The 288,358-nt window shown below is 37.8% G+C and overlaps 1 pseudogene; it reads left to right on the top strand.

Annotated features, from left to right (window-relative positions):
* Positions 1-62,373: 62,373 nt before the first annotated feature.
* On the top strand, positions 62,374-62,986 carry LOC117716586 (exosome complex component CSL4-like; annotated as a pseudogene).
* Positions 62,987-288,358: the final 225,372 nt, after the last annotated feature.

Below are 288,358 nucleotides of genomic sequence, written 5' to 3'. Positions count from 1 at the left end.
AGGAGGGATGGAATAGGGGGTTTCTAGGGAAGCTAAATGGGGAAAGGGGATGTCATCTGTGATGTAAATAAATTAAAAAATAAAAATAAGATGTCATCTAAACACAAAATGGAGACTGTAATGTTAGATTGGGCCCTTGGACTTTTGTAAGAGCACCAGTCAGGCAAGCAGTACACAGTCATACATGCAAGTAACAGACTCACAGAAAAAGTAAAAATTAAATAAGATTGGATGCTCAAACTTTTTCTGTAAGAACAGCAGTCATGCAAGCAATACACAGTCATGCATTTAAGTGACAGACTCATATTAAAAGCAAAAAAGAATTAAATCTTATGAAGTAATATATCAAGGAGCTCTAGCCACAAGGTTCTTGTAAGTCTTCTAAGCTCTTCCAAAAAGCTCTTGACCAGGAACTCATGTCATGTGTGTGAACATGTATGCACACATATGTGTGGAGGGCAGAGAGATGACCATAGACAAGGATGACAGGGAACTGCAGTCCCTCACATCTAGCCAGAATGTCTAAGTAAAGGCCATCAACTATTCTTCATGTATCTCCTGAGTGATTCAAAAGTACTGAAAGATCTTAGAAGTCTTTGCTACTCAGACATCATCTACATTTCTAATTTTCAAGACTTGGTGTTCCATTGGCGTGGAACTTGCCTAGTAGGCTACACTGGTTACACATTGAGCCCCAAAGTTCTTCCAGACTCTATTTTTCCAGTGTGGGAATTACAAGTACAGGCAACAACACTTGACAGTTTTAAAATGGGTTTTGAGTATCAACCTCTAAGCCAAACACATTCAAAGGAAGCATTTACGAACTTGGCTGTCTTGCCAGACTAAGTTCCTAACTTTGCAGAACTAGGAAATCGTTACATGCTCTTTTCACACAAGGGCATTTCTTTGAAGAAGAATGGCTCTAGCAATATATTAAATGTGATGCTTAAAATAGTATCCATAGGGGATGAAAGGGCTGAATAAATTGCAACATGAAGCAGATATATTTCTGATGCAAAATTTTCAGTCTTAAGTGAGAACGATATTGGAAGTCATGGCTGGGAAAATGAGAGAAGGAAGGCAGACTTCAGTGTGTTTCTGTCACTGTTCTCTAAGAGATAGGAGCCCAGGGGTCCTCAAAATTATTCTGACATGGACTTCTATAGCCTTCTTGTACTGGCAGGCCATAGCCTTGGATCACAGGGAACCACAGTCCTCCACATCGGCCCAGAATATCTAGAAAAAGCCCATCAACTATTCTTTAAGTAACTCTTGAGTGATTCAAATGTACTGAAAGATTTCAAAAGCCCTGCAGCAAGTAATACTAAACAGTAATCTTGATATGTCTTCATTCAAGTCTGTGTCAGATGTTTTTTTAATTAAAGTTTAACCAAATTTGAGCTGGAGAATTGCTGAATAGGTCAAATTGCTTCTTCTACCCACCTGAGAACTTAAGTTCCTGCCCCAGAAACCTGTATAAAATTGGGTGTAGTAACATGCAGAAAGAGGTGGGCACTGGGAAATTATTGGTCAGCCAGTATAGCCAAAATGGCAAGATGTAGTTCTATGAGAAATACTGTCTTAAAGAATGAGGTGGAGAAATGATTAAGATATCTTTTTTCTTTTTAAAAAATTATTATTATTATTTTACACTCCAGAGTTTATCCTCACCCCGTCGACCCTCTGACTGTTCTACATTCCATACCTCCAACCTACACCCCTGTCTCCACTAGGCTGTCTCCACCCACTATCCCCACCCCTCCTGACCTCTAAACTCCCGGAGGCTTCCAGTCTCTTGAAGGTTAGGAGAATCATCTCTGATTGAACACAGACCCAGCAGTCTTGTGTTGAGGGCCTCTTGTCAGCTGGTGTATACTGTCTTCAGGGGTCCAGGTTAATTGAAACTGCTGGTCTTGCTACAGGGTTTCCCTCTTCCTCAGCTTCTTTCAGTCTTTCCCTAATTCAACCACAGGGGTCAGCAACTTCTGTTAATTTTTTGGGTGCAAATATCTTCATCTGATTGTTTCAACTGCTTGTTGGGTCTTTCAGGGAACAGTCATGATAGGCCCCTTTTTGTGATTGCTCCATAGCCTCAGTAATAGTGTCAGGCCTTGGGACCTCTCCTTGAGCTAGATCCCACTTTGAGCCTGTCACTAGACCTTTTTTTTCCCCAGGCTCTTCTTCATTTTAAACAGGAACAATTATGGGTCAGAGTTTTGACTGTGGGATAGCAACCACCTCCCTCATTTTATGCCCTGTTTTATTGATGGTGGTGGGCTCTATAAGTTTCTTCTCCCTAGTGTAGGGCATTTCATCTAAGTTACCTCCCTTTGAGTCCTGAAATTCTCTCATTTCCCAGGTCTCTGGTGCATTCTGGAGGGTTTTCCCCAACCTCCTACCTCCAGAGGTTGAATGTTTCCATTCTTTCTGATGGCCCTAGGGGCTTTATTCCTTTTCCCTCACCCAATACTAGACCAGGTTCCCCTCTTTCCTCCACCCTGCCCACTTTCCTTCCCAGGTCCCTCCTTCCTTCCCCACATGTGATTGCTTTCTTCTCCCTCCCCAATGGGACTGAGGCAACCTCACTTGAACCCTTCAGCTTGTTGACCTTTTTGAGTTCTGTGAACTGTATCTTGGGTACACTCTTTTTATTTATTTATTTATTTATTTATTTATTTATTTATTTATTTATCTATCTATCTATTTAGCCTATTATCCACTTATTCATGAGTACATACATGCTAATGCCTATGACCTGCCTGGGACAACAAAGCTGCCTTTTTCCAGACAACTCATCTGACTGAAGACTCCTGAAACACACAATGAGATGCAGGAACATTCACTCAGTCCCACAGAGGACAGACTTGTGACCTTCCAGCTACAGATGAACTCTCTTGCCAAAGTTAAATGGCTACTTAACTTGGGGAAAGTTACATGATAGTAAGGGAAACATCATGTCTATCTAAATTTATCAAATGTTGTTTAAAACCAATGTTAATACCTTCAAAATGTACAACCTATTGAATAATTAATTGATTCAATAATCCCCTTATCTTCCGAACCAACATCTGCAACCCTCCTTACCCCTCTGGCTTAGTTGTGCTACCCCTCCTGCCTGTTCAGTGTTTTCTTTTTATACTTCCACCACTTCCAAAATTTTCACAACAAATGACAGTCATTCTAGTGATACCTCTCCTTTAAAAAGTAAAAGAGGGAGATGTGGGACAGTGAGAGGCAGCCTGATTCCTGGTTGAGCAAAGGTTAGAAATCCCAGTGAACCTGAAGGAACAGAAGGCATTTTGCCATGCTCCTGGACACCAGTCCCTAACCCTCCAGGAATCTGTGACTATCTGTCATGTAAGGGCAATGCCCTACGCACCTCCACAGGTAGAGAGTGTGATCTGTGGTCATGTAGCCTCAAGACAGATCAACATTTTAATGAGGTACTCAAAGGCCTGAAACATTTAGATAATTAAGCTTTCCTTCCCAGACACTCTTCCCTGCAAAAGGTATTTAACCCCAGGTCCATCCTGAGAAGTGGGGTTCAGTTTTACTCACCTACTTTCCACCATGATAATAAATGCCTTAAAACCAAAAAAGAAAAAAGAAAAAAAAGGGAAAAAAAGATTAAGATATTCTAATGTTGACCTCTGGCCTCCATCCTGCACATGAATATACTACACATGTGGTGGGAGTAGAAGAGAAAAGATTTATTTATTTATTTATTTATTTATTTATTTATTTTATTTTATTTTACTGTTTTTTACAAAGCTTGGCTTAACTTTGTCAAGGAATCCCCAGGACAGTGGGACAAACCTATCCATAATGCTACAATTTTGAAGCCATTGTAATCTATGAACTATCAAATGAAAAAGATGAATAAGACATAGTGGCTGGCCCAGGGAAACTTGTAGTTACTAGAGACAAGAATTTGTTCTCAAATGTAATAAGTGATTTTTTTCTTTGCCTGCTGCCTTCAACTTGCTAGTATATCTATTTATTCACTGGCGCTAAAACCTACTTATTTGTCATTCTAGCATATACAGAAAAACAACTGAAAAAACTAGCTTGTGGGACTGAGCAACTATTAGATACTTGGGCTTTCCATTTACAGATAACCAATGTTAGATTTTTTGAACTACAGCCTGTAAACCCTTCCAAAAAATTCACTTTATAAGGAGAAAGATTCGTTTCATAAGTCCTGTGACTCTAGAAACACCTGGTTAGAACAAACTATAAACTTCTAAGACATTCCCCTTAGTTCCATACATTTTTCAACACTTCCTTCTGGCATTCACCTCCTACAGGTCCCACACATTTTCAAAATCACACCACTATCTTGGAAGCAAGTGCAAACATGTGGCCGGGAGGAATATGGGTCCCAAATACTTAGATGTCAGAAGGGTGGGCCAGAATCAGAAATAAAGAAGAAGTGAGTTGCTGATTTATTTTCTGAGAATTTTGGCTCTAGACTCAGTAGGAAGCAAGACAAGTAAAATAGTGTATCTACAAATGAAATGGTAAGTGAGAGAAAGGAAAAGAGGAATTATACAAAATATGTAAGCTTAAATAAAAACATATAAAATGTCAAAAAGAAATCTGTTATAATAAGATAGCTAGTTTTTTATTAAGCTCATAGTTTTGAAGATTAGAAGTCTAAGATCACTTAGCTCCATCTGTTTTGCCACTCGTTAGGGCTTTATTGCCACATGGCAGATGACACTCTGAAAAGAGGATGTGTAAAAGAGACCTTTTTTAAAATTCTGAGAACGTCAAGTGAGAGACATGGAAAATATTTTACTCTGTCACCAAAATGGTGTCTATCATCAGAGCTGTAATGGCTTAAATGAAAATATGTTCCCTAAAGGCTCGTGTATTCAGCACTTGATACCCAGTTTGTGGCACAGTTTGGGATAAGTTATAAATATAGTGACTTAAATGTGAGCTGTTACCCTTAAGGGTATGTATTTCAGCATCCAGTCTCCAGTTAGTAATGCTGTTTGGAATGGTTGTAAAATATTTCAGAGTTAGGAACTTGCTAGAGAAAATACAAGTTTTGGCTCAGGCTTTGAAGTATGTGGTCTCTTCCAGTTTCATTTTCTTGCTTTTTGGTTTGTGTGTGTGGATGAGATATGAACAGCCTACTTCCTGTTTTGTCACCTGTTGCTATGACTTCTCCTCTTGTCTTCTGACAACATAAGCCCAACTAAACTCTTTCTTTCTTAAGGTGACATTGTTTATCGTATTTTGTCACATCAATGAAAATGTAACTAATAAACAAGAGAATGTTAAGACAGTACTAAACTAGAAGAGACTGAACCACTCATAAAAAATGTATTTTCTGTTTTGATATTCAAGGATCTATAAACCCTGAAAAATGAAAGACAAGTATATTAGAAGATAAGGAAGGCCCAGCAGACTTTTGAAATGAAGTCTGTTTTAAAATGAAAGGGCAAGGATATGAGTTTCAAAAGCACCCAGGAAAAGAAAATACAAGGTAATTAAGTTGTCTTACAGATAGACTAATTAGATTGCCACATTTTGTCAGAATGCATGAATATAACTACTACAAAGCATAATTTTCTACAAATGCAGCTATCTATTGTCTTTCTGTTTTCACATTGTAGATGGAACCATGGGTTCGGTATCTCTAATCTGAAATTTTTAAATCTGAAATAGAAAGCACTCACTTCCTTAAAAAGAAAGAATGTAGTTTTTGAGAATGCTGTCAGTTACCAAAAGAGTGTAACTGGCCTTATAATCTTTTCTGCATAGTGTATTATTGTCTTTTTTGTACATGCTTCTGTCATATTGCTCTGACAAAATACAATCTTCCATGCTTTGATATAGCCACATGTCTCTCAGAAACAAAACTAAAGCTCAAAGATAGGTATAAATGTGTGTAAATAAGATACCCTATTCCACCAGGAAGTAAGAGAAACAAAAAAAGAAAGAAAGAAGGAATGAAAGAAAGAAAGAAAGAAAGAAAGAAAGAAAGAAAGAAAGAAAAAACGGAAGTACACTGCTTTCAATACAATCATGAGCATCTGAATTTGAAGGTCCAACACCCAAATAAAAAGCGAAAAATGGCTGCCCATGCTTGTATTGCAAATATCAGTGACAGACAAGTAGATTGCCAGAGCTCCATGACAGGTAGCCTAGCTTAAAGATGGATTTCTAGTTCAGTAAGAGTTTCTATCTCAAATGCAGAAGAATTTTTGTGAGGGACAATAAAGGAAGACACTTCATGTCCTTTTCTGGCCTCTACCTGTACTCTCACCTATATATTCATATGCAAGAAATACACATATAGACACTCACACAAATGAACATTCTCTCTCATTATCTCTTCCTCTCTTTCTTACACATACACACACAAACACACAATCACAAAAACTCACACACAGTGAATTGTAGAGAAGGAAGGAAACTAACAGATTAAAATGAATATTCTCATTGTCAATAGTTTTAAGAAGTTTTTTTCAGAATTTAAGGTGATGCCCTGTTCATTTGTTGTTAAATGATACTGCTTTGAAGAAGTACATGGTCGTGGTTTAGAAGAAATAATCTCTATAGCATGCATAAATCATATAGAACCTTTAGCAAGCACAAACTTTGACACACACTTCAGTTGTTCTTTCCTGTCTGATTATGGGAGATGCTGACTGAAGCTCTTGGTGTCTAAAGCCTGTTTAACTTAACATCCCTGTCATTATTCACTATTAATTCATTGAACACTCTATCAACATGCCAGTTATTAACCATCTGCTGCATGCTGCCACTTCTGCAGCTATTTTCTACTGGCACTTATTCAAGTTAATATGGCTGTTTAGATTGGCAGCTTTTTACACATTTCCAATACCCAATTCCATACCGAGACATTTGTAACTCATTGCTATAGTGGTTAACACCACCAATTTGTTATTCTGTTTATAGCCACTCTCTAAATAAATATGACTACTGTAAAGTCAATGAAAGCAAGATTATGGCTTTCTTGAGATGCCCGCATATTGAAAAGTCAGACATTATAAACAGAAGAGAAATTTGTTGAGTTTCAGAGAATAGTGGCTCTCAACCTCTGGTTTGTGACACCTTGGAGTGCCAAATTGAACTTTTACAAGGATCTCCTAAGACAATTGGGGAAAATTATATTATCATTCATAAAAGTAGCAAAATTATAGTTATTAAGAAGCAACAAAAATATTTTTATGTTTGAGGGTCACTATACTCTGAGGAAATGTATTAATGGATCACAGCATTAAGAAGTTTGAAAGACTTGTTAGAATCCAGTTTAGAACGCAAGGTCCATGATCAGGACATCTTCTTAGACTTTTGCTATATAAGAGGGAGACCCAGTAGAAATTGAAGGAAAGCCCACTGGGTCCACAGTTCAGGGATAAAATCAATAAAATCAATAAAATCAATAAAATCAATAAAAGAGACAGCAATAGGAAGCTATGGGGCAGAAGACATTGTTAACTGGTTGACTGTGCTGACTCTGCCTGCAAACACTGAAGGAGCCATGAAAAATCCCTTTCTAAAAATCCTCTCTTATTCCTGGGATTGGACACACTGCTTAGGCCAGCACAGAAGAAGCCCTAGGTTCTATCTTCATTACTGAATAAAGCATGAACAAAACTGACTCTGTACATCAGCAATTCCATATTGAGGAGGTGAGGGCAAGGTCATGGGCACTGAACTGTCACCAGGCCAAGATATATGCATACACACACACACAATATATATATATATATATATATATATATATATATATATATATATATATTCATGTCTCTGGCTGTTAAGAGAATCCAATCATATCCTAACAGAGGGCATATAATGGGCTGGTGCCGGGGTTTAGGTGGTAAAATACTTGTATTATAAAGCAGGAGGACAACCACCAAAGCACTATGAAATCCCTGAACATGGAATCAGAGGCCTGCAGTGCCAACCCTAGAAGGACAAACACAGTAGGATACAGAAGGCTTGCCATCCAACCATTCTAAAAAAGTCCACTCACTCTCAATGAAGAAAGAGACCCAATTTAAGAAAAAAGGTGGAGAGCCCCTGAACTATGACAGTTGAAACTCTCTTCTGGCTAAAATATGTTCACACTTGCACATACGTACACAAAAGCTTTTTTTTTTTTATTTTCAAGAGATAGAGGAACTATAGTAGAATTATGGAGTGTCAGTGGAATTTATTTAGGGAATAAAATGAGCACAAGAACACTTTTTGAATAAATAACTTACAAGACTAAGAGCACATCTTCTGTTGTTGAAATGCCTCTGAGGGAGAGAAAAATGGCATCTCAGCTCATTCACAGTAACATATGAGTCTAATTTTCTCAAAACCTAGTCACATCAGAATTAGAGATGTTTTATGGTATTTTTCACTTTTCTTGACTACTGTTCATCTGTTTCTCAATGAGAAAATCCAACTTCATAGATATTCAGACTTAAAGAAAATCTTACAAGAACCCCTGCCTATTTCACTGGCCCATAAAACGTTGTCTGCTGTGTTTTTTCCACTGGTTGGTTTTAGATTTTTGGCAAAGATCAAGTGACTATATGTGTGTGGCTTAATTTCTCAGCCTTTCATTCCATTTCCTTGATCGACCTGTCTGTGTCTGTACTAGTACCATGAGGTTATTATCACTATTGCTTTGTAGTAGAGCTTGGGGCCTTGATTGTCATTCCACAAGAAGTTCTCTTATTGTTGAGAATAGTTTTCAATATACTGTGTTTTTTGTTATTCCAAATGAATTTGAGAATTGCTCTTTCTATCTCTGTGAAGATTTGGCTTGGAATATTGATGGGGAATGCATTGAATCTGTAGACTTCTTTTGGTAAGAAGGCCATTTTTACTATGTAAATCCTGCCGATTATGAGCATGAAAGATCTTTCCATCTTCTGAGATCTTCAATTTCTTTCTTCAGAAACTAGGAGTTCTTTTCAGATAGATGTTTCACTTGCTTGGTTAAAGGCATAACAAGATATTTTATATTATTTGCAACTATTGTGAAGGGTGTCATTTTCCTATTTTTTTTCATTCTGTTATATTTTGAATAGCAGAAGGCTAATGATTTGTTTGAGTTAATTTTATATCCAGCCACTTTGCTCAAGTTAATTATCAGTTGTAGGAGTTCTTTGGTGAAATTTGGGGGTCATCTAAGTATACTATCATATTGTCTACAAATAGTAATATTTTGACTTCTTTTCCACTTTGCATCTCTTTGATCTCCTTTTGTTTTGTAAGTGTTCTGGCTAGAAATTCTATATTGAACAGCTAGGGAGATTGTGGGAAGCCTTGTCTAGCACCAGATTTTAGTGACTTTGCTTCAAGTTTGGCTCTGTTTTGTAGTAGAATTTTCCCCTAATAACTAAAGATTATAAGAAACAATCACTGGTTGAGGAAGCAGGATTTCTGGGTCAAAAAAGGAAGAGTGAATGCAGGAGATAGAAACTTGCTTTTGGACTGTAGACGGGGGAGGCAGACACAATGCAGGAAGCTGGAGGCTGTTGGTGGTTCCACTAGGATCTGCTCCTGGAAGATTTCTAACATAGACTAGTTTATAAAATTGCACTGCTATGTTCTGTGCCCAGCGATTGTGTTATCTGTTGATTCTTAACTAAGATTGTGTGATGTTTTTCTTCATGTGGTGACTCAGTTGGGTTCCAGAGATAGGTAAATGCAGCAGAGTGTGGGTAACCAAGAAGTACACCTCAGCTAGCTGTGGGAATTTGGAAGTGCAGGGCAGATTTGGAACTAGGCTGAAGAGCAGATTGGAGAGAGCCAATTGCTGAGCTCTGGACAGGCAGAGCCACCCTTGGTGGTTCACTCTTTGACTAAAGGGAAAATGTAATCTTGGCCAGTCTGCCTGGCTGGAGACAGAATGAGACTGCCAGCCCATGCCTAGCAGGTGCTAGTATGATTTTTTTTTTAATATTTTATGCAACAGGTGGCAATCCAACATGTTAAGGAAGAACCCATTAAAAATGTAAGATTATTAGACTATGAGTTAAAAATTTAATCTTGGCAAGCAGAGCAGAAACAAGCCATGTGATGGTTCAAGCACCAGAACCCTTTCTTTGATTGTTCAGTCAATGTTTTTTATGGCATCTTCTACACCTAAAATTCTCGCTTCTACCTCTTATATTCTACTTGTAATGCTTGCATTTATGACTCCTGCTCTGTTTCCTAGGTTTTCTACCTTAGGGTTGTCTCCATTTGTGATTTCTTTATTTTTTCTATTTCCACTTTTAGGTCCTGAATAGTTCTGTTCAATTCCTTTACCTGATGGTTGTGTTTTTCTGTATTTCTTTAAGGGACCTATGAGTTTCCTCTTTAAGGGCTTTTACCTGTTTACCTGTGCTTTCCTGTATTTCTTTAAGGGAGTTATTTATTTTCTTAAAGTCCTCTATCATCATCATGAGATGTGACATTAAAACAGAGTCTTGCTTTTCAGGTGTGTTGGGGTATCCAAGAGATGCTGTGGTGGAGAAACTGAGTTCTAAAGATGCCAAGTAGCCTTGCTTTTTGTTATGGTCTTGTGCTTGCCTCTTGCCATATGGTTACCCCAGGTGTTACCTGGTCTTATTGTATTTAATGGGAGCTTGTTCCTTCTGTGAGTCTGTGATCCTGTTAACGGGTACACCTGTGGTCTTATGTATGTCAGTACTCCTGGGAGACAAGCTCTTTTCGTGCAGTATTGTTGTGGGAATAGTTGTGGCACAGGGTCAGCCCCAGGGGATGAGGGTGCAAATTGAAACTGGAAGGATCATATCCCTGGCTGCTTGCCCCTATCTCCTCTGTGATTCCTGTTTCCTGTGGGATCTGGGAAGGTCCCACTTGGGTCATGTATTGGGGCAGAAGTGATGATCTCACCTGTGATCTTAGGTGTGCCGGCACTCCTGGGAGACAAGCCCTCTCTCTGAGGGATTGGTGTTTGGATAACTATAGCACAGGATCAGCTGCAGGGCACAGATAGAAACTGGAAAGTTTATGTCTCCAGCTGCACATCTCTAGACCTCACTATTTTCATTCACTTTCTGGAATGAACTGATGAACAGCTAAAGAATAAAAGAAACATTTGCATGTACGAAGATAGTTCATTCAAATGACAGGTTACCATAAAACAGCTGTTGCTCTTAGCAGGGCACAGCATTGTTCTTTCATCATCTTTTAAACCTCCCTCTCCTTCTTGTCAATGCAGAATTAGAAGACGATTATTATTAGTGAAACACCTGCTACACATAAGGAATCCGGGGTTTACAGCAATCAGTAATGAGAGGATGTAATTAACTCATAAGTATGTCAAGTTGTAGAAAACAGTTAAGGCCTTTTCAATTCAAGTGTGCCATTAATGGGAACTCATTAAAGATATGAGCAAAGTAAAGTGTAAATAAAAATCCCTTTCTCTGTAGTTACATCTGTGAGTCTACTGCCTGCTTCCAGGTTCCTTTGAAAATATCCCTGTGCTTAAGCTAGTTGGCCGCAGTTATGTGTCTTTATTTGTAGATAGATTTCCAGAGTATCTTTGGTCCTTTAACATGAAGCCAGGCTGTTGATGTGAACTATAGACAGACTACTGTAATTTATACTCCCTAAATGTCAGTGTATCCTAGCCAAGGTACTACAAAAACCCATGCATGGTGTTACAGCATTCAGCTCCATTCCTGAGACCTCTTGGATGTATAGTTCCTGCTCAGTTACATATGACTAGGATTCTTATATTTTCCTGAAATGCCAACAATAAAAAGGGAACTTGGTAAGACTATCAGGGTTTGATGGCTGCCAGAATAGTCAAAACAGAGAACATTAAACATCAAGTAAATATTCTATATTAAATGACATTGACACTCGTTTCTGACCTGTGCATGTATGAACACATGCACTAGCACACACACATTCAGACACACACACTGAAGAGAACAGAAAAGAAAATTCTGTTCTACATTTTTGCACCAGCTTTTCCTGGGGAGACACTAATAGCAAATGTCTGTTTCTGCAGATAAGACATTAAATACGAGAACAAAGTATGATTCCACCAAAGTCTAATGAGCCAGTCCAGTGAAGTTACTGGGCTTACTAATACAGAACAAGAATGAGAAGTTTCTTATAGAACCCTAAAGCAGCTATACTATGAAAAATTTTACTCCATGAGGACGTAATGGAAGCTACATCATGAAGTTCCACTTACAATTAAGCTAATGCATTGTCTATATGCTTGTATCTTTTGAATCATTTGAAGATCACTTGAAGCTGAGGGAAGGCAAGGAAGACTAATTTCTAGAATCCTATTTTAAGGGTCCCATGGCCTTCTTCTCCTCCTTCATCTGTGGAATATTAATAATTCCATTACATTATTATATATCTGGCTATTACTGTGTTGAACTGCTCTTTAGTTACTATGGCTTTTAGATCAAGGTAGTCTGGATTCCATGATAAAAATGCTGTAAGCATGTTACACCCAGAAAAAAGGGGTCATAGTAGGACATACATTCTGAAGGAACAGGGAACAGAAGAAACAAACCCCATCATTCCTCTTCAGAGCACTTTCATACAGATTTTCTCACTTCTTTTGGCTGAGACTTTGTATTGGTTGCATGTCTCATTTCTTGTGACAAAATACTAGAAAAGAAGCAAACTTAAAGGGGACAAAGGGTTTCTGTTGGCTCCCGTCTTGGGGGAGCATCATGGTTGGGAGGCATGGTAACAGGGGCATACGGGAGTCATTCACAAAGAATTCAGTCAGAGAGCAGAGCAAGATGAATGTTCACTTTCTCCTTCTTATTCTGTTCAGGACCTTGGCCCATGAGATGGTACCTCCCACATTTGTGGCTGGTCTTTATATCTCAGTGAATTTAATATTATAATTCTTCAAACATACCCAGAGCCTTGATTATAAGTGACTTTTACATCTTGACAATTTGACATTATAAAGCATCACAAACCTTATCTCAACTTTACAAGTTTAAATACTTGCACCCATTTTACAGAGAACAGGCAAAATATAACAGATTCACAATCCTTAGTCCATTCTGACCTTCAAACTCAGTTCATAGGCCCCAACACCTGCCAAAATAGCATCAATGACTTGAATCATGAAAGACCTGCTCCATAATTCCAGGAAAGTCCCTAAATATACTAATCTTGCTTCTTGACATCTGTAGTTTTGCTTCTTGCTAAAGGAAGAGCAACAAAAAGATCTGATTTTTACCTAATTAAACATAAAATGCTGAAGAGCTCTGGGCTGCCTGATTTGGGCAAGTTCCCAGTGATCTACAAGCCAGCAATAAATACTTTCTTTTCAGTCTTAAGAATGTCCATGTAATGGGCTCTGCTGGGCTCACTTCACAATGTTCTGGAAGAGCTGGTAAGATTGCCAAAGACAGAGATAGTAGTGTTGTACTGGGGAATCTTTAAGAGCATTATAAAAAACAGTCTCTTGGGGAAATATACACTGAGATGTTCTATGTTTCCACAATTGTCTCTGGATTCCTGCCACCACAGCAGCTCCTAACACTTCTACACTTAAACAGGAAAATATAAAAAAGTACCCGAACATGCCACTTTTGGAGGTAAGTATGTTTATGGCACTTGTCTAAACAGAACAGTTAGTAAAGACTGGATATAGCCTTTATTTCAGTGCCCAGGATACAAATCAGACATCACTGGATTCCCTGCTTTAAATCTGTGTGATGGTCGCATCCAGTTTTACAGTTTGCCTGTCTGTGTATCTCTTTGTGTGTTTCTGTAAAATCTATTAGTTGGGAAAATAGATCTCAATTGGGAGGATAATTTAGTCTTCTCCAAGACCATTGCTGTTAGCACCATGTCTGCCTACAAGGTAGTACATTAAGCCGTGCTAACTCATAGGCCTTCTCGAGTGGGGAGATGGTACAGCACCATGTAAGGTGGCTGGGGTCAGCACAACTCAAGGACAGTTTTGTAGACAAAGATGGATATTTTGCTCATTTTTCACTAAAAACCTGCAGACATTTTGTGAAATAAATTGGCCCTTTTTAGAGTCAGGTGGCCCAGTGAATATTCTCTCAATCCCCAGATGGTTCAGGACATCCAGAACAGGATAACTGGAGACTGTGGCCAGCCCAGCCAGCTTTCCTATATTAATCATGCAAAACCAACCTTTAAAAGTGTCATCTTTAAAAATGTCCTTGTCTTGGTCTCTGATGGGCTTACCTTTCAACAAGAGGCAACAGTCTACAGATGTAATTCTCAAAAGTTAGTGTTTATCAGAGTCAATCGAAGAGATTGTGGTAGAAAAGTATAAGAGAGGAAGGAGTCAAGACAACAATATGTAAGCAGTCGGCAAAAAGACTGGAGCTCAAGCGACTTGACACTTCTGGGAAATCCTGATGGTCAAATGAGAAGGGGGGAGATATGTAAATGTTATTTAAATGTGTGCTAAACTTTTTATAGTCTCACATCTATCTCATCTCTCTAGCCCATCCATTCTTATGCCTTTCTGTTCCTAAACTGTTCCTAAATAAATGTTCTCTATTTCTTTAACTATGATGGATCCTCAGTCCAATTATTTGCTTCAGGGTTCAAGAACCTGGAAATAATAACTGACATGCTTTGACTACACATTAATACCCATAAACAGGCTCACAGGAACCAATACTGGCCCAAATTTATACTTTCTAACTCAGAAAGTCTAGAGGAGGATTGCACAATTGCATTTTTTATAAGTTCTGATGGTGTTAAAGAGTTTGATCAGAACTTTAATACTGTTTAAGGGGTTGGAATGCTGAATGTCATGTAAACAAAGTTGTAAATCAACACACATTTTCAATACACTGGCAGGTACACAAGATAGATGGGTTACAGCAAAGCAGGAAAATCTCAACTACAGGCCTCACATACTGTCTACTGATATTCTTAGCTTTTGCATTGTTGGATGCTAAGGGGTCTGCTTATACACTCCAAAGAATTTACTTAATAATCATTGCAGGTTATGTAAAAGGCTGACAAATAGACATTAGTTTAGAGATAGCCCAACATAACTTATAAGGAGGTTCTGAACTTTCAGCACTCTAACCTCTCAAACATCACTGAAGTTCTGAACAATCAGACTTTGTAGCTAAAGCCTCTTTCTCAGAATTTCAATTCATGGCTTTTATAATAGGGGAGAGATGCAAACCTCACATGTTTGCATGTTTTTCTATCTTTGCCATGTTACAGAGCATCAAGAAGTTTCTCAGCAGAGGCAGGAGAGGTAACATATTGACAAAAGGCATGTATTGCTCTTAAAAGGACCTAGGTTTTGTCCCCAACACCCTCTCTGATGTTCACAACTACTTGTTAATTCAGCCGCAGGCAATTCAGTGTTCCTTTCTGACCTGCACAGGTACCTGCTCTCATAGGAACATACCAACCCAGGGATATACAATTTAAAATAAAATAAATGTCAAAAGAAGGATGAAGAAGAGGAGACCCTCAATATCCACACATTCCTCTCAGAAGTCCCAGCCACCAGGACCATTAGAAATAAATCTGTTCTTTATAAATTACGAAGGTCTCAGATATTCTGTTACATCAGTATTTCCTGTTCAGAATGATTACAGAAAGTAGAAAGATTTGACACCAGTGTGTGTCCATATATAAATGCTTCTTGTATATGATAATGTACTTGTCACTAAGTTTGGCAAGGCATCAATTATGACAGGGTGCGAACAGCATCTGCATTCTACTCTTGCTCAGATTCTTTGCAATACTATGTATTACCTAAAAGATACAGATGGCCCATTATCTGTAGGGCTGCTAGCAAGACCCAGCCTCCCACCAAAGATATTGTGACTAAAGCATGAAGTCCCAAGTGGTAACTCAAGAATTTTCACAAAACATGGGTCTATTTTCCTGTATTCCTCTATATTTTCATACACTATCCTCACTCTCCAAATTCTGCTCTTCTTGCAGGTTACACCAGACAATGATGCCTGTAATTATAAATAATGATTTATATCATCTCCTCCATGTCTCTTGTTACTCAACTAAGTGTATATCTCTTGGTAAAATTATATTTTGTCTACCTCGACATTCAACACAACACACAAAGGCCTTAGACAGTCTTGGAGCAGAGAGACCTGTCTTCTATGTCCCATTTCGACTCATCCCCAGGGAACCAAAAAAATCAGTTAACATCTGCATGTTCCTTACTTATCCCTTAAATTCCCACCCTCAACCTTTTCATAGACTAATTAAAGTACCACAACATCTGACATAGTATTCTGTCTTCCTCAACACTATGTTCTTATGAGGTACTTAGCAGATGTCTTTAATAAGAACAAAAGCCCTAGGAAACCCCTTAGAAATGTTTTCTTTATTTCAGAGCTGCTAAAGTAAAATACTGGACACAGAAGGAAAAACTGAAGGTTTTATTTTGGAGAGTGAATATTTAAGACATCCAGTTTATCCAGAGCAGTCTAGGTCTTTACTTCTTATCAGTGCAATTATGCAGCTTATCCAGCTACATTTTTAACAGGATCCTTATTTGAAAAGTAAATTCTATTGAGACTTTAATCTACGGTCTAAAAGAACTGAAGTCCTTTGACACTATTCCCAGGGAGAAGAGAACAAACACCATAAATCAATAACTATCAACAGCCCAGATTAACAGTATCACCAAACTCTGACTTGGTAATGTCATGAGATTATTGAGGAACTTACAGGAGCAATGTCCATCTGAAAGGATACTTCCTCATGGAAAGTTCACATGTGTACGGCTGACCACTCTCTGAAAACTGTAATGCTAGAACACTCTGCATGATTTACAGATAGCTGGACAAATCAGAAAGTCATCGTTTCTCAGCAGTCTTACTACTTATATTACCATAGGAGGAAAGAACTTACTGTCCTGGTAAATTTCAGGGACTTCTAGAGATTTCAGTGTTGATTATTTCTAAGTCTTAGATTCTCATTAAGTGAAACAATCAGTTTTGAATACTTCAATTTGAAAGAAACTGCTACATACCAGCAGGTAAGAGAAAAAATTAAATAAATCAGAGCATTGAGATGAAAGAAAAAAATGATTCTCTGAGATCATTGGCAGAGCAGAAGAGTTTAAACAGAGTTTGTGCTCTGACCCTGTGCTTTCTCCATTTTTAAAATTAAATATAAGATAAGCTGTCCAAGCTGTGAAGAAGAAGGCACATTTTATAGATTTTTTTACTTCAGAACCTCTCTCCCCTTATGCAGGTTATAAATTAAACAATAGAAAGAAGGAAGGAAAGCTGCAGTTTATCAGGTCTGCCTAGCACATATCTTTCAACGGAGCTATATAAGGCAACTACATATAAAGCTAAGCTCATCTCTTTTGGCCCACAGCATTTTTTTTATGCCTAAATTGCCCTCATCAAAGCATTTGCCTACTCTGAGTAGTCAGTGAGTATGTCCAAAGTGAGGTCAAAAGTTCAGGGAAGGATGGGAAGTATATTCTAGTCCATAAAGTACTTTCTTTGCAGGAGTCAGGACCCAAGTGGGACAGAGTGGGAAAAAAATGACAAGCTCAGTAAATGGTTCCAGGTCACAAGACTTATTACATGTTATGAGTGATTTACATAACAGACACTATTTGTAATATTTGTATATCAAAAGTTTTTCTCACATATTCTATTCCTTACATGTAACCCTGGTAGGGTCTGAATACAGTTATTCTGCCAAATGGAAACTTTGATATGTCATTATTAGTGTCTGTCTTCCCATCTATGGTCTAGGAACAATTGAGGAAGGTGAGGAGGAGTGAGTGGACTAGGGCTGTTTTTGATCCCCTTCCCTTATGTTTTAGGAAGTGCAAACAAGGGAATCTGTGTAAAAAGGAGGAAAATTAAAAATGTTGATATCTAGGGTTACCATATTATTTAGTGTGAAGCCTGGGATTTGAGAGCAGGCAACGATAATGTATTAATTATTATATCAGTGCATGCATAAGCTGGAACTATCCTGGACAATACAGGAGGAATGGTCACCTATGTGACTATGTATATAACTGTGTATTGATAAACCCTATTTAGTCATGCAGGTGAAAGTCTGAAGCATATTAGATAATCAGCACAGATTAAAAGAAAATTCCCTTTCAAATATTGAGCATTTATAATAAAAGGAAAATAAACCTTCAGATATAAGAATAATAAAAGGTGCACCATTAGTATCAATTTGAAATGGTTAATTGCTTGTCCAACTCAACTGATCATCATGTTTTCTTTTTGTCTTTATTGCATTGCCTCTTCAACATTCATGGAGAAAAGAAGATATTTTCTCCTATCAGTGGCATGAATATTTTCAATAGACCCAGTAAAAAAAATCTGTTAATCTTCAGAAAAAGAGCTACTCAACTAACCAATCTCGTGTTATATCATGCTCATCATTTCATTATTAAAAATAATCTAATAATTTCACTACCCTTCTTTAAAGAAGAAATATGAAGAAAGAGAGAGAGAGAGAGAGAGAGAGAGAGAGAGAGAGAGAGAATTGAATTGTAGCAGAACTTCTAAATTCAAAGAATTAAGGTGCTAAGGGGCTAGGAGGATAATTCAGTTGGTAAAGTATTTGACTCTCAAATATAAGAACCTAAATTCAATTTGCAGCACTTATGTACAAACTCAGGCATATATATATATATATTAATGGAGATCGTTGCCACGTGTCAGGAGCCTGGACTCGGGGTGCATGATGAGATATAAGCCATCCCTTGCAGGCATGGACACCTGTTGGGTCTCTGGCTATCTCCAGCTGGTGCTCTACCAGAAACCAAACCATCCTTTCACAGTTCCACATTATTACAGGCTTCAAATTGGCAATTCAGCAGAGTAGGCAAATCCAGTCAAGCCCAGATAGGTCAGTGATGCTGTGATGGATTGTATCATCTATGCACAATAAGAACCAGAATAAAGCTTTCCTTCTTTAATGTGTTCTTGCACTGCATTTTGTTACAGCAACAAGGCAAATAACTCAGACAAATAGGAAAGTAATATGAGAGGGAAACGGAGGTAAATATCTCATGCTTTGGTCTCTTACCCCATGAGGTATCGTATAGTCCACTTACTCAGGACTCCAAGAATGTGTCTGTTGAATAAGTAAATGAAGTGTTGTTTAATGCATCTATCCTCCTGGTATCAATCTTTCAAGTAACTTATATACAAGCTCTTTGTTGTTCTCTGTAAACCTTTGAGAACAGGTGTCTGAGTGTACACTAGCTCAAATAAATTTCTCCTGTATCAAAATTAGATTAAAGAGTTATCCTTACTGAATGGCAGGCATGGAGCAAGAGCATGAGGCCCCTTGCCACATAATATCTATAGCCAAGGACCAAAGATAGATGAATTTGGTGCTCACCTTTTTTTTTTTTTCTTTCTGCTGTCTGGGATTGGAGCCCATAACTCAGTGCCATTGACATTTAGGGTAAACTAACCTAACCTAATATGGAAAATACTCATAGATATGCCCACCAATTTGTCTCCAGAGTAATTTAAGATCCTATCATGTTGACAATCAGTATTATAATGACTATGACAAGAATGTATGTATGTTTTATATACATGAAAACTGTAAACTGTGTTCTTGGAAAAAACAAATCCAGCTCACTTAGATGGAAATGAATTTATTTGTAATTAATTGACTGCCTTTCTCCAAATCAATGGTGGGTTGAAATAAACTGTTACAAGTTTAGAGGGAAAGAATACAGTCTTTTGACCCCAGAGTCTTGGGCTTTATCTAGAAGAGCACTATTTAAACTGAAAGGCAGCTCATTTTCTACATGACCCTCAGAAGATTACATCTGACCTCTTTGAGTTTCCTATGGATAATATAGAGATAAAAAGAGCTAGCAAGATGGCTGCATGATATGGTGACTTCTGTGAAAGCATGGCTACCCAAGTTTGACTCTTGGATTCCATGTAATGATAGAATGAGATTCATATGATCTGTCTACATGTAGCATGGCATGTGCAACTACACACACACACACACATATATATACATACACACAACATACATTGTGCACTCATATGCACAAGTACACACACTCGTAATAAGAGTAATAATAAATAAATAAACTTTAGAAAGTACTTTCTCACCATTTGTTTGATGTGAGATATTCCAGAATTATATGAACAATATATGTAGAATAAAGTTAGGGAGTAAGTTTATTTGGAAAAGTGTTTGCCTTCCAAACATGAGGAACTGAGTTAAATCCTTCAAAACTCCTACAAAAACACAAGAGTTGGCCATGGTGGTGCACACTTCAGTTCATTCACTGGAGGTCTAGACTAGCAGGTCACAGAGCTTACTGGCCAGCCAGCTTAACCTACTTATCTAGTTGCACAACAGTGAACGGCAACAACTAGATCCAAATTAGAGGATAAGATGGGTAATACCTGAGAAAGGGACAAACAGTGTAAGACTCTGGATTCTGTATGGGCAAGCACACATATACCTACACACACATAATGCAGAGACAGAGACAAAAACAAGGCTAGAAAAGAACCTTAAATCAAGGTGGCTATTGTTATCTAAGATCCATAGATTCTCAAGTAGAGAACATGCATGTTCTAATGATAGACATTTCTAGCATCCACAGTTGAGATCATCTGGAGGGTAGAGACATATGGTCTTAGCTAGGTCACTCCAGCAACATGTCTTGCTATCCAACAACACTCATATAATCCCCAGGTGTCTTCTCTCTAGCACTTAGGGAGTCTTGGGAGAGCTGACAAGAAAAGAAGCTCAGTTTTGCCTCCTGATCTCAGATGTGTAGAAATGTGCTGGTACCTAAGAATACCAAATGTGTTTCACATTCCATTTTTCTTATAATAGCAAGTATGAAATTTTTATAAGATGTTCTGTTTTACTATTGTAAAATATTAAGCATTAATGTATTATTAAACACAAATTCAAAATACTGTAAATGTTCTTGGATTTTACCAATGACTTTTAAGCAATGGGATATTTAAGAACTATTTGCAGGCATAATCCTCCCATAGAGGCTTCTTTTTATTTTTGCCTATTACCTGATTTCCTATGCTGAGATGTCAACTATGCCACAAACTCTTTCAGCTCCTTCAGCTCCTTCTCTTTAACTCCTCTGTTGGGAATACCTTGATCAGTTCAATGGTTAGCTGTGAGCATCCTCCTCTTCTCCTCTGAATATGTCAGACTATGGTTGACCTCTAAGGAGACAGCTATATCAGGCTCCTGTCAGCATGTACTTCTTGACATCCAAATCAGCATCTACCTTTGATGAATGTACATGGAATGAATACCCAGGTGAGATGGTCTTCAGACAGCCCTTTCTTCATTTTATTTCCCACACTTTGTCTCCACATTTGTTCCCTTGAGTATTTTGTCACTCCTTCTAAGAAGGACCGAAGCACTCAAACTCAATCTTCCTTCTTCATGAGCTTCATGTGATCTGTGAGTTGAATCTTGGGTATTGCTAGCTTCAGGGCTAATATCCAATTATCAATGAGTGAATACTATGTATGTTCTAATACATAGAACTGTGACTGGGTTACCTCACTAAGGATGGTATTTTATAGTTCCATCCATTTACCTTAGAATTTTTCAAATTCATTGTTTTTAATAGCTGAGTAATACTTCATTGTGTAAATGTACAACATTTTTTTGTATCCATTCCTCTGTTGAAAGACATCTGCATTCTTTCCAGCTTCTGGTTATTATAAATAAAGCTGCTGTGAACATAGTGGAACATATGTTCTTGCTATATGGTAGAGCATCTTCTGGGTATATGTTCAGATGTGGTATAGATGTGGTCCTCACTTAATACTATGTCCAATTTTCTGAGGAACTGCCAGAACAGTCTGAGAAAGAAATTATGAAAATGAAACCCTTCACAATAGTCACAAATAATATAAAATACCTTGGTGTGAATCTAACCAAGCAAGTGAAAGATCTAGATGACAAGAACTTCAAGTCTCTTAAGAAAGAAATTGAAGAACATCTCAGAAGATGGAAAGATCTCCCATGCTCATGGATTGGAAGGATTAATATAATAAAAATGGCCATCTTGCCAAAAGCAATCTACAGATTCAATGCAATTCCTGTTAAAATCCCAACTCAATTCTTCACAGAGTTAGAAACAGAAATTCTCAAATTCATTTGGAATAACAAAAAACCCAAAATAGCAAAAACTATTCTCAACAATAAAAGAACTTCTGGAGGAATCACCATCCCTGACCTCAAGCTGTACTACAGAGCAATAGTGATAAAAATTGCATGGTATTGATACAGAGACAGGCAAATAGATCAATGGAATTGAATTGAGGACCCAGAACTGAACCCACACACCTATGGTCACTTGATCTGTTTCAAATGAGCTAAAGGTGTACAATGGAAAAGGACAGCATTTTCAGCAAATGGTTCTGGTTTAACTGGAGGACAACATGTAGAAAAATGCAAGTCAATCCATTCTATCTCCTTGTACAAAGCTCAAGTCCAAGTGGATAAAGGACCTTCACATAAAACCAGATACACTGAAGCTAATAGAAGAGAAGGTGGGGAAGAACCTTGAACACTTGGGCACAGGGGAAATGTTCCTGAACAGAACAACAATGGCTTATATTTTACTATCAAGAATTGACAAAAAGGACCTCATAAAATCGCAAAGCTCTTGTAAGGCGAAGACAATAAGACAAAATGGCAACCAACAGATTGGGAAAAGATCTTTACCAATCCCACATCTGATAGTGGACTAATACCAAATATATACAAATAACGCAAGAAATTAGACTCCAGAAAACTAAATAACCCTATTAAAAATGAGGTACAGAACTAAATAAAGAATTTTCACCTGAGGTCCCATTTGTCGATTCTTGATCTTAGAGCATAAGCCATTGGTGTTCTGTTCAGGAATGTTTCCCCTGTGCCCATGTGTTCAAGGTTCTTCCTCACCTTCTCTTCTATTAGCTTCAGTGTATCTGGTTTTATGTGAAGGTCCTTTATCCACTTGGACTTGAGCATTGTACAAGGAGATAAGATTAGATTGATTTGTATCCTTCTACATGCTGACCTCCAGTTGAACCAGAACCATTTGCTGAAAATGCTAATTGCAATGCTTCTGTAAGGCAAAGGACACTGTCAATAAAACAAAATGGCAACCAACAGTTTGGGAAAAGATCTTTACCAATCCCACATCTGATAGAGTGCTAATATCTAACATATACAAAGGACTCAAGAAATTATACTCCAGACAACCAAATAACCCTATTAAAAATTGTGGTACAGAGCTAAACAAAGAATTCTCAACTGAGGAAACTCGAATGGCCGAGAAGCACCTTAAGAAATGCTCAACATTCTTAGTCATCAGGGAAATGCAAATCAAAACAACCCTGAGATACCACCTCACATCAGTCAGAATGGCTAAGATAAAAACTCAAGTGATAGTAGATGGTGGTGAGGATGTGGAGAAAGAGGAACACTCCTCCATTGTTGGTGAAATTGCAAGCTGGTACAACCACTCTGGAAATCAGTCTGGTGGTTCCTCAGAAAATTGGACATAGCGTTACCTGAGGATCCAGCTATATCACTCCTGGGCATATACCCAGAAGATGCTCCAACATATAACAAGGACATATGCTCCACTATGTTCATAGCAGCCTTATTTATAATAGCCAGAAGCTGGAAAGAACCCAGATGTCCTTAACAGAGGAATGGATACAAAAATGTCGTACATTTACACAATGGAGTATTACTCAGCTATTAAAAATAATGAATTCGAGAAATTCTTAGGTAAATGGATGGAACTAGAAATTATCATCCTGAGTGAGTTAACCCAATCAGAAAAGAACACACATTGTATTTATTCACTGATAAGCAGATGCTAGTCCAAAAGCTTGGAATAGCAAAGACTCAACCCGCAGACCACATGAAGCTCATGAAGAAGGAAGACCAAGTGGGGATACCTCAGTCATACTTAGAAGCAGTAACAAAAATACTCAAGGGAGCAAATATGGAAACAAAACGTGGGACAGAAACTGAAGGAGGGACCATCTGGAGACCTTTCCACCTGAGTATCCATCCCATGTACAGTCACCTAAGCTAGACACTGATGTGGATGGCTGGAAGTGTATGCTGACAAGAACCTGATAGCTGTTTCCTTAGAGGTCTACCAGAGACTGACACATTCAGAGGACGATGCTCACAGCTAACCACAGATATGATCAAGGGATTCCCAATGGAAAAGTTAGAGAGAAGACTGAAGGAGCAGAAAGGGTTTGTGGCCCATGAGGAAAGCAACAATACCAATCAACCAGAGCTCCCCAAGGTCTAAACCACCAGCCTGGGAGCACATAGGAAGAGACTCGTGACTCCATCTGTACATGAAGGGGAGGATGGCCTTGTCTGGCATAGGTGGGAGAGGAGATACTTGGTCCCATGAAGGATGAACACCGAGTATGTGTGGGGAATTTGAGGGTAGGGAGGTGGGAGGGGGATAGATGGGGCACATCCTCATAGAAGCATGAGGAGGTGGGATGGGATAGGAGGTTCCTGGGTGGTGGGGGGAAAGGGGATTAGGGGATAAAATCTGAAATGTAAATATAATATCCAATAAAAAAATTTAAAAAAAAAAGAATTCTCAACTGAGGAAACTCTAAAGGCCGAGAAGCACCTTTAAAAATGTTCAGCATCCTTAGTCATCAGGGAAATGCAAATCGAAAGAATCCTGAGATTCCACCTCACACCAGTCAGAATGGCTAAGATCAAAAACTCAAGTGATAACAGATGCTCTCAAGGATGTGGAGAAAGAGGGACACTCCCCCATTGTTGGTGAGATTGCAAGATGGTGAATTTTATATTTTCTTTGACTCATCTGTCAATATTTTCTGTGGTATCAATCCTCTGCCCCTCAGGTCCTCTCTTCCATCTCTTGAATTCTGTTGTGATGGTCGCATCTGTGACTCCTGATCTGTTTTCTAGCTTTTCTATGTTCAGTGTTTTCTCCCTTTGTGATTATTGCTTCTATTTCCATTTTTAGATCCTGGATGGTTTTGTTTAATTCCTTCACCTGTTTGGTTGTGTTTACCTGTAATTCTTTAAGGGATTTCTTGTGTTTTCTCTTTAAGGGAATTCTACCTGTTTACCCATGTTATTCTGTTTAAATTAGTTATTTATGTCCTTCTTAAAGTCCTCTATCATCACCATGAGATGTGATTTAAAATCAGAATCTTGCTTTTCTCATGTGTTGGGGTATCTAGAACGTGCTGTGGTGGGAGAAATGGATTCTGATGATGCCAAGTAGCCATGATTTCTCTTGCTTATGTTCTTGTGCTTGCCTCTTGCCATCTGGTTATCTCTAGTGTTAGTCAGTCTTATTGTCTCTAACTGGAACTCATCCCTTCTGTGGGCTCATAAGCCTGTGTTCTTAGGTGTGTCAGCACTTATGTGGATATCAGCTCTCCAGGGCCAGATTTGGGTGTGGTGGGCTGTGGGACATCCTTAGCTCTGTGGCACAGATAGAGGAGCCTGGAAGGATCCGACCCCTGATGCCCTACTTCCTGTGCCCTGTGTGCTCCTGGCAGGTCCCTCTTTGGAACATTATTGGAGCAAAAGTAGTGCTCTCTCCTCTGGGCTTAGAAGTTAGAGTACTCCTGGGAATCCAGCTCTCTGATGGCTGGAATTTGGATGGAGGGCTGTGGGACACCCATAGCTCTGGGGAACAGATGGAGACCAGAAAGCTCCTGTCCCCAGCTCTTCTGCTGTTTCTGTGCCCTGTACACACTTGGCGGGTTCCACTTTGGACAGTTATTAGAACAAACTCTATAAACCTTTTTCCAAATAATAAAAATGGGAAAAAGTGGATGTAGGTGTGTGAATGTGTGTGTCTGTGTGAATGTATGTGTATATGTATACATGTAAGTGTATGCATTGTATATATGTGTATGTGTGCATAGATGGGTGCATTAATGTGTATATATGCACATGTATGAAATGTATATGTATGTACATCTGTATGTATATATGGGTGGGATATGTGTATTTATGGATGTGTATGTGTATGAATATGTGAATGTGTCTATGTATGTATATGTGTATATATAAATATACATGAATGTATGAATACATGTATGTATATATGTATATGTGTCTGTATATGTGTGTATATGTGCATGTTTGTATGTGTGTATACCTGTAGGTGTGGATGGGTGGATATACATGTTTATGTATGCATGAATATCTATGAGACCCAGGAAAGAGAGCTGTGATAGTCCACTTGATCATTTATTTACTTAGATATGAAATCAAGTAAGCATCATGCCTCTGAGAGGATCTATGAGGCTTTTTTCCAGGAAGGATTAACTAAGAAAAAGGAAATATTTTTTTGACATGAGAACCCAAGACTGAAGACAGTCTTCCAACCTGCTTTGTGACTCTACAAGATTCCTCCAGGCCTTAAGCACGAGAAGGGAATACATTCTTGAGCTGAGCAATTACTGCATTCTTATCCTCTCCACTGTTATGCTATGAACATTACTTTTGTTTGATATACATTCATTCTACTCCTCTCAAAATTCTGACTCATACAGGTACCATCTGTCAAATGGTGGTCATTGTTACTTCTGTATCTGGGTAGGAATGAGTGAAGGACCAACTCTAACCAAAGGTCTTGCATAAAACAGATGTTCTGCTGAGTTATAATTATTCTCTTGTTTTCTAAAAGAGAATGTCCCAATTTCTGATCTAGAAATATCTCCTATGCCAAAAGCCAGCTTTTTCTTGTGAAAGCAAGTGCTATAGCGACCTAAAATAGGAAGGTTAATGTCACTTATTCATGGGGTCACTGAGCATGAGGACATAAATGTGATTTATATGTATAGTTTACCAGAAGCCTCATGGCTACCACATGTCACCACGCAGGCAGGCAGGGATGGCATCTCCTTCATAATTATCCCTTACAATCAGTGCACACAAGTCATTGTGGGATCTCAAGAGATTCTCAATTTCCACAGTGAAGCAAGAGGGAAGGTGAATGGTGAGTAGTCTATTGCACCTGTGTGGCCTTTAGAAGGTGATCTTGTTTCACAGCCTCAGTTTTCTCCTCTGTAAGCTGGATGTACCCTCAGTTCTCATCAAGTACTAATAAAGGGGTGCACCACACAAGGTTGCATTAGACCAACCTTCCAGATAACAGCAGGAAGGACAGGAGGACAAAAGAAAATTGATGAAATCAGCTTGAGCATTCTTTTGGCTCATTTGGTAAAGTCCTTGTTAGACTAGCATGGAAACAATACCTTGATTCCTTATAGCTCACATTTAAAAAATCTGAGCATTGTAATATATGCTTGTAATTAGAATGTTGAGGGAAGGAAGACAGAATGGTCTCTAAGAACTCTGGCTAGCCAATCTGGCATAATGGAAAAGCCTAAGATCAGCATAAGACTCTGTCTCCAGAGATCAAAATGGATAGTCCAAAATGAATAGTAACTGAGAAAAACACCCAAGATTTACCTGGACCTCCACATGCATATACACACTTGCATACACACAGAGACATAGAGACCAACAAATACAGACACAAACAAAAAAGATGAAGTACAAATGTTAACTGTTGTTGTGAGAGTAAGCCTTTTCCCAACCAAGGCAAGATATTTAGTCTCTGTTCTCAGAACTCCATCAGACCTTGCCCCTCTCCTCAGCTGTGTCTTCAACTCTCAGAAGGATTAAGAGCTCTGGCCTGTTCTCTCTACTGCATCAAAATGGGTCCATCTTGTTGGAACACAAGAGCCTTTTTCTGAGTTAGCCTTGATTAAGAGCACTCAAAGTTTTCTCAAGTTGTTTCCATGACAATATCAACTTCAGGATGGCCTTCTCAGAGGTATGGAAGGGGCTATTATCCAGGAGGCAGGCACTTTCAGAGAAAAACATATAAGCTTCTCAAAATTCTGCTGCTCATTTTAAATGATTGTGAGTCTGTCTCTAACTTTGCTTTTATTTCAGATGATATTATCAGAGCTGTGAGTCAGAGACTGCCCCTGCCAGTGTTAAGAAACTAGGTTCAGACACTCATGCTCAAGGAGTCAATTGAACAAATGTTAGTGAAAAACTGATAAAGAAGTTAAGAAACTAGGAGGATTATAGTGGCTTTTTGGGCCAGTTAGTCTAACTGAATCATTGAGTCCCCAGTTCACTAAGAAACTGTCTGGTAAAACAAGGTGAAGCGAGCTGGAGAAAGAACCCAGTTGAGTTTCCCCAGAAAGATATAACACAAACATCTATTCACCCAAATATGTATCTAAAAAAGGACAAAGTTAACAATTCTACCTAAGTCCAACTCATTAAATCAGTATTTATTTTGGTTTTATAAAGGAATACAGGGGTCAGCTCAGGAAATGAATGACACAAAGGAAGTGTATCACTGCACAGCTCAGCAAGCCTCAGTGACAGCTCATGGCACTTCCTAAATGAGGAGACCATTTTGAGAGTTCAGAGAGTCTCCTCTCCTGGTGGTTCAGCTAATGAAAATTAAATATCATTTTTTTTTCTCATCTAAAATTTTTGTTTTCTTTCTTTTTTATTGGATTTTTTCTTTACATTTCAAATGTTATCCCCTTTCCCAGTCCCACTCCCCCATCCCCAGAAACTCCCTATTCCATCTTCATTCCCTGCTTCTATGAGGGTGTTCTCCCAAGTACCTACTCACTATTGCCTCCCCGCCTTTGAATTCCCGTACATTGGGGCATTGAGCCTTCACTGGACCAAGTGCCTCTCCTCCCATTGATGCCCAACCTGGCCATCATCTGTAGCACATACAGCTGGAGCCATGGATCCCTCCATGTGTAGACCTTGGTTGGCTGTTTAATCCCTGGGAGCTCTGGAGTGTCTGGTTTGTTGAGATTATTGTTCTTCCTATGGTATTGTAAACCCCTTCAGCTCCTTCAGGCCTTTCTCTAACTCTTCCTTTGGGGACCCCATTTGGGACACCGTGCTTAGTCCAAAGGCTGGCTTAAATTTTTTCAGGACTAGAGAAGGAAAGAAAAGCACACAGACAAGGCACTCAGCTACACAATACATTCCATTAGAGAAGAATGCTTGTTGGTAACCTGCACTCTGCCTCAACGCTTTGGGGCTAAGTGCTCTGGTCAAGAGAGAGAGTGGGGCTGCAGGGGCAGGAGACACGAAGAATGGAGACAAGACAGAGGTTCTGATCAAGGCTCAAGTCTCAAGTCTTCTTTATTGAAGGGAATTCTGAGGTATTTATACGCTTTTGCCACGTGACTTGTAGGCGCGTGGATACCACGTGCCTTGCAAGTGTTGATATGACGTAAGCCTTACAGGTGTCTATAGCATGGATAGCTCGTGCACCATGCGCCTTGCAGGCTTGGATACCACGTGTGCCTTGCAGCTGGGGGCAATAAACAGCAAAACAAAATATGTGGGATATCAGAGTGTGCTTCAGCTGTTTTAGGCTAGTGAAAACCAAATCTCTTATCAGGGTATATGGTTCCAGATGGCTGCAAAGATAATCTAGCCGCTTTCTGCTAAAAGTTGGCTCCCAACAAATGCTGCCCATTTTAAAGGCGTGTTTTCTCAGTTTAATTAACCTAATCCAGAAAATCTCCAACTGATGTGCTTGGCTGCTTATCTTCTGGATAATTTTAAATATTGCCAAGGTGTCAGTGAACACTGAATGTGTCTTAGTTGCTGTTCTATTATTGTGAAGAAACCTTATGACCAAGGCAACTCTAATAAAAGAAGTATTTAATTAGGGCTTGCTTACAGTTTCAGAGGTTCAGTGAATTATCATCATGGCAGGGAGAATGGAGGGATGTAGGCAGATGCTGGAGCAGTAGCTGAGAGCTACATTTTCATCCATAGGCAGAGAAAGAATCTCTGGGCTTAGCATGAACAGTTGAAACCTCAAAGTTCACCTTCTGTGACACACTTGCTCCAACAAGGCCACACACCCTAATCCTTCTAATACTTTTAAATAGTGCCACTCCCTGATGACTAAGCATTTAAATATATAAGCCTATGAGGACCATTCATGTTCAAACAACCATAGGGTGCCATATTGGCTAACTTTAAAAAAATAGAAACTTGTTTCTTGAAGCCCATAATCAAGACATATGTGATGTTTACTGGAGTCTATTGACTTTTTATAGAAGGCATTTTCTAAATAAATTCTTGCAAGAATACTGTGTGAGATGTCCCATAAAGTGACATTTTCTCTTGAGTTCAGGTCCTATTGTACCTGGTTTGTGGTTGTGGAAGCTGGATGATTTCTCGGAATAGATGTATGAGGATGTTCAGAGTTATTGATGTGGGTCTGTTTTCATGAGATATTGAGGCGATGCCTGAGAGCAGGTCTAGCTAAAAGAGGAGTACAGCTCCCCTCAATGTTAGATACAAGAAAGATAAATGCTTGCTAAGAACCTCTCTGAATACAGCATCCCATAAGGACACCCACACTGTCTCAGCTTGGATAACCACATCCTCTTACCCCAGCTTCCCAGTTATACATTAGACAGAAAGAAATATACTGGAAAGCCAAAAGGACATAGCATGGATTTGTTTGTAGCCCCCACAGAGCTCAGTACACAAGCACAATAGGCCAAATGTATTTGGTCACAACAACAAAAGTAGCTAATACAGCAGCCATGGATGTCCCTCTTTTGACTTGTCTTTTTTTTAATCTGTTGTTACTAATAAGGGAAGGACCTCATGTACTGATGAAAGCCATAATTTTGTCATGCTAAGGGAAGCAGGTGGCAGAGACTTATGGGATTGCACATGGAGCCAAGAATAGAGTGTACCAGTAAGTAATTAAAGCACTTGTGAGGGCAGCCATGAATAAACCTCTCATCATCAATTTGTGCAGTCTATATGCCCAGACTCACCAATGCAGCACGATTCTCTCATAAAAATAAAAAATATCTGTTTCTTGAGACAGTTGAATTCTATTTATTAGGAGACTCATTTTCTAACTTATTCTGATGGGGAACTTAATTTCTATATTTTGAATTTTTCAGAATAAAGTTTTAAGTCTGTCATCTCTCTGTTAAATGTAGTGTGCTTATGTGTGGTGCTCTTGGCCAGTGGTCTTGTGTAAACTGCTCTGGGACACCCTGCTCAGCCTTCTGGCTATTGAGGCTGGAATAGTACACAGAAACTTAGTGTGTTTTCTAAATTTCATTTTGTGTATGTGCTTATTTTTAGAAGTCTAGCTGCATGTGCACTTGCATGTACATACATGTGGAGATCAGAGCTCAACTTCAGACGTCGCTCCTCAGGAACCATCAACATTCTTCCTGAGCAAATTTCTCAGGGACTGGAACACACAGAACAGGCTAGACAGGCTAACCAGAGACCATGAAGAACAAGCCTGTGTCTGCCACCTGAAGTTAAAGGTATTTTCTACATATTACCAGAACCAACGAATAGATAAAGAGAGGGGGGAAGAAGAGGGCGAGAGACAGAGAAAACTTCATTCTAGAGATATTAAATGATAACCAGTGTCAGATGCTCATGATCGCATCAACTCTGGCAAAGCTGTCCCTGAAATATCTTGTCTGACAACAAAACATTTGTCTCATTCGGTGTGCACTTGTCACACACAGTGAGCCCAGAACTAAAGGGGATGGCATCTGAAATGTAAATAAAATATCCAATAAAAAAATAAATTTAAAAAGTGCAAAGTTAAGAGTTTTCTTATTCAAATGCATAGGGAGCCAAAGGCCTTGGTTCTGGAGACAATTTTAAAAATGTTAGTGTTCAGAGTGATGTATACTCTTAAAGAGAGTAGCTGGTTCTCCCTGTCTTGTAAGTTCCTCTTTTGTAAGGAAAGTGATTTAGCTTGTCAGCAACCAGTAGTGAGCAAGACTTCCATCTGTGTGGGTTTTGTTATTCCTCTGGGGTCTGTCTTTATGGACTCAGGAAAGTATCCTTCTTCCCTAGAGAGTAGAAGATAATGGATGTTTAATTCAATAGCTGTAAAGTGCTGGGTAATAAAAAGCAATTAGAGAAGATTCAGTGGATACACTTTCAACCACACTCACCTGATAAAAGCTCAATCAACTCCAAATGCTATACACTCACATGGGTCTGTGGGTCTCTGGATCAGAGTAGCCCGCTAGGCTGTGCTTCAGACAGCCACAGGCTGTGCTTCAGAACAGCCACATCCCATCAAGTGTCCTTCCACAAGCACCAGTCACAATAGTTAATTCTTTTCAATGCACTTGACATTAAGCCATATCTTGGCATACCCTTAGGGGCAGTCATTGTTGTTTACATTTTGTTTCTGGTCTCCTTATTGAGGGTTGACTTACTGCTGCATATCAAGTGCCCTAAGACTTGTGTCATCCATGCAGCCTTTCTGTGATGGCTAAACTTGTCAGTGTGATAGGATGTAGGATCACACAGGGGACAAACTTCTCGAAGTGTCAGATAGGGGCCTTATACATTGGGTTAATTGCAATAGGAACCCAACATAATGTAGATAGCAGCTTTGAGTTCCTGCCTTCACTTCCTTGTAATAATGCACTGGAATTTGGAATTATAAGATAAATGAGCCTTTTCTCCCCTAAGATGATTTTTATCTATATATTTTATCACAGTAACAAATGAAACTAAGAAAGATACTGCACAGCACATAGCAAATCAGGTTTTACTGGGCAGATGAGAAAGCAAAAAATAGCTTAGGAACCACAAGGGCAAGAACTTTGTCATGCCTCTATACCTCCATATCCAATTTCATGTTACATTTAAAGTTCAAAGCTAGTTGAAAAAAAAGTATGTTTCTCCTCCTTGCATTGGGCAGGTGCTTGTTCCTTGTTATTGGATCAATGACAGATGCAGTAAAGATGCATGTTTACTTCAGTGGGGATTTCATGTTGTCAGCGGTAGATGGGTACTCAGAAGGCTGAAATAGCCAGGTAGGCCTGACTTCTATAAAAGGGGATGTTTGACTCCTGCTTGATCTCTTATGCTCTTACTCACTCTACCCCTTCTACCCCTGACGTCTTTCTTCCTTTCTTCTCTTTCTCTCCACCTTCTCCACATTGTTCCTGGCCATCTCCTTTCTCTCTCTCTTTCTCTTTCTCTTTCTCCCTGTCTCTCTCCCTCTGTCTCTCTGTCTCTGTCTCTGTCTCTGTCTCTCTCTCTCTCTCTCTCTCTCTCTCTCTCTCTCCTAAACTCCCCCTTCCCATGCACTAAATATACTCCTTTCCACACTACATCCATTGTATGGCTGGTATCTCAGGGGGCAGGGATGCCTCAGCATAGGGCCGCCGAGGCACTACTCGCATCCCACCATAACTGGCACTATCAAACATATTTTTGATAAATTTATTTTTATAAAACAACACTCCTCTCTACCCTCCTCCCATTCACATTCTCTCTTTCCTCTCTTCCTGTTTTCTCTCACTCTTCATCTCCTCTCTCTAAAGGTTTGCTTCACTTCCTCTTTTCCCTCCTCTCTTCCTACTTTCCCTAGGTCTCTGGGCTCCCTTTCTTCCCTCAGCTTCTTTTCTGGCAGGCATCTGACTCTTGGGAGGCTGTAAGATTGCAGCCTGACTCCTCTCAGGCTCACCAGATGAAGGTCTCAACATGGTTTATTTTTGATTAGATTAAGATAGTGAAGGGAAGACAAATCCTACCTCCTCCAATCCCCATATCAAAGGTACTTCCTTCATAAAACAACCTAGGCTAAGTAACTTTGCTTTTTTTTAATCATGCTGGAAAGGCATTGTCTGAGTGGGTGTCTTACCTAATTAAGGAAAAACACATCATGGCAATGGTTTCCAGCCATGTTCTCAGGAGTTAATTGGGACACTGTCTTTGTGTGGATAGGTTATAGCAGTGACATTTCAATTAGGTTTATTCAACTTTAGAAAATGTATACCTTTCTGTGGTCACATAAATGAATCCTCATTTGAGCTTATCTTGTCTTCCAAGTCCTATGGCCTTTGAAAGACACACATTGGCTTCATTTCTTCCTACACTGGCAGGCTTGTCCAAACCAGAGCACACAGGCCACAAAGAGCCCAGGATAGATAGCTAGGAGTGCACCCCAACACAGCACTGTAGAATTATAGTGCTGACCTTTTGATGTCAAAAGGTTGGGCACATCTGGTGACAGGATGCCTTCTACAGACTCCTCATCCAGCAGCCCCAAGTAATTATCTCTCTATTTCCTTCATTTGGCTTTCTCTGTTATGAAAATGTGAAAGTCTTTCACATGGTTTCCAAGGCCTCTGGGACAAGGCAGCTCTTAAATCATTTGTTCACATGGAGGGTGTAGGCAAAAGCAGTCCAAGAACCTGTCTGCAGTGTGTAGGGGAAGGTCACTGAGGCAGCAGGTCCTCATCTCAGAGCAGATGATAAGGGTTCCCAGCAATGCAGCTTCAGTTTAGAATTCACATTCTCTCAAGAGTTAAAACCTGCAAAAAAAAAAAAATCCAGATATTAGAGATAGCCACTTGCCATGGCTGCTTTGCTGGGTTTACTCTACATTCTAGACAGTGTATTTTATGCTTCACTGCCTTTCCTCTTCAAATGAAAGAATCCATGAAATCTTGCTCACACTTCCAGAGACACAATGTGAATTGCTTCCTTTCAGGAGCAATGGAATCTCATACTGTGTGTGGTATCAGTGGGAACTTACGAGGAAATATTTTGTATGTATCATCGGAGAGACTTGGAGAACAACACAAGAGGAAGAATAGTGTTAAGGAAAGAAGCACCTCCCTGTGTCTCAGCAGCCTGCAGGGAACAAGCTGCTGCTGTAAGAACAGCCCAGTGATGAAGTCTGTTTCTTGGACAAGGCATTATACAGTTCCATGTTGTCCTCAAGTCCTGTGCTATAATGAAAGACAGTACTGTCAAGAAAGAACAAACAGCTCCTCTAGTGGCTGTGCATGTGTCCAACCCAGAGAAAGTCCAAAGATTTCAGATTAAAATAAAGCACAGGCCTCTTGGGTGGGTTAAATATTTTAATAGTAATAATAATAATAGTAATAATAGTAATAATAATATTACTTTAATAATATAGCTTTCTGAATCTGTGCCTGCCTTAATGCTGTCTTGTGGATCTGTCCATCTAGGGCCTTTATATCTTTTGTGTGCTAACAGAAGGATATGATCTCTCTTTTACTTAACAGTACAGAAAGCATCATATAAGGAAGAAATCAGGGAGTGTTTGCAGAAATCTTTAACAGAATTTTACAAAGAATTAAATCACTGACTTCAGCTAACTTAGATAACAAACAAACCAATGCTACCAAACAAACCAATGCTACCAAGCTCTATGTTTCATGTTTTATCCAACATTTATGATGAATATTCTTTTTATAAGCCTGCTTTCCAACAGATAACTATCATACCACACATAAACATAGATGTGTTACTTTTAAGTCAGGGGCCATAATTTAACAGTAAATGATTTAAGATCAGAGCATGCATTAGCTTAGGTTATAAAAGATGATTACATAGGAAGCCCAAGGCCAGTATGGTTGATCATTACATTATTCTCTTAAAAGCAGGTTAAACAATAGACACACAACAGTGTAGCAGTCTTAAGTCTTAAATGACCACATGCTGTATGGCACTGACTTTGAAGCTCAGCAATGTTTCAGTGTTTTAACATGTAATATGTCACAACCCTGGTGCTTCTTAGAACCTTCTCAACTCTGATGTTAAGGAAAACAAAATGGCTTCAATGTTGCTATTTGAGCCAGAAAGTAGCATCCAGGACACTATATTGTCTGAACACTGGATGAAGCAAGAAAGATGGGAACATTAAGAAGGCTTAGGTAACCTGATCTAAACTTTCAGGCCTGGCCTACATGGTGAAACTCTTCACCAAAATGGAGAGGGGGATACTTTATTATCTCAAAGTAAAGAACTTTTCCTTCAAGTATGAGGATCACTTCACCATTTCCATCCAAATTAAAACAAAGAAACAAAAAATCTTATCTCAGACTTAAATTGAATACATCCACAATTATATAAATCATGGAGTATGATATACAATTAACATCTAGTCTGTCATATTTGTTGATTAAAGCACTCTACCACCATTCCTAACTTAAAGAGTTCACAATCTTATACCTAAATTATGTTTTGATTTTAGCCTGTAACACCAGCTAAAAACCATGTTTTTAAACACTATTTTATATCTTCTAATGTTAAATAATTGAAGTTTCTTTATGAGACTACAATTAGTCTTCAAACTTGTCAGAAAACCAAGAATAAATTAAATATTACCCGAATGAATAATAGGAAGCATAAAAACATAGCTTATAAAACTTAAACAAATTGTAAAACAGCCCATTACCTGAAGAGTCTACCATAATTTTTTATAACCTTGGAATATCTGTCTTCTGCATTTGGGCCCAGAGTCATCTGCAGACCCAAAAATGAAGTAGGAATATGAAGGACTAGCATACCCTGGCAGAGACCAGTAGTCGACTATCCTATGCCTCTTTGTCCTTTTTGGAGAGTATTTTGTCTGTAGATTAAATAGGCAATTTCTGCTCTGTGGCTATCTTGCCATGATAAGTAATATTGCCTGCAGGTAAAGATGCTCATTTCCTCTTTGAAGGAGAACAGGGAAGCTGTCAGGATCAGACATCTATAATTGTCCAATGATTCTTAATAATGAAATAACATTAAATGTCACATTCTGTGGGTTCCTGATATTTTTCAAGACTATCCATCTATGAAAATTATATTTGAATTGTAAATCCTTAGCTACTCTTAGCCATTTCTACTTGAGTAAATTGAAAGCACTTTAGTATAATTAAATTAGAATTTAACCTAACCATGAGTTTATTATCTGGCCCTTAACTTGTATTACTTAATCATTCTAAATAATTTGTATTAGCAGCTATAAAATAACTCTGTCAAAGCCTTGTGTTCTTCAGTGAGTTATATAGGCACAATGACTATCTAAGATTAACAACATTAATTTTAAATTTGTATAAATATAAAGATTTATACCAATGAAAACCTTACTTATCAATATATAAATTCTGTACCAATGTAAAAAAATTGTAACTTCAGCTTTGTATCTATTATAAAGATTTCTATCAATGTAAGTTTATGGCTAAATAATGCTTTGTTTAAGAATAAATTTAGTAATCCATTCCATCTATTTGCTCCCTTGCCAAGGTCCAGCCTCGACAAAAGTTGGGGGTTGTCAAGGACTAGGACTACCTGGTAGGTGAATAAGAAAATACGCAATTGAGATACAATACTGACAGTTTGGGTTTTTGGCATGGGAGCTCTTGAAATAGGGAGTCAAAGTGCTCACTTAGACCTGACTCAGTCCCAGTCTTTTGTTGAAATCATACAAGAAAGTTGGGTTACAAAGTTTATAGGGGAATGGTTAAATGCTTCTCTATTGTCCTGTGACAATATTTTCTTATTATACAGAATAATGCAGATTTAGAACAAAAAAAGTGAAATACACGATCTCAAACATAAAATTTTACAGCAAGCAAATTACTTTTATATCTCCTGACTGCTAGTCTGCAGTGAGGTCAGGGAGGTAGCAGTATTGGAGTTATGAAGTCAGTATCTTTTAGACATAATGTAATGGTATCCTAAAGGGACAAACATGTGGTCATACTGCTGATCCTGCTGTCTTTGTAATTTTCGGACCCATTTTTCTATCTAAAAAAGCATCGTCACCTAACCTGTATGGAGAACTCCTAAGGAGCTTGCACTATTATCCCTAAACCCAAGAAACCCATTGTTAACTTTCTGGAAAATATCTGTATATTGTTGCATCCTCAATATTATGATAAAAATATCCTATTTTTATTATACAGAATTGACACTAAAACTGGGGGAACAGCTGCAGAATTACTAATCTTTGCCCATGGCTCTAGGTTACTTTTATTTTCAACTAAAGTGAATGACTATAAAATACATTTTTCTTGAATTCATGAACAACCTCACTTTAATATTATTGGTAACATCAAATTTATGGATATCAAGTGGCCTCCTGTTAGATCTTGCTGGGTCACCAAATACCAGTTTAATCAAGGAAGGAAGAAAGAGAAGGAGCAGTAAATAGATAAAAAGAATGATAAATACTAAGAATAAATGCAGAAATGACATCACAAGGTGCTTGCTCCAAAGAAGTAGTCCTTGGGGCCTCTCAGTACTCATCCTGGGGCCCACAAGAGGCCATAGCCTCACACTCTGAAGCACAGTAACCCTGGCAGGTTTTTCTTCCTTGTTACCAGGGGTCTCAGGGATCGTGAGCTTAATGTGAGGTGTCTCCAACAATCCTTGTTCAAAATTATGATAATTCTCAAATTATGCCTTAAAATGACAACCTATGTATAGCTTGAAAAAAAAAACATAACCAGACACCCAAACACAAGGAATCAGGCTGATGGCTCTGAGTGGCTTCTTCAGGCTAAATAAAAGTGATGAGAAATTTTTTGAAGGGAGTGGGTGTAGGAAAATTAGAAATACTGGCTATAGTTAAGAACGTTAGCTTTTGCATTTGTTACCTAATCTCCTAGTCTTCATATGCTTAGAAGGCTCAGGGCTTGACAGAAGTTCTGACTGGTTCCATCTGAAAGGTTGGATGTAGCATGATCTACTGGAATCAGTAGCAATTCCTGAAGTTGTTCCTGAAACAAGTCTCTTGGCAGCATCAGGAAGCAGGGGATTGGAAGACCATGTTATTTCAGCATCTCTAAGGACGAATCTTGTTAAATCTCTATATTCTGTATTATATGAATCTCACAATAAAAATTTTAGTGCCATTAAGATGTTCATATGGAATAGTGCAGGGTGCAGAGATCAGTTAAGGATGAAACTTTGTTCATTGTTTGAGCAGGTGTAATTCAACTGTATTTTTTATGAGTTAATTTTATCAATAACCAATTATAATAATTCTTCATTCATGTCATATGAAGGAGGAAGTGAAGAATCTTAAAGATTCCATAACCATCAAGATTTATTGTGTAATTTTAGCTGAAGTTTTGGCTAGACACAATTTTATGTATAAGCCAGTTTCTGGGCTTTTCCTATGTTGAAGAACCAGCAGATCAAGTTACCCATCTTCTTTGATTTTCTTGAATTTTTCAAGATCTTCAAGAGGTCTTCCCATGTCATATCTAATCCACATCACCCTTGAAGGGGTCCAAAGAATTCACTTTTCTGTTAATAGAAATACAGAGTCACTCTTCCAAAATAGCATGTCCTTGGCCCACTAACCAGGAATCATTAAATGTATTGCTTGATCTCTCTCCCAGAGGAATTTTAATATAATCACCAAACTCATGACCAAATGCATTTTGATAATTAAAACAATTCAAAGCATTTAAAGTAATCTAAACAAATATTCTGTTGAGACAGTGTTTCTTTGCTGTCTCCTGTGCCAACCTACATGAGATCAAGTCCTGGATTATTTATACATCTATATGCACTTAAATCCTCCCTACTATGGAGATTAATAGCTCTGTGGGTGCATATTATAGTATGCCCTTTCTCTTTATATAATTCACAAGGCCTAAGCTTTTATTATCTGAAATAAGTTAAACTTTCTATATCCTACTTTCACTCTAATTTCTTTAAGATCAAATTTCTTAAAACTACATATCTCTGTATTTAACTTCAATTAAATTACCTTGTTATTGTTGTATAAGCATATTTATAAGCTTTATTTTGTTTTTACATGCCAGGGCAAGCAATCCCAGAAATCCCATGTGGATGCTTTTGAGAACTTGCCCTGGCAAGACTTTTAAAATATTTTTAAAGCATTTGTTTATTCTTTCCCTACCTCCTCCCTTCCATAGAGATTAGCATCTGCTTGCTCTACAGTCTGTCTCTCCATCTCTCATTACCTTTCTCCCAGCTGTCATCCTTGCTCTTTGCACAGTATGGGCTACCAGCTTTTCAGCTTAAGCTCTTTATTTCAATTTCAAACCACTGGACAAAATTCCCATATGATTTGGGAAAAATCTGTATATTTGCTTCTATCATTAAAAATAATTAAACCAGAATTATATATTTCTGTGTTTTATTTATCAGGTGGCTGGAAGCATGTGGGTTTTATTGTTTGCTTCTCACTTTCTTCCTCTTAGCAGGTGGCTATGTTCCTTTGTTCTTGTTTCATGAGGTGGAACCATGTAACTAAGCTCTTCTTTCTGAGAAACCAGTTCCCCCCACCCCCATTTGATTTATATAATTTGTGTGTGTGTGTGTGTGTGTGTGTGTGTATTCCATCCCAGAATCCCTGAATTATTTTAATAGGAGGCTCTTGTCTACCACTTTGTGTGCCACATATAGTGGTGAGTTTTGGCTGTACAGCTTTTTACTGCTGTCAGATCACACATGTGCACCTGCAAAGGTGCTATCTTTGGATCTATGAATAACACACACACACACCACATACACACACATACACACACAACACCACACACACACACACACACACACACACACACACACACACACACACACATAGTTTTTAAAATGCCTTTGCTACTCAAATGCTGTTCACTTCTAAACCTCCCCCTGCTATCCCAGGCATAATCCGGGAAGTGGTGAGTGTTTCCCATTCTTCTCTCCTGAGTCATGGTGATTCCTCTCCTTCTCTCTGGGTTTCTGCCCACACAAGTCTAAAGACCTTTTCCTGTGCCCAGACATTCCTGTTGCTGTCTTTAACGATCAATCAAAAGCCAATTGGAGACAAGGACCTTTAGCATCTGAACACACAGATTTCCAATTGAATCAAAACATTAGAACCAGACTCCAACAGATTTTTTTAATTACTTCGTAATTCAATTATTTGACTATGAAATCTCATTTCTCATAAAGCATTTGGAGATACCAGCAATTTTTCAGATCCCTAGAAAGATTCTCGAAATTCTTAATGTTATGCCCAGATTTGAGGGACTCCAAGGAACTAGCAGCAGTCTTCATTCAAGCTTAAGTGTAGACCCACAGGCACCTCTAATGCACATGGAAGGCCCTGAGCACTTAAGATTCACTCTTTTTATTGCAGTTAGAGTAGTGTAAGTGGCTTATCAACTTGGCAGTTCCATGATTGGCTAAAAGTGATTTCAGTTGGCTTAAACAAGCTATCTGTATCTATTGATAGCCCCTGGAACATTAGGAATTTTTCTGTTAGTGGCCATGTCTAGGGCAGTTTCTTCCTGAAACAGTTTGTGGGACAGTTTATCCCGATATATAATCATATCATGCTAGTGTTTTATTGCATGGCAACTTGAATCAATTGAAAGCAGTAGGATCCTTCCCTGGTTCCCCAGGGCATCTATGGACTGATGTTACTGTCCTTCCACCCGAGAAATGTAAGTCTTGTGTTTGCAGTATTCCTGAGTTCACAGTGCCACTCATTTCAGTTAGTTGTGTAAAAGGGAAGTCTTACTCTGCAGGTGGTGGGGCATCTGGCTATAGAGTGTCATTTGCCTGGAGATCCCTGCCACAAAGAAACACACACACACACACACACACACACACAAAAAAAAAAAAAAAAAAAAAAAGACAAGCTGCCCTGGCCACATTGAAATCGGAGCACACATATCACCAAATGTAGAATTAGACAGCATATTTTAAAATGACATGAGAAGTCCAAATCCTTTCCTTTGTGGAAAAGCCTGCCTCCAAGAAAGCAGCTTGTGAAGAAGTCACTCTGGTGTTGTTATAATCAGTAAGAACTACTGAATCTGAAAGGTCTTCCACGACTAGGGCATCCCTCACCCCAGATGTTCCCAATTAACACAGGCTCCCTACCTCTGGCTAAGAGTTAATTCTGCCTGGATGAGTTTTACTGTCACTGGAGAACCTGTCAGTGTCTTACTCTTAGACCCCTTCAGCATTAGCTGCTGATGATGTCTAAGGGTGTGGTAGCAGAATAGAGATGACTGATTGAGGCTTTGAAGCTAATCAAGGGTGTCTGAAGCCATGCTGGATAGTCTGTATGGAACCCTGTGCAGCCAGTGACCTGTCTCCTCACTAGATACAGACAACACACCCTCTTTATTCATTAGCTTGAAAATGACAGGCTTCTATATGGGGTGTTCATTTAAAAAAACTGTCATTGTGATTATAAATCTCCACTGCCAACTTGAGGAAATCTAGAATCAACTGGGAGGGAGATGTGCCTATGGGCACATGTGTAAAGGAATATCTTAATTAGGTTAATGAAAATAGAAAGACCTGCTCACCCACCGGGTAAGTATTTTCCTTTTGAGATTTTTCCACTGTTTTCCACAGTGTTTTTCCATCTTTGGTAAATGAAGGTAATATTTCACTCTTATAGTCAAAATGTGGGTCACTCAACCCTGCCCCATCCTCAGCCTGCATACTCACCATTATTTGTCATTTACTTTCTTTTTTGAAATATGTGTATGTGGAAGTGAGTTTGTGCATGAGTACAGAAAGTGGTGGAAACCTAAAGATGGTTCTAGATCTCCAGAAGCTAGAACTAGGGGCAATGGTGAATATCTGACATGTGTGCTCAAAACTGAAATCAGGTAGAACAATAAGTCCTTTTAACTGCTGAGTCATCTCTCCAGCTCTATCTTTCCTTCCTTTTCTTTTCTTTTCTTTTCTTTTCTATAATAGATATACTTACAAGTGTAACATAAAATCAAAGAACAATTTTAAATTGGCATTTTTCTGACAAGTAAAGGTGCTAGACATTTTATAGCCATTTGTGTTTCTCCTTTCAAGAACTATATATTTGGCTCATTGGCCCATTTATTGATTTTCAGTTTGGTGGTGGTGTGTATGTGTGTGTGTTCATGTGTGTTTAGTTTTTATAGTTCTTCATATATTCTAGACATTACACCTGTGTCTGAGTGATGTCTGTTGTCAATATCTCTTACCAAGCTAGGCTTTTCATTATTATGTCTGTCCTTAGTGTCATTAGCCATTACTCACACAACAAAGACAATCTCAATTTATCTTTTTCCAGAATCTTCTTTGGCTGAAAGAAACAGCCATACAACAATAGCCTATTCTAGGTCATCATTTTTTACTCACTATCTCTATAGAGCAGGGCTTAGAAATGTGAAATGAATCAGAAACTGTAGTCTCCGACTGAAGATTTAGAAAGAAATGTGTCAAGAAGGACATGAACATTATTTTTAATGAGGAAACCCTGTCTCAAGACCTCCCCCCAAGTATCATCTTTAATATTTAATTTTCTCACTGTTTCACTCTGTGTCTCCAACTACTGATGGTAAGCTTCATAAGAAATTAGGTTTGTTGTGCTTTTTAGCCACTATATGGGTATTGAGAATGCAATCCATGTGTTCTGGAAGAGTAGCTGGTACTCTTAATCTCTGAGTCATTCATCCAGCTCCTGAAATGAAATTTTATAGGTCTAGAATATTTTTCTACTGTATAAAATTACCTTATTTTATTCTCAATATTTTCTAAAATGAGTTTTGATTATCATATATTTATTCTATAAAATGAATCTACAAGAATTCATATTTTTGCTATATTGTATAATATATATCTTCAAATTATGCTGCCACCTATACATTGGGTTTCAGGTTTGATCAGACTTGACTCTCCTGATTTTAACCTTCTTATGATGTCATGTAAGGATTTTTCTTTTGTTTGGTGTATTTATTTATTTGGCTGTACTTAACTTATTTCATTATAAAGTCTCCATGGTCATCAATGTCAGAACAAATCACAAAATTCTGTTCTTCTGCCTGGTAGGGTTTTTAGGGTCTTTTAAGTACAGGGCATACATATAGGAATAATTTGACATCTTTGTTTTCTATCAGTATCTTTATATGATTTTCTATTGCTCACTGCTCTGACCAGAATGTCACATGCTGTCTTGAACTGTGAGAATGAATTGCCTTGTCCCATTCCTGATTTTAGGGGATATGCATTAATATAACCTTAGTTAAAGATTTTTTCAAACTTCATTTTCATAATATTACAGATGCTCATCTTTCTGCAAGTTTCATTTTCAGCCCAAGATTGCCTCCTCGTTTCATATCTATTTATTCTTTTTCTCATTCTCCTCTTCATTTTCAACTTTCCTTTATGTCCTCTTCCTCTTCCTGAACCTCTTCCTCCTTTCCCTTGTCTTCTTCTTCCTTCTCCTCCTCCTTTTGCCCCTTGTATTGTTTTTTTTTTATGTGGCTGGACCCCAAGTCTTGGATACACCAAGCAAGTTCTGTACTATTGATCTATATCTGAAGCCTTCAAGACCTGCTTCTTGAAGGTAGAAATTCAGAACTTCAGTATTTGTGAATGGCTCACCAATGATACTGTTATGTATGATGGCTAGGTGTCTGTGCGGTTACTTGTTTACATGGGGCTCTAGTTACACAGTTCCTAGCCTTTTAAATATGTGTGTATGCATTACTGAGAATGTTTATGCATATGAAAGACAGAGGACAGCCTTAGATGTCATCCTTTTAGTGTCTATCTTGTTTTATGAGACACTTTTCCTTGGAACTAAACTGCCTTAGATATGGTGGTTGGTCAGAAAGCTCCAGGGATGCTCTTTTTATGCTTCTCCAGTGATGAGATTAAGTGGGCACCACCATGCCTATTATTTTTAATGCACATTTTGCAGTTTGAAATTAGATACTCATGCTTTCCTTATGCATTTGTGGCAAGTAAGCACTTTGAAATCTGAAACATTTTTTCATCTCCAAATTCTGAGATTTTAATTGATGTATTTAAGCTAGCAATATTTTTACCTTAAAAACAAATCTTTAAGCCAGGTTTTTTTAAATGTGAATTTGCAGACCACAGTTTTTTTTTAATGTTTTTAATTTCAGTGTTTTAATTTTTAAGATTTTAAATGATATATGATATATGTATGTATATATGTATACATGTATGTTACTTGCTTGTGAATGATCATGGTGTCAAAGTCCACTGAAATCAGAGTTATAGGCAGCTATGAGCCCCCTGACATAGGATGTTGGGAACAAAAGTCAGGTTTTCAGAAAAACTAGTACATGCTCTTAACCATTACGCTGTTTCTGTATTCCATTAACATGCTAGAGCAGGCTCATACTAGCCACTGAGAGCTGACTGGAAAAATTTCAGCAATGGACATAATGGTGTATGCTTTTCATTTTAGCACTGAGAAGTAGAGATAGGCTGATATTTTCAAGTTCTAGGCAAGCCTAGTCTACATAAAGACTTTGAAGCCACCCAGAATTTTGTAACCCAGTTAATAGGTTTGTCATTATTAAAAATTAAGTAACATAGATAGATGAGAACTCTAGATTATTCTGGAATGGCTGCACAGTAATATCTTGTGCAATGGTTAATGTAGTCACTAATATGACAGGATTTAGAATCATCTTAGAAACATCTTGGGACACTATGCATGAATTTCTAGTGAGGGTTAGTTGAAGTATGTAAACTCATCCTGAATCTGGGCTACATAATTCCCTGGGCTTCCTGACTGCATTCTGACTGTAGATAGACTGTGACTCACTGCTTCATATCCGAATGCCATGACTGCTCTAACATGATGGGATGCATCACCAAACTGTGAGCCAGAATACCACCCTGAACCTTACTTAAACTCCTGCTGTCAGCTGCTTTGTCAAAGCAATGAGACTACCTGTCTCAAAGAAAAAGTGCTAGGATATTGTTCTAATATGTTCAAGACCCTGAATCCCGCATGTATGGAATATATATATATATATATATATATATATATATATGATGTATATAAATGAAAATACATATTATGAATAGAACAAAATAAATGATGTAAACTTTAATTACACATCCTATGTTTTAAAATGATAATAAATATTCAAGCCACACTCATTCTCAGTTATTGTAAAATGCTTTTAGTTGATTATTTGGGCTATAACTTTATTGTAGAAATATTATTGTTTATTCTAATCATTGGGTGTAAGTTTTGTGTGTGTGTGTGTGTGTGTGTGTATGTGTCTCCAGAGTTAAATCTTGAGTTTTGTTTCCCAGGTGCCATCCTCTCTACTTATGGATACAGGGTCTCCCATTGTTCTGGAAATCACTCTTTTAGCTAGGCTTCCTAGTAAGTGAGCCTCAGGGATATTCGTATCTCTGCTTCACTAGGAAAATAAAAATAAAAGCAAGTTTTCTCCAGTTCTCCTGAAAGTAAAACACATGTCAAATCTGCTAAACAAAAACTTTTTTCTTTCATCACTCACAATGCCAGGATAGAGACTGGAAACAGAAAAAAATGGGTTTAAGATTCAATGGTTCACCACTGTCACCACCTTCACACTTGCTTCTTGACATGTTGAATGTGTCCAGTTCCTTCGGCACCACTTAAAATTCTCCCACCACCTCCCGTATCTCCAGATTGTCTGGATGATCATGATGCTCTGGGAAGTATACTAATCTCTTGGTCTATGAGTGGCTGTCATACTATTATACGTGTTTTAGACAAAACAACACAAAATAAAAAACCCGAAAAAAACAAAACAGCTACATAGAAATTAAGCAGTTCAGCTCTCTCCCAAGGTGGCGGTCTGTTTTTGTCTCTTGTCAATATGAAGAAAAGTGTCAATATTGTCTCTGTAGACACTTAGTTAAGTGGTTTATCATTACCCTTTTCTAATCCTGGGGTTCCATACCTAAAGAGCTAAGGAAACGTAATCAGTTTAAGGAAGCAAATGGTGGAAACATGACTGCACGGAAATCAATCTGCCAAAATTTTGACTGAGCACAATCATAAAATTGTAGCCTTCTCAGTATGTCAAGAGGTTTATTAATGCTTTAAAAATAAATCAGTCCGTTTTTTTGAACAAGAAAAGAAGCAACTTAATGAAAGGTTTATTTTGGCCCACAGTTTGAGGGCCTAGTCCACTGTGGTGGGGAATTATGTCATCAGGACCATGAAGTAGCTGCTCACATGTGCCTGCTGTTATCAAGCAGAGGAAGATGAACACTGGTGCTCAGCTCAGCTCACATTCTATATTTTGTTCATTCTAGGATGCCAGCCTATTGAATGCTGCCACCTATGTTTACTGATGAGTCTGGCTTGGCCATGTAAGGCACAGTATGATGTGGTATTCTCTTCCTGGAACAGAGCCAGCAGGATGTAAACCTCCATGATTGTTGATGGTTGCTGTGGGTATTAGGCTTATATTTATTATAGTGTACATATTTTAACATCCCTTTTTAAAGAATTCGTCTCTTGGACAAGGTTAATGACTCCATGATAATCAGAGACATCATCAGTCCAGAAGCTGAGGGAATGTCAATGTCTCAGCAAAATTGTAGAACACTGTGACCTTCAGGACAGCTCTTAACACTGTGGGAACGAGCTCCAAAAAAACATTGAATTTGAAAATACATACTTTCTCACCTATGCAAAGCATAAAGATGAAGTATGAAATATATGAGGGACTTTGTTGGTTGTAATTTCAGGTTGTAATTTGTACCCAGCTAGGTTTACAAAGACAGATTTCTGAATTCTTTTGTAAAATGAAAATAGAAAATTTACTTGCTGTCCTTTTCTTAAGAGTCAAGGATGTAAGGTCATGGAATAGTGATTTGTGGGATGTTCAAGAGGAACATGGAATAAATAACTGAATTGATATGTAAATAAAAACTGGGCTTTTGGTCTGCATGTGATTAGCTATCAGAAAATAATAGTTAGACTCTGAGATTTTTTTTTCCTAGTGAGAACTGAGCTTTCCGGAAATCTCTTGAGATCAAACAGCTCTTCAATTTTTTTTTTCTAACAGGATTTCTGACTTTAGTTGGAAATCCCAAAAATTATTTAGAGGTATACAGAAGGAAATCTGTTCTAAGAGCAGAGAAGAACACTTTTAGAATGGTTTCTGGCTTTCTGCTTTTGAAGAGAAACTCCAAGAATTATTATTAGAGTTTTCCTAACAAGATTTCTGTCTTAGTCAGAAAGCCCAAGATTTTATTTATAATAGCGTTTTTTTTTTTTTTGTTTTTTGTTTTTTTTGTTTGTTTGTTTTTTACTTTGGTCAACAAACCAATGAACTATTTTGTGGGCTTTTAGAAGTTTTATTAGCACTGTGTAAACCAGGCAGTTTTTAGAATAGCAAGTATAGCTGTCAAGAACAGAGCAGAACACAGAAAGCAGTCTGAAAAACTCTCTTGAGCAGAAGACCCTCATACACACACACACACACACACACAGAGAGAGAGAGAGAGAGAGAGAGAGAGAGAGAGAGAGAGAGAGAGAGAGAGAGAGGTGCAGAGACAGAGTCTAGAAAGCCATCTTGAGCAGAACAAAGGCTATGAGCTTGATCCCATGATTTGACTTAAAGTCGTTTATTTTGCTTCCATCACCCCTTCTCTAAGAACCCTTCTTTAAGCAGAGGCTGATCCTTGGCAGTTTCCAGGGGTCTTTCTGTTTCAATCAACTCAATCTACAACTCCCGCACAGACACGCTCACATGAGTGTTTCCATTGTACTTCTTTCTAGATCCCATTAATCCAACAGGTCTGACTTCGCCATGTCTGAGGTTAGGGTCTTCTGTGTAGTTGCTGTACAATTGCTGTACAGAATTTTTATATAAGCTGTTGCCTTTTATTCATCCTACCTAGAAAATGATCCACTGACCACGTGGAGGTAGCTCAGCAGTTTAAAATTTTCCTGCAGTTGTTCTGAGCTTCTTACCCTGACTTATATGGAGTGGCTCTCAACTGCCTGTAACTCCAGCTCCAGGGCATTCAACAACCTCTGCTGGGAGCTATAGTCAGGTACATAAATACAGTTTAAAAAGGAGTAAAATCATTAGAAACAGATATGTCTGGCTGTGTGATCTATGAGTATGGCTTAGGAAAGACTGTGACTGTGGTAATGGAAAAGGGAAATTTGGGAAAAAGAATCAGAGTAAAAAATAGGCATGGTTAGATGACAGATAACATATGAAAGGTGAAAAATTTAATTTTATAAACACGAATTTTGTATTTTTAACTGTAGAATTTTATTTATTAAGTAATGAGACTAGTAGGAAGGGATCCATCACTCTAACTTAGTGATTATTAGCAGTCTTCTGTGTTTGGCTTCTCTGCTTTACTGAAGTATTTAGAGTGAACTCTAGTCATTGTCATGTGTCAACCCTAAATAATTAAGCATACCTCTCAAATAGATTATCTAATGTAGCCATTAATAATGTAGTACATTATTAATGTAGCCATTATGATTTCATAGTAACATACTTAAAATTACTAACATTCAAACCTAAGTCAGACAGAGACTTTTATATTTCATTGTGTTTTATTTTGGTGTGTGTGTGTGTGTGTGTGTTGTGTGTGTGTGTGTGTGTGTTGTGTGTGTGTGTGTGTGTACTTGAATGCAATGGTACACAAGGGAATTAATTAGAGAATAATTGTAGAACTTGGATATCTTCTTTTACTGTTGATTCTGTGGATTGAACTGATATTAGGCATTCAGAACAAACACTGCCTAAGACATCCTGCTGTGGCCCTCAAACTTATTTTTGTGATAATGGCTTTAATGAATCCAGAATATTTTTCTAGAGTGGGTTGCCAGTAAACACCAGGGATTCTTCTGTTTCTATGACTCTCTCATCACTGAAATGACACTTGTGTGCCAATGTACACAGATTTTTAATATTTGTTCTAGGAAATCAAATCTGTTCATTCATGTTTATATGATGACATTTACTGATGAATTTATTCTACCTAATTATTCAGGCTTTCTCTTTTAATAGACAAGGAGCAAATTTTTAGGCTTTGCAATCACCATGCAAAATTAAAGAGTTTGGACTATTTCTGTGGGGGACACCCAAGATGTCATTCACTATCCTTGGCTAGCCTGAAAATTGTTATGTAGAACAAGCAAGATTTGAACTCACACAATTCACCAGCTTCTGCCTCCTGAGTGCTGACATTGAGAATGTGTATCACCATAGCTGATTAGATTTTAAAATATAACATAAGTTGTATGTAAATTATATATATATATATACATTTATAAATATATAAATTTTATTATATATATATATATACATATATATATTATAAAAATCTAAAAATTACTTTTAGCTTATAAGCTATACCAGAGCAGGAAGGGTATTTGTCTTGGTTCCCTCAGCTGTAGTTGTCTGGATGAAACAAGACCTTTCCTTCATTTTTTTTGCCTTTATTCTTTTTTGTTACCCCTATCTTAACAGGTACATGTTCTTTATCATTGTCTCACTTAGAATTCCACAGCAAATCCTCTCTTGGAACCTGATCCATGACTATTGCTTATACTGCTGGACTGTTGTGCTAGGAGCTGATAGGTTAGAGACATTTTCTTTAGAAACTTTATAACATTAAAAAACATAACTTAGAGACATTCTTCTTTTTTATTTATTTCTTCTACTTAGATGCCCAGCAAATTCGATAGAGTCTCTTACATTGAGAACCACCATTTTCAGTTGGTCTTCTCTAGAAGTACACTTAGATGAAAACGGGTGATGTGTGTCTCCTCTACCAGGCTTATACTTGATTCCAATTCCAGACAAATGACAATGAAGTATATTTACCATGACATCTCAGGTTTTTGTAGGTAGGTGTCACATCTGTACACTGTTGTCAATGGAGATTGGCACATATAAATTGGTTGGCAGCTGTTTGGGAGTTGCTGTCTCAGCCCCAGCACCACATGGGAACTGGATTGTGCTCATGCATGTAGGCCCCATTAATACTGATGGATGGGTTCAGGCTGACAAGTAAGTGGGTGACTTGTCATTAAATTTGTAGGAATATCCAGAGCTGTAGTTTATCTGCAAAGTTTGGTATTTCTCATGAGATGTAAATCTCTAACTAAAATAGCATGAGGCCAGGAAAGACTTTTCTACGTGGTTCCCTTTTCCCTCATCTCAACCCTAGAAGGACAAACATAGAAAAAGATCAGGAGAGCTTAGCACTTGTGGTTTGAACAAAAATTTCTTAGGCTCAGATAGTTGGACAATCCGTTCCCAGATGTTGCTATATAGGGGTAGTCTTGATGCAGGAAGTATGTCTCTGGGTATAGGCTTTGAGAATAAAAATCTCATGACCTTTCCTGTTTGGTCACTTCCATGCCTGTTTTGTTCTGTTTTGTCTTCTCACTAAGATAGTGTCCTTTTGAAAATTTTGTCTTATTATTTTACATGTATGTGTGTTTTTGCCTGTATGTGTGTTTTTACATGTATGTCAGTGTATCATGTATGAGTAATGTCCTGAGAAGCCAGAAAACAGCATTAAATCCTGTAGAACTCGAATTATAAACAATTGTGAACTGCAATATAGATGCTAGAAATTGTATTCAGGTCCCCTGAAAGAAAAGCCAGTTTCCTCAATGACTGAGTCAAAATTTCAGTTCCAAGACTATAGACTGTTATCCAACTGAAATTGTAATTCAAAGTAAAATCATTCTTCCTTAAGTTATTTTAGTCATGGTGTTGTACCTTAACAACAGAAAATAAATTGCACTCAATTATGCCTGTCTTTCCCGAAGGCTCATCAACTTGATATATGCTGAAAGTAAGTTGTACCTTGCATTAAAAATTAGACTGAACTTCTAAATGAATAAGATCAAGCCTTTAAAACTAGAATGGAAGCACTTTAATTTGCCACAAATGGCCACGAAGTTATGAATCCAACTATGATGTCCCCCAGCAGGAGATAGAGAGAAGGGCTGTGAATGAACCTAGCTGGTGGCAGGTATTGAGAAAATGAAAGACTCATATTTACTGCCAATGTGATTTGGCTATGCATCTCTGTTGGTGTTGGGTTCTCAGGGTGCCACCTGGATGCTGCTCAGAAAAGACAGAATGCCATCATTGATATGGGATACCAGCTCATTTTCCCTAGTGAGAAACAGTGGGGCCTGGCACTGATGATTTGGGCCTCAATATTCTCTGTATCCACATGGTGCTGGAAACTGAGAGGTGTTGAGAACAATAGCCTAAGAGTCTGTTCCAGTTTGGAAGGAAATGGCAGAGCCCAGAACAGGGCAGAATCTGGTGTGGTTCCAAGTGAAGGCTGAAAGTAAGAAAGGGCCAGAAGAAAGGACTTCTCTCTCGGAGATTTAGAGGAGGCTCTTTAAAATAAAGGCTTCCTTGCTTGTTAATCCTTGATGAAGGAGACATCCCTTGCTTGTCCATATAGCTTTACTAGTGGTGGATATGAAAATATACATCTTACTTAGTGTGAACCAAGGAATATAAACAGCTTCAGGAGATGATGCACTGGAAGAAAAGCTCATTCGCTAAACACTCTGGGTCTATCTAGATATCTCATTAGCATGGAGATCTCTAGGTTTTATTCTATGAGACTGGTTGTTATGACCCTCTAAATGGTGTGTCATGATATGTGTTCTAGAACAGGTAGAGCCAGGCTGGGTGCTGGTACCAATGCCTAACATTCATAATTATAAGGTTTACTGGAGCTTTTGAACCTGCTTCAAACTTACCAGTTCCTCTGTCTGGTGGCATGGTCCAATTGTCTCAAAGTGTTTAGGTTGCACATCAAGCCAGTTACAAAAATGCTTTTGAGAGAATTTTTGAACGTTTTTGACATGGGGGAACATGTTGGAGCCAACAAATATCAAATCACATTGCACTGAATGTTCAATTAGGGTTATCATATCAAGACAAGACACCAGTGCGCTGAAATTCAGTAAATAATTTCTTACTATAAATTTTTCCTATGTAAACTCAAATGATATTTAGGCTCCTATGGTTTTTTTTTGTGTGTGTGTGAATGTCTGTACAGGCCAGATGTCAACATTTTGTGCGTTTCTCAGGTAGCATCTACTTTTTAAATTTTTATTAATCATTCCATTAATTTACATCTCAAACGATATCACAGTTACCACCTCTACCAATCCCCATCCCATGATATTTCACTTCCCAGTTACCACTCCACCACACCCCCATTACACATATGCCCTCCCCCCTTTTGCCTCAATGAGAGTGTTCCCCACCTACCCACAGTCTCTCACCCACCTCTTCAGCGTCCTCTTACTCTGGGACATCAAAGCTTTCTGGTACCAAGGGCCTCTCCTCACATTGCTGTTTGGCAAGGCCACTCTCTGCTACACATGTATCTGCAGCCAAAAGTCCCTTTAGGTGCACTCCTTGGTTGGTGGTCTACTCTCTGGGATAACTGCATGGTCAGGACAGACTATGTAGTTCTTACAATGGGGTTGCAGTCCCTCTCCATTCCTCCAGTCCTTTTGCCAGCTCTTCCACCAGGTACCCTGCATTCAGTCTGATGGTTGGCTCCTAACATCCACTTCTGCTTGGTCAGTTGCTGGTGGATCTCACCAGGAACTACCACACTTGGTTTCTGTCAGCAAGTGCTTCTTGACCAAAGCAACAGTGCTAGGTTTGGTGTCTGCAGACATGATGTATTCTCAGGTGGGGTCATTCTTAACTTGTTTCTTTCTTCAGTCTCTATTTCATTTTTTGGCCCCCTTCTTTCTTTGGACAGAAACATTTCTGGGTTTAAAGAACTTTGAGTTGGGTGGGTGGCTCCATCCCTCTACCCCAGGGGCGTGCCTATCTACTGGAGGTGGTCTCCACAGGTTCTACCTCCTCCTTCTCTGAAAATTACAGCTAAAATCAATCTCATTGGGTCCTGGGAGTCTTACATTTCTCTGGTGTCTAGAATCCAGCAGTGGCTATACCCAGTTCCTCATCCCTGTTGATACCTATTTGTATTCAATTTCCTGACCCTCTGTACTTCTCTCACATCTCCTCCAGATTCCACAGATTCAATGCAACCCCCAACAAAATTCCAATTCATTTCTTCATAGACTTAGAAAGAGCAATTCTCAAATTCATTTGGAATAACAAAAAACCTAGGATAGCAAAAACTATTCTCAACAATTCAAAAACTTCTGTGTTAATTACCATCCTTGACCTCAAGCTATACTATAGAGCAATAGTGATAAAAACTGCATGGTATTGGTACAAAAACAGGCAAGTAGATCAATAGAATAGAATTTATGACTCAGAAATGAACCCACACACATATTTTGTGGAGAAAAATCTCGCGGGCGGGGGGAAGGGATTCCAGCGACAGAGTCTCATGGCGGTCCCGCATCAGGGCTTCCTGCGCTGCCAGCGGAGGATGCCACATTCACGGAGCTGTTGGTGGGCAGGCCTGCGGCTGCATCGGCAAGGTTCCAGGGTTCCAAAAGCTGGGAATCAGGCGGAGAGACCATGGACACGTAGAGTCCGGTTTTCCAAAGCTTTTATTGTTCATGGCATGGTGAATGGGCACAACTGGTAGCGCTTCTCCCCGCCCAAAGCCAGGGGAGACCAGTCTTATAGGAAAGGGAGAAAGGGGAGGGAATAACTTAATTAGCTACACCCCTGGCCTTTTGATAATTCATTAATATTTAAATCTCTGGAGGTAGAGACTTGTTAATCATGCCCTCTACCTGTGCCCTACATGACTGAAGGTAACAGGTTAAATGGAGTTACCTTGTCCAAGGCCCAACAATATTTGTTCTTTGACATAGAAGCTAAAACCATTCAGTGGAAACAAGACAGCATTTTCAACAGTGGTGTTTGTTCAACTGGTGACCTGCATGTAGAAGAATGCAAATTGATTTATACCTATCTCCTTCTACAAAGCTCAAGTCCAAGTGGATAAAAGACCTTCACAGAAAACCAGATACACTGAATGAAATAGAAGAGAAAATGGGGAAGAGCCTTACCTACATGGGCACAGGGGAAAACTTCCTGAACAGAATATCAATAGCTTTTGCTTTAAGAGCAACAAAATATAAATGGGATCTCATAAAATTACAAAGCTTATATAAAGCAAGGGATACTATCAATAGGAAAAATGGCAATGCATAGATTGGAAAAAGATATTTACCAACCCTACATTTGATAGAGGGCTAATATCCAAAATATACAAAGAACTCAAGAAGGCAGACTCCATAGAAAAAAAATCACCCAATTAAAAAGTGGAGTACAGAGCTACATAGAGAATTCTCAACCAAGAAATCTCAAATGGCTGAGAAACAATTAAATAAATGTTCAACATCTTTAGTCATCAGGGAAATGCAAATCAAAATGATCCTGAGATTCTATCTCACACCAGTCAGTATGGCTAAGATCATAAGTGCAGGAGACAGGATATGTTGAAGAAGATGTGGAGAAAAGAGAACACTCCTCTATTGTTGATGGAATTGCAAGCTGGTAGAGCAACTCTGGAAATCAGTCTGTAAGTACCTCAGAAAATTGGACATAGTATTACCTGCAGACCCAGCTATACCACTCCTGGGCATATACCCAAAAGATGTTCCAACATATAAAAAAGACACATGCTCCTCTATGTTCATTACAGTCTTAGTATAGTAGCCAGAAGTTGAAAGAAACACAGATTTCCCACCACAGAAGAATGGATACAGAAAATGTAGTAGATTACATGAAAATTTAGTAGTATACGGAATGAATACAGCAATTAAAACAATGACTTCATGAAATTTGCAGGCAACTGGATGGAACTAGAAAGTATCATACTGAGTGAGGTAATCCAGACACCAAAGGAATCACATGGTAAGTACTCACTAATAAGTGAAAAATACCTAAAAGCTCACAATGCATATGATACAGCCTACGGACCATATGGAGCACAAAAGGAATGAAGATCAGGGGGTGGATGCTTCAGTCCTGCAATGGGGGTAGGACAGGATGATTGTGGAAACAGAAGGAGATGGGGACAAAGGAGAGAGAAAGGTAGAGGAGGAAATAAGGACAGCAGAATCAGAATCTGGAGGAGTATCTACTTTTTTTTTTACTTTTAAAATCTTGATCTATTTATGTATTAGTTTGGTTTTATGTACAAATGTGAATGTCAGAAAACAACTTACAAAAGCTCATTCACTTACCAACTTGTGCGCATGCTGAGCTGCCTAACAAACTCCCCATTTCCATTTTTTTAGACAAAATCCTCCTACTATTTAGTTCTCCAAGCATGCTAGCTTGGCTGGTCTATGAGCCCTAGAAATATGCCTATCAACTTCTTCCTAGTACTGAAATTACAGGTACACACCTTCACATCTGGCTTTTAAAAATGCTCTCTCTCCCCTCTCAATCTCACTCTTCCTTTTCCTACTATTTTTCTGCTCCCCTACACCCTGTCTCTTTAAGTGTGTGTGTGTGTGTGTGTGTGTGTGTGTGTGCATTGGAAGAGTTCCTGGTGCCTCTAGAGGTCAGATGAGGATCATGGATCACAGACACTGGGTTGAAGATGGTTGTGAATCTCCATTTGGATCACAGAAACTGAACTCAGATCTTCTGCAAGAGCAACAAGGGCTCTTGGATCACAAATCTATCTCTCTAGCATCACTCCTCACCCCCTTAAAAGTTCACACATGATAGATAATATTTTGTCAACCTTATACAAGTTAGAGAAGAGGGCTCCTAAATTGATAAAATACCTTCATAAGATTGACTTATATATAATCTCTCTGTCATTTTCTTGGTTAATGGGTAGCCCTCCTATATACCAACCCAAAATTGGCTTGGGCCTATTATAGTCTGTTGGTATTGAGTTGTATAAGAAAGCAGGTTGACCATGTTAGTAAGCAGCATTCCTCCATGGCTTCTGCTTCAGGTCCTGTCTCCAGGTTCTCGACCTGATTTCCCTGGGTGATAGGTTTAAGTATAAGATTCAATAAATCCTATTGTCCAGAAGTTGTTTTTCATCATGGTGTTTTTTTACAGCAATATAAGCACTAACCAAGCCATATGGTTGTGAGGATTGAATTTATGCCCTTATGCTTGCAAGGGAAGCAAATGACTGAGTTATTGCTTCAGCTAACAGGTTACCTTTGTTTAATGAATACAGCAACATTGAAACTTTATAGTATTTACAAGCTCTTTGTTCATCAATACTTAATCAGAAATATGGGGATGGAGTAATATGTAGTATGATGTGTGAATGATTAGGAGATTGATAGTATTCATGCCACCAGAGACTGAAGGTAACAACTGTAAATACTGCTCACTAAATATTAGAATATTCAGGTGGTGAGATTGTGAGCTTCAATAAATTTACACTAAAATCCTTGAAAGACAAGCATGGTATATCACCCCTATCTTTCTGAGTCCAACACGGCCATGTGCAAGGGGTGATGTGACATGGTTCCCACCTTTATAACAGAGATTCAAGGGTATTGGGCTCCACAGAGGGTGATGGTTGCTAGGTGTGAAGCTTATTTGTATAATAATGCACATAACTTACTTTATGTTCTCCTTTCAGTAAATACTACCCCCCACCAAAGTTATCAGGGAATGTTCTTTGTGCCAAACTTAATGACTCCATGATAATCAGAAGCATCATGAGTCTGGAAGAAGATATGGCTATGTTCTTAAGAAAATAAGAAACACTGTGACCTTCAGGACAACCCTTAATTCTTTGGGAAAGAACTCTAAAAACATGAGTCCAAAAAGATATGTGGCAGCAGAGCTTTTTGGATTAACTGTGTGGAGAACCAGTAGGAGGAGAACACAAAGCTATCAGCTTGTGCCCATGATTTGACTTCTTTATACCACTCCCAAACATCCTTAAATCAGAAGTGCTCTCCAAGCTGTTTCTTCACACTATCTCAGAGCTGGAAAAGTGGAGGCACGTGCTGAGAGAAGGAAGTTTGGGCTACTTTGATGTGAAGACTCTTTGAAAGTCATAGTTTCTGTGAGCTCCAGCAGCAGGAGGAGAGGCATTACCTTAGGAACTGAGAGAGACGGAGGCTGAAGGTGAAATCCTACAAACATGTATAATTTCTGTGCAGCTTCAGAGTCCTACTTCCTTATACCATTGTTCTAATTATGCAGGTTAGAGATGACAATGGTGTCTTCATGTAGTTATAAATGATTCTGAGCTGGGAAGCCTTTGAATCTGTGGAATAGCCACTGGGGAAAAAAGTGAACATACAGTCTGGGATTGTGGAAATATGTCACAAACAAACAAGAAATTCTTTCCTGAAGTTGAAAAAAAACTAGTATATATTCAATGACAGACTTGGTGTCTGGTTAGAAGAAGAATCTCCCTTGATTATATCCAATTCTTCAGAAAGTTTCAACAGTTTTAAAAGCTAGTATTAATTTTCTCTAGAATTGATATTTGACAAAAATCAATTAGATTCTGTTTTCCTTCTCTATTCAGTCAGTGTGTATAGACAAACTCACAACATACAATAACAGTGAAGAGCATTATTAAAAATGAATGGAGTTCCAGGTCTTATAAAATCATAGACTGGAACTAGTAAATTGAGGGATGGAGAGGTCCTGAGGATTACATAATTCTCAATTCTTTACTGATCATATGAAATCCAGAAGTAAGAAGATTTGCCTAATATTGTAGGACCTGGTATAGTCAGGCTAAGTGTGACACTGTGTTCTGGCCCCTACCATACTAGTTGGCAACTTTCTCTCATTTAACATCACTCAAGATCACATGTGTTGGGAGGTTAATAGAGGAGGCTCAAGGAGTAGTTCTTGAAAGCACACCAAATAAAACAACTCTACTTCTGATACCAAAATTGTTTTGTCAACATTCACTTTATAATTCTCCAGTATCAAGTAGGCACCTAACAGTTAATGATGGTTTATCCCTTTAATCCCAGTACCTATGAAAGACAGTCAAGTAGATTTCTGTAAGTTTGAGAGCAGCTTAGTATACACAGTGAGTTCCAGGAAAGCAGTTGCTACACAAAGAAATCCTGGCTTGCAACCTATCCAATAAAATTATGAACTTAGTTTTACAGATTTATGGGATTAAGTCTGTTAGTATATGCATATAGTGTGTAATGATTAATCAGGTTAGTTGACATTTACCTAAAATACTTAATATAAAAAGTGATTGGCATGTAATTATAAACCCAGGTGTGATAACAGAGGTTTGAAAAATGAAGAAGTTTTCCTGTCACCTCAGTAGTATCAGCTTCATTTGCTTACAGTTCTAGTGGAGTTTGTTATGAATAAAGAAATAATCTTTTACATTAAGAATGTAGTTATAGTCCTAAACATTTTCTCCTGTTTTTGTAATATTTAATACATGCTACTCATCTAAGAAAACTTCATATATACATCCTTAAATCTTGACAGGTGAATATACAAAAATACACAGTGATATACATATGTGTGTGTGTGTGTGTGTGTGTGTATTCTCAGACATACAGAGACACATATACATTTACAGAAGGACAAATATGTATATAGAGTGGTAATGTAATAATCAACAAAACGTGTTAGTGTTTCTATTGATGTGAAGAAATAGAATAACCACAGTAACCATTAAGAGGAAAACTTTTTTTCTTTTATTTAATATTTTATTTACATTTAAGATGCCATCCCCTTTCCCCATTTCCCCTCCCTAGAAAACCCCTGTCCCGTGTCCCCCCCTTTCCTTTTTTGCTTTTATACAATTTTTTAAATGTTAATCAAGGATTTATAAGTTTGGTAATGCTCAATCAGAAGTGTAACCCAATACCCAACCTAGATATAAAAACCATCTTTGACTGGTGGAGACCTGTGAACATCTGCCTCCATGCCCCCTCTCTCTTTCTCTCTCTCATCACCTAGCTTCTCCTCTCCTTCATCTTCTCTCCTTACTCCATCTCTTAAGAGGAAAACTTTTAATTGATGCTGACTTACACAAACACTTCAGAAATGCTTTTCCAACTGTTCTATTTGAGGTAGGAGATAATCAGGTCCTGAACAGAGCTTTTGATTGCATTGCATATCTTCACAAATGCTAGAAATTGAAATACCTGGGTGAAATTATCTACATATTTAAAAGAAGATTGCTTTGTAGTTCAAAGTTGACCATCACGAGATATATTACACCAAGCCTGTGTATTGATGTTTGGGGCAGAAATTGCTGAAAGTTGGGTAATTTCTTGGTCAATTTGTGAGTATCACACTCACCTTTGTTCACCTTCTCATTGGCTCTTCTTACTTTCTTTCAGGTTTTAACTCATTCTGGCTCATGTGCTCACATCACTGAACTTCATCACTCTTTCTTTCTTCTTGAGTGTCACTTGTTGCCAGGACTTCTCTGTGTAGCATATCTTTTCATTATTCTCTCTTCCTTTATGGATTTGATCATCAGTGTAAACTAAAACCTCTGCTGAGGAAGTTGTGGAGGAGAAACAGGATGTGAATATATAACTCATGTCAACATTAGGGTGGTAGGAGGGTCAGAAACACCTTAGAGTGTGGGGAAAGGAGGCTGACAGGACCATAGATATCCCTTGAAAATAGGTAAAGCTGAGTGTAGGGAGTAGGATGGGGTAGAATGAAGCAGGAGGAACACAAGATCTAGGCCAACCTGGTCTACATAGTAAGATCTTGTCAGAAAAGAAAAGAAAGAGGAAGGGCAGAGGGAAGGTAGGCAGAAAGAAAGGAAGGGAGTATGAATAAAAGGCGGAGTGTGAGAGCTACTTATGTTGAAGTGGTAAGGTGTAAAAACTGCCGAGTATTTGCTTCAAAGCAAATGCTACTTAAAAGAAGAGCTTGTTTTGTTATATGACTACATTTGTTTAAGGGAAAAATACTTTTTTGTTACTCAGTTCCATCTTGGGAAACTGTTTTGTGTATTCAAGACAGCTTGTGACAGTGTATTAATTATGCATTTGAAGAGTAAGTCTTATGAAATTCAAGTACAGATCAAGTATTGCCAGTAAAAATTAGAATCTGGAGTGACATGAATCATATATGTAAAATAGAATCCAGACCTAGAAAACTTAGTACAAAAAGAAAGTAATAACATCTCAATATTCAGGCTGGGAGGGGGTCTATTTAATCTGTCTCACTTATGTCACTCACATAGTATGGCCTAGGTCATCCAACAATAGCAGTCTGCACACTGGAGATGCTGAGAATCTTGTAGTTGCTCAGTCCATGATACTAGATGCCTCATTAGTCCCAACCAGGTTCTGATGGCCTGAAGCATCCTGGGGAGTTGTTGGTCTTCAGTTTATATTGGAAGGCCAAAAATGTTGCAGTCTGACACCATCATCATTGTCATTGTCATCATCAATATCACTTTCTTCATTGTCAGCAGCAACAGCAGCAGCAGCAGTGACAATATAGATTCACGAATTGACAAGCAGTGACAGCAGGTAGGTAGTCTTGAATTATCCTTGAACCACTTTTAACTCAGCTTTCTACAGAAAGGTACTGCCTACTGTAAGAGAGGGTCTTTCCTGTCAGCTAATTCTTTCTGGAAACACTCTCACAGACCCACCAACAGGAATATTTCTTAGTTCTTGACAGATCTCGCCAGGTTGACAGTCAAGGCTAACCATCCCAAAATTGTTTGTAAAATATAAGCATTTTGGCCTTGGAATTCTATTATTTTCTAAAAATTTAGTGGGTTATGGTGCTCAAAATGTTGAGAAGGCAATCTTTTCGTGGGCTTAAATTGAAGCATCATTATGAATTAATTTATTTTAATTTTATTTGTATATGCACATACATGTATATGAGCCAGGGTGTAAATGTGGAAGATAGAGGACAACTTGAAAGAGTCAGTTCTCTTTTTGCCAGGTCTATTCTGGGATCAAACTCAGTCTTCATCAAGATTGGTACCAAGTGTCTTTATAAACTGATTCATCTTGGTAACCTCCTTCTTGGAATTTTAAAATAAAATATATAAAACATGGATCTGGAGAGATATTTCAGTGGTTAAGAGTACTAACTGTGAAATCATGAGGACCAGAATGTAGATCTTGTCACCCACATAGCAATCTGGCTTCTTCAACATGTAGGATGAGCAGGTGCTATAAATTAGGACTCCTTTGTTCTTTATATATACAAAAAAATTAAAACAACAAAATGGTCCTTCTTCCTTACCGCAGGCATTATTAGATTGGTTTTATTTTCATTTCCTTCTTCTTCTTCTGACCAGGGCACAAACATGGTCTACGTCACTCAGGAAGGAGCTTGAAATTCCAAGTTCATAATACAAAAAAATGAAGTGGTACTTAATATTATTTCTAGTACTTCTAAATATACCAGGCACTTCAGAACATCTGGAAAGAATAGACTTTTATTTTAAAATAACTTAGATTTATCAACTATAGGCACAACAATGAGAAATAATTATACATAAGCAATAAAATGATTATGCTATAAAAGTCTTAATGAACAATCTAGTACAGGACATCCCCCTCTTTGTTTTTCTCCTTCACCTCCCCCAATCTACAAATAAATGGAAAGAAATTTTACTTGGGGGCTTTTTTTCTAAGGTAGCCTAAAAATTCCATTAAAAAAAATCACTTACAGAAGATATGTCTATGTTTATTATTAAAATCAAAGAATACTGGGAATGCACCCAGTTATTTTAGCTCTTTCTTTTTTATTTAATTTTCATTTTATTTTTAAATAAAAGGACGTCAAAGTGGCAAGAATGACACTACCTATGATATACTCCATCCCCCAATAGCTTCTGTGTAACATGGAGAAAGGAAGGCCCAGCAGTGGCACCTACACTTGGAATGGCTACATCATTTTCTTGCTTGTGGGCTGCTTGATGATGAATAGTGAGAACGCTACACTTGCTGTGGAATGTCTGATGACAGAAACAGAGTCCCAGGTACTTCCAGATGTGGGAACTGTTTCACCTGTAATGTCTCTAACATCAGTCCATGCTTTGCCAACCCACATTCAGTGAAAAAAACCCATACAATAGCTTATACCTCCTTAAGCAGGATCCACTGCACTTAAAATGCAGATAGTTTTGAGGAACTATTTGCAAAAAAGGTACCTGAGTAAATGAAAAATAAAAGGTTGACATTTATAAGAGTTTCTACCCAGTTGATATAGTTTTGGCCAAAGTTAACCCCTATGGTGATTCACAGCCCAATTACCTGCTGAGCACAACTGAACCTGAATTAGTAGTGGTAGCTCCCATCAAATCAGGTGTCCAGATGGTTCTTATTAAATGGTGTGAGACACAATGTCCTAAGACCTGCACTAAAGAATTTTAAAACGTGGCTAGAGTACATCCTGATTTCTTATAAATCTAATCATACTTTACCTCAAATAGGAAGTCAATTAGTTTCAAGGGTATGTGCATGAACAAAAGTGTCAAGATGACATGGTCTTTATTAAGGCAGCTGCAGACAGCTGGCAGCTATCTCTTAAAAATCTGCCAGAAGTATATTCATGTCATAACAAGCATCCAAGGCTTCTGCACCTGAGTCAAGAACACAGTTAGTTCCTAAGTTTGAGGCCAGCCTGGGCTAAATCATTAGACTCTTTCAATTCAAAAGACAAACAAAAAATGTACTGTATCTGAAACACCATTCTCGGCAAAGAGTGATTTTTATTCTTTTGGCTGGTGAATCACATTTAAAGGCATTCAGTGAAAAAAATCCATACAATAGCTTATGCCTTCTTCATAAATATGTATATATGTATTTTTCTATGACTCAAAAATATTCTTTGAAAAATATTTTATTTTTATTTGTATGTATATGTGTATTTGCATATGTGCATGTGAGTGTATTACCTGAGGGACCATAAGATCCCCTGGAACAAGAGCTACTGATGGTTGTGAGCTGCCACCATGTTTCTAGAAATTGAACCTAGATCTCCTTCAAGAGCCACAAGTTTAGATCTCCTTCAAGAGCCACAAGTCTGTTTCACAGCTGAACCATCTATCTAGACCTAACGTAGAACTTTTGATGTTTCTACTTCTTTTCCAGACTGCTAGGATTATAGGCATATACCATCATGCCTAGTTTATGAGGTACTGATGAAGTGTACTAGGGAGTCACCATTAAACAAAGACCAACCCCCAGCCCCACCCCCAGCCCCACCCCAGCCCCACCCCCAGCCCCACCCCCAGCCTCAGCCTTAGCAACTGGACTGTAAACAAAACAAAAGTTACATTCCTCTTGAAACCAAAGGACTCCCTTTTACAAGGGGAAGAAATACACTCCCATTGGAAGGAATTAGCCATTGTCCCTCTTTCCTTACTCCAGCCCCAAGAGAAATCCTGAGTTAATATGTAGTAGTCAGCTTTATTCCTTAGAAGCAAGAAAATCTGATACAACCTTGTTTTATATTAGCCAGATTTCCAGTGATCTAATTATAGCCTAAGTTCAGGGCCAAAGGAAAAGGCAGGCACTGCTGCATTTATTATTTTTGCTACAGGGGTTTTCAGAGCACCTAGTTAATATTGATTCCTAATTTTATGACCAGATCAGGGCCTTAGCTGGCCCAAGAGCTCCTGCAGCTGATCTGTGATCACAGAAAACCAAAGATATAGGTTTCTCCTGTACTGTGTCAGGATGCAGTCTTCATTTCTGTATCAACAATGTCTCTATAATTTAACCTACAGAGTTACATAGTTGTAGCTTCTATGCTATTGCCCAAAGAGGCCCAGGCCCATTAGAAATATTTCATACATTAAACATGCATAGGCATGCTTTTATTTTGTCTCCATGACTGTTAATCATCCTTGCCTCAAAGAGGATTTTTGCCCCTCAGACTTAATGAAGTTTTTCAGAAACTGACCTTTTAGAGAATTTTAGTTAAGATAGTTTTATTTTTACCAAACAGTACTTGTCAGTGCTTACAATGGGGCAAGCAGTTGTCTACAGGAAGGAATCAGAAGTTCAGCATTATCTCTGTCCTGTCATATTGGAGACAGAGTTCCTTATTCTGTTTTTCTTTCCTATGTAACCCCCAGTACATCTGAAGTAAGCTTGTTAATGATGTTTAATTAATGTACAATGCTTGCTATTTTTCTTTTTTCCTTCATAATGGGTTGGGCTTTTCTGTGATACAACTTTTGGAGTATCCCTGCTTCTATAAGAAATAGAATCTCCCATCGACACTCCTGTTAGTAACCCCAGTAGATGTCATTGATTTACCAAATTGAACTTTGGTGCAATTGCTACCTTGGTGTGTTTTGAGTTCAACATCTGGGGTGAGTAAACGTGTGTGTGTGTGTGTGTGTGTGTGTGTGTGTGTGTGTGTGTGTGATGTCTCCCCAGGAAATGTGTCACACAACAATACCACAAAGGACTTTGTATTCTACCTACACCTTACATATGACCTGGTTATTCTACCACTAATGATTTACTAAACAGAGATGCAAGTCAATGTCCACATAAAGAACTCAGGAATTTACTTTAGTATATGTTATTTACTATAACTAAAAACAAGAAACAGTCTAAATGTCCATTATTAGGTGAATGGATGTACAAACTGTGATGTCTCATAATGGAAAACCTTCACTAGTGAATGATCATGACGTGTTCCATTCTACAGTGCAGTTGCCTTTTAGAATCATTGTGCTGAGTGAAAATAGCCAGGCTCATCTTGCTTAGATGGCTCAGTGGGTAAAGGCACTTGTTCTGAAAGTTTGAAGATATGAGTTTGTTACCTAGAACCCACCTGAAGGAAGGGGGAGTGAACTGACACAAAGTTATGATTTGACCTTCATTTTTTATGTCATGTCATGCAAGACAGTTATAAGAAATGATTTGGGAATGCTGGTGAAGTGATTCTGAGTGTGTGTGGCTCTTGCAGAGGACCAGAATGGGCTTCTTAGCACCCATATCTGATAGCTTATGATTGTTTTAATTCCAGCTCCAAAGCCTTGACTTTCCTTCTGTCCTCTACAGTTATTTGCTTTCATGTGCACCCATACATTCACACACACACACACACACACACACACACACACACACACACACACACAAAAAAAAAAATTAGGTAAACATCTTAAAAGTTTTAAATATATATGAGTGTTCTGCCTGTATATGCTGTACCCATGGAAAGCAGTGTAAGTGTTCTCTTCTAGGCCCCCTGTCTGGTAAAGTTCACCTCAGATCAGTATTTAAGTTCAATGGACCAACCATTCTTTTGTTCTCTTGACACTTGCCCATAAGCTGCTACCACCTGGGGGCATCTCAATAAGTCATATGAGGCAGTGGACCATGATACCAGACAGAAGAACTGGTGAGGTTTCCCCATGTACAGAACCCTGATTAATCTCATTATTAAAAATAGCAGGAGTTCTAACTATCTCTTAATCAGGTTCCTATCTTGGAGCTTGTGACCACGATACCCCACTATACAATCAGTCATGTAGGGACAACACCTGAAGTCCTTCTTCATACAAACAGACCATCCCTACCATGTCAGGCTGAACCAGTGGGAGGCATCTACCCCTAGATCCCACTCCATACCAAAACTCTTTATAAGGTCCCTGTTCACAAGGAATAAACTACATGAGATATTTCACCAAAGATCATCTGAGGGTGCCTGTTTTATTGAGCTGTAACACTCCACAGAAGAGTTTTCTCTCCTAAAGCATTCCTCTGCCCCACCCAATAAGCTGGGGCTGAGTGTGTCAACCTAGCTACACACTGCTCGTTGGCTCCAGCTCTGGCTCTTAGCTGGCAGATGCCTCTTACTGGCTACTAGTAAAACTCTCAGGAAGAGGTCTGGCACTCTGCCTTACACTGGATTTCCATCAGATTGCTGAACCACTTTGGTCTTTCTGGCAATGGCCCAAGCTCTGAAAAACCTTTCATTCTGGCCTGCAAGACTAACCTGTCCCAAATATGCAGACTGATAGAGTCATACTGTTTTTCTTGTGTGGGCTCTTCTATCACAGCATGATTCTGAGGAATGACCTATGGCTAAACTGTTTTTCAGCAGAAGCATCATATGAAGGAGATAAATAGGAAACTGTCTAGCTCAGTGAGTTGCATTAATGGGGATATAGGAATTGTAGTTGCCCTCAGACATGGTTGCCTTCCACACAAATTTATATTACAGGACCTTTTGAGTCTAAGAGTTGATTAGCTCTGATGTGTATGCATGAGATGAGGAAGGTCATCAGAGGGCAGATTAGGAACTAAATTGTGGTTCCCATTTCAAGGTCATTTGAGCTCCTCTAATTTAGAGGCTGATGTTGGTTGGCTTTTGACGTAAACTTTGGCTGGAATCCACAATATCCTTGACACTGGTGTGATGTATTCTTGGCTTGCCACCAGAAACTCTAAGAGTTGAAGAAGTGGTAAGGATAACTTGATAAAGCCCATGCCATTCGCTCTAGTCTTCCACACCAATTCTTTGGTTAGTGTCAGCCAGATCTCTCCAGAATCCTTGGATCAGATGTGTCCATTCTTTTGCCATTCCCTTAGTCCTTTGTGAGTAGTAGATAAGGGCAGCCAGATACAACATTATAAGTGAAATTTACAGGGCATTCATTGAGAAATATTGAATGAACTCTATTCAGTACAAGTTGCAGAATTTCTGGCCAAGAGAGAACTGTTTCTTTGCAATTTTTGGACAGTTTCATTTTAAAATGTCCTATTTATTTTCCCAACCATGGTTGTAGATGGAAGATGGTACCATGTTCACAAATTCCAAGTTAATTTTGAATGTATGTAGTAAATGCTCTTACCCAGCCTTAAAAAAGTGGATATAGCTCCTTGTGTTATTGCTGTGGCAAAATGCCGCTCAAAAGCAACTTATGGAAGGAAGTCCTCATTTTGAATCATAGTGAACATCAGATATTCTACTGTTACTATCTCCTCAGTTCTGGAAATAAAACTGTTCCCCACAATGGTAAGCATTTTTACCTGGAACCTGTGTAGAAAACACATCAATTTTTTTGTGGTACTCACTCAGGTATATCATCGGCTATCTGCCAGATGGTGAGAAGTTTGCACGTTGGTATTCCTTTTCTCTAAACTAAGAGTAATCCAAAGAAACGTGCTCCAGCCAATCCCAGTTATAGATATGATAGCTGTTCAGCATAAGAGAGGACCGTTCAGGTAGTGCCACTCTTGGTCACTGTTGAAATAGCCATAAGTGCTGGTATTGGAATTGCAGGGATAGTGACTCACATGACCAAGTATAAGTTCACTTTTGAACTTGACAGCAGTTTTCAAAAAAAAATGTCTGAAACCATGCTTACTATCAAGAAACAGGTAAAAAAATTTTTGGCAGCTGTGGTTCTTCAGAACAGACAAGGACTAGATGTCCTGACAGCTAAAGAAGGTAGGCTCGCCTATTCTTCCAAAAAGAATGCTGTTTCTATATCAACCAATCTGGGATAGTGAGAAATAAGGTCTGGGAGCTACAGTCAGACATGCAGAATTTCAGGGATCATGAGACCTCCTGTGTTGGGATTTTCAAAAACCCTACATGGAAGTGAATACTCCCTTCCGCCGCTCGCCCCTCCTGCAGTCTGAGGCCTGCGGGTAAGTGCACCCAGGAGCCCCCCAGACACATTCTGGGGGATCCATAGAACCCATAGCCAGTGCTAGCACGCCCCTTCCGCCGCTCACCCCTCCTGCAGTCTGAGGCCTGCGGGTGAGTGCTCCCAGGAGTCCCCCAGACACATTCTGGGGGATCCATAGAACCCATAGCCAGCGCTAGCACGCTCCTTCTGCTGCTCGCCCCCCCTCTGGTCTGAGGCCTGCAGGGTCTGAGTCCCAGACCAGACCTCTACCAGGTCTGCAGTTGTGTGGACCCCGGATTCCACCTGAGACATACTGGAAGGTCCACTCAACCCAGAGCCACAGAGGAACAACTGAACTCAGAGTGTCAGACAACATACCCTGAGATATCCAAGAGGAGACACTGCACCCAGAACAGCAGACATCTAGCTGGACTGCTACCTTGGAGGCACCATATCCTGAGGCATCCTAGAGATACCACTGTAATCAGGGCAGCTGGAAAAAATCACAAAGACATCTGGACTCCTAGAAGACCAAACAAAAGCGAGACAACTGGAAAGACAGGCTTCAATCAGAGACAGAAGTACAGGTAGCACTAGAATTAACCAGATGGCAAAAGGCAGGCGCAACATAAGCAACAGAAATCAAAGTTACATGGCATCATCAGAACCCAGTTCCCCCATCATAGCAAGCCCTGAACACCCCATCACACCAGAAAAGCAGGATTCAGAATTAAAATCACTTCTCATGATGATGATAGAGGACTTTAAGAAAGACATAAATAACACTCTCAAAGAACAGATAGAAACCCTTAGAGAGGAAACACAAAAATCCCTTAAGGAATTACAAGAAAATGCAACCAAATGGGAGAAGGAATTAAACAAAACCATGCAGGATCTAAAAACGGAAGTAGAAACAATAAAGAAATCACAAAGGGAGAACACCCTGGAGATAGAAAACTTAAAAAAACGATCAGGAGTCATAGATACAAGTATTACCAACAGAATACAAGAGATGGAAGAGAGAATCTCATGTGCAGAAAATACCATGGAAAACATTGACACAACTGTCAAAGAAAATGAAAAATACAAAAAGCTACTAACCCAAAATATACAAGAAATCCAAGACACAATGAGAAGGCCAAACCTAAGGATAATAGGAATAGATGAGGGGGAAGACTCCCAACTTAAAGGACCAGTAAATATCCTCAACAAAATTATAGAGGAAAACTTCCCTAACCTAAAGAAAGAGATGTCCATAAATATACAAGAAGCCTACAGAACTCCAAATAGTTTAGACCAGAAAAGAACTACTTCCGGCCACATAATAGTCAAAACATCAAATGTACAAAACAAAGAAAAAATACTAAAAGCAGTAAGGGAAAAAGGCAAAGTAACATATAAAGGCAGACCTATAAGAATTACACCAGACTTCTCACCAGAGACCATAAAAGCCAGAAGATCCTGGACCGATATCATACAGACCATAAAAGAACATAAATGTCAGCCCAGACTACTATACCCAGCAAAACTGTCAATCATTATTGATGGAGAAACCAAAATATTCCATGACAAATCCAAATTTACACAGTATCTCAACACAAACCCAGCACTTCAAAGGATAATTGGTGGAAAACTCCATCACAAGGAGGGAAACTACAACCTAGAAAAAGCAGGAAAGTAATCTTCCAAAAACCGTAAAAGAAGGTAGCTACACAAACATATCTCCACTGCCAATAACAAAAATAACAGGAAACAACACTCATTTTTCCTTAATATCTCTTAATATCAATGGACTCAATTCTCCAGTAAAAAGACATAGACTATCAGACTGGATACGTAAACAGGACCCAACATTTTGCTGCATTCAGGAAACGCACCTCTGTGGAAAGGACAGACACTACCTCAGAGTAAAAGGTTGGAAAACAATCTGCCAAGCAAATGGTCCCAAGAAACAAGCTGGAGTAGCCATTCTAATATCAAATAAAATCAGTTTTCAACCAAAAGTAATCAAAAAAGATAAAGAAGGACACTTCATATTCATGAAAGGAAAAATGTACCAAGAGGAACTTGCAATTCTCAACATCTATGCCCCAAATGTAAGGGCACCCACATACATAAAAGACACTTTACTAAAACTTAAAGCATACATTGCACCCTACACAATAATAGTGGGAGATTTCAACACCCCACTCTCAGCTATGGACAGATCATGGAAACAGAAACTAAATCGAGACACAATGAAACTAACAGAAGTTATGAACCAATTGGGCTTAACTGACATCTATAGAACATTTCATCCTAAAACAAAAGAATACACCTTCTTCTCAGCACCTCATGGTACCTTCTCGAAAATAGACCATATAATTGGTCACAAAAAGGCCTCAACAGATACAAAAAGATTGAAATAATCCCCAGCACCTTATCAGACCACCATGGATTAAGACTTGTCTTTGACATGGACAAAAACATCAGAAAACCGACATACACTTGGCAACTGAACAATGCTCTACTCAATGATAACCTGGTCAAGGAAGAAATTAAGAAAGAAATTAAAGACTTTTTAGATTTAAATGAAAATGAGGACACATCATATCAAAACATGTGGGACTCATTGAAAGCAGTACTAAGAGGAAAAATCATAGCTCTAAGTGCTCACAAAAAGAAAGTGGAAAGAGCATACATCAACAACTTGACAGCAAACCTGAAAGCATTAGAACAAAAAGAAGCTAGTATACCCAAGAGGAGTAGACAGCAGGAAATAGTCAAACTCAGGGCTGAAATCAACCAAGTCAAAACAAAAAGAACTATACAAAATATCAACAAAACCAGGAGCTGGTTCTTTGAGAAAATCAACAAGATAGACAAACCCTTAGCCAGACTAACCAAAGGGCGCAGAGACAGCATACAAATTAATAAAATCAGAACTGAAAAGGGAGACATAACAACAGAAACAGAGGAAATTAAAAAAATTATCAGATCCTACTACAAAGGCCTATACTCAACAAAATTGGAAAATCTGGAGGAAATGGACAATTTTCTAGATAGATACCAGGTACCAAAGTTAAACGAGGAGCAGATAAACCACCTAAACAGTCCCATAACGCCTAAAGAAATAGACACAGTCATTAAAAATCTTCCCACCAAAAAATGTCCGGGGCCAGATGGTTTCAGTGCAGAATTCTTTCAGACCTTCAAGGAAGACCTAATACCAATCCTCTTCAAGTTATTCCATCGAATAGAAACAGAAGGAACACTACCCAATTCATTCTATGAAGCTACCATTACACTCATACCTAAACCACAGAAAGACCCAACAAAGAAAGAGAACTAAAGACCAATCTCTCTTATAAATATTGATGCAAAAATACTCAATAAAATTCTCGCAAACCGAATCCAACAACACATCAAAACAATTATCCATCAAGATCAAGTAGGCTTTATCCCAGGAATGCAGGGATGGTTCAATATTCGAAAATCCATCAATGTAATCCACTACATAAATAAACTCAGAGAGAAAAACCACATGGTCATATCACTAGATGCTGAGAAAGCATTTGACAAAATTCAACATCCCTTCATGTTAAAAGTCTTGGAAAGATCAGGAATACAAGGCCCATATCTAAACATAGTAAAAGCAATATACAGCAAGCCAGTAGCCAACATCAAACTAAATGGAGAGAAACTTGAATCAATCCCACTAAGATCAGGGACTAGGCAAGGCTGCCCACTCTCACCTTACCTATTCAATATAGTACTGGAAGTCTTAGCTAGAGCAATTAGACAACAAAAGGAAGTCAATGGGATACAGATAGGAAAGGAAGAAGTCAAAATTTCACTATTTGCAGATGATATGATAGTATACTTAAGTGAACCTAAAACTTCCACCAGAGAACTCCTAAACCTGATAAACAACTTTAGCAATGTGGCTGGATATAAAATCAACTCAAACAAATCAGTAGCCTTCCTCTACTCAAAGGATAAACAGGCAGAGAAAGAAATCAGGGAAATGACACCCTTCACAATAGCCACGAATAAAATAAATTATCTTGGAGTGAATCTAACAAAGCAAGTGAAAGATCTGTATGACAAGAACTTCAAGTCTCTCAAGAAAGAAATTGAAGAACATCTCAGAAGATGGAAAGATCTCCCATGCTCCTGGATTGGCAGGATTAATTTAGTAAAAATGGCTATCCTGCCAAAAGCAATCTACAGATTCAATGCAATACCCATCAAAATTCCAAATCAATTCTTCATAGAGATAGAAAGAACAATTTACAAATTCATTTGGAATAACAAAAAACCTAGGATAGCGAGAACTATTCTCAACAATAAAAGAACCTCTGGGGGAATCACCATTCCTCAAACTGTACTACAGAGCATTAGTGATAAAAACTGCTTGGTATTGGTACAGAGACAGAAAGGACGATCAATGGAACAGAATTGAAGACCCAGAAATGAACCCGCATACCTATGGTCACTTGATATTTGACAAGGGAGCTAAATTCATCCAGTGGAAAAAGGACAGCATTTTCAACAAGTGGTGCTGGCTCAACTGGAGGTCAACATGTAGAAGAATGCAAATTAATCCATTCTTATCTCCTTGCACAAAGCTCAACTCCAAGTGGATAAAGGACCTTCACATAAAGCCAGGTACACTGAAAATATTAGAAGAGAAGTTGGGGAAGACCCTGGAATACCTAGGCACAGGGGAAAAGTTCCTGAACAGAACACCAATGGCTTATGCTCTAAGATCAAGAATCGACAAATGTGACCTCATCAAATTGCAAAGCTTCTGTAAGGCAAAGGACACTGTCAACAAGACAAATCGACAACCAACAGATTGGGAAAAGATCATTACCAATCCTACATCTGATAGGGGGCTAATATCTAATATTTACAAAAAACTCAAGAAATTAGACGCCAAACAACAAAATAACCCCATTAAAAATGGGGTACAGAGCTAAACAAAGAATTCTCAACTGAGGAAACTCGAATGGCCAAGAAGCACCTTAAGAAATGCTCAACATCCTTAGTCATCAGGGAAATGCAAATCAAAACAACACTGAGATACCACCTCACACCAGTCAGAATGGCTAAGATCAAAAACTCAGGTGATAGTAGATGCTGGCGAGGATGTGAAGAAAGAGGAACACTCCTGCATTGTTGGTGGGGTTGCAAGCTGGTACAACCACTTTGGAAGTCAGTCTGGCGGTTCCTCAGAAAATTGGACATAGCACTACCTGAGGACCCAGCTATACCACTTCTGGGTATATACCCAGAAAATGCCTCAACAAATAACAAAGACATATGCTCCACTATGTTCATAGCAGCCCTATTTATAATAGCCAGAAGCTGGAAAGAACCCAGATGCCCTTCAACAGAGGAATGGATACAAAAAATGTGGTACATTTACACAATGGAATATTACTCAGCTATTAAAAATAATGAATTCGAGAAATTCTTAGGTAAATGGATGGATCTAGAAAATATCATCCTGAGTGAGGTAACCCAATCACAAAAGAACACACATGGTATTTACTCACTGATAAGTGGAGATTAGCCCAAAAGTTTGAAACAACAAAGATTCAACCACCAGACGACACAAAGCTCATGAAGAAGAAAGAACAAGTGAGGATGCCTAGGTCTTTCTTAGAAGGAGTAAGTAAATAACCAAGGGAGCAAATATGGAGACAAAGTGTGGGTCAGAATCTGAAGGGGGGTTGTAGGGAGACCATTGTGTCTGGGTATTCATTCCATAGGCAGTCACCAAAAATAGACGCTGATAGGGATGTCAGGATGGGAAAGCTGACAGCAGCCTGATAAGGCTGTCTCCTTAGAGGTCTCTCAGAGTCAGACATACCCAGAGACAGATACCCACAGCTATCCATTAATCTGATCAAAGTTCCCAATGGAGGAGTTAGAGAGTAAATTGAAGGAACTGTGAACCATAAGGGCTGGTGGCCCTGTGAGGAGAACAAGAATACCAACCAGCCAGAGCTCCCCAGGGTCTAAACCACCAGCCCAGGAGCACATAGTGAGAGACACATGACTCCAGCTGTATATGTAGGGGAGGATGGCCCTGTTGGGCATAGGTGGGAGACAAGATCATTGGTACCCTGAAGGCTGAGCACTGAGGGGGGGGGAATCTGAGGGTGGGGAGGGAGGCTGGGGGTAGGTGGGTAAACACCTTCATAGAGGAAGGAGGAGGGGGGATGGGATAAGGGGTTCCTGGGTGGTGGGGGAAATATGGTAAGGGGATAAAATTTGAAATGTAAATATTATATCCAATAAAAGAGGGGAAAAATAGAAAAGCGGTTAGAACCAACATTCTTAATAAAATATCAGCCCTCTTTAAAAAAAAAACTATCTTGATACTAAAATTTGTTTTGAGAATTGTATATTGCAGAATGATCAGCCTTGGTGTATCTACTCAACAAGCAAGCTGGGCAGACCTGCTCAAACCTCTGAGGTCCGTGAATTCCATCTGGAGGCAGCGAAGACACAGCATCAGAGGATTGTCAACTTGCTTTCCCCCCCACTCCTCTTCTAATATCTCAACGCCCATAATCAGCTTGAAGAAGCTAATGATGAGTCAGCGCCCCTATTCCCTGGGCATGGGGACTAAGGTGGTAAATGTTGGGCTGTCTCCCTAGGGAAAAGTAGTGGTTTTGTTGGAATAGAGAGGATTAGCTAGGGTTTATTGCATAGCCATAACCTATTAGTAGAAATTTGTATAATTAATATCAAGATGAAGATATAAATTCTTAAATGGCACCAATTTACTTTGTTTACAAATTTTAAGGTTTTTATTGGCATGAGCTTCTTAGTGATATAAGAGTGAGATGAATATTGTTACTCTCATAGGCATTGTACCAGTATAACACACTTAGGAATACAAAGCTTAGACCCAGTCCTTCTTTAACTTTTTAACTGATTTGAGATGGTCAGCCTGTGAGTTAAGGGACTATAGCAAATTCATGACTTGGAGTTTATTATAAGGGTGTTCTCTATGTTTTATTTAGAAATAGCTGAGTGGAGTTAACAGGCAACAGTCCAGATTACCTTACAGGGATAGCTGGTTTTCAAAACATCAGAAATCCTTAGAATTGACATGACAAACATTTCAGTATTAATGTTCATTTTCATTAGAGACCTGTCTGCTCCGGACAGCTTCCTATGTTAAATTCTAAGAAGAAATTGAGCATCCTTGGAGTTACTCCAGTTGTGGTGAGACAGCCACTAGGCAAGAATTGCCACTTTCCTTCTACAGACAAATTACTGTCCAGAAAAGGACACACTTGCAGAATAGTCGACTGATTATATCTGCCTAGACAGAGTAATCAGCACTTAATAATTCTGCAGCACTAAGGTCTGTCAGATGATCCTGGGCCAGAAGGCAGAAGAACAGATGCTCCAATGTTTTAAAGTAGAGCGAGTGTCCAGGTGTTCAGAGGTCTCTATAAATTGGCTAAGTTTTAGAAGCTATGCTTTGTGCTTCCCACAATTATAGTCAACTCAGTCATTCTGGATTTCTGATGGGGTTGAAAACTTATAGCTATTTACTTTGAGAGAAAAGATCTGAGTGTATGGTCATCAGCTGACATTCATCCTAAAGCCAAGGAAAAAGCCAGGTTCAGAACTAAGTGTTTTAGTTAGGATAGATGACAGAGGTGCTGGTTAGTCAACAAAAGGATGGACTGGGTATTAGGACTATCTTGTACCTCACTGTTACAAATAGGCATAATTATGCTCTAATTGTATTTTGAGAGAAAAGTTTCCTTTTAACAGGAAGGGTGATGTGTAGGAGGAGCTAAGGTGGGAGGAGTACTGAGAGGAAGAAAAGGAGTAAGAAGAGGAGAAGAAGAAGGAGAGGAGAAGCTAGGTGATGAAAGAGAGATAGAGGGGGGAGACAGGGAAGCAGATGTTCATGTATCTCCACCAGTCAAAGATAGATGATATATCTAGGTTGGGTAGTGGGTTACACTTCTGATTGAACAATACCAAACTTATAAAGCCTATGATTAACATTTCTTTAAAAAATGTATAAATGCAAAAAGGAAAAGGGGGCATGGGATAGGGGTTTTCTAAGGGGGGGGGGGAATGGGGAAACGGGATGGTATCTGAAGTGTAAATGAAAGATATAATAAAGAAAAAAAAAAAAAAGGAAGTGAATACTCTGTTTTGCAATGCTTTTCCTAGTCATCTTCCTGGCATTATTATTTGCTCAATGCCTCAATAATCTTGTTTTGTTTTTAATTAAAAATTTAATTAAAATGAGTTAAGGGTTTTTTCTTTAATTACAGATTGTAGTACATCATTGCAGGAGAAGTAAAGATACAGTAACTTGAAGCATCTAGACCTATAGCATACATAGTCAAGAGGAGAGGACACCATGTTAACGTACTCATGCTTGTGCTCAGCTCACCTTCTCTACCTCTCCAGCATTCTCTTCTTAATAAATAGTTCCACACCTGCCCCAGCCCACGGGGAATTCAACAAGTAACCTGGGGATGGGGGTGAAAGCATGAAGGGACAAGAGACACAAAGAAGAAGCACAAGTCTTAAAAGTCATGATCAAGTGCTTAAACTTTAATTTCAGACAGCAGGTTATAAAGACACAGCAAAACAGGAAGGTTGGGCAAGGATCATTGCTTAAGGATATCCCACTATGATATCCTCATTGCCCAAGACCATCCCAGTCTCATAACCAGCTCCCAGGAAATATCAGATGTTCCTTAAGTTCCTATGACATGAGACCTGTGAATGTCCTTTCTTAACCTTGTACTTTCACTTACTAGGTTTTTCCAGAAGAGCAGGTAATTTCATGGGTTTGGCCCCTGGCAATACCCAATGTCTGGTATTCTTCACATGAAATAACAGTCAAGATAATTTCATGAACACATTTCTACATACTAACCTAATGCAGACAAATCTTCACTGAGACTTCATTCCCAGGTGACTCTCAATTTTGTCAATTTGATCATTAAAACAAATTATCACAGATGAGCTACTGACTTCCCTACTGAATGCCCTGAACCTAGATTATGTCATTGAATAAATGTGCTTTATGCAGAACCATATGTGCCCTCATTCTGCACCTCTGGAAATCAGGACATTTTCTCAATAATTCAGTAAGAGAATAATTACTGTATTTTCTGAACCAGAGATTTCTATGTAATAAAGGCCTATTTTTAATTATGGAATAATGTAAACTCCTTTTAGTTTAAGTAATTTCAGGCACCAGTGAGCGTGGGGGGGGAGGACTTTGGGGGAGATAGGAGCTATTCTTTGGCCCTGAAATTACTTTGTCTTAGCTGGTGTCAGTTCTGTGAGGCTCATATAACTTGATTCTACTTAGGCTAGGAGAACCAAAAACTTAGGGGGAATCAAATTGTTTCGGAACCAAATGCTTGGAAGAATCAAGTCTGCAATGAAGCTCAAATCAGAATGAAGAAACTGTTATTGTCAAATAAAATTTGGGTGTATCTACAGAGGGCTATAACAGGGTCTGGCAGAATACAAGAATAAATGTCTCCAGTAATAGGCTCCTGAAGTTACTGACACCAGTCCCCTATCTGTGATCCACCAAGAGTCCCAGAAATGCTTCACTGCTGAAGTTCAGAATCTCTTGAGATCTGACACTGACTTCAACACTTATAGTAGACAGGAAACTTATGTAAAAGATACCATTATTGTCTGTCAGTGATTGTGACTTGTACTATCCATGAGATTTTCACATGAAGTGTAGGCAAAAATCATATTTAAATCACAAAATCATGTGGCCTCAAATCAGTAACCCTACAAATAAATAACATTCACTTTTCTATTAAATGTTCCTACAGCTCTGGGTTTTAGAAGAAAAGGCTTGATTTTCTAGGAGGAGGAGGAAGAGTTCATAAACTAGAAATTTTCACATTTTTTTCTGGAAAATAGGAGAATAGTGATAACTCAGGGCTCAGCAGAACTTCTATCTATGCAGAACTCTGGAGTAAGGTTGGTGTTTCACTGTGTCCCCTCTAGATACAGAAATAACAATATCCCCAAGTGGTCAGATTGTTCCTATATGATTCAGGAAATCTAAAGGGGTAGAATTGATAGGATGAATGTATATAAAAAGAAGAGTTATTACGTTGATTCACACAATACAACTTGAACAGTGTAAGAGTTGAGAGGATGAGAATCCAGTAATTGATAAGCTTATGAATATGTTACTTTCTGGTTCTTAAGAACTTGATAAATTTGGTAGACTCACAGAGCAAGTTGGAAGACAGAAGAATCTGGGTTCTCATATCAGGAACGCATTTCTTCCTTAACAGTTAATCCTTAATCCTTCCTGGAAAGACACTCAAAGATATTTCCAGAGGCATAACTTTAGTTGATTACATATCCAATCAAGCTGATGATAAAGATTGACTATCACTGCTTTCTTGGACTGACTATATATAGATATATATATATATTTATATATATATATATATATATATATATATATATATGCTTTATTGGTTGTCTCAGAGTAGATAGTACTATCTCTGTCTTCATAGAAATGGGTGAATTTGGAAATGAAAAAAAATACAGTAATAACAAGAACCCAAACAGCCAAGGAAATTAATGTAGAAATTTTCAGTATTTGGAATTTCTTGTCTTAAGGTTTTTACTTATTTGATGCAAATTATGTCTGTTTTGATGCACTGCACACTCTGGTAGACTTGTCTACTATTGAAAGTATTGAAAATTTGTATTCTGGCCAGCTTCCTGCCAGCCAAGACTCTGGGCCTGATGGACAGCTGGAATTAGCATCCAGGCCTGGGCAAAGCACACAGCCAATTCCATGTTGTAATCTGAAATATGTTGAGCTTTTTCCGACCAGGCTCAATGCAACTCAAACCTTGCCTGGCCCAGAATCATCAGGGACTTTTCCAAATTTATGAAATTCAGGTCTGTATATTAGGGATCACTTTTTTTGTAGCTAGCAAGAGCTCTATTAAAGGGCCTACATAGTGCCCGGTTCAGTGAAACACTATTAAAAAACAAAGTGAAGAGTGATTAAGACTTGATATTGATCTTTGTTTCTCACATCCATGGACACAAATAGGTATTCATATACACATGCACACACATCTGCTACCATGAATATGAATGCATGTACACACACAAACACACATGAACACAAATGTAGATAAATGCATATAATACACACAAAAACACAGTCACACACAAATGCACACAAACATACACATACACAACAGCTTGGAGTATTCTAATGCACAGTCAGAGATGAGAACTACTGAGATATTATCTTTTATTCCAATCCACATTTCATTTTCTCTACAGGTTTAAGCCATGGTGCATTTGGGAGGACATCCAGTACGGAGACCTTTACATAGAATTTTCTAGAAGCTGGCCCAACATCTAGGTCTTGAGGTCTGATAGCCTGTGGATATCAGATTCAAGAAACAATAGTGTGATCAACTCCTTAGTAATTTACCTACATGGTCTTTGTCAATCTAAGAGCTAAGCCTTATCTTTTTATAATGTGTTTTTATCTAGATATATGTGTATTTGAGGATGCATAGGCAAGAGAAATAGTTGGGTTAGTATTAGAAAGGGCATCTACCTCCTTTGAGATAATATCTCTTATTGATATAGAACTCCCTATTTAGGTTGGACTGGTCAGCAATGACCAGGGATCCTCATGTCTTTGCCTCCCTAGTGCTGGGATTACAAGTGAATGAAACCATGCCAGATATTGTCACATGTATTCTGACATTTGAATCTAAGGCTGTGACACTTTCAGACTTTACCAAGTAAGTTCTATTCTCAGAACCACAGTCTTATTTTTTAACTTCCTTTTGTTCTTACCCAACTTCTATACTATACAAGTTTTCTTCCTTTTGTTCTTACCCAACTTCTATACTATACAAGTTTTTTCTTCCTTTTGTTCTTACCCAACTTCTATACTATACAAGTTTTCAGGAAATTGAACAGAGATGTGTAGCAATAGGGACTGGGGAACTAGGGGAAACAACTAGAAAGTCCCAGGTGCCCAGAAAGCAAGAGCCTCCCAGGACCCCACAGAAATGACATTAGCTGAAATACCTCACAAAGGGGATGGAGAACCTATAAAGACTATACTCAGAGGTTAGTCATTCCCCTGGTTGAGTGATGGGTTCACCCACTCATCTCCAAAATTTTAACCCAGAATCTCTCTTGTCAAAAGGAAATACAGGGAACATTGAAGAAAAGGCCACCCAGAGACTGCCCCACCTCGAGATTCATCCTACATGAAGACACCAAACATAGACACTATTGTGGATGCCAAGAAGTGCTTGCTGACAGGAGCCTGATAGAGCTGTCTCCTGATAGGCTCTGCCAGATTCTGACCAATACAGATGCGGATGCTCACAGCCAGCCATTGGCCTGAGCACAGGGACCCGAATGGAGGAGATAGTGAAAGAACTGAAGAAGCTGAAGAGGCCTTATTTGGCATCAGTGGGAAGGAGGAACCTTGGTCCTGTGAAGGCTTGGTGCCCCATTGTAGAGGAATGCTACAGTGGGCAGGCGGGAGTGGGAGGAGCTTCATAGAAGCAGGGTAAGGGGAAATCGGATAGGGGGTTTGCAGATGGGAAACCTGGAAAAGGGATAACATTTGAAATGTAAATAAATAAAATATCCAATTAAAAAATAAAATGAAATATGACCCCACCCCCCCAAAATAATGTTCTCAGTAAGATCAGTAAGTACTCTTAATTACTGAGCCAATATGCTTAGTGTTTCTAAAGCACATTTTACTTCTGTAACTAAATTTTCTGTTAGAAAAGAACAATTTATCATGATACAGAGAGTGTATATTAGATAGGTGGTCTGAAAAAGAATGGCCCCTGTAGGTCTATAGATTTGAATGCTTGGTCATTAGGGATTAGTGCTACTTGACAGGGATTAGATAGTGTGAGTTTGTAAGAGTAGATGTGTTCTTGTTGGACAAAGTATGCCACTCTAGTGGGCTTTGGGGTTTCAAATGTCTAAGCCAGTTCAAGTTGTGCTTCTTCTCTTATAGCTTCTGGTGACTCTATATGTAAAATTTTAGCTTCTTCTGCAATGCCATGCCTACAGGTGTTGCAATCATGCTTTTTATCATGATGATAATAGATTTAAAGCTCTTAAAGTTGCAAGCCAGACCCAATTAAATGCTTTTTTGTGAGAGTTGCTACCAACCCTGCACTGGGATCCTATAGGTCTCTACTTGTTCTGACTTCTGCTTCATCCTTCCAGCCTGGGGTTCAACAGGATATCCCTGAGAAAGAGCAAGTAGAGAATGCAGTGCCAAAGTTGGTTCCCCAAAATGCATACAACAGATACATAACATACCATATATTATAATAAAATTTAGTGTATATTATACAATATAGCGAAATAAGCATACACATTTGCTAAGGACCATCCTCAGCTTAGAGAAGGTTCCTGAAAGAAGTGGTGTTTGAGAGACAGCAAGCATATTCTTTATTTCATTTATTTCTTAACATTGAAAATGAATTCATAGATTTAATTTCTTTGTAGGCACAGAAAAAAAGCTACCTTGGTGAGATACTGCTCTGAGATTACCATTCTTCCTACACCTGGGCCTAAACTAGATCTGTTTCAGAATGACCTTGCTGTTAGGAATCTTACTGCTTTTTTAATATTTATGACAAGCTGGCTCATAATGCAGGTGCTTCTGCTATTTTAGGTCAATGAATCTTGTTGTATAAATTATATTGCAGACTTATATTTTGCATAGTTGAAAATTATATATTTTTGAACTTATATTTTCAGAGTTTTTCCCACAGCTTTAATGACTGTCTTGAAGATAACAGCATTTACCATTTTTTTTCTAAGTGTATAGACACACCTTTGCCTCTCAGAGCTCCTGCCACAATGATTTACACACTGAGATGGACCATGCCCTTAAACTTCCAGCCAAAATAAACTCTTACTTTCTTACCTTGTTATTGTCAGGTACTGGAGCTGGTGTGGGTATATATGTGGATATATGTTTACATTATATAGAGTTATTATATAGACCTGTAATGTGTTGTACAGGTATGTATATAGCGTACACATTATTATATAAGCCAATATGTAGGCTTTGGATGAATTTATAAAGCATAGTTATTATATAAACTTGTAACCATGCTGTGGATGTATGTTAAAGTATACAGTTATGAATATATATATATATATATATATATATATATATATATATATATATATATTTGCTGGACAATTATTTGAAAGGCATGTACTGTGGCAATCTGTCCTGTCTAGCTTTTCTTCAGCAAGCATGCTTGCAGTTGCTTTGGCCAGAGTTCTTGCTGCCATGACATTTCCTCTTAGTGGCACTCTACACATAAGCCCCTGCCCTTTTCTCTAGAATAGAATAAATCCTTGATTGTCCTTGTTGTGTTAGGAGCAGGAGTCCAGGTTCTCTTCCCCATATAGAAAATGCACTGCAGCAGTTTTCCTTGTTTGAGGTCTTTCTATCATTAAACAGTGAGGGGTGTGTGTGTGTGTGTGTGTGTGTGTGTGTAATCATAAAAGATTTACAGTCTTCAAACAATAAATATAAATATATGTCTGTGTTTTCATGGTTTGTAATGTGAAATACATTTATTCTCAACAGAGCTAAATACTTTGCTACATGTCCTAAATATATAAATTATAATTTCCTTTTTCACATTGCTCCCATTTTTTGGAAATTTTTATCATCTTGTATCAATTTTAGATTGTACCAATTAACCATATGTACTTCATTTTTACATATGTACTTTCATTAGGGTATGATAGTTTTTATTTTAATGAATCTAGAATTTGCTTCTTTTCTGAGCTCACACACACCTGCTTTTATTTTCAACTTACTACTCTCTAACTTGTCAAATATTTACTATTTTAGTAAGTTTACTTAATGTTCAGATTCTGTACACTCCTGGCTTTTATTTTGAGAAGAAAATAAAATATTTTAAACATGTAACTCAAAACATAATGAGTGGTTTATTTTTAAGGAAGTATTTGAAAAAGTCAATACTTTTTGATGCAAATGAAATCTTCCAGTGTGTGTTATTTCCAAGTTTGTATATGTTGCATACATAACTTTTCATTACCCCACCTATGCTCCAAGGAACAGGCTATGCTACCAGCTACCACCTAAATTCACTTGAATTGTTGGAGAAAAGACACACACGTGCACAAACACACACACACACACACACACACACATACTTTTTTTCATTTTCAACTTGCCTTCTTGACACAATTGCTGGACACTACTATCTCCTTCCTAGAAAAATGTGTCCTTCTCATTAGTTCCACTTCTCTTAGTTCCACTCCTCTCACCTGCCCTAAATTTTGCTGGTCAGTTGAATCTAATCCCTGTAAAACATCTATGACCACCTGTCTATAGAAATGGCCACAGCCCATCACTCCTCCAGAGACCTAACATGGTTGCCTGGTTCTCCTTTCTCCAAAGCATGACTAACTCTTTCTTCTTCCTTGTGTCTCCTTTCTGCTCCCAGGATGCAACAGTCCTACTTGTCCCATCCACCCTGTAATTGACTCATGGGTTTCTTTAATGACAGATCGAAAACCAATTGGGAAATGGGATCACAGAATCAGAACTACCTTTACATGCATATTTTATTTTTCTTTCACACTTAGAATAGCTATGCAAGGAGAGAGGCAGATGAATGTTGGAAGTGTCCTGGCTCGAAGCTTCTGGCTCAAATAACAATGCTGATACCATCCCCATTCTCTTGAGATCAGAGTTGAGGTACTTCTGAGAGGCACCAATGCAGTGATACATTACAAGTAGAACATTGCTGGACCTCACAGTCTATGTTAGTGATACACCTTGTAGTCACTTAAGATTGCTATCTTTCTTTGTACTTTCCTGTTGTTTAATCTGCTTTGAAGAGAACAATGTATCAACCAACTTTACTTGCCTTGGATTTCCCATGTAATCAGCTTTTATAACCTAAGGTAATGTATCCTGTGCTCTTAAATTATTTATCCTTAAATTATGGCCTGGAACCTAAGAGTAACACATGTGTGTTTGTTATGAAAATCATATGTTGAAAAGCAGCCTCATAAAATAAATATATTTCATAACTATTTGATGAAACATGAAACATAGAGATTGGTTCTGTAGCAGTGGTTTGTTTGTTAGCTACATTTGTTGGAGTGACTGATTTAATTTCACGTAAAACTCAGCTAAAGATTTCTGCAAACTATCCTTCATTTCTTCCTTATACGATGCTTTCTGTATTCTTCAGTAAAAGAGATAGTAAAGCCTTTTGTTAACAAGACACCGTTATACAGACACAGAGCCTGGGACAGACAAATCCACAAGACAGGTTTCATATAGGCATACATTCAGAAAGCTAGGTTTCTATCATTTTATTATTATATCATCATTATTATTAATAATATATTTAACACACTGAAGAGGTACATATCCTTCCTGTACTTTGCAGCCTTTGGACATTCTCTCAATTGGCCATGTGTGCAGACACTTGAGGAGTGAAAAATTTACTGTCCATAATGCAGAGTAAACCCAGCAAAGTAGCCAGAATGTGACGGCCTTTAATACCTGCACTTAGAAGTCTCGGCCTATTATTTCTCCTCTTCTTTTTACCCCTGGACTGTTCTCCTTCCATGAATAGCCAGAGTATATCATAGATCTCCTTATCCATAGTTCAGACTGCTACATTTAGATATAGTAGATGCAGAAATGTGTATAAAGGTGGAACTTCCCACAAAGTTGAAGAATTTACTATGCTCATCAAGGAAATGTTCCCAGGAAGTCAGTTGGAGTTGGCTTCCTTGTTTTTCCATTCCCATCCTTCCTCTAGTTAGCTAGAGTCTTTATGATTATCTTCCCCAGTGTTCCTAAATACACTTAAAAATAAATATTTTATGAGTGAGTGTGTGTATGTGTGTGTTTGTGTGTGTGCAAATATATATGGAGGCCATAATAAAGCATCCTATGTGCTGTATCTGGAGTTAGAGGTGGCTGTGAGCCAAATAACATGGATTTGGGATAGTTAACTCTGGTGTCTGTAAGAGAGACAGAAACTCTTTACCTCTGACCCATCTCTTGAGGCCTCACACCCTCTTTGTTTCAACCTTGTCATTAGTTTTAATTATGACATCACCCATCATGGCTCATGACAGTCAGGGGAAGAGTATGAGGAATAACAGAATTACAAATAAAGGAATGGAAGGAGTGGACCAGGGGGAAGAATGGGGAAGACACATAGAGGTTGTCAGAGGATTGGAGGAAGGAAGGATATGGACAAGAGAACCTCCAAGGATGTCATTTGAGCATTGGTAGTTAAGAAAACCTCAGGAGACTAGTGGGTAGTCAAGGAATCAAAGCAAATTTCTGGACTCTCATTTGACAGCTACAGTTGAGAAGAAGCCTCTAGGTCTTTGGAGCACATTGCAGGCATATGTTTGCACTGCTTCTGCCCACAGCTCCATATGAACACATGAGTAAGGATGTGGCTTGTCCTAGAAGCTTTCAGAACTATGTTAAAAACTGTAAGTATTGGCTCTCTAAAGTGGATTTCATATGAGTCAAGACCACATAAATGCAGTGGAGACAGAATTCCTTGAGGCTGCTGGATAAAGTTTTTGGAGGAAGCATCCTGCCACCACGTGTCCCCAAACTTTTTACATTGAAAGACCAGAATTGTAAATCTATAGTGCTGTGTTGAGTTGCATTTCTAGCTATTTACCCAGGATTCTATGTGGCCTCCATGCTGTGGGTTGAAAAAGCCTGCTACAATAGGAGTAAATGGAGCCAGTGAGTGACTTTCAAGGGTCAGAGGACTGGAAGGACAAGAGAAGCTCAACTCAGAAAGCAATTATGTAACCACAGAAAGATATTAATACCCTCAAGTATAACAAAAGCTTATTCAAATGTCAGCACTATCAACTTGTGTCTACAAAAAGCCAATATCCCATCTATCTCCTGAGATCCTTGTTGGAAACCATTGACATGAAGTGCTTTTCCTTAATTGGGTAAAGAAGTCACCGATTCAGACAATGCTTTTTCCAGCACAAAACATGGAATCAATAAAAACAAAGTTCCTTAACCTAGATAGTTTTATGAAGTGATGCCTCTGAGGGGGTTTGAAAGAGGTAGAATTTGTCTTCACTTTACTGCCTTCACCTATTGAAAAGTCAAACCTTATAGTTCTCAGAGTCAGATGCCTCCCTAATGAGGCATCTCAGAAGATGCCTCCTCTTCCTTGTGCTGAGGGAAGAGATGGGGCCCAAAGAGAAGAAAGTATGGACAAAGGAGGAGGAAAAAGAGGAAGTAGAAGGGAAGCAAAGAATTAGAGAAAGGAGTAGAAGAGAAAGGGAAAGGAATGGAAAAAGAAGAGGAGAGAGAAGAATGGGAATGATTGAGGTGAGAAAGTAAAACTGAAGCAGGCAGGAGAAGAAAAGATCAGAATGGGAGTGGCAAGAGGGAAAAGGAGAATAGAACACGAGAAGGAGGGCAGTGAGAGGGAAGAATGGGAGAGAGGAGAATGGGATGGTGAAAGAGGAGGAGAATGAGAAAAGGAGAATGAGAGACAGGAGAATGGGAGGGAAAAGGAGGAGAGAGGAAGGAGTGAAGGAAAGGGCTCATGCACTGCCCTCAACATATCCCACAGGCCTAACCCTGTGAAGCCATCATGGTGGGAGTTATCTCTCAACAGATGCATTTGTAATAACAGACAAACTACACTTGCAGTTTCAGGGCCTTCTGAACACCCATCCACCCTTGACAGCATAATACACCATAAAGGAACATGGAATTTTACTCCTACCCTTATTTATCCACTAACAAGAAATAAGTACCTATCCTGTGCAGGGGCTGAAGCACATTTCATTCAAGTAGCAGTAAACCTTAAATATAACACTGAGACTGAATAAGGAGGGAGAGAGGCACTACCAGGATCTTGCCTTTGTGATTCATAACTGAATCCGATTTCTTGTACTGTTTTTGCTTCTTGATCTGCCCAGGAAATTTTGATTTGCTGTGTCTCATGTCTTAGTTTTACTTGTTACTTTGATAAAACATCAACATAAAAAACATCTTGGGGGATAATAGGCTCATTTACCTTATAGTTCCAGGTTACAGTGCATTCTTGGGGGAGAAGTCAGATCAGTAGCTCAAAGCCACTACCTACCTTGAGGTTGGTCTCCTACCTCCAATTACCCTATCCAGAAGCTCCATCCCTGACATTGCCAGAGATTTGTCTCCTAGGTTATTCTAGATCCTTTCCTGTTGACAATTAAGGTTAGCCAACACAGACAGGTTGCTTACTTGACTCAGCTCTCAAGACACTTGACCTAGAGCAGCAAGAATACCCTTAATTCAGGAGCCAGATACAGAATGCAAAATACAATGACTGTCCCTGAGGGTGTGTCAGGACATGGCTCAATGGCAATGGCATTGAAAGGAGGAAACTAGCAGAATGGGTTCTAGTGAAAGGATTCTTGATGGGATGTGGGCACTCTCCTTACTTAGTCTGAAGCACATCCCAATCAGCCACCTTGACACATAGACCCACAGACTCATGTGAGTTTGTAGCATTTGGGACAGATATAGCTTTTATCAAGGGAGTGTGAAAAGAAAGGTCTCCACTTAATCTTTTATAATTGCTTTTTATTAGCTAACACATTATGTGAGAGGTATTGAAATAGGCATCCATGACCATCTACTCCCTAGGGAAGAAGGATGTTTTTCTTAATCCTTACAACCAGAACCAAAAGGAATAACAAATCACAGACAAATGGATGCCCTGCTCAGTATGGCTTTTTGACCACCTGAGTAACTTTCTCTACCAAAGAACAACTTAAAAGACAAAGAGAACTAGCCCCTCTCCTTAGGAACATAGAACACTTTCTGAATATCAACATTGTTAAAATGGTCTCCAGAAACCTGGTATTTTCATAGATCTTTGGCTGCTATTCATTTGACAAGAAAAATATTATTTTTGCACTTTTTTCCCCTTTTTCTGTGCTCACTGTGTGTCATACCATGTGGATATAGGGTGAGACAAACATTTTTTTTTTCAGACAAGCCATCCAATTCAAGGTCAGGCTTAATGTGATCTTGAGCATCTGAGGTGAATTAGCTCTTAATTACTCTGGAGTGCGTCTCTCTCTCTCTCTCTCTCTCTCTCTCTCTCTCTCTCTCTCTCTCTCTCTCTCTCTCTCTCTCCTCCCTCCCCTTCTCTCACTCTGTCCCCCTCCATCATTTTCCCTTTCTCTTTCCCTCTCCCTTTCCCTGTCTCTCTCTCTCTGTGTCACTGACCCTCTCTTTCTTCCTCTCCCTTGTCCCTCTTTCACTCCCTCTATTAATCTGTTGGTGCTGGTAATAATTAGAAAATACCTTTAACTTAGTGGTAACTGGAAGAGACAGGAGGGTCATTGTTGCTCTCTGGTTGGTCTCTCTATCCTATTTGTTACATTCAGGTCCCTGTGAAAATAGGTATATGGGTCCTGAGGAGGACATCTGAAGTTGACCGCAGCTTTTCACATGGATGTACACACAAGTGCACATGCATCTAGACACCTATCAATACACACACACACACACACAGAGAGAGAGACAGAGAGAGAGAGAGAGAGAGAGAGAGAGAGAGAGAGAGAGAGAGAGAGAGATTTATACAAACACAGTAGGCTTCTGGGTATAACACAATCACCAATAGACAGAAGGCTGTGCAGCCTGTCAACACAGTTATATAAATTACTGTATCCAAGGGCATTAGACTTAAGAACAGTACGATTGTCAGAGAGACCACATACTTAAACTTTATGATCCTAACTACAAAAAATAGAAAAAAAGTTTCCCATCACAATAAATTGAAAAAATAATAATTGTGCTAATAAGTAGAATTTCCCTGCCTTATGAAGTGAATATTTTTTATTTGTATGGGAGTATCACCATTCATTGGTGAGGCTGGTGAGGATGGGTTTGTGGGAGGATTGAATTATAAATGTGTTCTGGGCTCATTACTGGCACACTCTACTTTTGGCTCCTGATGTAACCCCATAAGCCTCCTACATCCCTTAAAATGGCTATGTCATGGCTGTCATTGAAGACCTATAGATAGAAGGGGACAAGACAAAAGAGGGACATCCACTATATTTATATTAGCTACTTTTGTTGTAGTAACCAAAGACCTTTGGCCACTTGTGCTCATGAACTGAGCTATTAATGGATTCCAAATTCTTGAGATGAGCTCTTGACATTTCAGGACACATCTTCCTGTGGAAAGATATAGCTGGAAATCTGAGGTGGGAAGACCTGGCCATCCAAACTGAGGCAGTGTGAGTGTCCATAGGGGAAACTGTATTTAGAGAGGATCCTTAGCAAGCAGGTATCTTATTTTGTAGACAACACTGAGAGGAGCTGAACTCCTCTTCCAGTTGGATCTGCTCTCACAAATCTTCTCAGCTTCTCATGAAAACCGATCTAACACAGTGACTCTGAAATTACTCAGACCTCTATTTTTTGTCATCAGCTAGCTTCCTTGGTTACAACCTTGGTCCAACAGGACCTCAAGTCAACAGAAATTATCACTTCATGGAACTTCTCACATAATTTGAGTTTCTTCAAGGATTGGACCCAGTTTTGCTCAGGTTTCTGTATCTGATTCATACTCATCTCCCAATAGGTAAAGTAGGGGCCTACCTAGAACTGCCTCTTTGTGTGTTTATTTGCAATTAATATTCCACCAAAGAGGGTCAGGTAATAGGGGAAAATGAAAGAAAGCCTTTATGGGAGGTTTATTTATATCCCTAAATAGTCCTTAAATGACCCATTGCTATAGAGTCACTCCATAAAGTTTGAGAATATTTGTAATATTTTCCACTGGCTTAAATAATTTATTGATGTTTAATATCTCACAAGATTAAAACAGAATATCTGATGAAAATTTTATACTGGCTATTATAAAGAAAATGGAATGTGAGACACATTGGTCATTGCGGAGTATGAGAGGCTACCTTACACAACCCTATTCAGGAGGCAAAACTGAACTGTTTTGCCTGACAGCTCTCCTAAGGCTCCCTGAGCTCTAGAGAGAAGAGGCCTGGAGATGATGTGAGTTTGGTTGGACAATAAGACTTGCTGATGAAGTTATCTAGCTAAGGCCATACATCTCTGTTCCCTAGATAATACCAACTGTGGATGGCCGAAATGTCTATCATTAAAACATGCTATGTTCTCTGCTGGAGAAACTGTGACTCTTAGGAACAATAGTAAATTTGATTTAATCTTTTTCTCCCTCTCTCTCCTTCCCCTTCCCCCTCTCCCATCCCCTCTCTCTCCCTCTCCCTCTCTCGCTCTGTGTGTGTGTATGTGTCTCTCTGCATTATGTGTGTGAAGACATATGTACATACAGAAGACAGAGTCTGACACTGAGTATCTTTACTCCGATATTCCCCACTGCTTATTTTGGACATTCAGGGACTTTCACTGGCTTGTAACCAGGTAACTATGTTAAACTGGCTGGCCAGTGAGTCTTCTGATCTGCTTGTCTATGCCTTCAGCAATTGGATTGAAGTATGGACAATCACACTGTCGTTGTTTTCTCCGTGGGCACTATGCATTTAACTCAGGTCTTTATGCTTACAAGGCAAACACTTTACCAAATGAACTTTATCCCGACTTTATCCAACATACACAATATATAATTCATTAATACCTCCCCAAAACTAATGAGAGAGGCATAATTTTGAAGATTTATTTACCTATTACTGTTATTATGAGTCTCTCTCTCTCTCTCTCTCTCTCTCTCTCTCTCTCTCTCTCTCTCTGTGTGTGTGTGTGTGTGTGTGTGTGTGTGTATGTGTAGGTAGGTAGGTAGGTACAGGTATAGTGATACATGTGTAGAGACCAGAGGACAACTTCATGGAATCAGCTCTCCTTCCATCTTTATTTGCGGTCCAGGGATCCAACTCAGCTCTCCAGACTTGCTCAGTATGCAACTTACCATTCAACTACCTTGTTAGTTTTTTATATCTCTAGTTTATATTTGGGAAACTCACAGAGATCAGACATAATCTTCTGAGGGTCCTGTAGGAAGTGAGCTGCCTTTGAGATTGAAGTGTGCTGCTCTAGATAGAGCTCTGGACTGTGACCAATACACTGTATTCTTTCCTTCTAGATTAGTAAATGTTAGTTTCAACCCACCATTGGTATGGTAAGCCTGCTAATACCTTAGAATTATGTTTAATTTTAACTCAGTGAGCTGGAATCCTTTTGTCTAAAAACATGAATTACAGTTTTCCAGTATAATATAACACATCTGTATGTGCTGGAATTCACTCAGCAGAATCTTGATTGTCAGCCCAACTGGATCTTGAATCACTCTGGAGACGAATCTGTGGCCATGTCTAGGAGGGATTTTGTAGATTAAGTTAATTTAAGATAATGAGTCCTACCCTAAGTGTGAGTCCCACTGTACCACTGGCTAGAGTCATTGACATCAGAAAAAAAAAAGTAAGCTAAGCAGCAAATTCTTCTCTCTTTGCTTCCTGGCTGTGAATATCATATGGCTAGTCGCCTCATGTGTCTGCTGCTATGCTTGCTATTCAGTGAGTGCTAACTCTTAAACCAAAATATAATGCCAGGGAATTTTGTTTGAGCTACTGTATATCCAAATAACTATTCCAAAGAGTTTACAGAGAATAACACTGAGAGAATCCTGCTGGTTTTGAAGTTTCTTTGAAGACTGATTGTTTTTCTGAAAGGATGATCACTTTTGAACAATACTTTATTTAATTATTCAAGAGACACATTCATAGAGTCCTACCTGGTACAAAGTGAGTGACCCATATTATGCACTATGCGGCAAGAAACCAAACCATGCGATACTGATCTCAGTGATTCTCTCACATCACTTTCTATTGGTCTTAGTTATTGACCTGTTGTTGTAACAAGATACCTGCCAAGATATATTTAAAAAAGGAAGAGTTTACTCTAGATCCCACAGTTCCAGGAGATATTCTTCATGTAATATGGATGACATGGTACCAGGAGTATGAGGCAGTTGTTACCACTGTGATCAGGGAGCAGAGATAGATGATCCCATGCTCATCTGTGTTTCCTCTGTTTATTCAGTGTGATGCTCCTGGATTGCTGTCAACCATATTTAGGGTTGATCTTTCCACTTTAGTAAATTTAATATTGAATCTCCTTCACAGACATGCCTAGTGATATCTTGTAATCTATATAAACAAACAAACAAAACAAAAATCTTACATATATCAACCTAGATTCACATACCCAGCAAAACTACCAATCACCACAGATCAAGAAAACATGAGATTTCAAGACAAATAATTAAACAATATTTATCCTTTAATCCAGGCTTACAGAAAATACTAAAAGGAAATTTTAATCCCAAGGAGGATAACCACATCTAGGAAAATCGCAGGAAATAAGTAATTCCATACAACAAAAACAAGGAAAGTGTGCACAAATACAGACACATACACATGCATACACACCAACACATATACAAATACACACATGCAGACAAGCACACAAATGCAGACAGGGAAGGACATTTCATACTCATCAAAGGAAAAAAACATAACAAGATGATATCTCAATTCTGAACATGTATGTCCCAAACACAAGGACATCCATATTTGTAAAAGCAACTTTACTAAAGCTTAAATCACATATCACAACCACACATTAATAGTGTTAGACTTCAACACCCTACTCTCACCAACTGATAGATCAGTCAGACAACAATTACACAGAGAAATAATAAAACTAATAATCACTATGAATAAAATGGACCTAATATATATTTATAGCATTGTTCACTCAAATACCAAAGAATATATCATCTTAGTACCTCATGGATTCTTCTCCAAAAGTGAACATATAATCAGTCACAAAGCAATACTGCTATTCCAGGCCAGAAAAGAGACAGTCCTCAACATCCTTGTCCCCAAGACATGGCATCAAATTCTTAAAGTCTTGGGCTCATCAGAGTTCTATAGACACTGTGTACCAGGATTAATAAAATTATGAAGTTCCTCTATGAGGCCACCAAGGTGCAAGCGAATGCTTTGAATTGGACTCTTGAGACACAAGGAGGCAGTCTTTGAGGTTCCAGCACTTTCCTTGCCAGACATTCATAAGCCATACTGTCATGTATGTAGGCAAGAGCAAAGGCATGATCAAAGGGGTATTGCTTCAGACCCCCGTCTCTTGGAAAATACTAGTGTCCTATCTGTTTTCATTGCTGGACCCTGTGGCACAGGGCTGTCCAGCCTACCAGCCACTGCTTTGCTTGTCTTGGATAAAGATAAAATTACCATGGAACAAAAACTGATTATAACCACTTCTCATGCCATCATGGGGGTGCTCAAACCTCCCTCACCCAAACTACTGGATATCTAATGCCCACCTGGCTAACTATCAGTCCCTGCTCTTAAATCCACTCAGCATTAGATACCTCCCTGCCTCTGCCCTGCTACTCTGCTCCAGAACCTGGGACTAAATGTCATGCACTACTTGATAGTGCTAAACTAAGTCCAAAGACTGAGATCAGGCCTAATGGGCATCACATGAACAGATGCAGAAGTGACATTTTACAGATTGGAGTAGATTTGTGTGTATCTAATCAGGTATGCGAGTCTGGTGATGGTTGCTCTTGAATCTATAATATGGCCTTCACCTTATCACCTGGGACTTTGCCTCAGAAAAGCTGAATTAATTGCTTTGAAACAAGTCCTAAAATTGACAAAAGACAAAATGGTTAACATCTACATGACAGCTGATATGCCTTTGCTATGGATCTTGTTCATTGACTCATATATAAAGAAAGTGGGTATTTACAACAAAAGGAAAGACTATCAAAAATAAAGATGATATCCTGGCTTTGTTAGAGACATTATGACTGCCTCTCATGGTATTCATTAATCACTGCCCAGGACATCAGTAGGACATGGATGAGAGAGCACCAGAAAACAGGCTAGCCTTTAATGCTAAAAAGGAGATTGCATTAAACACCACAGTCAGAAGCACAGTAGCTCTCATCCCTCGAAAGGGATTTAACAAAATGTCAAGGATTTTATCAGAAAGAAAGATGGTTTCACACAGCAGGCATTCATGTAATCCTTCCTTCAGAATTCACTAAACACCTTATACCTCAGATTCATCAGAATACCCACAGGAAACTCAAAGAACTGCTGAGGAATGCCAATGGTATTCTTTTATATAGGACCCCTAACAGATGAGGTCATTTCCCACTGCCTAGTAGGTAAAGCAATAAACCCCCTAACCACGGTCAAGGCAGCCTGGGAACTAGAAAACAAGGACAAACACCAGGTACAAACTGGGAAATAGACTACACTGAAAATAAGCCAGGTCTGTATGGATATCGATACTTCCTAGCTTTTGTAGATACCTTTGCAGGTTGGGTAAAGGCACCCCACACCAAGAAAGAGACTTCTACTTTGGTGCCTAAGAAGTTACTGAAGGACATCATCCCCAAGTATAGACTACCCTTGTTTCTGGGCTCTGAGTTTCATCTCTCAGGTAACACTGTCACACCTATAACTGCTCCTCTTGGTTAACAGGACACTTATTTTTTTTTTCTGATCTATTGCAGGGCTTTCTGCTTAGTCCTTGTGGTTTAATTATAAGATGTGGAGAGATCTAAATAGGTTAAGGCTGTTGTCAATTTTACTGGGGCAGTCTCTTGGCTACCTTCTAATTTAACCAGACTTCTTTAGCATCGCTTCTTTTTCACATGGGGCTCACTGCTTCATTCTCATTCATGCTTCTGTTTCTCTCCCCAAGTGGCCATCTCTTCACTTATCAAAATCTACATTCCTATACTATAGGAAAAAAGTTATTGGCATAGTGAAAGATGTTCCACCATTTACTCCTTCTGAAGTAATCAGCTGCAATCATTAGGGTAACATCTCAGTGTTGCTATTGGACAGATTAAGAGTAATGTGATTTTCTGTGACCTCCCCCAGGGCAACTTACATTTATCATGATAATCTCAGGAATCTTCTTTTTGGGAAGGTGAGGAAGTGACAAATGTATACATATAGGAAACTGGTAATGGACTAATAAAATGAAAATACCAAATATCTTTATAGCAATTAACAATTGAAAATACAGTACACACCTACATAGTCATTTGATAGAATGTGCGTGGATGTAGGCCATCCCATTGATTCTTAGTCTGTTTCTGTAATGTTTCCCCTTGGAAATTCCTTGTTGAAATTCTTTGGTCTGTTCTGTAGCTTGTCTTGGCTCAGTTTGCTGATTGTCTTCCTTTGGAGCTGTTTATAATGTACCTTTCTCCAGTAGTTTTTGTAAAGTGCTTAAATCTAAAAGCTTGATAACATTCAGAAACAGTTTCTACTAATCAAGTCCATTTTATTAAATAGTGTTTTCACCCCCAAGGGACCGAAGATCCCTTTTTTATGTCACATCCCTATATTTTATGCCAAATACATGTTTTATATTTATTTTCTGCGACAGATATAAAATGGGGGATGGACAGAGGACTCAGTAGTTAACACTACTTGCTCCTCTTGTCAAGGTCCAGAGCTTGTTTTACTGCACCAGTATCAAGGCAGCGTACATTTACAACCTTCTGTGACTGCGGGGGATCTAATGTTTCATTCTGGCTTCTTCCAGCACCTGCATTTACACCTACATATCTGTACACTATACAAACTTATAATTAAAAATAAAATAAGTCTTTAAAAAGGTGTAAAATGGTTACATGCTAATTTATCATATCTATTTTATTATAAAGGTATTTCTATACAATATCATATAGAATATTTTACATTTGTTTATGTATTTTTAAAAAGTAGATGTGCTCTCTATGCATGTAAACCTACATGCCAGAAGAGAATATCAGATCACTTTACAGATGGTCATGAAACAACTTGTGGTTACTGGAGATTCAATTCAGGACCTCTGAAAGAGGAGCCAGTCTTCTTAATTTCTGTGCCATGTCACTAGCACTAGAACATATTTATGAAAATAAATTTTTCTTCGGTATTTTTGCATGCCTGGAGGCATAACTTGAATGGGAAGAAAGGATGAATGCTTGACTTTTTTTATGTCCTGGTTTTCAATAAAGTGGTTCCTCCTGAAAATAAAGGATACTTTTGTCATCCTAAACATATTTCACATGATGCAGTGCTTTTCTGCTACCTTGCTTTTAAACATCACATTAGTATCTTTCTGTGTAAAGGTAACTCTGGAAGGTCGATTTTCATGGTTGTGCAAATTTCCTCTTACATAAAGAATATGAGTATAGTTAACTGTGTCTTATTGTTAAAAACATGTGTTCTGTGTAAGTGTATATGCATATGTACATGTGTATTTATATGTGTGTGTGGTGGTGGTGGTGGTGGAACTGTTGTGGCAGGTTAGAGGTCAATTGCATATTTTGTTCCCTCTCACCATCAACCTTTTCTCCTACTGCCTCCTTTGTTTTTGAGGCAAGATTTCTCCCTGTAGTTGTCTGGCTTTGAGCTCCAGGGAATGCCATGTTTCTGCCTCTCCAGCACTGCAGTTATAAAAGCACTTCACCTTGACTGGATTTGTATATAAGTATACAGAGTTCATTTCACATTATTATGTTTGATTAGCAAGTACTTTACCAAGTGACTTATCCACCCAGCACTTAACATTCTATTATATTAGAAGTTTTAGAAGTCCTGGTATAATTCAGTCTTGCATTTACACACACACACACACACACAGATACACAGACACAAAGACACAGACACACACATAGACATGGACACACACACACACAGATACACAGACACAAAGACACAGACACACACATAGACATGGACACACACACACACACACACATATATGTATATGTATATATATATATATATATATATATATGAAGGGTAGTACTTTCTCTAATATTGTTTGCAAGCTTAAATTAGTAGATTAATTTTTAATGATGGCCAGGATACAAAGGGAGCCTGGTTATCAGAGTAGCTCTTTTATTGAAACTCATAGGATATTTTTTATTCCATCTACTTAAAATATTCATAAAATTGATAAGAGAAATTATTTACTTTATGACTTGAAGGTTGAAAATCTCTTCACCAAAGACAAAAGAGAAAACATCATGGATTGGCCAAGCACATAAATGTTTCAAAAATGATAATAGCCACAAAACTTTTGCTACTCTCATATTTTTTTTGAACGTTAGAAGTTTTTATAATAAATGTTCATTCACTGCAAAGTAATTTTTTTCTGTCTGCTGATTCTCCATTATGGTTTGGGCTTTTACCGCATGTGATACTAAATAGTTCCCACAATACATGTCTGTGTACATTGCCATTTAGTTGGCCATTCATTCTGTTGTGTCCAGGATAGTTTCAGTCTATGCCTGTTCTGATATAGTCATTAATATTGTCTCATGGCATGTTGTATAATCATGTAAGCTTTATTGTCGCTATCCACATCTGACTCGCAGAATAAGGCAATGGCAACCGTGTTCTTCTTCAAGCAGTTTATTCAGCTATCCCTGTACAGTGAGCTTCTTCTCTTTCTCTTCTCCTCCCCGTGCATCCCCTTAAAACCTTTTCCTTGTTCCAATCAGCAATTGCCACGATGTCACTACTAATTGGCCACTCTCAATGATGCGAGGTAAGGCGATCGGGTAACCACACCTCTCATCACATACAACTCCATAAATGGCATTATCTTTTCTCTCAAGCAATGCCTATGCCAAACGCCACCTTGTAATGGCGAGATCAGAGCCGCTTCCCACACTTTATACTAAATAATATGGTCTCCCAAGATATTAGCATTTTTATTTTCCTTTTTTTTACTCAGATTCCCTTTTTCCCACTTCACAAAAGATAAGGGAGGTGGTTAAAAAAACATTAGTGCACTCACTTCTCCTCCCTTTGCTCAATTGTGGCTGAAGAGTAAATGTAGAAAGAGACATCAGTATTGGCATATAAAAGTACTTATTTGATAGACAGACTATAAACTGGTCTCTACCAGGGTTAATGTATGAGACAAATCATGTGAGAGAAAACTTATGACATACACATATTGAATAACATGAGTGTTGACCCATACCAGGTCATTTCTCTTGTGACTTAGAACCATTCATTGATTTTACTGTTCTTCTCAGTTTTGTCACACTTGGGTCCTGATTTCTATATAGCAAACATTTTATGGATTATATCTTCCCCAGCCTTCCATCAACCCTTGATCTCATGTTGGGTATACTCCCTAACCCTTTAGGATGGTGAACTGCTTTGTTGAGGGACAATTTGGCCACAACAACAAAGCAATTGGCTGGCAGAGCTGAGTGGTGTGTGTAGTTGCTTTAAATAGCTCTGTTGAAAGACATGTTCTAGGTAAAGGAGGAGTGACTTGAGTCTGGTATACTGCGGCTCTCCTTCTTTTTTTGCTGTCCTTCTTTCTATTCTTAAATTTACAGCCTATGCATGGGGAAGAAGACTGGGAAGAGGGAAACATGATGAGTGTGACTTACTCGTGGCAATACAATTGGAAATACAACAATGAAACCCTTTTCAAGCTCATGGTTTGGATTGATATACTGAGAGCAGCTCACCACTTTAAGAAATGGCCTGTTTAGCTTATAGATAATAACTTGGCAAGGCTGGTTGCCTTACATTTACTTTCAAAAATGCAGAGAACAAAAGGTCAGAGGATAAGAGTCTACTTGGTTAAATTCTTCTTCTATGCCAATGATCTCAAATCTTACAGAATAATTTCTCTCTATGGCCTTGGAACTTTGAATTTGTTTTTTCTCTATTAGAGTTGTGTTCTTAAACTAGCTACTGTGAAGCAGTTTCTTCCCAACTGAAATATTTCATTCTGAATGTTCCAGATAATGAGAATCTAATTAAGACTCAGAAAATTCTAATGGGAAGCTGGTCAAGACTCATGGACATAATCAACAGTGAATTCTTGGTAGTCCCTGAGACACTCAGGAAGTATCTTACAAGGTATATAGTGTTCCTTCCTGTTAAAGTAATAAAGGCAATAAAAGTACTGAGATGAGATTGCTTTCTGACTTATTCTACTGTCTGTAAGTCATGCAGAGATTTCCTGGTTTACAGTTTTCATTAGTCATCAGCATTTCTGCTGTGGGCTTTCAGAGAGGTGGTTGCTTTTGAGTTATCCATTGTTCCTACAAGTTTCTCAATAAACTCATTGGATTACCAAGTCAGACTGTGGAGTTACTGTTGATTTGGTCTGTTGACCATTACTGGTCTAGAGTGAACAGATGTTTGTTCAAGTCTCCCAGGGAATATTGCCACTGAATGTAAACTGTTAAATCAGGGATAAAGTGTCAATAGAATTTATTCTTCAAAGAAAGATTCCTTTCAGAATGTAGCTGGACAAGCTGTTGAATTACACTGGACAAAAAGCAGAGCCCTAACATGCTCTGGGTGTACTGTTTTAGGCAGATATTCACTCTCAAAAAAAAAAAACCCTTCAGTTTTTCTCTCTATGTAAAGAACTTTGTCTTAGCAAATCTGAAATAAAGAAAAAATTTCCTAAAGTTTCTTCTAGGGTTAATTCATGCGTGTGTGTGTGTGTGTGTGTATATATATATATATATCCTCTGAAGATGTCAAGGGGGAGGCAGTATTGAGCAAGATTACTGTGTCTGGCTTTGTGTTATTTATTCTAATGAGTCTATGTGGAAGGTTGGGGAGGGACCTATGAGTGATAACCAATGACCCTGTAGCTATAATGTATTCTTTAAGTTCTTAGTGATGGGGTTGACTGGAATATACAAGACAGCTCTTTCTACTCCAAGATCTAGGGCTGTTGTGTGTTGGTTTGAATGTAGATGCATAGCAAATATGTCCTTCCCTAGAGACATACACTTAACTGAGGACTAAGATGCATGAAGGAGATGATATGACTTGTTATTTAGAATTGCAGGCATCATTGTGTGGTGTAATCTGCAAGTGGATCAGTATGGAGAGTGATAATAGTGTGTGGGAATAAGGAAGGACTTCGGATAAAAAGATCTAAGTTTTGTGAAAATACTTGAGTTCCCACATGGTGCTTCATGCTTTAGGCACATTATCTTTGGTGGGAGGCTGGGTATTGACAGGCTGGTGTATGTTACCTTTTTTTAGGCCTTTACATATTTTATTGCAAAGACATTGAGCAAGAGTTGGAAATAGATGCTATTAGCTCCATGTCATAACTGAGATCTTGACAGACTTGTTGACCTACCAATCATTATACACAAGATGGGTTTATACATGGACACAAACCTCTGACAAATCTTTTTACTTACACCAATGATTCTGAAGTAATTATGCTGTTGTAACAAAACAGCTGAGACTTGGTACTTTTTAAAGAATAGATTTATTTCTTACAGTCCTGAAGGCAGGGAAGTTCATAGAAACATGTTTGAATTGACAGTTTCCTGTTCATCATTTTAATTTTTTTCAATTTTAAATTGTTTAAATTTATCTCTATTTGCATATGGGAATGTGAGTATAAGTGCCTGTGCAGGTCAAAAGACAGCACTGAATACTCTGGAATTGAATGTTGGGAACAAACTTGAGTCATCAGCAAGAGCACTATATGCTTTTCATTGCTCTGTCATCTCTTTAGTCCCTGGTGAGAGCCTTCTTCATGTGTTGTCACAAGGGGAAAATAGGAAAAACATGCAAGCATGCTATTGTTGCTTCTCTCACTCTTATAAAAAGGCATGGACTGGAGTTCTGAGAAAGAGGCTGTACCTACAAAGGCTGATCGAACAGAACTTTAATGATGCTTGAGAGTTAGAATGCTGAAGGTTTAGATTCTGCTTACAAGTTATGTTGAGCTATCTTAAGTTCAACATCTGTATATAGTCAACATTTCTATATGAGTATTAGGTAAATTCTTTAGATTGTATAAAAACACCTCTGAGCATCCACCAATGCAAAAGCTAAGAATGCTACTAGACAGTATCTGATGCTTATATTAGAGATTTTTTGCCTTTTTGTAACCCATCCATGTGGTGTGCCTGCTAGTGTATTGAAAATGTGTGTTGATTTATACCTTTGGTTGAATGACCAATTCCTTAGAAATTTCTGATCAACCTCAATGTTCTGATCAACCTCAGAGTTTACTAGAAATGTAATTATGCATTTTTGCCAAGAACCACCTAACTCAGAGGAGGTGAACCAGGATTAGTTCCAATAAGCCTGTTTATGGGTATTGATGGGTATTCAGAGGACATTTGCTGGTATTTCAAGGTTCTTGTGTTCTGAAGCAAATAATTAGGATGCATGACATTGGAAGAAATAGAGAAAGTTTATTTCAGAAAAGAAAAGCGCTGTAGAGAATGGATGGGACAGTCCATAAGAGTCCTGAGCCTTTGTATGTCATATATATAGCTCAAGTCGTCTACTGCGACCTTCAGGTTTTTTCAAAAATGCACCATAGCTTCACCTTCAGTCCTTCTGTCATCTGACTTCTTTTATATATTAATAATGACAACTCTTTCTCTTTCCCTTTGAATCTCTCTATCTCTGTGTCTTTCTGTGTATTTTCCTCATATTCTCTATCTTTCTATCTCTGACTCTTTTTGTCTCTCTGTGTCTGTGTCTGTGTCTGTGTCTGTCTGTCTGTCTGTCTGTCTGTCTCTCTCTCTCTCTCTCTCTCTCTCTCTCTCTCTCTCTCTCTCTCTGTGTGTGTGTGTGTGTGTGTGTGTGTGTGTGTGTGTGTGTGTCTGGATCTCTTTGAATCTTACTTTTCTTCCAAAATCCCCTCCCCCCTTTTTGTACTCTGATCGACTCTAACTTTTGAGAATTCTGTCTGCAATTAGTTGTCTTTTGTTGCATGGTAAATCTACTCTAGACCACCACATGGATACTCTTAAACATGAAAGGAAAGTCCCCATACCCAGAGCCATTCTGTGTATGTGGAGGGGAGAGAGAACTTAGGCAGAAAGGCTACCTCTTCCTGTAAAGGCCAGGTGAACTAATTTTTGCTCCTCAGGCATGGCTTGTGATATCCTGGTACATATAAAAAAAGAAAGATGACTTTCTCCAAAGATGCTAAGAGAGAGGTCTCGTTTTTCAGGTCCTAGCTGTACCAAGAGAATTTGGGTCTGCAACAGAAAGGCATGGGTCTGAATCGAGATATGTGGGTCTTGCATCTGAGAAAGCCACTGTCCAACATACTGAAATGTCTATGCTTGTCCAGTTCTCTGCTCACCATATTTTAGATGTCCTGGATCATTTGGATGTCCAGAGATTCTTTGCTGGGACACCTGACTCCAAAGGAGTGCCAGTTTATTTCACAGAAGATCTGAAATTTTCTGGGTGAGAAAGAGACACCATATTCATCTTTGTCTCAAAACTCTCATTGTTTTATGTTATGTCCATAAATCTTGCTCCCTGTGGTACTCCCTCCCAACCAGATGAGAGATATTAACATTGAGGAAGTCATGTACTCCCTTGTGGACAGAGGTGGTACTGGTGGCAGTGGTCTTGGGATTGCTCACTTATCCCATTTTTTATTTGTTTCCCAACAAACAGAACTGACAGAAGGATACACAGACAGCAAAGAATGCCCAGGTGTCCACAGCACAGCCCTAAAAATGGGGGTCTAGTGATGTCTCACTTGAATCCTGGACACTCAAATTAGAGCTGTTTCCAGTCTTTTCTAAGTGTCCTGTACAGAAGGTGCTACAAACAAACTTTACTTGCAATTGTAACAGGTTCAGGTGCCGTTCTGTAATTTCTTGATTTAGCGATAGGTGTTGGGAGCCTTTGTGGTGGCAAGACTAGAAGTTGGATAAGGTCATGGGGCCCTGAATCATCTCAGGTGTATGCATTCCCTAAGAACTTTTTTTTTCTGGATCTAAGACTCCCAGTACTCCAGCATCATCAGTGGTTCTGAATGTGATGATTACATATTTACTTTTGGTGTCTATGTAGGAAGAGTGCAAAACTAAAATAAAAACTTTCCTTTTTGTTCTTTTTAGTGTGTGTGTGTGTGTGTGTGTGTGTGTGTGTGTATGAAAGAGAGAGAGATTTGGGATGTGTTTATGCTAGGGCATGTGTAAAGACAGTATCAGTTTACACTCCATTCCTTTGATTTAGTGTATTTCCTTGATATTTAAGCTCCTTCATTTTGAATATTCTGATAGCCATTAAGTCCTGATCATCTTTCTGTGTTTCCTCTTAAGTGTTTGCATTATAGGCAAATTATCTACAAGGATTTGAGCCCTATGTCACCCAGCAGGAATTATATATATCAGAGGTCTCAGAAATTAGATTCAATATTCTAACAACATGCAAGCCACTTCTGAATACCTTATCTGGGACACATTCATGTTTAGGGACCACAGTGATATGTCCATGAGCCATATTATCAACCTGTTTCCAGGTTTCTGGACATGAGATACCCTGAAAACCCACATAAATAAGGACACAGAACATGGGACAATTGGCTTGAAAACAAGGAGACTTTTAGCTGAACACAGGAAGCAAGCAGAAGATAAACAAATGTAATTACAGAGAATGGGACTATTGATTTACACTTTACTTTCCTAATGTCTTCAATGAGTCCCCACTAATGGCACACATGAATTGAAAAGGCCTTAACTGTTTTCTACACTTTGCCATTCTTATGAATCAATTACAAGGTTCCTCTCAATGGTGATTGCTGCAAACCCCAGGCTCATTTTGTGGAGCAGGTGTCTTGCCAATAATCATAGTCTTCTAATTTCCCACAGAAAAGAAAAAGGGGAAGGTTTAAGAGACAATGAAAGGACAACTTTGTGCCCTGCAAGGAGCAGCAGCTGCTATATGGTACCTTGTCATCTGAATGCTCTACTTTTGCCTATGCAAATGTTTCTCTGCCTTTTTAGCCTTTCATTATTACATTCAAAAGCCATATTAGCAAGTGAAAATAGTGAGGTCTAGAGAGATGGGTCAGAAGCTAAGAGTACTTGTGATGGAAGCATAAGGACCAGAATTTGGGTTCCCTAACTTATGGGACAATCTAGAAATAGTAAAAATAAAAAATAGTAAAGAACCACAAATTGCTAAGGCTTTATAAATCTGTTTAATTCATAATCACCAAGCATTTTGATTAAATGGCCCACACCTGTGTGGTGGTTTGAGCAAGATGTTCTCCATAATATGAAGCATTTTGAACTTGGCCTCTAGGTGGTAATATTCTTTGATGAGGATTAGAAGGTTAGGTCTTATCAGAAGAAGTATGTTACTGGAAATGGCTTTGAGTTTTCAAAAGAAGCACATAATTTCTATTGTACATTCTCTGTAGTTACATTTGTTTATCTGCTTTCTGTTTGTAGCATGAGATGTTGGATCTCAGCTACTACTCAAGTAGCTGTGTTCTGCTGGTCACCCCACTGAATGTAATATACTTTTATTCCTCTGGAACTGTGAGCCACAAATAAATCCTTACGTCTATAAATTGCCTTGTCCATTGTATATGATGACAGCAAGAGATAAGTAATTAATAAGAAAACTTGGCTCTCTATTTTCTCTTTGTCTTGGTCTGTGCATGTATGTGCATGTACATTTATGTCTGTCACTGCATATAGATGTGTGTCCTCATGTAGAAGTCAGAGGTTAACATTGGATGTCACTTCTCAGGTACTGTCTTCTTTTTGATCTTTGAGATGGGGTTTTTCACTTTCCTGAATATTAGCACATAGACTACATTGTTTGTTCATTAAGATACACCAGGCTTCATCTCCACAGGGTTGGGATTCTAAGAGTGTGTCACAATCCTATTATTTGGGTTGTGGGGATTCAACTCAAGCCCTTATGCTTAGATGATAAGCATTTTAACAACTGAGGTATCTTCCTAGCTCAGAAAAGGTTTGTTTTTGCTGCATTCTTCTTTTATATTAGCACTTTCCCCACCAAGAGTCAGTATTAATTACTGAGAAAAGTGAGAGAACAGCATGTTTAAAGTAGCTCATAGAAGAGAGCTTTTATGGACTCACAGTTCCCAAGGGATAAGAGGCCACAAAGTTGGTGAAACATGAGAGTAAGCAGCAGGCATAGTGACTGGAACAGGATGCTGAGAGATTCACAGCTCAACTGTCAGACTTGACACACACACACACACACACAGAGAGAGAGAGAGAGAGAGAGAGAGAGAGAGAGAGAGAGAGAGAGAGATCTGAAAGTAGCTTGAGTTTTATACTCTTAAAATCCAGGGATTTTATACTCTTACACCTCCAGGGATGTACTTCCTCCAGGAAGACTGCACTTCCTAAACCTCCCATCATGGGGCCACAAACTGCAGACTGAGATAACAAGTTCCTCCACCTATAGGGGACATATCTCATTCAGAACACTAGAGAGGTAGAGAGATGTTACTTTCTGGAACTTGATTTTGTAACCTAGCTCTGTGTAATGATGTAATGATTTATGGCACAAAGTAAATAAGATTATTTCCAGAAAAAAACATATTCTCTAATGATAGTTAATAACAAAACAAAGCAAAACAAATAAACCTAAAGCCTCCATAAAAGTCAGTAATAATTTTTAGAAGATACCGTAAATTCTGCCTTTTTTTCTACATGCAACAGATTATGTTACCTTTACTTATATTTGGAGCACAGTCAGCAAATTGTCAGAGCTGAGGATCTGCCTTTGTGTTTTAGGTTTTTTGTTTGTTTTTTGTTTTGTTTTGTTTTGTTTTGTTTTGACTGGGAATTACTGAGATCCTGGATTCTGATATTTATTTTGTCTTGGAGATGGTTAGGGTCGGCTGCATATAAATTCACAATGAGCTTCCAGAGATCTTTTTTTGTCTTGTCTAATATTCTAACCACTCTGAAAATCAGTGTGGCAGTTCCTCAGAAAATTAGAAATAGTATTAACTGATGACTCAGTTATGCCAATTCTGGGCATATACCCAAAAGATGCTCCTACATATAACAAGGACACATGTTCCACTATGTTCATGCTCCACTATGTTCATAGCAGCCTTATTTATAATAGCCAGAAGCTGGAAAGAACTCAGATGTCCTTCAACAGAGGAATGGATACAAAAAAAGTGGTACATTTACACAATGGAGTACTACTCAGCTATTAAAAACAATGAATATATGAAATTCTTAGGCAAATGGATGGAACTAGAAAATATCCTGAGTGAGGTAACCCAATCACAAAATAACACACATGGTATGAACTCACTGATAAGTGGATATTAGCACAAAGGCTTAGAATACTGAAGATGCAACTCACAGACCACATGAAGCTCAAGATGAAAGACCGAAGTGTGGGTACTTTGGTCCTTCTTAGGAGTAACATAATAGCCAAAGTAATTTTCATGTCTGAAGCCTACTTCCTTGTTCTAGCCTAAGATTTAGATTCCTGCCTGAAGTTACTTTTTTGCTCTAACTTAATATTGGATTCCTGCCTGAAGTCTGCTTCCTTGTCCTTAGCCAATATCATATTTCTGCCAAGCAGCTGATTACCTTGTCCTTGACCCATGTCAGATTTTTGCCAAGAAGCCACATAATATCTCTACCTCTTCCTTTTTTTTTTATTTCATAAACAAATGTCTTGGGTCATTCTGCTAAGAATACCTTCCTTACCTGTTGTGGAATATGCATTATTAAAAGCAATGCACTTCTATCTTAGGTTGGTAAGACTCTGTACAGAATCTTACCTATCCTTGGCTTGCCAGCCTGTTAATTTAATGGGGGTCCATTTTCAATTTCAAGCCATGTGCTTTGGCTGCCAAAATGTTGATGTTATTAAAGACAAGCTTTAACACTATGGACAGGAATAAAAGTATTCCCAGGACAGGACAGAGAAGTATACTCAGATATTTTGGTCATCCTGATAAGCCTTTAGAAACAGTGATCACAGAAGTGTTCATGGAATTTTGTTTATTACCTTGCTTGTTCTTTGACTATTTGTGTTTATTGTCTTGCTTGTTCATTGACTATTTGCATCTATAGTATTGCTAGTTCCTCAACCTAGAACTGATCTTAATACTTGCATCTAATTAAAAAAGTATAAAAGCAAAAAATAAAAAATAAATAAAAAATAAAAAGTAAAATAAAAATGAAAAATAAAAAATACATGTCATATGCCACAAATATATTAAAATGTAAAAATTAATTGCCTTTATATAAAATGTGTCATGTCTTTTGTACTTTTAGTATTTATTTGCAATTTTCATGATTACCAAAATTAATCATTTTATCCTCATTGCTTACAATTAAAGCTTTTATTTAATTGGTTTATTTTAATATAATATTGATGTTTAATAGAATGACTCCTATAGTACACTAAATAAACTTGAATTTATTGTTGGGGGCCGAATTTTAGCAGAAAGCGGCTATCAGCTTTGCAGCCATCTTGAGCCATATACCCTGACATGAGACTTGGATTACAATAGCCTACAACAGCTGAGAACACTCTGATAATCTTGGTTTAGATACCTTGAGATTAAAAGTGCGTGAGATTAAAGGTGTGTGAGATTAAAGGTGTGTGACTTAAGAGTATGACTTAGAAGTATAGAGATCAGAGTTAGAGACAAGACCTAAGGGCGTGATTAAAGGTGTAACTTAGAGGCGTGGCTTAGAAGTGAGACATATAAAAGGCAGAGACAGAACAGATCAGAAATCAGACTATAGAAGACAGAACCAGACAACAAACTATAGAGGGAAAATCAGACAGGAGACACTTAGAGGAAGAGAGACTGAAGAATAAACGGGATTGAATCACACCCTGTCTGGTCTCCATTTTTTGAGTCTGCCCTCACCCTCGCTCTTGCTGAACCTGGACCCGCAGATTTGAGCAGCAGCTTGGGCCAGGATACAGTGGCCGCCCAAACGTGGGACAGCCCGGTCCTGAACATTTTGCCTGGGCTGCAACATTTATTTTGGTCGCCCCAACATGGGGCTAGTATGGACCCCAACATTATTTTGGCGCCCGAACAGGGACTCGAGCTTGGGCCTCAACAATTTATAAAGTTGACCTTTTTCCTCATTTGGTAATATTTAATATGAGCAAGTATTCAAAAATTTGATATTAATAAATGCAGTGTAGGCCGTTGTTCACTACTCATTGAAATAAAGATCTATAATTCTTTCTCTCAAAAAATTAAAAAAGCTGTAACAAAATACTCATGGGAGCAAATATGGAGACAAAGTGTGGAGCAGAGACTGTAGGATGGATTGTCTGGAGATTGCCCTACTTGAGGATCCAACCCATGTGCAGTCACCAAATGCAGACACTGTTGTGGATGCCAGGAAGTGCATGCTGACAGGAGCCTGATATAGCTGTCTCTTGAGAGGTTCTGCCAGAGTCTGACATATACAGAGGCATATGCTTGCAGCTAACCATTGATCTGATCATGGGATCCCCAGTGAAGGAGTTAGAGAGAAGACTAAAGGAACTGAAGGGTCTTGTGGCCCCATGGGGAGAGCAACAATACCAACCAACCAGAGCTCCCAAGGTCTAAACCTCCAGTTTGGGAACATGCAAGAAGGGACCCATGGCTCCAGCTTTATATGTAGTACTCCCTTGAAGGCTGGATGCTCCAGTCTGGGGGAACTCGAAGATGGGAAGGGGGGAATGGGCACACCCCCATAGAAGTAGCAGGAAAGGGGATGGGATAAAGGTTTTCTGGGGAGAGGGAAATGGGGAAAGGGAATAACATTTGAAATGTAAATAAATAAAATATCCAATTAAAAATGTAAAAAAAAAAAAGTTGGTCTACAAATATTTTTTAAAAAAAAATACCATGAATGGAACTGTGGGTGCTGTGGATCAGGTAAGAGGGAAGCAGACTAGTATTCCAGGGTGGAATCCTTTAGTACGGAGCTATCAGTCACTGATACTAATTACCTCTTGAATTTCACGTCATTGCTCCTTTTTGAGAGTACATTACAGGATCACAGTTATTTCAATGTAAAGTAAGGGAAGGGGGAAAGGGAGTTTCTGAGGAAACCCCTGGACCTTGTACTTTCTGTGGGTCTGGCCACTTTAAAAACTGCACAAATATGTCTGGTTTCATAGCTTAAACATTGTTTCTGAACATCATACACATTATTACGTTCAACAGGAGGACCATTGGACTTATTTTTTTCTTATTGTCCTCAGCCAAGTGAAAATATATAAATTCAAGTATGATACACATTTGCTTGTGTGCTGTCTCTTGATATAATAATCATAATAATCAGTATCATTTTTTAAGTTAAATTTATTTGTTCACTTTACAACTCAATGTTAGCCCTTCTCCTCCTCCCATTACCATCTTACACAAATACTCCCCTTGTTCAACCTTTCCCTCTGGGTATCACTACCCCCCAATCCCCACACTTGCTTTGGGACTGGGAGCATCCTCTCCCACAGGCAGGTTGCAAGCAACAGGCTCAGGAACCACCCCTGCTCCAATTGGTGGAGGACCCACATGAAAGCCAAGCTGCTCATCTACATAGGTATATGTGGGTCCCTTGTTCTGGAGGGCATCCCATGATGATCTCCCAGCTGGGGACAGGGTGGGACAAGGAAGGGTTCCCTACTGCCCCTCGCTGCTGCCTCTGACCACTTGCTGTCGCTTCTGGTCACTTCCAGGTGCTGCACCTGTCTCTCCACGCTGAGCCAGCCCGGGCCCTGGCTGGATCGATGAGAAGCCGGCTAGCTGTCAAGGAGACAGATTGGTGTCCCAGGCAGGTTCCGGGAGACCAGATCTCTCCCCACGTGTTACAGCTCTTGTGACAGAAACTCTCGGACACCAGGATGATTCTCAAGCACTCTACTTCCCCTAAATAGAGCCCTTATACACAGTTTCAGGGTGGGTTAGTGTCTGGCAGCAGATAATGCCAATTGGCTTAGTCTGAGTGCTTGGAGATACCTCATCTGCATGTGGGAGAGCCTGAGGCACTGTTTTTTTATGACTGATACCCATAGATCTCTTTGTGGGAGATGTTGTGGAGGGCTGAAGCTAAATGAAAAGAACCAGGGCCCAGGCACAGAGAGAGCCAAACACCTACCATCCAATAATTGTCCAGGGTTCCAGGGTTATGCTCGACCAAGCACCCAGCTGCTTCTCACAGCCCACTGCTCCACAGGTGTAGGAGGCCAAGTCCAGCCTGTGCTCACTCCTTGGTGGGTGATTAAGTCTCTGGGAGCCTACAAGGGTCTAGGATCATTGACCTTGTTTGCATTCTTGTGGAGTCCCTGTTCTCTTTCAGTCCCTCAATCTTTCTTTCTGCTCTTCCATAAGATTCATGGAGCTCAGTCTGGTTTATGCAATAAAAAGGGGGAGATGTGGAGAGCTTTTGGGGCTGCCTTGCAGGAGACATTGGCCAAGGACAAGGAAATGGGATTCTTGGAAGGAATCTGACATAGGCCAAGAACAAAGAAATGTGCAGGAATCTGGTATTAGGATGGAACAAATAAGTAATTTCAGGCAGAATTCTAAATCCCAGGGTAGAGCAAAGAAGAAATTTCAGGCAGGAATCTAAATCTTAAGCTAGAACAAAGAAGTAGGCTTCAGGCATGAAAATGACTTTGGGCTAGGACAGGGAAGTAGGCTCAGATATTTTGTTCATCCTGATAAGCCCTTAGAAATAGTGATCACTGGAGTGATAATGGGACTCTGTTTATTGTCTTGCAGGTTCTTTGATAATCTGGGTTTATTGTCTTGCTTTTTTCTTGACTATTTGCATCTATTGTATTGCTAGCTTCTTAATCTAGAACTGACCTTAATACTTGCATGTAATTTAACAGTATAAAAGTAAAAAAGGAGGAGGAGGAGGGATGGGATAAGAGATTAAGGGGGGATGGGGAAAGGAGATGACATCTGAAATGTAAATAAATAAAATATTAAATTAAAAATAGATTCATAAAGCTCCATATAATGTTTTGGTATGAGTCTGCATCTCTTTCTATCAGCTGTTGGGTATAGCCTCTAGAGGACAGTTATGCTAGGTTCCTGTCAGCAAACCTAAAGGAGTATGTGTAAAAGTGTCAGGAATTCTTCTGTTTTTAACCTATGAATGGCTCTCGATTTAGGGCATAAATTTTTTCTCTTCTCAGTTACACCTGTGCATGTAGGCGTGCTGATCCTACAGCCAAGGATATCTCTTAATGTGACAAACAAAAAAGTGTGCACCTACAACCTTATTGCTGCATAAATGCCAAAAGGAGCATCTTGCTTGTTCGTGATAGGAGCTGACATAGTTCCTCCTGTAGGAAGAGTTTCAGAAGAAATGGCTTCAAGAATATTAAAAACATCCAGAAAAACACATCAGAAATGGTAGAACATAGCCCTAAAGGAAATATATGCTTCCCTTTAAAACCTGTAGATGAAGAGATAGTGAAAATATGGTATATATGTAAAAAATATAAGCACTAAGGAAACAACTCACAAAATTTGCAGGAAAATGGATGGACGTTCAATACATGATATTATGGAGTAAACCTAATCTCAGAAATTAAAAAAAAATAGAAGTAACATTTTCCACATCTTTAAATCCAATCTATACTGTATATATGTATATAAAAAATCAAATGTATTCATCACAGTATAACATTTAGAAAGGAAAACAAAAATGTAGGCAAAAGATACATGAATTGTAAAGATGATATAAAGCTAATTGCTTTTCTAGTTTTAACTCATCATTTCTTTGTGGTTGACAAAAGCATAAAGGAGTAATTAAGAGTAAAATTGTAAAATCCACAGTGAAGCTCCACAGCTACAGAATGTTTACTCTAACTTTATAGAAATTTATTCAGGTCTATAGATTTTGGGACTAGGTGTTTGAGTAGCTTCACTAACATAAATATGTAATGCCTTTATATGTGTGCTCTTTAGGTTGAAATTTATATTAAAAAGCTGAAATAGTAGCCATTGTCTGGACATGGTCTTGGTGTGCTAGCTAAGGTGGTAAATCACTTGCCTTGAAGGAAGAAGAAACTAAGTACAACACCCCCAGAATCCATGGTGGGGTGGGGTCAGAACCGGGTATAGCTGTGCTTCACTGTCATCTGAGTGCCTAAGTGAAGGTGGTCAGTAATCTTTGGTCTCAATGACCAGCCAGACTAACCTTCCCAGTTAGTTCAAGATTACTGAGGAACCCTGAGGTTATTGAGGAAAGAAGGTAGATGGTGCCTAAGAAGCATCCTCTGAGGTTGTCTTTAGTCCTGTACACATTCATATGTTTTCAGAGTGAGAAGTATGGAGGCCATTTACAATCTTGACAAGATGGCTTTCAATGAAGTGCCTTCCTGTGGTGACAGTGGTGAAGCCATGATAGCAGTGACTTACCACATGCTAACTATACATCATGGGGGTGAAGACAAGAACTGCAGAGGATATCAGCATTTAATAGTACTTCTTATTTTCTGGAGAACCAAGAGTTCAGTTCCAAGAACCCATTTGGTCAAACTCCCAATCACCTGTAACACTCCCAGGGGGATTTCTGGTCTTTGGGAGCACTGCACACACGTGCCCTGTGCTTGTGCATTCACAAAAAATAAATCTTATTTTTTAAAAAAAGGATGCTGGAGACAATACACAGTACAGCTGTTTGGAGGACTGATTTTTGTTTCTTGAACAGAAAATCAATAACTATGAAGATAGAATTATGATTAGCAAATACATTAAAGTGTCAATAGTTGAACCTCTCAGATTGTGAATGGTTTTTGTTTGTTACTAGATTTATTTATTTATTTATTTATTTATTTATTTATTTATTTTAGGTGCATGAGTAAGAGTCTGTAATTATGTTTGTTTGGTTGTTTTTTTTGTTGTTGTTGTTGTTGTTTGTTTGTTTTTCAAGACAGGATTTCTCTGTATAGCCCTGGCTGTCCTAGAACTCACTCTGTTCCAGGCTGGCCTCAAACTCAGAAATCCACCTGCCTCTGCCTCCCAAGTGCTGGGGTTAAAGGCATGCACCACCACTGCCTGGCATAGAGCCTATAATTATGTATGTATGCATGCATTATGCATATATGAATGTATGTCTTACATTTTCTTGCTGGGTGCCCGTGGAGACAGAAGAGAATGTCCAACTTTCTGGACTTAAATTTATGTGAGCTATCATGTTGTGGGTGTTGGGAACTCAACCCAGGTCCTATGGAAGAGTATCTGGAGCTCATTACCACAAAGTCATTTCTTTAATCTAGTGAAATTTGGGGGTTGTGCGAATATTTTGAGACAGGATTTCTCTGAATAACCCTGGCTGTCCTGGAACTCACTCTGTAGACCAGGTTCTCCTCAAACTCAGAAATCTGCCTGCCTCTCTGCCTCCCTTATGCTGGGATTAAAGTCATGTGCCACCACTGCCCAGATAATCTAGTGAGTTTTTAAAAACAAATATATAGCTGTAAATTAAAAAGAAAAAATAGTTCCTGTAACAAATGTGTTAATATAGAACAAAAAGTTCAATCTCAGCCAGCTTTGTTCCCAAGCTCATAGGGACAACGTAGAGGCCTCTCTGTGGAGATCTCTTGTCTCTTTACCTTGGGTGAGACACAGTATTGTATTTCTCCTTAAGTTACAGGATCCATTTTCTCCCATTCTATCTTCAGAACTGACCTGAGCAAATTGATCTGCCACCCATCAATGGGAGGCTTTTAAGAGGATTGTCTTTCTTTTTAAGACATTTAGTGTGAAAGTCAAGGAGAAGTTGGCTCTGGCCAGATTATTTTGTTTAAGCAAAACAGCTAGTTTTGCTTAAGAAGTGATTACCTGAAACTAGAAAACAGTGAAGGGCTGAGTGTTAAGTAGGTGCTAGGTTTCTTTACATACATTTGTGCAGATAACTATTAACATTTCTTTCTTGCAACAGGGAGATCCTCAGGGAAATCCCAATTCCTTGGGGTTGGCCATTGCAATAGTCTGATAGTCTGTAGTCAAACGAATGGGGCAAATGTCTTTTAGAATGGCCATATTTCTGCAGAGATGGTTAAACAATCAACATGGAAATGCAGTGACACAAATATTTTTATTTTGCCACCATTTTTATTTATTTATTTTCCTTTCTTTTTTGGGGGGGGGCGGGGGAGGACTATTCCTCACTGTCCTCTGACCTTGCGGTTTCAGCCACTGGTATTATTATATTATTATAAGCTAGTGTTCCTGCCTGGAATCTGCCTTTTTCCTTTAGTATATTGACAAAGATAACTACAACTAAAAAATCACACAGGTATGCATGGTAGTCACAGACCCAATCCTGTCCGTATCATTTCCTATCAAGTTACACTCCAAAGTCCCTTCCAGGTCTGCTGACAATTTTTTATGATCATGTCAAATAGGCTGGTGCTCTTGAAAGTTTTTCTTCAAGAATTTGGAGTTGATGAAGTTGGATTTTCTCACTGAGTAAAAGATGAAAACTATTCAAGAAAAGTGAAAATACTATATAACACCTCTAATTCTGCTGTATGACTGGGTTATGACAGAACCAGACTCCTGTGTTACTGTGAATGTGTCGAGAGCCCATTTTTCTCTCCCACAGAGCTATTTCAATAATGGGAGATGTGCTGTTACAGTCTTTTAAGTTATTTATCTAAAAGATGCTCTGGTAGTCATTTTATTCCCCAAATAAAATGTACCGACACTCTTTAATTCCATTATAGGTCCTTTGCTATGACACTTTTGACTGCCATCTTTTCAAAATACAAAAAAGGGTTTTTTTTTTTTTTTTGTACTGTGTGCAAATGTGTTCACCAGAGGATAATTTCAGTTTTCACCCTTTAGGAGCTGTTCATCTTACCTTCTGAGATAGGTCTCTTACTTCCCCAAGAGCATGCTGATTTTATATGAATGGTTATCTGGCAAACCTTGGAGTTCTTCTGTGTTTGCCTTGGTAGAGCAGGAATTATAGGCCTGTGCTGCCATGTTCAGGGATTTTATGTGTGCTTTGCTGGTTGTCCTCTTGCTTTGTACAGCAATCACTTTACCACCTGAGCCCCTAACCCAGCATGTAACAGGTACTCTTTAAGGGCAATGATTTGACGCTCTAGACTGCCAAAGACACCTCTATAAAAGGCAATAATTTTGTACATTAACTTTAATATACCCAGTAGGGCTTTCCTCTGCCACTGGTCTTTATTTATGAAGGTAGATAATTGCCTTTCTCACAGGGCTGCAGCTAATGTCAGTGCTTAGTACATTGGCTAGCCATAATAAAGCTCAGTAAATGTTAGCTGACATTAATAATAAATTCATCTAAGATTACTAGCATAATTACCATATCAAACACTGGACAGTGCATCATATTCTGCTTCCTTAGCTGAAATTATATTCTTCCTAGCCAAATTATGCTCCTACAGTGTTTAATCATTTTATTCTCTCAAGTGGGTAAATATTGCTCCTGTAATTTGATTTACTCTACAAGATGAGCCAGTAATGTTTTGTCCCTAGATGGAGGCATTAAATTTATGTACGTGGATTGTCAATAAGTGAAGAAAATTGGAGAAGACAAAGTACAGTCAAAGTTTGCCTGTTTTCTCATCGCTCAAGTATTGTTCTAGGTTGTCAGTACTCTAGTGTTCTTTAAGTTAACAGAGTGAATTCAGAAATAATGCACTAAAATATTTCAGAAAAATTCTAGCCAGGCATTTTTCTCCCTCTTTTCAACCTGTTGTTTCTCCGGGATGACATCCAATGATCTGTGTTAAGGGGAAAAAAGAATTTTTTCCTTATTTTTATTTCTTCCATTCATTACTTTGAGACAAAAGCTGATCAATCTCAGTCTGTTCTTACTCACTATGTAGCCAAAGAGGACTGTGAAATGCACACATCCTACCTTCACCTCCTAAGTGTGGAGCAGAAGATGTCATCAGCCATCTTGGTTTATGCAGTGATGGAAATGAAACCTGGGGCTTCTTGCATGCTAGGCTGAGCTATGTGTCCAGTCCAGGGAAGAAGAGAGGATTCTTCAAAAAATAATTTAATTGGATTCTTCAGCATTCTTCAGGCAGAGTCAGCATGGTCCACCAGTTAACAAGGTCCTCCTATCCCATCATTCCCTACCTCCCATTTCTTCCATTGATTCACTGGACCAGTGGAGGCAGGCTTCTCTTCCTTTTCCACTGGTTCTCTCTCCTGTGTTGAATAGGGTTAATACAATGACCATTCCAGGCCATTTGTTCCTTAAGTAGATTTTTAAAGCAGTGGTTGTCAACCTTCCTAATGCTGTGACCTTTTAGTATAGGTCTTCATGTTGTAGTTACAGAAACCCTTAATATTTTTATTGTTACTTCATAACAAAGATTTTGCTTCTGTTATAAATCATCATGTAAATATTTTTAATGGTTTTAGGAGACCCTTGTGAAAGGATAGTTTGACCCCTAAAGTTGTCACAACCAACAGGTTGAGAACCAGTGTTCTAAAGGTACTCAATGAATTTTTCCGTTGTTCACAATGTCTGAATATTCAGCTCATTGTCACCTTAAAGATGCCATAGTCTTGCTTTTTTCTGCTTTGAAACAATTAACCATATTTAATCAAAGAGAGATTATAAACATGAAAAGTTAATAGGTATTGTTAAACACTATTGTATTGAGTAACACATATCATCCCTGGGGTGGAGTTGGAAATGTGTGAAAACCTGACAGTGCAAATGGCCACATTAACTTGGACAAATATCAGCTGTAAATAGTTGCACTAGTGTCAGAATGAAGCACATGATTAATAACTGACATGTTAATAGAGGGTTCAGGGAATTAATGGTGAGTAATGACTGATGCTAACTTAAAGGTGCTTCTGACTCTAGGAGCTGCAGTGAACAACGCTGGCAAAATCAGCCAGAAAAGAACAACAAAGGAATATGTCAAGGTTCATGTTAAATGAAGGTTCTATAAGGATCCACAATTGCTGTAGTGATTATTTCTGCCACACAAGAACCAACTGATTGCTCAATGCTGGATCACATAACATTAAAACAACAGAGCCTTTATCCTTAAATTATGGGAAAACTACTATTACACATTCATTGGAATATTCATCTTGCTCTACTCGTTTTCTTCATTTTCTACATCATACATCACTAAGTGTGTGTGACTGTGAATATATGTGTGTGTGTCTGTGGGTGAATGTGTGTGTGACTGTGTGAGCATGGGTCTGAGTGTTAATGTATGTATGTTGTGTGTGTGTGTGTGTGTGTGCATGTGTGTGAATGTTTCTTGACTGAATGTATGGGGGTAAAAGTACTTACAGAGGCCAGAGCATAGCATTCAGTGTCTACTGTATTGCTCCACATGAAATGCCTTCATCCCTTGAAGTAGCATCTCTAACTGAACTCAAAACTATTCTTGTGAATAGGCTGTGATCATGGAGCTCTGCGGATCTACTTGTCACTGTCCACAGTGTTTGGGTTTCAGGCATGTAAAGGCTGGCTTTTTATTTGGGTTCTGGTCTTTTCAACTCAGAGTCTCATGCTTTCGTGGCAAGCATTGTACTAGTTTCTTGGTTTTTGTTTTGTCTTTTGATAGCTTTCCAGTGGAATAGGTTTGGTATTTGCATACATGTGTACATAAGTTTGTGTTTCAGTTCTGTCTCTGAGAGACATGTGGCTTCATCACAGCATGGACCATTGTATCATGACAGAAGAATGTGCAAATGAGACAACCATGTCTTTTCTCAGCATGTAGAAAAGATTCTGAGAACAGTCATGCTCTTGTGGGAACTGATAGAATTTTCCAGAACTACATTCATACATTTTTAAAAAAGAATTACTTATGTATTTATTAATCATTTTATTTGTTTACCTTTCAAATGTTATCCCTCTTTCCAGTCTCCCCTCTGCTAATTCTCTACCACATTTCCCTGCTCATTGCCTCAAAGAGGGTATTTCCCCACCTACACACCCACTCCTGCATTTCCACTCTAGCATTCCTCTTCTCTCTGGAGTATCAAGCCTCCACAGGTCCAAGTGCCTCTCCTCCTACTGATACCAGATGACTCATCCATCTGCTACATATGTAGTGGAAGCCATGAGCTGGCCCATGTAGAGTTTTTGGTTGGTGGTTTAGTCCCTGGGAGCTCTGAATGGTTCTTTGTTTGATAGTGTTGTTCTCTTCATGGGGTTGCAATCTCTGTCAGCTCTTTCAGTCTTTCCCCTAACTTTTCCATTTGGGTACAAATGGAACCCAATGTTTAGCTGTGAGTGTCTACATCTGTCTTAGTCAAGTGCTGGAAGAGCCTCTCAGAGGACAGCCATACCAGGCTCCTCTCTGTAAGCACATTTTAGCATCAGCAATAGTGTGAGAGTTGGTTGCCATTTGTTCTATTGACAGTGTCCTTTGCAATTTCATGAGGTCCCATTTGTTAATTCTTGATCTTAGAGGATAAGCCATTAATGTTCTGTTCAGGAACATTTTCTCTGTGCTCATGTGTTAAAGACCCTTTCCCACTTTTTCTTCTATTAGTTTCAGTGTATCTAGTTTTATGTGGAGATTCATGATCCACATGGACTTGAGCTTTGTACAAGGAAATATTGGATTGATTTCCATTTGTCTACGTGCTCTGACCTCCAGTTGAACCAGCAACACTTGTTGAAACTGCTGTCTTTTTTCCACTTGATGATTTTAGCTCCTTTATGAAAGATCAGGTGACCATAGGTGTGTGGGTTCATTTCTAAGTCTTCGATTCTACTCTAATGTTCTTCTTTATTATCTCTTTACAAATACTATACAGTTGTTATCACTACTGTTCTATAGTACTGCTTGAGGTTAGGGATGGTGATTCCCCCAGATGCTCTTTTATTGATGAGAACAGTTTTCACTCTCCTGTGTTTTTTATCATTCCAAATGAATTTGCACATTGCTTTTTTAACTCTATGAAGAATTGAGTTGGATTTCTGATGGGGATTCCATTTTGCTTTCCACAAGATGGTCATCTTTACTATATTAATCTTGCCAATCAATGAGCTTGGGAGATGTTTACATCTTCTGAGATCATCTTCAGTTTCTTTCTTCAGAGACTTAAAGTTCTTGTCATATAGATTTTTCACTTGCTTGGTTAGATTTATAACTAGGTATTTTATATTATTTGTAAATATTGAGAAATATTATTTGTAAATATTGTCTAGTCCCTTATTTTAGTGCCTATTGAAAGAGTTAAAATTTTTTTAAACTTTTCATAGATGGAGTCAAAAGTGCAGATCAGCTTGTTCTGCGCTCTGGGTCCTAGGAAACAAGCTATCCACAAGACAAAATAAATAAAAAAAAGAGTTCAGAGCTGGGAGTTCAGGACAGCGTGACCAAGCGCTATGGGTACCAGGAACTAAAAACTGTCCATAGGATAGATTGAATAGGGTTTGAGCTGAGAGTTCAAGTTAGCATGCCTGTGCACCCTGGATACCAGGAGAGTTTGAGATGTGCACCCTGGATACCAGGAGAGTTTGAGTTGGGAATTCTCAGCGTGTCCATACATCCTGGTTACCAGAAACTTGGCTGATTATGTATAGGCTCTTAGAGAATAGCCTGTTCCTTGTACCCTGTCACAAACTGAATAATGAGCTGGGACTTTCCACAGGTGCTCTCCAATAGCCCTGAAGTTGTGGTCCCCCCCTCCCGAGTTGTGGTTTTGGGCTTTAAATTCTCCGTGTCTCCAAAGCCCCAGGGTCAGACCCCATTGCCCCTGCGTGGGCTACAGGTCTTGACCTCAGTATACTGATTAAAATATGCCTCTTGCTGGTTACATCAAGTTTGATGTCTTGCAGTTAATGGATGGCCACAAATTCCTGAGGCGTGAGTGAGGTCCTCCATTCGTGGGGGCCTTGCACTATCTTCAAATTTCTCTCCATTTAGTTTGATGTTGGCTAATGGTTTGGTGTATATTGCTTTTATTATGTTTAGGTATGAGCCTTGAATTCCTGATCCTTCTAAGACTTTTACCATAAAGGGATGTTGAATTTTGTCAAATGTTTTCTCAGCATCTAGTGAAATGACCATGTGTTTTTTTCCTCTTTAGGTTGTTTTATATAGTGGATATCTTGTTGGATTTTTGTATATTGAACCATCTCCACATTCTTGGGATAATCATACATTCCTACTTGATCATGATGGATGATTGTTTTGATGTGGTTTTAGATTCGGATTGCAAGATTAGTATTGAATATTTTTGCATCAATATTTATAAGAAAGATTGGAATGAAGTTCTCTTTCTTTGTTGGGTCTTTGTGTGATTTAGGTATGAGTATAATTGTGGCTTCATAGAAAGAATTGGGTAGTGTTCCTTCCGTTCCTGTTTTGTGGAACAGTTTGAAGAGAATTGGTATTAAGTCTTCTTTGAAGGTCTGATAGAATTCTTCAATAAAACCATCTTGCCCTGGGCTTTTTTTTTTTTTTTTTTTTTTTTTTTTTTTTTTTTTTTTTTTTTGGAAACTTTTACTGATTGCTACTACTTCTTTAGGGATTATGGAACTGCTTAGATGGTTTATCTTATCCTGATTTAACTTTTGTACCTGGTATTTGTCTAGAAAATTGTCTCTTTCATACAGATTTTCCAGTTTTGTTGAGTATAGGCTTTGGAGTAGGATCTGATGATTTTTAAAAATTTCCTTGGTTTCTGTTGTTAAGTCTTCTTTTTCAGTTCTGAGTTAAGTTGGATACTATCTCTGTGCCCTCTGGTTAATCTAGTGAAGGGTGTGTCTATCTTGTTGATTTTCTCAAAGATACAGCTCCTGGTTTTGTTGATTCTTTATATAGTTCTTTTTGTTTCTACTTGGCTGATTACAGTCCTGAGTTGATTATTTCCTACTGTCTACTTCTCTTGGGAGTATTTGCTGCTTTTTGTTCTAGAGCATTCAGGTGTGCTGTCAAAGTGCTAGTGTAGAAACTCTCACCAGTTTTATTTTTAGGCATTAAGAGCTATGAGTTTTCCTCGTAGCACTGCTTTCATTGTGTCCCATAATTTTTGGTATGAAGTGCCTCTATTTTCATTAAATTCTAAAAAACAATGTTTAATTTCTTTTTTATTTCTTCTTGGTCCAAGTTATCATTGAATAGAGCACTGCTCAGTTTCCCCTTGTATGTGGGCTTTCCATTGTATTTTTTGTTATTGAAGACCAGCCTCCTCCTCTCTTTTAGGTTTTCCATTTCCAGGGTAATCTCTCTTTGTGGTTTCTTTATTGTTTCTACTTCCATTTTTAGATCTTGAATAATTTTGTTCAATTCCTTCACCTGTATGGTTGTGTTTTCCTGTAATTCTTTAAGGCATTTTTGTATTTCCTCTTTAAGGGCTTCTACCTGCTTACCTGTGTTCTTTATTTCTTTAAGAGAGTTATTTATGTCCCTCTTAAAGTCCTCTATCATCATTATGAGATGTGATTTTGAATCTAAAACTTGCTTTTCTGATGGGATGGGTTATTCAGGACTAGCTATGGTGGGAGAACTTGGTTCTGATGACACCAAGTAACCTTGGTTTCTGTTGCTTACCTTTTGGTTTCTGTGCTTGCTTTTTGCCATCTGGTTGTCTCTAGTGCTACCTGCACTCACTGTCTTTGACTGGAGCCTGTCTCTCCTGTTAGCTTGGTTGTGTCAGAACTCCTCAGAATCCAGCTGTCTTTCTGATCCTGTGATTCTGAGATCCTGGGTGTATGAGTTCCTGGGAGGAAAGGTGCCTCTGGGATTCTAAACTATTATGATCATTGGAGTGTTAGAGCTCCTGGGAGTTTGGCTTACTCTATGAGCATGGGTGTGTCACAGCTCCTGGGAGTCCAGATTTCTCTCTGATCCTAGGTGTGTTAGAGATCCTTCAAGTGCAACTTCCTTTGGGTGTTGTGGGATTGGTTGCAAAGCTAGTATTCAAGGTCTGCACAGGTCACTGGTTCAGACCAGAAGGAACCTATGCTAATGGGTCAGGATATGGTGTCTTCATGGGAGCAGATCTGCTAGGAGTCAACTGCTCTGGGTGCAGTGAATCCTCAGTGGGTCTGAGTGCAACAAAACCTCTGGGATGGGTCAAAATATACATCTTCCCAGGAGCAGACCAGCTAGAAATCTGCCCTAGCAGAAAGGATCAGGTAGGGAAGAGAAGAGAGTGGTGTTCAGGAAGGTGGGGTTGTGACAGGTGAGGAATCCCTAGGGCACCAGGATCCCAGCTGTAGCTTTAGGACTTAGAGTTGTTGGTGAGGGATCTTACCACCTGCTCTGAGTGCAGAGGATCCTCTCAGATGTTTTAGAATATGGTGTCTTCCCTGGAGCAGACCAACTAGGATGTCATTTTTAAGGCAGAGATCCCAATTTCAAAATTTGGATTTTAGATTAAAGATCTAAACCTGTGCTTTAAGAGCTGAACCTGTGCTTCTAGTGTCAATATCAAAATAGACAGACAGTGAATATTTTCAGTGGTAGACAAGATTCTTTGTAGTACTCTAATATGTTCATTTATTTTGACTGAATTTAACAACACAATTTGTCTTTCTTCAATAAAAAATGACAAGTTCATACATTTATTAGTGCATATAGAAACATGCTTCTGTCTCTTGTAGCTTAGTAGTCCTGACTTAACATTCTCTTGTGTATTGGTTAATTTTCTGGTTCTGTGATAAAATGCTGTGAACAAGTTAATAAAGAAAGAGTTTAGTTTGGCTTATGGTTCCAGAAGACAACACAGGAAGTTATGGCAATAGGAATCAGAACCAGAAGTTGACAGATTGAATTCCATATACACAGGAACTAGATGACCAAGGCAACTCTTATAAGGGAGATCACTTAATTTGGACTGGCTTACAGATTCCGAGGTTCAGTCCATTATAATCATGACAGGAGGCATGGCAGCATCCAGGCAGATGCTGGTCAAGGTGCTAAAGAAGGAACTTAAGAGTTCTACACCTTGTTCCTAAGGCAAACATAAGAAGATTGGCATGCAAGCAACTAGGAGGAGGGTCTGAGATCCCACCCCCACAATGCAACACTTTCTCCAACAGGGCTACACCTCCCCACAGTACCATTTCCTATTGGGCAAGCACATTCTAACCACCACATACCACTTCCTGGTCCCCTTAGACTTACTCATATACATACATCTCTAGGGGCTATAACTTCAAGAAGCATAATGAAAAATACATTAATCCATTTTCAAAGTCTTATAGTCTATAAAAGTGCAATGTTTAAAGTCTCTCTAATATTCATAGACTTATTTAATTGTAATCCCTCTAAAATCAAAATAAGAAAGCAGATTGCATATCTTTAACAGTGTTGATATACATTAGCATTCAAAAATGTCATAGTGAGAAATTATATTTAACACCCTTATTTCCAATATGAGAGTAAAACACCAGTTTGTATTAATGGAGATGATGAAGAATTCTCTTGGCTTAAGAATGAGGTTCTGAGTTTAGCAGTTACCACCCTGACTCTTGGGACCTTTCTCACAAGCACTTTGGTGTTTTAAGTCTGATGTCTCTATATTCAGCTTAAATGAAAACAAGAAATTCCTGACCTGTGATCCTATGATGCCAATGAGTCTTATTCTTCAAGGACAAAATGGACACCATCAGTGAGGGTTTTCAATAACAAATTTTAAAAATCCCTCCTTTTCATATAGTTGGATATGGATGTGTACAAGCCAATATAAGCAAAGGCAAACCCCAATGGAAAAAACTGTGTCTAGTGCACTGACCATACATCTGTCTCCTATTTTTTATGCACCCAAGAGTGAGTATTGAGGTTTTACTTTGAGTAGCTACTTCCCTTTGGGCTTCTGTGGCATGCCTCTACAAGGGAAATATCTCTTTCATATGACAGGAACTTTGGGTGTTATATTTTAATGTAGGAAAATAAATCCATCCCATTTCATGCACTTTAGCTTTCAGATATATTGTAATTATTAGATCACTGGAATGGTCACAATGTGAAAAAGCCCAAGGTTGTGTTTATTAGACCAAATAGTATGAACCTCATATTAATCTGCTTCTGCCTTCAGGGTCCCATCTCTTTTCAGGCTGTAAATTCAGTACAAGGATTAATGGCTAAGTGAGTAGGAACTGAATCATATTCCAGGCATCATATTCGAGGCTCTTGGACACAGTAACTAAAAGACATATCAAATGTTACAATATGTCTTTTAGTCTAAGAGTACAATTCTAAAGGCATCCATTCAAAATTCCCTGGCATGTTGTATATTTATCATAATAATTATATAGTCCATTTTCAGAGCTTAGAGGCAGAAGGAAGAGAGGAAGAGAAGGGAGACACATCTCAGTCAGTCAGTCTCACAAGGCCAATTCATGCACATCTTCACCTTGAGAAGGAACTGCTTCCTCCTTGTCCAACAAAATTCAACTACTGGATGCTTATTTTTCAATTCCCCACCACTATATTTCAGTCTCGGGGTCCTAGCTCCCCTTCTTTGATCTGAAATCCTCACTGTCACTATTCACAAGTATCCTTGAACTGATCATACAAATGATATTCTACATTATTCAAAGTGAGACTTTTGGGCTCACACCACTAGCTAAGGTGGTCAATTCTTCCTTCATAGATCCTACTCCTTCCTGGGAAATTTCCCAAGAAGTTGATGCAGATATGTTGTCTGATGTAAATGCAGCATCCTGTGCATCTGAATTGTTCCCTCCACAGATCAATGTGAATTTATGATATATCAAATTTTGTGGGCTTATTTCAGAAGAAACTTCTTGCTTAATATGGTTCAACTTACCATGTGGATTGTGGTTTGAGGTGCTTCAGCTCAGAGACTTGTGATCATTTCCAGGCTTATTAAAGTGATCCGTCCTGCATTGCCTTAGGCCAAATTGGAGGAAGTCATTGATTGCAGAGCTCCCTGGCATCTTTTTTTTTCCCTGCAGGATATGAATTATAGTCTATGGACCTATGTGACTCCTCAAACTTGCTGGATTTTTCAAAACTCTCTGCTTCTTTTCATCAGTAACCTCACTGTCTCTTATAGAGCTAGTTAGCCTATTTGTTTTTGAAGACCTAGCTCCTGGTTCATTCCATGCTATCAAGGCAGATAAAACTCTGTTTTCTTAGCCTTCACTTTGCTTTGAATTTGCAGTCATTCATACAGAGAGGACATACCTGAAGTATCTAATGGGTGGAAGGGCTGTGACTCTTAAATATTTCTTTTGTTATTGCTATTAAATCATTCATCACAATTGAATGAATGAGGTAGGGTGTGATGCTTTATGCATCTAACCATTGTGTAACAACTAAGAAATGGTGTAATCTACAATCTTCAAGTTCCCCCATTTACTTGTAGTAGAAACATTCTCTAGGCTCACAGAAGGGGAGACTGGCAGTGGGTGGCCATTTGAAACATATAATGGGTGATCTTTGAATGGCATAGGGTGGCATTAGGAGCCTTGCCCACAGCTTACATAAGCTTAGGACTTCATCCTATATCTGATTTTTTCATGAATGAAGTTCTAAGGCCCTTCACTTCAGATAAGATCTAAAGGGATGATTAATGATCTCTGCTCTATATGTAGACTATGCATTTTTTGGAAACAGCATATCCTTTAGATACACTTTCAGGTGAGGTCCAGCTGTGTCTTGTTGCCTAGTTTGGAAGTCACTGCAATCAAGAGATATGGTCTTTAGATAGTGTTTGTGTTCCTAGGAGATCCAACAAGATTACTGTCTGTGTAGGCTACACTTGATGGTCAACTAGACAGAATAGAATGACCATGGAGACAAATCTTGGGTTTGTCTGTGAGTGAGTTTCTATACTTAGGTGAGCAGACCTACCAATGTACTGGGGTCCTAGATTACATAAAGTGATTGTGATCTGGGCCCCTATGTTTATTTTTGTCTGATTCCTGAGTGAAAATGCAATGTGTCCAGCTTTCTCACACTTCTGACCCATGCCTTCTTTGCCATGATGAGCTTTACCCTCAGAAGGTGAGCCAAAGTACTCCCCTCCATCCTTAAGTTGTAATTGTGAGGTATTTCCTCATAACGATCAGAGAAATATTATCCATAGTGTATAATATTATAAATCACTCTTATACTAGAATAATTTTGACATCCATCACTGCCTTAAAATCAGGTGTTAAATTATGTGATGAGAGGAGATGGGGACATACAATCCAAAAGATTCAGAGAAATACTAAGAAAAAATTAATATTTCCTATATTTTAGACTATATGGCAAATGTCTGATCACAGATTTCTTGTATGTATAGACAGGAATAGCCACATATTCTAAAGAGTCATTTACAGACCTTAGGTAAGCACAGTTTCTCCTAAGAATGGGACATTAACTACCATTGATAAACTGGTGTAAATCTCAAGAATGAAGAATTGAAGGAAAACCTTGTCTCAGATGTCATTAAATGGAGCATTTGGCTCCATTCTGCAGTTCCTGATCTGAATTCAAGGTAATTACTTTAGCAGCTGTAGGCATGTCCTTTTCAGATTCACATGCTTTTGTCTCCTTGGTTGTCTGGTCACTACTGAATACTTTCTGAATGAGGTCCTAATTTTTATGTGACTTCTCTAAAATGTATGATTTCAATTTAATCTGGAATCACACATGTTTATAAATCATTATTTCTGAGATCGCAGAAGATAAGAATTATGGATTACAAACGTTATGAGTGGAAAGCCTGAGGATATAGGTCACATTTCAGATTTCTCTTTATGCAGCTTACCATTTTGTGCTTTCTTCTCCATTACCCTCTCCCTTATTCCCTTTCTTTCCTTCTCATTATATTTTATACACACACACACACACACACACACACACACACACAATCATAAAATACTTATTCAAGATGGTTAAAAGTATGGTAAGGAAATTGAGAACATTAACATACATGATTGATATTAGGTGTAATGGTTAATTCTGTCAACTTGACAGGCTCTAGAACCTTCTAGAAGATAAGCCACTGGATATGTGTGTGATGATGGTTTTCTAGACTGGGATAAATGCAGGGTCAGTGTGCATTAATGGTAATCAGAACCATTCTATTAGAATGCAAGCAGAGTACTATGCACACCCTTTTATTTCTGATTCCTGACTATGATATAATGTACCCATTGGCTTTGACTCTTATTATCACGAGTTCAATAGCATGATGTCCTGTTTCCTCACATTGTGAGCTAAATTACAGCCTTTCTTTTGAATGCTGCATTTTTTAGCCATTATGTCATGACAATGATAGCAATAACCACTAAAATAGGGACCTCAGCCAGTTTTACAAATTAATAGAGATATTTGTCCCTGACTTTCCATGTATATGAAGTTGAAAATAAAACCAAATATCTTACTAGAAGTTCACTGTTTTCCTCTTACATTTATAAGGAGTAGTTATTGCTAAAATTAACATTTGCTGTTGCATGGAGTGCACTTTGCTATGTAGTATCTATGTGTTCTATACCAGGCTATTGCATGGTTGTATGGTCTTTATGAACTAAGGTTCCAAGAGAAAGAGATTACTTCTTTTCTTTTCTTTCTTTCTCTTTTCTTTTCTTTTCTTTCCTTTTTTTTTTTTTTTTTTCGAGACAGGGTTTCTCTGTGTAGCCCTGGCTGTCCTGGAACTCACTCTGTAGACCAGGCTGTCCTAGAACTCAGAAATCCGCCTGCCTCTGCCTCCCAAATGCTGGGATTAAAGGCATGCGCCACTGCCTCCCAGCCAAGAGATTATTTCTAATGGTGTGCCTGTTGGCATTATGTAGCCTAAGTAGAGAAACATCTTTGGAGACAATTTGCCTACTCAAGCCACTCTGCATATCTGAGCAGACTCAGAATAGGGCTTCTTATGTACATGAAAAGAGCTTGATCATTGGTACATCAGTTAGACCATCTCTGGTTCCTGATAACATAAAATAATTTACCGGCTTCATGTATAAAACAATTTGTTGGGTTATATATGTACTCAAAGATAAAGTGCTGTGACACTTGACAAGTTGATATAATTTACAAATGTCATGGAAATCTATCTCTGGGTGTATTTTTGGAGGTGGGTTTAACCTCATCACTTCAGAAGGTTAAAAACAGGAAGAAAAGAGAAAGGAAGTCCAGGAAAGAAGTGGTGTTTGAATATAGAGTTGTGTGGTCAGTGAAAAACAGGCTGTTGAGGCCAAGCTTTATATCTTGTTCAGATACACATGATATGGAAATGTCACTTATATTGGCAATTTTTACTTTGTACCACTGCATAGTAAGTTCATTGAAATCCTAGGATACACATTCTTTTTTTCCCAATGGCTTCAAGACTTAACACAATGTAACAGTGAGGTAAAAAGTAGTTAAAAGATTGTGAAATAAACTAGTTTTGTGCAAGTGGTTGATTATAATGGAAACTTTAGACAGAAGGAACCAACTATTTTCTAATTGAATTTACGGTTTGCCTCATAGGTGATAGGTAATTAATGCCTTGAGAAATTCTAATTCTGTAGGAAGAATTGTTCAACTAACTCAATACTATGATAAACAACGGAAGGTGCACAGTTTCTTTTCAGACTGTGTGAATTCCTGCCTGGGTTATTGTGGGTAAGAAATCTCGAGGGCAGGGGAAAGAGGGAGTCCAGTGGCTGGGTCCCAGGGTGGTCTGGCATCAGGGTCTCGGGTAGGCTTCCCACGTTGCAGGCAGAGGGTAAAACATTGGTACAGCCGCTGCAGGCTGGTGGTGGGTGGCTCAAGTTTCCAAAGGCTGGGAACCTGGCGGTGGCAGATCAGGCAGATCAGGCAACAAGTGGAGTCCTGTTTTCCAAAGCTTTTATTGTTCATGGCATGGTAAATGGATGTAGGCCGTAGGCGCTTCCCCACAAAAGCCAGGGGAGATTAATTTTATAGGGAGGGGGAAAGGGGAGGGAATAACTTAATTAGCTATGCCCCTGGCCTTTTGATAATTCATTAATATTTAAATCTCTGGAGGTGGAGACTTGTTAATCACTCCCTCTACCTGTGTCCTACATGACTGAAGGTGGCAAGTTAAATGGAGTTACCTAGTCCAAGGCCCAACAGGTTATTACACTGAGACTGAAGCATTGATGCTTTTACCAGACAAGATGGTTCACTGTCACAGCAGTGAAATATTCACCTCAGGATTCACACAGACATTAAATGGATGGTGTGGCAATCCTGTAAACTTGGTTTAGTTATTAGGATGTGTTCTACTCTAACACAGTAAACCCTAAAGGTGCTTTCTGTCCCAGTCTAGACATGACAGCTGGTGCCATTTATTTGTTCTATGTGAGTGTGATGGCTAATCATGGCTGTCCCCTTGGCTACAACTGGAATCACCATAAAACTAAGTGGATGGTCACAGTTCTGAAGGATTTTGATGACTGGATCATTTGAGGTAAAAATCTGTGCCAAATCTTCTGATGATGGCCTACATAAAAGAATATAGAGGGAGAAAGATTTTTGTTTTGCCTGCCTGGTCTTATTCTTGCTGGCAATTTCATCTATTTTGTTTCTGAGGCATTACTTCTATGGTGTTAGGAACTACTTTAGGATTGTCACAGGCTGAGGATAAGAAAGAAAATGGTGTTGGTAGACTAATATCATTGAATATTTGGTCCCTAGATGATAAAACTATTTGGGAAGGATTAGAAGTGTCCTTATCAGAGTATGTTTGTCACTAAGATTACAAAGACTTAGAGTTAGCTCTCTTTGGTCCTAACTTACAGATCAAGATGGGAGCTCTCAGCTATTTCTTTTACCTATTATTTGCTGTATTATCATGGGTTTTGATGCTCTGAAACAGTAAGTCTCAAATTAAATGCTGTCCTCTATTAGATTCTTTACTCATCTTACTTTATCACAATAAAAAGAAGTTCTACTGACTTTCTTACATTGGGTTCTTGGCTCTAGAACCTGGAGAAATGATGCACTCCATTTGCTTTAGAGCTTGTCACAGTGAATCAATATCTCATCTTCCTCATCTACATTTTCAAACATCTTGGGAGTGAAACTCAATAGGGACGTTAGAATGGATGTTGAGGGTAAAATGTTTGATAGAAGGTTTATTAATACCATGAACAAACAAACAAACAGATGATAGAAAAATTGACCTTGTAGGGGCTCTGAGATTTGAGGCCCCAGTGCCAGAGTAAAACAGCATATGATAGGGGCTTAAAAGAGGGACTGAATCACAAGATAAACTTTTTACATTTATTTTCATTGATTTCTGAGGAATCTTTCAGAAGGAGCTTGTAGTCAAGTTTATGAATTCTTCAGCAAGCAGAAGAAAAAGGGCAGGAAGCAGGAATTGTGACCACCAGAACACCTTTGATTTTTCTAGCATTGTATACCTATAAACTCATTTCCCTGACTAGAAACTCAGTCACTTGGAAGCCTGTTAGCTAGAGGTCAGGGGCAAGGTTCCCAGTAGGGTGCCTTTCAGTACTTATGAGATAGTCTTCAGGTATTGTGGGTGGACAATGCAGCACTCTTTCTTGAAGTCTATCAAGAGTCCCTCATAGGAAACCACAGCTGAAACCTCTGGTTGTCTGGGTTGAAAGGTGTAGGATAGGGAGCTGGTGTCTTGTGAGTAGATACCTCTGTTTTGACAGTTGTCTGTTCCTCAAGAAAATTTATCCTTTGCCTCCCAGTGCCTGTGGCTATTAGTTCACCAGCTTCCTGGTGGAGATGCTCCTAGGGAGAAGAGTAGATGCCTCTAGCTGACTTTTTCCCAGTATACAACATTGGCACTACAGAGCCTCTGTGGAATTCAGGTCATGAGCTAGAGAAGAGACAGAGGCAGGAGTGACTTCCTGCAAAACCAATTAGGTTGATACCATTCCCCTGGGGAGCACATAGTACTTGGGACAGCTCTGTAGTCTCTGCATTTCATGAGAGTCTTGCATTTTTCTTTTTCTTATGGATTCCAAGTAATTTTTCAGGTCATTCTGTAACCATCCTCGTAGGAGCAAAGATAATCTAAAGGGAGAAATTTGTGCTCCTCAATTCAGCTACCATGGTTTTGACACAGGTGAACCACAAGAAAATGGCATTTCTCTAGGAATCTTAAGGCCTTCAAGACCTTTGAGGACTGATAAGGTTCAGCCTGTGTCTGGAACAACTCTGAATACTATGGTCTTAAAAACAAGTCTGTCTACTTCACAGGCTCATTGTCCAGCTACCAGATCCCTAGATTTTATCCATGTACTGGCAGATTGGTAAGTTTCCTGTCAAGTTGACATTAAGGGCTCATTGTCTTAAGAGAAGACTTGACACCCTGTGTGGGTCTAAGGGATGGATTTACCCATAGTCTTTATGAATGGCCTTCTAGCGGACTCCTCATTTTAAGACTTCTACCCTTGGGGGAATACTCTCCTCTTGCTATCTGGGAAGTGCATTTGTTTGTTGGTTGATTTTGTTTCCTTGAGTTTTTTCTTCTTGCACTAGACAGATGGTAAACTGTTGTCTTTCAGGCCCTGGGCCCACAGCTAGAGCATTACACCTGTAGCTTTCACCCACTAATTTCCATTTGACCACTCCATAAATCTAGATGGGCTCCTCATTAAAATATTTCATTAACCAACTCCCCTCTGGATGCCACGGTTAGATTATTTTGTAGTTATTAATTTACTCTCAAGTTGTGGGTAAGAATATTTTATTAACTTCTTCTCACTTGATGGGAACATGTCTTCAACCATACCTCCAGTCTCCTCACTGGGATGCTTTCTAGAATGTCTCAAACCTCTAAAACTAGTGCTTGCCTTAAAAGCCTCTAAAATTTATTCACCTTTGCAATTAGGTCTGGCCCTAGTGCTTGCTGGATAATGACTCCAAGTGGCCAGGTAAAGGCACTTTTGATCCTACCCTCTTAAAGTACATTGATACATACTGCCAGTGATCTGGTAAATGGCAGGTGTCCCTCCTTGTCCAAGTTTTCACTTATATTCACTACAAACCTTCTCTTTGCTCATCCTGTCCCTCAACTCAATTCCTTTTAGTTATGAAATCTCAACCAAAGAATGCTAAAATTTTTCCTTTCAGGTAGCACTAATAGAAAACTCTACACTTGTTTTCCAATCATGCCCACCTCTTAATATATCTAATCTTCCTCCCTGATTAAATACTAATCACTCCCTCTCTTAATCCTGCACTAAAACTGTATCCTTCACACATACAGGAGGGCACAATGCCCCAGGCCATCTATCTATCCATCTATCTATGTCACTAAGCTATGGTGTCAGACACAGACAAGGTTCAGGCACAGGCCTTCACCGCCCACACCACCAACCAATTAGCTGAACTAATAGCTCTTGCCCATGTCTTTAAACTGGAAAAGGAACAATTTCTAAGCATCTACACTGACCCCAAATATTCTTTCCATATCCTCTTCCTCTTGTCCCATGCTGCTATCTGGAAGATGCATTGGGTTACAAAAAGAAATAAAAACAAAAAACAATAAAAAGAAGAAGGATCAGTAACTAATGAAAACCAAATTATGGCCCTGCTAAAAGCCTTCTATCTCCCCTTACATATTGGAATTGTCCACTGCAGGTTACACCAGAAAGGTGACTCTATTGTCTCCAAGGGAAACAACCTAGCCAATGAGGAAATTAGAGTTGTGGCCGTTAGGGGCCTAGACTTGTCTCCTCCACCACAGGACATTCTTGCACTACAATTTGTACCCCCTCTCTTATCCTTTGATACTCATTCAACTCTGTCCTATCTCTACCAGCTTTTTTATCGTAACAGCTAAGCATTTTCTTATTTTGTTAAAACCCACCTACAGCCTATTGCAAAGTCTATCACTACCTCTTGCAAAATCTGACAGATGTCAGATTCAACTCCAGGTATGCTCATACCCCTTTTCCTACCCACCAGGATAGAGATTCCCTTCTGGGAACCACTGGTTAACTTGACTTTACTGCTTTGCCAATTGTCGAATGTGGCAAGTACCTCCTGGTCTTGGTGGACACCTTCTCAGCATGAATGCACGTATCACCCACCACTAACAAAAGGGCCCAGACAGAGTCTGAGTGATATTCCTGAGGTGATATTTTTTATCACCTCAAGATAGAAAGAACTTACTGCTCCCTAAAAACCTCTTTTGTCAATGTATCACAGTAAATACAACTTGGTTGGATAAAACTCCTACCTCTGGCTCTTTTTAGGCAAAGGGCTCTCCTTAGTGACCTCTTTTGAACTCATGTATGGGTATTGGGCTCTAACTTCTGGCTTTTTACTTAAATGATATCCCCTCTCTGACCACCTATTTAGCCCATTATGCTCCCACTTCTGCTCTTTTCTATAAAAACTTTGCTGAAAACCCATCTACCATGGCCACATACTGTCTTCTTCTCACTCCCTGTTAACATTGAAGACCAGGTTCTTCTCTCCTTTCCTAGATATTGGCCCACACCTCTTTCTCCAGAATTGTAGTGTCACTTCAAAGTAATTCTCCTGACTTCCTCAGCTGCTAACCTTAGGGACACTCTCATTGGGGCCACCTGTCTTATCTAAAACATCTCATGCCTCCACTTCAAAATGATTATCCTTCCTAATCATCGACTCCAATAAGACGCTGCTCTCTTAAGCTCCAGAAGATGTCAATACCACCCACCCAGTCCCCAATCGCCCCAAAATGAGTCTCCACTCCAGAAGCTGCATTTAAATGCACTGGATTAGATGCTGGATTCTCATGCTCCCCCTGTTATTTGTTACTATCCAGGGTAGCCTTGTGTTTGGAGAATCAAGGTTCACTAAATGTCAACCAATAACAGTCTTTCCAAATAGGGTCAGAAAAATCTTCCATAGCTGGATGTCAAGGTTTGTACATGTTGCTGTCATCCCTATATCCACTGTTCCATCTAAATATTATGATTTCTTTGTTTTCTTCCTCCTTGTCCAAATAAAAGATTGTGAAAATGGCAAGACCAATGTGGGCAACCCCCACATTGGTCTTGCCATATACACATGGTAGGATCACCAAACAATCACCTCTTCTATCAACAATGTAAGACTGTTTTCTATATTCAGGATCCATGGAATCCCAACTAAGTAACAGTTATTGTTGATTAGCTCTACCATAAAAACTAGTCTGAGTCCCCAGTAAGTACTGTTCACATCCAGAGCAAATATGTCTCAATTTTCCAGCACTAAAAAATGAGAAGAAAATAGGATAAGAAATTAAATATACTTCTAAGGTCATTACTTTTTTGACTTTCTTCCTCATAAATGATAGTAGCCGGTCAGTCCACCTTCTGCTTAAGACCATGTCCACGAGCTACCAACTCCTTAATATCACCCAACCTGGTTGCTTTAAAGATTGCTGGCTATGTGTAATTCCTGGAATTAACTCACAACTGCCACTTACAATTTCTACGGTGACACCGCCAAGCAAGCCTTACTTCACCCTTCACCAGCTGCTGCAACACTGGTGTAACCATGGCGCCATACCTTTTCTCTACTACTCTTTTTGGCATGTCAGACTGTTTCAAGACATCCGTGACATTTTCTGTAGAAACTCAAAGTTCTAGACTGCAACAGAACCAATACCTTGAATACCTGATCTCTGACACAGTGCCTTACAATCCAGAACAAGTCAATATTCTGTGGCACTCAGGTATATCATTCTCTACCTGCCAGCTGGTCAGGAATTTGCATATAGCAGTTTCTTTTACATGAATCAGAAGTAATGCAGGGAGAAGAGCCTGTACCAATCCTGATTTGAGGCTCTATACTTACCCAGCATAGCAAGAGGGCTGCTCAAATCTTGCCACTCCTGGTAGCTGAAGTGACTAGTTATAAGTATTGATACCAGAACAGCAAGACTGTACTTCCCAGGTTGACAATGGTTTTCAAGAGGTGATCCAAACCATGCTCACCCTCCAAAGATTGGTTGATTATTTCGCAGCAGTGGTGCTTCAGAACGAATGGGGAGTAGATGTTCTTACAACTAAAGAAGGTGTCTTTGCCCTTTACTCCAAGGAGAACGCTGCTTTTTTGTCAACTTGTCTGGAATAGTGGGAAACAAAATCCAGCAGCTACAATCAGACAAAAACATAAGTAAATGTGAGCCCTCTAGTTCCTGTGTTTCCTAAAACCCTATAAGGAAGTGGATACTGCCTTCTCTAACACTCTCATTTCTCAGTTTAATAGTTTTACTATTTACTCCCCGCCTCATTAACCTCATCTCCACTCCACATTCCTTCAGCCAAAATTTCAAAACATTTCTAAACAAACAATTAGTGCCTTTTACAGTATTATCAACCACTGCTTGTAGAAGAGTCTGATCCAAATGACTATTGAATGAGGCCTGATGGTGAGGTTCAGCTACACCTCAAAATTGATGATTTCCCTAGACTGCAGAAAACAGTTTAAGATATCCAATGCCCCTATTCCCACCTCACCATAATCCCTTCTCTTCATGTTAAGAAAAAGAAAGGAATGTTAGCAACAGAAGCATTGTTAGATGTCTTTACAGCCAGCTCTTGGACCCTGCAATGAGACATGTAATTTCTAGGCAACAGTGCCACTTTTGGAACCCTTTGTATATTTGTCACATGCATCATGGCCCAAATAAAAGACTCGTCCCTCCAGCATCCAGCATCTTCTCCTTTCCAGCCACCCTTTCGCAGAGCTTCCCTTTGCCAATAAAACCTACCATGTGAGACTTGCTTTATTGTGTGATTTGTCTAGGACTGCACTGCCTATTCTAACACATGTCACATATTAGCACAAAAGTACCGGAAATTAAATTCAGCCCAGAAACCCTTAGGTAACAAACCACACTCAAACCATGGTTGACTCCTTCACCTATCTCCAGGGCATAGGCAAAAAAAACCACAAAATGTTAGGGTTTTTACTGGACTTCAGATTGCATAGATGTTAGGAAATGAGAAGAAAAATTTAAATCCACATGTTTCTCACTTGTGTGTTCTTGATGACTGAGTCCTCATTTATTAGATAGAGAGGTAAGTCAATACAGCCTAGTCTGCATTACTTTTAGTTCTATATGTTCAGGAATACTCTTTATTGGACACTCCTACTTTTTATTTGCAATGGTTTAGACTGGATAGGATGTGTATGTGTGTTTATCTGCATATATTCGTGTGAATGTGCATTCATATGGAGTCTACAGGTGAGCTGAAGGGCTGTTACTCTAAAGGCATCTGCCTTGTTTTCTGAAACATCATTTTTATTGGCCAGAATCTTCCTGAGTAAGATGGTTCATCAACTTGTGGAGAGGAATGTACCCATCTCCACCACTGTGACAATGGAATTACTAGTATGTACCATCACATCAGACTCATTTATCTGGCTTTTTTGATATTAAACTCATGTGGGTTTGCTTATGTGGCAAAGACTTTAAGGGCTGAGGAACCTCCATAGCTGCAGAGCATATTTTTATTGTTGATATTGACATTTTAAGCAATGCAAAATATACACTAATAAATGACATTTTTAATTTAATGTGTACTATTAAAAAACATTAGAATTTCTCTTGATTAGCTGACTTTCCCAAACTTACCTGATTATTGGGTTAACTCTGCTTTTATTTATATTTAGAATATATTTGGGTAAAAACATGCTGGTAAGAGAATGAACAAAGAGAAGAAAATGCAAAGCAAAGTCTCCACTGGGTAGTACAAAATTTTCTCTGTTTTTTTTTTTTTTTTTTTTTTTTTTTTTTTTTTTTTTTTTCGTCATGAGAAGATTGTCAATCAACAATGTGGTTTTTGCTTTTCAGAAAAGAGTGCCTTTTCAGAATGAAGTGCCCAGAGAGATTGGTGAGAAGAGAACCATGGGAGCTAAGTAGGGCACAAATGCAAGCTCTACAGGGACTGCAATGTGAAGGGTTATGTCCCTTATCTTTCAGTTGCCAAGGGCAACATCAAAACATATTGGCCTGGAGGAGGAGCTGGGATTTTGATACGTTTTGTTATATTGTGAACAAGCATTCTATTTACCTCAGGGTACCAATGTAAATATACCACCAAAATCCAACTTGCAAAGTGGAAGAATTTACTGGGGTTCTTTGTAGAATTTAATGGAAATTGGTGAGGAGTTACTTAAAGATGGAATGACTCGAAAACAGCTGAATCACTGACAGCTCAGCCTAGCCTGGCTGATAGATCATGAAACTGTAAAACTGGAGTTCTCTGACTGAACAGGTCAGAGATCCTTCTAGGCAATTTCACTGGTCTCTCTCTCTTTAAGGCAACATGGCTTGTCTTTGTCTGTTATCTGTCTTAATTGCTTATAAAACTTGGGAGGAGCCTTTTGCATCTGGTTAGTTTCAGAGATTTCCTAAGATTTCTGAGATATTCTCCTGAGGTGCCTATTCACTTAGTCTTATCAAGCTTTTCATTCAAACTTCCTATACTTTACTGAGCTTCAGAGGAAAGAGCTACATGGAGCAAGACAGCTTTTCTTCATATCCTGCTACAGGGGGTCTCCTCTAACAGGGAGGCTCAGAGCCTTTCAAAGCAACTGCATTTTTTTTCACACAATCACCTCTTCTTTGGCGTAAAGTTGTGGTTCTGAGCTTCAGATCATTGCTTGCTTGACCTAGGGATAGATGTTTCTTGTTATCTGCTTTAGTGATATGTGGAAATACTGTTGAATACAGAGGAGAAGAGAGGATGGAAACATACTTCTGTAGAGATTCTAATTATGATTAGACACATCATTGTCTCATCATTTATAATTTAAAGAGCATAAAGGGAAAGAGAGAGGAAAGTAGGCCCTTATTTGTGTCTTTTCTCATATACACTATTGGTGTACCAGATGGTGGAGAGCCACAGAGCTCAAGGAAGTGAATATCTGTCACAGCTCACTTAAGGCAGTACCTGGGGTGGTGAGATTATTTATGAGCTCATAGAAACAAGCTCTACAACATTATGTTCTGTTGCTATATAATTACATTCTCCTCCCAAACACAGTATAGGTATGCTCCATATGGTTGTCATGGGGATATTTGTCATATGTTATACTTTGGGTTTCTATGGAGTAACTAGCTCTTGGCAACTCAGCTTCAAAATTTCTATCATGCACTAAGGAAAAGTATGAGGTAACATTGACTCCATTCAAACACAAAATACACACACTGAGTCTTCATAGGTTTTCCTGTAGGTACATGCTAATGGGAGGAACTTACATAGTTCACTTTATCTAGGCCAGCCATGGTAGGTGGAAAAACAGATCAATGCTATGTACTATACTGAGAAACTGAAGTGCTTGTTTGCATTTTAGAAAATTTTGCTTTATGAAACTAGCTTTCTATATGTGTGCACTTATGAATGTGTGTGTGTGCGTGTGTAGGATTATCTTATCTTTTCAGTGGTGATTCTTAGTAGACTGGACTTTGTTAATGTCACTAGGGTGACTAGCAAGTGAATCCCAGGGATATGCTTGTCTCTACTTCCCCAGTGCTTAGACTACATCTGTGTGCTACAATGTCCAGCTTAATAATTATCTAATTACTGTGTTTGTGTGTGCTTGTATGAGTTTATGCATAATACATGTGTTCCTGAATCAATAGAAGACTGAATAGATTATTAGCCTCCCTAAAGCTGGATCAACAGGCAGCTGTGAGATGCTGTCCATGTGCTGGGAACTGAACTCTGGTCCTCTGCAAAGTCAGTGAGTGTTCTTACTTACTGACCTATCTCAGCAAACCATTGTCCATATTTTTCAAGTTGATTTTAAAGACTTACCTTGGGTTCTCATGCTTAAGTGACAAGAAATTTACTGTTTTCTTCACAGACCCCAAAATAACCCTTTAAGCAGAAGGCCCTATAATGAAAACTTATGTGTGATGCTGCGAAACAGCAAAGAATATGTGGATCAGATTTCTAGGTTCAAAATACGAATTGCTGAACTTCATAATTGAGAGAAAAAAGTAATTAGAAATAATGTAATTCTCTAACACTGTGTTGATGAACTTATTTTGGGATATATTTTATGCCAGTGAGTTTTAAAAGTAACTAGCTTATGCTGAAAAAAAAAATGTATTGCACAGTCTCATCAAAATTCAAACTGTTAGAAGGGTACACATTAAAAAGTATGTACCTCTTCTCCAGTTCATTACCCCAGAGGTTACCATGACTTTCCACTTCCTATTTATGTCAAGAGAATTCATATGAAAATAAAATAATATATCTCAATTCATGAAAGGTTTCACATGTAAGTGGCTGAGGGGAATGGTTAGTGGTAGGACATGTGTTAGCATGTGTAATGCTCGCTATAGCCCCACTTTGGGCAGCCAAACTGTAACTACCTGCTCTGTTCCGCAGGTCCAGGTCTAGTGAGAGAGAGTGTGGGGCAAGCAATGTGAAGAATGGAGACAAGACAGAGGGTCTGATCAAGTCTCAAGTCTCATTTATTGTCTCTCTCTCCTTTATTCTCTCTCTCATTGTCTCCCATATTCTCCTGTATTCTCTCTTGTCTCCTCTATTGAAGGGAAATCTGGGGTATTTATACACTTTTGCCATGTGCCTTGTAGTTGCGTGGATACCACATGCCTTGCAGGTGTGGGTATGATGTAAGCCTTACAGGCGTGGATAGCATGTGCACTGTGCGCCTCGCAGCTGGGGGCAGTAAACAGCAAAACAAAATATGTTGGATATCAGAGTGTGCTTCAGCTGTTGTAGGCTGTTGAAAAACAACTCTCACGTCAGGATATATGGCTTGAGATGGCTGCAAAGCTGATAGCCGCTTTCGGCTAAAAGTCGGCTCCCAACAAGCATGTGAACAATCCTAGGATTGATCTTATTTCTTTTGCCAAAAATCACTTTGTCAACCTCTCTCTGACCTGCTTTTTCAGTAGGCATTTTACTGAGGGAATCTTTCTGAATCGGCATAAAAATAAGCAATGTTCTCTACCCTGATCATTGACAAACCACTGTATGGAAGGACAACAAATTTTCTAACTTATTTCTGTGATGAATAAAGTGTGTGCTGTATCTTGACTTTTACTGTTACAAATAATACTCCAAGCAACATTTTTACTAAATGTGTTTTTGCATATCTATAGTTACACGTGATAGATAAATTAATCCTCACTGATACAATGCATGGTTGAATTTATTGTGTAACTACTACCTTCCAATAGAAACATTGCCTCCTAGAGGGAAGAAAGGAGATTTTAAGATCTCCTTTGAGGCAGAAACAAAAATTAAAAATGACTTACAAACTCAGGAAACTCTGGAAACTTACAAGATTCAAAAGCTCCCTTAGCAAGGTTATAGAGCAGTAAGAACATCCAGGAAGAAGTGTCTTGGGGCCTAGTTGAGCTTCCTGAAAGTGACACAAGGCACTCCAGGAAACAGCTTTCATGAGTGTCTATCCATTCGAGAATAAGCTGTTTAGCCATGAACCTGCCTTTGAGTAACCCATGCTCTTATTGGTAACCACTTACTGGGAATGCTTACAGAATTCCAAGTAAACACGTGAGTTTGTTTAGTGAGATTTAGATGACTATTTTTTCTCTTTTTGGTTAATTGTTGATGCCCGGTCTAGGGAGAATAGATATTACATTTCTTCATGTCTCCCAAAAAACCAGTGGTTTTCTTGCTGTTCAGATATGAGAATAACAGAGTCTATATAATTCTGATATTTGCAAACATCACAAGAGAAAAATATTTTTTCTACAGTTTCTCAAACATATTAATTTAGCATCTGTGGTGGAGCATATATATTGTTTGTTAAGTTATGGTAACAAAAGGGAGAAAGAAACAAAAATAAATGGCAAATGGAAAAACTTTTTCTCTAGTAGCTGATGGGGAAGGCATGTGAATTAAATAATCACATAAGAAAATATAAAATTTCAAACTTAGTAAGTTCTATGAATATATGATAGTCAGTTAGTAGCTAAGATGGAACAATTCAAGGATGGGCTGAACTATGGCATGCTTTCTATGGAAAGGCAGAGTTGGTTCAATCTTAAATGTAAAGTAGATATTAATCAAAAGGAAAAGAAAAAGACTGAAAAATCTGCAATGAGAAAGTCAACCTTTTATATGTAGAGGTTCTGTCTAAGACAGGGCCAGTCAGGCAAGAATGATACAAGGCCATACCACTAGGCCACCACTCTACCAAAGGTTGTAAGTGTGTGTGTGTGTGTGTGTGTGTGTGTGTGTGTGTGTGTGTAAGTATATGTACATCAGTGAGTAACTTCATGAAGTTCTCTCATTAGTGAAGAATTTTAATGAAGAGTCAATGCTATCTGGCAAGTCAGGGAGCTGCAGAGATCTGTCTTCTGTAACCTTCTAACCACTGCTGGAATTACAAGTGCATTCCACTGCCTGTTTCTTTTTTCTTTTCTTTTTTTTTCAACAAGGGTTTAGTTACCAACTTATGTGAGGTTTTATCAACTGGTCTATCTCTTCAGCACTTTTGCAGAAGTTTACATAGGAAGGACATAGTCATGTTTTCTTTGTAAAGGACATAACAAAAATCTTTCCCTATTCTATGACTGTTCAGAACAGTCTACTGTGGACACTTCTTTGCCATAGCTTTTAGGATTACCTCATGCATATTCTCTAAAAGACAATATTTCTATGACCTTAAGCATTGGGAAAGGTGGATGAAACTTTCTGTTCTCTATTCTATGTTCCCTTCAAAGAGAAAAGGGAGATAGGGATTTAGGTCTGTTGTGGTAGAGTCATTATTGAATATACACAAGCCTGAGGGCTGATCATCTGACTAAACTATGTATAGTGGCATACATTTGCAATCCCAACATTTGGAATGTAGAGGCAGGAGGATCAAGTGTTCAAGATCTTTCTCAGCTTTATAGGGAGGTGATGGGCAGCCTGGTATACATTAGACCGCACATAAAAAACAAAAAAAGACAAACTGCAGCATTCCTCCCCAAAAACTAAACAAAGATGAAATTGTTTTCAACTGTAGAACTGAGGATGAAACACCATTATGGCCTTCTCTATGTCACAGGTTGGTGCTAGTTTAGCCCAGAGAGGCAAAGTCCCCATTCCTGTTTTTCTCATCAGCCCAGTGTTCACTAGAGAGTCAGAGATAGACAAGTTCAAGTCCAATACCAACTTGTCCAGCAACCTCAAACTTTTACCTTTCAGAACAGGCTACTTCCTATGGACCACACAATACAAGCCCTCCTTTGAGAGCTACTTCAATAAGCCATAACACTTAACAGCACATGGTACAACAGGAATGCTAAGAAGTAACCCTTGGTGTTTAGCACTTCACACAATTATTTTATGAAATGTATTGTCCTACTGAAACTTAGTTTTCTCTGCAACCTGTAAGTGTTGATTTTAATACAGATGACAGATCACAGTTATTAAGACTTCTCCAGCCATTTGCTTGGTATACTAATAGCTCAGTCAGTAAAGTGCATGCTTTTTAAGCATTAGTACCTGGGTTTGATTCCATTGCCCATGAAAAAGCACATAATGGTGGCATGCCATTGCAATTCCTTTGCTAACCAGACATGTGTAAATCCTTGAACCAATCTGACCAGCATGATTGGAAGATTCCTGTCCCAGTGAGAGACCCTGTCTTAATAAACAAAGGGGTAACTCTTGAAAAATGATACCTTAGGTTATAATCTTACTTGTACACACACAAATACACACACACAAACACACACACGGAGCGACACAAAGACAGAGAAAAACACAAAGAGACAGAGACAGACAGACAGTAAGAGAGAGGGAAAGAGCTAGTGTAAAGGGAGATATCTCACACAGGATAAAAAGCCATGAATTAGCATGTTCCAAGTAAGAGATTTTTGCCCCATAAAATTCACCACAGAGCCCATGCCTCACCTGGATATGTGTGTTGTAGTCTGCTATTTGCCTCATGTGAGGCAACATGTTAACCTAATATGCACACACATATCTACTCTCACTTCTGCAATGAAACTTTATATGTGTCTTCATTTTTGTGAGCTTAAATAGCTAAGACTGAGCCAATGAGCTGGAGTAGAAGAAAATACCTTTTGAATAAAAATATTATTTTAAAAGATTTTTGGAACTTTGAAGAAATAGCGAGTAACCAAAGAGGACACGAATCTAAAAGTTTTCCTGCTGTCTTCTTTAACAAAAAAAAAAAAAGAAAGAAAGGAAAAAGAAAGAAAAAGTGAAATTAAAAAAAAAAAAACTGAGTTTGAAATGGATGCATCCCCCCAAAATCTTTCTAAGTCTTGGTGAAGTCTATTCTCTACCCAAACCTTGCAAATCTCTACCCTTCAGGTGGTCAGAATCACTGTGACATTTCATTATCAGAGGAGGTCAACAAGTGATCAGGTCAATAGAAGATAATGAATGTTGGATAAGAATATGGACATGGAGCTAACCTATTTTCGATGGGTGCAGTTGGGGCTTTACTGGGGTATAAAGATGTGTGTCCCAGATATGAGTATTGGATGTGCTTCAAGAAAGCAGGGTTTTAGAGGAGTGATAGACATGTCCTGATAAAGTGAAGTATATTAGTTAATTTCCTATTGTCATGACAAAATATCTTACAAAACAACTTAAATAATAAAATTTCTTTTGGGCTCACAGTTTTATGTCACTACCTATCATGGTGTGTATTTTATAATACCGCATGGTAAGACAGATGGGTGAGTTTCATCCACTGTGAAGAAGACTGGAGAGCTTGATGCTGGTGCTCTGCTAACCTCCTTATTTTTACATAGTTTAGAACCCTCCCCATGGTGCTGTCTGTTGTCACATGGGGTTTACCACTCTAATTTTCCTAATCTAAAAAGTATCCACTCTCTCCTTTGCACACAGTCAGAGCTGTGTTTACATGGTGATTCAAAATCCTATTAACTGGACAGTATTAAGGCAGAGGCCTGGGATAGGAACTCACATTACATAAACAATCCAGAAGCAGAGAGAGATAATAGTTTCAGCTCATTTTCCTTTTGCTCTGTCAGTGACACTAAAACTCTACCATCAGGCTGGGTCTTCTCACCTGATTAACCAGATCTGTAAACATCTTCACAGACATTATCAGAGAATTGTCCTGTAAAATCTAGATTCTAGATATAGTCGACCTGAAAATCAAGCTTAACTATCAGACGAAAAACAAACACAGTGTGTCAGTTTTCTGAGATTGTGTGAAGTTCATAACAAAATTCTTTTGCTTACTATACACAACAATGGAGACACATGACCAGGAGACTCAGTCTATACAGAAGAGATAGAAGAGGTAGGTATGGTGATGTGTGGATCAATACATTTTTAACAATGCAGGGTATGTGTGAAACTGGGAATCAGCAGAGCCTAGCATTAAAATATCCAGTCACATAGAGGTATTTCTCAATTTTCCTTGCTAGCACACCATGTTGTTCTATTGCTAGTAGTTTGTTGATACAGGTCATATTCATGAGTGCAAGGGACTGTCTCTCTGTTCCCATTCTCTAATTTCTTTGAGCCATGAATGCATAGGGAATAGATTTACAACATTGGACTCTACTTAGCATAAACTATACATGTATGCCTTTCATAACAATGTGCCTAGGAACTATTTACTAACCTGGGTCATCCTCTTATATCAGGCTGCACATACCTTAAACAATTGAAATATATTACTGCCTTTGGCAACCCTTAGAAACGTCCAGTTATTGTTCAGACAGTTCAGAAACACACTCAACAAAAAGAGAGAGATGGTACACTCAGACCTGGACTGGTCTGGGGGACATGAACAACAGGGCAAACTTCATACCCTTTGGTGAGAAAACACCATTTTATTATGTTATACATTTGTACAATTGGGTGGTCATATTATAACTATCAGAAGCATTATGAGAAGGGAAAAAGCTCTTTAGAGAAATATTTATATAAGTTGAAAACTGTTAGTTAATATAGAGAATAATCCAAACTGTGTTTGTTATTAACCAAATTTTTCCTTCTCTTGCATTCTGTAAAAGGGAGATTGAAACAATATCTGGGATATTGAGTACCTTCACTTAAGCTACCTTTAATTTTGAAAGTGTTTCTCAAGTGTACAGTTGAGTGGCTTTGAATAAAATAATCTTGCAACTTTTAAAACTGTGGGTGCACCTTTATTTTACTCTTAGATAAGACACCAAGAACCTTGAAACATCTGGCTTAGATTCTAACCACCATTAATACTTCTCAGTTGTTTTCCTTCATCCTTAGGCATTTCTTGCCCACATCTGCCGCACTTCTCATTCTGGGTTGTTATGGATTGTTTTCCAGAAATAAAATAAAGCATCTTTTTTTCTCAGGAAATTTCTGTAGCATAGGGTCCCTCTGAGTTGGGCAGGAGAGTAGTTGTCTGGGCTTTTGGTTGTCTTCCTTTACCAGAAATCCATGAGAAGGGGCTACATGGCTGTTGGTAATTCACATATCCCTCTCTTTAAGTATGAATAGAATATTTTTCTATTGGCTTGCTCCTGACATATACTCACCAGTGGAAAGAGATTGGTGTGTGTCAGGGTTTTCAAGAAGCACTTCCTAGGGTGGAGTTCAGTAGGCTGGCAGTTTTGTTCAGTAGGCTGGCAGTTTTGTGGAGAAACTTTATGCATTGGAGGTTCTGTGAAGCTATTTCCTCTGAATTGAAACATTTCATCTTAGAGCAAGTCATTTTAAGACTTCAGTAAGATACTTAATACTTAATGATACCTCATAAGCCTCAGGAAACTAAGGATTTAGTTTAAAATTTATGAAATTCATATGATTATAAAAGCAATAATGATTGCTGAGACTAGAAGGCTCTCTTATCACTGAAATGCCTGTAAGTGGAGGAGGCCCCTCAGGGGTGTGGCTCCATGAGTTGTCACCCAGGCTTTACTGGGCTTTTCATTGATGCATTGGGCTTTCTGTTACTATGGTCTTGTAGATAAACCCAGTAAACTCACTGGTTTACTTAACTAGAATACTTTTTTTGTGAGGTTATTCTGTCTGTGTTGCTCTTTCTGAGTGAAAATACATTTGTTTGTGTCTCCCCAATAGAACAGTTAGAGAACATCAGTAAAGGTAGGGAGAGCTGATCTTCTAGAATGTAAGACGTCAAGGTAACACAGCCACAGGTAAATGTTGGGCTGCAGTGGACCCCCTGGTGTGTTCCGTTTTTGGGGAGACTGAATTCAGATCAGGTATTGGATCAGGTGCTAGGTGAGGGAGAGTCTGAGAATGCTGTTCCCTTAGGTCAAGGGTTTCAGCTTCTGAGGAGAGCTCCTGAGGGCAGAGGAATGGTTGTTCTTTAGTGTCCTACAACTTGATTCACAAGTATTGACTGAAGAGTGTGTCTAAGAACTAATCCACCATTTACCTAAGACCTACTATGGCTTTAATGTGGTTTCTCCTTCCCAAACACATCTTCAAGTTTAATCCATGTAATGAGCTATTAAAAACTTTATATTTTGATTAGGGTTTCTTTATTCATTCAATTAATAGATTAATGAGTTTACTTGAATATAGGTCTGCTGAAAAGCAAGTCTTGGAGTCTCAACGATATCCCAGAGCATAAAGGTTTGCTTGCCAAACCTGAAAACCCCAGTTTTATCCCTGGGACTTATTTGGTAGGATAGAAGCAACTGTGGCCACCTTTCATTGTCCTCTGCCCTCCACGTGTAACTTTGTAAAAAGCTAGCTAGTATGAAAATTTGAGGAGATAGTTTGATTTGTAAAGTGCTTGCCTTCTAAGAAGGAAGACCTCAATTTGTTCTTCTGAGCTCACATTATCAAATTAAAGCTGCATGTAATATTGCCCTAAATGTTGCACTTAGATTTTAACATTAAATTAAGCCATGAAGATTCAAGCTAACTTAGGAAACTGTGTCAGTATTTTCCCATGAAGACATTTAAATTATAAGCACTGCAGAGGCATTCAGAGTTGAAGATTTGCTGAATTGCTCCTGTGAACTTTTTCAGTAGCAGAACTTGGCCAGCTACCAGAGTTAACCATATGCTTAATACAAGGTCTTGACACACTGGCAAATGCATGTCTCTGTGAGGCTTTACATAGTCCTTAACTGTATCTCACAGCCAACAAGGCTGAGCAGCTGAAACATGAAAATGTTTAGTTACAGAGCAACTAGCAGGAACTAGGAAGACTCAGCTCATAAACTTTTATTTAAGAGTGATAGATGACTGATTGCTAAGCTACGTGTTTTAAAGTCCAGAAGCCTATGTGTACCTGTTGGAGTGGGGATGGAAGGCAAGCTCCTACAAGCAGCTCCCTTTCAAATGTATGCATGGTTCTATGCATTACCCTAGGGTCTTTGGAGATATTATCTATGTAAATTATTTTTCCAATCAGTTTACATTGGAGGACATTGAATCACAGAGAGGTCATGGGACTTTGATAAGATCCTAAATATGACCTGATCATGTCATTCTCTGACTTCTATCTGTTCAGAGTCTTAGAATCTCTCTTATTACTGATGCTTTTTTGTTTGTTTGTTTGTTTGTTTGTTTTGGGTTTTGTTTGGTTTTTTGAGCCAGCATCTATTGCACCCCAGGATGGCTATAACTTGCTACATAGCTGAGGACAATCTTGAAGTCCTGGTCCTCCTGCTTCTACCTGCCAAGCACTGGAATCATAATATAACTGGTTTTTTGTGTAATCTGTGGCTGAAACCTGGGGCCTCAGTCATTGTATGTAAGCACTCTATAAACTGAGCCACACCTCCAGTCCCATCTGTATCCTATTGATCAAACTCAGTTCAAGTGGGACTCAGTGGTCCTCTATAGAAAGATTTAAGTAGAAAGAGGGTTAGATGTCAGAGCAGCCTTGATGGGGATTTTTCAAGGGAACGACAGTAATGTGAAAACAGCATGTGACACTCAGAAATGAAAAAGAACAGATTGCCTGACAAAAGCTCCCAGAAGACAAGAATGAAGTATATAACTTCTTGTTAGAGAAAAGATAATACAGTTAACTCAACCCACCACATTCTCCTTGAGGCAAGAGGAAAGAGGACTGTATATTCCCTAATTTTTTTTCTCATTGTGCATCTGGATGTTATGAAGGGAAAATGGGGCAGAGCAGAAGCCTTTTTGCAGCTGAAGAGTTCCTGATTAGGCAAAATGTACATCCTCACTCCATCTTGCCACTAGGGTGTGTGAACTTCTCTCAGGCAGACGAAATCTAAAATGCTAGACTGCATTTTATCCTGTTGCATCATCAAGTCTTGGCTTTGCAGAAACTGCTGATATACTGCTCCAGATGTATATGAAAAGCTTATGAAAAGGACCCTAGTTAAGATGAGAAATGAGGCAGGCTGGGCTGAGAAGAGAGGGGTTCCAAAATTCCTTGGTGTCCAGTTTCACTGGAAGCATCATGGAGTCAGGAAATGAATGGGGTCCATACAGGCCTGCAATGAGGTGATTGGGTTGGGGTGGTGGGTTGTTCAGGGTTAGCTCGGTGGGTGAGTGTCTGGGATAGGAGCACAGAGGGGTATTCTATTTAAGACTTAGGCGGCTTTCCCTTATTTTGTTTTTTGATGAGAAGATAGTCCTTAGTCCTAAACTGTTTATTGATTATTCATTACAGAGAATAGATGCATAAAAGTTGCCCAGGGTGGACCAGAGATTCTTTTTGCAGAAAGGAATGTCCAGGAAAAGAACCTTATTGGATAAACTTTCAGGACCCATCCAGATACCTCATTATCATGGAGAATTGTGTGTTCTGTGCTACATTACCAGTGGTCATGTTCTTTATGCGGAGAATTGTGGCCACATGTTCCGTTCCAGTAATCTAGTCAGGAGTAGGTGAAATACCTACCATCATCAGGTGGGTGCCTGCATGCTGGGATTTCTGAACCCACTCGACTTTATCAAGTTTCCTAGCACCGTCCACTGCTGCACAGCAACACTGTGCTTAACAGGGAGTTTTGATGGGTCATTTAAGGCATAGGCCTAGGTACTAAAATCAATGGCTGGTAGACTGCCTTCCACAGGGTAGGTTCTGTTTGAAGGATTTCAGTGGACAAATGTGAGACAAGAGTGAGGAAGGGAATAATTTATTTGAACAATATAGAAGAGAGGAGCTTGAAAATTGAGGAATAGCCAAGGAATCTGGGTTTTCCAGAGCAGTACCCAAGAAAATCTTGCAGAAAAGACTAACCAAGAGACAATTTGTTTGTAGGGTATGTGTACCTATGTGTTTACATGCATGTGGAGGCAGAGGGCATCTATAGGTGATGTTCCTCAAGTGTTGGTTCACCTGTTATTTTTTGTTTTTGTTCTTGTATTTTATCAGATAGGAATTTTCAATAGCTAGCCTGGAACTCACTAAAGAGGCTACATTGATGGCATAGTGAGCCTTGGTGTTTCTACTTCTGTCTTTACAGTACAAGGCTTACAAATGTGTAAGTAGATTTTTAAAATGTTCATTCCGGAAAGTAAATTCCTTTATGAATTGGTACTTTCCTAAAGGAACTGTCGTTTCACCCAAGAGTGACTTTGAGAATCAAGAACAAGTTTGTTTAAACTCAGTCCCAAAATCCTGAGAAACAACTTTTTTGAGTTTCCTTTGTTCTCACTGTGCTTCCCACCCTAACCCAAGAAGAAAAGGTCTGCAGGGCACTGATCATAAAAGTCTTTATTCTGCACCTTGGTAATGAGGTTCCCTTACAGCAGAGAGCCAGCTCCAGCTCTCTTGGGAGCCTACTGAGACTTTAAGTATTTCCCAGACACTTCCAACCTTGTCCTTTTTGAAGCTGCAGTTGCTCCAGAATCCCAGAATTCTTGCCTGGCGTAGCACTCTTTATTTTCGTTAATTCTTCTGAAGTCATCTATGTAATGTATGAAGATTCCTTGAACAGAAGCTTGTCCCATACTTTGTATTCATAGAAATTACAGAGATAATGCTTTAAAAAGAAGACATCTTGGAGATATTGTCATTTATATACTCTTTTCAAAAATATTTCTGCCTTAAAAAGTACCAGTTTATGGTCTTGAAGCAAAGCAATTTTCTTTTTGTTTTAAATTAAATATTTTATTTATTTACATTTCAAATGTTATCCCTTTTTCCAGTTTCCCTTCTGTAAAGCCCCTATCCCATCCTCACCCTGCTTTTTGAGGGTACTTTCCCACCCATGCACCCACTCCTGCCTCACCACCATAGCATTCCTCTAAACTAGGCATCAAACCTTCACAGGACCAAGGGCCTCCCCTCCCATTGATGCCAGATAAGGCCCCTTAAGCTTCTTCAGTTCTTCCCCTAACTCATCTATTGGCGTTCCTGTGCTCAGGTCCGGGGCTGTAAGTATCCATATTTGTATTGGTCCTGATCTCACATAGCCTCTCAGGAGACAGCTGTATCAGGCTCCTGTCAGCAAGCGCTTTTTGCCACCAGCAATAGTGTCTGAATTTGGTGTCTGCATGTGGGATTGTGTCCACAGGTGAGGCAGTCTCTAGATGGTCTTTCCTTCAGTCTCTGCCCCACTCTTTGTTCCTGTATTTGCTTAAGCAGAAACAATTCTTGGTTAAAATTTTGGCAATGGTTGAGTGACTCTATCCCTCAATTGCGGGGTATGACTAACATCTGGATATGGTCTCTACAGATTCTCCCTCCCCTTTGTGGGGTATTTCAGCAAAAAGTCATCCGCAGGGGATTGGGGAGGCTCTTGCTTTCCTGGCATTCTGGTTGCTATCCCCAGTTCCCCATCACCCAGTGCTACAAACCTTGTTCAATTCCCTGACCCTATGTACCTCTCCTCCATCTCCTCCCATACCTGATTCTATGAATCATTTTCCCCTTCTCTTCTTTTCCTCCTGAATCCCTCCCAACTTCAATTTCCCTTGATTATTTTGTTCCCCATTCTAAGAAGGAGTGAAGTATCAATTCATTAGTCTTCCTCTTGAGCATCAAGTGATCCATGAATACCCATGTATCTTGGGTATTCCAAACATTTTGCCTAATAGCCACTTATCAGTGAATACATACCATGTGTGTTCTTTTGTCACTGGGTTACCTCACTCAGGATGATATTTTTTAGTTCCCCTCATTTTCTTAAGAATTTTGTGAAGTCGTTGCATTTAATATCTGAATTAAGTATTCCATTGTGTAAATCTACCACATTTTCTGTATCCATTCTTCTGTTGAAGGACATCTGGGTTCTTTCCAGCTTCTGGCTATTAAAAATGGCTGCTATGAACATAGACAAGTATGTGTGCTTATTACATGTTGGAACATTATTTGGGTATATGCCCAGGAGTGGTATAGATGGTAGTACTATATGCAATTTTCTGAGAAACATCTTGACTGATTCCCAGAGTGGTTGTACCATGTTGCAATCACACTAACAATGGAATAGTATTTCTCTTTCTCCACATACTTTCCAGAATTTGTTGTCACCTGAGTTTTTGATCTTAGCTATTCTGACTGGTATGAGGTAGAATCTAGGGGTTGTTTTGATTTGCATTTCCCTGATGACTAAGGATGTTGAACATTTCTTTAGGTGTTTCCTGGCCATTCAAATTTCCTCAGTTGTGAATCTTCTGTTTAGCTCTGTTTCCCATTTTTAATAGGTTAATTTGGTTCTCTAGAGTCTAAATTCTTGAGTTCTTTGTATATATTGGATATTAGCCCTCTATGGAATGTAGGATTGGTAAAGATCTTTCCCCAATCTGTTGGTTGCTGTTTTGCACTATTGACAGTGTCTTTTGCCTTACAGTATCTTTGCAATCTTATTAGGTCCCATTTGTTGATTGTTAGAGAGAACATATTGACTGCCAGTTGAACCAGCACCATTTGTTGAAAATGCTGTCCTTTTTCCACTGGACAGTTTTAGCTCTTTGTCAAAGATCAAGTGACCACATTGTGTGGATTCATTTCTGGGTCTTCAATTATATTCCATTTATCTACCTGCCTGTCACTATAACAATACTATGCAGGATTTGTCACTATTGGTCTTTATTAAAGATTGAGATCAGGTATGGTGATTATCTCAGATATTTTTTATTGTAGAGAATAGTTTTTGCTATCCTGTTTTTTTTATTATTATTATTTGAAATGAATTTGTAGATTTCTCTTTCTAACTCTATGAATAATTGAGTTGGAATTTTGATGGAGATTGCATTGAATCTATAGATTGCTTTCAGCAAGGTGAGCATTATTACTACATTAATCCTGCCAATGCATGAGCATGGGAGTTTTTTCCATCTTCTGAGATCTTCTTCAATTTCTTTCTTCACAAACTTGAAGTTCTTGTCATACAAATCTTTCAGTTGTCTGGTTAGAATCACACCAAGATATTTTATATTGTTTGTGACTATTGTGAAGTGTGCCATTTCCCTAATTTCTTTCTCAGCCCTTTTATCCTTGGATTATGGGAAGGCTAATAATTTGTTTGAGTTAATTTTATATACAGCCACTTTTTTGAAGTTGTTCATCAGCTGTAAGAGTTCTCTGGTGAAATTTTGGGGGTCATGTAAGTATACTATCATATGATCTGCAAATAGTATTATTTTGATTTCTTCCTTTCCAATATGTATCCTATTGACATTCTTTTGTTGTTTCATTGCTCTAGTTAGAACTTCAAGTACTATATTGAAAAGATAGGGAGAAAGTGAACCACCTTACCACACAAACATAATTTCACTTCTAACTACAAAAATAACAAAAAAACAACAATCACTATTTCTTAATATCTCTTAGCAGTGGGAGGTATTTGAAAATTAAAAAAAAAAAAAAAAAAAAAAAAAAAAAAGAACACCCAGCTAGTTTACAGCCTGGCTGCCATGTTCCTGCTTTAAGCCCACTTATCTCAGCAATTTCTGAAGGAGGACAAAAGCTCCTGAGCTAGTTTCACCAAGCTGCTCTGTCTAAGTAGTCCCCATAGTGACCAGTCACTGTGCTTCCAGCTCCAGTTAACTCATCCTTAAATCTGATAGTTTTTTCACAGTTATAACCACCCAGTTGTTGTCAGAGCCACTTCTCAGTAAGACCAGTAAAGTAAAACTCTAAAGGTTAAAGATTAACCAAATAGATTTATGTATGGCTATGTAATCAATCTTAGTTATTTCTCCCAGTTTCAATAAAGACCATTTTTAAATTCCCTAAAAAGACAACCTAATAATAACCACCTCAAACCCCCCAAACCCAGGAAATTGGGATGCTGACTCCTCATACCTTACTTAATATGAACACAGGTGTTGAGATATTTTGAAGAAGGGCAGGGGGAAGGATAAAAAGGGAAGTTAGTTGCTCTTAAGAAGGCCAAACCAAGGATTGATTTAGTCTCTGATGTTTGTGTCTTAACGAGATCTAGCTGGAAGTCCAGGACATCAGTAGTTCAAGCACATCAGTTTAGCGTGCTTGATGAGAGTAGATTCATTCATCAAGGCTATATATTCTGTAATATACAAATCTCAAAACAAATTTTAGTTTCATTAAGAAAATTTTTTGTTTGATTCTCTGAAATTTAGTCCTCTGGAGGTCTCCTTTCGTCATGTCTGATTCTTATAACTCTGAGGGTTGTATATACCTTAGTCACCTTAACATCATTTTAACATCAATGGACTCAATTCCTCAATGAAAAGACAGAGTAACAGACTAGATATTTTTACAGGACTCAGCATTTTGCTGCATACAGGAAACACACCTCAGTGACAAAGACAGACACTATTTTAGAGTTTTTTACTCCAGCTTTCTGCTAGAAAAAAATTTCCAAGGAAATGATCTCAAGAAACAAGCTTGAGTAACCACTCTAATATCAAATAAAATCGACTTTCAATTAAATTTATCAAAAAAGATAAGGAAGGACACTTCATACTCATCAAAGAAAAAAACCTACCAAGATGAACTCTCAATTCTGAACAAATGCAAGGGCACCCACATTTATAAAAGATACTTTACTAAAACTCAAAGCACCTTTTACAATTCATAGAATAATAGTAGGGGACTTCACACTCCACACTCAGCCATGAACAGATCATGGGAAAAAAATGAAACTGAGACAAAGTGAAACTAACACAAGTTATGACAAAAAACAAAACAAAAAAAAAAACAACAAAAAAAAACTTTGCAGGTAACCAAATCCCACAGCATCACAAAAGCTGAGCCAGCACAAACCAAGAGCAAATACTGTGCTGGCAATGCCAAACCAGTGACTATAAAACTGCTTTGCTTCAAGTTTCTCTCCATTCTCTCCATTTAGGTTGATGTTAGCTACTTGTTTGCTATATATTGCTTTTACGAAGATTAGGTAGAGACCTTCAATTCCTGATCCTTCCAAGACTTTTAATATGAAGGGATGTTGAATTGTGTCAAACGGTTTTTCAGCATCTAATGAAAGGATCATGTTTTTTTTCCTTTAAGTTTGCTTACATTGATACAATGATTACATTGATAGATTTCCATATATTATATTGATTACATTGATAAATTTCCATATATTGAACAATCCCTGCATCCCTGGGATAAAGTCTATTTGATCATGGTGAATAATACTTTTGATGTGTTTTTAGATTCCATTTGCAAAATTTTTTTGAGTGTTTTTACATCGATATTCATAAGAGAAATTGGTCTGAAGTTTGTTTTTGGGTCTTTGTGTGGTTTAGATATGAATGTAGCTGGCTACATAGAAAGAATTGAGTAGTGTTCCTCCTGTTTCTATTTTGTGGAATAGTTCAAAGAGTATTGGTATTACATCTTCTTTGAATGTCTGATATGATTCTGCACTAAACCCATCTGGTCCTTAGTTTTGTTTGGTTGGGAGACTTTTAATAACTGCTTCTAATTTTTTAGGGTTTATGCGACCCCTAGATGGTTTATCTGATTCTAATTTAAATTTGATACCAGGTATCTGTCTAGAAAATTGTCCATTTCATCCAGATTTTCCAGTTTTGTTGAGTATATGCTTTTATAGTAGTATCTGATGAGTTTTTTAATTTCCTCAGTTTCTATTGTTATATCTCCCATTTCATTTCTGATTTTTGTTAATTTGGATATTGTCATTGTGCCCCCTGTGTATTTTGAATAAAGGTTTATCAATCTTGTTGATTTTCTTAAAGAACCAGTTCCTGGTTTTGTTGGTTCTTTGTATAGTTCTTTTGTTTTACTTGGTTGATTTCAGTGCTGAGTTTGATTACTTCCAACTGTCTAGTTCTATTGGGTGTTTTTGCTACTTTTTGTTCTAGAGGTTTTAGGTGTACTGTTCAGCTGCTAATGTATACTCCCAAATTCTCAGAGAAAAATAAGACAAAATTAGCTGTGAAGCTAAATTCAGAACATTTGGTTGCCACAATGGTACTGGCATAACACAATGTAGATAACGGAGACACAATATACCTTTTACTATCAAAGTACTGTCACTCCATACCCTATTAAACATAGTTATTTATATACTTATTCATTGATTGATATTTATGAGAGAGTATCTCTCTATATAACCTAGCTTTCCTGAAACTCACTGTGTAGACCACACTTACCTGGAAACCACACCTGAAAAAGGACAAAGGCTCCATGGAAAAGAACTTCATCTGGTCTGGAAGGATCAAAGTGCTTAGCCAAGCAGAGGTCACTCTAGAAGGTGACATATGTAAACTCTGCTTTTCCTGCATATCTACCCATCTACCTGCCCAGTGCATGGCAAGATACATCTATTTTAGAAACTAGGGTTTTTTTTATGGGTATGAGCATGTCTGTATGCATGCCTGTACACAATATTCATGCATTGCATGTGAAAGCCATTAAAGAGGGCCAGATCTTGTCAATAGGTGGTCATGAGGTGGGAATTAACCATGGTCCTCTGGAAGAGCATCTAGTGCTATTAACACCTAAACCATTTCTCCAGCCTTAAGGTCTAGCTCTTAAGCTGGCTAATGCTTCTCATCAAAGTAAAGAATGCTGTGTGGCCAGAGACATGCTATGGATTTGCTAGAACGTTGAGGACACACAAGAATACCAAGATGCACATTTGCTCCATATGTTCATGGAAGCCTAAGGGCAGCCCATGTATGTTTGAAAAAAATAATTTTAATAATAAAAAATAATGTAGGTGTCACCTTTGGAATGACACCTGAGTGATTCGCTGGCCTCTACATGCATAATACTCATGAGCATACACACCTGCATAAGCAGACAGACAGACAGACAGCCAGCCAGCCAGCCAGACACATACACACAAATACACACATACACACATACAGAGAGAGAGAGACAGAGAGAGAGACCCAGAGAGAGAGAGAGAGAGAGAGAGAGAGACAGACAGAGAGCCAGAGAGGAGGTTACTACAGTACAGGAAAACTCAGCTTAACTCTAAGTACAAACAGTGAGAAATGAGTTCTGAGTAGGAAACTGAGTGAGTAAGATCTGAGTAAGTGAGTGACTGAGTGAGTGAGTGAGTACATGTGTAGTACCTAAGACAACAGAGAGGTAGAGTATATTCTGGGTAATAGTGTTCTTGCCATGTATAGGCCAGGGGATCAGACATCTCTGGGAGGCTGCTGAAGGATAGGGAACCTCATTATATATGCAGTATGAATAGTTACTGGTCAGTAATCATAGACCCTCCAGGTGGATGTCTAGTGAATTGGCCTAGACACACAAAGATGAACATGCTTCCCCTTGGGGTATATATTTTACAGATCACCAGAGATAAAGTGCCATTTGCTGAAGAAAGATCTGAGCAGATAAGCTGCTATCCTTATGGATAATATTACTTGAGAGCCTTAATAGAGGAGATTAGGCATCAGAAATCCACTTCAGATGCAGCAAAAACCCTTAGTCTAGATGAACACATAGATTTAGCTACCTGATCACTGTACTCTGCAAAGGAAGACTTCTTAACCTCTCCAGGGACCTTAGTGATAATCATTCAGCATCCTCTACAATTGTGGTGAAATTAACCTCTAGCATAGAATTGATATTTAGCCTACTTGTCATTCTAGGTGGTATATTCAGTCATTTCTGATAAATTCTCTTCTCTCTCTCTCTCTCTCTCTTTCTCTCTCTCTCTCTCTCTCTCTCTCTCTCTCTCTCTCTCTCTCTCTCTCTCTCTCTCTCTCTCTGTGTGTGTGTGTGTGTGTGTGTGTGTGTGTGTGTGTCCATGAAAGGAAGGCTTTGTTTCTGATAGAGCACTGGTTAGAGATAGCCAGAGACCCAACAGGTGTCCATGCCTATGAGGGATGGCATATATTTCACCATGCTCCCAGACTCCAGGCTCCTACATGCAGCAAAGACCTCAATTGATCCACACCTTTCCTGTATCTCCATAAAAAAAAAGTCTCTTATAGTTATTGTCTTGATGGTTTGACTTGTATGCTTGGAAAGCACAATTTGAAAGTTAAGATGTAAATACTTGTCATCTATTGTTCTCCAATAGGTAAATGGCTGTTGCCCATGATTCTCTCCTTGTCAAGCTCAAGTGATTTGGAGGAAAGCACTCAGGTTTCCTTGACTTGACATGGGGGTTGTATTCAGTTAGACATGTTATAGGCTAGAGACTGAAATGTAGGATATAGCTTTTTTCTTTTTTTATTGGATATTTTATTTACACTTCAGATGCCTTTCCCCATTCCCCCACACACACATTAGAAAACCCCTATCCCATGCCCCCTTTTCCTTTTTGCACTTATACATTTTTTAACAGTGTTAATCAAAGGCTTTATAAGTTTGTTATTACTCAATCAGAGGTGTAACCCACTACCCAACCTAGATATATCAACTATATTTGACTGGTGGAGATACATGAACATCTGCCTCCCTGTCTCCCCCTTCTTTCTCTCTTTTATCACCTAGCTTCTCCTCTCCTTCTTCTCCTCCTCTTCTTACTCCTTCTCTTCCTCTCAGTACTCCTCCTACCTTAGCTCCCCCTGCATATCACCCTTCCTGTTAAAATGACACTTTTTTCTCAAAATACAATTAGAGCATAATTATGCCAATTTGTACCAGTGAGGTACAAGATACTCCTAATACCCGGTCCATCATTTTGTTGACTAACCAGAACTACTATCATCTATCCTAACTAAAACACTTAGTTCTGAACCTGGCTTTTTCCTTGGTTTTAGGATGAATGTCAGCTGACAACCATCCACTCAAATCTTTTCTCTCAAGATAAATAGCCAGGATTGGCTATGAGACTATAAGTTTTCAACCCCATCAGAAATCCAGAAAGACTGAGTTAACTATAATTGTGGGAAGCACAAATCATAGCTTCTAAAACTTAGACAATTTATAGAGACCTCTGAACACCTGGACACTCCCTCTACTACAAAACGTTGGAGCATCTGTTCTTCCGTCTTCTGGCCCAGGATCATCTGACAAAACTTAGTGCTGCAGAGTTATTAAGGGCTGATTACTCTGTCTAGGCAGATATAATCACTCGACTATTCTGCAAGTGTGTCCTTTTCTGGACAGTAATTTGTCTGTAGATGGAAAGAGGCAATTCTTGTCTAGTGGCTGTCTCACCACAACTGGAGTAACTCCAAGGATGCTCAATTTCTTCTTAGAATTCAATATAGGAAGCTGTCAGGAGCAGACAGGTCTCTAATGAAAATGAACATTAATACAGAAATGTTTGTCATGTCAATTCTGTGGATTTCTGATGTTTTGAAAACCAACTGTCCATGTAAGGCAATCTGGACTGTTGCCTGTTAACTCCACTCAGCTATTTCTAAATAAAACATAGAGAACACCCTTATTATAAACTCCAAGCCATGAATTTGCTATAGTCCCTTAACTCACAGGCTGACCTTCTCAAATCAGTTAAAAAAAAGTTAAAGAAGGACTGGGTCTAAGCTTTGTATTCCTAAATGTGTTATACTGGTACAATGCGTATGAGAGTAGCAATATTCATCTCACTCTTATATCACTAAGAAGCTCATGCCAATGAAAACCTTAAAATTTGTAATCAAAGTAAATTGGTGCCATTTAAGAATTTATATCTTCGTCTTGATACTAGTTATACAGATTTCTACTAATAGGTATGGCTATGCAATTAACCCCTAGCTAATCCTCTCTATTCCCACAAAACCACTACTTTTCCCTAGAAAGACAGTCCAACATTTACCATCTTAGTCCTCAAGCCCAGGGAATAGGGGCGCTGACTCTTCATTAGCTTCTTCAAGCTGATTATGGGTGTTGAGATATTAGAAGAGGAGTGGGGGGAAGAGCAAATTGACAATCCTCTGATGCTGTGTCTTCACTGCCTCCAGATGGAATTCCCGGACCTCAGAGGTTTGAGCAGGTCTGCCCAGCTTGCTTGTTGAGTAGATACACCAAGGCTGATCATTCTGCAATATACAATTCTCAAAACAAATTTTAGTATCAAGATAGTTTTTTTTTTAAGAGGGCTGACATTTTATTAAGAATGTTGGTTCTAACTGCTTTTCTTTCCCCCCCCTCTTTTATTGGATATAATATTTACATTTCAAATTTTATCCCCTTACCGCATTTCCCCCACCACCCAGGAACACCTTATCCCATCCCCCCTTCTCCTGCTTCTAGAAGGGTGTTTACCCACCTACCCCAGTCCCCCTCCCCACCGTCAGATTCCCCCCCTCAGTGCTCAGCCTTCAAGGTACCAATGACCTTGTCTCCCTCCTATGCCCAACAAGGCCATCCTCCCCTACATATACAGCTGGAGTCATGTGTCTCTCCATGGCTTCTAATTTCTTGAGTTCTTTGTATATATTCAATATTAGCCTTCTATCAGATGTAGGATTGGTAATGATCTTTTCCCAATCTGTTGGTTGCCGTTTTGTCTTGTTGACAGTGTCCTTTGCCTTACAGAAGCTTTGCAATTTGATGAGGTCCCATTTGTCGATTCTTGATCTTAGAGCATAAGCCCTTGGTGTTCTGTTCAGGAACTTTTTCCCTGTGCCTAGGTATTCAAGGGTTTTCCCCAACTTCTCATCTATTAGTTTCAGTGTATCTGGCTTTATGTGAAGGTCCTTTATCCACTTGGAGTTGAGCTTTGTGCAAGGGGATAAGAATGGATTAATTTGCATTCTTCTACATATTGAACTCCAGTTGAGCCAGCACCACTTGTTGAAAATGCTAACCTATTTCCACTGGATGGTTATAGCTCCCTTGTCAAAGACCAAGTGACCATAGGTGTGCAGGTTCATTTCTGGGTCTTTAATTCAACTCCATTGATCTTCCTGTTTGTCTCTGTACCAATACCATGCAGTTTTTATCACTAATGCTCTGTAGTACAGTTTGAGGTCAGGGATGGTGATTCTTCCAGAAGTTCTTTTATTGTTGAGAATAGTTCTTGCTATCCTAGGTTTTTTGTTATTCCAAATAAATTTGTAAATTGTTCTTTCTATCTCTATGAAGAATTGATTTGGAATTTTGATGGGTATTGCATTGAATCTGTAGATTGCTTTTGGCAGGATGGCCATTTTTACTAAGTTAATCCTACCAATCCAGGAGCATGGGAGATCTTTCCATCTTCTGAGATCTTCTTCGATTTCTTTCTTCAGAGACTTGAAGTTCTTGTCATACAGATCTTTCACTAGCTTGGTTAGATTCACTCCAAGATATTTTATTTTATTTGTGGCTATTGTGAAGGGTGTCATTTCCCTAGTTTCTTTCTCAGCCTGTTTATCCTTTGAATAGAGGAAGGCTACTGATTATTTGAGTTGATTTTATATCCAGCCACATTGTTAAAGTTGTTTATCAGGTTTAGGAGTTCTCTGGTGGAAGTTTAAGGGTCACTTAAGTATACTATCATATCATCTTCAAATAGTGAAATTTTGGCTTCTTCCTTTCCTATCTGTATACATTTGACTTCCTTTTGTTGTCTAACTGCTCTAGCTAGGACTTTCAGTACTAGATTGAATAGGTAATGTGAAAGTGGGCAGCCTTGTCTAGTCCCTGATCTTAGTGGGATTGCTTCAAGTTTCTCTCCATTTAGTTAGATGTTGGCTACTGGCTTGCTGTATATTGCTTTTACTAGGTTTAGTTATGGGCCTTGAATTCCTGATCTTTCCAAGACTTTTATCATGAAGGGATGTTGAATTTTGTCAAATGCTTTCTCAGTGTATAGTGAGATGACCATGTGGTTTTTTTCTTTGAGTTTATTTATGTAGTGGATTACATTGATGGATTTCCGAATATTGAACCATCCCTGCATTCCTGGGATAAAGCCTACTTTATCTTGATGGATACTTGTTTTGATGTCTTGTTGGATACGGTTTGTGAGAATTTTATTGAGTATTTTTGCATCAATATTCATAAGAGAGATTGGTCTGTAGTTCTCTTTCTTTGTTGGGTCTTTCTGTGGTTTAGGGATAAGCCTAATGGTAGCTTCATAGAATGAATTGGGAAGTGTTCTTTCTGTTTCTATTCGATGGAATAGCTTGAAGAGGATTGGTATTAGGTCTTCCTTGAAGGTCTGAAAGAATTCTGCACTGAAACCATCTGGCCCTGACATTTTTTTGGTGGGAAGATTTTTAATGACTGTCTATTTCTTTAGGAGTTCTGCAACTGTTTGGATAGTTTATCTGCTCCTCATTTAACTTTGGTACCTGGTATCTATCTAGAAAATTGTCCGTTTCCTCCAGATGTTCCAATTTTGTTGAGTATAGGCCTTTGTAGTAGGATCTGATGATTTTTTTTAGTTTCCTCTGTTTCTGTTGTTATGTCTCGATTTTCAGTTCTGATTTTATTAATTTGAGTACTCTCTCTGCACCCTTTGGTTAGTCTGGCTAAGGGTTTGTCTATCTTGTTGATTTTCTCAAAAGAACCAGTTCCTGGTTTTGTAGATATTTTATATAGTTCTTTTTGTTTCAACTTTGTTGATTTCAGTCCTGAGTTTGATTATTTCCTGCCATTTACTCCTTTTAGGTATATTAGCTTCTTTTTGTTCTAACGCTTTCAGGTTTGCTGTCAAGTTGTTAATGTATGCTCTTTCCATTTTCTTTTTGTGAGCACTTAGAGCTATGATTTTTTCCTCTTAGTACTGCTTTCAGTGAGTCCCACAAGTTTTGATATGATGTGTCCTCATTTTCATTTAATTGTAAAAAGTCTTTAATTTCTTTCTTTATTTCTTCCTTGACCAAATTATCATTGAGTAGAGCATTGTTCAGTTTCCAAGTGTATGTGGGCTGTCCACTGTTTTTGTCCATGTCAAAGATGAGTCTTAGTCCATGGTGGTCTGATAAGGTACTAGGGTTATTTCAATCTTTTTGTATTTGTTGAGGCCTGTTTTGTAACCAATTATATGGTCTATTTTGGAGAAGGTACCATGAGGTGCTGAGAAGAAAGTATATTCTTTTGTTTTAGGATGAAATGTTCTATAGATGTCAGTTAAGCCCAATTGGTTCATAACTTCTGTTAGTTTCAATGTCTTGGTTTAGTTTCTGTTTCCATGACCCTTCCATAGCTGAGAGGGGGGTGTTGAAATCTCTCACTATTATTGTGTAGCGTACAATGTATGCTTTAAGCTTTAGTAAAGTTTCTTTTATGTATGTGGGTGCCCTTTCATTTGGGGCAGAGATGTTGAGTATTGCGAGTTCCTCTTGGTACATTTTTCCTTTGATGAATATAAAGTGTTCTTCTTTATCTTTTTTGATTACGTCTGCTTGAAAAACAATTTTATTTGATATTAGAATTGCTACTCCAGCTTGTTTCTTGGGACCATTTTCTTGAAATATTATTTTCCAACTTTTAATCTGAGGTAGTGTCTGTCTTTTTCACAAAGGTGTGTTTCCTGAATGCAGTAAAATGTTGGGTCCTGCTTATGTATCCTGTCTGATAGTCTATGTCTTTTTACTGGAGAATTGAGTCCATTGATATTAAGAGATATGAAGGAAAGATGGGTGTTGTTTCCTGTTATTTTTGTTATTGGCAGTGGAGATATGTTTGTGTAGCTACCTTCCTTTACGGTTTTTGGAAGTTTATTTTCTTGCTTTTTCTAGGTTGTAGTTTCCTTCTTTGTGTTGGAGTTTTCCACCAATTATCCTTTGAAGTACTGGATTTGTGTTGAGATACTGTGTAAATTTGGATTTGTCATGGAATATTTTGGTTTCTCCATCAATAAAGATTGAGAGTTTTGCTGGGTATAGTAGTCTGGGCTGGCATTTGTGTTCTCTTAGGGTCTGTATGATATTGGTCCAGGATCTTCTGGCTTTTATGATCTCTGCTGAGAAGTCTGGTGTAATTCTTATAGGTCTGCCTTTATATGTTACTTTGCCTTTTTCCTTTTCTGCTTTTAGTATTTTTTTTCTTTGTTTTGTACATCTGATGTTTTGACTATTATGTGGCAGGAAGTATTTCTTTTCTGGTCTAAGCTATTTGGAGTTCTGTAGGCTTCTTGTATACTTATGGACATCTCTTTCTTTAGGTTAGGGAAGTTTTCCTCTATAATTTTGTTGAGGATATTTACTGGTCCCTTAAGTTGGGAGTCTTCCCCCTCATCTATACCTATTATCCTTAGGTTTGGCCTTCTCATTATGTCTTGGATTTCTTGTATATTTTGGGTTAGTAGCTTTTTGTATTTTTCATTTTCTTTGACAGTTGTGTCAATGTTTTCCATGGTATCTTCTGCACATGAGATTCTCTCTTCCATCTCTTTTATTCTGTTGGTGATACCTGTGTCTATGACTCCTGATCTTTTTTTAGGTTTTCTATCTCCAGGGTGGTCTCCCTTTGTGATTTCTTTATTGTTTCTACTTCCATTTTTAGATCCTGGATGGTTTTGTTTAATTTCTTCTCCTGTTTGTGTTTTCTTACAATTCCTTAAAGGATTTTTGTGTTTCCTCTTTAAGGGTTTCTATCTGTCTACCAGTGTTCTCCTTAAGTTCTTTGAGATTGTTATTTATGTCTTTCTTAAAGTCCTCTATTATAGTCATGAGAAGTGATTTTAATTCTGAATCCTGCTTTTCTGGTGTGATGGGGTATTCAGGGCTTGCTATGATGGGAGAACTGGGTTCTGATGATGCCATGTAACTTTGGTTTCTGTTGCCTATGTTCTTGTGCTTGCCTTTCACCATCTGGTTAACTCTAGTGCTGCCTGTATTTGCTGTCTCTGACTGAAGCCTGCCTTTCCAAGTTATCTAGCTTGTGTCTGATCTCCTAGGGGTCCAGATGTCTCTGTGATCTTTTCCAGCTGCACTGATTATAGTGGTACCTCTAGGATGCCTCAGGATATGGTGCCTCCAAGGTAGCAGTCCACCTAGGTGTCTGCTGTTCTGGGTGCAGTGTCTCCTCTAGGATATCTCAGGATATGTTGTCTGAAGCTCTGAGTTCAGTTGTTCCTCTGTGGCTCTGGGTTGAGTGGACCTTCCAGAATGTCTCAGGCAGAATCCGTGGTCCACACAACAGCAGACTGGGAGAGGTCTGGTCCAGGCCTCAGATCTGGGAGAGGGGCAGAAGAGGAGTGCTATGCTGGCTGTGGGATCCCTGGAGCCTCCAGGATGTCTCGGGCAGAATCTGGGGTCCACACAATAGCAGATCAGGCCAAGATCTGGTCCAGGCCTCAGATCCAGGAGAAGGGCAGAAGGGGAGTGCTAGTCTGCAGGGGCGGGGGGGGGGTGTATCTGCTGGAATCTGAGTGCTCACAACACCCAGCTAAGAGCTCAAGGCAGTGTGTGGGTTTTCCTACCTAAGCTGGCTATGGGATCCGTGGAGACTCAGGATGTCTTGGGCGGAATCTGGCGTCCACACAACAGCAGCTAGGATATAGTTTTAACATTTTAAGTGATAATATTTGAAATTATGGCAGTAGAATGACTTTTATTAATTACACATGTTTCTTCCTGATCATTTGTCCTCTACCGCCGACCAGAAGTTAAACTGTTGAGAAGATAGTAAATGAACGTGATTACTTGTAATCATGAGTTTTTCTTTTTTAAAAGATTTAGGAAACCAAGATTTAGATTCCAAGAGACTTTTGAATTTAGGATATGTTTACTCAATGCTACATTATTACAAATGAACCATATGTTTTATTTAATGCCAGTGAGAATTCATTGTTGAATTACCTGGACTCAATAGTCAGTTGTCTGTATCAGAAAAAGTTCATAAGTCACTAGTGATCATATCTTCAAATTCATAGCCCTACAGTTTCAAACCTTAATTATTTGACATTTGTTATGCATGGGATCTGCATGTGTACATTTGGTCACGTCAGTATCAATCAATATGAATATGTATGGATGCCAGAGGTTGATCTACAATGTCCTTTGCAGTTCTGTCTTCCTTGTATACTGTATTTAGAGCATGACAATTTTACTAGACTGGCTAGCATGTTGCTTGAGGGATTCCCTCAAGTGTGGTTAGGATTAGAAATAGGCTACCATATCCATCTAAAATTTATTTAAGGTCTGGGGATCTTCACTGATCCAAACTCTCAGTCTTATAATTGTTTCAGGTTCTGTGTTGTACTTTTAAAATACAGAGATGAAAATGGTTTGGATTATGATCTAATTGAATGAATTGTGGATGCACTGAGGCAGATTGGGTGGCTTTTGGTTAATTCAATTATACTTTCAATTTATTATGTTTCCTCTCTCATAAAAATACTTGGGCATATTTGTTAACCACAAGAAATAAAACATTATGGTTTCTATTCAGTATGAGGTACATTATTAAGACTTAGAGATCACCAAGGAATCCCAGCCAAGCATGAAGCACTAGGCCTCATATTCGTTATCAGGCAGATGCTGTCTTCTCATCCAGACATGTTAGTTTATCTTGGAGTTAAAAGTTACTGTCTGAGTAAATATTTCAGGAGATGAGGAGAATCTCAAGCCCCAGGACACAAGTTAAATAAGGCTTTCTATCCTGAATCATCAGGATCAAGAATGTGAAGGAAAGGTCAAGTTGCTATAGTACTTCCTGAGGAGAGTGCATTTTTCTAAAGTACTCCATCAATGTGGAGCAAAGAAGAGAGGGAATTTTAACCAGAGATATAAAATTCAGTACTTTCTGCCAGATAGACATGTCATTTATTTTCCCAATTCTGAAGGATTGTATGTGGCAGACCCAGTCCAATTTCTTGAACTGAAGCCTGTAACTAAATATTTTACAATAAACTTGCTACAGTGTGAGAGGTTGGGAGGAACAAAGAAAGGAAGCAGAATGAGGAGAAAGAGCTAAGAGGCAGAGATGTAGGAGCCACTGAAGACTATGAATGTATTGAGAGCAGTCCTAGGTAACAACTTATATCATAAGGTTATATATTTAACACACCTCTAATTGTGTGGGCATCTGGTTAATTGAGCATTACCAAACATATAAAGCCTTTGGATAATTTTTAAGCATTAGAGTCTCATTTCTACCAGGTACCACATGGATGGTGAGATGGTCTGGGCTCAGCCCAGCCTTGTGGAGACAGCACTGTAGATTGACAGAGCCATCTCCCACACTGGCATCTTGTGGGTGCCAGGTCTGGTGTTTCTGGCTGGCCATTTTTAGCTGTCGTGTATGTGTGGTCTCTGGCCATTTCTGGCTGAGGCACATATATGGTTTCTGGCAGCAGAACATGGTGGCAAAGCTCAGCAGAGCCACCACCACTTAGATAGTCAGACTAAGAAAACAGTGTTTTAAAATTTAACCATTACAAAGCCAGGCAACATCTCTGCTCAGAGTCACTTAATTCATGTTGTACTTCTCATTTGAACCTGTGTGGATTCTAAGAGAGGGGATCTTTTCTTTAAGGGTAAATTTCTTAAGTGAACCTGCACCAAAGAATATGTGCATAGCACAAATTAGAAAGAGCAATTTTTTAAAAAGGACATAAAGTTGAGAAGGGATGAGTCAGAATGGGGAGTGTGTGTCTAGAGTAGTTAGGGAGGAAGTAAAGATAAATATAAAAATTATTTTATGCATTATAAAATTCTCAAAAATTAATAAAAATATTGTTCTTAAGTAATATATACATAAATAAGAAATAAAATAGGTAGATGAAGTAAGCAGTGTGTGTATTTTCATGTTTATACTAAAAATATTTGAGGTATTAAATTTAAAGAGGAAATAGTGTGTTTTTGTCTCATGATTTTATTTTAGTCCATCCATGTTCACAAGCCCTATGCCTTTTGGCTTATAGTAGTATTGTCAAAGGGTCATGTGGGAAAGGAAATAAATTCATTTCATGATGGCTGCTCAGAAAACAAAGAAAGATTAGGAAGGGAGAAGTCTGGAAATATTTTTTACACAACAGATCAGCTGCCATGTGTCTGGGTTCTTTGCAGAATTGAAGAATGAACTGACCATGAAGCTCGATGGAAAATTAAGATATAAAGAAAATAGAAGCATGCATTTACTGAAAATGAAAGCACACTGTTTGGAAGCCCAGGGTCACCAGATCTGTAAGTTTGTTGACTCTGTGCTTTATTTTATTTGTCCCCTGGGTTTTCATCTCTTTTAATCCCTTATTTTTTCTTTCTAAATTCACTCCTTTCCTAGACCCATTACTTAATCTCCTTAGCTGATATTTTCCTTAGTCCAGGGAACAAAATCAAGGCTGGTGAGGTAATATCCCTATGAAAAAGTGGATGTACTGTCTCTTTTTAAAATCCATCACTGTGTAGAGCTATTGTCTCTTTCCCTCCTACCTCTTTACACTCTGATTGTTGTCTACTAACTCCTCACAGTTCTACCTCCTCTCAATAGTACCATTAAGTACACATGCAAAAATCTCAGAAGTAAAACATCCTTCCATTAATTTGAATAGAATAAAGAAAATCAATCTGATGTTCCAAATGCCTATCTAAATCCTCTTGTATACTCAACACATTAGTAACATTATTTTTTTTTTTTTTTTGCTAAATGATTAAAAAAAAGTTGCTGTTTTAACTTCCTGTAACAAAGCAATTGCAGAAGCAGTGGTGCTAGCAATTAATGTAATTAAAGCTGTTATACCAGGTTCAGAGTTTAAAAGTAAGGAGACATCTAGAGTGTCATTCCAAATACCAAATGGAGTTGTGTTACTTCTAAAATCTACAATGATAATCAACATAATTTTAAAAAAGTTAAAGACACTTGAAAGGTATTTGGCATAATTCTAACATGTCTCTGGATGTTTTAATTTTGCATAGTGAGTTTATGAATTTAAAGAATGCTGCTCTGCTGAGCGTTGATGTGTCAGATACTACTGATAAAATTAGCCGTGACCTGAGGTCAGTGTTTCCATTTTGGTCAAGCTTCAAGAATGGCATTTATAGCTTGATTACACTTGCTCTTTTTGTCCTGGAAATACTTTTATGCCTACCCATCATGTTAAAGCTTGTCTTAACAACATCAACATGTTGGCAGCCAATGTACATGACTTGAAACTGAAAAATAGACCCCCAGAAAGAGTTATTAATTTAACAGGCTGGAAAGCCAAGGATAGGTAAGATTCTACACAGAGCCTTACCAACCTAAAGCAGAAGTGCATTGCTTTTGATATTTCATATTCCACAATGGGAAAGGAAGACATTCTTGTCAGATTGACCTAAGACAAGCTCAATCTTCTTTATGAAATATAAAAGGGGGAGCTGTGCAGAGCTTTTTGGGGCTGCTTGCCTTTAATCTGGCATTGACCAAAGACAATGAAATGCACTGCTTGGCAGGAATCAGACATTGGCAAAGGACAAGGAAGTGAGCTTCAGGCAGAAATCTGATATTAGAATAGAACAAAGAAGTAATTTGAGGCAAAAAATCTAAATCTTAGACTAGACCAAAGAAGTAATTTCAGGTAAGAATCTAAATCTTAGGCTAGAAGAAAGAAATAAATTTAGGCAAGAATATAAATCTTAGGCTAAAGCAAAGTAGGCTTCAGGCATGAAAATGACTTAGGGCTAAGACAGGAAAGTAGTCTCAGATATTTTGGTCATCCTGATAAGCCCTTAGAAATAGTGATCATGAGAGTAATAACTAAGTTTGTTTATTGCCTTGCTTATTCATTGACTATTTGTATTTATTTTTTGACTGTTTTCATCTACTGTTAGTCCCTCAAGCAAGAACTGACCTTAATACTTGCATGTAATTAAAATGGTATAAGAGCAAGAAAGAGGAGAAGGGATGGGATAGGGTGTTTGGGGGGGGAGATGGAAAAAGGGGATAACATCTGAAATGTAAATAGATAGAATATCCAAAAAACTCAGAAGTGATTATTTTCTAAAGCTCAATTGAGTTGGAGAGCTCTTTTGTAGAGTAGAGGCAGAAACTTTTGAGATAAATGTAAGTACTGTGTTTCTGCAAACACTATGGTAATTGTTAACCAGGATCTCATTCATAAATTGCCCTTTAGCTCCACTATCATTGCCCATCTTCATTTAACAAAGGATCATCAAGAATAGGTCAACCAGGGAAATTGATTCAGGACTGAGCAATATAAATAAGATATTTGCTGTGTGACTCAGTTGCATTTCTTGTTGTGATAAATTACCTTGACAAAAGTCAATCAAGATAGAAAGGGTTTATTTGACTTCCATTCCTTGCTTATTGCCCATTGTTGTGGGGAAATTAAGGTAACAGAACTTTAAAACAACTGGCCACACTACATCCATAGTCAATACCAGATAATAATGCATCAATGCATGCAGCTCATGTTCTCTTCTTTCATTCAGTCCACTGCCCAGATAAAATGGGACCACAAATATCTACTGTGAGTCTTGTCACCTCAATTTACCCAATAAGAAGATCTCTACACAGGCCAACCCAATCTAGCCTATTCCTTAATGAGACTCCAATCCCAGGTGAGTCTAGATTGTCAAGTTGATAATGAAAATTAACCACTACATTGTTCAACTTTGGATCAGAATCACAGCCCCCAGTTGATAGCTCCAACAATCACCATGTGGAATCAACTGACACTTCACAGCTGGCACCAGGTTACTGTCCATTTTTATACAGAGAGTTCTGCTTCCAGTCTGGCAGATGTTTAATGGCTTGAAATAAGCCTTAATAAAGTGTGGAGTAGGTATAACTAATGGTTTTGTCCCTAAGAAAGACACATACTATTTGGATATTAGAGATTTAAAAGCAATAATGAAAAGGCAGACATTTTTAGATATTTCTTCTGAAGCTTATTTCACAGTAGCCTATGGGTTTTATGAGCCAGTGAGATGGGTGGACAGGGATAGTAGTAGAGCAACAACAGACTATAATGGCAGATTCAGGGGGGCTCTGTTGACTGACTATAGACTTTTGGCTGATGTCCATCTGGTTGGTGCCTGGAAAGGTAATGCCATTTTTACAAATGGGGTAGACATATGTGGTGGTAACATTTTGTTTAATCTCTAATATCCAAATATTTAATCTCTAATATCCAAATAGTATGTGTTTAGCATACTATTTGCTTTTAAATCTCTAGTATCCAAATAGTATGTGTTTAGCATGTATGTGGGAAGGTAGTAGGATGTTGTTTGAATTCTCTTAATAAACATTTTTAAACATTTTATGCAAAAGTAGCATTAAATTTTGGCAAATGAGCTAGTTCCTGTTCCATGTTAAATGAGAACTGCTTTTAAAATCTAGGTGCTTAATAGCAGTTCTATAAAGGCCATTATGCTAGAATTTAGTTGTCAAAGTAATGGCTTTATATGTAATTAATGGCAAGCAGGGCAGCTTCTTGACTCCCTTCACTGTGTCAAAGAAGCCAAAACTCTTTGATGTATGTGTATGTGTGTGTGTGTGTGTGTGTGTGTGTGTGTGTGTGTGTTTGTGCATGTGTGTGTATGTGTGTGTGTGCTTGTTTGTGTGTGCATGTGTTTGTATGTATACATTGCTGGCCAACAGGTTGATGTCAGATGTTTTTCTTAATTGAACTTTATTCTAGTTTATTTTTTAAGATTATAATTACATTATCTCCCCCTTTCTTTTCATTGCTTGAAACTCTACCATGTAACACTCCCATCATATTATTTCAAATAATTTCTTATTATTCCTTAATTATCTACATAAACATATATGTATATATCATGTAATATATAGGTAGATATAGATATATACATAAGTATAGGTATAAATATAGATTTACATATAGATATAGTCAGGGTATATTCCAAAATACATACAATCAAACTGCTTCATCCATAAAATGTTAGATATATATATAGAAATTTAGAGCATGACCATTTGGTATTGAATAACAAATTCATTTCCTCTTCCCCAAGGAAGATTGTTTCTTTTACTCTCAGCATTTCTTAGTGTTTCGTAGTTTTTTCCTAGAGCTGAGGCCTTATGAACTTTCTTCTTTCCTCATTTGCATGTCTATTGGTGTCATCTTTGTTTATGTCATGTTTAGGTAATAGGTTGGTGAGATTTCTTGGCTGCAGTTTCTGACATTTCCACCTAAGTGGAGAGTTGTAGGCTTCAGTCCCATTTGATATACCTATAGTATAACAACTGCACAAAGGGCTCAAGAATCATTGTTGGATACCTACAAGAATGATTGTGAAATCAAGAGAAATAGAGAGTTTTCTGTGAAATTATGTTGTCACCCTAGCTTTTGGAAAGGGGATTCTTAATGAAACTAGTTTCACTGCTATGGTCAGGTTGGTTCCCCATCAAGCTCCAAGAATCCTCATGTCTTTGCTTCCACAGTACTGAGATCAAAGGAAAGTTCTGTGAGCTCAGCTTTTTACTTGAGTGTTGGAAATCAGAATTTGGTTCTCATCCTTGCAGGCACTTCACTATCTTAACAGTACTGAAGAGCAGACTTATCATGGTCCCAAACAGATGCTGTCAGAGCAGAAGCACAGACTTTGTCTTCACTTTGATTTGCCTAGAAATAAGTCTTCTTCAATTTACATTATAACTCCTAGCCCCAAGTAAAAATTTTTTTATCTCTATAATGGAAACCATACCATACTAGGATATTACAAGGATTACAGATAATAGTTATAAAACATCTGAAGTACTGAATAGCATTCAAAGATATAGCACATGATGGTTCAATAGAACCAGCCCCTGTGGATTGTAATATAAGTCGTAGAAAAAGAACATGTCACGGACACATCAGGAGCAATTCCTAGTGGTGTTCCCAGGCTTTTCAGATCCTCTGTTAAACAACTTTGAAAAGCAAACAGCCTTGTAAAACAGAAAGATGAACTTAAGATGTTTGCCTCTATGAAGACATTAAGCCTAAACGAGCCCTATATTTCATCCTAGATATATCTGTTTAGATTCTAAATTTAAGAAAGCACAGACATTCACATGCACAACACATGCACAGGCATAAGTACAGTAGCTGATAATCTGAAGCTATATTTAAGGTGACAGTTTCATCATTTGTAGGTTCTCTCCAGCAATACCTAGACATTATGCTGTGATGAACAGGTATCATCAACTCTCTGTCCCTGTGGATACTGGAGCTTAAGAAATCATGCAAAATAACTCTCTAGTGTTATTTTCACTGATATTAAAAGATGACACCCTGTCTCTTTTGTTACTATGTGGCTCTAAATAATGTCAGAAAAGTTTCCCAGTTAACCAGAAAAGTAAATCATAGATTTTTTTTTTTACAGCATTTGGCTTAATTCACTATGTCTGGCTCTTGAAAACCAGATAATTGTAGTCATTAGGTGTTGTTGCTAGAAGGAGAATGATAAGAGTATACATAAAATATAACTAGAATGCATATAATAGTTAGACAGATAGATTTCCATCACACAGTAATACTAAGCATTCACTTGCCTTTCAAAAGTGGTTGTGATAGGGATAGAAAAACAGCCCAGGTCCAGAGTGCTTACTGATCTTGTAGGGTATTATTTCTAGCACCTATTTCAGGCAATTCACATTGCTTGCATCTCCAAGACTAGTAGATCACACACCATGCTTTGACTTGTGTGGCCACTTGTAGTTGAATGCACATACCCTTAAACAATTATTATTATAATAAAAAATAAAATCTTTCAAAAATTCTTGTTTTATCAGCAGTCTTGTTACTGCCAACTTGTACATGTAGTTGAAAATAGGCATGAGGAGACACTGAAAAAATAAAATAATCTTTAGAAGCATTGTCAGGTAGGAAACAAGTCTGAGAATCCATCTAGGACAAAGCCACAGTAAATTGGAAGAAAGTGAAATTTGTCCGTTTGGTTTGAAGATAAGAGGTCATCAGATTGTGTAGTGGAGAAAGGAAAGACTGATATCATAGGGGTTGTCAAGGGAAGGTTCCAGAGAAGCTGCTGAAGCTTCAGCCATCCCAGAGATGCTGCTGAAGCGGGCATTTTATTCTAGAAGCCCCTGGACAATGATGCAAAGGAAGTAATGGGCCTTAGTTCATTACCATTCCTCTTCCATTGATCTTTGGCCAAGCATCACATCATCAGGGGCAGCTCAGGTACTACCCTCTTCATAGTGCTGGCCTCCCAGCCTTCCTTCTGGTCTCATCATCTTCATGATCACTATCAATGACACAGCTACTTCATTATCTCCATCACCACCATCATTGTGGCTGTTCTAGGACTGTCCTGTATGTTGTATTCTGCTCTGTGGCTTCCCCATTGCTGCTAAAATATTCTATGAAATGCATGTCTCTGTGTTAAAATCCATTTCTGAAATTTGATTAACTTTATAATGAACATAGGCCATTTTCTTTGCTCAACTAATGCATCACGTTATAATCCTGTTTCTCTTCCCCTTTGCCTGGACGCTTTCTCAGAACTGGTGCTCCCTCTATATTATACATGGTATACTCTTGGAATGTGCCCTACTTTTGTGTTATTTTTCCCAGGGATTCATGAACAAATATCTATTCATATCATACCAAAGAAATAACTTCTTTCAGTCTTGCCTTAAAGAACCAATGAGTTTTCTGAGTTAATTACAGAAGCATAGTTGATGGGTTATGAATAGGTGCATGGATGACTCAGAGGCAGACAAATTGACCAAAAGTCCACAGAGCATGAAAGATGACTCACATATCTTCATCACTATAGTTCTCTGCTCAAACTGCAGGCAGCTTCACAAAGATAGTCTCCTTAATTCATTAATTGCTTCCTGTATTTATAAACTTGAAGATATTCCTGGAAAACCTCATAGGTTCCAGGAGCTTGGGAAACATGATTTTCTCTCTTTCTTTCTCTCTCTCTCTCTCTCTCTCTCTCTCTCTCTCTCTCTCTCTCTCTCTCGTCTCTTCCTTCCTTCCTTTCTTTCTTTTACTTCTAGGGCCTTATGTGTTTACTTTCTGACTCTTATATGTTTCCTTCTTTCATTCAGGAAGGATAGCTTCAATATGGAGAAAATAGCTATGAAGCTACATGAGTTATTTTCAGGTCAAATTTGTCCTGATTATGGTGTATAGAGCCTGTGTTTTGTGTTTCTCATGTGTTCCATAATCTCTGTTTTCTTATACCTTTCCCTCCTTGGTGAGTTCTCTGAAGGTATGGGTCAGGCCAGTTTCCCTTTACTGTATCTCCTCTCTGTTGAGGCCTTCATCTCAGGCATTGATAAACACTTGTTTCTTGGATTGTCCTAGTGAAGGGATAGGTATGGAACAGATTTTTACAGGGAAAAGAATCAGAGGCTTAGAAAATGAGACAGAATTCTAAAATGAATCCAATTGAGTGAGACTAAGAAATCTTCATTTCCTATATTTAAAGATGTTAAAATAAGGTTTAGATATTACTTAGTTAGTACTTTACAAGCATTAGGACTTTATTTAAGTTCCCAGAACCCACATTAATTATTTCTAAATATGGTGGTTATAAGGTGAAAACACCATGACCCTGACTTGACCCAAAGCTTGAGACTTAAGCCAAAGGAAAAATGAACACTTTTTTCATAGCTTGAACCTGAGCTCTGAGACTTGGATATTTCTTCCCTTGTGATTCTGCCTTATTGATCCAACAATGTTGCTTATCAAGCAATGTGTTTTCCTACTAAAATCTTTGTCAGTGCTCAAAAAAAAATCTTATAAAAATCTATCCTTCAATCCATTCCTTCAATCCATTCTTCCTTTTCAGAGGCAGCCATCATTCTGTTCTCTCCATTAAATGTCTTGTTTGAATTTGATGCCATGTGTTACCTCTTGTTACTCTACTTCTTTACTGCCAACATGTCTTGGTGCCAGAAATTATTAAATTAATTTTATAATAATATGATATGCAGACGGTAAGATCAAGAGTTGTAGAAGGCACAATTAGTAGGATGCCTAAGTCACTAAAATATCCCATAGTTAATTGACCACTGCCATTATCTTTGTAAATAAATAATGGAACTCTGAGATATCTTTAGAGCCATGCTGTAAGGGGAGGTGCTGATACTAGGACTAGTTCTACAATTGGTTCTAGATTTTGTCAATAAAAAAGGCTAGTTGCCAATTGCTGGCTGGAAGGTACAGGTGGGACTTACAGGTCCCAGAAGGAAAAAGGAGATGCAGGGAAAGAGGTAGAGCTTTTCTGCTATGCTTTGGAATGTGTAAACACAGCAATCATGTAAGATTTCAGGGAAACGAGGGCCTGTTGTCTCCACTATGAGTGGATGGCCAAGAAGGTTGGTGGGTGCTTGCTGATAGAAACCACTAAGTTAAGATAGGAGGAGAAACAAAGATAATACTTGATGAGGGCATACCTTTCTAGGCAGAAGAGTCTATGCCCAGTATTGTGCCTAACCAGCAAGTTCTAAATAATAAAGCTGTTTGTGTGTTCTTCATCCAAGATTCTAGGTTTTTGGTAATGGGCTGTTAAAGCAACCTCTCCAGGAATAAAGACAGGTAGGAAAGAGAATATAGGTCAGTGCTGGCAGCGCCCATCATGGAGATAAGTTGGGAGAAACAACAGGAAACCAGAAGTGGGCTGGTAGAGCAGTCACAGCTCCAAGGCTAAGGTTGAATCATCATGCTTATAAAACTACATGCAACAGATGGTGTCCATGTGGTAGTAGAGAATCCAGTATTAATTTAGGAATTCTAGGATTGATCAAACACAGGTAAGTAGGTCTAGAAAAAGGTAAAATTGGTTTCTCAGCATGAGGAGGAGCCATGTGATAACTCCAGATCAAGAACTTTAAACAAAGGAAATCTGAGGAGCTTCAGCTTTCACATGCAGGCATCCCCTACTCTAAACTGGAGGAAGGCAGGGAGAAAGGCTCTTGACTCCATCAGCAGATGCAGGAGAGACTAAATGAAGAAATGCTTTAGAAAAGATTTATACAAATCTTGCAGTTTTGTGCAATTTTTTTTATGTAGAATCCATCAGGATTGTGGGTTCAGTATTTCTGGCACCACATATTAGAAGTCTAAAAATAGGCTTAGACAGAAATCTGGGTGTAGGGTGCCTAGCTTATCTCATAGACAGTAGGAATTTAGACGTGGAGGTGGAGGTAGGAATTTAGGCATTGAGAATTGGAAAGAGGCTCATGCAGTATTTGTTTAGTTAGCTTTATTGCTTTGAATTGTTTTAATTATCAAAATGTGTGTGATTTTGAGTTTTGCAGTTATATTATTCTTCCTCTGGGAGAGAGGTCAAGCTAAAGGTTTCTTGGTTACTGGCTCAAGGACATGCTATTTTGAAAGAAAGGCTCTGAATTTGTGTTGACAGAAAAAGAAAATAATCTGTGGACCTTTCCAGAGTTATATGGATCAAATATGACAGAGGGAGACCTCCTGGAGGACTAGAAAATTCAAGAGAATCAAACAGGACAGATTAAAATTTCTTGTGCCATTCTTCACATGGCATGAATGAAGACTTATTGGTTTTTATTAAAATTAACTCTTTTAAATGCATCTGTCTTTCACATGCTCTAACTAGGAGCAGAATTTCATCCTTAACTAGTCTGTACACATTGCTCAATCCATAGAAATATAATGATGGCACTTTAAATCTGTTTTGAGATTTGTATATTGCAGAGTGAATGGCTTTGGTGAGATTCATGTTCAGAAATGCTGAACTGACCTGCTTCTATTCCCTGTATCACGGATTCCAGATTCCAGATTTCTCATTCAACTTTTCAGATGGATCCAATCAGAATTTCAGTCAAGCCCTGTGCCTTCCTGAGCCTTCTAAGCATATGGGCATTTGATAACAGTTGCTGAAATCAGCTTTCAAAGTCTAACCAAATTTTATAATATTCCTGCCCTTCCCCATTAGGGAATTTTTCATCCCCCAGTTCAGCCACTAGAAATTATGAAGAGTTCTCAAGCCAAATTCCTGGATTAGGGGATCTGGTAATGGTTGTTTTTCAAATTATAGAAAAGTTTTCATTTGGGGAAATTTGAGAAGGTCATAATTTTGAACAGAAAGGAAATAGATGGAATTGATTGTATAGCCATAATCTTAATTGGTAGAAATCTTTATAATTGATGCAAAGTTGAAGTTATAATTTTTTACCTTAATACAAAATTTATTTTCATATAGATTTAAAGTTTTTATTGGTACATTAATGTTATTTTTATCATTTGACAGTGAGACTTACCTGCTACTGACAGTACCCCCTTCTTGGTTCAAACAAAGATATTGAGCATTTTCCCCTCCATGCAAGGTTGTTTATTGTGGCAAGGTAGCCACTGGGCAGAAATTGCCCATTTAATCTGCAGACAATAGTCAGCTGTTGGCTTTCCTAAGACAGGGTCAGCAATCCTTCAAATAACTGCTTTAAGTCTATTAAATAGATGTCTCTTGACCAGAAGGTTGAACACGGATGCTTCAAGGTTTTGAAAAATGAGGGACTTTCCAGTAGTCAACTGTCTCTACAAATTGGTTAAGTTTCGGAAGCTATGTTTTGTGCTTCCTATATTTTCAGGTAATATTTAAGTTTTTCTCAGATTTTTGATAGGGTGCAAGACTAATTTTTGTCTTATAATCAAAATCAAATTGTTTTAACATTGAGAGAGAGAAAATTTATAGAGTGAATAACAGGGTTCTCAGGTGGCCTTACAGCTAAAATCTAAACATAATCTAGGAATAAAATCATATTTCTTTCAGTTACGAAATATGGTAGAGTACTTTGTCTCATTGACAAATTGACGGACTGGATGCCATTTGTACTTCATACTGTGTAATTTACTTATTTGTTATGGTTTCATTCAATTTATATTTGGGAGAAGAGCTTTTTCTTTTATTTTTATCTGACAGAAAATGTAAAGTGTAAGGGGAGGTGCTGATACTAGATCTAGTTCCCTAATTGGTTCTTGATTTTGTCAATAAAAAAGCATAGGGTCCAATTGCTGGGTGGAACATACAGAAGGGGGGGCGGGTCTTCCAGGTCCCAAGATGAAAAAGGCAGATGCAGGGAAGAAATGGGGCTTTTCTCTCATGCTTTGGAAGAGGAAGCATACAGCAATCATGTAAAATATCAGGGCAGTTAGGGCCTGTGGCCTCACTGCAGGAGGAAGTAGAGACAGAGACAGTAAATTTTTAAGGGCACACATTTCCAGGCAGGAGGTATTAGGGTCCAGAAATTGTGCTAGCAGGCAAATTCTAAAGTAATAAAGTTATCTGAGTATATTTTATCCACGGAGCAAAGGCACGTAGAAAAGAGAAGGCAGGTCAGTGCTGGGGGCACCAATCCAGCTAAGGTGGGTGGAACAAAAGGGAACACGGAGTGTGCTAATTGCATGGTTGCAGCTCCCGGGCAAAGGCAGAAGCGTGATTTTAAAACTACAAGAAACAAGAAACGCCATTCAATCCTTTATGTAGCATCATTTCATAGGAATTGTGTGATTTGATCTCCAAACTGTCATAGTCTTTCTCTGCTTGAAGTCAGGACTTAAATTCAAAAAGAGGAACACAAAGTAGACCTTGGCCTTGCAACTGTGATCCATATTGCATGCAGCCTCTGACAACTGATTTTCTCCCTGAGTGTCCTTTGGGGTAACTCGGAGCTGTGGGTGCTCATATTGATCTTGACTTGAAAGAGGTACATGGTAATCACTGTCATTGACAAAGGTTTTTACTCATTACTAACCATTAGATTATGTGTTCTACACATAATACAGTAGTTCATTAAAATTCTGTCTCATCCCTGTATTTCTACATAGGCTTGGGGGCATTTATCACTTTGAGACTTTGGTAGAGAGTTTTCTCCAATGTTTACAGTTTTTCTTTTCCTGTTATCTTGGTAGAAAAACAGGAAGCAATTTGCCCCAAGTGCATAATCAGTTAAATGCAAAAAGGAAATTAAATACCTGCTATGAATCCCAGATTTGGAGATATCCCCTATCTCCAGTGCCCTCTCCTCCCACATTCCTATTTGTGACTGGCTAGGTAGCTGCTTTCATAAACACATTCCCTCAGAGCTTCTGTTTCATTAATTGTGTATAAGTTATCAGGCTTCTTAGTAGGCTTCTATCCTACAGTTGCTTGCATTAAATACAGACAGAAGAGGAGAAATTACATCCACTTTGAAGACATTTTTCCCTCTTTTAACTTTTTGTGTAAAGGTTTATTTCCTTTTAAATTTGTATTTATGTTTATGCGTGTATGTAGGCTAGAGTGGAATGCACATTGTTGCCTGTGGAGGACAGAGAGCTTTGGAACCTCTGGAACTGAAGTGACAGGCAAGTGTAAGCTGCTTGATGTCTGTTCTGGGAACTAAACCTGGGTCTTCTGCAAAAAGAGTTATTCTGTCATTCTTCAGACACTACCTGCTTCTTACTTTGAGACAAGATCTTTCACTGACTGGGAACTCAAGAAGTAGGCCAAACTGGTTGGCTAGCAAGCTCAAGGGAATCCTGTTGCCTTGTCTCTCACCTCAATATATAATTGGCTGCTTTTATAAATGCATTTGTGCTGAGATTATGTTATATTAACTTCATGTAAATTTTCAGATTTCTCAGCTCAATTCTGTCCTGAAATTTCTTTCATTTCAATATAAACAGTAAGGGGAAATTATTGGCAATTTAAAAAGGAAATCTTTTCCCTTTAATATCTCTGGGATTACAAGCATGTGCCACTATGCCAGCATTTTTGTTTGAACTCTGAGGATAAACTCAAGTTTTCATGCTTACAGGGAACATGCTTACTTTGCTGACAGAGTTACCTCTCCAGCCTCCACTTAACTGCCTCAACTTTTAAAATCTTGTACTTATTTCTAGGGATCCTTGGACATAGCCTCACTGAAGAGACTCAATCTTATCATTATGTTAATGGGTTGACTTCTGTCTTCTGTGACATCTTAGATCATGGAAACCTCTATTTTACTTATTTGTCACTGTGAGTGCTTCTCTTCTTGTTTTTTGTTTGTTTTTGTTTTTTGTTTTTTGTTTTTTTTTTTAACAAAATGGAAAACTCCTCTTGGAAAATGTATGTTCAAAAGAGTAAGCCAATAACACCTAGAAGCATAACATTCAGGGAGGGCAAGATGTAACTTTTTAAAATATAAGCTCTCAGGAGCTTCTGAGGTCCTTGTTATCCTAAGTCCCCACACCCAAATAGCATAGGTGCCTGTATGGTTTCCCAAATCATTCAAGATCCCATTTGACTCTGTTGAGGTGGATATATGGTTTCCATATGTTGCTCAAATGTTTGTGCCTTCGAATCTTGTTCTTATGTAGATCCTTGAGACAAAAGCCCGAATTCACTAGTATTATAAAGAGAATTTTTTAAAAATCATCTTCTTAGAGGTCGAAGTAGCATACAGCTAAGGGATAGAGATTTTCTGCTAATTAACTTAGTTGAATGGCAAGCAGGCAGTTGTAGGAGGAACTAAGGTGGGAGGAGTAAGGAGAAGAAGAGGAAAAGGAAGTCTATTTCACCTGAGAGGAAAAGTTGTATTGTTAAAAAAAAAAAAAAAAAAAAAAAAAAAAAAAGTGAGTGAGTAAGCACTGAGATAAGTCACATGACTCCTTGTGCAAGAACCTTGAAAAAAAAACTACAGCTGAACTCCTGTGCTATGGGGAAACTCAGGTTGCTTTTAGTTAGTAAAAAGAAGAATGTAGCTGACTCTAGAGTAGAGAGTACAGTGTCTGGGAATTAAAATGGATATTATTTGTTTTTAAGATAGTAGATTTAGAAACAGTTTTGTCACATTCACCTGGGGAATCTCACCTGCAATTCACAAAAATAGAGTAAATCAGATGTATTTAGATGATAAAAAGTTATATTGCCTCACAGGAGACTCGAGTTCTGTCTAAAGTGGGCCCCACGGGAATTCTGGGTTCATTTTCTGCTTGGCAAAATAGGAAAATGTAGGCATGGATTAGACATGACAGAGGCAGGCCACCAGAATACTAAATTCCAAAATTCAAACAAAAAATATCTTGATACAAAAATTTGTTTTGAAAATTATATATTTCCAAATACACAGCTTGGTGTATCTACTCATCAAGCAAGTCAAAAGTCCACAAAAATGACGTTACTAACATTTCTGTATTAATGTTCATTTTGATTAGAGACCTGTCTGCTCCTGACAGCTTCCTTTTATTGGATTCTAAGAAGAAATTGAGCATCATTGGAGTTACTCCAGTGTGGTGAGACAGCTAGTAGGCAAAAATTGCCACTTTTCATCTACAAAAAAGTTACTGTCTAGAAAAAGACACACTGTGGAATAGTTGGGTGATTATGTCTGACAAGACATAGTAATCAGTCCTTAATAATTCTACATTACTAGGTCTGTCAGATGATCCTAAGCCAGAAGGCTAAAGATCAGATGCTCCAAAGTTTTGACGTTTAGAGACTGTCTAAGTGTTCAGTGGTCTCTATGAATTGGCTAAGTTTTAGAAGCTATGCTTTGTGCTTCCCATAATTTCAGTCAATTCAGTCATTCTGGATTTCAGACAGGGTTGAAGACTTACAGTCTCATAGCCAACCCAGACTATTTACTTTCAGAGAACAGATTTGAAAGGATGGTTTTCAGCTGACATTCCTTCTAAAACCTGGACATAAGCCAGGCTTAGAACTAAGTCTTTTAGTTAAGAGAGATGACAGAGGTTCTGTTTAGTCATCAAAATGATGGACTGGGAATTAGGTCTATCTTGTACCTTTTGATAGAAATTGGTATAGTTATGTTATAGTTGTATTTTGAAAGAAACTTTTGTTTTTATTTTAACAGAAAGGGTGATATGTAGGAGGAGCTAAGGTGGGAGGAGGAGGGAGAGGAAGAGAAAAAGAAAGAGGAGGAGCTAGGGAGAGCAGAGATTTGAGAGTGATGGAGAGCCACAATGGAGCAGTTGCAGGTAACAAATTTCATTTAGGTTACCTAATTGGGAAAAAACTCTCTTTGTATGGGCATATTGTTATCGAACATTACCAAACATATAAAGCCTTTGATTAATCTTTAACCATTAGAGTCTCATTTTATTACTGGGTCCACATGGGTGGTGGGATGGTCTGGGCAATGTCCAACCTTGTGGAGACAGCATCAAGATTGGCAGAGCCGTCTCCCATGCTGGCATCTAGTGGGTGGCAGGGCTCATGTTTCTGGCTGGCTGTTTCAAGCTGTGGCACACACATGGCCTCTGGCCATGTAACATGGCAGCTGAGGTAGGCAGACCTACTGCAGCTTAGATAGTCGGCTTGGAAGGTAGCTGTTTTAAATAATTACATCTACAGGCAGTTGTTAACAATGTGAAACATGTAAGTTACCAGAAGAAGCATAGCGCTACTTTCCAGGTATATTCCTGAATTATGGTCAGATTGAATTATACAATCAAATCGGCATATCACAGTCATGAGTAATTCCTCCTTCCTGGGAGTGCTGTGATTTACACGTGTAATATGTAAAGAGCATTATACAATCTTGCCATTCTTCCTTTCTTTTCCTTCCTCTGCTCCCAATGTGGTTTGAATGATCCAGTGTATTTTTGTAAAATACTAAATAAAATTATAGAAAAAATGCAAACACAGTAACTGTAGGTACTTTCTGCATTTTCTGGCATAATTGTTTTCAAAGGAATGATTAGAGACTTTAGAGAATCCTAAATCCTTTCTGGACTCTGAGCTTAAACACACATTCATAAAAACAGGAAGATGTTGATTGCATTTTTTATGGCATTGACATTTTCACTTTGATGAAAATTATGGGTACGACTGCTGATACTTTAAGCATAAATTAAGCACTAGTTAGAATAACTGAGAATACTGATCCCCTAGTGTCTGTGTCTTCTTAGGTTACCCAGAGGAAATCTTTTTCAAGGTGATACCACAGGCTTAAGTATGCCAGATTCAGTCCATAGACAATTTTACAGCCTGTTTACTTTCATACTTACTACCAAAACTAATTTTGTGTTCTTACATGGAAAAGGAGAAGAGCTCTGAAGTTATACAGCATGGATGGATATGAGGATGTGGGCCAGGAAATGACTTGGGCCATTAATAACTACAATACTTGGTTATTTAAAGTATTTATTTGTGTGTTTGTGGGTTTTTTTTGGGGGGGGGTATGCATGTGTGTATGTGTAACTACAATCCAAGATTAACCTTGTGTATATTCCTAAAGCACTTTCCATCTTAATTTTTAAGACAGGGTCACTTACCGAACCTGGAGGTTACTGGTTCAGCTAGACTAGCTGGCCAGTGAACCCCATGGATATGCCTGTGTCTACCTTTACAGAACCATGATTATAACCATGAGCCACCATAGCTGTCTCTTATTCTATGGGTTATGGATATCAAATTTAGGTCCCCATACTTATACATCACACACTTCATTGCTTGAGCTATCATCTCACTATTCCTAGCTATCATTCTTGTCAAGAATTTACAATTCTCCTGTTATTCTTAAGCCCCTTCTGAGCCAAAATTTCTATTTGCTAAAACCTTATATAATGGGAGGGAGACAATTGTTCCTTAGATATAAACTCTGTACTACACATTCTGTGATACTATCTCAGTTAACTCTCTAAATAATGCAACTATCCAGTAGGCACAGTTATCTATTATCTCTATTATCACAGATTGTATGTCTCCCAGTGGCTCACGTTACTGTTGTAGTCTCTATCAGGATGATGTCTTATTTAGGACTTCCAAATGTGATAAAATATCATGACCAAATGCAATGTGTAATGAAATGATTTATTTCTTCTTATAACTCTCACATCACAGTCCATCTCTGAGAGAAGACAGGGCATAGATTAAAGGCAAGAACTGAAGCCAAAGCCATGGAGGAACACTGATTTCTGGCTCATTCCTTCTGGCTTACTTAGCCTGCTCTCTTTTAGTGTACAGTACCACCAGCAAGGGATGACCATTGCCTGTAAACGTTACCGATCTGAGATGAAATGCTTCTCCAAAGCATTTCTGTCACAGTTTTGAGAAGAACTGTTCCCCTAATACGAGTGTTAAAGCTCTGAAGAGAAAAGTATCCTGGAAGCCAGGAGCCAAAGATTGCCACAAACTCATACCGTGCAACAAAGCCAACACAAGAGATTTCTGGAAAAGAAACAAGGAGGTTCTGCCTCTATTTGGGCAAGAATTACCAGAATACTTAACAGAAGAGTGGATTATAAAGGATTTACTGGGGAGAGGGTGTTATTGTAGGAAATTCCAGGATGGATATTGGTGAGATTTCAAGACACAGGCTTGGAGCTACAGGAGAGACTAGTTTGAACCCAGATTCATCTGAATGAGAAGAACTTTTCTTTCATGAACACATTTAAATTCTTTCCAATAAAAATTTCCTCATAATATAAGGGACAGAATGGATTCCTCATGCTAGGCATTGGTCAATATTTAGGCTCAGGGATTGATGAGTTTAGATAAGTTTTTTTTTAATTGTTGTTGCAGTTTTTAGGAGAATTGGACTCCGACCTTTTACTCTACACTGCCAACTATGCTCTTCCACATCAATAATCAAGAAACTGCACACAGGCCTCACAAGCCACTGTTGTGGGGACCTTTTCTCATTTGTGGCCCCCTATTCCCTAATGTTTCTAACTTGTGCATCAAATTAACATAATAATTTCATCTTCTGATGAGTTCTTACTAAATAGATTATTCAGAGGTGAGGCCTCTGAATTTTATTTCAACAAATAAATAACAAATAAATAAACAAATAAAAAACAAATTTATTTCAACAAATAAATCATGGAAACATTTCATTGGAGAAAGGTTTCTTTTGTATGTGTCTGCTTCCTGCTTCTTTGAGACAAGCAATTTGCTCTATCATACACTTCCAATTGCAAGATGTTCTGCCTTATATCAAACCCAACACAATGAGTCAGATAACCATTGACTTAAACTGTGAGGCAAATTAATATGATCTTGTCTATTTTGTAATGTATTTTTTCAGCTAAAGACAAAATTTACTAAAATTTATATTATAGACATAAAAACCATCAAAGAATGAATGAATTACAAAAATATAATTTACTAAATGCACATAGTCCGGATTCATATATTCTCTCTCTCTTTATATACATATATATGATGCTCTTTAACATCTTGAGCCTGTAGTAGTTAGATAATGGTGAAAAGAAGGCAATAAGTTTCCTATGTCTTTCAGAAATGAGATTATTGTTGTACACTGTGACTTAAAGGGTATATTTTAGCATTAAAATATCCTTCTGGACATTCATAATTGATAAAACACACCTTCAATGTCCAAGTTTGGTACTACCACCAGATTCTACCATGGCTGTGAAGTTTCTGCAGTTTGTGGAGTGTTTGAATTCCTTTTTTGGTATATGTATGTATTCAACTGTGTCTCTCCAACTTGACATTGGAACTTGGAGATCTTTTAATAGTAGAGCCTCAGAAACAGCTTCACCCAATGTATATAGAAGTGTCTAGAAAAAAAAAAAAAAAACAGATCTCACCTCAACGAAAATAAGAGATAATTTATTCTGGAGCCCAAAACGATTGATTATGGCCATCAAGCACATATTCAGGTTATTCCAAATAATATATTAAATAAGACCTTTCCTCTTGTAGTCAGTTTCTTCTTAAAAACATGTAAATATAAACTACACACACACACACACACACACACACACACACACTTACTCACTATCCCACATGTACCATAATTTTGCCAGTTCTCTGGTTAGCATAAGACAAGGAATTGGCTTCTGAAGCTGTATTTCTCTGTGTAAGTTACTTTTACATCATTGGCCTTGCTCTCTTGATCAGTTATTAGTGGATGATAGATTGCAAATGTCTCTTCTAGTTTTGAAAGTCTATAGTTCTATTTGAATACTTCTTCTCTCCTGGGAACACCTTTTTTCCTCATTCATTTTTAAGCCAAAGTTTTGACATTCCAAGTGGCTGTCTCTTATATTTCAGATGAGCCACTTTAAACACTTGGGATTCGTGAAATACTGAGAAGCATCATCTCTCCCTTTACGACCTTTTCTTCTGTGTGTAGAACATTCATCACTTGACCTTAGCCAAGTCAGATGTTCTTTTTAATCTGGGCTTTCACACTTCCTAAGTGTGTTCCACGGTGTTCCGTGTGCTGTTCCTGGCCAGAAAATTCCTAAAAACAAATTTTCTTTCTTTTTTCTACATATGTCTATGTGAATGTGCATGCATGTTCCTATGTATGAGTAGATATATATGCATGCACATGTATACATGTGTATATTCAGGCCAGAAGACAACTGGACTGTCATTGTTCAGATCTTATTCATTTTTTTTTTCAGAAGGAGTTTATTAGTATTCTGGACTTTCTGGGTAGTAAACACTTACAACTTCAGGAACCTACCTGTCTGTCTCCTCACTGCTAGGAGTATAAGAGGGCACTTTATTGACTGGACTAACTCCCTAGCTCTCCCGATAATCTTGATTTTAAAAGTTCTGATTGATATTTCCTTGTTTTTCCCAAGCTGAGAGTTGTTTGCCCATGAAGTCAGTGACCCTATGACAGAGCATTCTACCCTTATTGTTAGCACTGGATGTTTTCCAGTGGAGATATCTCTGAGTCATAAACAACTTTGTGTTTCTGCCTGCTGTGTACAAGCTCCCATAGTGTAGGAAAATCATGCAGTGATGTAATGGTCTCTCTTTAGCGATTATAATCTGGGCAAATGGAGAGGTTGTGAAGGCAAAGGGGAACAGAGTGACTTGTTTTAATTCTGATTGTTTCACAATAGCTTCTGAGTTTTAGGAACCTATCTTGATCTGAGTATTGACTCTTCCACGTACCCTGTTGTTTTTTCAATGTGAGATGTCTGCCACAGACTCAATTGTTTGTACATTTGGTCTCCAAGTGGTAGTGCTCATTGCAAATGCTGTAGAAATATTAAGCGGTGAGACCTTGTTGAGAAAGTACATTATGGTGGTGGCCCTTGAAGTTTTATAGATCAATTCCATCCCTGTTAACTATAAATTTCTTGATTGATGATGTAGTGTGATTGGCTTATTTCTTTCCCTACTACTTACCTTCTCTGCCATAATGAAATAATTCCTTCATACTATAATCAAAATAAATCTTCATCTTTTAAATTGGTTCTTGTGGAACATTTAGACACAGCAATGGGAACAGTGTAAAAATAAATGCTGACTTATAGTTGCACTTACAGAATCTGCCATTACTTATTAAGCATGTGTGACAGGCTATAGATTATGTATTCTTATGATCTCATAGCCTAAAAATTAGTTGTTATTGTCCTTACTTTGACTAATGGAAACACTGTGGCATAATGTCTAGTTTTAGTACAATACTATCACAAATTTATGTACTTTTTATTTATTCTTTGTAATTTCGTACATGTGTAATATATATATAATTTCAACTTCTTATCCTTTCAACAATTCTCAGAACTCCCTTCTAACTTCCTACTTTTAAAAAAAATCTACTGAGATGGCAAATGAGCGCATTTAGTCAGAATGTATTGTATCTAAATGTATAACATTATAATGGGACACATTTTATAAACAGTAATAAAGATCCCACTGAGTTTAGTTATTGTTCCTATGTGTGCATAGGTATATTGTAATTCACTGCAGAATGAACTTGTTCGGGACCAAACCACTGAGGAAGTTAATTCTCCTTTCCCAAGAAGCCTTCAACTCTCAATAGCTACTTGCTGGGGTCCAGCCTCGACATGAGTGAAGGACTAGTAATACCTCATAGGTGAATAAAAAAACACACAACTGAGATACAATATTGACAGGCTGAAATTACTGTAAGAGCCTCTGAACTTTGGAGTCAAGGTGCTCATATAGACTGGACTCAGCTCCCATCTTTTATTAAAATTATACAAGGAAGTTGGGTTACAAAGCCTATGGAGGCTGGGTAAATGCTTTTCTAATTCCAAGTGTCAATATTTTCTTTTGATAGATAGTACAGATTTAGAACAGAAAAAAAGGGATGTCATACTGGGGCCATACAATCTCAAAGTTTTACAGAAAGATTTTTTTTTTAATATCTCCTAACCACTAATCTCTGGTGAGGTCAGGAGCAGCAATATTGTGGTTACAAAATCAGTCTCTTTCAGACATGTGTGAAACAGTATGGTTTCATAAAAGGCAAAACATGAGGTCATACTGAGACTCAAGCTTTGGATCTTTAGTTCTGGTCAAACATCCAGGACCCTATCTGTCACCAAATTATACTCACTTAAACTGTATGAAGAATTCCTAGGGGTCTGCCACCATTGTCCTTAAACCCAACAAACCAATTCTGACTTTCTGAGAAATATCTGTATGTTATTCCACCTTTAGTATTATGATAAAAAAATGTCCTGTTTTTATTACACAGAATTGAGACTAAGACTCGGGGTACAGCTGCAGAATTACTCATCTCTGCCTGTGGTTCTAGGTTACTTTCATTTCCACATCGAATGAGTGACCATAACATACATTTCTCTTGAATTCCTGAACAGTGTTCATTTAATATTATTGATAACATCTAATTTCTGATATCTAACAGGCTCCTACTAGGTCTTACCAGGTCACAAAATACAGGTTTAACTAAGGAAGCAGGAAAGAAAAAAAAAGCAAATAGATAAGGAGAATGATAAGTACTAAGAATAGTTACAGAAATGATGTCATGAGGTGCTTGAGCCAAAGAAGCAGGCTTTGTGGCCTCTCAGTACATATACTGAGGCCTACAAGAGACCATAGACTCATGCTTTGAAACATGGTACCCCCATCGTGTCTTTTTCCTTGTCATCAGGGGTCCCAGACATCTTAATGTGGGATATCTCCCAAAGCTCCTCAGTTAAAGATGGACACTTCTAAGTTCTTCCTCCATCCATACTGGAATAACTGGCTTGATTTTGTAGAGGTGAGCACAACTGCTGAGAGTTCTTGATCTCTTATAACCTTTCTGTTCTCACTTCCCCAATGTTCTTTGCTCTTTATGGAGTAGAAAGTGTTATATAGATATTTTATTTAGGTCTGAGCAATGCAAAGTTGCTTCCTCTCTGTACGTTGACCAGTTGTTGGTCTGTGTGTTAAGTTGAAAGTGTATTTCATCCAGAATTTGCTTTCTACACAGTTGCTGAATAAAGGAATTGATAAATTATTACTGAAAATTAAGCCCATAAATGACAGACACCTATCTCCTCTTTCTTTTAATGAACTTGTGTTTCTGCACAGGTCTTTGTATCATATATAGTCATGCCCTTTCTCTGGAGATATGTGAACAAACACCAATTCCTATCACTTACAGCACTGGAGACAGAGCAAAGAAATGATTCCACACAAGCCTAGTTTGATGCACCAATGAGTTTACTGGAGGTTACCTAAAGAAGCAATGGTCACTCAAAGGCAAATGATTCATAGAAGTGTATCCCTATATGGGTGAAAACTCACAAAACCTGCATCTAGAAAACACCCTGTAAAAAATTATACCATTAAAGCAGAGTTTCCTCTTTCCAGTAAATTTTAAAACTTTTTATAATCTTGAGCCCAGGTTTTGTGAAGCTTGTAAGTTTCAGGAGCTTCCTTTTCTCTATATTTTAAGTTTTGTTTACTTCTTGTACCTTGCCTGTTTGACTTTCATTTTCAGATTCATGAACTTTCTTCTCCTTCAAGTGAGGAGTGTTTGGGTTTTGTGGAAATAACTATAAAACAGTCATAATCATTTCTGCATAGACACTTCGGTTCATTTTTCCTTTACCAGTATTCACTGTCATCTGTTCATCCAATTTCTTGTGTTGCCTAAAGTACATGCATATAAAAGTACACTTATATTACACTGTATGGTTTTGACTTATGACTCCTCCACTGTAATGTTAATAAAGTTATAAATTGCCCACAGTCCACAAAAAGTGACAATAGTTCTGTTTCTACTTTGAACATTATTAGGACGGCATTGCATCCACATTCAATTCTTTTTCCCAGCATACTAAGAGCATTGGTCCTTATTTTGAGCTCTAAACTGTTTAGTTGTACCACAACAGGAGAAACAAAATGAGACACAACAATAACATCCACCTGTAGGGCCAGCATTGTACTGTGTGTGATGTCACTGGTGTGGCACAAATTTTACAGCTTCTCTCTGAGGCAGGTGGTGCCTTGCTCATTTCTAGAGCTATGTTTGGCACCATAGTCCCTCCTAGGTGAAGTCAACATCCATTCCTTGTGCTGTGCCACCTTACCTCATACTGACCAAGGTGTGTAAAAAATGTTTCTGTTCCCTCTCCTCTGGGCAGAAGTTCCTGTGTGGTAGATTTTCTTTTCATTTGGTGTTGTTTGCTTAGACACAACCTGCTTCTGTTAGATGCTGAATGAGAAAGGAACACTCAGGCACAGACTCTCAATTATTTACCTCTCAACTAAAATTTTCTTGTTCAAGCTGAGCATGGCCAATGCATTTTTGCTCATCAATTTTATTTTTTACATGTATGATCCAAAACTTATGCTAAGTCATCAAAAATATGTTTACTCTCTTCTAATTTATGACTTCAGACTCAGCATACTTAGCAATGTACTTCTCAAATGAACATGCTTAGAGTGTGGCCATAGATTTTCTGGGAAGCTAGTGCCAATTTTCCTTTGAAGTAAGAGATTTATCTAAAGTGTTAGTAAAGGCCACAGATAGACAGTGGGCAAGGCTAGGGTGATTAGGAGCATCCAGTCTTTTAAGGCAATGTTCAGACCCCTCTTAAAGGTTTCATGTATATTCAGTGAATAGTCCCACTGCCATGTATTCTCTGAATCTTTGGTTGAAAAAGAAGGCATCACTTCTTTTGTTGTTTAGTAACCATATTTTAGTGAAGAGAGAATTAAGTATAGACAGAGAAAATATCTTAGTATAGTGTCTGTCATTTCTGTGTGGCACTGGGAAATTGAATCAGCTGTTCAGCTTTGAGAATGAAGAATGGCAGTGGGAGATTAATGTGGCTTAAGTAGCCCCACACCCAAACTCACATGACCTTGAGTGGCTTGTTCTTGGTCTAGCATTCTTTTATTGCAGAAATGCCACCAGTATTCTTTACAGCAGTCTACTTTGCTGTGTCCCTAACACAGTCAATAGCTCACTGCTGCTTCAGCTACTTGTGTGTGGTGGTCTACCACACATTTTCACTTCCAAGAATTAGAGCCTCCAATAATGACTGCTTTAAATATCCATTAGTGGTCACCTGGCTGGCCCCACTTTAGATGTTACAGTGAGCAGGTCTCAGCTCTTCCAGATGAAACATTTCTTCATCACAATTATCTTTTAATTAAGCTATCACTTTTTTCTTGGACTTAATAAACCTAATTTTCTCAGGAAAAGAAATTTTCCCTAATTTTCTCAAGGAGGAAAAGAAGACATGGATTTACATTAGGTGCTATTCACAGGATAACACTTACCTGTTATTAGAAATAAGCTCAGTTACCTTGGCTAAGAAACGGTTGTCAATTAATTTGGATCTTTTGTCAGTAATTCTGTCTGTTCCTTAGAACAAAACATGTCTCCTTCTCCTCCTCCTCCTCCTCCTCCTCCTCCTCCTCCTCCTCCTCCTCCTCCTCCTCCTCCTCCTCCTCCTCCTCTTCCTCCTCCTCCTCTTCCTCCTTCTCCTTCTCCTCTTCCTCCTCCTTCTCCTCTTCCTCCTCCTTCTCCTCTTCCTCCTCCTTCTCCTCTTCCTCCTCCTCCTTCTCCTCCTCCTCCTTCTTTCTTCTTCTTCCTTCTTATTTGTGAGCAGATTTAAGTGGTGTTTTATGCATACTGTTACAACCACATTGTGTGGACCTGATTATTTCTTTCACTACTTCATTTCTATGATAAGGGCAAGGTAGTAAGTGCTTCTTCATGTCAGTTTCCTAATTTCTTTTATTTCTCTCTTTTGTCTTCTCTGTTACACTGTCCTTGTGGTTTTTGGAATAAACATTACTTAGAAAGTTATGTGGATTCTCACAGAGTTCACAGGAAGGCATCTGGAGCTGGAATTATAGAAGGTTGTTGAGCTTTTATATTTGGTCTTGGAACCAAACTTGATTCTCTAGTAAAGCATCAAGCTTTCTTAACTCACAAGCTGTTTCTCCAGTCCATTTATGTCTTGTCTAAGAATGTCACAAATAATAGGAACATGAATAGCCATCACATATATTCTCACTACTGATTTGGATTAATATTTAAATATTTTATTGTTTCTAGTTCATTCTCTATTCTGGAGAAAAAAGAGTAAGACAAAGCTATTATAAAAAACATAATACCAAAATTTATGAATTTTATATTATGATGATAAGAGAAAGCCTGAATCTAAACCCTTAAATTTAAGCATTTTTACCACTTCTGAAATCCTAAACCAAAGCACTTTTCATTAAGATGAAACATCTTTCATTGTTACAATAATACATAAACAGATTCCTAATAATTTATTTGTCATGTATTGAGATGATCCTGTGGGTTTTTTTGAATTTGTTTATATAGTGAATTACATTGATGAATTTCTATATTCTTAACCATACCTGCATTCCTGGGATGAATCCTATTTGATCATGGCAAATGATCATTTTGATGTGTTCTTGGATACAGTTTGAAAGACTTTTATTGAGTATATTTACATTGATGTTCATAAGTAAAATAGGTCTGAAATTCACTTTCTTTATTGGGTCTTTGTGTGGTTTAGTAATCACATAACTAAGGCTTCAGAAAAGAATTGGGTAGTTTTCTTTCAGTTTCTTTTTTTTGTGTGTGGAAAAGTTTGAGAAGTATTAGTATTAGGTATTTTTCAAGGTCTGATAGAATTCTGTGCAAAAACAATCTGACCATGGGTCGGTCTCTCTCTCTCTCTCTCTCTCTCTCTCTCTCTCTCTCTCTCTCTCTCTCTCTTTGTGTGTGTGTGTGTGTGTTTAATTTTGTTTTTAGTTGAGAGACTTTTAATGACTGCCTCTATATCCTTAGGGGCTATGGGACTGTTTAGATGGTTATTCTGATCCTGATTTAACTGTGATTCCTGCTATCTTTTTATAAAATCATGAATTTCTTCCAGATTTTTCAGTTTTGTTGAATATAGTCTTTCCTACTCATATCTGATTATTTTCTAGATTTTCTCAGTCTCTGTTGTTATATCTCCATTTTCATTCCTATTTTGTTAATTTTGATACTGTCTCTGTGCTTTCTAATTAGTTTGGATAAGGATTTTCCTAACATATTAATTTTGTCAGAGAACCTAGTCCTACGTTTGTTGACTCTTTGTATAGTGCCCTGTGTTTCTACTTGGTTGATTTCAGCCCTGAGTATGATTATTTCCTGGGGTCTATTCCTCTTTGTACTATTTGCTTCTTTTTGTTCTAGAGTTTTCAGATGTGAATTTAAGCTACTAGTGTATGATATCTTCAATGTCTTTATGGAGGCGCTTTGTTCTATGAGTGTTTCTCTTACCGTGTGTCCCATATTTTGGGTATGTTGTGTCTTCATTTTCATTAAATTCTAAAATTCTTTAATTTCTTTCTTTATTCCCTGACCAAGTTATCATTGAGTAGAAAGTTGTTAACTTTCCATGTTTATGTGGGCTTTCTGTGATTTTTGTGGTTATTGAAGACCAGCTTTAGTTTGTGGTGGTCTGATAAAATACATGGGATTAATTCAATATTTTTGTATCTGTTGAGGTTTGTTGTATGACCAAATATATGGTCAATTTTCAAGAAGGAGCCATGAGGTACTGAGAAGAAGATATATTCTTTTGTTTTAGTGTAAAATGTCACGTAGATATTTGTTAAGTCCATTTCTTTCATAACTTTTTTAAATTTCCCTGTGTCTCTGTTTAGCTTCTGTTTCCATGATTTGTCAATTGGTGAGTGTGGAGTGTTGAAATATTCTATTATTCTGTGAGGTTCAATGTGTGCTTTGAGCTTCATTGAGTTTTCTTTTACAAATGTAGGTGCTCTTGAATTTGGGGCATAGATGTTCAGAATTGAGAGCTCCTCTTTGTGGATTTTTCCTTTGATGAATATGTAGTGTTTTTCCCATCTTTTTTTGATAACTTTTATTTGAAAGTCTGTTTTATTGGGTATTAGTATGGCTACTTGAGCTTTTTTACTTGGGATCATTTGCTTGGAAGTTTGTTTCCAGCCTTTTACTTTGAGGTAGTGTCTGTCTCTATTTCTGGGGTGTATTTCCTTTATGCAGCAAAATACTGGGTCCTTTTTACATATCTGTTTTGTTATCTTATATCTTTCTTATTGTAGAATTGAGTCCATTGATGTTACAACATATTAGGGATGAATGATTGTTGTTGCTTCTTGAAAATTTTGTCGATAGATTTGGAATTATGTATGTTTCTCTTCTTTGGGGTTTGTTGGAAAATGATTAATTTCAGGCTTTTTCTTAGGGGTAGTTTCCTTCTTTGTGTTGTACTTTTCCTTCTATTATCCTCTGTAGGACTGGATTAGTGGAAAGATGTTGTTTCAGTTTGGCTTTGTCTTGGAATACCTTGATTTCTCAATCTTTGGTAATTTAGAGTTTTGTTGGGTATAGTAGCCTGGGTTGTCATTTTTGTTATCTTAGTGTCTTTATGACATCTGTACAGGATCTTCTGGGTTTTTAATGTCTCTGTTGAGAAGGCAGCTATAATTCTGATTGGTCAATCTATATGTTGCTTGACCTTTTTCACTTACCACACTCAATGTTCTTCCTTTGTTCTGTGTATTTGAAATTTCAAGTAAAGAAATTTCTTTACTTGTCTCATCTGGCATTCTTTAGGCTCCTTATATGTCTATGGGCATCTTTTTCTTTAGGTTAGGGAAGTTTTTTTCTATAAGTTTGTTGAAGACATTTTCTGGCCCTTTGAATTGTGAATCTTCACTCTTTTCTATATCTATTATTCTTAGGTTTGGTCTTTTCATTGTGTCCTGGATTTCTTGAATGTTTTTAGTTAGCAGCTTTTTGTTTTTGTATTTTTTTGTAGGTTGAGTCATGTCTTACATGATATCTTCTACACATCAGATTATCTCTTCTATCTCTTGTATTCTGTTGGTGATGCTTGCATCTATGACTCATGCTCTCTTTCCTAGGACTTGTATCTTCATAGTTGTCCTCCTTTTTTGTTTCCTTTAATGTATCTGTTTCCATTTTTAGAGCCTAGATAGTTTTGTTTAATTCCTTCACCTGTCTGATTTTGTTTTCCTAAATTTGTTAATGGGATTTATCTATTTGCTCTTTAAGTTCTTCTAATTGTTTACCCCTATGTTATCCTGTATTTCTTTAAGGGAGTTATTTATAACCTTCTTTAAGTCCTCTGTCATCTTAATGAGATAAGAACTTAGATCTGAATTTTGATTTACAGGTGAGTTGGGGTATTCTGGGATTGCTGTTTTGGGAGAACTGAGTTCTCATATTGCCAAGTAGTATTGGCTTCTGTTATGTTTTTGTGCTTGCTTCTTGTCATCTGCTTATCTCTAGTGTTAACTGGACTCACTATCTCTGACTGAAGCTTGCTCCTCCTGTGAGCTAGTACTGTCAGCCAAGTTCCTGTACTTTTCTCTCAGTGAATCTGAAAGCAGAGATCAGGAACCAGTCCCAGTGGCCATATCTTTTCCCTCATTTCCAGGCAATTAAAAGTATGTCTTCAAATGCTTTGTTCCTGGTTATTTAGATTCAAATGATATATTTGGTGACAGCAGGACAAAAAGCACACTTGTTATGTATTTCATGCAGCAAACTCAATGAATGAGGATCTGAAGGATTCCCACTCTGTGACTTCATTCAAGCCTATACAGCATTTTCTCTTTCAACTTTATCCAGATATGGTTCTGGAGGGTCATGGACTTTTGGGGGGAACATTTGAGCTAGTATGATACTAGTCTTCTTGTCTTCCTATACAAAGAACTACAGTTTGGTTGATAGAAAAAGGAAAAACTTATATTCTCATAATTCTGAAGATTGCAGGTCTGGATTCAGGAGCCTTTATTTTTCTTGAGTCTGCTCTATTTAGCATACAAATGGGTGTTTTTCTTACTGGTCTATAGATGACCTTCGATATGTGTGTTTCTGTCTAGTCTCCTTCCCTTATAATGGCATCCATCTTACTAGATTGTTTAGGACCACTTTTCACATTTATTGTTTTTCCAGTGATCTTTATTCAAATACCCCTTTGTACCCCCACACTGGGGAGGATAGTTGTAATACTGAAACAAAAAAATCAGTGATTTTGGATCTAAACTATCACTTACTTTATAAATTGGTGACCTAGAAACTTCACTCATACTGAGAGTTGGGCATCACTTTCTCTAGTAGCCTCACAAGGTAACAACAGTTTCATAAAGAGCAAAGCCTCGGTTATTTCTTAAATTGTATACAGAGCATGTCGACAACCCCTGTACTTGTTGATATCAATTGTATATGTGACATACACTAGCATCATCCCAGAGATAAAATTCTGAGTATGACTGTGAAGGACTTTGAAGATTTTATTAATTAAGGTAGAAACACCCACCGTAAAGTCGGTGGCACTGTACTATGTCCTGTTCTGTATAAATAAGAAGAAAAAGTGAATTGATATTAACATTCATTTCCCTCTATTTCTTGTTTGTGGACTCAATGTGACCAGTCATACCTTGTCCTACACAAATGAATGATTTTTTTCCATTGTGAGCCTATAAACCTTTTCTTTTTTAAATTACTCTTTACAAGTATTTTGTTAAAGTAATAAAAATATAAAACTAACTCTGACCCTTTGAATGGATAGGAAATGTGGCTGACTGTTGTGTCTCATGGAGGGTAATTGAAGATACCATGTTGTCCTCTAGATGCTAAATCTTGAGCAAGGAGTGTAGTGGGAAATATTGAAATATCCAACCCAAATGACTGGTCAATGAAAACACAACTCAGTAATTATGAATATATTCTGTAAGCCTAAATTGGGCAGATACTTCTACACTACTCTGTTCTCCAGCTATAAGACCCTTATAACTTGAGGATTTTCCAGACCCTGTGTAGGTCCTTCTACCTCCTGCTTCCCAGTTGTCCTCTCCTTCATTGTCTTTCTCCTTTGTTATCTTCCACCAACCTTTATTTCTCAACCTCCCCTTCTTCTGTTCAATCACTGGCTCCAGCCTTTATTTTACAAATTAAGATGGGCAGAAGGTTCACTAGAATTCACCTGTGTAATGACTCACACCTCATCTGCAGCCCTTCACAGAAAAGGGGAATTAGTATCAAAATACAAGGCTGGGGCTATCCACAATGGAAAGACAATAGTGTTCTCTGTCTCTTCTTCTGCTAGATTTTCCTTTAAGCTCTCCTCATTACTGATTGGCCTGCAGCCCTGAATGCTTCTGAGGTAGTCTCAGCTCTTTTTCACTAGTGAACCAAGGTCAATTGAACTGCAACTCTTGAGCTACCACAATACATTACAAACTGGAGAAACTGCTTGTGGGGATCTCTAAGGCAAAGCCTGAGGCTGGCAGCTTAATGGGGCTGAATTAAATAATGGGCACGCAGTTTGTGTGGCCTTGGATCCAACAGCCTGTGATAGACAGAACAGTAGCTACAGCATTGCTCAAAATAGCACACTGGACATGAGAAAACAGCTGAAATTCTCCAGACTCTGCTGCATTTTGTCAAAAGGACACTAGCTATTTAGCAAAGGGGTATAAGGGACACAATGTTTGGGGCACTTGGCCTTAGAGACCTAAAATCAGACATTGAGAGGGTGCTAGATAAGGCAGGGATGACTCATGGACTCATAACAAGAGAGGTGGTGGTTATTAAGTGAAGTAACATAGACAAGGACTCTGCAGAGATGACCTTCCCCAAATGAGCCATCTGCTTTTTAGATTGACCTGATGCTAAGTGACCCAGAACTGAGCCTCAGGAAAGCTCAAAAATGTAAGGAGAGAGCAATGTTTGGCTATTCTTGGTACCTAATAAAGTCACAATAAATTTGGTTTGTAAGTGTTCAAATGAATTGAACACAGGTTAATGATTGTTATTAGAACTAGGGCTATTTGTGGTCCAGTGGAAGCAGGAAACACAAAATGATAGGTAGATAATCTGGTAAAGGCTTAGTTCCTGGTTGTGAGATAGCATTATTGCTGTGTGGTATGACCCTGTAGCCTCTTCTATAAGGGGATTATCTCATTCATGGGCATCCACCAGTCAGAATGTAATGCTAGATTCCAGCTATTGGTCTGGTTTAGCACTATAGCAATTCTTCCTCACTCAGCTACTCAGACCTAAGACACCATCTGTGTCTTAGTGGCTAACAGACTTCAAGATTCCAGGAGGCCTCAGCTTAGAGGTGAGTTTAATCAAAGAATGTATTGGTGCCTATATTTCTGCTTCCATTTCTTCTCTGATTCCTGCCTGAGAATCAAAAAACCTGGCTTATAATAGGAAACCATCCTCATCCTTCAAAAAGTATAAGATGGAACCGTAACTTGGGCTACACATGTCTTGATCTCCTGTTTAGAGTCCCTTCCATGTTGTCTGTTTTTGGTGCTGGTGCTATCTTGAAGAAGGTGACTTTCAGATGTCTGAGGAGTATTCACAGAATGCTAGACAATTCTGGTTGTAGTTGGATCATTGTCATTGCTCTGTGATGGTGGTACCTTCTAAGATCGATTGCTTCAATGTTGTCAGAGCTTTCCTTCAGAATACATCCTTCCTGGGTATGGGGTGATACCATAGATTCTAGTTCTACTGATCCAAAGCGAACCCCTCAGGCTGGTTCCTTTTGTTTTGTGGGGAGACAAAAACCAAGTGTAGAGTGTTCTAGGATAAGGCTGCTCAGAAATCTGGCACAAAATGCTCTCCAACAAATTTATGAAACCTGAATCCTCAAACAGAATAAAAGCAATTGAAGGACCTCTGTGGAGTGCAAAGCAAGATCTCTCTTTTTGGATATCCAGGCTTTCATCAGCTCCTAACTAGCTGTAAAAGAAAAAAAATGCCCCCAAGGTACTGCATTTTAATTTTATCTTCTAATGCATGTGTACAAAGCTAAGCTGGTATTATTTTCCATCCTGATGAGGTGCCAGAGGGAATGTGGTATTTTTTTTTTTAATTTGATAGGTTAAAATGTAGGCTTGTTTTTCTTCATTAGGAGAATCCTGTACTTCTGAGCCCCTTTCCACATATCACACAATAATTACTGCCATGCTATATATATATTCTTGTACACCTTCAGAAAACAGACTCCGAAAAGTGGTTTCAGAAAAGAAATTATCAGGTAACGGTACCTCTTGTCAAGCCCAAGCATCTGAATTTAATGAAGAAATAAAATAAAAAGGATAAATATGCCCTCATAGTGTGCAATACAAAAGTGTTCTTATCTATTGCTGAATCTCTAAGAGGAGCATGTCACCAGGATTAGGCATCACTCTCAAATGTGCTGTGGCTAATAAGACAGAAAGTGAAAATTAAAAAGTAATTTTTAGAAGGTTATTGCTGATTAGGAAAATAAAACCTTGGCTGAGTCAATGTGGATATGGAGTCTACATCATTTTGTGTCCATAAGAACTACTAGTTGAAACAGGTTTAGCATATTCGATACTAGAGCTACCATCATCCTTAATTCTCATTTTTTTTTTTTTAATATGGATGACACAGAAGTATCATAGTCTCTTAGCAGAGGTGAAAAGAGGAAGAACACATGCATGGTATGGCTTTCAGCACAACTCATAAATGGAAAGAAGTGATTGTGAAGATGATGGGGCTGTATTGATTCCCAGCAGGAGACAGTGGCACCCAAACTGAGCTTCCAGAGGCAGTTTCAAAAAAGAATGCATTTCTTTCTGAAGAGCAAGAAGATGAGATCAGGTCATATCCATTTATCATAGAAAAGTGTTGTGAAAGAGACTGTAGTAGGCATTTTTTATTTGAAGAATATAAATCCAATCACAGAAAGAAAGAGAGTAGGCAGATGAAATAAACTAGCTTGTAAGTAGCGTAACAAAGTAGACCTGGCATCCAGTTTTTCATAGCATCTCTCAGCCCCTACCTGTTACAGTGCTGTTTGCTAGCACACCAACCCGATACCCAAGGGGCTGGACTTCACTTTCCTATATAATCCAACTATTCCTGTTATCTGCCACCTTTGTATCATTTCTCTCTTGGCTGCACCTCACTGTCCTCCCTTCTCTCTCTCTCCCCATTCCCTTCTCATCACACGGAACAGCCCATTCTAGCCATGGTTTTTTATTCTGGACTCTCAGAGATGTACCTGCCTCTGACTATGCTCAGCCAAATGTCTTTAACATGTTTTCTCCTCCATCATAACTAGGACCAGTCACATTCCTTACTTTTTAATTCTGGATGTGCCAATGGTAGGGCAATGGCAGACCGATGGATGGCAGAAACACAAGGTACAGAGTTGGAAGGGTGGAACTGGTACTGTTCAGTGAGGCCAACCCTTTTTCAAAAGAGTGGATTCTTGTTCCCTTGCCTGCTAAGTGGAAATGGTGATTGCTTGTATTATTACTACCCCCACTCTGGGTCCTTTTCATTTGGGAGCTTAAGAAATAATGCTATTTTTGTGGTGAAAAGCTCAAGAAACCATATACCTCCCCATCATATTCCTGCTGAATTTCAATGATACTGGTATTGTAGGGAGTCCCTACATGGTGACTAGATTGTAATAGGGGCACTGGTGGTCATCTAGTGGACCACCCAGCTTGTTTTGTAACATGAACAAATAATTAAAATTGTGGGAAAAGCAAAACACTGGGACTTAGAAATGGAAAGTGACAGATGTTTCCCTTCCAGATCAGAAGGACCTTAGGCTTAGAAAATTAAGGCTACAAGATTCCTTGGTTGGTTATAGGAACCCTGGCTCCTCCTTTTTCCCTTTGTTTACCGGGTGAGAACAATAATAAAACAAGCAGTCACCATCACTCTGATGCCTACCAATCCTCATAGACCTCCTCGCATGGAGTATTTGAGAGGGAGAACGGAGACATCTTTGGATACATCATACTCATTCAGGGCAGCAAGAAATTGAGGCAGCTGCTCATGTTGTATCTATGGTCAGAAGCAAGGAGTGATTGAAGACATGACTGAAGCAGGGAGCATGAAGTAGCCATAGGAGAATTTCAAGAATGAGACATGAGATTCACTTAATCTATTTTTTTTTTTTTTTTTTTATTTAGCTCAACACACCAGGCCATGTCCTCATGCTGCCAATAGGTGGGGTGAGTTGTTCCAATACAATTAACGTAATTTAGAAATTACTTTAGAGATATTACTAGAGGCCAGTTGTCTCAGTGATTCTGGATCCTGCCACGTTGACTATAAGTAAAAAACACTGTGGTTATCTATTGACATTTGAATCTGAGAACCTTAGAAAACCACGTGCCTTTGAATGCAAATGTTTGATATTTAGAAGAAAAGTCTAGCTCTCTGTCTCCCAGAATCTGGGGGCCATGCTATCTTGCTGAGTCTTGTGTCTATTGCATAAAATCTATCCCTTTGGATTCCTTTCTCCAGATTATTCCCATTTAGTATTTGCACCTAGACTCATCTTTTCTGAAGAACAGCTTTAATACCGCTCTTGACATATTTTTTTCAGGGGGGGCTGATTGTTACTACTAAATTATTATAAGGAAACAAATCAATATTGCTTTTGTCTTCTTCAAAATCTGTTCTAAATGGTCTGTCTACCAAACCTGCTACAGTAGTAGATATTTGCTAGAAAACTGAACCAGTTTCTGGGAAGAAATGGCTTCCTGTTGGTCATTAGTTCCAGCAAGAAGGTCTAATACATTGATTAATTTTATAGTTTGGGAAGTAAGACTTTTACCTGCTAGTAGCACAGATACTACTAGACTAATGACACTTATTACTTGTCATTTTCCACTTTTGTTTTGTGACCCAGTGAGTTTCATTATGGTTCTTTACAGAAGCATAGGTGAGGTGTTATTTATAGGAGCACAGGCATTTTGCCATTGGCCATACCATTGAAGAAAATGTCTCTAATACCTCTATCTAACATTATCAACCTATATCGAAACCAATAATTTTACTTAATTTTCCATTTGCTAGAGAAATCACCTGAAGATTTTCTACACTGCTGAAGTTGAAAACTTACTGCTGAAGTTGATTTTTGCACAGTAGGGTAACTGTAGTTAATGACAATGCATATTTAAGAGTATCCATTTGAGACAACTTGATTGTTTTTACTACAATGAGCAACATAATATTTGAGATAAGGGAGGCCTTAATTGCTCTAATAAATTATTCATGTAAGCAGATTTTGAAAACAATCACACCTCACTGCAGTTTTGAATCAGTTAAGATTAATCTTAAGACGTGCAAATGTAATCTTTCCGAGTCTTTTGTACTTTTTCTAGAAGAATAGATGACATGGTTTTCCCAACCAAACCCTTTAAGTACAGAAGAAGTTCAAACATAAATTCAAATAAGAAATTGAATAAGAAATTGACAATAGAGAATGTTTACACATATATCCATTAAGAATAACTATCTGTCTAAACATCAATAATCTGTCACAGGTTCATGGAGAGTTAAAGACCATAACTAAGTTATCATTGAAGTTTTGTATACATAATCTCAGTTAATCTTCTGCCCTTGTATCTACAATAAATCATTAGTTCCATTTTTATTTGGAACAATTAACTTTGGTTAATTGTTTTACAACCTCTTGAAGTTGCAAATGCCTGCTTTCTGTCTCAGAAGCAATTAACTCCTGGCACTTGAAGACTATCAGAGTTTTTATTGCCATTTTGACATTAGAAAGGACTTAATAGGAGTCTAGTTATAAAAATCTTAATAATTACTAATATAACTTTAGGAATTCTTATATGATCATCATTAAAACTAAGAAATCATCTATTTGTCTATACAGCATTACTACAAGGGAGTACATCTTTGTTGTTCTGCAGAAATCTGCTCAAAAGAGTGGGCTATTATCTAGTGATTGTAATATATATTAAATAATAACAGAAAAGCCTATTAATAGCAGGAATCTTTCCTAAAATATAATCTTCTTGGCCTTGACTAAAGAATTGAAACCATCATAAATTTACAATCCAAAATAGAACTATCTCAGGAAGATCACTTGATAGTATTTATCTTTTCCCCGATGGCTCCATGCAGTTGGTATTTTACAATTTACTGTCATATCACTGTACATTGTTCTATATGAACAATAAGACATTTCATTCCTGTGACTGAAACACCTCCTCTTTCTAAGTACTTCATTAAACAGAGCAGAATGATTTGAATATATTTCAAAACTGAAACAACTGTGCTTTCCAAGTAAAAGTGGATTTTTCTTTGGTCTTCACTGTGGGAAGTTGGGATAACTCCCATATAGACCCATCAATTTTTTAGTGTCTTCTGTTCAGAAACACCATAATTCTTTGTATCGATATTTATATCAAATATTGGAAAGAGGTGTTTTCTGGTAGCCTTAATTTTCATCAGATCAAAAAATTATTGGCTTTCAAATTTTATAGTCCTTCTCTTATTGCAATATAAAAACTTCTAAGTTCAAGACTGTGAGTACATGGGAGGAAGTGTGTAGCAGTCTGGTTACATTAATTATCTGTTGCTGTGATATATTCCCTGACAGAGTAATTTTAGGTTTGAGGGATTGGTTTGGCTAACAGTTTGAGGGGAGACAATTCATCATGGCATGTGAATTGGGTTCTGTGGGAGAAAGCATTGGGTCTGCAGTCAACAATCATAGGGAGACGAGTCCTGGTAATCAGCTGGTTTCTCCCTTCTTTCCTTTGTACTCAGTCTTAGATCTCAGTCCAGGGCAAGGTGGTACTAACATTTAGAGAGCATCTACCATATTTGTTAATCTTCAGAAACACTTTCACAGACATGCGCAGAAGGGAGTCTCCTAGGTACCTCCAAAATCAGTCACATTACAATGAGTGTGCCATCATAGCACAAAATATACTTTATTTAACATTTAAGGATTAAGTATCTTTCTAGAATTTCTACTTTATAAGTCTTTGCTTCTTCATTCCTTACATTTATGTAGCTAGTTTTCTTTTAAGTTTTTATTTGGATACTTCACAATATGTGAGGTTTCTTTCACTTTTTCTTCTCTTCACTTTTTCATCAATATCTTTAAAGAAATAGATTAGCTGTATACAAAAGAGTTTTATATTTCTGTATTAATTTTTAAAATTAAAAATTTGTTTTAAAATTAAAATTTGTTTATTTGCATGTGCATTTGAATGTATGCACACTTGTAGGAAGATTTCTCTAATAATTTGATTGGCTAATAAAGATGACAAGAAGCCAATCACTGAGAGAGGATATGGAGGCTGCTTTTTACAGGTCCAAGAGAGGAAGAGGGGACACAGGAGAAACAAACAGCCTTTTTGGAAAGGCTGAAAGTGAGAACATGTGCATGATGTAGACTGTGGAATTGTCAGAACTGGTGGAGGCTTCCATCATTAGAAGAATTTCCAACATGAAATAGATGATGAGTTTAGAACAACAGATTCTGCACCCAGAATTTGTGTCATTCTGGTTAATTTTATAATTAAGATTGATGTTTTCCATTTGAGATGATTCAGGTGAGTGAGTGAGAGGGCACAGCTATGTGGCAGCTGTGGCACTGACAGAGCCAAGCAATGGGGGTGAACAGTTGGTTGAACCCAAGTGGTAGTTCCAGAAGTTCACAGGAGAGACACCTGACAGGTGGTTTAGGAAAAGCCACCAGAGAAATGGGCAGTGGTCGTGGTCTCTGGCTGTTGGACCATGTTAGGGACAGACAGAGACCACCTATGCCAACTCCTAGTTGGAACAAGCATGGGTTCTTTTAAAATTACACACTGCACACACCCAATGTGTGTGTGTGTGTATGAGAGAGAGAGAGAGAGAGAGAGAGAGAGAGAGAGAGAGAGAGAGAGCAGAGGACAGCTCAGATGCATCTGTTCTCTCTTCATCATGTGATCCCACAGGCACTTGTGTATATTCTTTGTATCACAGAATAGTAATAGTTCAAAACTCAAATCTCCTGTCTAATTCACAATATTAAACAGGTTAAAAATGAATAAGGAATCATAGATTGAGAGTACCTATTCACCTTTTTAATGTATTTATATTTAAATTTATTTGAACATTTCTTCTGCATTTAAAATTCTCGGGGCTGATGTAGTAGCTCAATAACTTGGTTTCTTGTAATCAGCAAAATGGTGGATTCTGTTTGTGTATCCAGTCTGTTTGCTTATGTCTTTTTAATGCAGAATTGAGTCTATTGATATTGAGAGATATTAAAGACAGATGATTGTTACTTCCTGTCATGTTTATTGTTGTAGGTAGACTTATGTGCATGTGATTCCCTCCTTTCATCTTTGTTTTGAGATGATTAGTATCTTGGTTTTTTTTTAGTGTAGGTACCCTCCTTGTGTTGGAATATTCTTTCTAGGGTCCTCTGTATGGTTGGATTGGTAGATAGATATTGTTTAAATCTGATTTTGTCCTGGAATATTTTGGTTTCTCCATCTATGTTGATTGAGAATTTTGTTTAGTATAGTAGACTGAGCTGGCATTTGTGTTCTCTTAGGGTATGCATAAAATCTGTCCAGGTTCTTCTGGCTTTTAGTGTCTGTTGAGAACACTGGTGACATTCTGATAGGTCTACCTTTATATGTTTCCTGGCCTTTACCTTTTAATATTCATTCTTTGTTCTGAGAATTTGGTGTTTTGATTATTATGTGATGAGAGAATTTTCGTTTCTTGTCCAATCTATTTGGTATTCTATAGGCTTCTAGTACCTTTAGGGTCATCTGTTTTTTAAATTGGGAAAATTTTCTTTTATGATTTTTTTGAAGATAATTTTCAGGTCCTTTGAGCTGGGAATCTTCACTCTTCTTTATTCTTACTTTTCTTAGATTTGGTCTTTTTTATTGTGTCCTGGATTTCCTGGATGTTTGGTTAGGAAATATTTTTTTTATGTCTTGAGTTTTCTTTGACAGTCATGTAAATGTCTTCTAACATATCTTCTACACCTGAGAGTTTCTGTTCTATCTCTTGTATTCTGTTGGTGATATTTACATCTGTAATTCCTGCCCTCTTTCCTAGAATTTGTACATCAAGAGTTGCCTTCATTTGTGTTTTCTTTATTGTTTCTACTCCCACTTTTAGGTCTCAAACTGCTTTTTTAATTCCTTAATGCTTTATAGTACAACAATTAAATAAGAACAATAACAACAAAACAAGCAAACTCTTACAGAAAACTACCTTTAAAAATAGGTCTCTGTTAACAGAGATTTGTGTGCAGTACATAGTGTTAAGAAGTGTCTCTTATCTTCATTCAATGAGGATAGAGGTCACACAGGAATATAGTAATTGAAACTTGAGAAAAGATGGCAACCACTAACCATTTGGGTTTCGAACATCCCATCTTAGGATTTTTTTTTTCTAAATCTTGCTTACTTGAAGGCTTATATTGTGCAGGAGGCCAAATGCATATAGATAAGACAGCCATAATTAGAATTGTTTCATATCAAGTTATATAGAAGCCCTTTGTATGTCAATTCAACCTACACTTCTGAATAAAAAGTTAAAATATCTGTCTCAGTAAGATAATAGACATGAAACAGTGATAAAAACAAAAGTATTAGACCTCATATAAACTTAGTGAATTATGCTACAGCCTATCAGTCATCCTTTCAAATATTTGGTGGCTATTTTCACATCTTCATTAAAGAAATGTATATTTAAGTCTTTCTCTACAGTACAATCTGATTATTTGTTCTCAGATTCTGTGAACTACAGTGCAAACCTGAGAGTGTGAGTCAAGTTCCCCAAGACTCAAAATCTAGATTTGTGAAAGTGGCCTGCAACTTCAGTATTAACAGGAAAGGGCAGCATAGACTCCAATTCCAGGTTTTTGCCAGTCCTCTAAATGAAAAGTGACCTTCAAGTTTATTGACAGTCTCTCCTAAAATATAACGTGAATGGATGCTTTTCTTTCTGAATGATCTCTTACACATTTCAGAGAGAGGTATGAGAAGAAAAAAAAGTGTCTATAGAAGGGTGTTCCCCTCCTCAACTGTGTTATTGCGGGAGAGGGTCAGGGAAGTAGAGGAGAAATGTAGAAACCTAGTAAAAGGAAACTCCCTGGAATCTACAAGAGTGACCTAAGTGACGTCTCCTATTAAAAGGTAATACAGAGCCCAACCTGATCATCTTCTATAATCATGTAAAGCTCTCAGCAATGGATCTCGGACATGAATTCAGCTGCAAAATCTATGACCTAAAATTTGTCTTGCCTACAAGCTACTGGGTTAATAATGGTGCAGGAAGATTGGGAGTGGCCAACCAATGGCTTGTCCAAATTGAGGCTCATTTCACAATAGGGAGTCCATGACTGATACTGCCTGGATGTCCGAGAACCAGAGGCTGGTCAGCCCAAAGACCCCCAGACACAACTGAAAAAGAAATCAATGAAACGATTCCTGTTGACATTCCACACAGACACATACATACACACTCATGCACATACCCGTTTAAGATTGATCAACTTATTTACACTTGATAACAAACAAGCTTTAAGCATATTGCAACCTATGTCATTATTAATACCCTATCCCTCACAAAATACATTTTCTTATATTTCATTCACTATACAGTTACAAAATAGTTGTTAATTTTCATGCTTTTAATCTTTTAAACTACATGCCACATTTTAAATGTACTGTTTTTCCACCATTATACTATTCAGTATTCTGTTTGTTTGTTTGATTTATCATTATCAGGGTTTATACAATGAAGGATGCTTCTAGACGTTGCTCATCAAGCTTGTCTAATTACTATAAATACACTTATATTTTCTCATCTAAAGCAAGCCTTGCTCCATCATTTTTGAAAAGGTGAATGGTGTCAGTGTATTTGTTTGACAGTATTTTATTCTCTCACTTTGATTTTCATATATATTTTACTGTAGAATAGTAATACACCTGGTTAAAAGTTTACTGATGATCTTAAGGAAGTTTCCTCACATTTGTCAATGACTTTTCCCATGTATTTGATAGTTTGATGACAGTGTTTTGAAAAATCCTAGATGGATACTCTTAGCTTCTTGAGTTTAGGTAGCTATTTACTCCTCAACTGTGAAAATATTTTCATTAGTATTTCTTCCAATGTTGTCTTCTCAAATATCTCTGCAAACAACCTTCTGGAGACTTTCAACAATAGACGTATTGATGGTGATTTGTGAGTTGTTTAGGTTTTCTTGCATTATAAAACCAATAGTTTCAAATAACATGCCTTATAAAGACAGCTATTGAAATATATTGTGAATTATCAATTCAATTATATTATTTTTTATTTACTAAATTTCCACCTGCCTTAAAGACTCTGCCTTTATTTAAGATCTGTACTCTATTTTATTACTTTTGTTACATCTGAATTGTAAACTTCATTGGGCTTCTTAAGTTGACTATTTGTAATTTTTGTTATGAGTTTTTATACTGTCTTTTTAAGGACCAATTATTGGTACACATTTTTTATTGAACAATATTTCTCTGATTGATCATATGCTTATATTATCATATTTGTTCAAATGGAAAAATAAACAGAAACCAGCTACCTCTCCAAGACTCTAAGAATACGCATGAAAATACTTCAATTATCTATTCCACCCAATTACATTTTGAACATCTTCCTGTTGTAAATTATGGGTGTGTGGTTTCCTAGTCACAAATATTTATGAGTGTCTTTCTCAGTTTTAAAATCTGTTGTTCCTTCTGTTGTCTTTTTGGAAGTACTGTAGCTTCTCTGTTGGTACAACATGTTACAGAGCTGTTGTCAATTTCTTTGTGACCCAAGAACAGCCACATATGCAGATATGGATATATGTTATGTCTAGAGAGACAGGAATGGCTCACTTGATCAGCTTCTTGATTTTTAGTCAGGGGAAATCTGACTCTATATGTAATATTCTACTGCTCACTTGAAGCATGTCATTTCTAGGTGACATTTCCCCCTCCTTGCACCAGTTCTCAGAGAATGTGAACAGAACAGTAGAATGCTGTTCTGAGTAAAATCAACAATGCTTCTTAAAAATTAATTTTAAGTTATATGTATGGGCACCTGCAGAGAATAGAATGAGGAATTTAATCCTCTGGAGAAGGAGCTATAGGCAATTGTCAGCTGCCTGGCAATGGTTCTGACAGGACAACAGAAGTTATGTTTTCTGCAAGAGGAAAAAGTACTAAGACACTAAGCCATATTTCTAGCCCCTCAATGATACTCCTAAGTCATTTCAATGCATTCATTATATCTATGGAATGTCCTCACTGTGTATGTATCCATCTGTAAATTTTGCAGCAAGTGTCTTGTGATAGGCTTTGTGGTGCTGATCATCAGTCTTATCAATCCAAAAGAAAACTAAGTATATTGTTGATGTAGAATGAAGACAAGATAGAACTACCTAGTGGCTTAAAAATAATAAAAATAACATTTACAACCTTTTTCTGTTTCTTGTGTAAACTTCTATCTTTAATAAATAGTAATCAAGAATCCCACAAAAGAAAATTGTCTGCATTGACAACTAGCAGAGCAAAATTAATGAAATAAATCTATTACTCACCATAGTGAAAAGTTGAGGTAGATTAGGTGTGGCACAATCTGGGATGCCCATATAGATTCTTTACAATGAGGAGATAACCTTATGCCACAATCCAGAAGAGACAAGTAATATTTTGTTATTGTAGTGAGAGTGTCTTTTTTGTGAACACCTCAATATAAGGCTAGGTCGTTTCACATGTTTTCTTATTATTTGATATCTTACTTGTAAAAAAAATCAAGGTAAGTTTATCCCAGTCAATAACCCAGCTTTCATTTATTTTGGGTAATTAGTGGGTCTACCAATGCCTCATGCATCAGTAATTATTCTACTCCTCCCACCCCCAGGTCAAACTAGGCCCCTTCCTGCTAAGGTTTTCAGATGAGAGAAATGGGGCTCATTCAGAAAGTTGTGTTGCATACTCTGGCATCACATATGAGCACTTATCTCATCCAGGTCTGTTTCCTGAAATGGTTTTACTTCCAATTTTCTTGTTTTCTCATATCACAGAATGTGAACGTAGTCACCTACAACTCATTTGCTTGATTGTCACTTTGACATTTTTCTGAACATATTGAAAAATAACACTGGGTATATAAACAGTAGCCTCAATAAGGCAAAAGATTCAATCAGAACAAACAGGCATGCAAAGATTAAGAAGAATTAAGATGATGCAAATAAATTCAGAAAAAAGAACCAGGCATTCATATACAAATTGGACACTAATAAGTGGGCATCATATAATTATGGGTGTCATGAAAGAAAATATTGAGAAGATGAAACATATATAAAAATATTAGAAAAATATTAGAATATATTAGAAAAAAGAGTTTTAAAATAATCTTAGATACTTCTATTTGATTGGTTTTAGTTAGAAATATTAGAAGATGACTTAGAATATTATAGCAGATTAAGAATTTAATCCAATTAATAGATTTAGAAAAATCTGTAGAAGTAGCTATTTTCCCTTGAAACATTAATTTCTTACAAAAATGTTCATGTTACCTCATAATAAAGTAAGTTTCAAAAATAGAAAAAATAAAAGACTACAAGAAACAGAGGATCCACTGATAATAGATGAATATTAGGTAGATTATGTATTCTTAGTATTTTTAAATGTACAACATTGATTAAACTCTTTGATTTTATCTACTAATTGTAAAATTAAAGAAAATTGTTCAAAATGTTTAATGAAACAGCACACATTAATTACTTTTCCACAATAAAAACCTGAGGAAACATAGATAAGGTAGGGAAGGAAGTGATTGGGAAAAGGAGTGGGAGAATAAAGAAAAAAGGGAAGAATGGAAGGAGGGAGAAAACTAAAAATCCGGGTGGTGAGAATGAGGAGAATCTAAGGGGCATTAGAGCTCAATAATGACTTTGATTATAAGTCCTAGAGGTGACATCTGAATTAGTTTCTCAAGGTCACGGAATATTGCCTCATCTACAAAACATGGCTGTGGAATAAACTCTACTTGGCTGCAACACAGGATCCTAATAACATTTCCAATTCCAAGGTCATATAGTTGAAAAATGTATCACACACAAAAGACACCAAGTCCACTCTTAGTTTTTCCTACACTTATAAAGTTCAAGTAGCTCGACCAACATGATACAAAAATATCAAAATAAAAAACATGTCCCATATTTAATTGAACACAATTCTGAAATCTTATGCCATTAATCTAAAGCTAAGTAAATATCATGTGAAACCAGAAATGGGGATAGTTTGGAAATCAGAGGCACTCATCCTGTACAGTGACATCACCACAGAACACATTGTACAAGGAAGAGGAAACACTGAAGATGAACTTATAAGAAAAAGCAACTCAAGCATTCTAAAAGAGTTTTTTCCAAAAGATGAAAGAAAATAGAGACATACCTTACCACTACAGATGAGAAAAGTGTTTCTGATAAAGCTCAAGTAGTGACACCATTGGCAAAGACATAACTTCACAAGCAAGAAGACCTGAGATCAATCATTAAAGCCCAGATGTAAAAGCAGGCATGGTGCCACACCTAAAATCCTGGCTCTGGTAAGGTGAGTCAAACTGATGCCTTGGGGATCTTGAGACAGCCAGCCAAATGTAACCAGGAATTTCCCAGCCATGGAGAGGATAGCCCCAAAGTAGGTGAGTAAAGGTCCTGAGGGTATGTATCACTTGAGGTTGAATTCTGATTTCCACATGACTGTATATGCATGTGTATATGCACACCAGCACATACACACACACACACACACACAGAGGCACAGATACACATGCATACACATGCATGCATACACATATGCACACAAACATGCACACACACAGAATGTCTTATGCGAATTATACAATAAATATATTAAAACTGCTTTATGATAAAATGGAAGAATTATAAATCAGAAAGCAATTTTTAAAACTGTGAAAAAGTACTCTGCCAGAAACAAATGCAAAGGATATGGAAATATAAAATGTAACAAATCATTTTTGGAAAGTCTTTCATAATAAACTAAAACAGGTATGTTTGTCTTTTAAAAGATTTCCTAATTTCAATTTTTTTCTCCTAATGTAAGAGTATTGTTATATAATGTCACTAAGTGAACCAACGGTTTGCGGCTTTGTGAAAACTACAATTCTTATTGATATAATAAAATTATTTAATGTTAAAAAAAGAAGGTCTTTCATAGGTGAATCAAACACTAGAGGTTTTTAATAGAAATTTGAAGAAAATTTTTTTGAATTAACACAAAAAAGTATGCATATAGATGAAAAATGGATGAGAATTTAGAAGAATGAATAGATATACCAAAAAATATTTATCCTGCAGATATAATTGGAGTTTCTGAGTGATGAGTTATTGTCAATAATGATAAAAGTATACGTGAGAGTAAATGGTTTCTATATTTTCTAAAATTGCACCTTTATAGTAAGAACATTCCAGATCTTGAGGAGTATCACAGAGGTAATTCCACTCAGAAGCTGTCAAATGTTTGAAAATATCTCCAGAAGGAAAACCAAAGGGCAAAATATACCACACATGGAAGAAAAACACACAATGGGCATTTTGAACACCATGATTGTGGCTGAATACACTAAGTGCTGTTTTCTAAGTTCTTCAGGACAAAATATTACCAAATCAATGTTTATATATATTGCTATATAAAACAATGATCAGAAAAAAATATTTTCACTAACACTGTTGACTTCCCTGAAACTCTCAAACAGTATTGTCACAATATCAGAATCTTTCCACACCATAAATACATCAATTATTAACTCTGTAGTGGTGGTACAGCCCTGTTTCCCTGCACATGTTGAAGTCTACTATTGTCTGGATAGCCTTCTGTGGCTCATCAAAATATGGATGACACCCTTCATTGGCAGTGCTTCTCCTTCTCTGACCTTGACTAGAGAGTTCAACACCCCCACACATATACACACAGAGACACGTACACATTCCTCTACCTGCAAAATGTCAGGTAGCCTTGGTTAAGATGTGCTGCAGTGGGGAGATGGAAGGCAGAAGGAGGACAGTGCTCAGAAGCTCATAAGCCAGAGATCCTGAAGTACACAACAAAGAACAAGTGACCATACCTCAAACAAGGTGGAAAAAGAACATTGACACCCAATGTTGTCCTCTGAACTCCATGTATCTGGTATGGCACATGCTTGTCTGAACACAGGTGCAGACACACACATAGACACATTAACACACATACATGCACACATATTAACATACATACATGCACACACACATCACACACATACATACAGAGAGACACATTTAGAACACATGGTTTAAATATTGTGAGTAAACATTCTTCCCAGAAGACCATAGACACTGAAAAAAAAATCACACATTCTTTTTTTTGTTTGTTTGTGAATCCTTCTTCAGCCACTCATTAATTATTTTGTATTCACAATTTATCCTGTGTGAAGAGATTGTTCAGAAGTATTTCTGTCCATTTATGTAAGCACTTAGGGGCTAACATATGACCCCAACTGATAATGGCTGTCTTTTGAATGCAGATTTTAAATACCAACTATAGCACAAATGGAAAATTTTTCACCACATTTTAGCACAGTAACTACAATGACTAGCAGCAAGAAAGGTATCCCTTTTGTTCCATTCAAACCAGCAACCCTCTGTGCTCTGTCTCAGCATTTATGATATACTTTGTTGATGACCACATATTGAGGCATAAATATTGCCACTTCTTTCTATGTAGACATCCAATATTCCCGCATTTACAGCAATTTTCTTCTTTTAAAAACAGTCCCATCCTTTTTTCAAGATCATGTTTTCCTTTTCAGAATGTTATTGATATCCTTCATACTAGAAAAAAAAAAACAAAATTCAAAATACAAAATAAAGCTTGTTTTCCACTGTTGAAGTAAGTGAATTTTATTATAATTTTGTTGTCACTATTGAGTCTCTAGTTGGCTTGTTTTAGAACCAGTGGGCAAGTCTAGCTTGCAGAGGCTGCCTGAAACAGACTCTTAGACTAATCATCCTGATAAGCCTTTAGAAACAGTGATCATGGGACTTTGTTTATTGCATTGCTTGCTGCTTGACTATTTTTATTTATTGTATTGCTAGCTCCTCAACCTAGAAGTGATCTTAAAAGTTGCATGTAATTAAAATGGTATAAAAGCAGATTGGGAAAAAAATTTCAGGGTGCTGCACAGCAACAAAAGAGGACAGGAGGACATAATGGAAGACTGCTTGAGAAAGACCTTGGATCACTGATAATGCAACAAAGTTGGGTGAAAAGATAATCCAATTTGTGTCTGACATAACTTTTTCTTTATGGTCACCAATTTCTTCATTATCAAGACAGTCTTAAGTGCTTTGATGAAAAATATCTCCTGAATGCCTGCTGGATGTGGTATTCAAAAATGGCCATCCTGAGGAGGCAACCAGCCACCATTTGGATGCCTATTTTAAACACTACTCATTTTTTTGCCCTCACTCTGATGACCCAGATTCACTCGCAACACCTACATCGATGATAGGGTTTGCTGGGGCCATAGGTTACCTTGGCCTAGATAGCCACCATGGCAGAGAATGTCAATGCAATAGTCTCTAAGTCAGCTGAGGCACTATAGGTTCAGGAGGTACTAAATCAACATCTTTATCAGGTTATCCACATTTTACAGCAACAGACTGACTTAATGGAAGAAGAGTTGGCCCTTGTTAGGGGCATGTCTTTATTGACCAGTAACTACAGTTTTCACTCAATATGCCTAACCCCTTACCAGGCACATAACACCATTGAAGCCTGACAATAGCTGGCTCAGTATCTTAAAGATACCTGGTCAGACAAATTCCTTAACTATTCTGTCCTGTTAAAGGAGAACATAGCAAACCTCAATGCAACCAGGGTGTCTGTGCTCTTGCTAGATGCAAAATTCTTGGAAAAAGTGTGGGACAATATGAGGAAGCTATTTGAACCCTTGTAGATAGCTACATATGCTGTGATGAGACAAAATGTCATACTAATAATTATTTTGTTTATGTGTCTTGCACAGTATATTTCCAGGAAATACTCTATTAATAAGGTAACCCTCGAGTTGTGGATGGCTCTCGAAATTCCCAATTGTAGCCTCTGTCTCTAAGGAAGTAATAAAAGCCTGGAAGGCAGAGATCCATGAGACTACCATGCAGGGTGTTTCTCATCTATCCCTTTCATGACATGTGTCCAGAGTGATATCTCTTTGAGGGCTGCATGTCAATGATGGGTAATATCCTAGAAAACAGGACAAGCTAGCACAAGAACAGTACAGTATACTGGAAATTCTGTAAGGTGGAGGCAACAATTTAGAGGTAACAATGTGGAGGCAATGGCTCCCTGGCTGCCACTAGACACAAAGGGGGGAAATGTAGGAGGAGCATTTGTGACCATATTTGCATAAATGCTGGAGGGCACACAACTACAAAAGCAGGATGAGATAATTGAAGAATACCTGAGATGCCAAGGATTTCTAATGCAGACAATGCCAGCCAACCAGGAATTGCTGCTTGCAAAAGCATTCAGATGACCTTCTCCAGCATTCTTACCACTGCTCCTGGAGTCTGTGTCCTTGAATCCTATCACTCACCTCCAAACCCCAAGAGCAAACAAGGTCTGGCAGTGGGTGATCCAGACCACAACCAGTGCATTATCATTTTCGATTGTTCAGAATCCCATAAACAACACTACACCAAAATTTCCCCTCATTGCAAGTCCTGAAGGTGAATGAGAAAAGAGAAGCTTTCCTGACAGGACATGGATCTTTAAACTTTCCCTCCTGGCAGGTCTTCTCAGGATTCTAGCTACATACCCTCTGTATTCATTTTCATTCCTTGTTTCAGGTCTATGGATCTTGAGTTTAGTGTAATTAGTGCTGCCCATAGATGAAATAATTCAGGGTCATGCACTCTGTGTGAGAAAGCTACCAGGGGATAGCTCCCTGCCAAAGATAAGTGACTACCTCTCTCCAAACAGTCACAACTGTCTACAGTTTTTTTAGCTAGGTTAGGACCTCTATACCATGTTCCCCATTCATACTGGGATTTTTCAGTGGCTAAATGCTTTGCAGATTACCATATCTGCCATGAGGTGACTGAAGGCAGCATCCATGAAGCCTTCCACACTTTGCCTCACACTATTACTGACTTCTGTTCTGCAGTGTAAGTGAAACATTCTCAAATAAACACTGTAGGCAGTATCTAAAGAATGACAGCTGAGGCTGAACTCTGGTCTCCACATGCATGTGTATTCATACCTGCAGGCATATGTCTGCACACATATGAGCATATATGTACGCACATACACACACATACTCACGTGTGTGTGTGTGTGTGTGTGTGTGTGTGTGTGTGTGTGTGTATTTGTGCCTACAGGGATAAAAACTACAAACTGGATCCTGTGTTTCAGTTGGACATACACACACATACTCACGTGTGTGTGTGTGTGTGTGTGTGTGTATGTGTGTGTGTGTGTGTGTATTTGTGCCTACAGGGATAAAAACTACAAACTGGATCCTGTGTTTCAGTTGGGAAACTGTTCTGTTGGTGAGACTTCTCACTTGGTGGTAGAAAAAAAGAAAGGAGACAAATGAAGCCACTTAACTCTACATGTGCTGTGTGCTCTGAGGGTAACTGTGTTTTTAGGAAAGATTGATTGTGGCTAAAAAGTAGTCATTAACACCCGTGTAATATAAGAGATCACTTATTTCCACTCTGCCTTTAACATCCCTTTATTTTGGACATTCCTAGGAGGTTTTAGACTACTCCCAGCACCTGTTCATCCTCTGATCACTACCAAGACACATTTTGTCTTCATTGTCCACATTAAGCTCCAATGAAGGGACACCATGCAGAACTTCTTCAAAGAGATTAATCCAGGGTCAAAGTTCTTGAACCAAGAAAGGAGAGAGGTCTCTAAATACATGAATTTTCCCTTTTATTTTTCCAGCTCATAAAGCTTTCATTTTCTCAAATTTCATTTTATTAAACTCCATGTTCCAGCAATATTTCTAAAATTAATTTTGACATTCTATCAAGATTTTGATCTCATATGGTCCAATGGATTCTTTTTGTTCAACAACTTATCCTATGCATTCATTGTTGAAATATTAAATCTTACTGACAAATTTGCTACCTGCTTCAATGTTTTATGTTCACAAATTGAAAACACACACTCAGCCTATATATGTTAATATGGTCTAAACTTCACAATAGCTGGACCACTAATGTCCATGGGGGTCAGTTCTGAGTTATTTCTTATTAATTCTCTGTTGTACCTTAGCTTCCTTGAACCCAGTTGGAGAACCTTCTAACTCCTTTGTATTGGAGCTAAGTTTGTCTCTCCTGTTCTCTTCTCAGGCATAGTGTCTCTCCTCTCCTCCACACTTTCCCAAGCATGGCTGATCTCTCCTTTCTCCTCCCAGTCCAAACCCACACATCCTAAAATCCTGCCTCTATCTACCCTGCCCAGCTATTGGCTATTAGCATCACCATTTACCAATCAGTATTAACTAGATGTAGTTTCCCAGAACTTACATGCAGACACTCTCAGACAAACAGTTTTGTGCAGTACCTAAGTAGCATTCATAATACAACTACAATTCCTTATTCCTGATAGAAAATTGCATTAACCTGCCCAATGTTAATATTGTGTCCAGGGTAACTACACTGACACTGGTCATTGAGGCAAGAGCCTGGGTAAGGGGATGTAGTGCTAGTCAGTGCAGCAGTGCGCCTTTGGAATGGTTACTATTGGGTTCTGAAGGATGTAACTTACTCAGGATGCACTTTGGCCTTCATTATAGCTGTATTAAGTCATCTAATGCATTGTAGCCTATTTTCCATGTATTCATACAAACAAGTAGCAGCAAGATTGAGAGTATTGTGGTCTTTCAACGCTAGCTTTAATGATTTGATAAATGGACATTGGTAGACAGCCTCAGGAGGAATATAAGTTTCTGGACAACATTCTGCTCTATGTTCCACATTCCCTTACATGCCCAGTGCTTTGGAGTCAGAGAACCTGGCTGTAAGATGTTTCCTTATCTATAATGTAAGTCTCCTTCCAAAAACCATTTTATGCTGTTTGTATCTAATGTTGAACCTCTATTTCTCTAAGATCCCCACTGTACTGCTATCTTTCTATCTGTTACCCATGAAATTAATAACTACTCCAATAAAACTCCCTGAAACCCATTTCAGTGTTTTCTTGAATTCTCTTTTTATAAAATCTAACATGATTTTATGATATTTTTCTACCACCAACAATTTTAATTCATGCTGCTACATACATTCGCACCTGCAAGTTTTCCTTTAGAAACACTATATCTCGAGTGCATTGTTTCTACTTCTTTACTGGGCACCACTAACTTTCATCTACACAAAATGTTCTCTTGCCAATGATTATTTCCATGTCTGTGTTAGCAATTTTTTCTTTCCTTTCTAATTAAAAAAAAAATGTGTCTTCTTCTTAATTGAAAGAATAAAATTTGCAAACTTTTCATTTCTGAGACTATACAATTTTACCTTAAAGTACATTGTATAACTTGAAAATGCTAATAAAAATTGTATGTATAATGTAGAATATAGATTTTTATGATTACATTAAAACATACTGTTTTTCACTTTCTTATATGTCTCATACTAATTATCATATTTATACTGATAGAATATTACAAATTAAAATATTACATATCTGGAATGCACAATTGATTTAGACTAGAATTTTGATAACTTGAGTATACTTCCATGTTGTTTGCTAACGTCAATAATGTCAATGAAGCATATATAATAAACATCTACAGTTTAACTCTAATGTGCACAATAGACTTTGATTTAATAATATTGGCTTATGTTGTATACTGAGAGTAAAGAGACTCTGAGACTAAAGGAAGAAAATAAATGGAAAACTGTTTTGAAATTTCAGTGACCATTTGTTTACTTGCTTTAAAATGTTAAGTGTTGTTGGGGGCCGACTTTTAGCAGAAAGCGGCTATCAGCTTTGCAGCCATCTTGAGCCATATACCCTGACATGTGACTTGGATTACAATAGCCTACAACAGCTGAGCACACTCCGATAATCTTGGTTTAGATACCTTGAGATTAAAGGTGTGTGAGATTAAAGGTGTGTGAGATTAAAGGTGTGTAACTTAAGATTGTGACTTAGAAGTGTAGAGATCAGATTTAGAGACAAGACCTAAGGGCATGATTAAAGGTGTGACTTAGAGGCGTGGCTTAGAAGTGAGACATATAAAAGGCAGAGACAGAACAGAACAGATCACCAGACATTAGGTAGAAGACACTTGGCTCTAGAGTGAATCAGACTATAGAGAGAGAACCAGACACAGCAGAGAGAAAACAGGTAGCAGGCACTTGGAAGAGAACTTGGAAGAAGTAACTTGGAACTTGGAGGGACTAGACACTAGGAACTCAAGACTTAGGACTTAGACTGAAGAATAAATGGGATTGAAACACACTGTCTGGTCTCCATTCTTTGAGTCCGACCTCACTCTCTCTCTCTTGGTGAACCCCGACCTGTGGACCAGAGCAGCAGCTTGGGCCGGGATAGAGTGGCCGCCCCAAACGCAGGGCAGCCCGGGCCTCAACATTTTGCTCAGGCCGAGACATTTTTTGGCCACCCCAACATGGGGCTAGTGTGGACCCCAACAAAGTGTTTTCTCAAAGGCTTTTTTCTGCATCAAGTGAAGTGAACATGTAGATTTTTCTTTCAGTTTTTTTATTTGGTGGAATACTTTGATAGATATTTATATGTTTAAATATCTCTGCTAAGACATATGACAAAATTCAACACCCCTTCATACTTAACTCAAAGAGATATCAGGGATACAAGGCATATACCTGAAGAACATAAAGGCAATGTACAGAAAGCCAATAGCCAACATAAAATTAAACAGAAAGTAACCAAATTAATTATACTAAAATAAGGGCCAAGACAAGATTGCCCACTTCCTCCATATCCATCCACTATTGCACTATGAAGTTATTGTTATAACAATAGGACACTAAATATCATAGAGGAGAAGGTAGGCTATAGCCTTGAATGCATTGGCACAAGAGACAACTTCCTGCAACAACATTCATAGCTCATGGACTAAGATTATCAATTTAAAAAAAATGGGACTCCCTGAAGCTGAACACTTTCTGGAAGGTACAGGACACTGTCACAAAGACAGAAAAAAAGCATATAGAATGGGGAAAGATCTTCACTAACCCTATATCTGACAAATAGCTAATATGAAAATATGTAAAAAGCTAGGAAATTAGACATCAGCAAAACAAATAATCCAATTTTTAAAATAGAATACAGATTTAAATTGAGAATTATTGAGAGAGAATTCCTTAATGGCCAAAAACAATTCAAAAATATTCAAAACACTTAGTCATGAGGGGAAGGCAAATCAAAATTACAACAAGATTCCACTTTACACATATCAGAATGACTAACATAAAAAAACTCAAGGATCAGCCCTTACTGGCTAGGAAGTTGAGCAAGGGAACACTCCTTCATTGCTAGTATAAACTTGTACAACCACTTTGGAAATCAATTTGATGTTTTCTCAAAAAATTTGGGGATAGATTTATCTCAAGTTCAAGCTATACCATCCCTGGTATAGCTTGGATACTACACCATACCACATGGACACATGCTTAACTATTATCATATAAGTTTTATTCATAGTAACCAGAAACTAGAAACAGATGCTCCTCAATTGAAGAAAAAAAATAAGAAAATATCGTACATTTACACAAGGGAATATTAATCAGCATCTAAAAACAATGACTTCATGAAATTTGCAGGTAAATTGTAGGAACTAAAACTGATTATCCTGAGTGAGATAACCCAGATCTAGAAAAAATGACAGTGTGTGTATTTACTTAAAAGTTATTCAGCGAACCGCAGGTGGCTCGGCCCTTAAGGCTCCTGCCTGCAGAGGGCACCCATCTCTTGGTTCGAGTCCCGCCGTCTCTCCCATCTCCAGCATCATCTCGTGGGAAAAAAAAAAAAAAAGTTCCTTCCTGTCTGGGCCAGAGCACTGAGCAGATCTTGGGTGGCAGCTCTGCCCCCAACATCCAAGAATCCAGAGGAAACAGGGATCCCAGGTGCTGGAACTCAGGCAGTATCTTAGGTAAGCAGACAGCAGGGCCCGCTCTAAACAGGGAGTAACTGGGAACCAAAAGGACCCAGGAAGTTACTCCTGGCCCAGAACACTGGTTCCTTCCTGTCTGGGCCAGAGCACTGAGCAGATCTTGGGTGGCAGCTCTGTCCCCAACCTCCAAGAACCCAGGGGAAGCAGGGATCCCAGGCGCTCTAATTTGGACAGTGTCTTAGAAACTAGTTCTCAGATCTGAGGCCTAGATCAGACCTCTGCCAGGTCTGCTGTTGTGTGGACCCCGGATTCCACCTGAGACATACTGGAAGTTCCACTCAATCCAGATCCACAGAGGAACAAATGAACTCAGAGCTTCAGACAACGTATCCTGAGATATTCTAGAGGAGACACTGCACCCAGAACAGCAGACACCTAGCTGGACTACTACCTTGGAGGCACCATATCCTGAGGCATCCTAGAGGTACCACTATAATCAGTGCAGCTGGAAAAGATCACAGAGACATCTGGACCCCTAGGAGATCAGACACAAGCTAGATAACTAGAAAGACAGGCTTCAGTCAGAGACAGCAAGTACAGGCAGCACTAGAGTTAACCAGATGGCAAAAGGCAAGAGCAAGAATGTAAGCAACAGAAACCAAAGATACATGGCATCATCAGAACCCAGTTCCCCCATCAGAGCAAGCCCTGAACACCCCATCACACCAGAAAAGCAGGAAACAGAATTAAAATCACTTCTCATGATGATGATAGAGGGCTTTAAGAAAGACATAAATAACACTGTCAAAGAACTTAAGGAGAGCACTGGTAGACAGATAGAAACCCTTAAAGAGGAAACACAAAAATCCCTTAAGGAATTGCAAGAAAATGCAACCAAACGGGAAAAGGAATTAAACAGAACCATGCAGGATCTAAAAATGGAAGTAGAAACAATAAAGAAATCACAAAGGGACAATACCCTGGAGATAGAAAACCTAAAAAAACGATCAGGAGTCATAGACACAAGTATCACCAACAGAATACAAGAGATGGAAGAGAGAATCTCATGTGCAGAAGATACCATGGAAAACATTGACACAACTGTCAACTAACCCAAAATATACAAGAAATCCAAGACACATTGAGAAGGCCAAACCTAAGGATAATAGGTATAGATGAGGGGGAAGACTCCCAACTAAAAGGACCAGTAAATATACTCAACAAAATTATAGAGGAAAACTTCCCTAACCTAAAGAAAGAGATGTCCATAAATATACAAGAAGCTTACAGAATTCCAAATAGTTTAGACCAGAAAAGAAATACTTCCCGCCATATAATAATCAAAACATCAAATGTACAAAACAAAGAAAAAATACTAAAAGCAGTAAGGGAAAAAGGCAAAGTAACATATAAAGGCAGACCTATAAGAATTACACCAGACTTCTCACCAGAGACCATAAAAGCCAGAAGATCCTGGACTGATATCATACAGACCCTAAGAGAACACAAATGCCAGCCCAGACTACTATACCCAGCAAAACTGTCAATCATTATTGATGGAGAAACCAAAATATTCCATGACAAATCCAAATTTACACAGTATCTCAACACAAATCCAGCACTTCAAAGAATAATTGGTGGAAAACTCCAACACAAGGAGGGAAACTACAACCTAGAAAAAGCAAGAAAGTAATCTTCCAAAAACCCCAAAAGAAGAGAGTTACACAAACATATCTCCACGGATGTTAGCCCAAAAGCTTGGATTATCGAAGACTCAACCCACAGACCACATGAAGCTCATGAAGAAGGAAGACCAAGAGGGGATGCCTCAGTTCTACTTAGAACGAGAAATAAAAATGTTCAAGGGAGCAAATAGGGAAACAAAACATGGAACAGAAACTGAAGGAGGGGCCATCAGGAGACCTTTCCACCTGGGTATTCACCCCATGTACAGCCACCTTATCTAAATACTGTTGTGGATGGCTGGAAGTGCATAATGTGAGGAACATGATATAGCTGTCTCCTTAGAGGTCAGCCAAAGACTAAAACACTCAGAGGACAATGTTCACAATTAACCACTGATATGATCAGGGGTTTCCCAGTGGAGAACTTAGTGAGAGGACTGAAGGAGCAGAAAGGGTTATTGACCCCAGGTGGAAAGCAACAATACCAAACAACCAGAGCCCCCCAGGGTCTAAACCACCAGCCTGGGAACACATAGGGAGGGACCCAAGACTCCAGAGGTATATGTAGGGGAGGATGGCCCTGTCAGACATAGGTGGGAGTGGAGTTTCTTGGTCCCATAAAAAAAATGAATGAAAAATGAATGAATGAACACACAGTGGGGGGGGGAGATGTGAGGGCGGGGAGGGGATAGTGAGGGGGGTAGGTGTGGTCACTGCCTCATAGAAGCATGAGGAGGGGGATGGGATAGGTTTCTGGGTGGTGGGAGGAAGTAGGCTAAGGGGATAAAATCAGAAACGTAAATACTACAACCAATTTTAAGAAGCGGGGGAAAAAAAAAGTCTTCAGAACCAACATCTTTAAAAAAAAATGTCAGCCCCCTGGGGGTGGAAATTTTTTTTTCTTGATACTAAAACTTGTTCTGAGAATTGTATATTGCAGAATACACAGCCTTGGTGTATCTACTCATCAAGCATACTGAGCAGACCTGCCCAAACCTCTGATGTCCTGGAATTCCATCTGGATTCAGTGAAGACACAGCATCAGAGGCTTATCAACTTACTCTCCCCCCCCACCCCTCTTCTAAAATCTCAACGCCCTTAATCAGCTTGAAGAAGTTAAAGAAGAGTCAGCGCCCCTATTCCCTGAGCTTGGGGACTAATGTGGTTAATAATGGTCTGTCTTTCTAGGGACAAGTAGTGGTTTTGTTGGAACAGGGGGGATTAGCTAGGACTTACTGCATAGCCATAACCTACTGGTAGAAATCTGTATACTTATTATCAAGATGAAGTTATAAATTCTTAAATGGTACAAAATTTACTTTGATCTCAAATTTAAGGTTTTCATTGGTACGAGCCTCTTATTAATATAAAAATGAGATGAATATTGATACACTCATGGGCATTGTGCCTGTATAACACATTTAGGAATACAATGCCTAGACCCAGCCCTTTTTTAACTTTTTTACCTGATTTGGGATGGTTAACCTATGAGTTAAGGGACTATAGCAAATTCATATTTTTGAGTTTATTGTTAGGGTGCTTTCCATATTTTACTTAGAAATAGCCGAGAGGAGTTAACAGAAAACAGTCCAGGTTACCTTACATGGATAGTTGGTTTTCAAAACATCAGAAGTCCATAGAACTGATGCTACAAATATTTATATATTAATGTTCATATTGATTAGAGACCTGTCTGCTCCTGACAGCTTCCTGTCGTGGATTCTAAGAAGAAATTGAGCATCCTTGGAGTTACTCCAGTTGTGTGGTAACAGCCACTATGCAAGAATTGCCTCTCTCCATCTACAGACAAATTATTGTCCAGAAAAGGACACACATGCAGAATAGTCGACTGATTATATCTGCCTAGACAGAGTAATCAGTCCTTAAAAATCCTGCATCACCAAGGTCTGTCAGATGATTCTGGGCCAGAAGGCTGAAGATTTGATGCTCCAATGTTCAGTAGTATAGGGGCTTTTCAGGTGTTCAGAGGTCTCTATAAATTGGCTAAATTTTAGAAGCTATGCTTTGTGCTTCCCACAATTATAGTTAACTCAGTCATTCTGGATTTCTGACGGGGTTGAAAACTTATAGCTATTTACTGTAAGAGAAAAGATTTGAGTGGATGGTAGTCAGCTGACATTCATCCTAAAGCCAGGTTCAGAACTAAATGTTTTAGTTAGGATAGATGACAGAGGTGCTGGTTAGTCAACAAAATGATGGACTGGGTATTAGGACTATCTTGTACCTCACTGGTACAAATTGGCATAATTATGCTCTAATTGCATTTTGAGAGAAAAGTTTCATTTTAACAGGAAGGGTGATGTGTAGGAGGAGCTAAGGTAGGAGGAGTACTGAGAGCAAGAAAAGGAGTAAGAAGAGGAGGAGAAGAAGGATAGGAGAAGCTAGGTGATGAAAGAGAGAAAGAGGGGGGAGACAGGGAGGCAGATATTCATGTATCTCCACCAGTCAAAGATAGTTGTTATATCTAGGTCGGTCAGTGGGTTACACCTCTGATTGAACAATTCCAAACTTATAACGCTTATGATTAACATTATTTTAAAAAAATGTATAAATGCAAAAAGGAAAAGGGGGCATGTGATAGGGGTTTTCTAAGGGGGGTGGGGGGGAATGGGGAAAGGGGATGGCATCTGAAGTGTAAATAAAATATCTAATAAAAAAAAGAAAAAAGAAAAAAAAAGTTATTCATTAGCCATAAGATTCAGGCTATACATGCTACAACCCACAGTCTCAAAAAAGCTAAGTAAGGAGAAAGCTTCAAAGGGGTACCCTTGAATTTCACTGAGAAGGGAAAATAAAATAGACATTGTTAAGATTGGATAGAGGAAGGGAACCTACTGGAGGAGCAGGAGACACATACAGGATGAATAAGGTAGAGAGAACCCAGAGTGAAAAAGTACAGGGAGAACCAACTGAAATCAATGGGGAAAGGTGACTCTCTGCAATGAACTAGAAACCTAGAACAATGGAAACTCCCAGGAATTTATGAGGGTAAAACTTTATGCTGGACTCCTAGGAGGGGGTGTATGGAATCTGAAAGAGCCATCTGCTATAACAAGTCAGGATTTCCCATGAGGAATGGGACATCAACTCAGCCACAAAACACTCAACCCAAAATTTGCCATGCATACAAGATGTGCAGGGGCAAAAAACTGAGTATAAAATTTAAAAAATGGGCAACTAATGCTTTTCCCAGCTTGAGACTCATTCTATGAGAGAAAAGTCACCCTTAATACTATGCATGGTATATTTAGATATCTAATGATATATTGCTATACTTGCAGATTGGAAGTTAACATAACTGCTATCTAAGAGATATCGCCTAAAAGGTAATAGAAACAGGTGCAGAAACCAACAGCTTATCATTAGGCAGAGCTTGGGGAATCCTGTAGAAGATGAAGAGAAAAGTCTGACTAAATAAAAAGGGTCAAGATCAGCACACAAACACACACAGACACACACAGACACACACAGACACACAGACACACACACAGACACACACACAAACACACACACACACACATACACACACACACAAACCTGGATGCAAAGGGGATCACAGAGATTGAACCACTAACCAGAGAACATGGATGGGACTGAATTAGTCCCTGTAAACATAGGGAGCAATTATGGAGCTTGGTCATTGTTGCTGACATTGTTGCCTGCCTTTGGTTCCATTTCCTGTAACTAGGTGCCTTCTCTAGCCTTAACAAGAGATGTGTCTAACTTTACTGCAACTTGATATGTCAAGACTGGTTGATATCCATGCCAGACTTTCCCTTTTCTGAGAAGAAAGGGAGATGGGATGGATGGAGGAAGAGAGGTGCGAGGGAGGGACTTGGAGGAGAAGAAAGAAGAGAAGCTGATATTTGGATATAAAGTGAGTAAATAATTTGATTTTTAATATATATAATTTTCCAGGTACAAAGCAAGACACAACTCATAATAGTGTAAATTCATACTGCAAACAAAGGCATAGAAAATATTCATTAATTGTTAATAATTTATCATTGACTGAATTATAATTAGGTTTTTAAATGACAATATAAGTGAAAACATAAGGTCTCATATTCACTGTTATAGTTAATTTCTCTTGTTAATTTAAAGAGATCTACAATCATTTGGGAGAAGGACTTCTGGGAAGGTCTATAAAAGATCCTTTTGATCAGGGATAGAAGAATTGTGCACTATGAGTAGCACCATTGTTTTTCTGGGATCCGGAAACTTTATAAAAATGGGAAAAGGAGCAACATTCATATGTCCATGCTTTTGGATTCTGTTATGTGCTCATCTGACTTAGATTTCTTTTACTTAGCTGCCCTATACCCAGCAGAATCAATCTTTAAATGTTTGTCCACAATAAACCCTTTCTCACTTAATTAAATTTTATTAAAGTATTTTATCACAGAAATAGTAGACAAGCAATAATAACCAAAATATTTCTAGACATCACTAGCTAAATCTGAATGCAAAACTACTTGACAACAAATTTTCTCCTTATACATTTATGTCAGCACAGTGTGTAGCACACAATACTAGTCTTTGCTTCAAAATATTTTTAACAATTTTGGGCCATCAATATTATTGTGCTGATATGAATAATCACTTGTTTTCTGTTTTAGACAATTATGTTTATTAACTTATAGTAGGTTATTTTCTAACTACAGTGATAATTTTTTTCAGCTTCTTTGCCTTCCAATAAGTTATTTTCTTTTTATTCCTTCTGGTTCCCTCCCCTCTGCTGTTATCTTACTAACTCCTTGTTCTGTATGCACCTGGGGCACAATTCTCTATAAAGCCTTACTTGCTTTCAGGATATACTTGCTGTGTATTTTCACTGCATAAATGATCCATCCTTGTATTTCTTCCAAGTCATCTTTTAGCAAATCATTGAAAGCCAAATGACACAGTGTATGCAGTAAATGCTTCTCAATGTTATTCCAGTTTTTTTCCTCAGGACATGAGTTGGACAGTTGGCACATTTGATCTTAAAGAGAGTAAGTGACAACTTCAAAGTTACAGGAACATTTTCTGACTCCAGAATAGATCTCTGAGTCCCCAGACCCTAATATACCTGCTGGGTGTATGCTGCCTGCCAAAGATCTGTGCACCTGTGTTTGTTGTGTGGGGAGGTTGTGTTAGCACTAGGTGTCCCATAATGATTCAGAGCCATCTGGAGATCAAGCATAGTGCCAGAAAATTAGCAAACTTGGACAAAAATCAACCTACTTTAAAGAAAGATCAAACTTTTTCAGTACATTGTCTTCTGGTAAGATTGGTAAATGATGGATTTAATAAAGGAGATCTCATTTAATGCTTATTAAGCACAATATGAGAGTACCACATACGTATAGCACCCATCAAATCCTAATATTTCATTTTATTTCAACTTCACAAATTCTGAATATACAGGGAAAGTAAAGGTAGAAAAGTAAGTAATTTTCATTCTGCAAATAAATTTTGTAAAATCAGTGCTTTGTGCAAATCATCAATATCCTCTATTTATTGCAAGTTTTTCTTAGCATGTTCCTTCCACAATGACCAAGAATAGTATGTTCACACAGGGAGAAACTTTTCAGCGGAGTATCCTGTTTGATATGCTCCATCACCAGTACAAGATTATCTTGATAATCTTGTATGAAATTTCAATATCATTGAATATAGTATACACATTTTTACTTTTATCCTCCAAGTCCATAGCACTAATTGAACTATGAGAAAAATACTAAAACGCTGCAACTTAGGTATGTTTTTAAAGCATATATTTTTAAATATTAATGACATCAAACAAAACAAACAGACAACAACAATGGAAACAACAAAAAAGCAAAATAAGAATAAGTAACTGTCATGGCATAGGAGGGACATACACATAGATATCTCCATGTGATTAATAAAGATGAAAAAGAAAGTATGCAAACATTAAGAAAACCAAATTGAATAATAATTCTAGCTATTATTTCTAACTAATGTCACCCATTAGTTATGATATAGTAACAGGAGGCAATCATTGAAGAACATTATATGTAATGCATGTGGGACAGTCTAGGGTACCACTTGTAACTTTTCATGAATCTAAACCAATGATTTACCTTAAAATTTATAAAAATTCAACTTTAGAAAGACTGTATCCTGAGGGTCTCTATTTCTTTCTCTTACCAATGCCCATTCTTGCACATTTAACCAAAAATTTAAATTCTTAGAAATTTATTTTATATAGATATTTTTGTATAAATATGCTTTAGTAAGATAATTTTTAGTTTGGTATTTAAGTATGCTAGTTATGAGGCTGGAGAGACATATCAACAGCTAACACCACTTGTTGTTCTAATAGAGGACCTGAGATGATTTCTCAGCACCCATGCCTAGTGACTCACAAACAGGGATAATTTCAGCTCCAGAGTATTATAATGCCCTCTTCTGGTTTATGAGGAAGCTCCCAATGAAATGTGCACACCACCTATACAAACACACATATACATACATAAATAAAAAGAAAATTTTTAAGTATGTTAATTATGGAAATGTGCTTTCAATCAGAAGTAATTTTGTGTAAGTCACAATCTATGGGTCTCTTTGGAAACTAGAACCTAGTCAAATGTTGTTACTATACTCAGTTTAATCTAGATTTTGCATCAGTTAAACCCAATGAACCTCTTAGATGAATGCATCATGGAATTCATAAATCCATGACAGATAATTTATGCTTGATGAATTTACTCTCCTATATTAAAATCTAAAAAAAATTAAACCTGTGTAAAGCTTTCCAAAGCCAATGTGTATTAAACCTAAATAATGAGGATAAAACGAATGTTAATGAGAGGTGGAGTGATATCTCAGTGGTTAAGAAGAATGTCTACTCTTTCACAGGTCCTGAATTCAGTTCTCAGAAATCACATGGTGGCTCACAACCATATAATGGGATCTATAATGGGATCTGAAGGCTTCTTCTATCTGATGTTCTCTTCTGTTGTAGAGGCATACATGCAAATAGCATGTTCATATTCCCAAATAAATTACTCTTTTAAAAAGCAGAAACAAAAATTTTAAAGTAACCAGGATTTGGGGCCAACTGAATTCTAAATTTTGGTAATAGAAAAATGATCTGAGTAATTTTCTCTCACTGCTAATATTCACTCTGTGGGTTGGTCATAGAATACTTACTATATATAACATGAAGTAAAAGTTTATTTCTCTCCTAATTATGTGTGCATTTAAGTGAAAGAGAGACACTATCTTTTTTCTTTCTCTTAGACTGAGATCTTGTGCTGCAGTTATAGTTGATGCCTATTCTTACCACCAAAACAAAAACAGTATGAGGAAAGAAAGATCTGAATTTATTCTTTTTCTAAAGTTCAAATGACATTGACTGTATATTCAACCTTGAAAAGACTTGTTTTTCTCACTTCCCATGAAGGTTATATGTGGATTTAAAACCAAAGTCTATCTTATAACACTATTATTTCCAATGTTTTATTTTTATTTATATCATGTGTGAGAGAGTCTCTGTATGTATATGTTATGTGTGTACAGTTTCCTATAAATATAATAAAAGAGGAAGATGGACCTTCTGGAGCTATTATACAGGCACTTGCCATTAGCCCAATATTAATGCTGCCAGCTGAACTTGGGTTTCTACAAGAATAGCATGCACTCTTTATCTTTGAGCCATCTTTCTTACCCCAGGTCTCAAAGTTCTAAAAGACATATTATTCACAATTCTCCCTCTTATCATATTCTATGGCCTTTCTAAGCTCTGTAAAACTGAAGGTGTGAAAACAGTCATTAGTCATGATGAAAAGGGCAGTTAGCCCAGAAAATCATCTCCAGAATTTTATTTGTTCACAGGTCCAAACCACAGAAGCGAATTTGCCACAACCTGAAATTTAACATTAGTGTACAGGTTTTGTATATTAACTTCAGTTGAAACTTATTGGGTTTTTCAGACTAACTATCACAAAGAAAAAATTTTAAAAAATCATAGAAAAAACCTTTCTAACCTAAAAAAAAAGAGAAGGGCATAAATGTAAAAAAAGCAAACAGAACATCAAATACATCAAACCAGAGGAAAAAAATCTTCCCACCACATAATAACCACAACAGTAAATGTACCAAAGAAAGACAGAATACTAAAAGCTGTAAGGGAATTAGGCCAAGTAACATATAAAGTACACCTATCAAAATTACATTAGACTTCTCAGGAGATACTATAAAAAACTGAAGACCTTGGACACATGTAATACTGATCATAAGAGTCCACAGATGTCAGCCAAGGAAACTCCATAAATATACCCAGAAATTACTATAGATGGGCAAACCAAGATATCCCATGAGGAACTCAAATTTAAACAATATATGTCTACTAATTCATCTCTACAGAGGATAGAAGTACACTCCAACACAAGGGGAGTAACTATACTCAAAATATACTATAAATTAATCATAATACAACAAATCCAAAAGAATATATAAACACACACACACACAAGCACATACAATATCACTTCCAAGAACAAAATAATAGTAACAAAAACTTTGGTCTTTTACATCTCTCAACATCCACAGACTCAACTTTTAAATAAAGACATGGTCTACACAAACAGGATCCATCTACTTGCAGCATACAAGAAACAAACCTCAGTAACAAAGAAAGCAACTACCTTAGAAGAAAGAGCTTGAAGAAAGTCTCCCAAGAAAATGGTATAAAATTGTCCATATAATCTGACACAAGAACAAACATCAATTGATGCAAGAAGATTGAAAAAAATTACATGCATTCTATCACATCACCATGGAAAAGGCTGGACTTTTAAAAACAAAAACAGCTAAAAGCCCACATGCATGGAAACTGAGCAACTCTCAAAGATGGCTAGAGAAGAAATTTAAAAAAATTTAAATTTAAAAAAAATTTAAAAAAAAAGGAGTCTCAAGCCTTATAGAATTCAATAAAAATGAAGTCATCACATAACCACACTTATAAGACACAATGAAAGCAGTGCTAAAAAAAAAAAACTCACAGCATAAAATGCCTTCATTAAGTAACTGAAGAGATTCTAGAATAACAACCTAATGTCATACCTGTATGCCCTAAAACAAGCAGAAGAAAACACACTCAAGAGGAGTAGACAACAGGAAATATGCAAATACGGGACATAAATCAACCAATTAGAAAGAAAAAACAATAAAAGAATCCAAAAAAAACCAAAAAACAAAAACCAAACACCAAACCAAAAACCAAAAACAAAGAGATGCTTCTTTGAGAAAAATAAGAAAGATAGGTAAACTCTTTTCCGATCTAACTAACAGGCATAGAGATAGTATCCATAGTAACAAAATTAGAAATAAAAAATGAGACATAAAAGAAACTGAAGAAATTATAAAATATATCATTATATTATAAAATTATAATATATATATATAATATATTATTACAAAAGTCTCTACTCAATAAAAATGGAAAATCTATATTAAATGGATATTTTTCTAGACAGATACCATGTACTAAAGTTAAATCAAGATCAGCTAAACAATCTAAACAGGGTCATACCTCCCAAAGAAATTGAACCAGTCATTAAAAAAATTCCCAATGAAACAAAAGTGGAGGGCAAGTTGTTTTTATTTTGTGCAAAATTCTGTGTGATTGTCAAGGAAGAGTAAATGAAAATACTCCTTAAAATATTCCACAAAATAGCAAAAGAAGGAACTCTGATTAATTACTTCTACATAGTCATTCAGGTATCTAAGACACACAAAGATGAAACAAAGAAAAAAAACTTCAGAGCAAATTTGCTTATGAGTATTGACAACAAAAATACTGAATAAACTCACAAACCATATCCAGATCACTTCAAAACCATCTTTCACCAATATCAAGCAGGCTTTACTCTAGGGGTGTAGGGATTCTTCAATATTTGAAAATCCATCAGTGTAATCCTCTGTGTAAACACACTCAATATTTGAAAATGTATCAATGTAATCTATATAAATAAACTCAAAGAACAAATTTACATGGTTATCTCATTAGATGCTGAAGAAGCCTTCGACAAACTACAACACACCTTCATCTTAAATGTCTTAAAGAGATCAGCAGTTCAAGGCATATAGCTAAACTAAAGCAATATACAGCACACTAACAGCCAACATTAAATTAAACAGAGAGGAACTTGAAGCAATCCCACTAAAATCAGGGACAATGCAAGGCATAAAAATCTTTCCCTCTCTAATCAGTACAGTACTATACCTTGTAGCTAGAGCAAAAACAACAAAAGGAGATCAAGGGCATACAAATTACTACAGATAATGTCCAACCTGTAGGCTCAAATTAATTGTTAAAAATTAATCATTAATTCTCAAATGCAAAACACACAATATGAGGTAAGATTAAGAGGAGAAAAAAATTGGTTTGTCAGCTAAGGCACATGGTTCCTTCCCAAGCAACATAGGTTTGGAATTGGACAACAGGTGGGGTGATACAGTGAGCATAATTCTGAAATTTGTGGCTTGAGACTAGTACTCACACACAGCCACACGTGGTTGGTGGCCGAAAGATTCAGCTGTACATCCTCTCATATTCTTGGCTGCTGCAGAAAGTTTAGTCTGTGGATACTGGTTGTTCCTGCTAGGAAAAAGGAGACTACAGACAGGAGGCTTCAATAAGATAGAAATATCATATGGGAGAATGAACAAAAATTTATTTAATTCTTTTAAGGATAGATAGGAGAATAATGCTTTAAAATAATTTGAAGAGGTCTATGCAAGGTCAGGTATCTGGGTTCTTTGAACATGGGTTCCACAAGAATTCTGGGATTTCTTAGTCTGGTATGACAAATCAATAGCATTGTAATATGTAGACTCTGTAAATAGAAGGAAATTTATACATGGGAAAGCATGTTAATTCAAGATATATATATATATATATATATATATATATCCCTACAGAGATATCAATGTCCACAGAATGGAAAATTTAAATATACATATATTAGCTCTCTCCTTAGAGGTCTGCCAAAGTGTGACATATACAGAGGCAGATTTTTACAGCTAATCATTGAACTGATCATGGGGTTCCCAATGAAGTACTTAGACAGAAGACTGAAGGAGCTGAGGGGATTTGTGGCCCCATAGGGAGAGCAACAATACCAACCAACCAGAGCTTTCAGGGTCTAAATCACAGTCCTGGGAGCACATAGGGAGGGACCCACAGCTACAGCTTTATATGTAGGAGAGGATGACCTTTACAGGCATAGGTGGGAGAGCAGGTTCTTGGTCCCTTGTGTAATCCACTATATAAACAAACTCAAAGAATAAAACCACATGATCATCTCACTAGATGCTGAGAAAGCATTTGACAAAATTCAACATCCCTTTAGGGTAAAAGTCATGGAAAGATTAGGAATCAAAGGCCTATACCTAAATATAGTAAAAGCAGTACACAGCAAGCGAGTAGCCAGCATCAAACTAAATGGACAGAAACTTGAAGCAATACCACTAAAATCAAGGACTAGATAAAGCTGTCCACTGTCTCCCTACCTATTCAATATAGTACTGGAAGCCCTAGCCAGAGCAATTAGACAACAAAATGAAGTCAAAGAGATACAAATAAGAAAGGAAGAAGTCAAAATATCACTATTTGCAGATGATAGGATAGTATATTTAAGTGACCCCAAATCTTCCACCAAAGAACTCCTAAACCTGATGAATAACTTCAGCAAAGTAGCTGGCTATAAAATTAATTCAAGCAAATCAGTAGCCTTCCCCTACTCAAAGGATAAATGAGCAGTGAAAGAAATTAGGGAAATGACACTCTTCACAACAGTCACAAATAATATAAAATATATTGAAGTGAATCTAATGAAGGAAGTGCAAGATCTGTATGACAAGAACTTCAAGTGTCAGAAAAAAGAAATCAAATAAGATCTTAGGAGATGGAAAGATCTCCCACACTCATGGATTTGCAGAATTAATATAGTAAAAATGGCCATCTCGCCTAAAGCAACCTACAGATTCAGTGCAATCCCGATCAAAATTTCAACTCAATTCTTCACAGAGATAAAGCAATTTGAAAATTCATTTGGAATAACAAAAGCTCAGGATAGCTAAACTATTCTAGATGGTAAATGAACTTCTGGCAAATCACCATCCCTGACTTAAAACTGTACTACAGAGCAATAGTGATAAAAATGGTATGATATTGGTACAGAGACAGGCAGGAAGATCAATGGAATAGAATTGAAGACCCAGAAATGAACCCACACACTGTGGGAAAAAAAAACCTCATGGGGGGAGTCCGGCAGCGGGGTCCCAGAACGCTTCACACAACTGCAGCGGGCTGGTGGCTGCAGTTCAAGGTTCCAAAGTCTGGGAACATGGCAGCAGGCCCAGGTGACATGTGGACCTATGATTACTTGATCTTTAACAAAAGAGCTAAAACTGTACAGTGGAAAAAAGACAGCATTTTCAACAAATGATGCTGGTTCATCTGAAGTTCAGCATATAGAAGAATGCAAATTGATCCATTCTTTTCTTCTTGTACAAAGCTCAAGTCCAAGTGGATAAAGGACCTTCACACAAAACCAGATACATGGAAACATTAGGAAGTGAAAGTGGGGAAGAGCCTTGAATACTTGGGCACAGGGGGAAAGTTCCTGAACACAACACTAATGGTTTATGCTCTAAAATCAAGAATTGATAAATGGGACTTCATAAAATTGCAAAACTTCTGTAAAGCAAAGGACACTGTCAATAGGACAAAGTGTAACCAACACATTGGAAAAGATCTTTACTAATCCTATATCTGACAGAAGGCTAATATCAAATATATACAAGGAACTCAAGAAATTAGACTCCAGACAACCAAATAACCCTATTAAAAATGGGGTACAGAGCTAAACAAAGAAGCCTCAACTGAGGAAACTTGAATGGCCAAGAAGCACCTAAAAAATGTTCAACATCCTTAGTCATCAGGGAAATGCAAATCAAACAACCCTGAAATTCCACCTCGCAGCAGTTAGAATGGCTAAGATCAAAAATTAAACTTATTATTAAATAAAGTATTATAGAGCCATAATCTTACATTGGTAAAAACCTTTATCATTGATGCAAGACCAGAGTTATAAATAATTGCATTGGTACAGAATTTATATATTGATAAAATTTTAAGATTTTCATTAGCATGAATTTTTACAGTGTTAAAAGATTTGAAATTAATATTTTTTACTCCTATATAAGTATTGTGCCAATAAAACTCATTTAAGAACATAAGGCTTAGACACACTTCTTCTAATAGCTGCTATTACAAACTGCTTAGGATGATTAAAAAATGAAAGTTAAGGGCCAGATAGTAAACTCATGTGTATATTAGATTCTAATATAATCATAATAATGTGTTTTCAATATTATTGAAATATAAATAGTTAAGGGTATTCAAATGTTAACAGCTCGGATATACTTTATATAGGTAGTCTTCAAAATCATCAGAAATTCAGAGAATATTGCATTTATAACTATTTCATTATTAGATTTTTGACAAGGAGAACTGTTTACCCCTGATAGTACCACTTTCATGATTCAAAGAAGATATCGATCATCATAACTTCCATATAGAGTTGCTCCATTTGTGGCAAGGTAGCCACAGGGCAAGAATTGCCCTAATTCATCTACAGACAAAAAGTGCTCTCCAGTAAATGATACAAGCTGCTGGATAGTCAACAGCTTAGCTCTGCCAAGATAGAGTAAGCTAAGCTAGTCTTTCATAATTCCTTCTTCGCGGAAGGTCTTTCAGATGGTTCTGGCCCTGAAGGCTGAAAAGAGTTGCTAAAATGTTTTGAAGAATAAGGGAATGTGCCAGAAGTAAGTTGTATCTACAACATATTTATTTTGTAAGTTATGTTTTGTTCTTTGTCTATATTCAGGTAATGATTTGTTCTGAGATCTCTGATGGGGTTGAAGACTAGTTATAACCTCATAATCAAACTTAAGATGTTTAGTATTGAGAAAGATGATGTAAATTTGAAAGGATGGTTTTCAGATTGTAATGCAAGTAAAAAGCAAAACATAATTAAGGTATAGGATTGTAAACTCTTTAATTTAGGATAGTGTTTAGAGTAATATAACTTAATTGACAAAATTAATACTCTGGATATTATTAGTGTATATCATACCTTATAGTTTGCATAGCTGTTATGACTATGTTCATACTATATTTGAGAGAAAAGGCCTTTTTAATGAATTAAAGGGAAAAATGTTGGAGAATTTGATCTAATGCTTGCATTGTGTTATTTGTGTTCCCCAAATTGCAAAAGAATTCATATATAAGACAAAAAGGGACCCTGCCACCAGTTGGTTCTTATTTGTAAATTAAGTTGCAGGTGCCCAATGACTGGGCCTGAAGGTAGAGGCTAGACTTGAGAATGTAAGGGTATCAAGAAAAGAAGGATTAAGGATTGCCATGCTGGGAAAGGAATAAGATCCAGGCTTGAGAGTTCCAGAAGAGACAGTGTACAATCTTGTTAGAACCAAAGAAGAGAATTCTTAGGACCTCCAATCTTCTGATTGGGTCTAGGGTACCAAGATGGAAAATAGATTCTAGTAAGTTATAACTCAGGAGTACTAGAGGGGAGGTATTAGCAACGGGGATGTTTGGAAGGGCTCAGTTATTGAGCTGTTTAGTGCATATTAATTATAAGGCTGCCTGTGTGTCTATCATTCTGGAACTCAGAACATTGAGTGGTTACTGAGGAACATATGCTGCAGGAGCATTTAGAGTGGATTACTCACCTATTGCTACAGAAAAAGTCAAGGTATCACCATTTGCAGAAGTTACGATAATATACATAAGCAGTACCATAAAACAGCTGATAAACAACTTCAACAAAGTGCCTGTATATAAAATTAACTCAAACAAATCACAAATATCCACAAATAATAGAAAATATACTGGTGTAAGTCTAGCCAAGCAATTGTAAGACCTTTTTGGCAAGAACTTAGGCCCATGAAGATAAAAAAAATCAAAGACTTTGGGAGTTGGAAGGATGCCCCATTCTCATGAATCTGTAGGATTAAAATAGTAAAAATGTACAGCTTACCAGAACTAATCTGCATACTCAATGCAATTCTCACCAAAAATCCAACATAAGTTTTTACAGACATTGAATAGCGATTCTCAACTTCATATGGAAAAATAAAACAAACAAACAACCCATTGTACCAATAACAAGTCTTAATAATAAAAGACCTTCTGAGGGAATTATTTCTTACCCCAATCTGTACTACAGAACAATCAAGGTAGGGTAGCAAGCCATAAAAACAATATAAGTTCATATTACTACCCAGAGCCTCTAAAGTATTTCTGAGATGAGTCTACAAATCAGTGGAATGCCTTATTTTTCTGTTCTGTAACTATAAAAACATAATCAAATTGTTACAGTATTGACTTAGAATTTAAGCTAACCTAAAACTTTTGTTTCTGAGTTATGTCACTCATATGACCCTAGAAAAAATGAGCTTTAATCCTTTTAAACTGAGCATTGCCAGTTTTGGGTTTGTTTGTTTGTTTGTTTGTTTGTTTTGTCTTTTAAATTGGCTTCAAATATAAATGAAGGACTTGCTATCAAGGAAATTTCTCTTTTCCAGAGAGACAATTAGAAAGAATCACAACCTATTAAAATGCACAGTTGTGAAGCACGTTTCTTCTGAATTCTTCTATAAAGAAATCTCCTTGTATCTCAGGGAACAGTTCAGAAGATTGAATGGAAAATTGTATGTGTCACATGGTTAAGGAGTTTGCTGTAAAAAATATGTGCACTTGTAATATCAGAAGATGCACTCATAAAGTCTCAACAACATACCTACCTAAACTGGAGACAAACAAAGACAACAATAAAAATGCCCAACACAGAGAATTATAGGCAACTAAGGAATCTTTGGAATGGGAGGAATATTTTTCCCATAAAAGACCATGACATTTAGATATCTAATAGTAAATGGTCATCATTGAATACATACATATAAATAACAATATAAACTCAGCAACTTATATCTATGAAATATACATATAGTCATATGTTATATAATCATAAATAAATATGCATGTACCAACAATAAAAAAGCACATGAATTTAAAGAGAACAATGAGGAGGAAATGAGAATATTTAAAGGAAGGGAAGGGAAGGAGAAATCATGTAATTATTTTATCTCAAAACAAAAGAAACGTGCAACTGAGATGGGGTAGAGAGTAAGGGTAGCTCTGAAAGGATGAATATGATCAAAATAGATTGTGTGCACATGTGAAATTATCAATGAATAAATCAAATATATTACATTAAAAACAAAAAATGATTCAGGTTTTAACCATATTGTCCCCTCCTCCAACCTCTCCTAGATTGTCTACATCTTCACATTCTTCTTAAAGCAAAAACAAAAATCAAAAGAAATAAACAAACAAACCAAAACTCAAAATGAAAAAAACAACAATAAATCACATGAAAAACATGAAGGTTATTTCTTGTTGGCAAAGTATAACTGAGCATGTGGCCTGCTCTGGAGTGTGGATAAAATGACAGAGCTACTACATTGGAGAATATTGATTTATCACTCTCTTATCAAGTATCAATTGTAAATGTCTTTTCTAGATGGGAGGGGGACTTTGTGCCCACTTCCCCATCTCCACCCTGGACATCTGTCAAGCTTGATCTTAAGAGGGGCTTGTGTATTCTGTGACACTGGAAGTTTTATTTTTTAGTTACTAATTACACATGTAAGACTAGCCTAAGCCACATATGAGACTCTGTGTTGATATAAACAAACAAACAAATAACAGAACAATGACATAAACCTCAAAATATACAATTTTCCTATACAGTGGCAAGTATGTTATTAAATGACTATATAATAAATGTATAAAATTATTCATATGTATAATGATATTTACATTTATAAAATATATACAGTATACTATATATAAGTATACTATATATATTCCACATTTAATAAACTGTATAATATATATATATATGTATATATATATATATATATATATATATATATATATATATATACATATATATGCATAGTTCTTAAGAAAGAAAACACAGGCCTGCTCAGCATCTTCTCCCCAATTTCAGGAGTAGAGCATTGTTTTACTTGGGAGTCATTTGAAGACTATATAAAGTCCTTCACATTTTGTTTTAGAAAATTTAAATGTTAGTTTATTTATTCTTCTAATTTTAATCTTCTGCCCCTGTATTAATTTTCTCCATGTTCCCTTTAAATTTACTTAAATCAAAATAATGTTAATTATTCTGAAATAACTTATCATTACCTTTAATTTGTTCAACATGTCATTTGTTAGTACATGCATTTAGCTTCATGTTCATCTGTTTTCTTTTGTATTTTGGATTTTATAAAAGTAGTTATTGCCTGGTTTTTATTTTTGTTTATTATTGAACAGAAAAGTTATTTTTTAAGGAATATGGTTGGAAAGACAATGCTGGAAGAGAAGTTGCTGTGGGCTCAATAAGAATGCCCCAAAAAGTTTCATGCATTTGAATGCTTATTCCCCAAAGAATGGCACTATTTAAAGGGAGTTGTGAAACTATGTTTCTGCAGGTGGGTTTTGCGGTCTCAAAAGCCCATGCCTTGCTCAGAACATCTCTGTCTGATTAAGATGTAACTCTCAGATATTGCTCCAGCTCCTATCTGCATGCTACCATGTTCTGCACCAGGAGGATAATAAAAATTGTAAGCAAAGCCTGAAGCAAAGCCCCAAGCAAAGCCCATGTTATTGATTCTTTGGTCATGGTATCTATTTACAGCAATTAAACACTAAGACAAAGGCTTTTGGCTGCAGGCTCAGTGTACCTCTCCACACAAATCTGACACATCACCTATATAGAAGTATTGCCTTCTAAAGCAAGACTCTTTTCCCATTACTCAGCTAATGGAAACAGGCAGAAATAAGTGGTCCACTTTCACCCTTGTTATCTTCCCTGGATATTATTAATTCTGTCCCTTTTACAATACTACTTAAGATTATAATCGGAATATCAGATTCCTATCAAAATCTAAATGATGAGTTTCTTGGTAGGTTTGCTTACTTGTCACAGTGACTTGACTTCATTTATGCAACTAGTGACATATCCTACTACATGAGACCTAGTTCTCAGGTGCAATGCTGATTTGATATTGTTGCTGTTTAATTGTTCTACTAAGAGCATCAATTGCTTTAAAAATATTATACTTAATTATCTATATTCATATATCTGTGTGCATGAGTATGCACATATTTACCTGTATGCCTGTGCATGAATGTGTGTGTGTGTGTGTGTGTGTGTTTATGCTGTATGAGGACAACTTATGAGAGCTAGTTTTCTTCTTCCACCATATAGGGCCTGGAAATTGAATTCAGATCATCAGATTCCAGGTCTCCAGGACAACTCTGCCACTGCCTGTTGGCGATGTTCTCTTCACTTGCCAGTTCATCATCATCTGACTTAATTTAATAAAGGTTATTGGAAACAGTTATTGTTGTGATTGATAATTGACAAGAAATACCTTAAGAAAAGAGAGTTTATTCCCATGTTGATTCATTGCATGTAGTTTGTCATGGCAGAAAGGCATAGCTGTGGGAAAGCAAAGCTGCTCATATTTGCAGAAAGACAGGCTACCATCTCACAATAGATCTGGAAAAAGATTTTAATTCAGTTTTGGAATTAAGCCTGGGATCAGGAGACCCACATTCATCTTATCTTCTGTCAGTGCCCTTTGGTGTCGCTTTTTAATTCATCCTCAAATGTGTACATCATTGATGGCCTAGGCATTCCTCAGTCTAATCAAGATGACAATCAAAATTACTACTATGTCTAAATTTTAAATAATCCTTTCTTGAGCAACTTGATAGGTCTTTGTATTTCACAAGGCAGACATATTTTATTTGTCAAAATTGTCCACCGTTTTCTCAAACATAGGGCAATATGATAAATTTGCTGTTAATATATATTTCCATGATGATCAAAAAGGTTGCAAGCTAGATGATTGTTAGTGGGGAATGAAAATTTTCACCAACATGGCCTTTATGAAGCAATGTTATCTACTTATCACAAAATCTTGACAGACAGAGATTTTTTTTCCTATTTTGAAATGAGAATTGAGGTCCTAATTTTTTAAAAAATATAAAGTCATTTATAGTGTTAAGCGGTATAATTATGATCAAAGCTGCCATAGATATATCACTTGAAACACTTGTTTTTAATTATAAAAATTACCATTTTTTATGTTAAGTAATCTTGGGTACATTGTACAAAATGGTGATTTACTAATTTTACATTCTCCATGCATTGCCCCATTTTTTTGAAGCAAAGAAAACATGATTTCTGAGCCTACTTTCTGGTAAGCCTTTAGAAACAGTAATCGCAAGAGTGTTCACGTAATTGGGTTTAATGCCTTCCATTTTCTTTGACTATTTGTGTTTATTGCATTGCTTGTTCCTTGACTACTTGCATCTATTGTATTGCTGGACCCTCAACCTGACCTTAATACATGCATGTAATCAAAATGGTATAAAAGCATAAAAGAAGAAGGGGTACATGATAGGGGGTTCTACAGAGGGGAAATGGGGAAAGAGGATGACATCTATATTGTAAATAAATAAAATATCCAATAAAAATGTTTATGACAGTGAAAAAATGAAACAAAGCTTAGCTAATAAAAAAAAAAAGAAAAAAACATGATTCCAGGAAAATCTAGTAAGGAAAGAAAAACATGAAAAGATAAATGTTAGAAAGATAAATGATAAATTATAAACTAATGTTTAGCAAATGATTGATAGACCTATAGGTACGTAATAAAATTTAACATAAAACATAAAATAAAACATAAAAATCACTTTTAAATTGGCTTTCATATGTGCTCCTGAATTAAGCTAAATTAAACTGAATTCACATCCACTCCTCTCTAAACATAATTCTTTTGTATAAATTAATGTCATTAGCATCATTAGACACCATTAAAGGTAGTGAAAAATCTGTCTGAGCCTGTAAGAAAATATTTAAAATATAAGTTCTTTTAAAAGACAAGGAACTAGCCAAGGCATTCATTAATTGCTTCTCATATGGAGATGTGAGAAACAAACAAGCAAACCCAAAACCCCAAATAAAAGCAAAAACATATATGGCAGAATAATCAATATACCAAGATAATTTAAAATCAATACATTATATAAGTTCTACATAGAATGTTAAGCTCCCGAAGCCAGGTACTCAGTACTTACCAATCAATTTGGTTAGTTTTGGGAGCTCTGCACCTATGTAAAGTGGAGTATGATAGCATGAGTTTGTAATCCTGGTATCACCGTGGAGAAAAGAAATGTGGAGACTAAAATTCTCAGGGGTTCTCTAGACTGCTTGCATGATTTCATCATGATGAACAAGACAACATTTGTTAAAGAGGATTGAAAACTAAAATACCTTTTGATACTGTGCTATGACCTCGTTGTTCATACTTCAAATAAACTTACATACATCCATCTCTGTTCTATATTATACCACTTTGTTTTGATTTTAATTTGGTTCAAATGAGCTATGCTTAAGAGTTGGTCTCTGGACAAACACAAATGTGCATGAATTTTCCATCCTATACCACTTTTGTAACCTTAATTGTATTCTGTTACTTTTGTTTTGTTGATTTTTAACTTTGTTTTGGTTTGCTGAGACTTGTGCTTTCAATTCATGTACCTGAAATATAATGAGTAATATATAGCTTTTTTTCAATTGTAAAATAGTTTGGCCACAACAGAATAAATGTAAAAATAACTGTAGTCCCAAGCATCAGTAGAATATGCAGAGCCTGTGTTGTTCTTAAAAGTATCTTTTTCATCACCTAGCTTCTCCTCTCTTTCTTCTTCTCCTCTTCTTACTCCTTTTCTTCCTCTCAGTACTCCTCCTACCTTAGCTCCTCCTACACATCACCCTTCCTGTTAAAATGAAACTTTTCTCTCAAAATACAATTAGAGGAGAAGCTAGGTGATGAAAGAGAGAAAGAGGGGGGAGACAGGGAGGCAGATATTCATGTATCTCCACGAGTCAAAGATAGTCGTTATATCTAGGTTGGTCAGTGGGTTACACCTCTGATTGAACAATTCCAAACTTATAAAGCCTATGATTAACATTATTTTTAAAAAATGTATAAATGCAAAAAGGAAAAGGGGGCATGGGATAGGGGTTTCCTAAGGGGGGTGGGGGGGAATGGGGAAAGGGGATGCCATCTGAAGTGTAAATAAAATATCTAATAAAAAAAAGAAAAAAGTGTCTTTTTCATGTTCTCATTGTTAGTGGAGAGGTGGGAGTGCTAGTGGGTGAGTGAGTGCATGTGTGTGTGTGTGTGTATGTGTGTATCTGTGTGTTTGTGTCTGTGTCTTTATATCTGTGTTTCTGACTGTGTACATGTCTTTATGTGGTACTCATGTTATCTGCATTGTAGAGGGTGAAAAAGTCACCTGCTGGGACTTCCAAGTTCTTTTTCATGGAACAGGGCATTAAGTCAAGAATAGCATATGAACAGCAACTGAAAAGTAGCCAGGTATTAGGAGAAAGCAAGTTTAGTGGGCCTCGGAAATCCTGAGAAAGCCTGGGAAACAAGGTTAGCAACTCCATTGAAATGGAGACTGCTACACAGAAAACTGGAGCCTAATTCACTACAACGTGATGTTGCTATTCATTGGCATGAGAGGAACTTATTTATTTATTTATTTTTGGCTGCAGTCTAATAAGAGTCAACTCTGTTGAGAAAGGGATTTCCACTGTTCCTGCCACCTGCCTTTGTTTTACACAGAGCATCTTGATGCTTAGCTCTGTGCTCTTTGCTTTGACACACTGTCCATCAAATCCCCAGCTGGCCATGTGCTAGGCTAAAGCTTTACAACTTAGCCATAACCCTAGCTTTTTTTGTTTATTAATTTTTAGTGGGAAGGCATGAAAAAGATGATTTATTATTCCTTATTACCTAATGGAATAAAGCTCATGAAAGTTAGCTTCTTGTGAAGGCAGCATCACTGACTGGTGGGTAAGATGGCTTATGTGTTTTGTTGAGTGTTCCATCACTCCTCACAGTGCCCTGTTAAGTCATCTTTCACTTTGAAATGATCCTGATTTACATGTGTTTTGATTAAGCTGCATAAATAATCTGTTGATTGTTAAATTAAAACACTTTTCTTTGAAAAACTAGAATCATAACTAAATCCTTGTATGTATGCCTTGCTTGCTTTTTATTGTTTGAGAATTTTATAAATATATATAACTTTCTTTCATCAAATCTACCCTTATTCACTTACATTCAATCTCTTGCCTCTGCACCCTACACTACTTTTTTTTCCCTTTTTTGTGCTTTTCTTTCTCAATATTCACTAAGTCTGCTTTATGCTACTTATTGGTGGAAAAACTGTTTACTGTAGCATACCTTGCCTCTTTGTGTCTGTGCTGCTGAAGAGAACAGATTTTTTTTTTTTTTGTCACTAACAGGCATCAATTTCAATAGTGTCTCGGCTAGGGGTGAGTGATCGTGTGTATGCAATGCAATGTGTATGCAATGCAACCAGTTGCCATGGGTTCAGTGTCATGCCCAGACCTGCAGCACACATGTAAAATTCCAGTTGTGCTATATATCTGTAACACCAGTGCTGGGGCCTGTTGAGGAAGAAAGAGAACTTCCTGGAATCCACTAAGCAGATATCTATACAGATGTTCAACTCTAGCCTCTGTCAAAAAGCTTGTCTCAAAAGTAAGTTGGAAGTAATTGGAAAAGATACCCAGTATCAACCTCTGGCCAGAACACAAACAAGAACCTGCATGAACATGTGGACATACTTATACATATCCTCCCATCTACACTCACATACAGAAAGGAAGAAACATAATGCCTTATAGACACTATATCAATACGTTATTAATACTATATATGATGATTACTATTGATTAGTATGACAGTTAAATGTAATTTCCTAACACATTTTCCCTAATTGTTTGTAAATAGGTCATTGATAAAACTGGCAATACAAAACTAAAAATATGAACTATGGGTGAATGATACCAGTGTTTGGAAACTAATACCATACTCATGACAAAGCCTGACATGAATCAGGCATCAAGGAGAGGAAAGTCTTCAAGCCCTTCTGCAAAGAAAATTGTCTGGTGACTAATATTTGAAAACTGCTTCAAGTATTACATCATGGCAAACATACATTTTGCCTGTCATGTGACTCATTCTTGTTTTATCAAACCAAGATTTGAAGGTCAGGGACTAAGAATAATTCTTTAAGGAAGAATATTACCTGTGCACCTTATCAAGAATTTTAACATGCATAATAGCTATTATTTTAGCATGAAGCCCTGTTGTCTAAGCAAAAATTTCCTTACCCTAATTTTATCCTAATAAATCTCTCAGTATGAAAATTAGCAATATTGCATTAAGTATTGGTATATAATTAATTTCATTGAGCTTGTGAGCTATAATGTGGTATATGTTATCAGAATTTCTTAGACTGCAACAATTATAGAAACAAATGTGTGCAGAGTTCATCCAAAGCCTTTTACAGAGTGGAAGAAAATCTATGGATTGCATAGTTATTAGGTGGTATAAGAATTATGATATCTATATAAGCCTTCCACTTAAGTAATTGGTGATTTTGTTATATTTCATATTCCATAAATGCCATAAGTATGATCTATCCTAAACTAAGGATGTATAGGAGTTAAAGAGATGGAATAACATGTAAAGATTCTTGCTACTAAGCTTGATGACCTGTTTGATTGCTCATGGATGGAAGGAAAGAATCAACTTTCTCAAGTTGTCTATAACCCTCCACACATATGATATAGCATGAATGCTCTCATAATAAGAAATGTGAAACTAATTTTAAAAGGTCAGAATTCTTATAGGTAGCTTTTCTTTCCCTTCCCACGCTGTCAGAGCATGGCAATATGCAGAATTCTTAGGGTCTAATTTGAGTCCTCAGTTTTTGCCCTATAGCCATTCTGTTTAGAAAGTGGTGTCTTCACCAATTCCCAGAGTAAATAATTTCCCTGTGTTTGGAGTGGAGCTGCTGAGAACTAGCCTTGCTGAGCAAGGGCTCATATCTATAATCCAAATGAGTGTAACTGCAAGGAAGTTTTATGAGTTTTATGAGTTGCTAAGCTCTTTGCATAAAAAAGCCTCCATAGTAATAGCAAAAATGATCTGTCATAAGAGTTCAAACTTAATATACATTATTGAACCTCCAAGGTGCATAAAAATGAAAGAGAACTGTAAACATTGCCTTTTGGTTTAAGATATTTGGCAGGCAGGATGAATATCTATTGACAACAGAGATCAGGTAAAATAACAATAGAAAAAATAGCCTTAAAACATAATTTAATTCAATGTCTCCCTTGATTGCTTCTATATAGACTTTTTCCCTCTGATTTGTTTTGTTTTGCTGTTATTTTACAAAAATCCAACATATTATTGTATTTTTACTTTTAAGAACTACTGTGAGACAATTTCAGATGGACAGAAAAAATCTATATTCATATTTGTATTTTACAATTTGCCATTAAAATTGAACTAATAATGCTTTTCAATAAGAATAGAGTTAATGCACAAAAAGTGATAATGCTGTTGAATAGGGCAGAATATTCTAATTTTTTATGTTAAGCATACATTCAAAAAGCTTAATAAAAGGTCACTGATACAAAATTATGATCCATGGTTTCCATAAAATCATGTAAATGACTGCAGCATAGTTAAAATAATTATTATTAAAGCTCTTGTTTTTAAAATAGAAAACTAAGACAATATTGATCAGATTCAATCACAAGAGAGGCAAAGCCAGGGACATTGCTGTGTGTGTGTACTCTCTGCATCACACACAGGTTGAGGTGAGGGGTCAACATAGGAGATTACCTAGAAATCTTGCAAGACAGGAATACTCAGTGGAAAAGAGCAGAGACTGTGTTAAACAAGATGAAAGTAGAAAACTAAAACCTGATTTGTCATGATACCCTAACATATAAGCCATGGCCTGCTTTTGAGTAACAAATAAACATGGAGAGAGAGAGAGAGAGAGAGAGAGAGAGAGAGAGAGAGAGAGAGAGAGAGAGAGAGAGAGAGAGATATTAAATAATGAAAACCCCTTATCTGCCTCCCTCTATGCTGTTTCTTATCTTGTGATAAGACTTGCTTAGCAGATATGCAGTTTCCTTTGCCTATAGTTGTGTCTGGGCTGATCTCTACCTTGGTCCTCCTTGGACATAGTCTAACATAACACAAAATTACCAATCTTCTTACGTGTACCTAATTTTACATAACTACTGATGCAACATTACTAATAAAGAAAGTCAGGGGCTCTGTCGATGACATATTCCAGTTCTGAGCTTGGATTCCCCACACTTACACAAAAGTCTACCAATGATGGGTAATGTTTCTAAGCCCAGTTCTGTGGAAGCATAGACAAGCAGATCCATAAGGCTTTCTGGCCGAATTGATTAGCCAAGTTCTGAAATTTAAGTTGATAAATAGATTCTGTCTCAAATAATAACTTAAAAAGCAATTGAAGAAAACATTAAAGATCACCCACAGACACACACACATGCACACACATACACATGTACACATGGGTAAAGGGACAAAGTGAGTATTCTTTATTTCTAAAACTGGAAACATTAAAACAAAGGAACTAATTTTTCCCTTAGCTATTTCTGGGTCTGTATATCACATATGGGAGTGTGGATGCCACTGTATGTCCTTACTCCATGTCTACTTTGTGGCCACAGAGTGTCAGAATCAACCCAGAATTTATTGAGTAAGCTTTAGATTAGAAAGAATACTAAAATCATACAGGAGAAGCTAAGATCCTGGTAATTACTCAGCCCTTGAAGCTGTGTGTCTCAACAATAGGAATAATCTCCAAAGGACTCTTTTCCCAGTGTCGAGGTGTAAGTCTGACAGCCTATACTTACTTAATCCAAAATGCTAGGTCTATCTACACTTTTACTCTAGAATGCAGGAAGATTTTGTAGTACCACTGATCTTCAAATGAACTGAAAGCTCAGTATGAAGCTGGTCCTGATGTCAGCAAAGGAAGCAGCAGCAGCAATAGGACAAGTCTGTTTCATGCCAGAGCAGACACAAAGAAACAAGGGAACAGAAACATTCTTTCTGAAATTCTCTCTTTTTGGAAACAAGATAATGGTCCCCACAATTTGGGTGGGATTTCCACATAAAAGACAATCAAGAGATATTTTTAAACAAGGCTCCATAATCAAGGGATCTAAATCTTCCCACTATTTTGCTACATAGAAGGGTTGATTATTAAAATTGTTTTTAGGTAGCTCGTTTGGTTTTGGGGTTTCTAGCTTTAATTCATTTAGTTAGAATTTTTCTAGTTAACTCATTATGCAAAATGTACAAGGTTTAATCTTTGCTTATTATTACTTTTAGTAAATCTTTCATCTTCATGGCAAGTTGACATGAAAACCAACTGTCTTTAAAAATTCTGAGTATTTGATATGGCCAGAAAGAATGCTTTCTACTCACTGGAGATTTTAAGCAGTGCTCATCAAGTTTTTGGACAAGATGGTTTCTACGTATCTGACCACAAATTAAAATAGAAAAAAAAAAAGCTTTCTGTCAGTGAATTGTCAGTGTAGACTTGCATGGAATTTCACTGGTTCCTCCAAGGGACATAGCAACAGGGACCTAGAAAGAGCTTACATCATCATCTGTATTGACCAGATGCAGGTGTCCTGGCAGCATATAATAGGACTGCTCACTACTCCAGCCCAGCAATTTTCTTTGTCTCTCTCTCTGTCTCTCTCTCTGTCTCTCTCTCTCTCTCTCTCTGTGTCTGTCTCTGTCTCTGTCTCTCTCTTTCTGTCTCTCTCTGATATGTTTTATAGTGCAGCATGATTACATAATGTGTAATGCAGCATACAGTAGAAAATTTGAATGAAGTGGAAAATTTTCTAGATGGATACCAGGTACCAAAGTTACATCAGGATCAGATAAATCATCTAAACTGTCCCATAACCTCTAGTGAAATAGCAGTCATTAAAAGTCTCTTCAACATGCATGTGATGCTCGATGCAGCAGGATGCAGTGCATTAGTAGGCATATGGTGAGGCATTCCCACCCCTCTTAGGTATCAGCCATACAATGGGTCTAGTATAAAATCAAGTTTATTTATGGGCATGGGGAACAGGGCTGAAAAGGACATGGATAGAGAGAAGGAAAGGAGGAAGAAATGAGTGGCAGAAAGGAAAAAGGAAAAAGTCAGACAGGAGAGTGTGTGGGGGGACATAGAGGTAGGGAGATAGAGAACCTAGATAGATAAGCAGGAGAAAAGAGAGAGAGAGAGAGAGAGAGAGAGAGAGAGAGAGAGAGAGAGAGAGAGAACACCAAAGGTCTTTTATAGCAAGCCAGGCTAGAACCTGTGAAGTATTTGTTCCAGCCATTTTTTATAATTTAAAGTCAGAAAAAAACACAAAGAAATGATTTAATAAAATAAACAAAAATTTTGGAAAGTCAGCAACAGTGTCTAAACTCAGTCAATGGAAAACTGAGATAGAAACAAAGATACAAACAAGTAAACAGAATCAATGGAATTGGTCTGAAGTTCTTTTTGTTGTTTTTGTTGTTGGATCTTTGTTTGGTTTTGATATAAGCATAACCATGGCTTCATAAGAATTAGTGTTTTTTTAGTTCCTATTTTGTGGAATAGTTTGAAAAGTATTGGCATTAGGTTTTCTTGGAAGGTCTGATAGAATTCTGCACTAAAATCATCTGGTCCTGGGCTTTTTTGTTTGGGAGACTTTTAATGCCTGCTAGTTCATTAGAGGTTATGGCACAGTTTAGATGATTTATCTAATCCTGATGTAAGTTTGGTACCTGGTATCTATCTAGAAATTTTCCATTTCATTCAGATTTTCTACTTTTTTTGAGTATAGGCTTTTGTAGTAGGGTCTGATAATATTTTGAGTTTCTTTAGTTTCTGTTGTCATGTCTCCTTTTTCAGTTCTCATTTTGTTAATTTGGGTACTGACTCTGTGCCCCCCTGGTTATTCTGGATAAGGGTTTATCTATCTTATTGATTTTCTCAATGAACCAACTCCTAGTTTTGTTGATTGTTTGTAGAGTTCTCTTTGTTTCTACTTGGTTGATTTAAGACCTGAGTATGATTATTTCCTGCTATCTACTTCTCTTGTGTGTATTTGCTTCTTTTTGTTCTAAAGATTTCAGATGTGCTGTTACTGTATGCTCTCCAATTTCTTTATGGAGGCACTCAGAGCTACGGGTTTTTTTCTTATAACAGCTTTCATGGTGTCCCATAAATTTGGTCATGTTGTGCCTTCGTTTTCACTAAATTCTAAAAAGTTTTTCATTTCTTTCTTCATTTTTTTCCTGTTCAAATTATCATGAAATAGCGAGTTGTTTAGCTTTTATGTGACTTTCCGTGGTTTCTGTTGTTATTGAAGAGCAGCCTTAGTCAATGGTGGTCTGACAGGATGCAGGAGATTATTTTAATCTTCTTGTATCTGTTGAGGCTTGTTTTGTTTTGTTACTGATTATATGGTTATTTTTGAAAAGGTACAATGAGATGTTGAGAAGGAAGTATATTCATTTTTTAGGTTGAAATGTTTTGTAGATATCTGTTAAATTCATTTGGTTCATAACTTCTTTTAGTTTCACTGCATCTCTTTAGTTTCTGTTTCCATGATCTATCCATTGCTAAGAGTGGGGTGTTAAAGTCTCCCACTATTAATGTGTGAGGATCAATATGTGTTTTGAGATTTAGTAAAATGTCTTTTACAAATCTAGATGCACTTGCATTTGGGACCTAGATATTCAGAATTGAATGTTCATCTTTGTGGAGTTTTCCTTTGATGAGTGTGAGGTGTCATTCTTTGTCTCTTTTGATAACTTTGGTTAAAAGTATATTTATTGGATATTAGAATGGCTACTCTAGTTTGTTTCATGGGGCCATATACTTAGAAAATTTTTTCCAGCCTTTAAGTCTGAGGTAGTGGCTTTTTTGTCAGTGATGTGTTCCTTTACGCAACAAAATTTTGGGTCCTGCTTATATATCCAGTTTGTTAGCCTATGTCTTTTTATTGAGGAATTTAGTCCATTGCTTTGAGAAATATTAAAGACCAATGATTATTGTTTCTAGTTATTTAAGTTACTAGTGATGGTATTATGTTTGTGTCGTTCTCTTCCTTTAAGTTTATTGTGAGATGATTAATTTTTAACAAGGCATAAATGCCAACTTTCTCATCCCCTGTGAACACTTTTCTCCCCTAAGAAAAGAACTTAAAAGAGCAAGTGCAGCCGAGAGTGTGTTGCTTTTTAAAACCTTCAAATTAGGAGAGATCCAACTGGCTAAGCTATAGGCTAGAGTGCACACAAATGAAGCCTGCTTTCATTTGGACAATGAAGTACTATGTCCTTTTTTTTTCCATTTTAAATTTCAGGATTAACAAAATGTAGACTAGCACTCTAATCAATTGCCTCACACAATTATTATAATTTATTGATCAATTAACATTCTTCCATTGTTAGGACAGTGCATAGACCACAGTAAGTTCTATGTACTTCTATAGTTGTAAGTAGTATGAAAAGGAAAAAAAAAAAAAAGATAAGAAGGCTGATGAATTTACTCGATTCATCAGCTGAGATGTCTTCATGTATATAATGAAGCACAATATAGTTTGACCAAAACTACTGAACAGCAGTGTTAAAGTCCTTGTTCCACAAACCTGAGAATATTTATACAGACCTCTAGAATACATTTAAGCAGGGTGCTGTCAGGCCGAACACGAGGTCTAATCTCCATTCCACCTTCACCCTTCAGTCACTACACAGGTGGAGGGGCGAACAGGCCCTAGAGAGATTTACATACTAATGAGGTACCTGAAGGCCAGAGGTGGAGCTGATTAAACATTCCTCCCCAGCCCCTCCCCCCTTCTCCCTTCCCCTTTTAACTCAAGTGGATCCTGGGTTTTAGGGGGTATGCATCCAGATCCATCCACCATCTGCCATGTGAATAAACTGGTTTTGGAAACCCAAGGACTTCCTCGTGTGTTGGGGCCACGCCGCCGCCATGAGGAACTGTAAGGAGCTGGGGAGAGGCTTTTAGTTATTGAGGAGCCTGGCCCAACTTCCAGCTGGAGGAACCAAGAGCGTTCCCAGCAGACTACCCACAGCATGGCAGGAGGAACCCTGGGATCCCCAGCCTTATTTTTTCCCTACAGGGTGCTGTGCTGCATATTTATAACACAGCATTTCTATTGTGAAATTAGTCACAGACAGTAGAACCTCTGAAAGTGTGCAGTCAGGTAATCTATAGTACACACCGCAAAACCAAAAGTGATCCTGTTACCAAAACTGTGGAAAGTGAGGACTGATACCTGAGGCTGTCCTCTGGCAGTTATTTGCCATAGCATGCTCATCTGCACTCATCCACAAAAATGTGCACTCACAAATGAATATGCATTACACACAGAAAAATACATAGACACACTCACATACACATACTCATACACACAAACACACAGAGAGAGAGAGAGAGAGAGAGAGAGAGAGAGAGAGAGACAGAGAGAGACAGAGAGAGAGAGATTACCAACAAACCTTGTACTGGTCCAAGGTCAGAGATCCATTTTTACTCACTGAGTGTTGCAAACTCTCAGAGCACTCACACCCAATGTGAGTTTTGACTACCTCTTTCAATTCAGCTTTAGGTGAATATAAGCCCAGAAGACTTCTGTGTCCTCATGGTACCTAGTGACATCAATCTCTCATCATAAAGGCACATCAGGATTAACCACTGTGAAGGTTCCATAAGGAAAACTAAAATAAAATGTTTCATCTATGGTAGTCTGCCTCAGCTTTAGTGTTATTATAAGAGTTTTGGGTCCTCTCTTCCTATTTTAACTCACAGTCTTTTTGAGCCATCAAGCCAATTGAAAGAGTTATGCAGTAGAAAGTTTTCAAATTAGAATATCACACGCATTTTAAAAGTCATATTACTTCAGCTTCCTCTGCTTAACCTTGGGAAAAGAAAAAATATATAACAATATCTTAGTGGTATGAATCACACTGTGCTCTTTTGATTTTAACTGGTTCATAAAACTGAATTTCTAGGTATGGAACAGGATTTGAATATGAACTTCTTTTGGAAGTGATTTTCTGTTTAGTGAACCATATGGCTAAATTTTACATAAAGTCTCTCTTATGGAATAGTAAGACAGTTTCTTCTGGGATCAGCAAATACATGCAGAACTTTAAAATGGATCAGAATGCACACTATACTGCAGCCTCTCTGTACTGATAATAAGAACTTCAGGACTATTTGTTAAGAACATTAACGTGCACAGAATAAAACCAACACAAATCCTAACCTGGTTGACTAAAAAATAATTAAATTGATAACCTCAATAATTAAAACAAATAGCAACAGGAAAGACACAATGATGTTCTGTAGATATTCTCAATTCTGATTTTTATCAGAGTAGTATGAATGATTTTTTTCTGATTCTATTATATGCAAATCAAATCACTTTTAATCAAGCAAAGCTCCATCTCTTTTGTGTAATAGGTACTTGTTATTACAATCTGTCCCATGCAAGCAGCTTTTACTAGCTAAGTACTAGACATCAATAAACAGTATTCCTATAGTACTTTACATAATTAAAATATACCTTCATAAGAATCATATATGTGCTATAGCTTTTCTTGGGTCATTTATTCAGTATGTAACAACCTCAGGCCTGAAATAAAATGACAGTTCACAATAATAGTACAACTTTGGAAGTTAGCAATGAGTCTGTGTTTTAGTAAGAATGTAATAGTGGGTCTGAGAAAGTCAGAATTGCTCTTCCCCTCACAGTAAAGCTCTTCTATAGAGTCTGCAGAGAAATTATTACTGAGTTTTTTGGATTATGAGGGTGCTAGTAAGTCAACCTGGACTACACACACACACACATATAAAATCTTCCTCTGTGTGTGTGCATGTGCACAGTGTGTTTTATATACATAAATATATACATATACATAAATATATACATGTATACATGCCTATACTCTATTACTAATATTGTCTTGAGAATATGTCTCTTGCTGAGCTGGAAACTTACTATTCTACCCAGGCAAAACAGCTAAGGTAGTCACCTTTTTCTGTTGTAAATGCTTGAGTTACATGCATGAGTACCCTTGCACAACATTTTACTTGAGTGAATGGGATTTGAACTCAGGTTTTTATGATCATCAAGCAAGAATTTTTGGCTATTGAGCCTTCACCCTAGCATCTGACCTCTCAATAAATGGTTTCCTTAAGTTGTGCTATAGAATTTTCCTCTAGTTTGTATTGCGTGTTGGCTCTTCATATAAACATTTTATTCCAGTTAGTAGTCACAAGAATATAACTCATTACTTTATTCAATGTCTTTAGAAGAAGGCTAACATAGAGGTGGAAGATACTATTTAGTCCTATGAAAAGTTTGTTATTGATTTTTGTTGAGTAGTGAATCATGAAACTGACACTTTCTATTTTTGCTGCAGCCTCTCAAATATCAGGGCTTAATTTGGAATCAATGAAAAAACTGAAGATCTCTACAACATGAATACACTGTGTGAGGATCAATTCTCCATTTGAAAGCAGATTTCATATTTCATTTCTACACTATTATTCTGACCTCTTGCCTAATGTATTTCTATTTCATGTTATATTTCTTAAGCCTATAGATAATGATTGTGGAGAGTTAGGTCAGCAGTTAGCAGTGCTTAAATATCTTGGAAAAAATGTAGTTTCATTTCTCACACTCATATCCTATGGCTCACAATCCCTGAAACTCCAGCTCCAGAGTATCTGATTCTCTCTTTTGGCATTCAACTGCATATCTCTGCTGAAAATAATTTTTACCAGCATGTACACACACACACACACACACACACACACACACACACACACAAACACACACACACAAAACTCTTAAAATAATTTATGATCATTTTATATGAATCTGAAACTAATTAATAAAGAAAATAAAATGCTATTATTTGGAATCGCTGTATATGTGTTTACGTAAATGCTACACTACTCATATTGACGTCAGGTTCTACCTTGGGTGTCAGTGTCGTTTTCCACGTGTTTAAACATGGTCTCATTGTTTGCTGCTGTATATAACAAATTAGCTGGCCTGGGAGTAGCTAGGGATTCTGTTGTCTCCTTCTCAAATGTAATTCTAGAAAGGCAGGTATCATAGATTTGAATATTGCTCATTTGGTTTTACATGGGCCAAACTCAGGTCACCATTTCTTTGCAGTATCAGTTTACACATCAAACCAACCAAGTGCTGTGAATCTGAAAGATGCTTTTTATATAATAATGCAATCTAACTGAAGATCTCACCTTTTCCAAAGGATTGTGACTAACTTATAAACTTGAGTTAAGGATACACAATTTTGGAGGTAGATGTTTTGTTGAAGCATAAGGCCAGTATTCCTTTGTAAATATTTTGAAGCTAATGTGATTTTATAACTTTGTTCAATAAACCAATTGTATTTTCTAATTTCTTTGTCCCAGGGAAGTGGCGCACATTATTGTGCTTGTGAGATTGGCCATAAGTGAAAGGGTCACAGGCAAATAAAAAAATACAAATATGATAAATTGAAAGCAGTCAGTTGTCAATGTCATTCCTGTTTTAAAATGAAGGCAATATAGCACCATCATGATAAGAAGTGACAGGCAAACAGAGGCTTATTAAAAGTATATTATCTTTATAGTTTAACATGCATTAAAGATTTTAACCCTTTACTAATTCTTTGCTTTTTTTTATCCTGAAACAGAAGTAGATTCACCAGGGAAATGTCTCGTGCCAGGATTCGGCTGAATTAATTTTTCTTCTAATCCAAAAAAAAAGCAGCTTTCATTATTTTATGCATAGGTAAATCTTATTAAATACCTATGACATTTTCTCTTTCAAATGGGAGGACATACTTTTTTTCTAATAAAACTTGGTAATGATTAAAATATAATACAAAATTTTTTCTCAGTATTTCCTGCAGATTTTTGCTAAGTTTGCTGAGAAGCAACATGCCAATTTCACAATGAAAAGGCAAATGTGAAACAATAAACTCAAATTTCTGAAGCCAACATAATATTTGGTATGGTTTGGGGAAATAAAAGCCATTTGTGATGGTTCATATATGCTTGGCCCAGGGAGTGACATTATTAGAAGTTGTCACCCTGTTGGAGTAGGTCTGTCACTGTGGTTGTATAATGAAGGACCCTCATCCTAGCTTCCTGGAAGTCAGTTTTCTACTAGCAGCACATATATGAAGATGTAGAACTCTCAGCTCCTCTTTCACCATGCCTGCCTGGATGCTGCCATGTTTCCACCTTGTTGATAATGGACTGAATTTCTGGACCTGTAAGCCAGCCCCGGATAAATTTGTTAACAACAGTAAAATCCTAACTAATACAGAAGTTGATACCAGAGACTTGGGTATTGCTATGATAGGCCTGACCATGCTTTGTTTAGTGGAATGTGTATTTTGAGACTTTGAAAAGCAGTAGAATGCTTCACGTTGGGCTTTATGGGATATGCTAGTAATAATATGAAAGATTTTCTTGGGGACTATTATTGGATCGGTGCAGATCTGGTCTAAGAGGTTCCAGTAAAGAAGAATTTCATAATATGGCCTAGAGACTGTTTGTGGTATTTTAGAATGCGGCTATATTTTACCCTTTTTTGAAGAGTCTTCCTGAGGCTAAGGTGAAGAGACTCTGATTAATTGCATTGACAAAGGAAGTCTCAGAAATACCCATCATAGACCTTGTTTTCTGCTCTCGTGAAGAGAATTTTACACAAGTATAGCAATCTTAGAAAGAAAAAAATCAAAATATATAGTTTGTGTATAAATGGGGTACCAGAAAGTGGAATGGAGCTGAATCTTGTGTTAAAGGAGATAACCAATTAAGGGCATGAGATTTTTGGCCAAGATCCAGCTAAATTTAAAACAAGGCATGGTGGTACACACCTTTCGTCCCAGGAGATAAAAGGCTATGTGAGACAGAGCAAGTTATAGATGAAGAAACACTTAAATCCAAGCATGGCAGTGCAATCCTTTAATCCCAGGAGATAGAACTTGGCAAATCACTGAGTTCAAGGTCAATCTACAAAGCAAGTTTCAGGACATCTAATCTTAGGCAGTGAGGGAGTTGGAAACCAGAACAATTTGTAATAGAATATGGGGAGGCATGTTCCAATAGCCCCAGCAGGCACTAGAACATGACAGTTTGAGCCATCATGTGTCATTGGCTTTAGAGTCAAGAATAGAAGGGACTACTGGGACAATGAATGCTGGTTAGCTGGAGGTAAGAAATTAGTGTTGAGTAAGAAGAGGCCAGGATCACTGAGGTGAAATCTTCAGGAAGGTGTTTTCTGAGAGTACAAAGAAGCTGTGTTCCAGAGATAACTAAAGTTGTACTTTGTACTGCAGATGTACTTGGTAATGTGTAGGAGTCACCCAGTTGGTACTGGTTTTGAAGGCAAGAAGGGGTCATGAAGGGCAGCTGAGGCTTGGCACTGTGAGAGGCTGTAGAAGGCCATTGGTGAAGGTTCAGCCTCAGTTGCAGTTGATGGCCCAGGACTAAAGGGATCATGAAAAATATTTCAGGCTTGGTACCATGAAGAGAGCCTATAAGAAACCTATTGGTAAAGCATGGTTGTGGCAAAAGGCCCCAGTGTGTTGAAGATGCCAGTACCATGGGATGATCACTAAGAATACCAGCAGCATCGGAGTGAATCAACCTGAGCTTAGAGTGCTACAGAAGGAGGAACTGGCAAAGTGATGCCAGACTTTGGAGAAGTCCAAAAGATCATATATGAATCGTAGACATTGAAACAAGAAGCTGTAACATGAAAGTTGCCCTGGAGACCACAAGATGTTCAAGATGTCAGAGCTATAGTTTATTTTCTGAGGAAAGCTGGTAAAAAGGAATGGAAACATCCTAGGTGAAAGGAGTTTGTTGCTGTCAACAAGGATACAAAAGGAGTTGGAGATCTGAAGATTGCTTTGGCTTCAAACATGGAGATTCAGTGTTTAGAGTTTCCCTACCTGGTTTCCTGTCTTGCTTTGAGGGTTACAGTTAAGTGGTTGGATGAATCTCAGAAGAGACTTTGAACATTGGACTTTCAACATTGTTGATGCTGCTAAAGACTATGGTGATTTTTAAAGTTGGACTAAATATACTTTTGCATTATGCTATGTTTAGCTACAGCCTACATAGACTCAAATGATTTGACAAGCTAAGTCAAATATACGTGAGTATACAGATTTACACAGACGTATGTATCATACATGTATTTTATGTACCAACTTTTAACAATACTTATTCATGAAAAAACATTCTGCATTTAAGTCTTCACTTGATGTGAAACAAGATCCAAGGAGTGGAATGTGATTTTGTACATATTCTGCCCAGTGTGTGGCACTATTAAAAGGTGTGGTCCTGTTAGAGTAATTGTGTCACTGTGGGTGTGAGCTATAAGACACATCCTAGCTGACCAGAAGTCAGTATTCTGCTAGCAACCTTCAGATAAACTCTCTGCTTCTTCTTCACCATGTCTGCCTAGATGATGCCATGTTGCCACCTCTGTTCTTATGGACTGGACCTCTGAACCTCTAAGGCATACCCAATTAAATGTTGTCCTTATAAGAGTTTCTTGATCATAGTGTCTGTTCCCAGCAGTAAAACCCTAACAAAGACACCACCTAATGGGCTCAGTGATAGTCATTCTGTGTTGGCTGCTTGAATTAAGGCCACTTCCTACTGACTATACTAATTTCGCTTCTATTTGAACATGCCTCAGCCTAGTGATCCCCAGAAGATACCATCCTCTCCACCAAGCTCAGTCTTTATCAAGTCCTCTTTATTTCCAGACACATTATCTTATTATTTATATGGCTCTGTCTGAGACCTTAACATTTGTCTCCATGTAATGAACTTTCAGAAAAACAGACATTACAAACAATATCCACCAACATAAGATAGAATTGGACAACAATTTTACCAAAGTATCAGCCCCAAAATTAAAGTCACATGAAAATGTACTTCACTGTCACTCTGTGAGTTCTAACTTCCAGCTAGGTCACATGGGTATCTTGGGTAAGATTTAGAATTTCATTTTCTAGGATTTCCATAAATATTTCTAGAAAAATTTACATTGCACTTGCATTGTAGAGAAAACATCAACACCCTAATTAATATCAGGTTTTGGCTAGCTTTTTTAATTAATAAAATGCATTACAGGGAAATAGAATAGAAAATTACAGAACTCTGTCTTCAAATTTCTCAAAAACTAATAAAGCAATTCACTCACATAAGGAAAAAACACTCAAAAGTTCATTTTTTTTACATTCCATATATGTAAATATGCATGAGTATACAGATTTACACATACATATGTATTATATGTATATTTTTATGTATCAACTTTTAACAGTACTTATCCAGGAACAGACATTTTGCACTAAAGTTTTCACTTGACTTTGCAGCATCTGCTGAATTAGAGAAGAAGGGATTTTATGATCTCTGACCCTTTCCTGATTACAATCTAAAATGTATTAGTCTCATTTTAAAATGTCAACATTGGGCAGTGACTTTTGTTAATAAAAGAAGCAATAACCAGCTATCAATCTGAACTAAAAGACCTTACATCAGTAAACCACATGTTGATTTGAGGACATCAATTAGAACCTGGACATTTTAACACAGAGTTTAAAGCAGACATCTTGTTTCATAAGTTGTCACTGAAGGGCTGCTGTTAGAATGAAGCTACTTATATATGAAGAAAATCTATTGGAATAATAGAAGATTTCTTTTGTCCCATTACTATGGTGAAAAAGAATACCTGAGCCAGGCTTATAAACTTTTTTCCATGAGACTAATCTTGAATCGGCAGACTTAACTCCCAAATAACATCAAATGTTTATAAGGGATATGACTGTGATGAGCCTATATTGTCCACATGACAAGATTTCTGTCAAAATGAGCTAATGAAGGGGTGGCAAGGTGGCTTTGTAGTTAAAAATAGGCACTGCTTTTACAAAGGACCTTAATTAACTTCCTAGCACCCACATTATGTAGATCATAATACCTGTACCTACAACACCAGAGAATCCAGCATCCTATTCTAATGCCCATATTCATTGTGCCATTTATTTTGCTGCTGCTGCTGCTGCTTCTGTTGTTGTTGTTGCCTATTTGACAAAAGCCCTTGTCATTCATGAAGAGTAAATGTCAGTTGAGAAAATGCCTCCCTCAGAGTCGTCTATAGGCAAGTTTGTATGTCATTTTTTTATTAATGATTGATGAACAAAGGGCCATGCCACTGGGGGTAGTGCTAGCCATGGGCAGATGGTCCAGATATGAGTAGTTTTTACTCCTAGTCAATGAATCATGTCTTTGCAATCAGTGGAGACTACTATAGGTAACAACAATCTATCAAAAATGCAGTTGCTGAACCTAGTCCCAGTGGATATATCAACACTACCAATACCTAATGTTTAGGGACAATTGCAGAAAAGAAGGGTGAAAGATTGTAATGGTCAACCAGCAGAAAGATTACACCAAAGAACATATCAAATACCATGTAAAAAAGTCAATAAATCTCAGTCTTATGCAAAAAAAAACAACAGACAGCTAAGAAAATGTAAGAGCAGGTGAGATTTACCTAAAAGTAAGAGCATACCAATTTGTTGGCCAGTGCCATAATATCATTCCTGAAAACATATATACAAATAGCATCAAATACAAAGTGTAAGTTATATTTCAGAATATATGTGTGTACAGATATATACTTTTATGTATATTTATGCAATAACAGTGGGGTAAGTGTTCATGAATTTCATAGAGAATGGTAAGGAGCATTTGCAAGAGATTGGGTGGAAGAAAGTGAATGGTGTTATAAATAAATTATAATCTCAAAAATAAAGTGAAAGAAATGAAAGGAAAAAAAGAGTGTGATGTCCAAGATACAGCAGGCAGCCAGTAAGTTATGTTCCTCAGTGATCTCTGCTTTAGTTCCTGACTCCAGGTAGCTGTCCTGCCTGAGTTTCTGCACTGGTTTTCATCAATCAAGATGTAGAAGCCACGCAAATCCTTTCATCCTGAGGTTATCATTTTTCCCCATTAGTTAATTTATATTTTTATTTACTTTACATCCAGATCACAGCCCCACCCCTCTCTTCTTAGTCTTACCTCACACAGACCCCAGTCCCTTGGCCTACCCATTCCCTTTCTTCTCTGAGAAGGTGAGCCCCACTTGGTTCCCCATGTTACTTTTAGACATGGTGTTAATTAGAGCATTAGAAAAACCCGAATAATAACCACACATAGAGACACACACATATAATTAAAAATAAATTTTATTTTAATTGAATGTTAGCATTCCTTCTAGGCTCAGCACCTCAGTTACCAGGCAACAGCCAAGAATACCTGGTTTTCTATAAAAGGGGCTGTTTCCCTCTCCTTGTACACTGTTACTCTGTTACTCTCTACCCCTTCTCTCACTGACCCCTTTCTTCCCTTTGCCCCCCTTCACCCAGTCCTTTCTTCTCTTGTCTCTCCTCTTTCCCTCCCTTCCTTCCTCCCCACCTCCCCCCTCTCCCTCTACCTCTCTTCTTCCCCCTCCCTATCTCCTTCACCCTCTCTCTCTCCTTCTTCCTCTCTCCTCCCTTCCCAACTGTACTTTCCATGCCCTAAATAAACGTTATTTCATTCTATATCCTCAGTATGGATGGTACCTTAGAGGAAGGTATTCCTCAGCTTGTACCTGCTGAGGCATCCTTCTCACCTTACCACACCTGGTGCCTCTATCAAACATATTGTTGGCTCTTTCATTTAAAAAAAATATTAAAAAAAAAAAATACCCACAACATTGGTGCTGAAACTCGAAGTAGAAACCTGCAGATTCACATCTCCCACAGCAACATAGAATTTCAGCCCTATCAGTCGCCGTGCTAAACCTATCCATCCAAACAACAGCAAATTGATAACCCCTCTCCCCCAACTGGGCAGCATAAATGACCTCTGGTCCTAGGGGAGGGCTGTTGAGCTCCCAGACATCCTGTAGTACCTTGGGGACAGAGGCACTCACAGTCTTTATGACTGTCCTTCACAATGACCCTTTATTCTAGGACATTTTTCCTTAAGTGACAAGTCTTTTCCCTCTTCTCTGAGTCCAATTCCTTTTCTAACTGTTGCCAAATCCCAAGCCTGGGTGAATAGTTCTCCTGCCATCACTGAGGGCACTAGCCCTGATATCAACCCCCCAAGTTCACTTTGTGATGACATGCTGATCTGGCTCATTGTCATTTCTAGCTATTGCAGTTGTCTTTGTGACTCTGAAATGGACATATTGGTAACTTCTACTTTCACCCAGAAGGGAATACCATTGCTGCCACACCTCCTGCTCTAATTCACAGGCTAAATTTGACCCATATACCCACCAACCGATAACTTACTGGCACTTTAAAAACAAACTTTTACAGCTCTCTCACCAGCTCTCTGTGGCCTTTCCTGGCCCCCATTCTCTTTCAGCTTGTTCTCCACTCCATATTCCCAGCCCCCAGATCCTGTAGCCACTGCAGGCTTTCTGCCCCAGAGCTCTCTTGCTCTCTTGCTCTCTTGCTCTCTGCCACTGCCACCTGACTAACCTCAGCTTTCTACTTCCCCCCTGACTGTCTTTGTCCCTGCTGGACCTGACCCCACAGCAGCCAAGCCAGATGGCTGGAGCTCAGGCAGCAAATACAGCTTGCATGGCATGCTGTCAAGAGCCAACCTGCTCCATGTTGCAGGCTGGGAAATGGGCCAGTGTGCTTGTTCTCTTGCCCTGCCTGCTCACATGACCACCAGCTCTCACCCTCCCCTTCAGCCATGAGCCCTATAGCATGGCCAGGGCAAGCCCTGGCCTCAGTCCCTTCCCAGTATTTGCACTGCCAAGCCACTACAAAGCTGGGCTCTGCCCTCAGTGAGATCACCAGACGGCAAGCTATAGGACATGGCCTCTCCTTTCCTCAGGGACCTGGCAGCCACCTCCACACTCCCTCCTTCCAGTGGAGTTGTTGTAGATTTACAGAAAACTCCTGACATCAGGGGCTTCCTCTCTGCAGGAAGTGTCCCCTTTCCTGAACTCGGTGCCTCAGCTCAGAGCCTAAGCCAGGCCCTGATGCCCTACGCACCTCATACTGTGCTGCTGTTTTTATTCATCTTTATGTTTGTCTCTGTCATGTTTCTGCCATTACATTCTAAGATACTTAACCACTTCTGCTATTTAGTTCTAAGATTTAACAAACAAGTGACTTCCCTCCAGGCAGAGCTTCAGTGACACCTTAACTAGGAGCTGTCCCTTGACTGTCCAAGGTCTTTGTTGTGGTCAAATAAGGTTTTTCCATACTATTTCTTCAGCACCTTCTTAATTATGGTCAGGCTTATAACCATCTGCCATTCTCTGTTATAGGCAGTTCCTACTTTACTGCCCGCTCACCTTAAGACAGAATGACTTTAAGGTTCCAAAGACACTTTCCAGTTCGGGAATTAGGAACCTGTCTCACCTCACCACACCTGATGCCTTTATTAAACATATCCTTGGTCCTTGGCTCTTTCTTTTTTAAAACACAACATTAAGTTAATGAGAAAAACACAATGTCCTCTAATGCACAGGCTAATGGCTGACCAAAGTGCTTAAAACAGAGACTATTGGCTCCAGGTTACCTGATCATCATGCATATTACTTTCTGTATTTTTTTTTTTTTAGAAAGGAAACCTTAATGTTTATCAGAACTATTTGTAATGAACTTTAGTTACTGTATTCTCCCTATAAATAAATTTATATACTTAGTTTGACAAGCTTCTTTTTTTTATTTTATTTTTTATTGGATATTTTATTTACATTTCAGATGTAATGTCCTCCCCCCCCAAGAATCCCTATCCCATCCCCCCTCCACTTGCTTCTATGAGGATATGCCCCCACCACACCCCTACTCTCACCTTTCCACCCAAGATTTCCCCCACATTGGGCCATCCAGCCTTCACTGGACCAAAAACTTCCTCACCCACCTATGCCTGACACTGTCTTCCTCCCCTACATATACAGCTGGAGCCATGGGCCCCTCCCTATGTGCTCCCAGGCTTTTGGTTTAGACCCTGGGAGCTCTAGTTGGTTACTATCGTTGCTCTCCTCATGGGGTGGCAAACCCTTTCAGCTCCTTCAGTCTTCTCTCTAACTCTTCCTTTGGGAACCCCAGAGCACTCAGTATCCAAGATACAACTCACAGACCACCTGAAGCTGATGAACAAGGAAGACCAAAGTGTGGGTACTTTGGTCCTTCTTAGAAGGGGTAACAGAATATTCATGGGACCAAATATGGAGACAAAGTGTGGGACAGAAACTGAAGAAGGGGTAGTCCAGAGACGGCTCCACCTGGGTATACATTCCTTGTGCATTCATCAAAGGTAGACACTGATGTGGATGCCAGGAAGTGCATGCTGACAAGAGCTTTATATAGCTGTCTCATTAGAGGTCTGTCAGAAATATACAGAGGCAGAAGCTCACAGCTAACTTTCTGAATTTTTATAAACTCTCCCATAATTGTAACATTCTGGGTACAGTAAATATTCAGAAGGTAATTCTAGTTTTAATACAGTTTTTTTCTAATTGAATATTTTATTTCTTTTTCCAAGTAATGTGGGAAGTACAATGTGTGAAAGTCAGAGGATAACGTGAATAAGTTCTTTCTCTTAACCATGTGGATTCTACAAGTCAAAGTCATGTCATGAGGTTAAGGGGCTCATTTTGTCACACATTCATCTATCTTGTCATCTCATAAATTACTCTGTTAATTGAAAATCATATATTATTTTTCAGAGCTGATCTTATGAAAAATGTGTAATTAAATGAAGCACTGCTATAACATAAAATCTATTATAACATATTTCTTTTCCTTTTGGTAAGTTAGAATAAAGCTAAGATAATATCCATGACATCTAATTAGTGCATTAATTTTTTAGATTTGTTAAAAGTTAAATGTTCAGCCAGGGAGAAAGAGAGAGAGAGAGAGAGAGAGAGAGAGAGAGAGAGAGAGAGAGAGAGAGAGAGAGAGAGAGAGAAAGAGATTTTCACAGCATTTAGCATCCCAAGAAGAGGCTGACTTTAATTCTCAGATCTTTTAGGCTTTTCTGGTTCTTTGTTTCTCAACATGACATTGTACCAGGGTCACCTTAGACAGTGTTGGAAACAGAAATTATATGAAGAAACAGAAAGGCAGTCCTAAGAGTGAAAGTGAGTCAGACCACTGGAAAAGATTTGATGTTCAGTGTCCTCAGCTCTTGAGAAGTGTGAACAATTAAAGGCCTTTTACACAGAGTCTGCCTTCCCTATTATGTGCCTCTGCCCTTTCTCGGTAGCTCTAATTGTGGTCTCTCTTTGTTTCTGACATTGTTTTTTTCATATGCTAATCTTGGTGTCTTTCTTGCTACCTATATTCTCCTGCCCCCAAGAGAAACACATTCATGCATTTGTTCTGCTTAACACCTCATTCTTTTTCACTCAAAATTTCTCACCTATTTTCAAACAGATTTTTCTTTTCTAAATCTTTGAAAAATACAGTGAGTTATAAAGTTACTGTAGCTGTGTTCATCATATCACAGGGTAAGCAAAGGTTTCTATAGAGATGGCAAGAATTAATACTTTTTTAACTTAATTTTATTGTTTTTCTTACTCACTTTATATCACATTCACTGCCTCATCCCACAATTCTCTCCCAGTCCTGTCACCTTATCCCCTGAGCATACCCTTTCCCCTATCTCTGCTGCAATGAAGCCATCAATCCTGGCACTTCAAATAAGAGTTAATCCATATACATGAGGATTTTAGGAGCATAGGAAAGCCTTATAAATCTCAAAAGACTATGAGGAAGACCCCTATTATTTGCCTTTAGATTTTATTTTTTCTAGTTTATTTATAGTGTGTGTGTGTATGTGTGTGTGTGTATGTATGTGCGAGTGTGTGTGCATGCATGTGCATGCTCATGTTGGTGTGTTATGCCAGGTGTACACAGGTGAACATGGAGTCAAGAAAATAGCATTGGATCTCTTGGAGCTGGAAGTACAGGCAATTGTGAGCCACCCAACATGAGTGCTGGGAACTCAGGTTTTATGGAAGAAGAGAAAGTTTTCTTACCTGATAACTTCCACCTTCATTCATATAATCTAGTTTAACTTGTTATACTTAAAGCTTTTACCCACTGTAATTTTTTTTAAAAAATTATTATTTGTTGGGGGCCGACTTTTAGCAGAAAGCGGCTATCAGCTTTGCAGCCATCTTGAGCCATATACCCTGACATGAGATTTGGATTAAAATAGCTTACAACAGCTGAGCACACTCCGATAATCTTGGTTTAGATACCTTGAGATTAAAGGTGCGTGAGATTAAAGGTGTGTAACTTAAGAGTATGACTTAGAAGTATAGAGATCAGAGTTAGAGACAAGACCTAAGGGCATGATTAAAGGTGTAATTTAGAGGCGTGGCTTAGAAGTGAGACATATAAAAGGCAGAGACAGAACAGATCAGAAATCAGACTATAGAGGGAGAATCAGACAGGAGACACTTAGAGGAAGAGAGACTGAAGAATAAATGGGATTGAATCACACCCTGTCTGGTCTCCATTCTTTGAGTCTGCCCTCACCCTCGCTCTTGCTGAACCCTGACCCGCAGACCGGAGCAGCAGCTTGGGCCGGGATACAGTGACTGCCCAAATGTGGGTCAGCCCGGGCCTCAACATTTTGCCTGGGCTGCAACATTTATTTTTTGGCCGCCCCAACGTGGGGCTAGTATGGACCCCAACATTATTTTGGCGCCCGAACAGGGACTCGAGCTTGGGCCTCAACAATTCTTTCTAGTCCTTATAATATTTGTACTTGTATTCTGTCTACATGTTTCTCTGTGCACATTGTAAATGTTTGTGCTTGTAGGGTTCTGACTTTTTCTAGAAGAAAAAGTCAGAACCCTTGAATCTGGAGTGAAAAATGGTGATTAGCTGGCATGTGGGTGCTGAAAACTGAGCCTGGATCCTCTAGAAATGTCTCTTGTGCTCTTAAGTGCAAGTTATTTTTTTTTCTGGTTTCTAATTTAATATTTTTAGTTGCCCTCTTGCAAGAATCAATAGAGGTGAGAAACACAGAGTCAACTTTCAGTATTCATGTGTAATTGGTCCAATGACCCATGGTAGCAACTGAAAATCTGGCCTGGGAAGATGTCTCTCTCAGCTGGTTTTCTTTGGTTTCTTAGCATGAGGATCTGAGTGTGGTAATTGGTACATGTGATCCTAGCTCAGGAGTCAAAGAAGGGAATAAACAACATTGCTAGACAGAACTAACCTACTTGGCATGGTACATGCCAGTGACCAATCCTATTTCAAAAAACAGGGAAGAATGAAACCTGAGAAATAATAACATCTAACATCATAGTTTTCTGGCCTCCAGAAACATGCACATAGATAACATACACACACACACACACACACACACACACACACATATATATGTATATATACATATACGTATACATATATATACATATACATATACATATACATATACATATATATATATATATATATATAGAGAGAGAGAGAGAGAGGAGAGAGATATTGAGGAAAATGCTTGAATTCCTTATGTGAAAGAGTCTTATATTTTTATATTTTCTGCATACTTTTGCTGAAATCTAAATCATGTCTGGGTTACTTAAACTACATAGCAATGTATCAATACTATGAAAAGAGGACAAAAGAAGAGTCTGCCCAATTACAGACTTAGTGTAGGAGTACATTTCTTCTTAACATATTTACCTTAAGTTTTGAGGAATCCATGAGCTTCAATATCGTATGCCTACTATAGCATTCTTCATGGTTGCTGATATGATGAAAACTAGTAGCCAATTATACATTCCTGTATGCATATATTCCCAAAAGTGAAATACAACACATTTTAAACTACCATTTAGCTTCCTAGAGTTTCTTTATTCCTGACATAAGCCAAACTCTGTAGACTGAGAACTCAAAATAACTCACAGATTATCAAGAAGTATGGCTACTAAATTTGAATCCTTTCAATGTTTATATTTTGACATCTCAACACTAACTAAGGTCATGAAGATCATATTTTTATGATGGTAACTATACCTTTATGTACCAAACAACCCTTCAAGGCATCAGCCATCTTGAATCCTAACCTCTGTTCTTGTTTCTGAGCAATCCTTGTCACTCTTCTCAGCAAACTCTGATAAAAAAAAGATGAACAGGTGTGAATGGTATGTGAAGTTTTGAAACTAGACTTTAGCATTGATAATATGACTGTATCTCAGCTATGTTCTGTCAGAGTTAAATCATATTGGTTCAAACCAATATACATGCCACATATTCAGATATAAATTAGACATATCTACTTGTTCTTGCAGCTGGCCAAGTCTAGGTAACTCTCAATAAATCCATTCAACAAATTGCCTCTGATTATCTCTTTTTTTCAGTCTTTTGGGGCTTAAAGACATTTCTCATATTTCAGGAATGGTGTTTTGGTATACATTTAAAGAGAAATATTGCAGACATCCACCAACATGTTTTCTCCACCTACTTCTCTTGCTTTCCCTAATTGTCATTATGGAGGCATAATTGTAAGATTTTAAGATCAATTTTAAAGTATCAAAAATAAAGTCTACACAAACATAAAATAAATCTAGAAACCAAAAACTATACCCTCACAATACATCAACTTAGACTGAAATACAGATAGCTTCAGAGTAAAAGCAAGCAGTGTTCATTGTTTGAATTGCTTGTGCCACAGGATTCTTTTCTCTAGTATACAGTGAGTTAGACAAGATATCAAGCAATGCTTTCGAGAATGCATATGGGTTTTGTTTACCTTTTAATACTTGTAAAAGATTCTGCTGACTATAATGATGCACATCTCTTGTCCCAGCAGTATAGAGGCAGAGGCAGGGGGAACTTTTGTGAGGTTGAAGCCAGCATCATCTGCATAGTAAAATCCACAATACTCAGGATGACACAGGGGAACCTAATTTAAAAGTAAGAAGCAGAAACCAAAGCCAATGGAGGAGAAGGAAGAGGAAGAGGAGGAGTAGGAGAAGGAGGAAGAGGAGGAGTAGGAGAAGGAGGAAGAGGAGGAGGAAGAAAAAAAAGATTCTCTGCCTTGTATGTTGATCCTTTTTGTATATTCTGTTCTCTAATTATTTCCTCATTTAAAAATCACACTAGGGTTCTAGAATAGTGGTTCTCATACTGCAGATCATGATCCCTTTGGTGCCCGAATACAACATCTTTTCAGAGGATTTTTCTAAGAATATTAGAAGACACAAATATTTACATTGCTTTTCATTACAGTAGCAAAATAACCATTATGAAAGAGCAACAAAAATAATTTTATGATTGGACTCACTACAACATGAGTGTATATATATATATATATATATATATATATATATATGTATGTATATATATATATCACAGCATTAGAAAGGTTGGAAACTACCGTTTAAGATGAATGATTGTCTAAACAATTGATAGCTATGAAATGTTTAATAGAGGAAGTAGCAGGTGTGGCATGGTTAATGATGTGTTATAGTTGTTTGCTAAGAATTTCATGAGTTATATAACAATTAAATACTATCAGATACTGATTAAGTGAACATGATACATTTATAATCATAGGTTAAAATAAAAGGCAGGTGGCATCTGAATTAAATTACCCTTGGATGAAAAATGGAAATCATAATGAGATTCTGAGGCACAGAGCTTTGTTACCTCACATAATCACTGATGTCATCAATTATATACTTTCAAAAAGAATAAAGATAAAGTTTCTAAACTTTAAATCTAACCAGAAAGGATGAGTGTGCTATGATCAGGTTTTGTCTCATAGTCAGAGAAAATGCTCAGCATGTTTAAGTTCCTTGACTCAATCCTGGACACACACACAGACACACACAGACACACACATACACACACACACACACACACACACACACACAGACACACATACACCACATGCAGAATTATAGTGTTAATAACCATAATTATATAATTAAGCTTAGCCATATTAAATAAGATAAGTCTCTAGTTTAAAATATGGAAAACCTTGTGTTAGATACTTACTTCAATTTTCATTATAATCTAAAATGAACTGTTATTATTCATCCTACTCTACTGATTATCAGCCACACATATAATATATTTTGAAAATAGTTGCCAGGCAGTGGTGGCACATGCCTTTAATCCCAGCACTTGGGAGGCAGGGGCAGGCTGATTTCTGAGTTCAAGGCTAGCCTGGTCTACAGAGTGAGTTCCAGGACAGCCAGAACTACACAGAGAAACCCTGTCTCGAAAAAACAACAACACAAAACAACAACAACAAAAAAGAAAATAGTTAAAAAATTTCCACTGTTGAAGAATATTTTAAATTATTGCTATGATTTTCATTCTGGTTGACCAAATATAGTACATTTGTCAATAGAGGATGATTTTGAACTAAACATTAACACAGAAGAAAAAATATTATTTGTACCTTGTGAATAAGCATGGCTACTTTACTGATCAGTAGTGTTTTTATCCTATTGTGATAGAGACAACATTAATATGTTTTGCAATTCACAAAAGACCCCGCAACTGGACAAGTTGACCTGCTATGATAATGCCAAAAACCATGAATTTTAAAGTAAATACTAAATGTCAGTTCAGTCCACTCTATTTCATCAATATTGAAGAATACACAACAGCAAGTGACAGCTGATGACTTGGCAACTTGTATTGAAATCCGTTGATTAATGACAGATTACATTAACTGAGTGTTTTACTCCAGTTGTGAGCCCATTAACTCGGAAAGTTGTCCTGCTCATTGGATCTCTAAAACAAATTCACTTTATCCTAGAATATTTTGATCTAGAAGAGAGATAATTTATTCTTTTGAAAACAAGGCTAATTTCAGAACTGACCTTTATAAATGGAATTGTAACACGTAATTTTGAGCAAGTTAGTTACTCTAGGATTTTGATTACTAATATGATGTAAAGTAACTTAAAAGGAAATTTCTATTTTAATTATTTTCTTTAAGTTGTTTAATGTTGGAGCAAGTATATTGACTCAGCAATTGGGAACAATTGATACTTTTGCAGGGGAAATAGGTTTGGATCCCAGCACCAACATGGTAGCTCAAAATTATCTCTCAGTTCAATTCCAGGAGATCTGAAACCATCTTCATACAGTCAAAGATACAAGGTCATTGTATCAATGTAACCAAAACACATGCATTACATAAAGTAAATAAATCTAAAAAATAAAATATATAAACCTTTACCCTTTCTTATAATTTACTTTTTATTTTCATGCTAACCAGTGAGTTCCCATTCATATATATCAAAAAATAAAAATACATTTAAATATTTCATAATTGTTATGAAAATATTTTTCCTTCTAAATCCCATTGATATATGGTAAATGGTTAACATATTTCACCTGCCTAAAAGATAAAAATATCTGGGTTTTATTTTTTTAGTAAGTTTGGAGTGAGATGCACAAAACCTTGCCTATCATTGGTCATCTATTGTATTCTGAACTCAAATTGTGAACATACATGCACACAAGTACACACATCCACATGATATAAAATAAATAAATACACACACACATATATATATAAACAAAAATTATCATAATATATACAACTAAAACTAAATAGAGTAAGAATATTCTTTCAGTTGGTGTGTATAGTACTTCTCTGTAGCACACAAGGTCCAGATTAAAACAAGAATATTGGGTTTTAAGTTTGAATTTTAAACTAGGATTTGTTGCTACCTCCTTCTTTGTTCAGAATGTTCAGTCTTGTTTGAACTTCATTTGAAACAAATTATTTAGTATTACACATTTCATTCTTGAAAAATGTCAGTTTTGATTATGGGGGAAGAAGATGACACAAACTTAATCAGTATTCACAATGAAAAGTAGTGCATTCAGTAAAAATGGAAATGCATCATTTTATGAAAATTTGTATAAATGATTTCTAATACAAGCTTAAGTGCACTGTCTATCATAGTATGAATGACCCACAGCTCTCTGATATAGTTGATCACAACAGACAGAGATGAATACTTAGAGTGAGACAATATTCTTTGGTTTATGTAGCCAGAACAAAAGTCCTGGGAATGTTTTTAGTTACTTTCAGAGAGGTTCTACACACTTTAAATATGCTATTCAAGAATATTTTGCTATGATTTAGCAAAATTATCACCTTTTGATGTTTCAAAGGGTGGCCTTCAGTTCTCAACACTCATACCAGGTGATTCTCAAATGGCTGTAAATGTAGCTGGAACAGATCTAATGTCCATGTTTTGCCTTTTACAGAATCAGCTCGTATGTGCTACACATACATACTTACAACCAAAAACATAAAAGAGATGCATATATTTTTTAAGACAGAAAATCTCTGACAAGATGTGTTCCCCTTTCCCCATATCCCCCCACCCAGGAACCCCAAGTCCCTCTTCCTGTTTCTATGAGGATGAGTTCCCACCTCCCCACTCAAGAATTTTCCCACACTGGTGCATCCAGCCTTCACTGGACCAAGGACTTAAGCTCTGTACCCCATTTTTAATAGGGTTATTTGGTTGCCTGGAGTCTAATTTTTTGAGTTATTTGTATATATTGGATACTAACCAATATCCAATACAAATATACAAATCTGATGTAGGTTTGGAAAAGATCTTTTCTCAATCTGTTGGTTGCCATTTTGTCCTATTGATAGTGTCCTTTGCCTTACAGAAGATTACAATTTCATGAGGTCCTATTTGTCAATTCTTGATCTTAGAGCATAAGCCACTGGTGTTTTGTTCAGGAAATTTTCCCCAGTGCCCAAGTATTCAAGGGTCTTCCCCACCTTCTAATCTATTAGTTTCAGAGTGTTTGGTTTTGAGGTCAGAGATGATGATTCCCCCAGAAGTTCTTATATTGTTGCACAGAGTTTTTGCTATTCTGGGTTTTTTGTTAGCCCAATGAATTTGCAAATTGCTCTTTCTATCTCTATGACAAGTTGATTTGGAATTTTGATGGGGATTGCATTGAATCTGTAGATTACTTTTGGCAAAATGGCCATTTTTACTATATTAGTCATGCCAATCTATGAGCATGGGAGATCTTGCCATCTTCTGAAATCTTGGATTTCTTTCTTCGGAGACTTGAAATTCTTGTCACACAGTTCTTCCACTTGTTTGATTAGATTCACACCAAGTTATTTTATATTATTTGTGACTATTGAGAAAGGTGACATTTCCCTAGATTCTTCCTCTGCCTGATTATCCCTTGAGTAGAGGAAGGCTACTGATTTGTTTTAATTAATTTTATATCCAGCCACTTTGCTGAAGTTGTTTATCAGGTTTAGGAGTTCTCTGGTGGAAGTTTTAGGGTCACATATATACTATCATATCACCTGCAAATAGTGAAATTTTCATTTCTTCCTTTCCTATTTGTATTCCTTTGACTTCCCTTTGTTGTATAATTGCTCTGGCTAGGAATTCAGTACTTTATTCAATAGGTAGGGAGAGAGTGGGCAGCCTTGTCTAATACCTAATTTTAGTGAGATTGCTTCAAATTGCTCTCCATTTAGTTTGATGTTGGCTACTGGCTTGCTGTATATTGCTTTTACTATGTTCAGGTATGGGCCTTGAATTCCTGACCTTTACAAAACATTTTTTTTTGAGTTTGTTTATATTGTGGATTAAGTTGATGGATTTCAGAGTATTGAACTATCCCTGCATTCCTGGGATAAAGCCTACTTTATATGATGGATGATTGTTTTGATGTGTTTTTGGATTCTGTTTGAAAGAATTATATTGAGTATTTTTGGCTTGATGTTCATAAGGGAGATTGGTCTGAAGTTTTCTTTCTTTGTTCTGTCTTTGTGTGGTTTAGGTATGAGTGCTGCTATATCTTTAGAGGTTATGGGACTATTTAATGATTTATCTGCTCCTGATTTAACTTTGGTACCTGGTATCTGTCTAGAAAACTGACTACTTCATCCAGGTTTTTCAGTTTTGTTGAGTATATGCTTTTGTAGTAGGATCAGATGATTTTTTTTTAATTTCCTCAGTTCCTGTTTTTATGTCTCCCTTTTCAGTTCTGATTTTATTAATTTGGATATTGTCTATGTGCCCTCTTGTTAGTCTGGCTAGGCGTTTATCTATTTTGTTGATTTTCTCAAAGAACCAGCTTCTGGTTTTTGTTGATACTTTGTATATTCACTTTGTTTCAACTTTGGTGATTTCAGCCCTGAGTTTGATTATTTCCTACCTTCTACTCCCCTTGGGAGTATTTGCTTCTTTTTTTTCTAGAGCTTTCAGATGTGCTGTCAAGTTGTTAGTGTATGCTCTCTCCAGTGTCTTTTTGTTGGCACTTAGAACTATGAGTTTTCCTCTTAGCACTGCCTTCATCAAGTACCACAAGTTTTAGTATGATGTGTCCACATTTTCATTAAATTCTAAAAAGTTTTTAATTGCTTTCTTCATTTCTTCCTTGTAAGTCATCATTGAGTAGAGTGTTGTTCAGTTTCCATGTATATGTGGACTTTCCATTGTTTTTTGTTATTGTTGAAGACCAGCCTTAGTCCATGGTGATCTGATAGGAATCAAGGGATTATTTCAATCTTTTTATATTTGTTGAGGTCTGTTTTCTGACAAATTATATAGTCAGTTTTGGAGAAGGTAACATGAGGTGCTGAGAAAAAGGTATATTCTTTTGTTTTAGGATGAAATGTTCTATACATATCTGTTGAATCCATTTGATTCATAACTTCTGTTAATTTCATTGTGTCTCTGTTTAGTTTCTGTTTCCATGATCTGTTCATTGCTGAGAGTGGGGTGTTGAAATCCTCCACTAATATTGTATGAGGTGCAAAGTGTGTTTTGAGCTTTAGTAAAGTTTCTTTTATAAATATGGTACCCTTGCATTTGGATCATAGAAGTTCAGAATTGAGAGTTTATCTTTATAGGTTTTTCCTTTGATAAGTATAAAGTGTTCTTCTTTGTCTTTTTTGATAGCTTTAAATTGAAAATTGATTTAATTCGATGTTAGAATGGCTACTCCAGCTTTTTTCTTGTGACAATTTGCTGGGAAAATTGTTTTCCATCCTTTTACTCTGAGGTAGTGTCTGTATTTGTCACTGAGGTGTGTTTCCTGTAGCAACAAAATTCTGGGTCCTCTTTATGTATCCTGTCTGTTAGTCTACATCTTATCACTGGGGCATTAAGTCTATTGATGTTAAGAAATATTAAGAAAACAGGATTGTTGCTTCCTGTTATTTTTGTTATTAGAGGTATAATTATGTTTGTGTACTATCTTCTTTTGGGTTTGTTGGAAGACTACTTTCTTGCTTTTCCTAGGTTGTAGTTTTCCTCCTTGTTTCCTTCTATTATCCTTTGTAGTGCTGGATTTGTGGGAAGATATTGTATAAGTTTGGTTTTGTCATGGAACATCTTGGTTTCTCCATCTATAGTTACTGAAAGTTTTGCTGGGTATAGTAGTCTGGGCTAGTATTTGTGTTCTCTTAGGGTCTGTATGACATCAGTCCATGATCTTCTGGCTTTTAAAGTCTCTGGTGAGAAGTCTGGTATAATTCTTATAGGTCTGCCTTTATATGTTACTTAAACTTCTTACTGCTTTTAGTATTTTTTCTTTGTTTTGTGCATTTGATATTTTGATTATTATGTGACAGGAGGAATTTCTCTTCTGGTCTAGTCTATTGGAATTCTGTAGGCTTCTTGTATGTTAATGGGCATCTTTTTCTTTAGGTTAGGAAAGTTTTCCTCTATAATTTTGTTGAAGGTATTTACTGGCCCTTTAAGTTGGGAATCGTCACTCTCATCTATACCTATTATCCTTAGGTTTGGTCTTCTCATTGTGTCCTGGACTTCCTGGTTATTTTGGGTCAGTATTTATTTATTTATTTATATATTGCATTTTCATAGACATTTGTGTCAATGTTTTCATTGCTACCTTCTGCACATGAGATTCTTTCTTCTATTTCTTGAATTCTATTGGTGATGCTTTTGTCTATGACTCCTGCTCTCTTTCCTTGGTTTTCTATCTCCAGGGTAGCCTCCCTTTGAGATTTCTTTATTGTTTCTACTTCCATTTTTAGATTCTGAATCATTTTGTTTAATTCTTTCATCTGTTTGGTTGTGTTTTCTTGGAATTCTTTAAGGCATTTTTGTGTTTCCTCTTTAAGGGTTTCTACCTATTTACCTGTGTTCTCCTGTATCTTTATTTATGTCCTTCTTAAAGTCCTTTATCATCATCATGAAAAATGATTTTAATTCTGAATCCTGCTAATCTGGTTTGATGGGTTGTCCAGGACTTGCTATGGTGGGAGAACTGGATTCTCATGATTTCAGATAACTTTGGTTTCTTTTGCTTATGTTCTTGTTCTTGCTTTTTGTCATCTGGTTAACTCTAGTGCTACCTGCACTCACTGTCTTTGACTGGATTCTGTCTTTCTAGTTGTCTTGCTTGTGTCAGAACTCCTTAGAGTCCAGATGTCTCTGTTATCCCATGATCTTGAGCTCTTGGGTGGAAAAGCTCTTGGGACTCAGGCTGCCTCTGGCATCCTGAAACCCTGCTACTCTGAATGTAGTGGGTCCTCTAGGGTGGTTCAGGATATGGTGTCTTTACAGGATCAGACTAGTTAGGTTTCTTCTACTGCCAAAAGGACCAAGAGAGGGGCAGAAGGGAAATGGTATTCCTGAGGTGCAGGGTTTGGGTGGCTGATGGGTCCTTAGTGCCCCAGGCTCCCAGTTGCAGCTCTGGGAAGTAGGGGTCTAGGAGAGGGTTCTTGCCCAATGCTGTGAGTGGAGTGGCTCCTCTAAGATGGCTCAGCATATCGTGCCTTCACGGGAGCAGACCAGCTAGGTGTCTGCCCCAGTCAAAAGGACTAATCAACACATTTTATTGTATATGTTCCATCCATCACTTTTAGTAAAGGCAGTAGTGTTTTATATGATTAGCAAATCCCACTTTTTATGAAGCATTTAAGATCTGCTGGATTTTATATGTTAATTATATACCAATTTTAATAATTATAATTTGATGAACTAGGTAAATAATTCAATTAGTAAAGTTTTTGCCTTGGAATAATAGTGGAAAATGCAAAACATAGGGGAGGATGAGATTGTGCTTCTTCTAACATGGTCTCAGAAGTTAATAAGATACATTCTTCTGGATCTCTTTAGGCTTAGAAATTATTGTGTCTTAACTCAGAACATGTATGCACTTTGTAATATATTTTAATCAGATGTCTTGAATATGGCTGTAGTATACACATAGGCTCTAAAATCAATGAATAATGTGAAAACTTGTTCTCATGGGAAATACTGTGAAAACTTAAAGATACAAAGCCACCCTTCCTGGTTTTAAGGTGCCAAATAAGATTAAGATCTGACAAATATCAAAATATAAAGAGGCATTGTACTTGCACATTCTGATATGTTCTCATGTATAGGTAATATATTTCCAAACTGTATTAAATGAAATATAGAGTCCATTGTTTCATATTGCTTTAAGTTAGCATCAATAAGCAAAAACTAGGTTCTTAAATCAATATATTTTATTTCTATGGGCTACCATCCTAATTTCTGGAACCCTAAAGAAACCTTCCTCTCTAGGACAGTTTTTTGATGTTATCATACTTATTGGGTTACTCTGACAGTTTCATACTTTGATTTAAAACCTGATTTATGGTCTCTAATGAACAATCTAAATTTTAAGTCTCTCTTTTTTTCTCCAATTTTGCCTTATTCTGATCTCTCTCAAAAAGGACATAGACAACTCTAATCACTGAAAACACAGTTGTTTCTATGCTGATAAGCAAAGCTAGATCATGTTGAATCTGGATGCAGTTTGTCATTATGCTTCTCTTCTCTTTTATTGTTCTTTAAATTAAATACTGTATCTATTTAGACTCTAGGGACCTTTTAGTTTGTATCTTATACTATGTTAGTTCCACCAAAGCTGTTCAACTAGTACCACTGGTCATTTTTTTTTTTTTGGCATTTTGTCAGCCCTGACTTGGCCCCTCCAGCTTGCTCTGCTTCTGAACAGGTTTAGGCCTTCATTCAGGTCTACCAGCCAATAGTCTCTGGTCCATGTGCCCTGCCATGCTTGGTTATAGTTGTACCTGTCTCCAGACAGTGGGCTGGGGACTAAATTGACTCAGATTTAGCTGCAGTTCTTCTCTGCAACCCTTAGCATAACCTGTGCTTTCTACCAAGCAAAGTGCTGGATTTCCAGAGCATCATGTAGTTCTTGAGAAAACAGCAGCCTCTGTTTCAATCAGCAGCCAACCTAGTTTGCAAAACCTCCCCAGGCCTTCTTCTGGTCCCAAGCAGCAGTAGCTTGAAAGCCACATTTGTGAGGAGGACTGGGGTTGTGCCTCTCTCTAGTAACTTGTCTCAGTTTTGTTTTATTCCCATGTAAGGTGTGTCAAAATGAAGTAGATCTAATTTAGTCTTATCCCTGACTAGTTTGCAAATAAATGAGATTCAGACTATGGTTTATTTTATTTGGCTTTGACAATTACTGGATTAATCTACTCTTCTAGCTGGCTAGCTCCAGTATACCCCAGATACTTGCTATTTCTCCTTCTGATGTGCAAATGGTTATTCTCCCTTCTTAGCAGCTTAAATGATTTTAAGGAGAAGATGAATGGAGAAGAAACCACCATGGTTTAGGTGAGAGTCATGAAAATGTGGCTGTGAGGGCTGGTCAATTGGAGTTCAGAGAAGCCCAGTTGAAATTTAGTTACTCAGGGATATCCTTAGAAAATATATTCTACTAGTGTAGTTGGTACTTACCTGCCCAGATTTTGTGCTGTTTGAGGCAAATGTAAATGATAAAAGTTGTGTGCCTTTTATCTAGGAACTGAATGATCAAAGTGGGATAGAAAATCTGGATTGGAATTAAAATTTCTACAACACAACAAACCCACAAACGACCATACAGCTTATTAAAGACAGAACCAACAATATAAACAGTCACTTTATTTTTTGCATCATTAGTCACTTTGATTCACTGTGTCTTACAGTATTTCTGGGAAACCAAATAACGAGAACATTCTTCTGTGGTCCTTTCTAAAACAAAACTCTTAAAGTTTATCATTGTCTCCAAATTTACCCTTGCAGCCTAGAATTACTCTCCTTAGTAACTGAATTATTTAAGTCTATTGAATATTTAGTGAGCAATGTCACCAAAAAAATTTTTATTAACCACAAGATAAAGGTTCACACATGAATTATGGGCAAAAAGAGAAGCACAAAGCAGAGAAAAATCATAGCCTCAGGGCTTTTAGTTATCATCCTGTCCCAACTTTCTGTACCGTGTTCCTCTTGGCTTGGAATCTGGCATAGTGAATTATGTCCTGATTGTCTCAAAGCAAAATGACTTCACTTCTGTTTCTTCCTAGGTTACAATGTCATTGCTAGTTTAGGAGTGAAATCAGTATGCCAGCCTTAAAGGATCTGTCTTTCTTGTAAGAAGTAAAAACCAGGATTCTCTTGCATGTTTTCAGTTTCATGTTTACAAACTGCTACCATTTAAGTTAGGTAGATTGCCCTAACTTATATACCATATAGAGCAATTTCTTAGTAACAGCACTGCACTTTCTCTTCAAAAGATTAAGTGGACTTTACTCACTGCCTTTATGGACTGACATTTTCTCTTGTGTATCATTCATTTCAGATCCCGGGAAAAGTTACCCTTGTGAGAAGGAACAGGCCCATTGCTGTTCTCTGTGTAACTTTTAGCAGAAACTCTGAATGTCTCTGATACTTCCATTTCATGTTCTACATGTTCATTTTATATATTGGCTATGACTAGTAATGCACAATTAAAATGTATCTATCTACACCTTCACTCTCGTTAAATACACCTTTATGTATTTTTTGAGACTCTCATACATATGAGACATATTGAAAATATTCAGACCAGACTCCCCTCTCAATTCCTCTCAGACACAGTACCTACCTCTTCCCAATTTCATGTTTTTATGACTTAACAAATTGTGGATGTGGTTCTGTCCACTGGAGGAGCATGATGAACTTACCAGTCCATCATGAATAGACTTGAACAATCCATGATGGTGAGTTTCTGGGTGCATTGGTCCTTTATTCTCCAAACAACTCTATTCTGCTTCAATATTCCACTACTACTTTTACAATGTCTCGATTTCATCTTTTCCAAAAGTCATTACTCCTTGGGGGAGGGGATATATAAGGTCTATTTATCACTGAGCATCCAAAGACACTTTGTTCATATATGAATTGAATTCCTGCATTAACTTCTGTCTTCTGCACAAAGAAAATCTTGTGAGTTCTCAGTACTTCACTGATATTTGAATATAGAAATATGAGTTTATAGTGAAGTTTTATAGTATATCCACTTGTGAAAATAATATGCTTTTGCCTGGGGATCCAAGAGCACTGAAACAGCACCAATTTATTCCTATTTTAACAACATGTATTGTCACGCCCCCGCTAGATCAGCAAGGAAGACGCGACAAACCGGATCCTTCTCAACAGCCTTTATTGGAAGCACTCTTTTAGATTTCTGGGAGAGACCTCGAATGCCCAGCACGGGCTGTTTATATACCCTCATCCCTGGGCGGGGCAAAGCGCATGGAGGTGCTTGATTGGTCAATTTGCAGTGCCTCATATGCATACACCTCAGCATACCCCGCCCGGGAGGGGGTGATTGGCCAGGTTCATGGTACCCTAGTGGTACCTCATTTGCATGCCCTGTTCCGGAGCGTGCATGCATGTGCACGCACATCTTTGCCCATCAAGTCAAAGCACTGTCAGCCACTTTGAGTCAGTGGTGCTGCTTTACTCAGCCTACAAATCTGCGGTGCCATTTAGTCAGCTGACAGATCTGTGGCTCCGTTTCATTCAGCCGTCAGGTTGGTGGCTTACAATGTATTAATGTAAATTGGTTTGTGGGCACACTTGGCTTTGTTTATGTGTGGAGAATAAACGTCAATAAAAGATGTCATCTTCAATTTTTCTAGAATTCTTTTTCTGGCCTATTTTTTGGAAGCTAGAGCTAACTCTTTTCCTGCTATGTTTACCTGCAAGTTATTCTCAAAGATTCCTGTCTTTGACTTTGGAACACAACTATATGTCATGTTTAGTATTATACAAGTGTTCAGAACAAAACCTTAATTTTAACAAGTGTTTATTGAGAGATTGTTTTGGGCTGCATATTATTTTAACCAGTATTTGACATTTAATGTGAAAAGATGAGTGCTTTCATCCTTCCTGAGCTGATAATAATGAAATGAAGGAACATATTTGTGAGATTTGTTTGGTTCAGTGAGAACATACAAAGGGAATTTTTCTAATGTAATTTTTGAGTGTCTTATAACTGAACAAGTGATTAAATGAGGTGAAAAGATAAACCTTTGTTCATAGATGGCAAATGAAGTGAACAGTAATGAAGGACTTATGAGAGATAACCTTGCAAGCTTAATGACCTCGGTTGGATCCTAGTACACCCATGGAGAACTAATAATGCTGTGCACTTATAATTTCTGCATTGATAACTTAAAGACTTATAGGCTCTGGGGATTACTGTTCACCCACCATAGCCTGCTAGAAAGTTCCAGTATCCTCTGAGAAATCCTATTTTACCAACAAGGACAATATTATCTGAGGAGTGACAAACAAGTTTGATTGCTAGTTGTTAAACTCAAAGTGTTATAAATGTGAGGCTCATATGCGTATTAGAGGATTACATCTGCATAAATGGCAAATATTAGCATTGGAATTCTGAGTGACTTGTCAAAGAAGTCATTATACAGTGTTCCACAATCCTGACTAAGAAAGAACAAAAGGGATGTGGCCATAACTAAACAGAATAGGGACTAATGGTAGAACTTCTGCTTTTACTGTGTGAGATTGCCTAATAGATATATAGTATCATTCCTTGGTCTTATTTGTTCTCTCTGCATTCTGCCTTTTGCATAATCTCTTGTTGTCCTTATTTTGCTCACCAACAGTTATTATTAGGACTCTACAAAAAGTGTAAGAGGAAGATTCAGTGCAATTAGCGTGGATTGAGACCCACGTTCATTATATGAAACATGCTTGGCAATGGCTGTACAGAATGGCAAATTCTGAGTGGCCAAGGAGACAGGTTTGGAATATTATACATGAATTGGCATTTTAATAGCCTACTCTACTCCTTATTACTTCTAAAAAAAAAAACCTTAGAAGTTGAAAGCAATAATACAGTGCTCCTCTGCATACATATTATATGTTAGTCCCCTACGCACTCTTGGCACTGGCTTCCTGGCTCAGCACACATTTTATGACAAGACTTTCCTATCTGATTTGAAATGCCATCTTCAGTTTCTTCTTTTCCCTTCTTTTCTTCTGTCAAGTGCAAGTAGTTGACAGAAAATTAGTTGATTTAATGTAGTCTAAAATATATGTCTATTCTGACAGAAAGTATAAATATTTTGAGGAATCTTGCATAATATGGGGTATTTGAAGGTGAATGAACAGTTGGGATAAGAAAGAACAAACTGAAAGCCAAAGAGCGGAGGAAAAGAAGAGTGCTGGAAATTAAAGAATAGAGCAACTAGAGATCTGGAAGAACAGATTGCAGCACTGTGTGATGGAGTAAGCACACACTTTTCAGCCATAGCTTCCCAGTGAGTGTTTATCAAAGGCCAGACACTAAAAACCTAGCTAAGGTCAAGTCCATATAGCCCAAGAAAAAGGAGAATGGCGGTCTCTGTAGAGGAGCAGCACACATTTTTCTCTAAATACAGTTGTAGTTTGTCATGTTTGATTATTCCTGTATGATATCTCAGCATTAAACAGGTTGATGTTGTCAGTACCCAAGTCTTTAGGGGCTGTGGACAGACATCATTTTTAATTGGGCTCTTTTTCTTAAGACAGACTTGGGCTATGGAGTTTAGGACAGTGAATCATCACATATACAGAACTCTAGAGTTGATATTATACAGCCATAGGTTGGTAGAAACCTTGGGAGACAGTTGAGGAGAGGGGAAGGAAGGCAAATAGCAACCCGATTAAAATCTCTGTGGCACAAGTTTAGCTCAGGCAGTGAAGGGAATGGAGTGCCTAAAGACTAGCCACTTGTCACAAAATGTAAACTGTGCAATCTGATATGTATTAGCCTGAGGTACACATGAAACTCCAATTTTGAAGCAATGTGTCTGAAACTTCCACACTGTTATTCAATTCTAGTCCCTCCTCCCTCTCTCAGGGTGGGTAATGCAGAGTGGGTACTGGAAGTATTCATACCCATCACTAGTTCATCTTTACAGACCTCAGTCAGTTCTGTTACTGCCGCCCAAGTGTAAATGGCATTGGAGCCATACATTGTCTTACAGAAAACCAACCAGTGGATACATTACCAAAGCAAAACGAGTTTCCTCCTTCAACAGCTTCTAACTGCTAATAGCTCCTCTTCTCCTGGTTGGGTGGTGGGATCCTACCTATGCAAGAATTTTTACTGGCTAGATCATGAGTTGGACTCTACACTCTCTTTGATTTTGTGTATCAAACAACCTTGCTATGTTTAGCAGAAATCATTTCATAGCTCTCTTCTACATTCTCCAGCTCTCAAATTCTTTCTGTCCCTGTTTCTACCATATTCCCTTAAGACTCAGGGGCAGGAGTGATGGCTCAAGGGTGAAGAGCACTCGACTGCTCTTCCAGAGTTCCTGAATTCAATTCCCAGCAACCACAATAGAACCTATCATGACTGTCCTCTAAAAGACCCATCAAGAATCTGAAAAAGTCAGATGCAGATATTTGCACCCAACCAATGAGCAAAAGTTGCTGATCCCTATGGTTGAATTAGAGAAAAGCTAAAAGAAGCTAAGGAGGAGGGCAACCCTGTAGGAGGACCAGCAGTCTCAATTAACCTGGACCCCTGATATCTCTTAAACACTCAACAACCAAACAGGCAGCATACAACAGCTGATATGAGGCTCCCAACACACATACAGCAGAGGAAGGCCTGATCTGGGTTTAGTCAGAGAAGATACAACTAACCCTCAAGAGACTGGAGGTCCCAGGGATTTTAGAAGTATGATGGGGGGTTGAGGGGGACATCTCATGGAGACAGGGGTCAGAGAACAGGTATGAGATATGGAACAGTCAGACAGTGGACCAGAAGGAGAATAAAATTTGGCATTTAAAATAAATAAATTAATTTTAAAAAGTCTCAGATGGCAGAAAGTTTATATAGCTTAGTTTTCTAAATCTCTGTTTTGATAGTCACTTGTTTTTCAGAATTTTGAATATCTGTGAATTGCTACATTGACAAATACTCACTGCAAAAGATGTCACTCGGCCCATATGTGAGAAAAGCACAAATTTATGGACGTAACCATTGGTACTAAAAATATAAGATGCTAACATGATCTTTATTGAAACATTAGTATCACTCCACACAACTGATGATCTCTCTAATAACAGGCTCATTAGGTCCATGGTACCAGACACAGAATCATGTCTGTGCAGCAGGAAGTGACTATATATTTATATGGCCCCTTCTCAAACTGGTAAACTACCATTTAATTGACTCATAGGGAAAAGTATTCCAATACTTTATAATTTTCCTTTTATTTTTAATGCTATTATTATTGGTTTTATTTTATTTAATGTAAAAGTTTTCATAATGTTCTTCTTTGTCTTTATTGATACCTCTATATACTTTATTTATGGATATTGTTCAAATTTTTCAGTGTAGTTTTTATCTCCATATTTTTCTTTATTTTCATAACACCCTTCTTTCCCTGCATATGGTTTAAATTTACTTATAGTTCACTTTTCACTTTTAATTATTTCACACCTCCACTATCTTTCCTATTCAGTAGTAGTATCTTTATTTGTAAGTGTGTGTGTGTGTGTGTGTGTGTGTGTGTGTGTAAAATTGTCCACATCAATTCAGTATTAACATAATTTGTGGAGAGGGCTTTACAAGTGGGTATAAGCTAACTGAGAAGCGTTTTTGGAACAAAACACAGGTTTTCTACAAGAGGAATGATTATGAGCCCTGAAGTGGTGAGCCAGCTCTCTAGTATCAGTTTTAACTAACTTTGAACTTATATAACATCGATTAATTTTGTCACATTACTTTTTGTATACCTAAGTGATACAGTAACTGATTTTAGTTAATTTTTGGTATGTTTATAATGGCTTGGTATAGTTGTCATATGAGGAATTTTTTCTCTTATATTGATTATCAATTGAGGATTGTATCATCTCTATGAAAACCCCCACATTAAAGGAAAACAATGCATCAACCAATAAATTCATTACCCACAACACAAACATACCAGAATCAACTATCTCTGACCCATAATGGAAGGTAATGCAATAACATGTGTAGAAGTAAGATAGGAAACAAATTGCTCCTCACTGTTAATGAGAAGATTCTACGCTTAAAAAGACTACACATTCCACTAGAAAATCATGAGATCTGTTGAGTACTTTTCATGATATCCAGAAGTATACAAAAATTCACAACCATCTTCAATGATCCAACATCCTCTTCTGTCCTCTGTAGGGACAACACCATCAAGTAATTCTTGAAAGACAGGTTTTCATGCACCACCAACAACAACACCAAACCAAAAAATAAAAACAAAACAAAAAAAATTCCTGAGAAAAAAATTAAAATTTTTTGGTCAATGTCAATAAAACAAACAAACGAACAAATAAAAAAAAAAAAGAAAGAAAAAGAAAAACACAAATCAAAATCCTAGGTAGAAACAAAATCAATGAAGTAAAGACTTCTATAATAAAAACTTTATTTAAGCTGGGTGGTGGTGGCACACACCTTTAATCCCAGCACTTGGGAGGCAGAGGCAGGTGGATTTCTGAGTTCGAGGCCAGTGAGCTACGCAGAAAAACCCTGTCTCAAAAAAACAAAAACAAAACAAAAAAACTTTATTTAATTGAAGAAGGTAATTTAATAAAGCACTGGATGATAGAACAATCTTTTAGTCGTATAAAGATGAATTAATATTGTGAAATTCTGGATATAGTACCAGAAGTACCATAAAGTTTCAAACCTGAGGGAAAAAAATAATGCCGAAAGCATCAATAACTGACTCTCAAAATATATTTTAGAATCATAGGAACAAAAGAGTGTAGCCCTAACATGAACACAGACGTACAGAAAATATGCCATGATGCAAGCATAGGTAATTATTTCCTGTAAAATATACTAACAGCACAAAAATGATGGCAAGATTTGAAAAACGGGATGATATAAATAAATTATGAGGCAACAATAGTCATTTAATATTCAAATCCAAATGGAGTGCTTCTTCATTTGTTCATTCATTAAACCATTTGCCATCTGCAACAAGATGTACTCAGAAAGTATAATATGGGTCTGGGTTATAAAATCTCTTTTATTACTTTAAAAGCCAAAAACTCACTTCCATCTATTTCCCATTTCCCAAAGGTGAGATAGTCTCTCATAACAGCACCACCAGCTAGACAGTAGGTATTTAAATACACGAGACTATACAGGACACCGTGCCTCTAAAGCACAACATTAATCATTTTAAACATACAAAGAGCTATGTGTTAATCCCATATTTAGTTGTTGGATGCAAGGCTTAGAAATTTAGATAGTTCAATTATGAATGATTTGCTATTGCCTTAGAATGCAAATGTTTGTTACTTACACGATCATAGCAATATCGCATTAAAATTCAGTAGCCTCAGAAATAGGATTGACCAGAAAGATCCATAAACAACTATGCCAAGAAATAATTTTGAAGAATATATTTGTGTACTTACCTCTCTTGTTTTGAAATTGTTATCCCACTCGTCTTATCGCTACTTTATGGCCCTTTTCCTTAATTATTATAGTCATACACACACATGAGTGTAATAAAGCCTATTGAGTCTCGTTAGTGTTACTTGTATGTATATGTTTTCAAGCTTTGGTATTTGATAACTAATCAGTAATCTGATCCTTGAGAAAGACCAATTGTCCCTCTTTCAGAAATTCATAATTTTCTGTTGTTTCTTTTTCTATGGGTGGGGCCTCATAAGATGTTTTTGTTCTATGTTAACATGTCTATTGGCAATCAGCTCCCTTTCAGGTAATTATACTATTGAGATTTCCTTGGTATAGTGTCCCTATTATTTCCAGGAGACATCTCATAACAGAATTCTTGGTATTTTGGCTAT

Source organism: Arvicanthis niloticus, chromosome 10 (assembly GCF_011762505.2).
Source record: "Arvicanthis niloticus isolate mArvNil1 chromosome 10, mArvNil1.pat.X, whole genome shotgun sequence".
NCBI classification, from domain to species: domain Eukaryota; kingdom Metazoa; phylum Chordata; class Mammalia; order Rodentia; family Muridae; genus Arvicanthis; species Arvicanthis niloticus.
This window is presented reverse-complemented; position numbering and strand designations above follow the sequence as displayed.